The sequence below is a fragment of the Syngnathoides biaculeatus genome, chromosome 2 (assembly GCF_019802595.1).
Source record: "Syngnathoides biaculeatus isolate LvHL_M chromosome 2, ASM1980259v1, whole genome shotgun sequence".
Classification (NCBI taxonomy): domain Eukaryota; kingdom Metazoa; phylum Chordata; class Actinopteri; order Syngnathiformes; family Syngnathidae; genus Syngnathoides; species Syngnathoides biaculeatus.
The window spans coordinates 32813749-33102106 of record NC_084641.1 but is presented as its reverse complement, the minus strand read 5'-3'; the positions used below and the strand labels follow the sequence as shown (position 1 = coordinate 33102106).

The window sequence follows — 288358 nt, the reverse complement described above, 5'->3', positions numbered from 1 at the left end:
GGACAACCTACCTTTGTGAGCAAGTTTTCTCACTAATGAACACAAATAAAACAAAGCTGCGCTCAAAGCTCACACATAAGCATTTGAATGCGATTCTGAAATTGGCTGCTTCTCAGGACATGATGCCTCATATTGATGCACTTGTGCAGGATAAACGATGTCAAGTTTCAAGGGCAAATTCCAAGCAAGACGAATAATTGCTGTGAAAGTTATTCATTTGTTCAAATTGCTTTTCAGATGTTGAAAAACAGTGTTTTTAAGTTCCACAAGGCTGGTACTAAATGTTTTTGGAACATTGTTAGTATTTCTGTGATCAGTTTTATGTACAACACACTTAAATATATGTTTAACTGTGTAAAAGTGTTGTTAAAATTGCACATACTTTATTTATGTTATTCTCTTGTTCATAATATATTGTTCATAATGTAAAAGGAAAATTCTGTTAATAAACATTTTGATAATTTACTCATTCTTTGCACTAATTATTATTATTAGTGACTAATACAAAGGAAAAAAGTGGGCTTATTGTTAGTTCTATGTAATTTTGCAATGAGTTTACTGGTCCGGCCCCCTTGATCTCAAATTAAGCTGTATTCGGCCCGGAGACACCCCTGCTCTAGTCGTTTGCTTTGCTCTACAGGATTAATTCGGATTGACGTAAATGTAAGGCTCTGAATGTTCGTCTTGGTCTCACCGTATTTACACGGTAACTTGTTGGTAGGTTTAAAAAAAACATGTATCTGACACCCACATGGCTGGTTCCTCGACAACTTGGAGCAGACTGCTCCACTTCATGGAGCAAAGCAAGGATAGGGAGAAGTGGCAGGAACAAAGACCGACAGTGTCAGACTGACGTTCAATCAGAAAGTAACATAAAGAAAAAAATTGTGCGTTCCATTTAAATTACAGCTTTCTTTAAAAAGTAACTTTTTTTTTTTTTTTTACTTTAGGGCCGTTTGTTGCCCATATCATCCAGACTTGCACTGGTCCAGTGTATCACTTAAAACAAATACAGTTTTTTGTTCGTTTGTTTTTTTAAAAGGACACTTCTATGATACGTCCCTTGTACATGTTGGTTGATATAATCTGGCACATTCAATAATCCTCATGGGATATCCCAATTCTTTACCCTCCCGCCCAGTCTGTTATTGTTTAATGGGCGTACATAGTTGTGTAGCGGGCTTTGAATTTTGATTTGTTGATAAATCAAATGGGTCAATTTCCAGTCCCACATCTACACTCAGTTGATCACTTCCAACAAGACAGCAGAGGTGACATGAGTCATTAACGATAACCTAATCATTGTTTGTCAGACACACTTGCAAAATAAAGCATTAAAAATAGCCAACCAAAAGATGAATAGAATTGTATTCACATCTTATGAAATTGTCAGAGTAGTTGCTTGGTATTTGTTCGCTCTTATGTTGTCTTAATAAGTGTTTCGTTTATTAAGTGTGTTACATTCCCTACTCACATGGTGAATAGTACATTCCTTGTTCTAAGGTAAAGCTGGATAAGATATCGTATTGCGAATTTCTCATGCTGGTGAGATGACATACCGTCATTGGCTGGACAATCATCACACATATTACTTATTTACGTCAGTCCTTTTTTATTGATCTGTCCGGAGGCCAATCACATCTGGCATTTGCAAGATTGTAACGCAAGTCTGTAATGTTCCCTCATCAAAAATCATTTGTATTGGTTGAAGAAAGCCTCCTGCATTATCATACAAACACAAAAGGACTCTTGAAATGATATGTCTTAACCATTGCAGCTTTTGCCTTTAGGTTGCCCCCCCCCCCAATCCCACCCGTCTCCCAAATCTCTTGAGTTCATGATTTTTATGTCTTTGAAGCACACTGACATTTGGTGTTGATAATTTATAAATTCTACAACGAAAGAAAGAAAAGTAAAGCAAAATGGTGTGGTGATGAAAGAGCAGGAAATGGTGACGTTCAAGGAGCAAAATGGAGTAAAGACATTTAAACTTCTAAAAGAGCGTAACATGAAGGGAGATATAAGACGCTCAGTGAATAAAGAGAAATAAAAAGACAGAAAGAGTTGTGTGTGTGCCCTGTGGCGCTCCTCTTCTGGCCGACTGCTCACCACTACATCAAGGGCTTTGCATTGATTAGCATTCTATTGCCAGCCAGCACATGCTGCATTTGTGTGACAGCGTGAGCGCTCTTATATGCTTGAATGAGTGGGATTTACTGCTGTGTCCGTCTGCTTTAGTTTCTGTATCGAAACATGCAAGACGTTGGCTTCAATGTGGGCCATACAGTATAGTCACCCACCGGTGCAATGCAGTGTTCATAGATGAACTGATTTCCGTTTTACCGAATGATCCCGACTTGGGAACATATCCTCTGGGTTTTTCAGAATGAGTCCCACCCGCAGAAAACCTGCTAAGCAGGCTAAAATTAGCCAACACTGTGCTTGATGGTGCGGAGAGCAAAATGTGATAAAATCCATTGTTTGTGCTTTTTGTCATCATTCTAGCGATCACAAACTTGAACCGCTTGTCCTCAAAATATCAAGGACTGGATTAATAAATGCAAAGTTAAAGATTTTGAATGATGGCCAACATATTGAATATATGATTTTAGGTTGATCATTAAAAGTTTTACGTGCTGAAACGTGCTGTACCTCTCTACTACAATCCCACACTTAGTTTTATGACTGAAATAAAACCTGCTTGATGTTCAGATACAAAAAAAAAGACCATTCTCAGGAAGAGCAGTGGTTATTTTATGACATAATTAATATTTTGCAATAGATTTTGGTTGCACCTGTGCTTTTCACAAAGTATCTGCTAACTCATTTTTATTTTACGCTAAAACTTTCATCATAGGGTTGATTGAAGACCCATACTGTCCTATTCTTCATACTCACACATTTAATAGGGGCCAGATAAAAATATTACTCTTCAATTATATTACAGAAGCGTGTGTTGTGTAGGGTCATTATAGGCAATAAAGATCACATCAGTGGAAAAAGAGGTTCTTGTCATTTGATTTAAACGATTTTTTCCCCCAACTGCTGTCCCGCAGTGTTTTTTCACATGGCAGACCTCAGTAATTGATATCCTTAACTATAGCGTAATTGTTTGTAAGAAACAACTTCAAACAAACATGTAACTGTGATTACGTGGTCTGATTGTGTACCAGCAGTGACCACTCACACATACACACAGACACGGCAGGTAACTAACATCTGCAGCAACTGTGGTATGAGGCTCCAAATTCATCTCAGGCCTGCAGGATCAGTGCACACCTGAGCCTGCGAACATGGGCACACATTTTTTTTTTCTCACTTGAGACTACAAGCGATAGCCTTAGCTGATTCCAGAGATTTGTTGCTCCAAGGTTCGTGCCGGAGGAATCAACACAGGCCACGGGAGGGACACTGACTGAATCCAGCTTCAGTGTGGTAGGCAAAAAGTCTTTGATTTTGATATTTTTCAATGTGATGAGTCCACTTAAATCTTTCATCCCCAGCAGCCAATTTAGGATTTTCCAATCAAACATGACAATGTGTTAGACAAAGTATTGACGTGGCTGCAGGCGAATAGGGCGTCGTGCTAAACAATAGTTATTGATTCAGTCTTAGTCTTTAAATGAGTTGTTGTAATAATATCCATCTTAATGTGATCTGGGAGACATCGGCGGCAAACCCACCTGCATCAGCATCACTGTGAGCTCCCTCTCCCAATTCTATTTGATCAGAAGTGTTGAAGGTTGTACATCTAATGGGAAAAAAGAAGAAAAAAATAACAATCTGTATATTATAACACTAACAAGACATTTAAAACTTAATCAGATGATGGTCTAGGAGGTTAATCCAAGACCATTAATCTCCATAAATTCTCTTCACCGTGTATACGACCCTTTAAACCGTATTTTCATCAACACTGCTGAGGTAGCCTGAAGGGGAAAACAAATGATTAGCTTTCATTCTTTGTTCTTTAGCGCGGCAGTTAGACAAAATTGTTCTGCATATTTAAACGTGTCCATAGTGAAGGTTTAAGCATTTATTCATCTGCCTTTCATAAAGCTTCTCCTCACGCGGGCAGAGGGCATGCTGGAGCCTATCCCAGCCATCTATAGCCAAGAGGTGGAGTATAACCTGAAAGGGTTGCCATCCACTCACCTGGTAGATACAAACAAACAACAGTCCGCACTCACATTCATACCTGCGGACAATTTCGAGTCTTTAATTAAGTGCCAATTCATGTTTTTGGGATGTTGTAGGAAACCGGAGTACTCGGAAAAAAACCACGCAGGTACGGCGAGAACGTAAAATCTCCACACAGGAGGGGCCAGATTTGAACTCGGGTCCTAAGAACTGTGAGACAGACGAGCCAACCAGTTGTCAATTGTTAAAGGCCCCGTCACACCATGACATTCTGGTCAGCGTTCTATAGCGTTTGAGGAACATTTTACTAACGTTTGCCGAGCGTTGCACGTGTTTGGCTATCGTTAGTCAGTCGTTACTCTGGCGTTACTTGGTTGTTACTTATCGTTTGTTACCGTCGGACCATCATCACTGGGGTTTTCATGGTGTTTAGGGTGTCCAGGGGGTGTCACATGGTGCATTACTTCTCGGACGTGCTCTTCCTCCTGGTGTTCTTTTTCCTCCAAAGACATTGTTAGTGAAAGAGGCTTTGCATTCTTACTTGCAGCGCTAGTTGGTGAAGTCTGCACCCCACCTTTTTTCATCGAGGCGGTATGATGCTGACTCTTCAAACTTTACGAGAACAACTGAAGTGACTATGAAATTTCTAACGTTTTCGATCCCGTTCCACTGTAAAAATTACACGCCAGCAAAACACTATTTTGTCATTATTCACCCGTTAGTCACAAGCACAACACGCTCATCTAACGTTGACAAATCGCTCGTCGTGCGCTAGTGACACGTTAGCACACGCTAATGGTTTTTAGGGGTATCTCATTTGGTCGCTGTTACACGCTTCTCGTGCGTTAGACACACTTTAGTCATGCGTTAGACACACGTTAATCACATGCCAGATGTGTCATCCTCATTTGAGAAGGCTGAAAAATAGAACAATTGAAATGTTCAGAGAACGTTGACCAGAACGTCATGGTGTGACGGAGCCTTAAAAATCATTGCATATATTTGCCCAAATATCTTTTTCTTTACTCTTTTCTATGGTTGTATGCTACGAATTTCCTAGCATGTAATATATAGACTTGTGTCCGTGTTGGACGCACGTCTTTGGTGATCTTTTTTCTTTTTAATACACCATGTCACAGGGTTTAAATACCACCTTAAAGAACAATTGAATCAAAAGTAAACACAATTAGCAAATCAATAACTGTTTAGATCTGGTGGTTTCTTGGGAATTTAAACATCATCATTCTCCAAGGGAGATTTGCAGCATTGTTGCTATCTTCTTAGTGCAACTATCCAAACTTTTCTTCTTTTTCTCGCTCTCGCTCTAATTAGCAATACAAGTCAAACCCCCGTTCAAAAGCACTGCAGTGGAAAATTTAACATTGATTTTGTTTATATCAACGCATTTTTTTAAATATTGGCATTGGTAAAAGTGCTGAAATTATTCAAGCAAAGAGTAGAAAAATTATGAAATAAACTTTTGAAGACAACTTCTCCATTATTGTCATTGTCATGTTATTATTATTGTATTATTGTATTATTGTATTCCAACCACCATTGATCATGCAAAGCCTCTATTGTGGCTCTGATGTGGCTCTAATATTACCTGCAAAGGCCGAATATTGGCAATGCTCGTTAGTTTTATATTGTCAGCGCCAATCTTACAGCGACAAGAAAAATATCTGGCTGAAACACACTAGCTTGGCCTTTTAACAGGAGTTGAAAAAAGGGACTCATGAATTCAGAGCCAAGCAACGGACCACACTGATGTCAGTGGTCTTAGTTTGACCTGAAAACCCGATGGGAAGTTGGCCTTAGGCGCTGGTATTTGACGATGCCATAGGGCGCTTGTTGCAATGACACCTCATTCATCTCAACTACTTTGCAACCACCTGACTCCGCTCTAACAAGGAGCTTGGGGAATCAGGATTGCATGGAACTGGGATGTAAAGAATTTAAAGAAGCCGAGAGTGAAGGAGAGACTAAGTGCAAGAAAGGGCAGGTAGGAAAGGAAGAAGCTGATTATGAGATGGAGTTAATTTAAAAAATTGTGACAAATGTGAGACGATGCAGTGAGGGAAAAAAATCACATTTTCACACTGTTATTAAAACAGCAAATGCATTTATACAGCCCATTTAGTACGCAAGATACATCAATGTGCTTTACAAGACTAAAAGCATTTAAAACAAAGAGCAAAAAGACCAAATAAGCACAGAAAATTAAGACCCTGTCTAAAAAAAACAAAACAAAAACACCAAACAAACATCCAGTGCAAAATACATCGTTTAAGAAATGGAAAAGGCTGTAAAATCCACAATCATGAGCATGAGAAAAACAGTTTTTAACCAGGATGTTAAAATATTGACAATCAGAGAAACATCACTTCTGTTGGCATTTTATTCCATTTGTAGATGCTGCTTCACTACGTTTACTTTGACTCTGTTCTCCACTATCTGATCCGAGTCTGGAAATCACAGAGTAATACTGTGGTAATATTCTATCAGCATATTTTTCATGTATTCAAGACCTTAACTCAGGAGTGATTTACATTTGGTGCTGACTGGAAGCCAGTGTAAAGAGTTTAGAATTTGAGTAGTATTCTCTGAATTCTTTGTTCAAGTCAGAATCTGAGATGCGGAATTCCGAATGAGCTCAAGCTGTTTCAGGCTCTATGGGGGAGTCCAATGGGAAGACCATTGTAATAGTCAAATCTGAGATAAAAGTATGCATTCGCTTCTCCTGGTCTGTTTTGCTAATGTAAGCCTTCACTCTGGATAAATTCATCAGCTGGATAAAGATTAAATAAAGCAATATAAGCAATGGAAGACGTGCATTTTTAGGATGTAATTAGATATATTAGGTGTAGCCTTTGTCTTCAGATATTAGGAAAAAAAATATAAATTCTCCATTTTCTCCATTGCAAACACTCCAAACTCCTGAACTCTACTAAACAGTATTCATGAGTCGCATTAGTCTACATAGCAAAGAAAGTCATTAACTGAAACACTTGACAGTGGAAACTATAATTCATTGTTCAGTAATTCATCTGCAGCACAAGAAGCAAAGAAGCAAAAGTGGAAGGAAGAGGGAATAATGGATAAGTTCATTATTGGTGATTTTAATTTGGAGAAGAATTTGGATAATGTGGCTATATGGAAAATGTTGCAAATATTTAGAAAATGTCAAGAAATGAAGGAGGGGAATTGTGGAAAATATGTGGGGATTTAAAAGTGGAAAATGTGATATATGGGTAAAAAGTGGAAGTTGGATAATGGGGAGATTTGGGAAACATGGAAAACATTTTGTATTTGGAATGGTTGAAATCGGTCAAGAAATGTGGAGGATGGAGGGGGAAATATAGAATTTGTCTTAATGAGGGAGACAAGTGGGTATTTTAAAGTGAAGAAAAAAAGGAAAATGTTGGTGAAAACTGTGGAATTTGCCATTGCATTTAGTTATTTGCAGTCATGTTTATTAACTTGCCATAGCGTTTGATTATTTAGGATCTCTACAGGTTTGGCCAGACAGAGGGATAGAGATGGGAAGGATGTGCAGCAGGTAAGGGTGATTAAGGATAGAGATGGAAATGTGTTGACTGGTGCCAGCAGTGTGCTAAATAGATGGAAAGAATACTTTGAGAAGTTGATGAATGAAGAAAATGAGAGAGAAGGAAGAGTCGAAGAGGCAAGTGTGAAGGACCAGGAAGAGGCAATGATTATTAAGGCGGAAGTCAGAAAGGCACTACAAAGGATGAAAAATGGAAAGGCAGTTGGTCCTGATGACATACCGGTGGAGGTATGGAAGCAATTTGGAGAGATGGCTTTGGAGTTTTTGACCAAGTTATTCAACAGAATACTAGCGGGCGAAAAGATGCCTGAAGAATGGAGGAAAAGTGTTGTAGTTCCCATTTTTAGGAACAAAGGCGATGTTCAGAGCTGTGGGAATTATAGAGGAATAAAGTTGATGAGCCACACAATGAAGTTATGGGAAAGAGTAATGGAAGCTAGACTCAGGACAGAAGTATCTGCGAGCAAAAGTATGGTTTCATGCCTAGAAAGAGTACCACAGATGCATTATTTGCCTTGAGGATGCTAGTGGAAAAGTACAGAGAATGTCACAAGGAGCTACATTGTGTCTTTGTGGATCTAGAGAAAGCCTATGGCAGAGTACTAAGAGAGGAACTGTGGTACTGCATGCGTAAGTCTGGTGTGGCAAGAAGTATCTTAAAATAGTACAGGACGTGTGATGGCAGCAGAACAATGGTGAGGTGAGCCTTAGGTGTGACAGAAGAATTGAAGGTGGAGGTGGGACTGCATCAGGGATCAGCTTTGAGTCACTTCCTGTTTGCAGTGCTAATGGATAGGCTGACAGATGAGGTTAGACTGGAATCCCCTTGAACCATGATGTTTGCAGATGATATTGTGATATGCAGTGAAAGCAGGGAGCATGCAGAGGAACAATTAGAAAGATGGAGACATGCACTGGAAAGGAGAGGAATGAAGATTAGCCAAAGTAAAACAGAATATATGTGCGTGAATGAGAAAGGTGGAGGGGCAAGAGGGAGGCTACAGGGAGAAGAGATTGCGAGGGTGCACGACTTCAAATATTTAGGGTCAACACTCCAGAGCAATGGTTGCATAGGTTGGATAGGATTAGAAATGAGCTCATTAGAGGTACAGCCAAAGTTGAATGCTTTGGAGACAAGATTCGAGAGACCAGACTTCAATGGTTTGGACATGTTCAGAGGCGACAGAGTGAGTATATTGGTGGAAGGGTGCTGAAAATGGAGCTGCCAGGCACAAGACCGAGAGGAAGACCAAAGAGAAGGTTTATGGATGTGGTGAGGGAAGACATGAGGGCAGTGTCCAGCACGAGCTGTGCGGGTGCCCGCGCGGGTGCGCTGATTGGGAGGTGGACACCTGCGCCTCATGCAGCCTGATTATGCTGTGGATTTATATGACCGCGATGACAACTGGCCGGCGCCAGTTCGTTGACCTTCATGTCCCGTTCGTGTGCTCCGGTATCCTTGATCGAACCTGTGTGTACCAACCTTCGCCCGTTCTCCGACTAACCTTGTAAGCCTGACTCCTTCGTTACTTCTGCCTGCTTTGATTGTTCTGCTGTGTACCGACTCCTGCCTGTCCGCTCACCTGCTCTCTTCGCCCGACGTCCCAACTACCGCTGCTGCACTGGACTGCCTGCTCGATCCCCTACCTCTGCATATAATATAAACGTTTCTCCTTGAACTACCTGGCATCTTCCGAGTCCTGCATTTGGGTCCTACTCTCGTTCCGATGGGACGTGACAGGCAGTTGGGGTTAGAGAGGAAGATGCAGTAGATAGGCTAAGATGGAAAAAGATGACACACTGTGGCGACCCCTAACGGGACAAGCCGAAAGGAAAAGAAGAAGTGTTTGATTATTTGCTGTTGTGATTTACGCTTCAGGGCCACTAACTAGATATTGAGCCTTAAACTACCAAATCTGACAGAATGGTGTTTCAAAGTGCAATTAAGTACAAACCCCCCAACACATACTGTGAAAAAGCTCGAGTAACACAGTCCAGCTAGGACATAACAACTGTTTATTTTAATTGTGATTTTGAAACAAACAAAAAAATGTTTCTTTCTGAGTGGAAATATAGTCAGTCTCGTAGAGTGGGCAGACCACAATTGTGTGTCAATCAGATAGGATCACAAGTACACACAACAAGTTTAATTCCACATTTGGCCAAAGACGGCAGTGTATGTTGGAAGGTAGCGGAGATGCATCATCAGTCTCTGCTATGCAGCCTACTCAAACAGTTCAGTAAAAACCTTGACCCTTTTGTGCCATCTTTTACTTTACCTGTAAAACACTTCAACAAAGGCCACAAAATATTTGGAGCCCCCATTTGACTGAGGTCTTTGACATTTCTTTCATTTCAGTGTGGCTATTAGTCACTGTCTTTTATTCATATTTTTGTTGTGTTGCAGAAACATGAGGAGTGAAAGACTGCAAGAAAAACGGAGCTTGAGGAAGCCACGACACGTCAAGGCGGTGAAGTGCTGAGCATAAAATTTAATGAAAAGCTGAGAAGGCTTTGTTTGAGACAAAGCTGGCTAGAGGTGTCACAGGTGAATAAGGTGAAGAGAGTGGTGTGGACACTGGCACAAAACAATGTGTACCGCCCAAAGGTAAAAGCAAGTGTAGGAATAATTGTGATCATAATTATTATACATCTGCTGCCAATTAAGAAATGCTTTGCTCTGCTCTAGATAACGTGGCAGCCTCCTAGCAGGAGATAGCAAGAACAAAAACGTCTAATCATCAGAACTGTTAGAATTGCTGCCTGTTAAAGAAATGATGACCACACATGTATTCAGCAATCTTCTACACATGCACACGCACACGAACAAACATGTACACTTTGTTTCCAACTGTTTTGCTTGCCGTCTCCTTTTTGTAACATCCATGTAAATAAGAGGCATCTTAAAACTAAATAAATAGAGGTGCTGAAGAGAGGATAATCAGAGAGTGCAGTGGTGAATTGTACGAGACAGTTCCTCTCCTCTCTCCTCGCGAGACTTGAACTGGTGTCTTTGCTTCTTTTTTTTGTCCTGTTTAATGAATGTCTGATTGGTGCTACTGACAGCAAGTGAATATAGCTGATGGAAGTTGAGCCTCTCCCACCTTTTATTGCCAACGATCACGATGCACGAAACCCAATGTTAACGCATGGGTTGATTTAGGACCAGGCAAGTGGGTATTTGCAAGACCCCTGCAAAGTAGAGGGATTAGAGAGATTTGCTGCGGTTTAGGAGGCAGCAGTTAGGGTCAAACAAGTTTCTGTAATAGTTTAATTCATGGGAAACGAGAGGCTTAAAAGAGATTGTGCAGTGCGGTCGATTAAGCTCATTTGGATGTTTTGGAGAAGGGAGCTTGCCTCATCACATCCTTTTCCTGCATTCAGATCCCGGAGGAGAATGGGAATTAATTAAGACGAGAACCTCGTGCCGTCCTGACCGGGTACGTGTAGACTTGCGTGTGGACGAGGTGTGTCCGAAAATCTCCAGGACCTGGAGCCACATAAGATATAATTCATACCACTCAGCATTTGATGACCCTCTTGAGCTTGGGAAAATCACACAAAGGCAAGTTAGATGTCTAGGGAGATTACGCCATATATGGTCTTCTTGGCCAGGAACTCTCAGGTGCTCAGGGTATTTTGAGCACGCTGAAGGGCGTCTTTGTCTTTGGCCACACTTGTCGCTTCTTCCAACCGATGAGCTCTATGACGTCATCTTTGTTGGACTGTTTAATGCCATTATCATATCAAGGGAATGAAAAGGCGTAAACATGTTTAAATTAAGGACACATAAAACAACTTTGTTAATATTTATGGCCCCGTGAAAGGCTTCCCTGGTGATCATACACACTACAATGTTGAGTTTTTGCAACTAAATCTTTATTTTTTAGCTTTTGCGTTTGAACTCTTAAATTATCATACTAATAACAATTGTCATTCTAATAATAATCATAATAATGCTAATTATAATAATTATATGTTCATATATGATACTCAAACAAATAAATAACATGGTGGCACATAAAAATTATAATTTCGAATACATAAAAAAAATATATATACTTGTCATGAACCACCAGCATGGGGGCGTACCCAAATGCAGGACTCCCAGGCAGAGGCATAATGTTCAGAGTGGTTTTACTCCCAACTAAGGTTGTACACCGTTTAAACAGTCCAAGAACGGAGAGGCACAAAAACGCTGGGCTAGGCACGATCCAGAAAAACGTGAAACGAGGTCTGATGACAATGAGACAAACCAAGAAACATGACAAGACGTGGTCAAACTAAAAGGGCACAGACTCGCTGTGACAAAGGATTGCTCTACCCTGACTTACACACAGTAGCGGAGTATTCCAGAATGCAGTGAAGCATGCGCAGTGAATTGGCAAATGTTACATTTACCACTTCAGTACTTAGTCCATTAGTGTCCAAAATGCACCAGAGCTGTGACAGCTGTCAGAGGTGGCACCGCCCAGGGCAGTGGCCTGCCCACGCCCCTCACAGGAAGTGCTGCCCAGGGCAGTGGCCTGGTCAGGCCATGCTCATGACAATACTATACAATCTAAATTATTTTTTTCACCCTCAGAGGTTTAAGGGCAAGTAACCCAGATAATGCTCTTCTGTTTTCTGTTCAAAATGTTCTTATTTAAAGTGGGACTGTATACCCTATAAACATTCTAAAATAGATATTGTCATGAAAAATACATATAACAGTATTCACTTCAATGTCTATACGGAAAAAAAAAAGTGAGCGGAGAACGCGTCATCAATGCACTAAGTTGCACAATTGAGTGTCCCTCGACATCCAAGTGGTCGCCATATTAGTCACGTCCTCTGTCCTTAACGTCATCGTCACTTCCGCCGTTGAAAACGTGCAGTGCCTGCTACTATGGAAGGCGAACAACAGAGATATTCAGATTTTTCCGACACCCCTTCTGACACCGAAGCTCTTTTCGAAAAGGACAACGCCACACAACCAAGTGAAGTTACCAGGGCAATATTACACTATTGTTTCGAGCCGTCAGGGCAATATTACATTATTGTTTCAAGCCATATTCAGATGATATCCGATCACGGCCAAACTGCATCCCATCTGATCCATTTCCGCGGCGGAGATGAGCCATCGCAGCTCATCGCAGCCGGCCGGTGTGGCTTATGACAGAACCGAGCGGTGCTGCTTTAGGGGGTGTTCACAGTCGAGGCGGGGAGCTTTATGTGCGCACGCGACTGAGTAACGCATTCTCGGCTGGGTTCTTTAGAGCCGCCCCCGTCGCAAAGCCCGACGCGCAGCCTTTGCAGAAGCTGTGACCTCCGAACGCGGCGCCTCAGCTGGTGTGGCTGAGTTTCGGCACCCGTGGTGGCATATAAGGAGGAGGTGCAGACGAGCTATGCTGCTTTTGGGGTATGTTCAAAGTTGCCGCAGTACGCGATGAACACTATCGAGACGAGGCTGAGTGAGACATTGTTGGCTGGGTGACGCGCACATCGACACATTTCATACGCGGACCTTTTGCTATGTTATGAGAGAGATCATACAGCAATATCCTTTGGATCGTGGTCCGCCCCAAACTATGTTTTTTTTTTAGTAGCTGTATACACACCTACCTGTTATTTAGAACCCACAAAGCTCTCGTCCTCTGCACCCGTGCAATCCATTTTTAACAACGAACAGGGTCTCTTTCAAACTTATGAAGGGTAATTCCATTCTCCCGAGTGTTCAAGCAATGTCCAGCAATGCAATGAGCCGGCATCTTGGCTTACACGAAGGAACAATGAGCTACCTTCCCGGAGGTAAAAATAATGGAAACAAACGAGTCCACGAGGGGCCCCCGCTGTCCTTTACATCACTTCCTGCTTCTTCTCGAAAACAAATCCCTGACAGGATTTTCATGGCGGGAGTTACAAAAAGCTGTATACGTCAAAATCATGTTTTGTGGTGAAAAAACACGTGACCATATTGGCTGTGGATTTTTCATTAATAATATACCAAAAATCATCCGTTTGACGACACTTGACCTTTAATATTGAATACCTTACCTATTGCTGCATTTTTTTGGTTTTGTTTTTAACTTAGTTTTTTTTGTGGGGAATGTGGGTAGGTTTGACAAAATGTCATTGATCTGTTCACTAAATGCCAGGTTTGAATTGACCGGGCACTGTATATCTCGTCTGTGAGAATAGTTGCACTGGCAGATAATTAAATTTACATTTAATTTGTATCCACATGTGATCAAAACACAAGAGAGGGAAAAATAATTATGCGTCTTGTGCCATTTAACAAAAATCCAGCCAAAGAGAATCAAACTTGTGTTTCCTCGGTCTCTCACACACAGGAATTATAAACCCATCTACCTTATCAAATAAGGTGATTTGGAGAAATATGGTACCAAAATCACTGCCCTGTGTTCAGCTGGCTCTTTCGACTGGACATTGAAGTGCTCAATGTAAAAGGCACTTCCCTTTTTTTAAACTCCTTGACTTGAGTTGGAACTTCAGAGGAAGATGTGTTGTGTGTAGGTTTATGGTACATTTGCTAAATATCAAGTTGAAGTTCATTTATTGATCAAGGGAAAGCACAGTGTTAGGGGGCAACAGCACCACGCTAGAACCCCCACTGTTGGCCTTGTCATTCCTTCTCCCTCTCCTGTGTCACAGATCAGCTGTTTCTTGTTGCCTGAATAGTCAGAATGTACTTAGTTCCAATTTGGCGTCAGCTTTTGTTGGTTCCATATTATGTTTAAGAGTTTAATTTTTTCTTTATTTTGCATCTCCTTTAAGATCAGCATTATTTAAAGAAAGAGTTTCCTGATCGTATGTCATTCCCAACGTATCAACGTTCGCATGGGTCTGTTATGTTGGCCAGCTTTTGGGGACACATGCTCATGGTCAACTAAGCAGTCCAGAGCTTCTAATGTCTCGGTTTCTGTTTACCTCTGTGCTCTGATTTGATCGTCAGCCGGTCGCAGCGACCAGCAGAGCAGAGAAATTGCCTGTTAGCTGGGGGGTCGATCCTTCATCGGGGTCTTGTAAATTGCTTTGTATTGACACCCTGTCAGTAGCAGGGGTCCTCACGCTAACCCCAAGATTGGCCCTTGGGTGAGGTGACTCCCCTGAACACCATCTGCACCTCAGTTGCCATTCACTGAGGAATTAAAAAGTTATACCCATCTCAGGTTTAGATGCAAAGTTTAGTGACTTAAGTGGAGATAGGTGGTCATGTCAAGATTCATCAACATGAACTTGAAATTGTTTTTATGCCAGTAGGGCAGGGCGAAAGTGGCCGGTAATTCATGTTGACATCATGGATGTAAGATGTTTGACAGCTCCAGTACATCTTCCTGATGTTGTGGGAGGCATTTCGTTAAATTCCATCATATTAGGACGACAGCTGCGGTCGCAAACAGAAGATCGCAGACCTTTCAGCGCTTCTGATCGATGTGATCATACAGGATAGCGATCGTGATTGAAAGATGGCGTTTTGTGTCAGTTTTCCTGCAATATGTTATTCTTGATGTTGTGTTGTAAGGTCTTGCATATATTGCAATGCTTTATAGCTGTTGCTACTTTTAATTGTTACAGCGAGACCAAGAGGAAAGGGAAGGGAAGGGAATTGAACAGAATGAAAGTGATAAAAATGCTGAGGCTCCACTATCATTGAAAGCAACATGGGAAGATTGGTGTTTTCCCTTCTGACTTGTTAAGTTATCTCCAATAGCAGATACTGATGTTGCTTCTGATGACTTATGAATATATTAATGTTGTATTAAGGAAAGATTGTTGAGATTAATTTTGATCCACCTTTAACTATTTTTAACTGTGGGAATTCATTTGTTTTTCTGTTCTCCTAATGTATCGTTTGTCCTGCTTTTACAATCTGTGAAAAACTTACTCTTTATCACTGGTTGATTTGTATTATTAATAACTGAAATAATTGACATGGGCCTTTTTTTAAGGGTTTAGAATATAAAACAGTAAATCAGCCTGGACACTACATATCAGTTGTTTTTGTATTTTTATCAATTGTGAAATGCTTAATATATTTACAGTTTGCCAAGGGATATCATCAACAGTCAAAGTTTGTCATCTCAATAATGAGACGTTATGTGGGAGTTCAGCTGGATCTGGCATCGCCTAACTTTATCAATGACCTTCCCCCAATAGACACTGGTAGAAATCCTCCCACTGTACTTGTGTGTGTGTGACTATTAAACTGTAATAGAACAGAGTTTTAAACAGTAAAGTGGATGTCTCTTATTTATTTGTGTACGTGTAGTGAAAGCAGAAGTTTGTAGGAGTTTGTATGCATTTAGTATTCTGAAGGAGGTGAGAAGGACAACATGTGTGCGCAATGGAATGTTTTGGAAAGAAAGACAAAATTCAAAAGTGTGAATAGCTCTGCACCACACGCATATGAACGGATGCACACACTATAGAGGTGCTGATGAGTTCTTCTCATTTTTGTGTTCATGTGTAAGTCTGTCAGCACCCAAAAAAAGTATAGCTCAGTTGAACTCTCGTTTTTGGAAATAACCAAACACAATCATATGTACAGCGGGTAATTGCTTTCTTGTTACAGATCTATATAATGATCTATATAATAGTCGAGTTAATGATCATGATTCTATGATTCATCGTTGATCAAACCATTGATTACATACTGGAACCTCTTGAAGAGTTTCCCATTGCAATGAATACAAATGGAATTAACCGCTTCCAGTCATAGAACCAATGTGTGTATTGTATACACAGGCATCAATAAAACGTATATGTACAAACTGTTTATAGAAAAAAGGACTAAAGATGAGAAATTCTTAATAACCCAATTAGTCACACATAAAGCACTATAGCAGTAGGATCAGTGTGTTTACTTTAGTGAAACGTTCCTGTGGTGACCAAGCCAGCATCTCTGGAGAGGGAAAAATATTTCCCTCAGTAGTGTATAAAGTGGTGCTATTATTCATGTGGAGTGTTGAAATATACCTCCCGTGGAGTGTACTCTCAAAGGGACTTGGCTGGAGTCGAGTCAATTTTCAGCCTTGTATGGTAACGGGAGGCGGCTGAGAGGTTCTATTATGACAATGGCAGGCAAATCTTGAATGTTAAACCTGTGGTAGCAGCATGCAGACACAAACAAGTGCAAATGTGTAGTTACACTTGACAAGCATGCTTCACTGCTGCAACAAACTTCTGTTTTTTTTTAGAAAGTGAGTAATCCAGGTACATTGTTTTGAGTGACAGCCATGCACAAGGTATTTACAGTGCCTGAAAGTGATTTAAATGTAAACCTTGCCACTTTAATTTCTTTCCCTTACAGATGTGGACTGATTGTCCAGTCTGTTGTGGTGCTGCAATAGCTTTCATGCTCAAAGCAAAATGGAGAAGGCGCAGAAACAGAAAATGGTAAAATTACTGGATTAAAACTTTCTTGGCTAAACTTGTGGGTCATCAGTAAACACTTTTTTTTTGTTTCCAAACCTCAGTCTTTTACAAAATATTACTCCACTGGAATCAAGCAGTTCTATCAGAACCATGACGTCATGTCAACAGGCAGCACCATAATTCCTGCCTGGTACCTTCATCACTTCTTTGACGGCAGCACGTACTGAAACAAGAGGAGTGTAGTTTATTTATTTATTTTGCTGGTTCTCCGGTAAAGATCTCCTCAATGAACTATTTAAAGAGTGAAACCTAATTTTAGCATTGTGCAACATTGCCAGGGAATCCCAAATGTCTGTCACCGTTGTTGTCATGGAAGTACTTTCTCATCAGATTCTGTTCTGATGAGTTGTCCAAGACTGCCCGTGAACAAACAAAGAGAGAAAAAGTGAGGAGATCTCCAACAAGGACATGCGGCACCATTCTATGTCAAATGAGGTGAGGATTGTGACAGCTCAATTCCACAAAGTTCGGAATGTATATTGCATGACATGATTACGCTCCAAAAGGTTAAACATTGAATTCAATTCATAACTTTGGTCGGAATGGATGAAATACAAGCTTGTGTAAATTGGAACAGGAGCGACAGCATTCACGCCATTTGAGATTTTCGAGGTGAAAGTGTCCATAAGTTCATCGAGTGTCTCAGTGGTCACATTTTGTGACACACCCATGGTCTCCATAAACTTAGTGGCGGTACTCTCATTTATTTACTTTGGGAAGAATCTGTAATTCAAAAAAATGCACAAAAATGTTCAGAATAGCCACACCATTGATGACAATTGATAGAATTTCAACATCCTTAGAGATGACCAGTTTTAAGATGTGACCTTGAGTGTGGTTTAGTTTCTTGATATGTTGGGAGAGGTCAAATATGTCCATGGTATTCGAGAGTTCTTGAAATTTTTTCCCCATGGTTTTGTCAACAGGCGGCACGGTGTTTCAGCTGGTAAAGCATTGGTCTCACAGTTTTGAGGTCCCGGGTTCAATCCCGGACCCGCCTGTGTGGAGTTTGTAAGTTCTCCCCGTGCCTTCGTGGGTTTCCTCCGGACACTCCGGTTTTCTCCCGCATCCCAAAAACATGCAACATTAATTGGACACTCTAAATTGCCCCTAGGTGTGATTGTGAGTGTGGCTGTTTGTCTCAATGTGCCCTGCGATTGGCTGGCAACCAGTTCAGGGTGTGCCCCGCCTCCTGCCCGTTGACAGCTGGGATAGGCTCCAGCATTCCCCGCGACCCTCGTGGGGATAAGCGGCAAAGAAAATGGATGGATGAATGGTTTTGTCAACATGAGAGCATGTCTCATATTATGACAAAATTGTTGTAGTCAGTAAAAATAAATGTTCCTAAATGTTCCATTGTATCTTGAAGGTCTATAAATTATTACAGCAATAAGCTTTGGATCACCTTTTAGCTAAAATAACTCTGCATCGTTTTCTACACTGAAATAATGACATGAAAGTAAAAGGAATACCACTGCTTTTTTGGCCATTTGACACTTCTTCATAAAAATTAATGAGAAAAATAAGTGTGAGTTCTTCAATGTTCCTTTCGGTCTGTTGTCAGCCACCCTGACCAGTTTTCTTCTTGTCCTTTCATCCATTTTGGAAAGTCCAATTCTTGACAATGTCACTAGTGTGCCATATTTTCTCCACTTGATGAAATCGTGTTCTTCGCTGTGTTCCCAGACGTGAATCATATGCCTTGAAACTTCTTTTGTACAGTTCTTCTGACTAATTTCTTTGAACAATGATCTCTTTCTGCAGACCTTTGTGCTGTAAGCTGTGACTACATATACATTTATAGATGAACAGTATTTAGTATTAATTAGAGGCACTTTACATCCTGACAAGTGTGTGCTGACTCCCATTTAGCGTATATTTGAATGTGAATGGTCAATTTTCAGAACAGTTACCCCAGGTACTTCATTTATGAGGGTGTGCACTTGTGCAACCACATTCTCTCAGTTGGTAATTGTTTTTCTTTCCCACTTCAACAGGTTATAGGCCATCTTAATGGTGAAAATAAAATGTTTAAAATGGTTTATGTTGATCTCATTTATTACTATCACAAATATCTTGCATTTGAGGAAGGGGGTGTTGACTTTTCCTATCGACTATATATGCATGCTTTTCCAGATGCTTTTTTTTTTTTTGTCTCAGGCCTTTTCTGTTTGCATTTGATAAACATGCATGTTAGGTTATTTGTAGACCAAATTCTCCATAGCAATGAATTTGCATGTGAATGAATGTTTAGTTCAACAGTAAGTTTATATGCAGTAAAGAAAAACAAACTGCTGCATTAAATGTAACAGACTGTAGCCTTTGGCAGCATTTGGCGATGTTACAAACAGTTTTTTGTTTTTTTGGGCCTTCTTTACAGCTCTCACAATTCTTCTGTCATAAACTGCTGTTGTTTCCCTTTGTCTCACCATTAAACATCTGTTACTTCATACACCAGTTGTTTGTTCTTCAGGACATTCAGGATGGTTACCGTGTACTGATGATTGCCAATGTTTGTTGAACACCTCAACATTTTCATTCTTAATAACCAACTGTAAATGTAGTCTGTAAAATCTGGAGCTGAGCATAGATGTTCAGCGTTATTTACCTTTTAAATAATTTATGTATGTGGGAGCGTCCATTTTGACGTGACCCTTTGTTGTGGGTAGCCCAAAGCACACCTGAGCAATAATCCTACTGTTAAAACCTTATTTTGGTGCATCCCACCATCTCTGAGGTGGACGGAATGTCTTGGTAAAAGAGATGGGCTCACTAAAACAGATTTGGAATTTATGAGTAATACTTCATCTATTGAAAAATATGGCAGTAAAACAAAAGGGTTCTATGTATATTTTGTCCTTTTTTTTGGAGGGGGAGGGGGTTAACCATCAGACAAACAGCAGTGCAAGCATAATTTATGTCAGACATCTCTTCACACAAATTACACAAATAATCACACAGATTAAGACATAGATTTGGTGATTGGCCAAAGTCCTGTCCAAGATGCACAATGCATTTTCAGCTCCATCCATTTGGAATAGATGCCACGTTCCCCAAGACCTTGGACAGATTAGGATAATATGGAACACAGTATGGAAACTTTCAAGCCTGCTAATTCGACCCATCCCATTTTATTTTTTTTCTCTCTCTCTCTCTTTGGCTGGCTGGTTGGAAAAGAATCTGAATGGGCAGAGTGGAGGGAAGGGGCAGAGGCCAAGGGAATGCAAAGCTGATCCAAGAACAGCCCGCCTGCCAAGGTAAACATGCAGTGAGCAGGATGGAAGCTGTGGATGCAAATAGAGATGGATTACAGTTGTTTGACTTACATCCTCCTGGCCCATCTGATTCCCTTCCCGGAGAATTAACCATCACAATCTGCTCAGACGAGTGTCGTCAGATGAGAGACGAAAACAAAGGATCTCCTTCAGCTTCAGCGGGCTTTAGGAAGAAAAATAAATTTCTCAAAAAAATGAAAGGCAAGAGGACACATACTTACATTTGGTTTTTCACTACACCTAACTGTTTTATAGCAATGTTTTATAACCATGTACATTGCCTTTGTGGCGTGCAACCTCCTGTCCACAGGGTGTAATATACGAATGGGTACTGCACTTTGTCCAAAATCCCACAAATAGGTTAACTGACGACTCTTAACTCGCCGTAGGTATGAATCTGAGTGAACATGTTTGTTGGTTTATGTGTGCCCTGCGAATGGCGGGCAACCAGTTTGTGGTGTACCACGCCCACTGCCCGAAGTTGGCTGCGATAGACTGCGGCAGTCCCGTGACCCTTGTGCAGATAAGCAACTCAGGTAAGGGATGGATGGATTTGTTTTTCTCCAGCAGCACAATGCCCCATGCCATGCAACCAAGTCAGTGAAGGTGTGGGTGGAAGACAACAAAGGCAGCCAGATCTCCAGAACCCAACCCCACTAAAAAGCTCTAAAAAGTTAACAGGAGGAAGGAAAATGGCCGCAAGTCACCAGGAAATTCGAGTTTATTGTTTTGTCCTATTTTTTTTTTTTTTACTCCTCTAGCTTCAGCATGAAGTCACCTAGACTGTAGTCCCAAATCGTGATTTGATTGGTAAGTAAAACAGTATTGTCCAAAGATAAGAATGAACTTGTTCCACCCACATATCCGTAAGTGATTTTCAAAGGTTTTGTTCGTAAATTACTTTTAGTTCCAAGGAGATTACACTTTTTAGCAACACAGGCGGAGAGTTAGTTAAGTGTCTGCTTAAGTTTGTTTAGCGAGAAAAAGTGAACTCAATCAATAGGATAGGAACTTGTTTTTCTGGTTGACTCTTATTTTCCATCATATTTTATGAGGTGTGGCGGGTCCAATAGCCGGGAGACTTTCTGTGTTCTGACTGAATCTGAATGGAGACGACGCCAAGGTCAGTTGGGTCGGCGCTGCAAACATGACTGTGGGTGCATCCGCCCACTGAGATTGTGGGAAGACAAGGTCAGCGCATTCAGGCTGGATGCAGAATAGAAGTAAATTACAGAGAATAGCCGAGTGTATCCGCGCAGACTCTGGGACCTCGAGAACCTAATCAATACTTGGAATTGACATTGTGACCATCTAAAGTGTCTACAGGCATCATATACCGTTGTTAAGGACTGCACCAAAGAGAATTGAATGGGACAGTTTGCTGTTTGCATGTATGGAGAGTGTCAAATATTTTCTTATGTATGAGATGATATTGTATGGTCATCTCCCTCAAGGAGATGAACAATAAGCAAGTTTCAGCTGTGAGTACCTAAGCTACAGAGTTACGAGTAAGCAAAACCTCTAGAAACTAAATCTTAACCTGCCATAGACCAGTCTGAAACAAATATAGCCCAGCCAGACTTATAATACTTTAGTTGTGTGTGGTGTGCTTGTTTCCATTCTTATTGTTATTTCATTTCTTTATCATGCAACACATCAAATCGATATTTAGAAACGTATCACCCACAGTTTTCACCCAAAGTTTTTTTTTTAAGTTTTTGAAATTATTTTGTTTTCAATATTTTTAAATGTTGGTGCTGTTTATAGTTGTCTAAGTTTTAAATTACTGAGCCAATACTTCCAACAGGGTGCCACAGGCTTACTTGCTTATGGCACACCTTTCCTGGTTATAATGACCCAATTTTTCAAATTGATGTTCGAGTGTCTGCCCACAGACTTTGCCATTTCAACATGTAAATCACTATGAGAGTGTCCTTTATTGTTGAAGAAGCATTGCTGGATGGTTCATGTGTGATGGAGAAAGCAGTTGGGATGCCAGACGTACCAAGTGGAGTCCACGAGGCCTTTTTACGATCCCTCATGGCATGCGGCGGCAACGTATCCCTGCCGCGCTCTCTGTCTGTATGTTTTTCAAACACATGACGCTTAAGAGTGTTGATAGGAACTGAAAGAAGCGATCACTGGCATCTGTGGTGGAGATCTCGACATTTCATTTATTAAATTTTGGGTGTTCTGTACATGTAAAGGTTCACTACAACTTTCACAGCAAAATCCAAGACCTGAGACCTGATCTTCATTCCCTTTCACTTTATTCCCCCCTCAACTATGTATAAGCTGCTACCTTGTGAGCAGTTTAGAAAATATGCTTCATCTCACTGGTGGACATCTTGAGTCTGATATTCCAGTTATGAATGTGCTGGCTTGCTTCAGGCCACGCATGCAAGACAAAATAAAGCATGACATTGATTAGATTACATCAGCTACTTTCGATCTCATGCCAGGACAGGACACTTAGCCTCGTCTCTCAAACTAGCACAAGTGTAACCAAGTTGGTGTAAAGTTTTAACGCTTGAAACTCATTGGCCACACGGCCTTCGTCTGGAAAGCAATTGTCGGCTTTGTGCTGACCTCGTCACATTTCTTGTAATTAACCGAAAGCGGGATTCCGTCTTGCCTGGGTCCAAGAGACACATTCAGTTCTGTGGTTCGGGAATGCAGTGCGAACACCGCTTATGTCATCCTATGGTGGAAGAAAGACACTTCATATTGTAACTGTTGTTGTGGTCAAATCCAAATAGATGGTAAATCATTTAGCCCTTTTCCATTGAACTGTAATCTGAAAACACTATTATTACTTATTTGTTTAATGCATGCATATGATGAGATAGCCATCAAATGAAGACTTTGTCAAAACTAATAGGAATGGGAGCACACATTAAAAGTTAGTTGATGAAGGGTCAGTGTTTCTTTTAATGCCAGGTTTATCAGGAGATTTCACCGAGAAACATCTCTAAATTGGAAAAGTATTATCGAAATTCCTCTCCCGCTCAGACATTCTAATGGAAAAGTGACGGCCAATGAGCGTTTGCCACACCTGCAGTACTTCCTGTTCTCACCCCCCATTGCTCGCTGATGAGTTTTACCGTCCACGATCTGGCATTTTGCGGGCGATTTTTGTGGAAAATAATTACAAACAAACAAAACAAAAATACCATGTACAAAGTTCAAGCCTGTGCGCTTGAGCCCGAATACACACATCCAGCACTTGACGTGTTATAGAGGCGGCGTGGCACTAACAACAAACAATAACAGTCCCATTACATGGACCGCGGAGATTTGATGCTTTTCTGAGGAGTTGGTTTCGATGTAGAGATTATACAGCAAGTGTGGCCTGAGTTTTTTTTTTAGTTTTTTTTTCACCCCAAGCAGCAAGCCTCTCTCATACGACTGGCAGCAGCAGCAGTGTGAGTGGGGGGCACGCGCAAATCGCTGTAAATAGTAACTGGAAAGTGTTGTGTTCTGAGAGCTAGCGAAACGAGTTGATGATCCATGTTATTATTATACTGACCATTGAGCAAACAAAATAAAAATAACAATGTACAATGTTCAAGCGTTTGAGCCAGAACACACACAAGGGGAATTCGACGTGTTGGGAGGGATGTGGCACTGACGACGAACAATAACAGTTTCATGAAATGGACTACGCAGATTTGATGCTGTTCTGAGGAGTTGGTTTAGATGTAGAGAATATATAGGAGGTGGCCTGACTTTTTTTTTTTTTTTTTTTTAAACACCAAGTTGTACTTTTCAAGCAGCCAACCATATCGTGATCCACCGGTGGCGGGGGTGGGGTGTGGGCTGTTGCACGCGCTGATCACCTTAAATAGTAACCGGGAAGTGTTACACATGTATATCCATCCATCCATCCATTTTCTTGGCCGCACAATGGTCGAAGGTGTGCTGGAGCCTATCCCAGCTGTCAACGGGCAGAAGGCAAGTTTACACACACGCAGAGACGGGGAGAACATGCAAACTCCACACACTGAAGTCCTGGATTGAACAGCTGCGCCTCATAACGTATGTTGTTGCTTTACCGTACCAACACGACAGGCTATAACTTAGCGGCAAATTTCCCCGCTGATGAATGAGCCTCAACTGTGACAGCCACAGCTTTATCCTGTCAGGTTGACCCCACGGGAGGTTAAAGAAGGACACATTTTGGTGAGTTTTCTCAGTTTTGGTGCAGAACAAGTCGGTATCTTGGCTTAGCTAGAACAAACGGTCTGTAATTCTAACCACTGGCGACGTCAGTGGCGGAGTCAAGGATGTTTCTTCCGCGTTTGGCTCTGAAAGCTGGCACATATCTAGATTTTGCTTGGATTTCAAATATGTTTTTTATTTTCAATTTTTATTTTCAGTTAATGTCCAAAATATATGTAATAATAATATTACTTCAGATTGGAGTGTTTATTGTACATATGAATTTTGGGGAGAATCTTCCTTTAAGAAGGAAAGGTTTGTGCATTGTGATTTTAGAAACTCGTGGGGTTAACTGTATAAAATCAATCTCAGCTCCTTATAATTCACATTTACATACAAATGCATACAACTACAAAAAGAAACCACATCCAGCGGTATGTTCTGAATGTCGTACCAGGGTGGCACTGACTGACGGAGACAAATTCCTTGTGTGTTGTTCCAAACTTGAAGATTAAATCTGATTCTGGTTGTGATGAAATAACTGGAAATGAATTAGGAATCTAATCATAAATAAAGAGTATGCACTAATGCTTTTGCAACAGCTTCTGCAGTATATCAGGTTAGTTTTAAGATCATGTACTGTAGTTTGAAATGTTAACAGAACACAAAAAGCCCAACTTAAATACAGTACAAAAATAAAAACTGCCCCACTCCTGTCTTCAATTAACTCTTAAAAAAAATAACAGCGTCAATGTCAACTCCAAACGATTACGAAACTATTGTGTGTCAGTGCTGCTGTATTATCAAACAGCATACATTCATTTGCTTTTTTTCCCTGTTTTGCTCTTGGATTTTGTTTTGAAGTTTTTGTTCAGCTTTAAAGCAGCAACAACAAGGACAGCTGAACATGTCAACTGATGAGTTCATGTTTTATTTTGTTTTACTGTTAGAAATACTTTAAAAAAGAATTAATGGCTGCTAATTTAGAATGAGCATTTAAACAGGAAATCATGTAAAAAATGTTATTTTTAAAGAGACAGAAAAACATTCGCTTCTGTTGAAGAAATCCGATATCTCCAAATTTTTTTTATAATTTTGCGTTGTGTTTGTGCTGAAACAGAAAAGGGTCTTCCCCAAACTGTTTCCACAAAGTTGAAAGCAAACAAAATCTCTTGGTTGGATGAATAAACAACAGAAATGAGGAACTACAGTCAAGCCCTGAGTGATGAACTTATTGTATGGCCTGTTCTTGACGTTTGTGCATACGGTGTACAGTGGCGGTGTTTTGCCCAGAAATTCACAAGCACTTTTTTTCTCTGACTTGGAGCACACATTTCAATTTGAAGTCAAACGAAACCTCTGTCCCAAGTTTTCTATTTCCAAATTCACAGAATGATTTATGAACGTCACACCCTATTTTTCCTTGCACAAAAGCTGTTTCTGAATTTTAAGCAGCAGTCTGCTGTAAGTGACTTTCCATTTTTGATTGGGGATGGTTCGCAGAACTTTTCTTCCTTAACAACAAGGTTGCCGAGGCAACAGCCCCAGGTTCCAATCACTTGATTCCTCTAACTGAATGTGTGCATGTATGGTTTTGTAATGATTGAATGAATTATTATTTTGTCTGTGTATTTGTGTACAAAAAGATTATTTTGGTATGACACTAGTTCCATGTATATATTTTTGTGACACTTTTATGATGTTACAGGCCTTTCAAAGTTGATTCAATAGTTCATCAAGAGGTGCAGCCTTTATGTTAAACAATGTCGACAGTGCTGGCAGTCAAATTCATAGCCTGGAGGAGGTTCAAATGTGGCAAAAGACACAGTAGCATTAGCATGTGCAAAAAAACATTTGAACCACCGTCCGTCATTGGCGCAGTTTGTGGTGTGTGAATGTGTGTTCTTATATCCATTTGTATCTCTGTGAGAAAGTAATGGAAACAAAATGATGGAGAAAAAAATACAACTATACATAATGAAGGAGTCTTGTGTGAACTGATATTTCACACTGCACAAAACTATTTTGAAGCATTTTGACAATACAGTGATGATGACAATTGTATATAAATGAGTACATACTGCTTTAAAAAAAAATCATACGGTTCATGAGTACATACTGCTGTAAAAAAAAATCATACGGTTCAAAGCAATTATCAAATGACTTACGATTGAACGAGCCAAGAAGGGGCAATACTGGGCATAAGAACAGAAGATGGGAGGAGACAATTGTAATTGTTATTGTTATTGTTATGGCATGTTCATACTTAAACCTATGATTAAGCTTTGCGCCATGATTATGTATTGTTGACTATGTGTAAGAAGTTTGTTTTTAGATGTAATGGAAGATAATTACAATGCTCCATCTATCAATGCATTGACATCATGTTCTAGCGGTTCTTACAGAAACAATCCAGACGTAATATTACATTATTATATTTTGCATTTTAGTTTTCTTAGTGTTCTTCTATCAACATCATGTCGACACTTGAATACCAGCACATCAAGGTTGCGATTACAACTAAGTAACTGAAACAAAGACTCGCATGTAAGTTACAGAAAATATTACAGTTTACTCTTAGTGTACAAAATACAATACAAATCTGTGCCTTGAAGTATTTTATAACATTGTAACATTGTATTGTTGTGTTCCCGATATGGCATCCGCAGAAGTGCTTGTAGGCCCGCAAGTTATATAAATTATACCTCGATGCTGTCAACGTGGAAACGAGTTTCAGTGTATCTGCAATGGATTTTTTGAAATCATTATTTCTCCTTTTCGATGTTTTTGGAGCCCCTACATGATGATTAAATAAGAAAACTGTGTCTCAGAGTAGATACATTTCAGGCCATGTCTGCACTAAAATTAAAAAAAAAAAAAATTTTTTGTTTGTTGTAGAAAACCTTTGCATAAAAACATGTATAGAACGTAACATATATGCCAGGCCTGAAGGGACGCTGCAACGCCACCGCAGTATGTCACCAGAAACAGAATATAAAAAGCTTGTGTAATATAATCATACTCAACATGGCGGATGGTTCACACTGCAGTTGGGAATATTGCGTTACTGGCATCCGTGTATGTGGTACGCACCCAAAGGATCTCTTTTTAAAATGTATTCATTCAGACATAAAATGAATGATCAAATTCGGCCTGTCGAAACTTCTGTCCCATGTAAAAACGTTTACGTGTGGACGAAACAAATTAGCACGATTGCTTTGAGGCCTACTCGACAGTGTCAGTAGGGACAAATGTCGTTTGACCTTTCTCACTGTAATTCTGTGATCTGCAATCTTGACTAAAACAAGTACTACAGAAAGGTATTATCACAGTACCACATTAGAATGATTATAGAGGTATAAAATCCGTATCACGGGGAAGGAGAATTCTAATAAGATATTTCATTTAGGCAGCAATTTTCATCGCTTCACAAATCCTGATTTACTTACATCCTGATGATCATGATCTTGAAGAAACAGCCCGTGGAAGTAATCAAGCATATAAAAGCAGTATGTACTTTTTTCTTTTATTCATTTACTACTCACTATGTAGCGCTCTTTGTTGCTGATGTGCTGATAAGATCATTGTTTTCTAATAACAATTTGAAGAGAATAAGACAAACTTTGAAATAGCAAACCACTAAGAAAAGAAGACTCCTTTTTAGATCCCATTTCTTTTCTGTCTTTTTTTTCTCTCAAGATGACTTGCTGCCAGAATTTGAACACTAATCCGGCCCTGACATTTTGCTCATTATTAAGGTTCGGTAAAGAAATTGGATTAACAGCATATTAAATACGAATAATGCTTCATAATGAGAAGTAATCTGGTTCTCGTGTGTTTGAATGAGTGTTTGCTTCCACATCTTTCTTTTTTTTTTTTTGCCAGTTGACTCATCTGCCTCAAGGTGCAGCTGCTGAAGTATTCATGAGATGTTGGTTCACAGAAATAAAGAAAAGATTGGAGCACCACGATAAATCCAGAGGTGGACAAATTATTTGCATTTTCAGATACATAATACACAAATGCACATATATGCACACAAAACTTTTTTGACACAAAGTTTTCCTTCAGGCGGCACGGTGGATCAACTGGTTAAGCGTTGGCCTCAAAGTTCTGAGGACCAGCATTACAACCCTGTGTGGTGTTTGCATGTTCTCCCCGTGACTGCGTGGGTTTCCTCCCACATCCCACAAACATGCAACATTAGTTGGACACTCTAAATTGCCCCTAGGTATGATTGTGAGAGCGACTGTTGTCTGTCTCTATGGGTCCTGCGATTGGGTGGCAACCAGTTCAGGGTGTCCCCTGCCTCCTGCCTGATGACAGCTGGGATGGGCTGTAGCCCTCCTGTGACCCTTGTGAGGATAAGTGGCTCGGAAAATTGATGGATAGATGAGGGTTTTAGTTAGAAATTGGAAGGCAACAACTGCTCCTCCACTTTTGCATGGTCCTGAGCTGCCAAAGTGAAGCGTTTACCAATTTGCACTGTCTGCTGCTGACACTACATTGACAACGTACTCTAGCAGTACTTTGGGAGGTTGAGCATGAGAAGAAAGCTTGAAAATTTTGATTTCTTCACATTTTTAAAAGCAATCTTTCCAATAAAAGGTAAATTACGAATCTCCGTATACATTAATGTTATTCAGCATACTTTACATTTGCAAGAGTTAATATTGGAGGGAATGCTGAGTGATAACAAAGGGGTGGATGAAAAAATAGTAAAAATGTTCAATGTTCAGACCACACAAAGCCTTATAAAATTAATGATTGAGATGAATTTTCAAACAATCATTGGAACAGAAAAACGTCATATGCCACAAGAACATGAAAGTATATTTTTAATGTGGGTTTTGAAACAAATACAGATATATGCAGCAGTGAAACAATGAAGTGATTAAAAGCACTTACTCACACGCCGATCGCAACATTGAAGGGTGCTCAATATGGACAGAGGCCACAGACAACCGTCTGCCCCTCAGCATCCGAGGCTCTGCCCCTTGGGACTCTGGCTCCTTTTCTTTCCCTTTTCTCAACTCACTTCTTATATTATACCATAAGTTATATCTAATGTATGCCTGGTTGTCATTGAGCAGTTGTCGGAACCACTTGACCTTGACCAAAAACTACAAATTTCCCAATGATAGCAAGCTCTTGGCTGAGAAATTCAGGGGGGTCCACGTATTGGATTCTGACCACACACTATATATGAATGAAATATTTTCATGTGCTAATTACTTTACGTTTGAGGTGCAAATGAAGTCTGCCTTAAATTGCATTTAGTAATTTGAATTATTTCCGGTCTTGCATGAGGCAATTAACACGTCAGATCTCAAAACGGTGGTATTACTTGGGTTGCGCAAAAGTGGATAACAAACTCTGCAGTGGCATATGAGAGCCTTTGAATTGGCCCACCGAGCTGTTTTACAAAAAAATTTAAGATCGGAGGAGCTGTGATGAAAATCCCCCAAAAATTTTAACCCACACATGATCATGTATTGAATAATGCTTTTATGTATGATTGTTTCCTTCATTTAGTATGGTTCTCGGAGGATAAAGGCTGAAATGGCTGCCAATTGGGGGAAAAGTAAATAATTTATACACACACTGTCAAAGGCCTTTTATAATCAATTTTCAGGATTTCACAAGCCTGGTTTTGGAATGGATTATATAAAACAGATGTGGTATTATTCATTCTGTTGTGCTCCCAATGTATGCCATGATATAAAAAGCATCATATTACATCAACTAGCTGTGTGTTGAGTCATAAAATTTAAACTCCAAATGGCCACTTTTCCATAGTTTCAAGCAAATGGGTGAACATTTTGATCTTCAACCTCTTTTTTTAAATCTGAATGTGCAGTCAAGTATTGACAAAAGCACACAACAGATAATGAATACAAAGGGCAAAATGTACAGCAGCACATCTCTTTGATATTCTTATCACACAGGTGCAAAAAAAAAGGAAAAATATTGAATTTGCACCCAAAAAAGGGAAAGAAAAAAAGAAGCAGTTTAACAATGGTGTTGCCATTGCAAATCATACAATACCGCAAACGGGTAAGGGCACCCTGTATAATCTTAACATAATGTAGAGTGTTGACACACGCTTAATTGCTCTCAATGAAGAAGACTGCATCTTGCACATCTTTGACTCTTATAAGGAATAGTTTTGATTAACTGAATGTATCCTGTTCTTTGTTCTTGTTAGCTTGTTTGTTCTTTCTTCTAAATGTCGTACCAGGGCGGCACAGACAAATTCTTTGTGTTTTGTGACATACCTGGCCATTTAAACTGATTCTGATTCTGATACAGGACTGCACCGCCACAGTGTCTTGTTCTTTTACTCAAGAAGAACTCATTTTAAATGTAGTTTTCCTGGATCATTTTCGCTGGTTAACTCTCCAAAAGCTTATTTTAGTTATTGGTCAAATAGTTAACATGTCTCACTTCAGCTTGCCACTTATTCTTTTTGTTTTTTTTTTCTCAAACAGTCATCTGCGTGTTTGTTTCCTCCAACTTTGAATAATAACTTCGGAAAAAGAACTTGTCCTAGTATTGGTCTATTTCTTTGGTTTTTTTTCATCCTTTTGTGACTCACAATCCTCCCATCTTTCCCCTTCCTCCTCTTCTTCTTCATCCTTGAGTCCCAATTTCCTATTTCCCTCCCAATCACAGACTCCCTGAGGCTCTGAGGCCATTCATCGCCCCACGAGGATACGCAGGCTCAAACACAGACACGATGGCAATACCTCTACCTCAACCCTTTATTCACCATCCGCGTACCCCATCCCAGGAGACAGTCCCCCCTTAAAATAGAAGAAAAAAAATCCCCTCAGCCCTTTTCTGTATGGCATGAGCTGAACTGATGAATGAGCTAGGGTAGATATGGATGAGAGGAGAGCAATTAAAATCTCTTCTCTCCTTTCTCCTCTTCCCATCCAGGGGGAGCAAGAGAGGAGAGACTGTGTCTGGCACCAAAAGAAAAATAACACACTGCCCCCCAAAAGTACTAGAACAGTGAGGTCAATTCCTTTATTTCTGGCTGGAGAATGATTTATTTACATACATCAAGATGACTAGACAATCATTTTAATGTATACCTTCTGTTACAAATACATTATTGAATGTTTCTAAGGTGCCAGAAAAAAATGTAAAAATTCATCAAACAATAAGTTTTAAGACGAGGACTCTGGTTGTAAATAAAGTGTTCAGTCAGTTGAAGTATGAAAAGAATTAGAGGAACAAGAAGTTTCTTAATGTAGTAAATTGAATGTCATGTAACCCTCTCTGCACAGTCCTCATCGTTTCACGCTTGCGTGGATGAATTTTGTACGTGATGTTTTGTCCTCCTTTGTTTGGGAGGTTGTCCGGGTTAGGTTGACAGGGAGAAGTTGCAGCCAAACTGATTGGGAGAGCCTTGAAGGTGCAGCAGGGTAAATACACAAAAGAAAATGAATTCATTATGGGAAGGAAAAGGATGGTTTTATACTACTGGCCGAGTTCATCTTCACACCCAAGAGGAAACACGCGTTTCAATTGGGACTAACCACAAAATCAAACAAAACTCAAATAAGAAACCTGAGATGAAATAGTCGGACATGTCAATGTGTCTCGGACTTGATGCAAATATTGCTTGGAAAGGATTTGCGACTCATTGTTAAATCTTAGCCACATACAGTACAATACAAAAACATAATGCTGTCTTCTAAATTGTGTACCCAGTCCAGATGGGAATACCTGAAAATTAAAGCAAAACTCCTGACTCATATTCATCTTTTGGTGTCAAACAAATTGTTTACAGTCTCCAAACATAAAGTGATCGGGATTAGTTTTCATACTTTTGAAAATTCAAGTCAAATGGTTGAGTGGCACTTTATAAATCCAGAATACTCAACATTTTGGGTCAGAACTACAGTCAGAACAACAACCAGCATCAAATTTAATCCCTGCAGTAATTTTGGAGAAGCCGAAAAATAACAATCAGCAACAAACAGCTTTGAAAACATCTTGTTAAATGCTACCATTATGCAGATGACAAACAACTTGAATTTGCGTTTCAAATAATTTTGCTCAACTACAAACCAGTAAGTGATCTGGCAACGTGATACTTTTAAGATGCGGTGGCGCTGTATCACCCTAGTAGCGCTAGAGATCTACTTGTGTTTTTTTCCAAAAAGTAGAATGGAATTGTACTCAATATCGAGCTCATATCCTGCGGTACCTCGTTAAAGATTAAGTTTTGGAGGCAGACATTCTCCCACTTTTCAAGAGCTGAACTAAAAAGGTTTCTCTTTGATAAAGTAAGTTGGAACTCAGAACTGTGAGGCCAACACATGTTGCCCTATGCAAAGTAAATAAAATTGACTTGATTGAACTTGACTTGGATATCGGCAGACTGGCCAGCACACCACATGTTGGGTTCTAGATGGATTTTGTGCACCCTGCGTAGTAATTGATTTCACAAAATGTAAATTTACAACTGTCCTTTTGTCTATCACAGGGGCGTAAAGTAAATATAACAGTCAATATACTGTCCAAGGGCAGAGTGCAAATAAAAGAACAGTTCCTTAGTTTCTTTTTTAATGATTGACATGTATGTATACTGTGTATTACTACAGGTCTACACAGCTCCATAAACACATTTATCAAAACACGCACAGCGAATGCAAAGGAAATTCGCCATCAGGATTTTCTGCACTATTTTTGCCCCATTTAAATAACGACAGTAGTTTTCTTTTTCTATTGTAACAAAGCTGTAATTGTGCCATTCGTTGAACTACTGTTCCCCAGGTGTAAAGACCCCACTGTGCTTTTCAAAGCACTGCCTGCCTACATCTCTGCCATGTGGTGATGAATTGATCTGAGGCAGAAGGACACACAATGTAGGTCGCACTGCGGGGGTTGTCGTCCTCCGATGTGTACTTGTATTTATCTGTCCGTATGCGAGTCCCACTTACTCTTGGGTGTTTGGAGGAGGAAGGTTTGTGGTTCCTGGCCTCATACCGCTTCCCCAGGGGATGGAGTTATTGTAGGGGGGACGGTGGGTGTACCCCCTCCTCTGCTACCGTATGATGCATGAGGATTCCGTTCCCCAAATACACCTGTTTCTAGTCCCATTTTTGTCTCTGCCTATCTCACACTCAATCACACAAACCAAACCACAAGGTGTGGCTACCTTGCCCATTTTGTTATGGCACTGCTTAATTAGCATATTTTCATAATTTTCATGTTGAAGAGATCAATTTATTTAGTGAAAACATTAAGTTGTACAGGTAAGAAGTTAGGACTCCAAACATTTTGCTTTGTGAAACTAATAAATCCACTAACTGGGCACACCTAGGATTGCGTCTCCCAACGGGCAATATTGCCAAGCAGTTTATTTTCTCTGTTTTGGGACATGTGTATGGAAAGAGATTCATTCATCAAATTTTTATTTATCAAACCATAGATTAATTATGAAGGCTGATTATGGATGTTAAAAAAAACTATATGTGAAATGAGAACCTTTCTGCTAGTGTAACCATTTTCAAAATGTATGCAACCCAAAAATCGATCTTACATATTGAGCAATGCAATTTTGGAGCTTCTGATTGAGCCAAGGGCTGACTTGGAGGCAATCACAAGAAGGAGTCAAACCATTTGATTCGACAAAACTCCTGACATCTCTGCACTTGTGTTTGTGTGGGTTCTCTGATTTCAGCACATCATGCGCAGCCCCATCAAAGCAGTTTTGGTTTAATTCTGCACCTTGTGTCTGCTACTTGCTGATGTCGATGGAACTCTTCAATAATGTATTTAAAAAAATAGCACATTTTATTTAGTTCATTATGATGGCATCACTATTATTATTATAATCTCTGAAAAGTTTTCTTTACAACACTTGGTGACAACTGCAGTTATTTGCTACAGTGCTATCTAAAAAAAAAGTTCTGTTGAATCATTCATTGACACTTCCTATTTCACTTCAAACTTGATTTAGCACTTTTATACTAAAACATATCAGAGCTACCAAAAGCACAAATCCCTCTTTTAAATATGACGGTCTTCACCACTTTTTTTTAACACCTGTTGCCATTATGGCACACAATCATCTTCTATTTTTTTCTTTATTTAAGCTAGCACGTGATTTAGCACCCGCTTTTTGAGATTTTTGTGAAAGACTACATCTTTAGGAGATAATGTGCAACATGCCCACCAACAGCATGCACAATCTGTTGGAGTAAACATGGCTTTTATAAAGTTTGACAGGAATTGCTAATGTAGTTTTGCAGAGCCAATGATTTCAATCAAATCAACTACCAAACTGCAGTAGAGACATCTCATTCACCACAGTTAACATTTAGTGGGGATCCAACAGAAGAAAAAAATTAAATAAAATAGACCCAAGAACATGGTTTTATGTGATCCAAATTGGGTACGCTCCAAAAGCTGTTATTCACATGTAAATGCTGACTCGGGAGAACTCTTGAACAAAAAATGTTTTTTTAAAAGTTGACATTAACCCAAAACAATAACACACAGCTATACATCTAAAAATATATATATACTTAGAGATGTCCAAGCTGTAATACACATCTGCAAAAAATGTATGTAAAAAATGTCCAAGCTGTAATACACATCTGCAAAAAATGTTCTCTGTGAGAGCCAAGCAGAACAAAAAAAAAAAGAAGAAGAGCTGAGCCGATGCGCTATCATCCCGGAGCAGGCTGCGGCTCTGTGTCTCTCCGCTACGTACCTGTTGGTCTTCATATAATTACAATGGCTGCCCTCATCCATCATTGCATTGTTGTGGTGTACATTGAGCCCATTCATTCTCTGGGATGGCCTGCGCCACATAAAGAAACAATAAGTCTAAAAGTCTAAACAAGCACAATCCATAGAGAAAGGGACTCACACACATGCACTTTTGTGCTGCGAGTTTTCTTTTCATGTTTGTTTTCTAGTCACATCTGACACAGTAAAGTGCTCAATAAAGTGAAGAGCATTGGATAGTTTCCTCTGAAGCACAGCCGGGGCATAAGATCAGAAAAAAAACCATCTAATGAAATATACCTTAACAAAGTATATGAAATCATTACCGTATTTTTTTTCCCGAGCACGTCGTTCTAGCAGACGAGAGCCTCTGGGTTCTAATCTTGGCTCAGGCTTTCCGGAGAGCAGTTTTCTACCCACGCTTGTATTTTGGTGTGAACGTGAGCGTGAATCTTGATTTGTCTATCTGTGGCCTGCAACAGGCTGGCGACCAGCATGGGGTGATCATTGTCACTTGAACAAAAGTCAGCAGGGATAGACTCCAGCTCACACAGCTAAACAGTGGAAGGATGGAAGGATTTCTGCTTTTATTATGTTATGATGATGGTGAGGACTTATGATGTTTGACGTTTGACGATGATACAATTTATTTTAAAAGTGAAATTTGAAACAAAAAATATGTGCAGTATCTCAATGTTGTTAAATGAGAGGACTGTTGGCATTTTAGCAAGAAACATTAAGTTAATGCCTATTAATTTAATTTTGCAGGATATAGAATGCTGTTGGGTGCTAGATTTGACTCTCTGGCTTTAAGTTTGACAGGCGTGAAAGACAAACTACATTTTCTGATTTTATCAAATTTAAAATTTAAAAACTCAATTAATATATAAACCTGGACATAATCTGCTGCCAGTTCATATCCATATTTCTTTTTTGGGCAGGGGGGGTAATTTTTGGGCAAATTTCATGTGTAAAGTATAACAATGGAATGCTTTGTGTTAGGTTAAGGGGAAAATATATGGCATGAGTTGAATTATTTATTACAACTAGAGTAGAAACTATATTATAAATCAATGATACAGATATAGTCCATCCATCCATTTTCTTAGCCTTTTATCCTCACAAGGGTTGCGGGGAATGCTTGAGCCTATCCCAGCTGTCAACGGGCAGGAGGCGATTACACCTTGAACTGGTTGCCAGCCAATCACAGGGTACATCAAGACAAACTACCGCACTCACAATCACACCTAGGGGCACTTTAGAGTGTTAACAATTAATGTTGCATGTTCTTGGGATGTGGGAGGAAACTGGAGAGCCCGAGGAAAACCCATGCAGGTACGGGGAGAAGTTGCAAACCCCACACTGGCGGGTCTGGGATTGAACCCGGGACCTCAGAAATGTGAGGCTAATGCTTTCCAGTTGTTCCACCATGCCGACGACAGATATATTATTATAGTTTATATTCATAGAATGTATATATGACTATTTTCACTTGCCATCTCCCAGTGGATCTTCAACTTCCTGACGGGCAGGATGCAACAGGAGGTGTGTGTGCAGGAGGACGGGAGCGTCTTAAGTCGGTGTCGAGATGAATTCGCCTAGGTGTACTAACTGCCTTTAGTTTTGCAGAGCCAATCCGCTCTGCCCTCACTTATCAGCCCTTGTCGAGTAACCTTACAGAGTAACAGGGTGACAAAGTGATCGCTCTGCTTTTACAGCAGCTTCATCTCTTATGAATCGATTGCACTTGTCATTGACCTAGTAAATTAAACAATCCTTGTTAGGATCGTACGGATTTGTTTTATCTTAAACCGGAGATTATTAGTGAGTGACTGATTAAAATAGAATTTTACAACTAAATGATGTTAATGTCGTTGACGCTCGATTTTTAATGAGGTTGAATGGTAATAATGAGACAACTCAATATAAGAATGACAAAGATAGATGAAGATGGAAGTTTTAAGTATTTTATAAAATGATAAAAATCGTTCAGATAACATTCATTACTCAACAGTCATTCCCGCCAGACTCGAGGTACGGTTGCAATTAAACGATAATTGAACATAAATCAATAAAAGGAAAAATGATTAGAATGATAATACTGATGGTAAGTAGGATGAGATAAATGATAAAAATAGTAAAAAGTAATATAAATGAAGTAAGATTCAAAGCATTCAAAAGCATCAGAAATTCGGCAAAATAGACATTTTTGAGTGAGCCTGTTAGGTGTGATCAAGTCCTACATAGCTCGAAGCCTAATTTAGTAATAAGGATTTTCGGGATTTAGTATAAATTGTCAAGCCAATTTGTCCTTCATAGGTAACCACATAATATCGCTGGTATTATCCTGCCATTACCTTTTTATAGTAGTTGTTTTACTTGCGCCTAATCTTAAATGGAGGAGTAAAAAATAAGCATCCCAACTTGCTCGAAGACTTCTCCCCGCCAACTTGCCACACGACTATTACACCTATTAAAGGACCTTGTCTCTTTGTCAGCGAGAAACGAACAAAAAAGCCACTGGATGTCCGTATCCAAGGTTTTTATAGCTTTTTGGTGGAACATTCTGGAAAATGTTGGCTGAATCTACGCCCAATGGGAAGGGCTCATTTGGTTATCCTATTGGGCCCCTTTAGCCATCCCTGGGTTGTCTTGTCACGCCCCTCTTAGCTTCATTCAATTTTGGGCCAGGCGCCCGCAAACTCAACTGTCATTTTCCCTTTAATCAATAAGTGCATCTTTAAAAATGTAACCACAAACTTGCGTTCAGTTTCACCCTAGTTTTTAAGCAATAGCATAAATGTATCAACATTCTTGTGAATACAATTCTCTCATGCATTCTCAGGCTTGTGTTAGTTGGTTGCTCATCATGTGTTGCCTTGTCTGAGAGAGACAGTCATACACAGGTTATATTCTTTTCACAAAGCCGTTTCAAAGTATCGTATTTTCTGCAAAAGGTTTAATGGAAAAATAGTTCAAATCAATCGCTTCCAAACATCCTGTGTGGTGATTCGAGTGTGACGGGCTTCCTGTTCTGCATCATCATCTTGCAGACCCGTTGAAAAACCGTTGGAAACCGCAGGGTGTGAGCAGCTGCATCCCGTTGATGTCTTTATGTCAAAAACAAGATGTGAATACAAAGATATGACAATAATTGGGTTCTTAAGGTTTCTGACCCTGATATATGTATATAATACAAAGATATGAAAAATAATCAGGTTTATATAAGCTTACTGACTTTGGTATATGTATGCAATGCAGTGAGATGCTAAGTGGGAAGGCTACGTTTATCAGAGAGATATTTGTCGTGCTGGTGAGCCAATCAAGTATAATTTTGTTTGGCGACATCTGGTGTTCAACTTAAGAGTTGGTTCTAGGGCTCAGCTCAACACATGAACCCAAGCCATACAAGCCAATTGCTATCAATTCGCTCCATTGCTATTTGTGGCATGGCAACTTACTTGACAACAGTCATCAGCCTTGTCAAAGATGGGGACGAGTCTGTGTATCGACAGGAAGTAGCGAGACTAGAGCTTTGGTGTGCCCAACACAACCTGCCACTGAACACTGTAGAAGACTGTAGAAATTATTGCGGACTTCAGGAAGCATCTTTCACCACAGCTGCCCCTCATGCTGTCCAACTATCTTGTGTAAACCGTCGAGAACTTCAAGTACTCGGAAATTACAGTCTCAACAGGACCTGAAGTTGGAGACGAACATCAACTCCATCCTCAAAAAAGCCCAGCTAAAGATATACTTCTTGCGGCTTCTGAGGAATCACGGTCTGCCACAAGAGCTACTGAGACAGAGCTACACAGCGGTCATGGTATCAATAATATGTACCTCCTTCACAGTCTGGTTTGGGACTGCCACAAAAAAGGACAAATTCCAACAGCAACGGACTATCAAACCTGCTGAACGGATTGTCGACACGACCCTACCCACCCTTGAAGACTTGCACGCCACTCAAACTAGCACCAGAGCAGGCGGGATCCTTTTGGACCCTCCACATCCTGGCCACCAGCTCTTCCAGCTCCTTCCATCGGGTAAGCGCTACCGATCAATGCAAATCAAAACTAGCAGGCATTCAAACAGTTTTTTCCCTCTTGCAATTCAGTTATTAAATTCTTAAATAGCGAACCTACTATTTTCTGCCTTGTGCGATTGTTGGGACACACACTCACATCCTGGTGGTCCAATCAGTATTAGTATTAGCAATTAATTAAATTAATTATTAGTAAGTATACTGTAGACTATTGCACAATCCCTAACTTTAAACTGCACCCTTTGTAAAATTGTCATTGCATTGGTCTATAATGGGAACCACGATCGGATAAGGGTACTCTGTATAAGGTTAACATAATGTGGGATGTTTATGTACTGTTCCTGCTTTAAATGGTCGAAGACTGCATCTTTGCACAACTGTGACTCTCATAAGGAATAGCTTCCTATTAATTCAATATATATTGTTCTTTGTTCTTGTTAGTTTGTTTGGTCTTCTTCTCAGTACTCAACATGGATGTCATACAAGGGCACCACCAACTGGCAGAGACAAATTCATTGTGTGTTGTTACATACTTGGCCATTAAGTCTGGTTCTCATTCTGATAAATAATGTTCTATGTTAATGAAATATAGGTAGGAAAAGATACATTGAAACTTCCTCCGACTCCTTTTCCAACATATACTTTTTCAAGTACGTGGAAACATGCAATATATCACATATTTGTATAGATTTTTAATTTTTTTTTCTTGATTTGAATTTGTTTTTATTTAAAAGGTTACTGTATTATACCTATTAATCTATTGTACTTTTCACTTTACACATATTGGAAATTAAGAAATATATCATAATTTCTCGAGTATAATGTGTCCTGAAGTACAATGTGCACCCCCAAAGTTGACCTAAAAATGAGGAAAACCTTTCTACCAATGTACAATGCATTCCACCAATTTGCTGCTACCCATATGCTCAGAATATTAGGAATAATCTGTATTTATATTTTGTCAGGTTTGTAATTTTTTTTTTTTCAAAAAATTGTCCATACAACAATCATTAATAATAAGCATTGTGCATGTGCTGATGTAGCGATAATATAATCTCGGGACAGGCCACAGAACACGCTTGTCCTGGTCCCTGTAATTGTCAAAACAGAATCCCTCAACCAACTGAAATAAATGCTCAATGATGACATAGCATTGCATTAATACTGTTGATAACACAAATTGCAGTCTTAAATAAATACATTTTTTAACACTGTTCAACTTAAACATTGTTCTACATTAATATTTGTGCATAAAACGTTTGTGCATAGTGCAGTTTACCCACTACGTTACACATCCTTGGCCAAGACTTCAAAAGAAGCATCTGACTCATCTCCAATCTGAAAAATATCCATATTAGCTACCTTTGGTGCATCGCTGTGGAACTCATAATTGATGACTTGGTCCAGTTCTGGTGCCTCCTGCATTGCATAATGAACATCCCATCTTGATCCCACAGCATGTCATCCTCTCTGCCATCCATGGCGTTTGTGAAGAAATATGTTTTGAATCCCAAGAGTTTTGGAACAGCAGCACAGCCTCTCGCCCTCCATTCGGCTACAATCTGTAGCACCTTTCCTACGGCCTCCAGTGGCTATCAACACATGGTAAGTGCAATCTACATATAAACGGCCGTAATGGGCACATTTGAAAGAAGCGAGCATTTCAATTGTGTGGGCTCTCCTCTTTTTTTTTTATTTTAATGAACTAATTTCGCATTTTCTACGTAGTTTGAGCTCACGTTGTTTTGATAACGACCTGAAGCCATTGAGCTCTCGTTGTTTTGGACTGCCACGCTGCTTCCAGGTTCCTCGAGTCAGGGATGACACACTTCTTTTAAAAGCAGCTGCACAAGTAGTTGTTATGGTCAACATTTTTTGTCTTAGTTTAAGTTAAAACAAACTCATGGGCAGTCATTTCTGATCTTTGGTGCAGTACCAACAAATATGCTACTCTAATGATCGTAAAATGCGAAGCTCCCCTGATGAGGTCAGAGAGCTGAGGTTGGGGGCGCACATTACCGTAATATATATAAATATATAACATAAGATATCGAATATCATATCGAAATGTATATGTGTGATTTCTTTTAACCACGCAATGTACCTGAATACGGCTATACAATGTGATTGTATTTTTTTTGTTTTTTTTATCCATATCTAATAATGTAATAATGTTTTGGGAAAAAAATGCACATTATTTTTGAGAAATTACGGTAACTTTCAAGGACAGTTGTTTTAGAGAGACTGTTTTGAAAGTTGCTGTAGTTCGATAGTTCAATAGATTTTTCACAGTATTGATAAAACCTCATAAAAAAAGAGCGAGAGAGAGAGAGAGAGAGAGAGAGTCCAACATCCAAACATTGTTTTCAATGTGCAGCATTACTTTTACATTACCCATTTTCCCTTTGAAACTGATTTATCTCTTTGAAATTCTCTCTGTGCACCACGGATCCATCCAGAGACTAATTACCGAGTTGAGCTGTCCAAAAGGTGCTTGTGTGTGTGAGTGTGTGTGGGTACATGAGTTTGCTTGGGAATTATACTTAATAACCCACTCTTTGCGCTCAGACAAAAGCATGGCATCACAAGCTGACAGGATCGCTAGTTGTCCAGTAGGTTAACACACACACAATGAACGCACGCATTCGCGCGCACATACTCACAAACACATGCTGCACACTGGCAGCTGTTTTGTTCAATAATACATGGAAAGTCTTTCATAGCTTCTCTCCGCATGCACTATACATTACAGAGGAGGAGAATGGCTGATGAGGGATTATTCCAGGGCAACGCTTTCACAGTGGACGTGTCTGCCTCATTTCGACTGATCGACACAATAGGAGCTCTCTGTGTAGACACTATGTACTCTGTAGGGTCTATTTCTCATGACATTTTAGAGGGTTTTTTGTAAAAAAAAAACAAAAAACAATGCATACATACTGTATACTACCATAATTAGTGTTAGTGCAACTTAAATTTAAGTATCAATAAATGTTTAATGAATCCTTTATTGGGCAATAATGCCTTGATTTGCACATCTCTGTACTTCTCACAGTACAATAATAAGGATAAGTAAGAATAATAGTAATCATTACAAAAAGAAGAATTTAGTTCAAATTCATACTGTATTTCTTTAAGTAGAATTGTATCTCAGTTAAAGCTCTTTATAAAAGTCCTTTTAAAATGTCTATTTTCCCAGTTGTTCTCTATGTAGAATGTTTAAATGTTGTGCTATGCTCTATATTATCCTTTTGAACTAGAAGTATTTATTTACATGAGCAGTTAATAAGAACAAAGCATTTTATGTATTGCCACTAGATTGTAACGATTTGTTTGCACATTTATGTGCTACTTGTAAAATAATATATTTAAACCTGGGTCCTTAGCCGTAATCTTATCTCTAAAAATTGTGTAATCTCATAATCCGAGAGTATGATGCTCTTTATACTAGTGAAGTATTCCCAAATACAGATTCGCTGAGTTGTGTTACTTGACTGCTCATGATCTCACATGGCATATTAGCAGTGATGGGGGTATGTCAAAAAGTGATACTTCACTCCAAAATGCTACCATTTTGAGTAAGGAGCAAAAGAACTTTCCCCGGGAAAGTAATCAAACGAAAGTTACGTCTTCCAACTAGCAACCGTTGCTTTGAGTCATGAATGTCTTACACCGAGTACTCATTTATGGTTGGCAAAAGCTATTGAACAGCATTTAACCCTTGGAGCAGTCATTTCTCCACAAACAGAAGAAATCAATTGGGAGACGATTGTTTATTGTACAAAGCACCTTGACAGTGCAATACCATAAAAGTGCAAAGATATACACAATTTCACTATCATCACACTATTTTTGTTATTTTAGGGAGAAGTAGTAAAACGTTTATTTGACGGTTGTTAAGGACTGACTGAAGGGCTTAAAACACTCATCCTAAATATTATTTACAATAAAAAGTGAGAAGTTTCAACTTTATCAGTCGTTTGGACTGTGAGCTGCTTTTCTCCATGACTGACGTCACTTGGGCTTATTTACATTTAGGAATTTACTGCGCTGTGTTGACATGTCAAGTCTGCACCAAGTTGCTGATTTATTGTGGCTTCCACTACACTAATATTTCAGTTATTTGTTCGGGATGATGATATCATTGTCACTTGTGTGGCATACATTAAAAAGTAAGGGCTACGGTTAAGTCAATACTTTTATGATATTCCTGACACTTGGTAGTTGTTGAACATAAATATAATGGTACTTCTGAAATCAAACAATTGATAAAGTAAATAAATTTTTCAAGGTAACTGTGGCAACGCTGCATACTAGTGTCACCATGGCAACCTGATTGGGAATCACCGTGCAAGAGATTGATTCAAGCTTATTAATGTGCTACCGTATTTCTTAATAAATTATAAATAGGTTTTCCTCTTTAGAGTGTAAATCCATCAATCAAGTGCCATATCATCCTAAGTGTTAACATTCTCATTAATTTAAAGTGAAGTGGCTAAGTATCCTGTTTCCTTTGAGAAGGAGGCCTCTGCATCGATTCCCTGTCACTCAAGAATGCCGCACCATTGTTTGTAGACAAAGTGTGAACAGCATATCACGGCCTGAAGCAGCCATTACTTTCAAGATTAGACTATGAATGATTCAAATGAACCAAGGTGGGGATATTGATGGAAATCGGGAAAGTGAAAGCACTCGTTGTTAGCCTCAGATGCCGTTATAGATTAACTTTGTTGTGCCTCGTGGGCTATACGCTGCAGAAGGGTTTAACAAAGCCCACTCTGGATGAAGATGCTGCATATTTCCAAATGTGATTTGAAATGTGGCGAGAAGAGAAATGTGATATGTAGTGGTTGGAGGTGGCAAATCTTGTTTACCGTATTAACAAAACACCTCGGGTACTATCATGAGGAGACGGTTAATACAAAGATTATAATTAAGTCTGTGAAAGCCTGACACAAAAACAAAAGACAATGAATGCTGGAGAGACATTATGCCAAAAAACGACAATCAAACAAACATCTGCACAGCCATAAATGAAAGACACAGTTGTGGAACGATGTCTAATGTGTATTGAGCGTCCACAAGTAATTTATGGGAGTCATTCAAGCAAAAATTGGTACCCATTGATGCACTAAGACAAAGTGAGGCTGCATTGTCACAATGCAAATATCCTAGCAATCGAAGAAAACATGTTCTCGCCATCATAATTAAATGTTGCTCCCTGATGTGTTGACAATTTCCTGACTGAAACCCAGCGGTAACGGATGGAAATTATCACAAATTGTAAAAATCCAGCTACATTCTGACAGAATTTTTTTTCTCCCTCAAATCCATTCTATTGGTCAGAATGAATGAATGAATGACAAATGACAAATTATTGCTCAATCGAAAGTGATGAATGACCACGGATTAGAGACGGTGGCACTGAAGAAACAACAGGAAGCAGAACTGGAGGTAGCAGAAATGAGGTTCTCGCTCAGAGTGAGCAGGTTGGATAGGATTAGAAATGAGCTCATTAGAGGGACAGCCAAAGTTGGATGTTTTGGAGACAACATTCGAGAGAGTAGACTTCGATGGTTTGGACATGTTCAGAGGCGAGAGAGTGAGTATATTGGTAGAAGGAAGCTGAGGATGGAGCTGCCAGGCAAAAGAGCGAGAGGGAGATCAAAGAGAAGGTTTATGGATGTGGTAGGGAAGACATGAGGGCAGTTGTTGTTAGAGCGGAAGATGCAGGAGATAGGGTAAGATGTCAAAAGATGACACGCTGTGGCGACCCCTAACGGGACAAGCCAAAAGGAAAAGAAGAAGAAGAAGAAGAAGAAGAAGAAGAAGAAATAAATTTCATATGTGGTTCAAATAATAAAAATAATGGTGGCTACTTCTTGTCTTTCTGGGCTGTAAGCTATTACTCTCTTTCTTTCTCTCTCTCTCTTTCGCTGTACCGTATCTGTTTTTATGTCACTAAATCCCAACTTTTTTCAGCTTTGATTGTGTAATGACTTGACTTGCGACTGGCTTATTTTTTCCCCAAATTGACTTGAGCCTTGCTTCGGACTTGAACGTTATTTTTGAGTGACGGTAGTACCGTGTGTGTGTGCGCGTGCGTGTGTATGTGTTTGTGTGCGTGTGTGTGTGTGTATTTGTTCAGAAATCCCTGTTTTGGAATTTGCTCCAAGTTGTATTTGCACCCTGTTGTCGGATTGTTTGTTTCACCAGGTGTAATCAACCCCGCCCTCATCCTGGGGGAGTCGGGTCTTTGTTTTTATCTCTTTCCTGCCAGGCAATTTGGAATTAAATTTTGGATGAAAATGTTGCTTTGTTTTTCTGACTGCTCCTTCGTGTCTGGCATCAAACTACTTTTCAAAGTACAATTTCATGCTGGTTTATAGTCATCTGAGTACTTGTGGTCTTTTTTTTTTTTAATATAATTTGATGGAGAAAATCATGAATGTGACCCAGAAACCACCAGCAACCAATGTCTAACTTAACTATTCTCACAAGGGAGGATGAATGGCCGCTAGGCACTTTGCTGACTGTGGATCAGCGATGGGAGCTGAGACGTAATGAGACGTGACTAAGAGAGACACTAGAGAAGGGGGCAGATGAGGGAATGGGATTCAAAGCAGATAAACTGTGCTAAAAGAAATGGGATGATATGAGTAGTTTCAAGGGTGTTACAAACAGGTCTATGTTTGTGTCTCAATTGTTCAGGCAATTACAATAACTATATTGTGATGCAGTCTTCATCCTTTTGTCAATCTAAATTTTAATTCAAAAAATGATAAAATCCCTTCCTAAGTACGTGTTTACATGCACTTGCACTAGGATTCTCTTTAACAACCCAGACTAATCTTAGCTCCTTCCAGGCATCCATCCATCCATCCATCCATCCATCCATCCATCCATCCATCCATTTTCTGAGCCGCTTATCCTCACAAAGGTCGTGATAGTGCTGGACCCAATCCCAGCTGTCATTGGGCAGGAGGCGGGGTACATGAGGTTGATGAACCTTACTGGTTGACAACTACAGTAGTATGATTCAAACTCACATCGTAACCTTATCGAGCAGTGTTATTAACCTCAAAAACATCCTGTATCGTTATTACAACGCAAAATATTAGTGTATGACTTGCCGATGCCTCCAATATTAACTTCTTATTCAATGTGTCATTTGAACATACACGCTTGTCATCTTGAAAAGCGATTTCGCATTAGAGAGGCTTATATGCATTGAGTTTTAGGAGATAGCTAAGAGCACAGCGGTAGAATGTGAAGATGTGTGTTTGTTGTTCTTGAAGGGAAAGAGAGCACTGGAGAGCGTTGTCAGCCAACATGGCTCATGAAAAATGCATCGAGGTGGTGGTGTCAGTTTGCCGCAGCCAGAGAGCGCAGACGAGGTTTTTCAACTCGCTCGCTGTCTGCATCCTCACTTGCTCGACTAGCTTCTGCATTTTGCTCAACTACAGCTAACTTTATCAATCTGGCTGTCCTCATTCCAACCTGCACTTTGGTGCCAAAACCTGTACACTTGTTCTGACATGTTGATTATGAATTTCTGCAAGGGAATGTCTTTTTTTTTCGACTTTATAATCCTTTTGGGTATCACTGTGGGGTTGGCACTGCAAAAATACATCTCTTTGGCACATTGTTAATGCAAAGCTACAATTATAGCTAAAAGATGAAAGACAAGTCCTTCAAATGGGAACGTATGCCTCCACTTATCCAACTTTAACAAGTCCAATTATAACAAAAAATATGTATATCTTAACTTAACTTTGCCCTTTTATAACAGCAATATTTTCCTTACATTAAGTAAGAAGAACATTGTACAATAATTCTACATGAGTTATACTTTTTACAATGTAATGTTTATACAATAGCTTTGTTTTTTTGCCATGATATCCTTATGCTTGATACAAAGTATCAAGTAGTCATGAAATTTTTTCAATGAGTGATTTAGTTTTGGTCAAAACTCTAAGAGCAACCTTAAAAAAAATAAAAATAATAAATAAACTTTCAGAATGGAAAGTCACAATGTTTACAGTTGGAAATCTCTTCCTAGACGTTATCTGTGTAGTTTCCATGATCTTTTCCAATCAACGCCAGCTATTCTGTTCTATTGTTTTTTTTCAATACTTTTTATTCATTTTTTGATGTTGTATTTCTAAGCAGCAGGCACCTGATTTAAATTTTGGTGATCTGAGAATGACATTGATGCCATATGCAGATTACGTGACCTTGTTAGTGTCATTTTGGCGCATTTATTGGTCTTTATTTATTTTAATTGCAAGTGTGTCCATCCACGTAGATTATTCACCATCTTCTTTGATTTTTATTTTTCTAGTATTGCAGATGTGTCAAACCCAAGGCCCTTGGGACAAGATCCGGCCCACCACGTGATTTTATGTGGCCTGCGAAAGCAAATCATGTGCCAACTTTCGTGACTCTTGTTAAAATGCGTACCAAAATTTCAAATTGTCATATCAAAAATGATCACATTCCTGTATTGTAAGCATTTTTATGTTACCAAACATGAACAGTATTTTTTATTTTTCTTGATTTCTGATTCCAAATCTTGCTCATAAATTTAATGTGTTAATATGAAGAGGTGATTAAAGATGTTTATGCTTTCCCAGCCATAACCGTAACCACAATGTGGTCCAGACAGAAGTGAGTTTGACACCGCTGTAATAATGTTTTTTTTTTTCTGGCTTCTGATCAGCCTTCTATTGTTTGGTGGTTATCGTACCACCGTTGCTTTGACAAGTGTTTGACATTAAATGCAATATGAAGACAAAAGCACACACACAGACACACAAACTAAGTCTAACTCTGGTCACGTGGGTTGTCAGCTGGTGGGTTTTCTTGTCAGCCGTGACCACATATCCACATCCGCTAACTGATAATCATGGTGACACATGCAGGCCCTCAAAGCCTTGACCTTGTCTATTGCACAAAAGTCATCTCCAACAGGATTCCTTCCAGCCTTCCCTGCTCTGGCTTCTGATGTGAGAATTTTTAATGACAAAATCCCTTGGAAAAGGTACCTTGTGTGTGGGATTTGGAAATTTCATGTCACCATCCTGAAAGCTCCGTCACACCATGACGTTCTGGTCAACGTCCTCTGAACATTTCAATCATTCTATTTTTCAGCGTTCTCAAATGGAGATGACACATCTGGCGTGTGATTAACGTGTGTCTAATGCATGACTTAACGTGTGTCTAACGCACGAAAAGCGTGTAACAGCGACCAAATAACATACCCCTAAAAACCATTAGCGTGTGCAAACGTGTCATTGGGGCGCAACGAGCGATTATGTCAACGAAAGACGAGCGTGTTGAGCGTGAGACCAATGGGTGAATAACGACAGAAAAGCGTTTTGCTGACGTGTCATTTTTTACAGTGGAACTGGAACTAAAATGTTGGAAAGTTCATAGTCACTTCAGTTGTTGTTGTGAGTTAGAACAGTGAGCATCATGCCGGCGAGAAGAAAAAAAGTTAGGGCGCGGACTTCAGCAACTAGCGCTGCTAGTAAGAAAGCTAAGCCTCTTTCATCATGAGGAATGTGTTCGGAGGAAAAACAACAGCAGGAGGAAGAGCACGTCCGCGAAGTCACGCACTATGTGACACCCCCTGGGGACCCTAAACACATTGCAAACCCCAGTGAGGACGGTCCGACAAAGAGACAAAAGAAGCAGAGAAAGGATTGCAGGATCCTGGATCGGGCTGTTGAGGATAGTCTGGTGGAGTTTTTCCGCGAAAACGAACTGCTGCTTTTTGGATCTTCCATAGTAGGTGCTCTCTACTGTAACTTAATATTAAATGGACCTTGCTTTTACAAAGCATCGGTTTATATACCCATATGCATGGCAGTTTGGGAAACGCTCAATGGACACCAAACGACGTTCGTTTCACTTTGGCTACAAGCTGTGTGCGCTAGGGGATTATTCAGTTGTCGTTGACAGGTTGCCAGTGTGTCGTTCACTGCAGAGCAAACGATTAAGTAACAACCAAGTAAAGCTAGAGTTACGACTGACTAACAATAGCCAAACACGTCCAACGCTCGGCGAACCTTAGTAAAATGTTCCACGGACGTTCTTGAACGTTCTGCAGAATTTAAAATTAACCGTTGATGAATGCTGGTCTCGGTGCGTGTTCAAAACTTTTTTTCCGGACCGTCGTTCTCCGCCGATTCCCAGCGATCATTGACGTTCACTTGCGTTCAAACAACGCTCTTCTGGAGCTATCCCAGCGACCATGGGCGACTACCAACGTTTCCTCAAACGCTATAGAACACTGACCAGAACGTCATGGTGTGACGGGATCATGAGAAAAGAAATAATAGCAAAATTGCCCTTGGAAGATTTACTGTGCTTCTCCTGTCTTTATAGTTGTAATTTCCCAACTTGTATTAACATATTGATGTACAAAAACATAACTGTAAACATATCTGTCTTGTATTGTAATGCATTTCAATATTTCAATGAGTCCATCACTCCACCATAATCAAACAATGCAGTATAATATGCCCCAGCCTGTTTCCATGTACCAAAAGCTAATAATCTTCCAGATCTGTCCACCTGTCTTCCATAAATAAAAATAATAAAAAAAACAAAAAAGTGTATATGGGGCCTAAATAGGAACTGGACAACAGGATCTTATGTGCGACACCATCCATTGTTCTTTTAAAGGTCCAAATCCCTTAATCTTCAATTCTTGACACTTCATGGTTAATGTGACATAATTTTTTTTTTTTTTTTTACTCTGGCCCAATTACAATGTGGGTCATGGCTACTGATATAGAACGCAAGCAATTTTATAACCTCAGATCAGACTCTGGCTTCTTTCAAATTTGGATAGAAATCAGATATCAATGGAAATGGGTGAATACTGCATATTGGATTGTGATCTTGAAATTATTGAAATATGTGGACAATTCTTAAGTCCTTAATTCAAATAGAGAAAGTTATTTGAACAGACAGAATTTCATTGGATATTTGTGGTGGCTAACCATTTTTTGTTGTTGTTATTAACCTTTGGGGATTTCTGTGCAGAATTATTCGGTAGTATTCGGTTTTCAGTCCTGTTAGTAGTAAAAAGTTTCACTAGATGAAATCGTGTGTAGACATTCTATCGAGAACTTTTTCTCACGGATGGGATGCAGCCCTCCAGTCTGAAATCAAATGCTTTTTAAATGCAAATGGCGGCAAGGGAAAGTGCAAGGCACCACAATTACTCTCCTTCCAATATTATGTCTGCAGAAAAACTCACAATTTGAAGCATCTTCTGCTTCTGCTCTCAAGATGACAAACAATAATTGAACTACAGAAGGATGTTTTGGGATGACATCTTGGACAGCCACGCACGACAGTTGTTTCAATGCAAATGTTTTGTTCCACCTTAATGGCGTATTCTTCCAGAGAAATGTGGTTGAAATCCAAATTGTGCAACGATACGATATCAGGCTCCCTTGAAGTTCTAGAGAGAAGAAAAAGTTATTTCTTAACTTAAAGTCAAACGGCTGGTGGTGAGCAGCTGCAAAATCCTCTGGCATTCAATTTGAGTTTGTGCGGTTATCGCTCCGTCTTTGACCGGGAGGCATTGGCGGCCCAGTGCTCAGCTTGATTGCTCTATCACCTGATCGCCTTTGTCAGCCTCTCCAGACCAAATGTTAAGATGCCTTTCCAAAGCTCGGAGCAGCTTCCGCTTAGCACCAGATGACTCCTTCAGCCCCGTGCTGCTTCCACTACGTCAGCCTTGCCTGCAGCCAAGCCATAAGTGATGCAGAGAGTGAGCAGGAGCACGGCGAGAGGGAAGATGCTGCCGATGTGAGGTCAGAAGAGCTAAAAGGACATGCAGAGGAGTCAAAGGAGGCAATGGAAGACAGTGTGTGTTGAAGATTTACAGCTCAAAGATGACTAGTTGTGTACATCTCCTCAGGTTTGTTCTCCTCTGCCAGCTTTCCCGTGCATCTGTCTATTCTGCTAAGCTATGGGGAGAGATGAAAGTGTGGTGACAGTGCAGAGGAGAGATCCTGCAGCCTCCACACCCAGTTTGGGTATGGGGGGGTCAGAGTTGGAGAAGATAGCCTGTGGTGATCCCCAAGCGGAATTTCCAATGACACATTTGCTTCTCACTGCCTCTGCTGGACGTTTACTTCATTCATATGGTGCTTTATAATTCAGATTGAACAGTACGTAATGGATAAACTCTCTCAAGATCAAGCAGGTCCCCGAAAAAAGCCAGGATTCCTTCAATTTTCTCATTCAAACATAGACATTACACAAGATCTAGATGAATCTAAAATCATGCAAAATCTATCTGTAAAATTTTTTGCTTGTGAGTGGTGATTTGATATTACATGTTTACATTTTCTATAGCTCTTGTCCTCGTTAGGGTCCTGGGTAAGCAGGAGGCTAGCTCATCCAATGTTGCTTTAGTGTTGGCATACCTTCATACCAGCCAATCGCAGGCAACATATAGGCAAAAAACCATCCACACCAACATTCACCTATGAACAGTTTCTAATTGACCGACGCCCTCTAGTACTACAGAAAACAAGCTTCGACAACAAAATACACAGTACACCTGGGATCAACAAACAACTATGGAGAATCGATGACCAATGAAAGAGTATCAGTAATGTGCTAATGCTGATATAACAACAATTGTGCAATGAACAATGAAGAAGATGTGTAAAAAAAAAAAATCACCATGGTTACTGGTTACATGAGCCATGGTCATTTGTTTTATTTACCCTAAAAAGAGAGAAGACATTAGAGCCAGCAGGGTACAAGTCAACCAGATAATGACAAAAATGCTAATGCTAGAGAGAGAGCGAGAGGCAGGGAGAGAGATATAGAAAGAGAGAGAGAGAGAGAGAGAGAGAGAGAGAGAGAGAGAGAGAGAGAGAGAGAGAAAGTGGGTTCTCACTTTTTGAAAAGCACAACTGTCAACTACAGGTATTGAGGTTGCTAGGCAACAGTTGTGCGCTTTGTGAAACGATCTACCTCCTTTGAAGCAAAAATGACGGGAGTGTGTCCAAACCTTTTTGTCATGTTTCTAAATTGGTTATTTTTAGTCGTTGAGTCCCCTATGTTTTAAGATAGTTATCCATCCATTTCTTAGCCGCTTATCCTCATGTGGGTCACGGGAATCCTGGAGACAATCCCAGCTGTCATCAGGCAAGAGGCAGGTTACAGACAATAGTCATACTCACAATCACACCTAGGGGGAATTTAGGAGAGTTACTAAAGCATAATTGCTAATGAGCTGGTTGACATCCCGTGTGACAACCCAGACCATTAGGGGTTTTCCAACAACCAGCACAAAAACTTGAAGTTCCTGGTAGCAAAAGTTTCCTGTGACCCATGTGGCTCCATCGCGCTTATTAGTTCAGAGTAGCATAAGCCAATGAGGCCAATGTCGTGTGGCCTCATCGCTGAGACGAAAGCTCGGCGAGCGCAGAGTTTTTCCAGCCTGTTCCTTGTCCGCCAGCAGGAAACCATAAAGATCGGTTGATGGCTGTTTTGCTTTTCAATGCATTTTAATCCTCTTATTTGCAGCCTTGCATAATTCCACATCCAGTAATCGCGGCTCTGCAAAGGAAAAAGTAAACCCCGTCTGTCAACCAATAAGCATTCCTCAGCATACAGAGAGTTCCTGGTAGGTCTCGGAAGATCCTACCCACAAGGAGAAAAAAATATAAGAGGGGGGGGGGACTAAAACTTGGCAAATTCTTACAGAACCAAACCTTCATAAATAACCAAGATCTGTGCTTCTCAATTTTATGTGGATATGTTTTAATTCCTGATAACTGTCCACCTTTTTTAAAATCTGAAAGAGCTCTTGGACACCAGCAGGTTTTCTCAAAGGCAATTTCGCACTGCAGCACCTGATGCAGCTGATTCTGAGGGAGCAGGCGGATCCAAAGTGAGTGCCATCTTATTTCCCCTGCCGGTCATCATTTACTGATACTGCAGGAAGACAGGATGAGGAAGATCTCTGCCAATGGCCAACTTGTTTTTCTGCTATTGGCTTCTCTCACCAACCGCCTCTCCCTCTTTTCTCTCATTATCGCTCATCTTTTCACTCCTCTTCCCCGGTGTCACGCTCTCCTCGTCTCTGGAGAAACAGAGGGAGTCTTAGCACAGTTTAATCCCCAACTGAGAGCTAGCAGCACCGGAGCCAAATCCAGCCTGACTTTGTCGTTTATTCTAAGTCGGGGCATAGCAGAGGACAGAGCGAGTGTTTGTGTTGAGTGAGATCAGGTTGATTGAACTGCCAAAAAAGCCTTCAGGTGCTGAAAAGAGAGGAAGGAAATAAAAGAGAGGGAGAGTGATTTTTCACAAACAAGTGCAAGATGAATGAAGTAATCCGATGCCTTGAGATATTTGAAGGCCCAGCAAACAGCTCCAGGCGATGGGAGACGATGTAAACCTGCTGTACTTCTTACAAGCAGCCAAATATTAAGCAAAAATTTAAATAGATGAAGAGGAAGAAGGCTAACAGTAGATATTAAATATATTGATGGATGGTCATATTATAAAGTAAAGGGAAAAGTCAAAACAGTCAACAAATGGCTTACTGGAAAATGCTTACTACTCTTGATTCTTTGCGTACAGTATGTCCGTCATCTGCCCACCAACTAGGAGGAAAGATCATGACCTTTAGGCATAAAGTGGGTTTAGAGAAAATGACACTGAAATGGGCTGCTTTCAGACCAAATACTGTATTAGCTAGACTTTGAATGGAGGGGCTGTTTATAAGGTGGAGAATAAGATTGTCCAAATTTTACTGGATGGCACAAACACTTCTCTAGTAGAGCCTAACAATAAAATATACAGAACAAAATGTTTGTATTCTGAGGCTGACTCTGGAGATTTTGATCTCTCAGGAGAAATGGCGATGAGAGTAAATAAGTTTAGATTTCCATTTTCAAAACTGGTTATCCTCACAAGGGTTGTGGGAATGCTGTTGCTTATCCCACCTAACTTTGGGTGAAAGGTGAACTACACACCTGAACTGGCTGCCAGACAGTTGCAGCGCACGTATCGACACCATCGCAGAGCAGGTGCCGATAAGTTTGGATTTCTTTACTAAAATTGAAAAACAATGCAGAATATTTTTCTCAGTGGAAGAGAGATTCTAGTTCACCATAGCAGTGAGCAGTATACCAAATGTAAAGCGATGAAAAATTATTGCAAACCTGTTAAATACTATAATAATGCAAACAAATTCCATTGCAATGGATGTGATAAACATCACAAAATTCGTCAATTCATCTTTGTGATTTCTTTCTGCTCTTTTCCACCACGTGTTTCACATCGCACAGAACAAAACGCTTTAAAGGAGCAGTAGCAAAAAGTAATTGTAGATGTGGTAATTTTCTAGAAACTTTGCGTGGAAGATGATAAAAAATAAATCTCAACAGCACCTAAAAGAAAAGAGAGGATTATGAAGGCAGGTCAGTTCCATTCAGAATGCAGACAAGGTGTCTGTGATATCCAGGTCAGATTCTCTACGGAGGTCTTATTCTCTCCTCTTAATATTTTCATAATGGGATTTTTAATTTTGATTGATGCCTTGCCTGTCAGATCAACTTGTTCCCGAAGGGTCGAGGGTGTTTGAATGTTACATTTTCCAACTGGGAATAGCCGGCCTCTGAGACAGGCGAGGAGAATGCCACTTCATTCCAGTGTGATAGTGAGCTCACTTTTGGTTTTGACGAAACATTTTTAAAAAATAAAATAAAAAACAAGTTCAAAGGTTATAACTGTTTTTACATATGACGAAGCTCATAATTGGATACACATGAGAATACAATAAGGAATAAACTTTATGGTTTGTCAGTCTAGTATGACTAAGACATTTATTATTGGGTAGGCTCTCATTTATTTTGCTTCTCCCTCTGCAGTGGATCGCAGGTCGGTCTTTTGTCACTTTGACAAGCCACAAGTCACTCACTTAGCACACACTCATGCTACTCACTGTACATACTTTCTCACTTATCACATCTAGGCACATAGCCACATCAAATGTTGACGCGGGTTTGGGGTGGCCACTACCATGTGGCCAGATGTCGGGGCACCTCGGAGGGCCCAGTGGACCAACCTGGGTCCTTCCTCTCCACAGGGTTGCTCTTGGACAGATCCCTGGCTCCAGTTCAGTCCTTGATTGATTGGGTGGGATCCTTAGCCTTTGTGTTGCGGACACAGCAATTGCAGGACATATCTGTCAGTCTTTTTGCATGCGCACCCGTGTGAATTCACTTGCATGTGTCAAGGCGCAGGCGCACACCCCTGGGACTCTTTTATTGGATGTGGGACTAGTCACAAATAACTCATGTATATGCAAAGTGCATGTACCCCACCCTACTTATATTCTCACTCTATAGTAATAGATAGTAATTCACTTAGTCTGTCGCATCACATTTCACTTGTATGGCTGGGTTCACGATCTTTATCTTGCATGCCTCTTCTTCTGTTCTTATCATGTCTTTTCTTCACTGGGTGTAGCACTCCAGTCTCATGCAATATCTACATTTAACATTTCTTTTATTTGTAGATATGGAATGAGTTGCTTTTGTTATTCTGTTTGGAGTTAGTGCTTTGCCTTAGAAAATTCTATATTTGTCTTTGTCTAGAAATTCTGTTCTGTTCGACTGATCGATATGGAATGAGTTGCTTTTGTTATTCTGTTTGGAGTTAGTGCTTTGTCTTAGAAAATTCTATATTTGTCTTTGTCTAGAAATTCTGTTCTGTTCGACTGATCGACTCTGATCCTCAATGAACTTCAATTAAAATACTAAGAAATCATAGAGGAAGCGCAACAACTCCATGTGACACAGGAAAACTGTTCCGGCATAGATCTGGTTGATCTGACAGCTGAACAGGACACACAGGCACACACGCACACACACACACACACACACACACACACACACACACACACACACACAAACACACAAAAGACAAGTCACAAGGCTATTTGCACATAGACAGTAATGTAAAGTAAACTGACAACAATTGAGGTACTTTACTCCTAAAACTGAGATAAATACACTGCTGGGAAGGATTTTTGACAGCAAAGTGTGCGTATCAAAGTGTTATCATCACCTGTCTAATCTTCTTCAGTGACCACGTTAGCATCACTATGGGCAAAACAGGGGAGAAATCAAACACAAGTGGTTACCTTCTGATGCCAGAATACATTTGAGCAAAGTCTCACATTGTGCGCTTATTTTGGAATGAAATGCCCTTGAGATAAACCTTAAACTTTTGCACAGCCCCCCCCAACACCAAAAAAAAAAAGCCCAACTTCTGAAGGAAGTGCACAGCAGGGACAGAAGAGTGGTAGAGGGTGGGGATAAAAACACTCAGACAAGGAAAGATTTACTAAAACTCATTTAATCTCTCCTTGATGAATGTATCTACAGAACACTTAAAAAATTTGCAAAATAGGACACAGCTTGATTATTTGCGCGGGTGTGAAAGAATACCTAAAGAAGCGGCTGAAGCTACCATATTGATGGTCATAAAATATCGAACCCATTTATTTTTCTCTGCATTTCTTTTTCATTCTTAACAAATGACTTTAGTGAAATCCTTTGTACCGTCTCAATAGTGGCATTTAATCAAAGACAAGTCAGCAGAAAAAGAAAAAACAATGATACATAAATGTGTAAAGGTCTCTCCATTAAAGGCCAACATAACTGAGTGTCATCTCAGAGTGGATGGTCTATTTTTTGAAAAAGAAAAAAAATCTCTAGAGTTTGTTTCTTGATTTGTTAGTTTTTATGCATGTAATAGATGAAGCGTGAGCTAGAAAATGATTATCTTAGCCTAGCTTGCCTTGTTTCTTCAGGCTTGACAACAGCAATTATGGCAAAATTGTCTAGAACTGTCAGACTGATTCCATGGTATTTTTCATATAGGCATTTTGCTTTTAAAAATCAAAGAGTTTTTCACATGAGTGAGCATTTGAAGTGACAACTGATACAACGTCCCTAAGATCGAACAATTTGACTAAGTTCTCTGGGAGCAAAAATTAAATAAATAAGATAGCATCCATCCATCCATTTTATTTGCTGCGTATCCTCACAAGGGTCGCGAAGAGTGATGGAGCCGACCCCAGCTGTCAACGGGCAGGAGGCAGGGTACACCCTGAACTGGTTGCCAACCAATCGCAGGGTACATGGAGACAAACAGCCACACTTACAATGAGCAATTTAGAGTGTCCAATTAAAGTTGCATGTTTTTGGGATGTGGGAGGATACCGGAGTGCCCGGAGAAAACCCACACAGGCAGAGGGAGAACATGCAAACTCCACACCAGCGGGGCCGGGATCGAACCTGGGTCCTCAGAACTGTAAGGCCAACGCTTTACCAGCTGCTCCACCGTGCCACCACAAGATAACATGAAAGATTCAAAATAAAGCCTAAAAAGTAGCACTTCTCTTGTAAATGTACGTTGTCATAATTTCTCTGAAAATTTAGTTTTTCTTCTTCTAAAATCATTTTTCCCCTCAATAAATGGAAGGTAAGAAGAAATACATTAATTGGAAGGTCAACTAGGTCACATTCAAATCAGACCCCAGCTTACCATATGTCACAATTTCTTATTCATACAGTTTATAAGGTTTACTTTAAAAAGTTAGGTGGTGGTTATTGTGTTTGCATTTTCCATTAACAGGTTATACTGTGTATTATGTGTAAGTCTTTTAATTCATTTTGTACAGTGACCATGAGAAGGTTGAAAGGTACCAATAAAAAAATTATGAAATTTAATTAAAATTCTTAATTCTTTGGTGGTTTTGTCTTCGGGGGAGAGATCTTTGGGCATTGTTGTAAAGTGACGAAAACTGATGGCACTGTTTTGAAGGAGGGCCATTGGTAGCTTCTTTCCCACTTTTCTCAAACCCACTGTCCTCTGAATCCAGAATTGAGACATTTTTGTCCTCAAGGGAACATGCCTTCTTCTGAAAGATACATTTAATGTGTGTGTTATCATTATGTAAAACAGCTATTCCGGCGTCAGACCTGGCAACAACATGAGCCCTTGGGGGACCCTTATCGGAGAACTGGAAATTAAGGGGTAAACATTTTCAATAACTAAGAAGAGGACTTTTGTATGATTAATGGAAGAGGAAAAAAGCACAAGGATCGAAGAGCTATCTTGATAAATTGTCCTCAAATATACGGATAATGATGGACAGAACTTGGATGAACTAACCAAATTAATTTCATATTAAAAATCCAAGTACGTGTCATCCAACCATCGCTCTCGCAAATCTGCAGTTGAGCACGAAAAATCATGCGTGTAAAATTTGTAAAATACATAGAAATTGAAAGACATCACTTATTTTCTGTAGTCTTGACCTTGCCACTGCACAATAACGCACTTGTTGGAAACTCTCAGCGCACATGAAAACTGATCCAGCGCAGTGAACCACAGCCAGACGTCTTTTTTTTTTTTTTTAACACGGAAGCAAGCGGTCTCGCTCAGCCTACTTCTACTTCCTAGTTTACCTGACACCACCCCACTCCGCTCTTAAAGGGGTGCACTCATAATTACAAGCAAAAAACACACCCGCAACTTTATATCTGCGGGTATGACTTATAGATCACACCCGTAACGCTATATCTGCGGACATGATTGACCACACCCATACATTTTTAAAATGTGAGTGACTGGACCATCCAATTTTAGAGTAAGGATGATCAGAAAATCAACAAATTGAGTCTATTTGTTTCTGTAACCCAAATGTATAAACGTGTCTTGAAGTGCTCTCATGTAGACAATTTAATTAGACCTCTTCCAGTAATGAACCATTGCAAAAATACAAATGTCTCAGTTTTATCTCTTACTTCTATTTTTGACGGGCATGAGTGTGGAAGAGGAGAAAAGATAATTCTGATACCTACCAAAAAAATGCAGTTTGAGAAAAACCTGCCACATTTTAATAACTTGTCCTTTGCTCAAGGTTCCTGAAGTATCTGCTAAAGTTGTTTGCATGGAGCCTCATGGTGGGTGGGGTGGGGGTGGAGGAGCAGTGTTAAATAAGAACACAAATCCATTGCAGCATTTCTCATTTTCTTCAAAGTCATTTTAAAAACTGTGCCTTTGATCAAGTTCAACATCCTAGAGAATTTCTCCAATAATTCAGAAACTCATTGGACATGGTTCTTGGTGCAGTCAAGTCTTGTGCTCTATTTTGCAAAACAATCACGGGGTTTACATGAGCCCGCTTTACATAAATAATTAGCCTTTATCTGTTTTTTTTTTTTTTTTTTTTGCAGGTATTTTCCCCACTATAACTCGACCAATGTTTTGGGAAAAAAATCAGTGGGACAAAATTTGATAACGTTTGAACAGGGCAATTTTCAGCAACATGAGTGTCACTATACCAAAATTATGGTGGACTGAAAGCACTCAATTTTGATATGGGAAGTCTATATTTTAGGCGACAAGGGCTTTTAAAGCATTTCAAATGTCAGTTTTCTAGTAATTACAGTGCTAACTTATTTTTCAAATGAAATTGTTCAAAATTCTACAAAGAAGGGTCTTCAAGCAGATAATTCGTTGGGACATGGAAATACAATTTCTTTTTAACCCTCATAACACCAAAAAAATTAAACTACAGAAAGGCCTTCAGTGCGTAGAAAAATAATGCAAAAATAAATAGAACCAAATACAATTCAGAAAGCACATTCACATTTTAAGAATGGAATCATAGCATTACAGTTTTGACTGCAGACAGGAATATAAGTAAATCAATTACAGACTTATGCAACTTTACAGCCCATCAAAACAGGTCGTTTTTTTCAAATGTTACAAAAGAGGGGAAGTCTGTTAGCCACATTTCTACTTAGCGCCACAGTTCAGTTCGTTTCTCCAAAGTTTCGCACAAATAAAATAAATCCAACACTAAAAACATGTAAGATGAGTTTTCAGCAAGTTCCTGTGTCCAAGGCGCCAATATTAATTTCTGGATTCTGGGGAAGGGGTTAAATCAAGTGGATGAAGGCCACTGTACATTGTACACGTGACAAATAAATACTCTTTACAGGACAGTGTGCAAGACCTTTCAAACATGATTTTGACTCCAGCGTCTGTTGCAAGCCAAGTGTGTGTAGCCTCACCCAGCACAGTCCCCAACACAGGCGTTACAAAATTTTGGGTGGTTCGAATTGGACCGCTTACAATGAAAAAAAAACATACTATTTGAAACTGAAATGAAAGTTCAGTCATTCGCATTATATGGACAATTTCAGCAATATCAGATGGTCTTTTTTTCTGGGTTAATACAGGTAAAGTATTATGTATAGATGGCTTGGACAACAAATGAGGGAACACTGGAGGACGTATCAGATGCCTGTGTAAATGATGAATGGTGGGATGATGACAGTTTTGTGAAGTTTCTAACTTCTCCAGTTGCTGTTGTGTCGGAAGTAATTGTCGATTTCTGATCTGTTATATACATCACACCAGAAACATCAAATAGTGCAAACTGGGAATGATGGCTCACTGTGTAATTTTCTGGCCCTAAATTGACTATTTTCCAGGATCCAGGAGATCTTCTGGGTCGTTGACTCAAACATGCCTAAATGTGTGGATTTTGTAGAAAACCTCATGAAATATAGAAAGTTTCTGCAATTCACAGGTCTATTTTTGCCATGTATCTATTTTTTAACTCTCACTACCATGACATTTCAAACAACATTTTATCTAAACAAAAGACATCTCTTTGCACTAAACAACAAAGTAAAACATGGCACATAATGACTTTTCCTTGTTTTCTCTTTTTCTCCACAATTTCTACTTTGAAATATCAAATCCTGTCAAACCTATCATTTGTACATTAAATGCAAAACATCTCTGTCAACTCAAGCAACAAGGTTCATATTTATATAGCTATAAATGTGTTCATATATCCTTTGCTCTCTTTTGATTTAACTTTGTTGTGCAAATTCAGCAGAAACACGAGTGGCACAGCACGAAGAAGAGGAGGCAGTTTGGTGGGGATAGAATCAAATGTGTCAACGAACCAAAGGCAGGCTTTTAAAACTTCAAAATAAAACATTTTGACATGTAATGAGTCCTTGTCTGTTGGTATGCAGTTTATGATCAGTGCCAGAGGAAGAGTTTTCCCACAGCAAAAATTCTTCCTTCTCAGTGTCCACCCTGATGAGGAGTCGCGCTGAATCAGCATGAGCCCCCCCTGGAAAATGGCAACATGAATGGAAAATCCCACGTTGGGATCAAGTATCCTAGTTTCTTTTGTCTTCACACATATTAAACCTGTTGAATTTGCACCTTAGTCGTGGTCCTCTTCGCGTTCACAGAACCAAACCACTGCCCCCTGCTAGACTGGAGTCAACATGGGCGCGAGTATCCGATCATTTTGGTTGTTCCAGGCTTGTTTTGCAGCTTGGTTTAAAAAAAAAAAAAAAAAAAAAAGGAAAATGTAATCAAATAATTCCATCCTTTGCTGTCTCTTCATTAACCTTGTTCTTTCATTCTGTCATTTGTTTTCAGAACAGTGACAAGCTCAGATTTGAAATGTCCGGGACCGCAAAGCTGTCTACAGGAAGGTTTCTTGCGCAGCGGTCCAAGCCGAGTGACTAGCCAGTTTAACCCTCAGCTAGCTAAGGCCATGGTGTCAATGACCTGCTCCAACTTGCCGCGTAGCCGCTGTCTTCGTGACTGCTCATCTTTCTGTAACGCTGACAGGATCTGCACCCAAATGATGGAGAAAGACAAAAAGATGCTATCGTCATCATTTGATCCTCAGTTTGTTGTATTCTCATCCATAAAAATGTACCATTATCCATTTAGATTCAGATGAGGCGGTCATGAACAAAGGTTACACATGCATTTTTCTATATTGTTGCCTCACTACTTGTTCTCATATAAAAAGGCTACGTGCCCTGAAAATATAGAAACGTATTAAATGTTCTTAACCCAGCGATTAGCTAATGCTAATTTTAGGCTCCTACCTGATGATTACATTTGACAACTTGTGCGTTGAATAAGAGTAATTTGGCAGGCATATGCGTCATTCCGCATCTATATTCATGCTATTGTGTGAACAAGCGCTGATGCAGATCTGAACTGAGAATTTTGCAGCTACCTTTGTCATAATAATAGACCATCATGAAGGGTAGCAAATGGTTTGAATGGAGCCAGCTGCAAGCAACTGACATAACTACTGTAATATAGCTTTAATAGAGGGATGGAACGGAAGGAAGGCGATGAAAAGGAGGCTGCAACCTCTCATCTTTCATCATAAAACTGATAAAATGGGGGAAATCAAATGTGGATGTGAATATATATAGCTGTCCGTCATGAGCCACAGGTGGCGAGTAAAAGTCGAGTGCCTAAACTGCAGTGACTCGTGGGAGAGGAAATAACGACACTGAGTGATCATCAGAAAAGGACACCAGAGATTATACCAACATGCAATAAAAAATGAAAAAAAAAACGCTGCTGACCGTCTACTGCAAAACAGTATAGTAGAATGTAGAGTTGGTGGGCTCAATATTACTCCTTTCACCTGATAAACGTGGTATATGAAACCCAGCAGATTTAATGAAGTGTTGTCTTAACATGCATTCCACAGTGATTGCGAAAGAACCATCAAGTCAGTCACAATGAAGACTGGTTTGTCCTTGTAGGATCTCGAATATGTTTTGAATTCAAACATTGAGCGGAACGTCACCTCATCTTTGTATTTGATGATGTATGAGTAGATCTCGTGTAACGCAGACATGCTGTTGAACTGGCTGAGGTGCAGGCGGGACTGCTCTGCTAGGTAGGCACTCATGTCCTGATCGCTGATGGCTGGCATACGGGAGATATCGGAGTAATACCTGGAGGACAGACGGGATGTCACTCAGGACCTCATTGTTCTCAGCTGCATTCATTTTCCTCGAGAGATAAGATAGTCATTGTGACTTTACAAGGCAATAATATAAACTCTATAAACAATATTTTTAAACGATAAGCCAAACGAGGTTGGATCAATGGCAGAAAAAAAAATTAGTGTGGCTCAACACTGACTGTGACTTTGCATCCATCCATCCATCCTTCCTTCTTCTGAATCACTTATCATGTTCAGTGTGGTGTGGCGCTCCAGCCCATCCCATGACATTATTAAAAATGCATCCAAATATTGTGTGCAGATAGAAAAGCTGTTTGCAGAATTAACATTTCAACTACTGTATGTTAATTACTTCTGGAATAGAAACAATTCCAATTAACCCTCACCAAAATCATCTTATCTCATATCAGCAGCCCTTAGCGGTGGTTTTCACTTTTTTTTTTAATTCTCTAATTACTACCATAGACACTGTTAACATGCTAGCTGGGCATCAATAGGTTGGCTTGGTTGTGCTTAAAGCATTTAACCACGAGCACAATACTTCACAATGTCACGCCTGGAGTTAAGGAGGAAGCGGCCTTGAAAAGCTACTTAGAGATTAATAGACTCACCCATGAAAGGCAACTACAGCAAGCATCAGTGGTGCATAACTTATCTGGAGCTGAGTAACATTTTGGTGCTGAATAAAAGATGAAGGGTGAACCAGAGGCTGTTTTCAGTGAACAGTAAATAATGTCACAGTTTCAACAAATCCTCCCATCACCTGTGTCATTTCCATCTCCGCTGGATGAGGAGGCTCAAGAGAGAAAAATGAAAAATTGCTGGAATTGGCCCTTTGCATATTGTATATTAATGAGCTGGGATGCAAGATGCTGATTTGAAAAGATGCAAGAAAGCAGAAAATTGTTTTGCATTTATTTCAGCCAACGCTGTGCTCTGACTTCAAGCTACCTGTTTGCGCTCTCACAAACAAACAAGTCCAGCTCTTTGAGGAATATTTCTCTCAAATCTAAAAGCTTACCTACAACCATTCGCTCAGTATTTAACTGCATTTGATCATTTAGTCGCATCTGATTTTATATTACAGCTTTTATACTCAGTTTGACTGAAGGTAACCAAAAATGTACCTCTCCACCCAATTCTTGTAGTTGGGGATATCTTTCGCATAGAGGAGTTTGTTGGACGGTGAATCTTTGCCCAGTTTGTGTTCGGATGTTGAACAGGAGTCCATGAAAGTCTGGGCCACCACAGACAGGCAGGCGTCCGTGATGCTGTTCTTTTGGATGTCAAACACAAATTGAGGATTCTTGATCACATTCACCCAGAATCTCAGAGGGAGGCTGAAAAAAAGCAAAAGAAAATCCCTTAAGTTTGCCAAAGAATCCTTACCTGACTATGTTCAATGTTTAAACACTGATGAACAAATGCCATCATGCATGCAGAATGTCTTCTTACCATTTATTTCAAGAATTTTGAAATGCATTTTAACTGATGAATTATTCATTTAAATAAAACCTGGAACAGCTGATTATTGACTGTCAAAGCGTAATACATGTACTACTAATGTCATGTAACCTCCCTGCAGTGGTACACAAAATAATCACTAAGTCCAGTTCAGTTATGTTTAACTTTTAAATTCAATAGATTTCCATTTAATTTTTAGGAACTGTGAAATTTGCTTTTTTTTTTTTTTCAAACCGAAAACAAATCTTTGTTTCGGTTTGATTTGTATGAAGCTTTTAAGTACAGTTCATTTTAGCTGAATCATTATTTCACTCTAATTTAAATTTGCACTATGCAAAATGTTACAGTGGCTTACAATAACCTTAAATATCTTTTTCAGAACTAAAACCTCTTTTTTTTTTCTATAAACACTTAAAACCACTACCGCTACTGTTTGTTAGTGCTGTCATGATGACGTCGGCACTTTGTAAGCTGAATATTTTAGGTGGTACTTGGCATAAAAAGCAGCGCCTTCATTTTTTTTCTCACATCACTTGCATTCATTTTTTAACTACTAATTCCATTGAACCTATTCTTATTAAAATCACCAAGTTGATTAACCTGCCCATACCCAGTATATAAAAATACCTTTATGCAATAAATAATAATACACAATATTAGAGCCAGATGTGGGTACAGCTAGCAAATATTGTACTCAAATAAGTGTACCGTTATTTTAGAATAATATGACTCAAGTAAAAGTAAAATGTAATCCTCCTTATAATTACTTACAAAAGGGGAAGAAAGTATTGAGTAACTCATGAGTAACTTGTGCTGTTTTTTTTTTTTTTTTTCAAATCAGAGCATGAACGTCAAACAAAATAAAAATAACAGAATAAAATATGATAAGGCAAATTCAGATATTTCTGAAGCTTTTTGCTGACCAGACTTATTCATAAAATTGTGTGTGCACATAGAGACAGATAACAGTCACACTCACAATCACACCTAGGGGTAATTTAGGTGGTCCAGGAGCACTGCCCCCCCCCCCCCATGCGAAAGTAAAAAAATGAAAGTTTAAAAGTAGATTGTGCACACAATTATTGAGAAATACAAGCAGTGAGTGGCTCGTAGATTGTCATAACGCAGTAAAAGTATTGTTTTTTTTTATTTTCTTATATAAAAGAAAAACAACTACCCTGGCAAGTATAATTTATATTTAGATTATTATAGTAAACGTTAGGAGTCACTGATGTGTAGTGGTACGCACGCCTGACTTTGGTGCAGGCAGCGTGGGATCGATTCCCGCTCAGTGATGGTGTTGATATCTGCGCTGCAACTGACTGGCAACCAGTTCAGGGTGAAGTCCGCCTTTTGCTAGATAGGCTCCTGCTCTCCCATGACCCTTGTGAGATTAAGCGGCTTGGATAATGGATAAATTATAGTAAATGCATCGCACTCCTATCCACCTCAGGTTAGATTTGAAGCAGATAATTTTGATAATATTGTCCATTGTCACTTGCAATAGAAAATGGCTGCCCATTTGGAATAGGCAGAGCATAAAAGAATAAAACACAACACTACGAGAAGTTCACGTTTACCAGTTGCTCTTCCAGGTGTGTCGTACATCGTAGTCTGTGATGGAGTGTTTGTCAGCCTGCTCATCCAGGAAATCAAACATGTACTTAATGGCCAATGGCAAGGCGCTGCCTCTGTGGGCTGTGCTGAAGATGGTCTCAAAAAGGTCATCCACAAACTTCTGTAATGTGCCCTGAAGAGGAAGAACAGTCATTATTCTAATAAACTATGAAAACCAGAAACACATGAAGATGAGATGAGTCCAAGTCTTCCAGTTCTTATGTATTTTCTTATTTTTATCAATCCCATTTTGCACTTCCCTTGCAAAGTGTCAGGAATCTAATATTTGTCAGTGTGTTTAGGAAATTTGAGTGGCACAAGTCCCACAAAATGACATGGTGAATTTTGAGGATGTGATATAAAAGATGTTTTATAATTCCTGCAGAGTTCTGGAACCTATTAACTAGCTGAGGTGGCTTATGCTACCTTTACAGAAATGGAAGTAATTCATATGGAAAGCCTTTAACTGGTGGGATCTTGGGCTCCACGTACACAACACGGTCCAAGTAGCGTGAGCAATGAAATTGCACCAGAGTTAGCTTTTACTTTTGTTGCCAAAAGCCTGGTCAGGTAGATCTCGGACACCATCTTGCTGCCCCGGTCGCCCTCCCTCTGGTCCGAATGGTCGTGGTTCTTCACCAGATGCCACAATTTGGTTCCACTCTCCAGGTCAGGGGTTATCATGGGTGTTCGGGATCGAAGGCTGTCTGGACTACTGGCTGTTCGCAGCATGCTCTCTACAACCACATGTGCAAGTACAAGAGACATTATGGACCCATCATTCATGCCACTTTATTCTTCTACCTCCCATGTTATGCATAAATCTTTTAATGAGTAAAGATGACTATTCCCTGATGAGTAACTTGAACTCCACCCAAAAAGCATGGTGGTTTCTTTTCATCTTCTTTTTATAGCACGGCACTCTCCCTCGCTCATTGTTGGTCCTCATGTGTGTTTTATTATTCATGGCTAGGGTGTCAAAGTTGATTAGCGCCGAGCAAGGAGATGCGTATCTGCGACTGTTCTGTTTAGAAAGATAGAGAGGAAGATGGTAACGGAGAGGTGAGGTGAACAGAGGGGAGATGACAATCTGCATAGGATGCTGCTGGTCCCGTATCTGAGAAAAAAGATGGGGATAGATGAATGGGAATACTGGAGATGAGAGAGAAATGTGTTAGAGGGGTAGGAGAGTGAAATTGAGAGTAATGGAAGGGCACAGACTCAAAAAGACATGCTTTTTGAAGTTGTGTCAGTCGTTCTTTCTTTCAGCAGGGTGCGGAGTGGCTTTAATTCCAAACCTATCAGAAGCCACATTTATCTCCCCTGACTCACGCCCAGAACATAAACTCCTCCACATAATCACCATGAAATAAAAAATACAAAACACATTAGGTGAGTTGGGATATTTTGTCATCATGTTTTGTTGTTGTCATTGTTGCCGTCCTATGTGAATTGTGCCCCGTTGTAGAGAAGTCCGAACATATTGATCTCGATTATTTCCATGAATGGTTCACACTTCTACAATGGAGGTCAATCTGATGAGTTGCTTTCTAGACAGGGGAAAAACATTCTTGCCCTGATTCACACATCATTGGTGACCTCACCTCCAATAAGATTAAATATGGAATTATCAAAATATATAATGAGCTATTTTTTCTCACAATGTTCTGGTCTGTTAAAATGATTGCAGCAGAAAGTGGAGTTCTCAATCCAGTAACTGTCCACAAAAACTGCAGTCAGGGGATTTATTTTTTACTCCTGATAAAATATACCTGCACACTGTTGTTTTTTATTTAGTTGAGTAGTGGGGGGCAAAAGGTGGCACACCACCATATTTGAACACAATTTGAACTACAAGTATGTTCAGTTTTTACCAGATCCTATTTATGTCTGGTGGCATGATGGAGAAGCTGTAGAGCGTTGGCCTCACAGTTCTGAGAACCTGAGTTAAAATCCCGTCCCCACCTGTGTAGAGTTTGCATGTTCTCCCTGTGCCTGCGTGGGTTTTCCCCGGGCACTCCGGTTTCCTCCCTTATGCCAAAAACATGCATTAATTGGGGACTCTAAATTGCCCCTAGGTGTGATTGTCTTGATCTGCCCTGTGATTGGCTGGCAATCAGTTCAGGGTGCACCCTGCATTCTGCCTAATGACAGCTGGGGAAGACTCCAGCAGTCCTGCAACCCTCATGAGGATAAGCGGATAAGCGAAAATGGATGAATGGATTTTTGCGTCTTTTAAAGTTTATTTTTTTCTACATCAAATGGATGTGGCACTCCGGTCCATCGTTTGCCCTCTCTTCTTTGTCAGCTAGGTATTGAGGGGTCTTCTTTTATGCCTCTCATTTAGACACAGCTTGGAAATAGCCATTAAACAGTCTTGGCCTGAGGTGATGGCCCTGGACAAAAAAAGATTGCCATTGACTCAGAGGGAAAAAGAAGAATGGAGTGTGTGATTGCAGCCATCATAAACAGAGACGGCCAAAGAGAGATGGGGTGGCAAGAAAGATGAGGATATCAAGTCAATAAGAAGGCGAGTACCGTATCTGCTGAGGCTCTTGGTGAAGGTGGATGAGTTGGAGATGTTATAGGCTGAGTTCTGCTTTGGCACCAGAGCAATCACAGAGCCATCTGTCACCTCCACATTCAAATGAAACCGACAAAATGTTATTGCCCCTCAGTACAAACCTGTATTGATGCATTCTTTGCCCATTTTTGTGCTTACGTACCTGATAGTGAGCCAGGGTGTTGAGTCTTTTCCAGTCATTGTCTATCTTTGTTGTGACGTCTTCATCCTGCAGAATAATTCGAGCCATTCGACCTTGGCGCCATTCTTCAGATGGAGGAGATAAAGGTTTTTGCAAAGGAAATGGAAGAAGACATGTAGAAATTGTTTTTATATTGAGTTTCATGAAACTGTCAAACCTAAATGTCTCTTGACATCATGAGGACAAGTGTGAGTTTCATTGCACAGTAAAAGTCCAGGTCAGATGCGTTTCAAGACCAATTCTGTCATAATGGCACATGGAAGCTGTAGCAAATTGAATCCTCCATTATATTTAACATGTAATCAATTATTTTTTATTTAGAGGTAAAATCTTGGAAAGGTATATCCATCCATCCATCTTTTGAGCCGCTTATCCTCACGAGGGTCACGGGAATGCTGGAGCCAAACCCAGCTTGCATCGGGCAGGAGGCAGGGTACACCCTGAACTGGTTGCCAGCCAATTGCAGGGCACATGGATACAGACAGCAGATGCACTGACAGTCACACCTAGGGGCAATTTAGAGTCCTCAATGAATGCATTTTTTGGGATGTGGGAGGAATCCGGAGTGCCCATAGAAAAAGCACGCAGGCACGAGGAGAACATGCGAACTCCATAGAGACGGGACCGTGTTTTGAACCCTGGTCCTCAGAACTGTGAGGCCAACGCTCTACAACTGTACCGCTGGAAAGGTATATAGACAATAAATATATAAAAGGTGTTGTGCATTCCATTACAACTGAAGGGAAAAGTGTGTCCCTGTAACTAAGCATTATAAGCAGACTTTGGCCAATTTTTTTTTTTTTTTACTTAGGTTTCAAATCCAGTAACTTTTAAAGAAAAACAATGAGCTGTGCATATCTTGGATACTTAACAGGTGCATAATTTGCTCTTGTGTCTTACCCAAGTCCATATCTGAAGCCTTGGGTCTCAAAGAGTAAGGGCTGCCCTTATAGACAGCATCGAGCAGCTTCTCTTTGACCTGAGTGACGGTGTCACAATTGAGACACTTAACAGTCACCTCGGAGGCGTTCTCGTTCTCTGGGTTCACACAGTGCAATGTCTGGAATGTGGAACCAAAGGAAGGTGGAAACGGTCATGACAATGAAAAAAATAACAGTTTCAAAATCATGTCATTGTTCGCTTGATTTTGGAGGCTGATATTGATGTGATTGCTAAGGCAAATATGGATAACCTAATTTAGCATTTGATAAAATGGGTGGACCAGCCAGCATATCTCACATTTGGACATTGTTTAGAGTGCAGAAGAAATTTGCAATTTTAATTATTGCCAGTAAATTAACGACTTGCATTTTAAAGTGGAACCTCGGGGTTCCAACATAGTTTGTTCCTATGAATTGTTCAAATTCCGATTTGTTGGAGTAGGTAATAATCTTACCAATGCCTGGACATGGGGAATAAGACTGAAAAATACATTTTATTTATGTATTTATTTATTTATTTATTTTTTTTACCAATAACTGTGCCTTGATTGTGTCATCTCATCTTCTACCGCTTTTGCCAGTCAGGTCGTGGGGGCAGTAGCTTCAGCAGAGATAGCCAGACTTCCCTTTCCCAGCCACTTCATCCCACTCTTCCGGAGGATTCCCGAGGCATTCCCAGCCCAACCGTGAGGCAGAGTCTCTCCAGCGTGACCTAAGTCATTCCTGGGTCTCTTTCTGGTGGGATGTGCCCAGAACGCCTCATGAGGGAGGCATCCGGGAAGCATCCGGATCAGATACCCTCGCCACTTCATCAGGATCCTCTCAATGCAGAGGAGCAGCAGCTTGACATTGAGCCCCTCCCGATCACTGAGCTTCTCACCCTATCTCTAAGGAAGAGATTAGACACCCTGTGGAGGAAACTCTTTTCGACCGCTTGTATCCGGGATCTTGTTGTTTCATGACAACCCACAGCTCGTGATCATAGGTGAGAGTAGGAACTTAGAACGAGTTTGCTTTTGCTTGCACCAAAGCTTTGCCTTTCAACTTAGCTTCCTCTTACCACATCGGACCGATGCAAAGTCCACATTACTGCAGATGCTGGACCGATCCGTCTATCGATCTCCTGCTCCATTCTTCCCTCACCCGTAAACAAGACCCCAAGATACTTGAACTCCACCACTTAGGGGAGGATTTCATCCCCGACCTAGAGAGGGTATGCCACCTTTTTCCAACTGAGGTGGAAAATGGTCTCAGATTTGGAGGTGCTGATTCTCATCTCAGCAGAGACCAAGCAGCCCGTATCAGGAGGTTTGGTACCCCATACTCCCAAAGAATTCCCCACAGGACTCCCTGAGGGACACGGTCGGACACCTTCTCTAAATCCACAAAACACATGTACGTTACATTTTTATCTGAGTTCATTTATCCCATATTTAAGATGTTCTTTTTTTATTTTTTTTTATTTTATTTTATTTTATTTTATTGGTTCAAGCACCTTGTGGAGAAGTGTTCATTTTCACATTGTATCAGATATTGACGATAAAGGATTTTGATTGATTAATTTTGATTTGATTCAATCTCCCAAACATTTTTTCCCATACAAACTGTAAATGAGTTAAATCCATTCCCAACCTTCAAATAGTAAATTCCAATTTAAATTCCCATTTGTGTAAAATCATGTACACCCTGTATTTAAACAATAAAAAACTTAAATGTGGATCAGTTACCTTTTTGGTGGTGGTGTGATGGCATCGGAGGGACACCAGAGGGTATGAGGAAGTGCAACGCCAAATTTCCCCTCTGTGATTTGACTGAGTAATTTTCCAGTAGCTTCTCCATTTCTTCTATTGTCTATGGCCTTTGCTTTGTAATGCTAGTCACTCCTTTGGCAATGCTAGTTGCTAGCCGTATGATACTAAAACCCATTTTCGGAATTAGTGATTATCATCTTCCTTAAACCCATTGTGGTTCACTCAACTTTTGTTTTTCCTTTGCTGCTTGTACCGCAGTTGTATTTCTTTGGACCCATGGCAAAGAAAGTACTGGAAAAAAATATATTATGAAGCACTCGCGAATGTGCATTCTCACACTATGACTGCTTGCTTGACTCGAAGTGGGTAGTGGATTGTCTCGCCACCGTCACTTGTACGCTGGGCATTGCTCGGCTTGACTCGCACATCCTGTCAACATGGGTTTAGCTTTGCTCTTGTTGTCGTACTCCGAGAATTGGGACGAACACCGAGGCATTTTTTAACGGAGATTTTTTAGTGCTTGAAGAGCGATTTGTATGAACCCTGAGTTGATCGAAGCACTGTACGTTGGTTTGTTTTAAAGGTGTTTTGTAATTAAAAAAGAATGTGAAATGAATATGAACTAATTTTCCTTAAAGTCTCAAGATTACACAAGACAAATATTTCCACTGTGAACGCATAGTCAAATAAAGATTTGATTGTTCCCGTTGCAACTGTTGGTTTGTTCACTTGGACACCAATGAAACAGCATTGTTGGTGTTTCAAGCCAAAAGTAGAGAGGCGCATTAAGTTTACTGACCAGCGTTTTGTAGTCAATCTGTTGCCTGATGAGCTTGTCCTCGCTAAGAGAATAGCGAGCCTCTCCTGTGATGGCATCTATTGGTCCTTTCTCCATCTGTTGCTTGATGGCACAGTGAAGCATAAAAAGAGGCTCGCCTGCACACTCCTGGTCAAGAAATGTACAGAAAAAGAGACTACCTCATACACAGCAGAGTCTAACTTGCAAAATCAAAACAGTATGTTAGGGGAAGCAGCCTTGAGCAAGTAAAAGTACATAGATTATCATTGAATCTTTAAGCCATTTGGCTACAGGTCAGCTTTCAATTTCCATGAAAGAAAAGCTCAGAATTCACTCTCGATGTGTATTACAAAACCTTGATGTGGACGCATCACACGACCTCAACGAGCCCAACGTCCTGAGCCTTCAAGTTCCATCAAACCTTTTTCTATTTCACGCTGTCTGTCGAAGCTCAATAAGCATGACATTGGTAAAAACACAATCCTAATGGCTGTGAATAACGTCACAGTTAGATTTGTTATTCTAATGTGGGTCTAAATGTTTGACCATTTTGTGAGGGTACATCAGAATTTTTATTAGTGTGCAATTATGGGTCATGAGATAGTATTAAAAAATGTCTGTGACATCCAAACAAACCTAGAGCAATTAGAGAGGATATCACACATATAACGTCCATGATGAACCAAAAGCATTCCACTTTGCTTTCTTTCCGTCATACTAATTTAATCACACTTGGTACTCTTTAAAAGTAACATGCAATGAGAAAGCAAACGTAACTGTGGCCTATCCTATTGGTTGATGTTTTGGTCCACAAGGCAAATAAAACATTATTACTATTAATGTTTCATCCACAGTGTGTAGCTATGGAATATGATCAACGACCACCCTTAATTGTGGTAATTTAACAATGTAAATAGCTTTCTCGTGTTTGTGTTCAGCAAAAACCCCAATCAAGACATGTGAGAATCATTATTACTTTAAGGGCTGTCATAATGAAAGCATTAATGCATACAATTAATCTTGAACAAAATATCCCTGTAATCACATATTAACTCAAATTAATTTCACAATTTATTTAAATGCTCTTTTACATTAACTGTAGATAAAAGATGAAACGGTGGCCCAAATTGTCACAAGGTCATTGATCTGGTCAATGCTTACACCAATGCAAAGACTAATGAGGATTCTGACTGGTGTGCTAAACAGCAAATTTTGCTTCAAAACGCTGCCGATGGGAGTTTACATTAAACAAAGGTAATTACCACATAAACATATATATATATATGTGACATTTAATCGTTTCAAGCAATTCTTAATTCTTCATCTTGTCAAAATCTTTTGAACATTTTAATGGGTCCAACAAGGTCCATAAAGGTATGCTTGGAAAAGTTTGGTGTGGATGAACCTGACTCCGATCTTCTCAATTCGATCCACCTGTAAACACCTTGGTCTTTTACTTTCTTCTCTAACTTTCATCCTTCTTTCTATCACCTCGTGAGCATTTGAGACAGTTTTGAATGCAGTTGCCAAGGAGAAGACACGTGCACATTTCACTGTTATGCTGTCCCTTCATCTTTTGCATGCCTCTCCACATGATTTGCCTTTGCTGCCCTCATTAAGTTGTATGCCGACACTTACAATATGAGGGTGTAATGACGGTTGTGGCTATATAAAGTGCAAAAGTGAAAAAACAACAACCAGTTGCAGCAATCCATCAGCACAAATGTGGGATGTTCACACTTTCCTGGATGTAGTTTTAGAACTCCATTTCATGCAAAGTTTGGCACACTAAAGGGTATGTTAGTGGAGGATTTATTGCATAGTAATGTGATTAGGATTAAAGTGGAACATGAGGACACATTACACTTTCATTCTAAATAAAGTACATATTGAAAATGTCAGTGAACATTGCGGGTAAAATTAGATTGAAAATCATTTTTATAATAAACAATTTCAATCTGTAATGGTGGGAACTTAACTCAAGTTGTTGTCCTTACCTTGAGAAACTTATATAAAAGGAATGTAAACCAGTTGGTCAGCATTTTCTCGGCAACAGACTCCGTTCTGGCACAGGAAATGAAAAAAAAAACATGATCCAATTAAAATCCTCATTTGGCATGAGCAGGAAACAGCAATAGCATTTCTATGTTTCTAAGTTTCTTTTTCTTGGAGGATTTTGAAATGGTGGACTAACATGCACCACAATGACAACCGCATTATACATCAACTGAGTTCCTGCAGACGGGTGGCAGCAAATTCTGTGTCTCCCCTCTGGTACAACAATGATGATGATTTATCTGTTGACATGTTTTGATATCTGTAAGTTGTCAGAGGTATGAAAAAATCGACAGAAGCGATTGGTAGGAAATTTCCCAGAGGGAGCGAACACAAGATATTTGTGAATTTGGAGATCATTGTTTTTGCTAAGGCCCTGGCTGAACTTTGGAGGAGTTTCTGTTTGTCTTCCTCACCTCCTGAGAAGAAGCTTGGGATGATTTTTACTCTCCAGGTTTCTGTCAATCAGATCAGACAAAAGCTGCTTCAGGACTCCTGTTGCGTATTCCATCTCCCCCTGCAGGGCCGTCATAATCAGGGACGCCACGTTCCCTCGGTCCCGCATTGAAAACGACCTGCAAATATATTATGACAGAAAACATTTATATGAATATATATATATATATATATATATATGCAGTGAAGAAAATAAGTATTTGAACACCCTGCTATATTGCAAGTTTTCCCACTTAGAAAACATGGAGGGGTCTGAAATTGAGAGATAATCTGAAAAGGAAAATCCAGAAATCACAATGTATGATTTTTTTTAACAATTTAGTTGTGTGATACAGCTGCAAATAAGTATTTGAACACCAGAGAAAACCAATGTTAATATTTGGTACACTAGCCTTTGTTTGCAATTACAGAGGTCAAAGGTTTCCTGTAGGGGTTCACCAGGTTTGCACACACTGCAGAAGAGATTTTGGCCCACTTCTCCACACAGATCTTTTATCCTGGCTGTGTGTTTCTGGTCATTGTCATGTTGAAAGACCCAGCCATGACCCATCTTCAATGCTCTGACTGAGGGAAAGAGGTTGTTCCCCAAAATGTCACAATACATGGCCGTGGCCATCCTCTCCTTACTATACTGCAGTCGTCATGTCCCATGTGCAGAAAAACACCCCCAATGCATGATACTACCACCCCCGTGCTTCACCGTAGGGATGGTGTTCTTGGTATGGAATTTCGTCTTCGTCATTCGTCTTCCTCCAAACACGGTTAGTGGAATTTTGAGCAAAAAGTTCAATTTTGGTCTCATCTGACTACAAAACTTTCTACCATGACTGTATCATCAAAATGGTCATTGGCAAACTCACGACAGGCCTTGACATATGCTGGTTTAAGCATGGGAACCTTCCGTGCCAAGCATGATTTCAAACCATGACGTCTTAGTGTATTACCAACAGTCACCTTCAAAACAGTGGTCCCAGCTCTTTTCAGGTCATTGATCAAGTCCTGTCATGTAGTCCTGGGCTGATTTCTCAACTTTCTAAGAATCAATGAGATCCCACGAGGTGATATCTTGCATGGGGCTCCACTCCGATTGGGATTGACCATCATGTTTAGGTTCTTCCATTTTCTAATGAGTGCTCCAACAGTGGACCTTTTTTCACCAAGCTGCAGACGTGTGGAGTTGTACAATATTGTCTCTGGTGTCTTTGGACGGCTCCTTGGTCTTGGCCATATTCCAAGTTCGAGTCTTACTGATTGTATGGGGTGAACAGGTGTCTTTAATGAAGCTAACAACCTCACACAGGTGCATCTCATTCAGGATAATGCATGGAATGGAGGTGGACTTTTAAAGGTGGAGTAACAGGTCTTTTAGGGTAAGAATTCTATCAGATAGACAGGTGTTCAAATACTTATTTGCAGCTGTATCACACAAATCGTTGAAAAAATCATACATTGCGATTTCTGGATTTTTCTTTTTAGATTATCTCTCTCTCACAGTGGACATGCTCCTAGGATGAAAATTTCAGACCCCTCCATGATTTCTAAGTGGGAGAACTTGCAATATAGCAGGGTGTTCAAATACTTATTTTCTTCACTATATATATATATACACAGATATATATATATAGAAACAAACCGTTGATGATGGTGTCGATGTGCCAAAACATTGACTGTTTCATCCACCATATTAAAGTCTAACTTGGCAGCATCCTCAACAGTCTTCATCTTAATGCAACAGAGTACCTCTTCAAATAAAATCCAAAATAAACATCCACAAGTAAACAGACCTTTGCGCCTCCAGCGTTCTAATGAATGTCAACAGGAAGTGCTTCTTTGTGAGCAGCTGGCCAAACAAAGTCAGAGCCTTTTCAACATTTGCCTGGACCTGAAAAAAACAAAAAAGACACACAGCGAGAGGCAAGCTCATTCACTGCAGGAAGAAGAGCAGAAAAGAGCAACTCGAACTCACAAACATTCCTGTGATTTCTCTCCTGTCTCAAGGATTTCCCGCAGCATTAGACTAAACAAATCTAATTTTCAGCCGTTCATTCATCATCACTTAAAAGTAGAAATGCTTGAGGTGAGACAAAATCAATCAATGACATATGAACAACCACATACCAAGAAAAGAAAAATTGAAAAAGTTGCACAATGAACATATAAGAACCACTCCCCCCTGGCCAAGCACAGAGCAATGGTAAATCTCTTGCTGTGCTGCATTTTTTTTTTTTTTTTGTCCACAAGAAAAATTTTAGCAGACAATTTGACAAAATTGCCTTTCTGCCATCTCAGGGTGGATGTCTCCTGTTAGAAAATCGACAAGAAAAGAATTGCTCTGACCAGTGTTGAGAAACCTAGACACACTTGCTGGAGAAATGCCATCTTAGTTGTCAGAAGACCCTTGAGCAACACAACCTCAACGTAACTTTCATTAATGAACTTTCTATAAGGCAGCAATTTCAAACCACTTTGCTATCACATTTCTTTTAATTGGTTCCTAAATTTGTATTTTTTATTGCAAATAATGTGTCATTGTTCATCTATCTATGCTACTGACAAATAATGGCTGGCAAGATATAAAAAAATCTCTTCCATTAAATAGCAGAAGGTACACCTAACCTACATTGACCACCTGTTGGTAAAACAGAATCACTGAGATTTAATAAATGTGAGCAATTGTTTTTTTTTTTTGTACATTCCCTGTACTCTGTGTGGTATTTGTGTTTTATCTATCTATCTATCTATCTATCTATCTATCTATCTATCTATCTATCTATCTATCTATCTATCTATCTATCTATCTATCTATCTATCTATCTATCTATCTATCTATCTATCTATCTATCTATCTATCTATTTTTGCAGTATTCCATGATATTTAGTTGATGTAAAATTGGTTGGGAAACGTGGTTTTATGGTGTGCTGATCGGTCATGTGTGAGTTGTACTGCATGACAATTTTAATACCATACCAAGGCAAACCTATCACTCAGCCAATCAATCAAATGCCTGAAAATCTAATGATTGCAATAAAAGAGAATCAAGAAAAATCCCTCCTTTATATAAAATGTTAATAAAGTAGACTTACTCATACCATCCATCCTTTTTCTGAGCAGCTTATCCTCACAAGTGTCGTGGGAGTGCTAGAGCCTATCCAGCTATCTTCCGGCAGGATGCAGGGTACACCCTGAACTGGTTCCCAGCCAATCAAGGGGCACATAGAAACAAACAGTTGCACTAAAAATCACACTTAAGGGGCAGAAGACAGGAGACGGATATGGTGGTCAAAGTGAAGTTGCTGACATTCTCTTGTGAAGGAGATGGACAGGATCAGGAATGAGCTCATCAGAAAGACAGCTCAGACTTGGAAGGTTTGAAGACAAACCCAGATTCAGATTGTTTGGACGTGTACAGAGCAGACACACTGGATTTATCAGGAAAAGATGCTGGAAATGGAGCTGTCACGTAGGACTCGAAGACGAAGGCCAAAGAGGAGATTTATGGACGTGGTGAGGAAAGACGTGCAGATAAGTGGAAATAGAGCAGACGATGTGAAAGACAGGGAGCAATTGAAGAGGATGATTTGCTGTGATGACCCCAGAAAAGGATTAACCCAAAAGAGAAAGAAGACTGTTGACAGGTATACTGTGCTAAAATGCACGAAAACAAGGGATGAACAATCTCCTTTGCTGAAATGGTGGAATTACTTAAAAAAACAAGTCAAATTTCAAAAACACATCAACAGCCACAACAGCTTTCTGTGAAGGAAAGCGAAAAGATGGAAAAAGGAGTGAAAAGGCATTGAGGCGTAACGTGATTGTACGTGTTTGTGTCAGAGATGGTGACACGCTCATTCGTCCCACTGGCCTGCACCTGTCACCACTCATGCACAACACGCTAAACACCCCAAAGACGCCTGTCAATCAGCCACCGGCTCCACCTCCCTCACTGCTGCTCTCTTTGGTGGTGTACTGGTTTAATATCTCGCTCTTTTTGCGACTTTTTCTCTTTCACACACTAACATACCATTCCCACCCCTACTGCCATCCTTTTGGCACCACATTCTCTCCCACGACGACACGATATAATGAAGTGTCGAGTCCTGTCTCGAGAGCGCGAAATGAGATTCCTGGCCCTCGAATGTAAGCATTGTAACTAGTGACTGCGAACGACAACTTCAACAAAAAACAAAACTTAGAAAATGTTTGCGCTCATTTATTGTAGAGTGCATCTATCGGTATCTTAGATGTGTGTGTGCAAAGTTACAGTACATCACATGGAGCAATAAAACTGGTCCCATTAGTTTCCACAGGCCACTGGATTACTCACATGTAACCCATTGGGAAATACATAGAAAGTCTAGTCTAGACAGGACTGTAAAGTACGTAGCATTCCGTTATAGCTCAGCTTATTAGGTACATGTCAACTTCCACGTTTGGATCTTTTTGGATTTAGCAACTGTCAAGCTGTGTACAAAAGTGCTGACAGTTGTTCACTCACCGTTCCACCCTCTCTTTGTGCAAAATGTTTTTGCCACATTTCTTATTAATTCAATAATTGTAGCCTTGACTTCCAGGAGCCGTCATGTCAACCACATCACTCGCATTTGACGTTAGTTAAAATTGCTATCGTCACATGTGCTGACGTTTGTCATTCAGGCTGTTCTACTGTAGTCTCATAACAAAAAAAAACATTTTTTTTATATACTTTGGTGACAAGTCACAAGAGCACAACACAAGTAATGAAATTGTATTATTAGTTATATATCAATGGCAGATGTAAAGTATGTAGCTTTTTTAAATTTTGTTTGTTTTTGGTAAAGCAACTACAAATTTTAAGGTAAACATGTTATTTGTTGTTTCCCGACAGTTACAAATCAGAATTTACTCCTCAGTCACAACGGTGACCATTTTACTTTTGTTTTTTTTACTAAGCAATGTATAAACTTCATACATCCAATCAATGACCACCTACAACACTCGGATTTGCAACTAACTACAGTTCAATTTGACAACAAGGATTCTGCATTTTTTTAAACAGTAAAAGTGTGGATACTTTTATTGCTACTTTACAGTTCAACAAAAAGATGCTTTGCGATCTACTAAATTCTTTCCTGGCAACAATGAGACACTAACAAATGCGAAAACAAGGCAGTGTATTTGATGGAGCACAATGATCTATAATCCATATACATGTCTCATTAAAAAAAAGGAGCATCACTTCAAAAAAAGAGAAAAGGGAGTGGCGACATGGTAAGACGAAGAAGTCAACTCAAAGAATACATGCACTAAACTCGAGTTCTCCAGTCTCTTGCATTTTGAACCAATTTTGACAAAATTAAAACCATCGAGAGCCTCTTGTGCTTTATATGGTATGTATCAGTAAATTAAGTCTTGTCAAGCTTCAGGACAACATCAGTACATCATCACTGGAATTCCAATGTTGATATACTTATGTTTCAATGTTTATTTTTAGCTTTGCAAACTATTTGTTGCCATCAGTGCTGTAACCCAAAAAAATATTCATTCACAGTTGATGGGAAAATTGGAATATTTGATGGCAATAAAATTTTTTTAAATTGATCTTAATTAAATGTTTTTTTTTTCTCTAAAAAAATCTCTGCTACTTTTTGTATATGATGACTATGATGCAAAAAGGAAGACTACAGTTCCCTAACATTGGCAGAATAATCTACCAAAGTCACTATTGATGACGCAGCAAAACATTCCAAATCTTCATAATACTACTAATTACAAACTATAATCTCCACCCACAATGTATTCCTTAAATGAAGCAAAAAAACATGTTGGGATGCAATGTTTTATATTCAGTGAACTAGCAAGATAGTTGCCACGTTAAAACCCTCACTGACGGCAGTTGAATTAAAATATCCAAGTTAACATGGAGGACTGGGAGTGAATAATTACACTGTGATTTAAATAATGCACATTTCACCTCCAAATGTTACCCTATTCCTGTCACCCTATGAACGCATGCACTCTTTTCAACCGGTTCAGTGATGCTTCTTTTCTCTCAGATCCTGGCATCCCTTCTTTTCTGCACTAAGACGAGTCCGTATATGTTGTGTGTGTCAGTCTCATGAGATCTTACTAATGATGTGACTGCTCATTTGCATTCACAGAGGAAACTGAACATATTAACATGAAGCAGAGGATATGTGATTAAGATGAACAAAGTGGGGATTTTTATCAGGCCTCACATCTGACCACCTCAGGGATGCACTTATCATTTGATACTAGCGACTGTGTACATGTTTTTGACACACACACAGACACACACACAGACGCACGCACACGCACACGCACATGAAAAACAGTATTGCTACATGCATGTAGCAAGCATAATGCTCAATGGTGTAAAATAATGTTAATTAATCAGTGCAGCAGCCCCTATGTAGTTTCCATTTTCATGTTAGCATGGTTTAGTTTGAAGATGAGATGGTGGTGTACTGACCCGTACCTCCATCTCCTTGAGCACAGGGTGGTCCTCAATGCCCGGGAACAACACCCTCATAGCATACGTCCGATAGTCCAAGAAGGGAATTCCGGCGCCGTCCAGTTCTTGTGTTAGCTCATGGATATCTGTCTGGAGTTCGGCAAAAGCTTCAGGAGAAAAAACAAAACAAAAAAAACAAAACAAAAAAAAAAAACAAGCAACAGTGACTGATCTTAAACTGCTGCAGCCTCTTATAGGCCATTACTTCCATAAATTCCAATCTAATTTGTGATTCAGTTGTACAAATGTAGTGTATGAATACAATTTTCTCATGAGCTTCGTGATTATGTTTTTGCTGTAATTTTGCGTCACATGTCGACTTTACTTTGCTGCCTTTGTTGGATGACCAAAGAATTTCAACCTCCACCTGCATTACCTTGACAGTACTTCAGTATGGTCATATATGGTTGCCATTGTCATTTCTGGGTCACTATTTACTCATGTCTGCTCATATGCTACATTTACACGGTCAGTGTTGTGATGTCTGCCTCTAATGATGGCTAGTGAATGATGAACCCCCCCACACCCACCTCCCGACCGCCTCTTTTATCTGCCTCTCTGCCCACACACACACACTTTTACATTTCTAAAGGACATCTGGGAGAGCAGAAGGCAGCATGGGCTCTTTAGGATGTGGGAATAAGTGCACAGAATGTGTTTTTCACATTGACGTGAATGTATTTTTAAATTCTTTTTAAAACACATATTTCAGAAGGAGGATCAGCTTCAATGAGGGTTTTAAAGAGAAAAACAATGTGGGATGAAAAGAAGAATATACACTGGAAGTTGAGTGAAATAGGCTGACCTACATTCAAAGCGTCAAGATGACAGCAAGACAGTTACTTGTAATCATTATTTAGTTCAAGTTAATACATTGTTCGAATAATGTATGAGTAAACGTCTTTTTACACTTGTGCAAACATGCAGTAGAAATGAAATGAGGCATATTTGTATTGCAGCTCAATTATCATTTGTTTCAATGTTTTACAGTATTATTTACAGTAGTTAATGTCTTTGGCACAAGTATGATAGCTAAGAATGTTAATGCTTAACTTTAAAGATTGGCCCGAATAGTTTAACCGTTTGACCCCGGCGCAAATTTTTGCTTTCTCCATTATTTTTAATTTTCGGATTTAAACATTTTTTTTTTTTGGAAGCAAACTTCCCAGAACAGATTGCATCCGACCTTCCACTGTAAGACATAACGCACTTTTTGAAACTGCAAATCATAGGGGAAGCTGTAAGTATGCTGCCTTTACCTTCTTTACATTCCAGGGCTACTCTGGACTCCAAGTTGTCCATCTGGAGCTGAAGACGTTTCAGGGTACGGTCAGCGTCTCTTGATTTTCTCTTATAAGCTATTAGCACAGCAATGATGACCAATAACAGCATCCCGCCGCCACCTCCGATCCCGATGATGGCAGGCAGTGTAAGCAGACTATCCGAGTAGATTTGAAGAGTACCTGGGGAGTACTCGAACCCGCCGGCTCGGATCTGAAGGCACACAGATATTTTTAATGATCGAAATGTACACAGAAGTTCCGTGACTTTCACGCAAGGGGTGGAAGCTGCCTTATCAGAGCTGAATTTTCAGGGCATTGCTCAAAGGATCATTAGGGAAAAGCATCATGCTAATTATTTACTTTTCCCTGAATTCATTTTCTGTTTCTCTCGGGATTCAACTTCATCAAGTCAAAAATAAATACTACGCACGAGTTCATCTCACACCAGCAGATGGTTGGAGGAGAATAGTAGGTGGTCTAAGGTAATCGAGACTTGGTGGTCTGATGAAAGAGAAATCGTTTGACCCAATTTCTACCTCAAAAATCATGAAATTTTGATCTCCTCTGTAGTCAATATGGAGGCCCATTGTTGACAGGCATTTGCTTGGGGATCCTTACATCACCTTAATTACTGCAAACTCTGTTTGCCAGGAAGCGTTTGATTTTTTTTTTTTTTTTTTTGCCTGCAGGGTAGATTCTTAAGGCAGTGGAAGATGAATCTCTCACAAGATGGCTTTCTCAGCTTCATTCATGAGCTCTGGTCTCGAGATGCATAGGATTAAAAAAGGATTCATTATGAATTGGTAAGCAATGTTGATAATGGAACCCACTGCTCATACAAATAAGCAGGATGTAAGATCATGGTTCAAAAAACGTACTTTGATATTTGATGCTGCAGAAACTATAAACTATACTAAAAATATATATGGCACAAATGAAAAATATTGTAGTCATGTATCTCTTGGATAATACTAAAATACATATAAAGTCTAACCTATCACTATGTGGTCAGCAAGAAATAATATGTAAAAAGGGACATGGAGTTATTCAAGAGAGAAAATGTAGAACAACTCATGCAACATAAAGCATTTTCACCCACATTAAAAGTAATCAAACAGCGTAATTAGCTATATTTAAATATCTCCCCAAGCAGCTATAGCAATTAGGAAAAGTGAAACACGTATTTGTTTTTTCAGTGCTCAGTAAGTACATTTGCATCAGAACAGTTTATCTCAGTAAATAAAAAAAGAAACACACAGCGCGGGAATCCATCAAATCAAGCGATCCACTAGGGGGGTTGATACCAGACTCAAATGAATAATGATTATACACTTTGAAGTTTTTGTAAGTGAACTTCCATGTCTCATTAGAAGAACAAAATCAAAGCAAAAAATTGCAGCATCAATAGTTACATAGTATATTAAATTAGCACTACGAACATACAGTACAGTATATGAATAAGCAGACAGTACATGGAAAAGACATTAATACAAACAGGACATAAACATAAGCGATGATTAACTCTTACTAACGTTTCAGTCTACTTAGCTGCTCAAACTGAGAAGTGTTAAAACTTCACGTGATGCAGGTTTAACTGATTTTTGTTGCTCTACTGAGCTCCTTTCAAAATATAAATTAATGTTACATATTTGACAGATGTCAAGAGGTGATGAAGGCAAAATAAAGTTTCTTTAGCCTTCATCAAGATTCGAAGGTCTTTTTAACGACAGCTGTTTGAGTAAAGTGTCAGCATGAGTGCATTTTGATGGCTGTATTTTTTTTTTCTGTTATATAAAAACCCTGGGCATAGCTTTAATCAGAAACTGAGAGGCTTTAAGTGAACTTAGGGACAATTGCAGTTCTACATCTACTGCAGATAATCAAAAGTGAGTTCACTGTGGAATTGAAGTAGGTAGCACACACAGTAAGGGGCATTTACTGTGATAATACACCCTCACACGAAAGGAAACAAAAACGTTTCATTCAAGTCACAGTAATGTCAAAAAGACACATCCAAAAGGAGAGGAGCTGGCGAAGTGATTTCTGAGGGTTAACGGCAACAAAACAACCAGCAAGGCCGGGAAGCAAGCACTGCTGAATACAGTGCAGCTAGCACTGGATCAATGTCGTCCTATTGCAGTAAGCAAGTTGGCGAACACCAAGATTACGTTAGGATATTCACTCCAAATACACTCCGTACACTCTGAAACGTTCGGAAACTCAAGGTGTTGTTGGAGGATGTAAAAATGGAGCACGCTCTGTCTCCGTGAACACTGCAGAGCGTGGTGAGAGTGTCACATTTCATTGCTGAACATACCCCAAGAAAACCAAGTACAGTGTGAAAAGCCGTTAAGGATGTGAGCTTTGGACCAGAGGGTTGCATGTTCAAGCTCTATTACAGACAAAAATTGTGCTGATTGCTGCAGAGAACTGAAGCCCAAAATATTCTTGGATGCAAAATGAGCCCCTGCATTGAAAGGGTACAGTGTTTTTATTCCAAGTAATAATAATCTAATAAATAACGCCCAATCAAAATAATTATCTGCATGACTAAGATATATTAATCAGCAGTCTTTTTAAGTGTGCAGTTTTGCTGTGTCTGTATATCGGCTCCTGAATTTTTGTCCTATCTTCTTACAGGGTTTTTTTTTTTTAATCTAAAAGTAAGCACATCAAGAGCCCCTTGGAATTGCCCACTTTAGTTTACTTTTTATTCTGGGAATATTATTTTATTTGCTGTTTTTTTTTTTAATACACCATCCACCCAGCATCTTAGTTTACTCAACAAGTTGTTTGTTTATTGATTACACTGACATTTTTGCTGTGACAAATGTGTCATTCGTTTTTGATCCTCTTGAGTCCTGCATGTCTGTTGATTTTGTATTTTAAGCCCTTACGTACTCCTTTTGTTGAATTAACATTTGTTTTGGGAGATTTGGTCTGGAGTCAATTTTTGGAATTTGCATCCCATACTACAATGTACTCTACACCACAAAATGGTCACACACTGGATTTTCCCATAACAGACTGGTGTGGCTGTTTCAAAGTTTCATACATATTTCAGGGAAAAGCTCTTAAATTACTACAGAGTCAAATCTCATGAAACCAAAAGTTCAGGGAACATTTAAGATTTTTTGTGTTTATCTTTTTTGCAGCATGAACACCAAAAGAAGGAGCAGACTCAATAGCAGAGTGTTAGGACCAGAAGAATCTGGGTGTAAGTGCTGCTCTGCATTTCTTTTCACATTTATGATACATAATTCATAACCAGGGTTATAATTTCTTATATTGTAACTCAACATATGTGGTGATGTCAATATTGTTGAGGTGTTAAGGAAATGTGACGCACAAGGAATGTCTTAAGTCGATTATGGTTGACAATTTTGCATGTGCTCAATGTCTAGAACACATTTTTGGTTATGTTGCTACAACGGTTAAAAGGTTAAAGGGATGCCAGCCACTCCTTTTGTGATTGTTTTGTATTTGTCAAACTATGTCTAATGCTTATTCTACGTCTAAAGCCAAAGGGATGAGAAACAAGCTTTAATATATATATATATATATATTATATATATATATATATATATATATATATATATAATATATATATATATATATATACATATATACACATACACACTGATTACTGGACTTTCAACCTCTTTTCATGGCAAGCAGCCAATCAGGTATTTCTTTGTTGTGATTTTATTTTTTTTTACGTCAACACTTTGCACCTTATTTATGACTACTTATTTTTTTTTCTAAATGTAGTTCCCACAGCGTGTGGGTAGATGTGCAAGCATAAAGATGCCCAAGCATGAAACACCCATTCCAAAGAACAGCCTGTCTGTGTTACTGTGAAGAGAGCTGGAGTGGAGTGGGGAAAGAAGACCATTCAACAGAAGTTGGAGTAGGTGAAGTCATCAGCTAAGCCAAGGAGTAAGACTTGAATATGACCAGAAACATCACTTATCAAAGTCAAGTTAAGTTATTGTTTTACGATTAACACTGCTTGACAACAATATATGCCGTGTGAGCGCAAAGATGTGAGTGTCTATTTTTACTCTGGTGAAAGGCTGAAGGACTGATGGAGCAACTAAAAAGCTGTAGGCCAAAACAACAAACGAGTTTCTTAGAAAAACTCGAGGGAGGCGTGCAGCTGCCAACACGCAGCTGAGCGTCAGAAGGGACACGCAAAGGCTGGCTGACACACACACATTGTAGGGCCCTCGCTTTACAACCACACAAACTGTGTGTGTCTGGACACTCATTGGGGTCCCCTGTATGTAGGCCATTCTACATGAGGAAAATCTTGGTGCAACAGCTGCGTCCTTCTCCGTAGTATCACTCCAGCATATGCATACACATGCACTTAAACATACACTATATGAAGATACATAAGTACCCACGGGTGCAGATGAGCATATGGAAAGTCGATGCTTACATACTGCACAAAAAAGTCAAGGGACATGTTCTTTTTGTTCGGCTACTGTCAAAAACATGGTCAAACTCAACTAAAACCTCAACACATTGCATCACTGTGACATCCAGCATGAGATTTTCTGGTTTAATGCAAGTGTGTGCAATGTAAGGGTTTTAAATAAGTTGTACAGCGTTCCACCTTGAAGCTGACTGGCTTTGCCGTTGAGCGCTATCATGCTGAATTAAATGGATATGCTGTCATTCGATTTGGAGGCCCACTGGTTGTCGCTAACAGGGAACAAACGTCAAAAAGATTTTGCAAGACCATTTGAGACGACATCAGCAGATAAGTTTTAAAAGGGGCATTGGGAGGATAGCGAGTGGGCGTACTGGCACCGATGTTCAAACATACATCCAAATAGATTCCGAGCGGGAGCTGTGTTGTCTGCCTGAGGTTTGACCTTCTTCAGTACGAGATATGATGATTTTAAAAGTCTGCTGCAGTCATAGTGAATCAGAAATGTGCGTCTTCAGTCTGGTGGCAGTTCGAAGCAAGTACCACTCAATACTTGCTGTGGGCTGTGCTTACTATTTGTATTGGCTATCTGATTCTAAAGTGACAAAAACGACATTGACATGATAGTCACCATGGAAGCTTGAAGAAAAAAAAAAAAATTACTTTGTTTTTCAACACACTCTCTTCAGCCTTGACTTAAAGGTTAGAAAATGACTTTGCTGTGATTCCACGGCTATTTAGGACCTCAAGTGCACCAAAAAGAATTCAGTTATTTTAAAATTTTTTCTTTCAAAGGTTTTGCTATGAGTCACAGCTCTCTTTAGATCCTGGCTTCTTGCAGTCTCTGAATTAAAAAACAATAACCCATCATTGATTGGCATCTAAGTCACTGTTCATACAATATTTGGCTGAACTACAAGCCACTCATTGCTGACAGCAACCAAATTGGACAAATCTGTCTTCGGTACTTCCCAGTGCTTTTAATGAACTATTCAATACATTATGTCAATCAGTTTCACCAGAAATTACAAAGCACTAGTTTACATGTTTCAAGTCATGTAGGACATACTGTAGTGCCTGGTGAGATAGTGTTTCCTCAAAACATAAATTAAAAAAAAAAAAAAACCAACCTTAAGGGATGCTATGAGAAAAAAAAAGACTATACACTGGAAGTTACTGTCTTAGAGAGCTTTTAATGTCGACCAAGGACACGCTGGAGAGACTGTTTCTAAGCTGGCCTGGGAACACCTTGGGGTCCCTCTGGAAGAGCTGGAGGAAGTGGCTGGGGAAAGGGAAGTCTGCTAATCCCTGCTAAAGGTATTGCCCCCCAACCCAACCCTGAAAAGGCGGTAGAAGATGGATGGATGAATGGACAGATAGAGGGATAGATGGACACCAACACACCCATGGCCAAACTGAGGATAAGCAGTACAGAAAATGGAGGGATGTTATAAATCAGTAATTGTAACGGGTAGGCTGGGACCCAAAAGATCCATATCCAGGGGGCCACCAACAAGTCGTAAAAAGGTTCAGGGGGTCCTCGACGGTAACAATATACAATGTTTCGAGGTTGCCAATAGCATGCAATGGACTTGTTACCATTTTTCATTGGATTCTTTTGTATGGATAAAGTATTTTTTTTCATACCAAATATTGCAACTTTAAAAACACCCACTAGTGTAGACAAAGTTCTGTACATGATCCAATGCAACACTCAAACATACCAAAGCGGTTAAGGAACGTCAATGAAAAGAACAATTAACAGCAACATTAGAAACAAAAACAACAAATAAGAACCAATGTGACCGTGACTATTGTGTTAATGTAGATTAATGATAGGCTCCTCCACTGGGTCTATTTAGATCCTAATGCTTTGAGAATGCAAAAAAAGTGAGGACAGCCTGTCCAGTGAAATCTTTGGTGTATACCAGGTCACATTTGATCTTTATTTTGGAAAATAACACTATCATGTATATCTGGACTCAAAGATGTAATAAGTAAAACTTTATTCTTCTTCACTTTGTAAAAATGGGTCACGACTTGGCAATAACACGAAGACGTGGGACCCAGGGTAACAAGAGTCGAGAACTACTGTTTTAAATGTTAAATGGAGTGCACTTTTAGAGTGCTTTATCTCCACCATCACTGTGCCTAAGGCCATTTCCAAGGGCTTACATTCACCCATTCTTGCACAAATTCAAACACTCGATGGATGGCTGCTGCCATGCAAGGCACTACTTTCAGTTGTTAATTTATTTTTTGCACTTGCAAGTCTAGAATTTTGAAAAAAGTAATCAGCAATAAAACTCCCTGCATTATGCATGTCATTTGTCATGAGGTAGCTTTAGTTTTTAAAGTTTTTAGAATTGACTATGATCAGTTGTTAGTGGTTATCAACCTTTGGGAATTTTAAAATAAAATACAAAAACGTATTATCCTTTTGACACTTTCATTCAGGAATACATGAATTGCAGTTTCCATTAAAATATTCATCCATCAATCCATTTTCTTTGCCACTTATCCTCAGGAGGGTCACGCGAGTGCTGGAGTCTATCCCAGCTGTCAACGGGCAGGAGACAGGGTACACCCTGAAATGGTTGCCAGCCAATCGCAGGGCACATCGAGACAAACAATCACAATCACACCTAGGGGTAATTTAGAGCGTCCAATTAATGTTGCATGTTTTTGGAACGTGGGAGGAAACCGGAGTGCCTGGAGAAAACCCACGGAGGGATGGGGAGAACACGCAAACTCCACACAGGCGGGTTCAGGATTGAACCCGGGACCTCAGACCTGTGAGGCCAACGCTTACTAGCCGAGGCTCCGTGGCGCCCCTATTAAAATATATTGACTTTAAAGTGAAAAACAAATCAGAGTTTGGCTGGCATAGACCAGATCATTAACATTCATTTGAGCATTTCGAACACAATCTAGGTCTTGCTGCCCTGTACTGCAGGGTCATAAACATGGCCAAATATGAATTTGGGGTGACAACAAAGACTTGTGTCAGACCAATTTGAAAAAAAAAGATCTTAAGGGTTATGCTCATTTTATTCCCTGTGCCATACTGTTTAATACCGACTACAACTAATAGAAATATTGGAAAAACAGAGTGCACCAAGGGACTTAACACCCAGCAGCACCTGCAGCAAAGAACTGCTGATGCATGCACAGTTGGTGATGTGAGTATGCTTCACTGCATGGAAAGAAATGGGTTTTTGTTGTTGTTTTTTTTTTTGAAGGTTCATTCATTTGGATATCTCACATACTTCAGCCCTGACAGATTAAACTCAACATTAAAAGCATAACGTGGCTTCGTAGAACTAGTCTTCTATCTAAATTGAGTGAAAAGTTATTTGAAAAAAAAAACAAGACCTCCACTACCTGATGCTCAGCAACAAGCAATGGGACAACCCATGAAGTAAAGCATGTTAATTAAGCATTACATATTTAACAGCCACATTGGTGTGCAAGTTTAGTGAAGCGTAACCTGGATCTGTCAGAGGAAACTGCAGTGGAAAGCCACAAGGGTTTATTCCCATAATTCAACAGCAAGGTTAGAGTGACATTATGTGCTGAGATTGTCAGATGGGAATATTTCCAAATGCATAAACATGAATGAGGTCAGTTTGAACATACCTTAGCCCAGCAGGGCATAATGGAGATAAAGGACCAAATGTCCAAGTACAGTGATTTCTGCAGGAAAGATATTAAACTTGAAGTCTGTAATTTGAACACCATCTGAAGTAAATCATTAGGTCTCAAACAGATTAAAATTCATTGTTAATCTGATTAGCGACAATAAATGTCAGTGTAAAAACATCATGAAATGGTCAAATAAAAGAAAACAGTACCTATTACTTATTTACAACCTATCGAAAAAAATTGGCAGTGAAAAAAAATGGCTGACACAGCTAAGTTGACTACAAAAAATGGTTAATGTAAAAATTTCTGTCTCAAACCAATAAAAAAACCTCTTGATCGAAGCATATTTGCGCTACCCACAACTCATTTGCGCAGCCAGGACCCATTTGGGCACAGTCCATGTTTACCGCACTGACAGTTATTGCAGATGGGCAAAGCTTTGGGCCGGTGAAACGCGTTCCCAAAATGAGAGAGGGGCGTCTCTAAGTGATTTTTAATTAACATCCATTTTATTCTCATTTAGGAGGGATGGACTTCTGTCCTTGAACTGAATTGGTGTGTAGCATACACTGTGCAAAATTTGAGACAAAATAAAAAAAAAAAAGCACCATTTGCGAATAGCATTAGCGGGCTAGCGATGACCATTTGGGATATATATATATATATATATATATATATATATATATATATATATATATATATATATATAAACTAAAACACACCACACTCCTAGTTAAAAGAAAAAATATAATTTTTGTGTGTGTTTGTGTGCGTCCATTACTCAAGTGATTGAAATATCAATAGGATAATTGGAAAGGATAAATAAACGAAGCCCTTACTGTTCTGATTGCATTCCAACCTACATGATTGCTCACATGCAGCAAAAGTCCAAATGTTTCACATTGCACAAGTCATCCACTTCTGAAACACCACCAACATACTATTAATTATAGCAGTGATGACCAGCCAGTTTGTGTTGGCACAGTAGTATGCCATGACAGACAAATCAATTTCATTTACTGAGGCAGAAAATTACAAATATTTCCATCTTTATTCATCTATTCCAGCGATGTATAGTGACAGGCAGAATAATTAAATGCTTTTCCATTAAATGGCAGAAGGTAGAATTAAGCTGTTGCCATTTATCCAACAAAATAAGTCATGGCTTTCTGCGAGTATATCAGATTTGTGTTTAATTAACAAATCCAGAATTTTTGAGTAAATTATGAGCAAACATGGTGAGGCAGCATTTAGCTGTTATGCTTCAAAAAATGTAATAAGTTGCCAACAGAGGTGACGTTATCCCCAAGTGTGAGGGTTTTCAAATCCAGATTAAAAATACTTTTTTCTCATTTTCTCATGTGTTTTTTAGTACTTCCACTTTTCAGTCATTTCTTGCACTAAAACCTGATTTAATTGTACTTTTAAAAATGTTTTTATTTATGTGTTTGAATGCTTTCAATCATGTAAAGCGCATATTGTGTCACCTTATGTATAAAATGCGTTATACAAACACATTTGCTTGGCTAAATTGAGAAATTCTTTCGGTATATAGAAAATAAAAATGTAGAAACAGTGAAAATTGAATTCTTCAAAATTGTTTTCAAGTCTAAATTGAATGGCTCAGGTGTAGTGGATGGAAGACAGGAAAAGGCTCTTCGTCAACATTTTGTATTGTGTTCTTTGACACATCATAAAACATTACATTATATTTGAAACATTGACCGAGTGTTCCCAGACACGTGCACTCACCGTGACTTTATGTTGTCCGGTAAGGTTGGGCCATTCGCACAGCAATTGGCTCTCAGAGAGGGTGAGGACGCATGGAGTCTCTCCAACGAGCACAGTGTAATTCAGTCGACTGTTACCTGGGGCCGCCGGGATCAGGTTACGACCCTAAATGAAGTAAAGGACAAATACAATGAGGAAAAAAAAATTTTAATTATTTTACGAACAATGTCCAGCCATCCGTTTTGTTCAGCACTTTCCTTGTGAGTGCCACGGGTGAGCTGGAGCCGATTGCAACTGTCTTTGGGTGAGAAGCAGGGATCAGCCTGGTCTGGTTGCCAATTGCAGTCAATGAACATCATTCAGACCAATCGCAGGGCAGAATATGAACAAACAACTATCAACACATACTCACATACTCTATGCACAATTTAGACTATTCAATGAACCTAACTTGCATTTCCATATTCCCGTCACAACAAATACAAATCAACCATTAAAAAAGCACATTTCAGGGCTGAGAAGTGCCACTTCATTTCTGCATCGTACTTATCTAAATTTGCACGTGCGTCTGTGAAACAACCAGACAACCTGGAGGAAAATAAATGCAAAACAGCTTGCAGCTTGGCAAGAAACTTCAGGAAAGTAAGTAAGTAAGTTTTTTTTTTTTTTAAACAAGAGATAATAAAAAAATAATATGTGGGACATAAGCGAAGTGAGTGAGAGGTGATGGCTTGTGAGTCTCCTGTTGTTTTAGCAGTGGGACACAGAGACACAGTCTTTTTTCTAATCTCATTGTCTCTGTAGGAGACCACTCCACTCCACAACCTGGAAAACAACCTCCATTCCATCTTAGCAATGTGGGCAAACATAGATGTTATATAAAATTCTCTACCTCAACTACTACACAATGCAATTTACATTTACAATTCTAGTGTTTTATGAATGATAAAAACCTTCATTCCCTAATTTAATGCTGACCTTAAGTATTAGCGGAGAAGTGGGTTTGAGCTCCAATACCCCAGATGAGCTCAGCGGTTCAAACACAGGGTCGGGATAGTAGCTGAAAGTCTCATTGACCACCACCAAGGAGTCCACATTGTCCATGTAAAACCCAATCTCATCAGGACCGGTGCCAGTTTCGGGAAAACTCAGCTCGGAGTCTGCCACAGATGGAGCGAGGCAGACCATGACTGAGTTGTTGTATACGGTGCAGTTCTGTAATAAGAGAGAAAGAGAGGATAGGAGGACAGGAGTTTGTTAAACAATGCAAACATGAGTGCACTTGTGAACATTTTTTTCTCATTTAATAATGGCACAATTACCACTGTCATTTTAGTATATGTCTTAAAACACTCGGACCAGTCACGCCACCATGCCGTGTATATGAATAAATAAATAAAATACAGGTTCCCTAGTTCTGCTTTTGCCATTAATTTTTCTACTTAAAGACATTTAGGTTGATCTAATTTTTAATTTTAAACAAATTCATTTATATAATGTCAACTTGATACAAAAAGTATTACTTTTGTTGTATGTTTTGATACAAAATCATGTGGCACACATCTGAAATGTGACCTGACATTCCAGACTGAAGACGTTGCGTCATTGACACATTTTCTGTCACCTTAAGACGAAGACGCTGGAACACGATGTCTGCACTGTGGGAATTTGACGGATTATGCTTGTCTGAAAGTAAATCAATGAATGTGTATGGATATCTGAACTTGAAAAAGCCTGCAAGAGCAGTTGCGCTAAACTGTCGGTTTGAATTCATAATTCAAACTTTTCTTAGTATGTGGGCTAAAGTCAATCAATCAATCCACATTGACTTCGTCATATTCAGGATTTACTGTGCATTTAAAGTAATTTCTCTTGTAATTCAGCAAAAGAGTATTTTCAATGAACAACTACTGTACATACAAAGTGAAAATGGGGAAACAATAGTGTGTATGTTTCTTCCGGCTTGTCCCATTTCGGGTCGCCACAGCGTGTCATCTCAGATGGACCTTCATATTTGTTTGGCACAGTTTTTACGCCGGATGCCCTTCCTGACGCAACCCATCCTGGGGAGTGGGGGCCCCAGTGAGAAATAAACTCATGACCCCTGGGTTACCAAACCAATGTACTCACATGGAAAGACTCTGCCTGCCCGTACTTGGCCCTGATCTTTGGTTCCCGGATGGTTGCAAGGTTGGTCCCGCTCACTGTCAGAAGAGTTCCTCCACTGCAGAGAAGACAGAAGAAGACATTTACACTTTGCCAGCAAGAACATGTATATACAAAATAAGCAATAATACTGATAAGAAATTAATTTAAAAAAATAATAGACTGTTTCTCATTATTGATTGAGTTTGCTAAATGATCCACTCTTCTACTGGCGGTTGCTATGGCTCCAATTTATCTGTTTAACAAAGGATACACTCACTTATATCCGTCACGTATGTCTCTGCACTCTGTTATAACTGATAATGCATTCATCTGCGTTTAATTCAAGCGTACAAAGTAAGGGAAGACTTTCTGATGACAGGGCAGGGCTTGAATTTCTCAGATATGAGAAAAATATTCCATCCCTCCCATGCAACAACAGTGCCAATAGTTAAAACTGTAATTAAATTGAAAAAAAATATATACTTTTCTAACCTCCATTATTACCTCCATCTCTCTTTTAGACCCCAGGTGAGCAATTGTCATTCACTCATTTTAAGTGCTCCATTTTCATCCAAATGGATCATCATCGGACTTGCACAATGACAATGCCCTAACGCTCCCTTTAAATGCCTTTCATCACTTATCATCACTTGAGCAAAAGTGCCAATTCTCTGCTGGGAAGCAAAGGCAGACAATGAGGCAGAGATGATCAAATGTGATTTCACGTCTAATCGTCTCGTCATACTTTCTGTTTGAGTGGAGGTGTGACGGTGACACTGTCACAAACATGCCCAGGTAAATGAAAGTGTTCTGTAATTTTATTCCATCATGCAAATGTGATTTTTTTAAACTGTAGAAGAGCTTAAGTCTAAGTTTTAAAGACAATAAAATATTTTTTAAACTTTAACCCTAACCCTTTTTCCTCTACTAACAGCATGTGCAGTTTCATGTAATTTTATGGTTGTCGCTTCTAAAATAATTACATAAGCTGGAATCAACTCTCCTGTTGCACGTTTTTTGTGATCAACCAGAAGTGTTATACTAAAAAACACTTAATTTCTCTCTAGAATGAGAGACATTGGCTAATTTAAAGTGCACCTTTACTTCCACTATTTATTATCATTTAACCATTAATAAGTAAACAATTTTCCATTCCTTGTGTATTTTCTTCTTCTTCTGCTTCTTCTTCTTCTTTTTCTTTCGGCTTGTCGTCTTTTTCCATTTAAGCCAAGTATATTCTTTCTTCTGTGGGTCTAATATACCTTTGTGGAATGAAAATCCAAAAATATACTCCAATGAGAAATAAATGTATAAAAGGGTTATAAATTTTGCAAACATGAAAATATAATGCTCTATCATAATATGTGCATCTGCTAATCTGCACCTTGGTTTAGTTTATTCTCAATAATTATAAAATAACTGGGTGAGCCAAAATTTCCTTCAACTAAACCACAACAAAACCGAGATAAATGATTTTGGAAATAAAGAAACAAGGATTGGTGTTCATAAACACCTGGATTCACTGTCTTTATAAAGCAAACACCAAGGCCGAAACTTTGGTGACTGATTCAAACCTGACCTTCAACAGTCATATAAAATCAATGACTAAAACTGCTTTTTACCAACTGAAAAATATATCTATTGCATCCATGTGTCAAGCAGACCAGGAAAAGATCATCCATGCATTTATCTCAAGGAGACTTGACTATTGTAATGGTCTTCTGACTGGACTCCCCAAAAAGAGTATTAAAAAGATGCACCTCATTCAGAATGCTGCAACTCGGGTTGTGACCCAGAACAAAGCAGGCAGACTAAAAAACTCCAATTCTAAAGTCTTTACACTGGCTTCCAGTCAGTTTAAGAATAGATTTAAAAATTCTGCTACTGGTCAATAAACAAGTACATTATTTAGGTCCTGAATACATGAAAAAATGCTACTGGAATACAAACCCCGTAGGGCTCTGAGATTGACTTGACTCAGGTCTAATAATGGAAGGCAGAGTTCAAAGCAAACACGGTGAAGCAGCATTTAGCTATTATGCTGCACACAAATGGAATACTTAGCCAAGAGAGGTGATATCAGCCCCAAGTGTCAGTGTTTTCAAATCCAAATTAAAAACTCTTCTTTTTTTTTCATGCATTGTACAGTACTTCCAATTTTCAGTGATATTTCTTACACTAAAATCTATTTTAATTGTACTATTTAAAATGTTTTTATTTATGTATCTGAGTGCTTTTAAACATGTAAAGCGCATTGAGTCACTGTGTGTATGAAATGCGCTATACAAATTCATTTGCTTTGCTTTATCCGTGCCCTTCTTTTTAATGCTATAATTAATTCGTCAATGCTGAGTTTGAAGTTATCTTTTTTTAATTTATCAATGTACATGCACTGCGGTGCCCCATTACACAAAGCTAAATAAAGTTAAGCATTAAGGACTATCTTGAGCAGAAACTTAAAAAGCTTGATTGTTTTCAGCCAGCGCATTAATTGACAGTCAGTGTCAAAGTATGAATGGCCAATTAGCTGTGACAACCTCACACTCTGTCATTGATCAATTCCAGTGGAAAAAGTGGCTTTACCCTTAGAATAAATCTCTTTTGTGAAAACATGAATTCACAGTCTCAATGAGTGTTCGCTCTCATCTGGAATTTACATCTACTCCTGTCCAGATATACAGTGAGATATAACAGGGAAGAAAGATTCCTTGACTTTGAACATTTATTTATTTAGTTACTTTGGCTGTTATTAAAGTTTTAAAAGAAAATAATTTTAACTCTAATCCAAAGTAATAACTTAACCAGAAATGATTATTAATGACAAAGATTTAATTAAGAGACAGCATTCTTAGTTCATCAATCTATTTCTAGCCTTTTTTCTGCTAATTGGTATGAACTCATGCTCAACACGAGCCAGTTGTTTGTCTGTGGAGCACATTTACGACTAAATTGCTGCCAGGACTCAAACTAGCATCATTACTATCATTTTTGTTGGAAAGGATTAAAATGGGCAGCCTTGTGATTGCCTGGTGACCGGATTGGGAATTTGAATTTCTGTGCATATGATAGATAGCACTCTGAGCAACTATTATTATTATGGGTGTGTTCGTTCTTGTCGAAGCTACGGAGTTAAATAGAGAAGCAGAAGGGGAACGTTTGCCTACAAATTATGTGGTCAACCTATGACGACAATTAGATGAAAGGGCAAACAATCTAGTGAGTAATCTACATTTACCCAGGAGTCTTTACTAGGCTACACTTAAAAGAAAGCTGTAACAATATATACAGTATAATACAAATATATCTGAATGAAAGGAAGTCAATCGCTCCATGAGCTAAAAGTTTACCTGGCAATGCTCCAGTCCGGTTCAATCCTCAGCACTGTGGGGTCTTCGGTATAGTTAAACCTGACCTCTGGGTTTCTGAGCTCAGCTTCATCTATGTCCACGAAGACCGCTGTACTTCCTGGAGCCAGGCCAGCTGGTGTTATGCACACGATCTCATGGGCATTCCTCCTAAATAGACAGACAACGTTGGCTGTTTGGACTCAGAGATACAATTACTATATGTCCAGAAGTTGTTGGACACTGGCTGGTTTCGCAATCAATGACAACAACAACAACAGTGACTTATCATTTTGGACTTCAGCAGAATGCCCATTTGATCAACTGACATCATTGTGCATACATAAATATTATTGGTTCCTAAATTGTGCATTTAATATTATTGTATGACATTGTAGCATTATGCAATTTGAACATTAGCGATGCGCTATGTATAGTAAAATAAAACTGTACCTAAATAAATGTTTTCAAACCTATAGTTCATAAAGATCAAATGCAAATATATTTAGATAAAAAGATGAATACAAATGATCTGTACCTGGGCAGTGATTTTGCTCATATATCAGTAGTGATACTCTGACTGTGCATATTTGAGAGTACTTGTTCATTTGGATTGAGAACAGGCAATAAATGGCTACCTTCAAAAAGTCTTGAAAATTAGCTAATTAGTGGTGGATATTTAATTCCTGTAGCTACACACAAATAATACAGACAGCATGTATTTTTTTTTGTAGGTGTATACTGTATGTGTGTACCTACAGTGTGTGTATGGTGTCTGCTTAATAAATATATCCAATACATTTATGAGTGCAGTACTGTCAAGCTACATAATCAAGTATACATCCAGCACAGCTATACATTGTCTGATTTTCTGGAACATGCCTGCACAACAGTAATGCAGAATAGACATGTATGCATTCAATTTGCTTGAATTGATTCTCGGTCACCCCGGTCAAGGTAATGGTGTATTGCGGCGAATGGGGACTGTTTGGTTGTTGAAGGCGATTGAACTTGTACAGAATGTGTATTCCATTGTAATGTTGTCCTTCTGGCGAAATAATCTGCAATGTCCTCGTTGCCTTGTCACCATAGCAACTGATTCTAGAAGCATACACCAGCCCCTTGATAAAATGCTACAAACACGGCGGCACAATTCAGGTCTGACAGATAAAGACAGAGTTGCACTGAAGTGGAATCAACTGGATTTATGGTGAAGGCACTGCGACAGAAATGACTGCAGCAACATCAAAGCTAGCACACAGTAGTTGCTTCAACACAGATTAGCAGCCAGGGGGTAATCCCTACGTCTGACATGCATGCCACTGTTAGGATAGCTGGGAATGTTTTTCTTGCCTGAGATTAAGCAAAAACCTGTGTGAGTGCAGGCAAAGTGTTGCTGTTTGCCTGTGAATAATACAGTACTTGTGTGTGCACATAGGACAGACGTACACCTCCAAACACTGACAGCTTGGTTATCCTCATGCTTCACAGTAAAGATGCTATGAACAGCTGTTTAAGGATATATATACACATACACATCTATCCATTTTCTTTGCCGCTTATCCTCACGAGGATCACGGGGAGTGCTGGAGCCTATCCCAGCTGTCAACGAGCAGGAGCAGGAACCCTGAACTGGTTGCCAGCTAATTGCAGGGTACATTGAGACAAATAGCCACACTCACAATCAAACCTAGGGGAAATTTAGAGTGTCCAATATAATGGACACATATTTTCTGTTCTCTTCCCAGGTTTTCATAACCCAAGGTCCCAGGTCAATTTTTGTCCTGGGTCAGCAAATGTCAAAGCAACTTTATTTAGCATCAAACTTGTGGCAAAGAAAGAAAACTATTTGCATCTTATCTGATCGACAAATATTTTCTTACTTTTTAAAATGGCAGGGTTGTGGTCCAATGCTGACAGAAACAGAGCTGCCTGCATTGAGGTAGTTCCCCCCTATAGTGACACGGGTGCCCCCAGAAATGGGACCTTGAGAAGGTTGGATGCCGGTGAAGTATGGTGTCTGGAGAAGAGACAAAACAAACAGGTACTGTATCACTTTGAGTTGTATCTAGAATAGCTATAAATGTAATACGGTCACTTTAACGGACAAAAGTATCATAACAGCACCTAAAGTAGAGGTCCCCAACTACTGACCGGGGGCAGAAAATGACATTCTCCTAATATACTTTAAACACACAATTGTCCCAAAAATCTGAGTTATTAGAGTTTTGGGGAAAATTTCCTCCATATGCCCCCCACCCAAAAAAAAAAAACATTGATTAGAAACAACACAATCTTAGTGTTTTATGTCTACTGTATGGTCCTTACCACAAAAGTGAATGGGCGGGGAGACAGGGCCCTGTAGTCATTAACGCAGTCTCTTACACACACCTCCACTTGAGCCTCTTGTACTCTGTATCCTGTGGCGTCATTCAACTGACACACTATCCTGTTGATGGAGGGATGATAAGCGGGACAAAGAGCTCCGAGTGATCCAAGTAGAGAAAATGTGCTCATTTGTTTACACAATAAAGAGTAGCTCACATTCTATCAAGAAAAGCCAAGTATTTTTCCATTGCGCCAAACAATTAGAGTATGACAAAGCAAAGGCTATCAAATAAAAATGGTCTTAAATAAAATGTTTAACTACAAAAGTGTACTAAAGAAGGTCGATGGCAGACTTGGTGCAGGTTAAAAAAAAAAACCTGCCATCCACCTGTAGGAGTCTACAAAAAAGCATTTTTCCTCCCCATCACGTCTGCGTTGAATGTCTCCACAATCTTGAATAAACAGCCAACTCAACCATCTATACTGCTGCTACACCAAAACATTAGGTATGTCAAATTTTGTCTCAATGCATGCGCGTGCGAAAAGATTATCATACTGTGTGACAAAAGGGACACAAATACTGGAGAAAAACGCATGCGCAAACAGGAGGCGGAACGTCAAGATTGATATGGAGATTAACTGAAGTGTGTTCTATTCGAATTGAGACGCACTAATTTATCTCCTCATACATCCTTTCCCGACTAACTGTACCAGCGAGAGAAGGTTTGATTTGCCTGAACTCGATTCCTCAGCCGTGCAGGACCCCGCAGAGGAGTAAATGTCAGAATAGAGGGATGGAAAACTAAGGGGAAGCACATACTGTATGTAGCAGGTAATGGAGGGGAACAACAGATGGAACAGAATCCTATTATCGTCACGCACAAAAATCTGATGTCGTATTTTCTGGGCTTTAGAGTATGTCTTGGTCTTGTAGACTAATAAAATATAAATTCAATGACCAAATACAGTATTTATTTGGGTAAATTTGACTTTCTTTTTTAAGAATCAAATAAAAATAATAATTCAGAATACATGATCAGTGAAGCATCTGGGCTTGAGGTCCTCCGCACTGCAAAAAAATAATTAAAAAAATGCATGTTGGGTTATCCATCCATCCATTTTTTTCAATTCAGAGTGTCCAACCAATGTTGCATGTTTTTGGAATGTGGGAGGAAACCGGAGTGTTCGGAGGAATCCCACGCAGGCACGGGGAGAACATGCAAACTCCACACAGGCGGGTCCAGGATTGAACCCAGGACCTCAGAACTGTGAAGCCAACGCTTTACCAGCTGCACCACTGTGCAGACAAAATTGCTCATAGGTGCAGATGTGTGGAAATGGGATTTTTTTTTTTCCACAAAATGGGATTTTTTTTTCCATTAAGTTCCTTGTGATTGTTTGGCGAACAGCGTGTACTCTGCGTCTCGCCCAAAGTCACGTGGGATAGACTCCAGTGACCGTGATGAGGAGAAGTGCTCTAGAAAATGAATTGTTCTATGATTACAGAAAAAAAAAATATACATTATTATTGAAAGTAAGGTAAGGACGGTAACAAGAACACCTACAGTTGTCAAGGACAAACCCCCCAGCCATGGATTCGTCCACTGATAAATCCATCTTCTGTTTCATCAAACTCAAGGCCCAGGGGCCAGATTCGGCTAGCCACATCATTGTATGTGGCCCGCCACAGCAAATCATGTACATGTACTTCATTTTCCATGCTAAAATCTGTACTAGAAATGCACATTTCATCACTTTGAATAATGGTGAGATACAGTAATGCAAGTATTTATTTATTTTTTGGTAACCAACCCCCTTTTAGAAAAACTGTAATTGAACCAACTATTTTAGTCAACAATTGATTTCAAAACTAGTTATTCATCAATTTGTTTTTTTAATATATAGGGAAATTAAGAGAGGCCAAATAGACCTTTGTGATTGTACCTGACTACATACAATATTCTCCAGTTTACCTCTCAGCACTCAGGTACTCTGACTTGACGGGGACGCAGGGCACCTTGCCTAACCTGACTCCCATCTGGATGTCGCTGAATTGGAGACCCAAATTTTCTCCGAGAATGGTCACCATCGTCCCCCCTTGGCGGGGTCCTGTGTCAGGAAACAACTGCAACAGAGAGAGTTTGATTCGTTTAATGGATCGCAATCCTCTGCACATATTTCACTCTCATCTTAGTGTTAAAAATGGTCCAGTTTGGTCTCCAATGATGGGCACAAACTCCAGACAGACCCATCGATCCGCAAGAAGCACACACACCATAAATAATTGGCACCACCCGGTAATTCACTATTAAATGATGACAAATTTAGCTATTGGTAAAATAAAACCCTCAAAGTAAAACAGATGCAGAAGAAACAAGTTGATGACATACTAAACCAGAACCAAAACCAAAGTGACGTCTCAGAGCTTAATTGAAAACTATTACGGAGGCTCGCTCTACTTGCAGAGCTATGGTGGCTTATCGTTCAGCGGTTGCTTCCTGAAACCGTAATGTGATTTATCACACCAGATTAGGATGCGTAACGGGGACAGGTGTGGTGTGACAAAACAAATACAGTGACAGATGTACGGTGGTTGCCACCCACACACACACACACACACACACACCACACACACACACAAAGAAACAGGAACATGCTTATTACATGTGCCTCATTCTTAACAAGCATCAGAAGGTAATGATGTTTAATCTGTCTGCTGCCCTGCACGCCAGCGCTGCTTGGTAGAGCAGACTGAAAAATCCGCATATGCTAATTTTAGCACAGATTAATGGGAGTATACAGTACTTTTAATCTCTTAACAAACTCAATTAAATGCAATTAAATGCAACCATTTGAAATTTGGTCAGATAAAGACAATCATTGCACTATATTATGAGACCTAAACAAAAGAGCCAATATACAGTAGATGCACAGCACAAAACTAAATAAAAAAACAGGCTGAGACTCATGTCTATATTACATCAATAATCCCTGAGTTTTTTTAGTTACTATTTTTTAATAATAATAATTTTAATAATATTATTTTTAAAGATTAAGTAATGTTGAGTCATGCACTGACTTTACGAGAAAATCAACAATAATTTATTGTAGCTATTGTATTTTCAGGTAATTTGAAACCACACTTTTAAAAATTACGTTATTGAGAAATTGCACATCAAACACTATTTTACTTTGAAAGTGTAGTTTAGTGCTTTATGCATCAGTTTACATAATCACCATACAACAATCATCAAGAAATGAAATCATCACATCATAATATAACCACTATATGAAAGACCATTTTATAGTCAAGGTCATAGTGACATTTCTGGAGGATTGAAGACAAGAGAAAAAGTATTCATGATAGACATACACTTGAACTCTTTTATAAAGCTCAATATGTAATCAATTGGGAAGTTTACCTGACCTCATTAGCCAAAAGATACATTTCCATTATGGAGTCCATTTCAGTTTAATCGAAATACTGCGATATTAGTGACACCAAACTACAACAGTAGACTTTTTCTGTAAGTCTGCAAAGCAAACAGCTTGAATTGCTCTTTGTCAAAACTTAATTGTACTTTTCTTTCCATTAAAACAGATTATTCGATGAATCGACACAGGAGCATTTTTACCTCTGTCTTACTGTTCAACTGTGAATAGTACACTGAGAACTCCAAAAAAGTGCATCCCATTCCAAAAAATAAAGCGGGATGTTAACAAACGGAGCATGGGTATCAAATAAATATCAATCAGTCTTTCCCTTCGGAGTGCCAGTTTGATGTAACAAGGTGTAATGGTGGCGCTTCTGTGCCAAGGGCAAACCCGAGGACCCAACATGTACTTGTCTTAATAGCAACACATTAAAATAGAGTAGCTTTCATTCTCTGTGAAGGATGCTAAGAAGAGTTGTTGTGACCTCAGGGGCTTCGCTAAAGAGTGCTGATGCAATGGCGTATCAAAGTTGCCCAGCCTTGGATCTCTGCAGGTGAATATATGCCTTTCAAACAATGACCAAGAAGGGATTCAAATGTGGTGTGCAGAATGACGCCACATCACTTTAACTGTGTCTTACTATGACATTTATAACAATAATGACAGACGATAGCACGTTTTACATGTCTAACTATAATATTTATATTGGACTTTGCTGCTTTTATACATACAATTCAAAATACAGTCCTGATGACAAAATTCAAATATTTATTTGTGTTTGTTAATATTTGTTTTAGCCCGTCTCATCACAGGTGGCTGTTATTATGAAAAAAAACAACAACATAATATATCATTTCAATTAAAATAAATACCAAAAACAGCTTGGCATACTTGTGGTTATTCTTGGCAGTTCTCACACTGTTTTATTTTCTGTAATAGTCCATTAGCACAGCTAGCTTCAGAAAAAAAAACCCAAAGCGAATAAAATGCACTCCGGCAGTATATTTTCCATTTTTATTTCAGCATTTTATGTGGAACATGGCCTATTGTGCCAGGCTATGCATATTTATATGGCTACAGGTCCTATATTTTATGCTTTTATTTGTAAAGCCCAATTTAAGATGTTGTCATAGTGTAATGCAGTAACACAAACAGCAATCAATATTATTTAGTTTCCAGGAATAAAAAGATTGTTGCAACACAATTAATGACATAATAAAAAGTGCTAGACAAAGACAGTAATAAAAAAAAGCAGCTAAAAAATAAAATGCAAAGGCAGTATCACTGTTATTACTAGAAAATGGCATGTACATGCATTTATAAAAGTTTTACTTACTGTTCCAGTTACTGTTATAGATGAAAAGCCACAAAAGTGAAGGCAGTTTTAGATCATGTATGTTTAGTGTTGATGGAATGGGCTCAAAATGGTTAAGCAAGACTTTATTACTCTCTAAGGGTTAATGGTTTGTAGCAATAGCCTTCATTTTTACTTTACCTTAGTGATCTTGGGGTGGGTGCATCTGCTGTTTCCTGATGCAGCATGCATCCAGCCTCCACTATCAGCCAGCTGCACCGAGAGGTGGGAATTGCTGCCCATAGTGCATTCCTGCCTGAGGGAGCACTTCCTGTCCTGCACACACCAGCCACACTCGAATCGGGGTTCTGCCTTCAGACACATGCCGCAGCTGTCCCGCAGCGCTCTGCACTTATATAGGTGGGCTGGACAGGAAAACAGAGCCGATGAAAAAACATCAATCAGAAATCATAAACAATCGTCATCAGAAAATATAGAAAGTTGATTTTAAATATGCTAAGATTTAAATTAACAATGTCTGAAGATAGCTGGGCACAATGTCATTATAAGACATTTGTAATGCTGCATGGATCATTCGTTTTAGATCGTTTAGGGCACATGTCTCAAACTCAAGGCCTGGGGGCAGATCTGGCCCGCCACATGATTTTATGTGGCCCGCGAAGCCAAATCGAGAGATTTCATTTACAAGAATCTTGTAAAAATCTGTACCAAATTTCAAATTGTCATATATCATAAATGATAAAGTTGAGATATTGCAAGCATTTGTGAGTTACCAAATGTGAAAAGTTGAAAAGTTGAAAAACACATTACCCTTGATTTCTGATTCCAAAAAGTAGTTCATAAATTGATGATGTAAATATGATGATGAAATATTTTTATTCCACAGTCATAACGGGCTTCTGAGGGAAACCGGAACAACAATGTGGCCTTCGAGAAAAATAAGTTTGACAGCTCTGGTTTAGGATTTTTTAATGTTTGAGTTTCGTTTTAAACTTTTTAGTGGTAAAAACATTTCTGAATTATCCAGTTGCAGACATAAAACATTCAAATCGGCACAACGCTGTGGGATGTGAAATGGCATAAATAAACATATCTCATGGTAATTACACCTAAAGCACTTGTGAAGATGAAAGAAAAAAAAGAAAAATAACTGAATAAATATTTCAACAGGTACCATACTGTCTTTTAATTCCAAGGGGAAATTGACAATTTGTTGTGTGAAAATGTGTGTCCGTTAAAGCCTCCGAGTAGAAAAAGTCATTAGAAGTAAAAATGAACACAAATAACCTTTAACATCTGAGAAGAAGCGGCTGGTGAAAGGAACGTGTGTGTGATTCATGTTGAATACAAAAACAAATTATGGAAAGAAAGAAAGTCGCATCCACACATAAAAGCATCATGCACTATTAAATTGAACAATTTGTGGTGTTTAAAATAACGAACACATTTAACAAGAAAATGTGGACCAGAGCGCAGAGGAACATCATTATTCCTTCGCGTTCCCTTCCTCAGTAGCCGCACACAGCGCAAGACTTCAAAGTGAGCTCCTTTCCAATCCATCTGCCACAACCTCGGCCTTGGTGCACCCTAATCTGATTAGTAATGGTTAATCTTAAAAGTATCATAACACTAATTAATATGAAGCAAATGAATGATTTAATTAACATCTCCACTTCACACTGGGGCAAAGCTGTGCAAGCGCCAAAATGCTCCTCCTCAGACCGATAATGCAGCAACACGAGATGTTGAAAGAGAAATACGGGATGGAGTGGTGAGGGATTAATGGAAGAGGGCGGTTAGGAAAAATGGAGGAGAAGGTCTTCATGCAGTTTGTGTGATCAAGGACAATTACCTACGTCATTGACGCTTTCATGAAATTAACTTTTTGACCTTGAACATCACTTTGCGGATAAAAGGTACCTTATCGTCTTGATGGAGACTGTACAAAATTATCATCATTACTATAACTAATAGGTATTAGAGAGAAGAAGAAAAGATCACTGACGGTGTAATGGTATACACGACTGAATTTGGTGCGGGCTTTGCGGGATTGATTCCTGCTCAGTGATGGTGTCGCTATATATCCTGTGACTGACTGGCGACCAGTTCTGGGAGAGCTACCTGCTCTGACCCTTATGAGGATAAGCAGCTTGGACATTGGACATGAATGAAGAAGAAGAAATTTATGTATTATATTAATACATTCATTTTCTTTAAATCTCCCATTTTCTATTTGGTTGTCATTACAAGAATCACAGGTGAGCTTGAACTTATTTCAGATGACTTTGGGTGACAGGCGGCGTACACCCTGGACTGCTCACAGCCAATCACAGGGCACAAACAACAATAACAAAAGATTCATGCTCACATTTAAACCTATAAAGAGTTGAGAGTCTTCAATTAACATACCATGCATAATTGGTGAGTGTGTGAGGAAGCCAGAGGACTAGGAGAAAAAGTAATACATGCAAACTCCTAACAGGAGGGCATATACAATACCAATAGTTTAAATATAAATGTATCAAACCAAAGGTGGTACTAAATAACTGTTATCAAAAAATTATGCATTTGATAAAAGTCAATGTAGAGTCGTGCACTCTGCATTATTTGTTATACTAATACCCAAGCAACATCACTGCACAGACACCCACAACACACTTCACAAACATAGCAGGATGAAATGTAGTTTACTGACTTACTGATTTACGTACTTATTTATATTTCACTTAAATTATAGCACGACAGTGCATTACAAGCCTATTAAATTCTAGGCAAAAAAAGGTTCAAGATCTTCCTGGTGTTGAACAAATTGTCAGCATCTAGTAAAATAAGTTCTAAAACTCTACTTTTGAAGGAATGGAGCAAGGTCATGTGATTTATTTATTTTCAAGGCCCAATATAATTATTAATGAGCACATGTCCAATTTAAGACCTTAACCCATTTAAGATGTGACAAGACAGGCAACCACAGAAAGAAAATTTCAGAGGGTTTTGTTTTCAATGAAATAGTGCAAGCTGAAAAATTAGGTTATGACCTATAAGCAACTAATTTGCAAGCTATCTGCAAGATGAACCGCACGTCTGACTTCTGTCAGAAGTAGGTCAGACAGAACGCATAGGACGCAATATTAAAACAGGCACTTTGTCTTCAGAAGATGGAAAATGAATACTGACTGAAACGGGAAACAGATGGAAAAAGCAACAGAAATGTTTGTAAATCTGAAACCATGTGCAAATGTGAAGCAAATATCTGTGTGACACTTGAGAGCGCGACTCACGGTGTCCTGTGTAATGGCACGTCGGATTTCATTAGCCTCCCCCGGCTCAATATATTACACTTTGAGAAAGAATTTTGAATGCGTAATTGTTTTCCACTTCATCCGCAAAGAGTCATTAGAATAATAAATGTCATCCTTCGGTGTCACTTTTGCTTTTCTTTATCAACTCCTTCATTCTCATCTCCCCCATGTGTCATTGCGCAACGCATTTATCAAGCTGTCGTCCACCCATCATTCCCGCCCACCTTTTGTTCTTCTGCTGACAAGTTTTCGCCATTAGGAGATTTCACATCTATCTGGTTAATTTTGCTGGGATTGATGTTTGCTCTTTACCAATCTCGACTGTTAGCCGGTGGTTTCCCACCCCTTTTCCCCTTCCAATTGACATTACAACAGTGCATTTGCGAATGTCAATTTGGGACTTTTCAAGTCTTATAAAGAACAAAATTCAAGAGAGCACCGACTAAGGCTAACACTTATTTCAGGTGGGATCTCAGAGAGGGAGTGGGTACAGGGTAAATGTGAAAGATTCTTTTTTGAGCCAAGGATGCAAGAGTAAAACAAGCTGACATTCCAACAGCTTCTTCTCTCTTGGCATTAAATTGCTAGAGGCTAAGTGACTGTCCTAGTGTGTTTTTACGTTTTTATCTCTTGAAAGTTTTTTTTTCTCGTCAAAATGGCTGTGTGTTGTTGTACTAGAGACACTCCAACTACAAGAGACAAATTCCTTGCATGCTTTTAACGTAATTGGTTAATGCCATTGCCATTGTATTACACTGACTCGCACGCATGCATACGCACAGATTAGGAGAAAAAAATACCTTGGATGTTGAAGGGATTGTCGATGACAAAGTTTCCATTCCACAGCACAGAAAGGTCGACTGGGAGGTCACTTATATCACTGCCCTCGTAGTCATACTGATAAACACAAAAGACAGGCAAAGGGAGAGAGTCTTCTGAACTGATGAATTCATAAAAACAATTGCAGTGTGACTCATCCTGGCATGTTGGTGGCAGAGAGCAAGTTCGGCAGCACGGCCATGCAGACAGACCAAAATAGCCACAATTCATGTCCCCACACGCAGACAAACTGGGAAATAACAGAAACGTTTTAGCTGGTTGGGCATAGAGAGAATCCTCTGGGAATGGGAGGAAAAACAACAGAATAATGAGAGAAGAGAGAAAAACGAGAACAAGAACAAGAAAAACAAGAATCAAATAGTGGTCAATGTGTGAGAAGATATTCACTCACACATGATATCACAGCCGCATGAGAGGGGGTGAGAGATGCGATAGGGAGGGAAATTGTAAGTGAAATTGGCATTTTCCATTTGCTCACTGACACACTTTGGTAGACCGAACTTGACCACCCCAGATGTGCGCCAGGGCTCGTACCACACACACACACACACACACACACACACACAAACACGCACACATTTATGATGCAGCCTTAAAGCGTCTCCTCTCCAGCACTCACCACTATCTACATGGGTGCTGTTATACCCTTTATCCTATCTAGTGGAGACCCTCATCCAGATGATTTTATTAGCATTGCCACCATGTCCCACTGGTTAAATACTTGCTCAAACACTAGCAGTGAAACAATAGGACCCTCTGAGGCGAGGCCCCCATTAAACTTTAAGGGTTTTCGCTTGTCCGCTGTCACCAGAACACTGGGTGGACTTGTTCTCCGGTCGGCTTCTGCCCACCCCGCCTGCTCGCCACATCGTGCTTTATTCATATGGTCACGTGCTTTGAAATGCAAACACAGACCACACCGTGACACCCTGTCACACTGCAATCACCCACAGTCTAATCAGCTTGCTGGGAGAAGGGGCACAAAAAAAAAGCCAGAAGAGGCAGTATAACAAAGTTTCTGACATGTAAGTATCTACCAAATTTGATGAGAATCAATTTGCACATAAATGGACTGCTTGAATTTAATCACAAGTGGATGTCGGACCCAGTTAATTTTCCAAATAGTAATTCGTTCATTTCGGAGTGGAACTTCCAACCCTCCTAAAACATTGAAAAAATGTGGAGGAAAATCACCATGTAAGTGCAGGAAAAAGAGAACTGTTGTCAAGTCAAGTTCATTTGTACAGCTCTCAAGCACAAAAGAGTCTCAAAGTAAAGAATTCAACAAAAAAAAGTTATCAGCCTTCAGTTTTTACATACGACTACTCTGAAATCGGATACGTAAATTTGACCTCTTATTTAATGTGACCTTAAAATGATTTTTTTCAATATAAAAAATACAATTACACTTATTAATGGACTGGAAAATGACTCTTTGCTTTACTTACTTACTTAACCGTGAGTCACTTTAAAAAGCTATTCATAGCAACGGAGAGCATCCATTACCTTTCATTTTACAAAGGAAAAAGATATTTTTATACTTGTTTCATGTTTACAATATGAAGAGATGAGTGTCTTTGTTAAAATGATTTGGGGGGGGGACATACAATTTGTTGGTCGTAGCTTAAAATACAGCAACATAGTTGGGATCTTCTTTTCCTTTCGGCTTGTCTTGTTAGGGGTCGCCACAGCATGTCATCTTTTTCCATCTAAGCCTATCTCGTGCATCTTCCTGTCTAACACCTACTCTCCTCACAACATCTATCAACCTTTTCTTTGGTTTTCCTCTCACTCTTTTGCCTGGCAGCTCCATCCTCAACGCCCTTCTACTAAAATACTCACTGTCACGCCTCTGGACATGTCCAAACCATTGAACTCTGCTCTCTCAAACCTTGTCTCCAAAACATCCAACTTTGCCTGCGCCTCTAATGAGCTCATTTCTAATCCTATCCAACCTGTTCACACCAAGCGAGAACCTCAGCATCTTCATTTCTGTTACCTTAATTTCTGCTTCCTGTTGTTTATTCAGAGCCTCCGTCTGTAATCCGTACATGATACAAACAAACATACATACATAGTTAAACCTCCAAAAGGATTCTCTTAAAAACATTGTACTATAGACTGTAAATGTTCATAGGACCAATTAATAAGAATAAACTAATTAAAGTGTCACCACAACATTTTTGTTAGCGTTTTTGGTATTTGAGCCATCGCATCTTAAACAATCACCATGATCTGTTTTGGTTGTGTGACCCCATTCCTACCTACGTTCCATATTTGTAGTCAGGGTAAGATTCATCATTATGAAACTTTTATGCCCCATGGGCACCTTTTTCGTGTTATTCATTTTAATCTCAGACTTCATTCGTTATCAGCAGCTCACTGACTTGACTTGTGTTCAACCTGTGATCGAGAGTTGTGAAATCACTGCTCTTGAAAGTTTTCTATAGCGGATGAAAGACGCAAGGAAAAAGTTGCAATTCTCAACTCTGTCCCTCCCCAATGAGAGACCCCTCTGGTGTCCTTCCTCTCCTCCCCTGAGCACCAAAAGCTGCTGGAGATGAGTAATCAAACTCATTACTGAAGCCTCTGGCCAGTGCCTGCATGCCACTTCATATAATTAATGTACCTGACCTAACTCATACAGTAGCGAGCCTATCGAGGGAAAAAGACTAAAGGAGAGCAGGTTGGTGAGAAAGTAATCAGGTGAGGCAAGCTCAGGGACAGCTACAGAGCAAATTAGTGGGAAATACAAATTAACCAGGGAGGACATGAAAACCATGAGGACAACAAAGAACGGAAAAACAAGATGAATTACAACTACTGGGGTTGTCCAAAATTAAGGGTTAGGTGTTTAAAGGCCAAGGAAGCAAAGTGTGGAGAGTAGGGCAGCCATTGAGAGGTGATGAGCGGCATGCCACGGAAAAAGGTGGAAAGCACATAGTACAAGGTGAGCAGAAAGCAGTCGCCAGCCTCATTACAGGAACACAGCAAGTTGGCTCGGGTTCATTCGTTATCTGCTCCTGCACTCGTTTACTCTCCCGCTACATGAATCGTCTCTATAGATTGCCATGTCCCTGTGGAATGTGGGGATAGATATGGTCCGAGTGTGTAATATGTGTGCGTGTGTGTGTCTTCTTATCTTGTATGGAGAACAAGTGATTTTCACCAAAGCAAAGCAGCTGTGTGATGAGTGAGGGTAAAAAGCTGAGCATGTGCAAGCAGGGGTTGCCCTCATGTAATTAGTCATGTTGGCAGAAGCCGAGAGAATATGTTAGAAATAAACTTCAAGTACTCTATGTTTCTGTTTAATTCAGAGGGACGCTTTTGCCGCTTTAATTTGACTTTGCAAGTGAAATATAATTTGGCTATGCACATGGTATTTTACACTGGCACTCATGCCAGCACTACAGATCAAGTTAATGTGAATGTTTTTTAATGATTACATTTCATTTAGCTTTGCATATGAATCCAAGTAGGTCTTTTACATGGATCTCATTTGATGTGCATCCCACATCTGAGATGGATAAAAATATGCAGGGAGACATGAAACATTCATTCTGCGTCCGTCAACGCATGGTTTAAGACCCACCCTACGTGTGTTTGTATGTTCGTGAAGAGCTTCAACACACAGCGAAAAGTACAAATCCTGTTCTGTCCTACTCAGATACAGACTAAGGTGGGTTATTGTACCATAAAAAGGACAAGGGAGTATTTTCTGGACTCATTTTCATTGTTGTCGTTACAGGTGCTCCACTACTAACGACGCAGCAAGACACAAACAGGATGGCGTTTACTCCGTTCATTCTGTTCATTTCTAACTTAACTGTTTATTACATTTGCTAGTCTGTAAGGTAATGACCTAGCAAGCTAAGGACTTAAAAAAAAAAAGGTAAACGAAAGGAAGCGAAAACGCGCACTCACTTGACTGAAGCAACATTGTTAAAACAAGAGGGCTTGTGTGTATTAAATCTGAGGTATTTCACTAATTTTCATTTTCTTTGTATTAAGTAAATGTTATGATGCTAGAAAAGCATATTGCTCAGGCTCCCGTGCTATTTTAGAAATTTATGGCAAAAAAAACAATGTAGCCTACATGCAAAATATGTGAGCTTGGTATGCAATGACCGGGAGGACATTTTTGGCAAATGCTCACATTTTATGCGCACGTGGTGGACATTCACTGAGCAAGATGATTCAGTTAGCAAGCTGACTGTATACTGTTCAACAAATGGGCTTAGAGTTTCTAAAATGTCAGGCAGATCGGTGCAGCGTCTGCAGTGATGTGGACTTTATATATGTCCATTGTGGTAAAGAGGGAGCTAAATCAAAAAGTGAAGCTCTCAATTTACCAGTCGATTTACGTTCCTACCTTCACCTATGGGCACGAGCTATAAATCGTGATCGAGAAAACAAGATCCTGGATACAAGTGGCCGAAATGAGTTTCTTCCACAGAGTGTCAGGACTCACCCTTGCAGATAGGTTGAGAAGCTCAGTCATCTGGAGGGGCTCAGTTTCGAGCCTCTGCTCCTCCGCATTGAGAGGAGCCAGATGAGGTGGTTGGGGGATCTGGATGCATCCTGGACGCCTACCTGGTGAGGTGTTCCGGGCAAATCCCACTGGAAAGAGACACCGGGGACGACCCAGGACACGCTGGAGAGACTATGTCTCTTGGCTGGCCTGGGAACCCCTCGGGATCTCTTGGGAAGTGCTGGATGAAGTGGATGGGGAAAGGGAAGTCTGGGTATCCCTACTGAAGCTACTTCCCCCGCGACCCGACCCGGAAAAGCAGTAAAAGATGAGATGAGATTTCTAAAAGGTTTCTGTATTGTTGATATTTCATTATGACAGAGACGTGCTTAACTACTGCACACAAAATATGATGGAAATTATGAAATGTTTATGAATATAAAATATAATGTTCAAAATGCTATTGACGTTACAACTATGTTAAACTTGATTGAGTATCATTTACCATTTATTACACACAAAATCATGTAAATCCCATGATAAAAAAAAATTAAAATGAAGGAAACCTTTTTTATGAGATGTGTTGCATTTTTTTGTGTGCAAATGTTTGGCCACTTCTAATAAGACAGTTTCATCATTCTGTTACATTTTCATAACCTTCTCTCTCTTGCTAGCTCTCTCTTCCTCTCCCTCTCTCTCTCGCTCTCTGTCTCTGTCTCTCTCTCACTCACACACACACACACTCATGCACACACATACACATGTGGATGGACACAAACTTGATAGCGTCACTGTAATAAATCATGTAAAGCGGGTCACTGGTTGATAGTGAAACCACAGTCTCCATCAGCTCTGCATGATTGGATAAAGGCTGTGAAATATCTAAAAAAAGAGAATGCAACCCATCACCCAATAGGCATGATTTCTCGGTTAAAATCATGTGTATTGATGCATAATCTCTTTTGCACGTTTTGAGCGTTGTTGCGAAGGGTTAAATAATGCACAATGATAGATTGAATGGACAAGAGAACATCCACTGCTGGCTAATTTTTGCAGTGATTTATTGCACGTGAGTCCCCCAGACACAGCCTGCTGAGATACATACACATCCACTTTCCTCCTGAGAATACTCAGCACAATGGTAACAGTGAGGAGGTTATCAATCATAGTTGATAGTGTAAACCGTCTGTTTGGTGTGCTACAGTATATATCACAAATCGCTCAGTTTCATTTTGCCTTTTAATATGCGTGCACACACACTGCTGGAATTACAGAGTAAATGCCATGTTGCCACATTATTAATTGAGTCACTGATGATGTTGTGGTACACACGCCTGCCTTTGGTGCGGGCAGCGTGGCATCGATTACCACTCACTGATGGTGTTGATATCTGCCCTGTGACTGACTGGCGACCAGCTCAGGTTGTAGTCCGCCTTTCGCCCGAAGCTAGCTGGGATAGGCTCCAGCTTTCCCACAACCGTTGTGAGGATAAGCACCTTGGATAATGACATGACATGACACACTATTAATTAAATTATTAAAAATGGCAATTCTTTGTCTTTTTTTCCTTTTGGCTAGTTCCGTTAGGAGTCACCACAGTGTATCACTCTTTTCCATCTAAACCTATCCCCAGCATTCTCCTCTCTAACACCAGCAGCCCTCATGTCTTCCCTCACTCAATCCATCAAGCTTCTCTTTGGTCTTCCTCTCGCTCTCTTGCCTGCCAGCTCTATCCTAATCATCCTTCTACGAATAAACTCACTCTCTCTCTTCTGGATGTGTACAAACCATTGAAGTCGGCTCTTTCTAACTTTAGCTCCAAAACATCTCACATTGGCTGACCTCAGTTCTAATTTTCATGTTCCGTCAGGACTAAATTTGCATCATTTGGAATATGTCTCTGCTTTTTTGTTCATAAATCCCTTTGTTTATTTTTTTTAATTCAGTTTGTCTGTACACGTTCAACCTCCTCCATCACACTTCTTGCTTCGTCATCGTTTGTCTCTTTGCACCGCTGTCCTGTGTGTATATATGTGTGTCTGTGTGTTTCCATCAATCGATAATAGCACTGCAATTCATCATCATTTCATCTACAGTTCCCTTCATTGGATCCTATCACAGTCCCACCTGACGTGGGGGCTCATAAAACCACATGGGTGCGATCACATAGTCTGTGCACACACAGCAGCACACATCCACATGCACACACGTCAACATTATGAGAACCTCTTTTTAGATTAAGTATTTTTACATTTTTTTGCATTTGTGGAAAGCTATATTATGCTGACGAATAAATTAGATTTGCAAGACTGCAACACATGTTCAAGCAATAAAAGGCTTTACATACATCACATCTTGGTAGCAGCCACCAAAAATTTGTACAAAAATTTGAATTTGCTGCTTAAAGTGTCTGCTTCAGAACAAAAAAAAGAAATGTTAAAATGTTCACCAATGCTGACTTCTATTCATTACTAAAAAAAAAAGATTTCTGAAAATTGACATCTTTACCTTCAGTGCTGTTGTGGAATTATCAAAAAAATCTCCCTGCACCATTTGAATGTGCAAAGTTTCTACACTGAGGAACAGAGTCCAACCATTCAAATCAGTTTGCATTCATGTGCTGTGGTTGAGCTGCTAAATTTTATTCCACAGGCACTAAGCAGCTTGCAAGACGTTTAGCTTGCTTAATTTGAAATTGGCGTTCTTGCAAAATGTCAAATCCAGATGACAGAACATGCAATTCCTGTTCTTTGTCATACCCCATCCATCCACTTTTTTTTTTTTTTTACAGCACTTACCCTCAGCAGGATCATGGGTGAGCAAGAGTTCATCTGTAAGGTCAGGCCCACACAAAGATTTTATATACACCTGCTACAGACCCAGAAGAAGACACGTGGCCGTATTGTGCCTGGTGTGCTCTGATCATCAAAACACAGAACACCACACCCATAAAGATTCTGCTCCACTTTTGATCTCAAAATATCACATGATTACAGGAGAAACAGTTTCATGTATGCTCCGATGTTTCCAAAGAAGGTCGGAAGTGTGTGCATTTTTAAAAGGCAATTAAGTTTCAGAAAAACTTATTTTGGAAACTATTTATTGCTGTTTGGGAAACCAACTTAAGTGGGAAAAAATGATATTGGGTAAGATCAGTTTGTTTTTATTTACAGTCATTACAGTGTTCCTGAGTAAGGCCATTTCTTGATTGACTACATTGTGTTCCATGTCACAATTCATGATGTCATGACTCGGCTTTTCCCCCCACACAAAGTCTTGTAGTTGTAAATATTGACCGGGTTCATTATTTAAGATTGTTGGCCCTGAAGAATTTCTGACCCTACAATCAAGAAGAATCCACTCTTAACACACATCAGACCTAAGAATAATCTTATAGTATAAAAAAATATTGTAAGGCAATGGAATGTGTGATGTCATTGGTCAGGAGGGCTCGAAATCAGGACAAAACAGCCCAAGTCTCTTCATGTGTGTACCAGCCCTAGGTGACTTTAAATCAAGCAAATGCTACATTTCTAAGTGGCAGTACCATTAGCTAGGAAAACAATCTGACAAGCACAAGAAATGACAGCTGCTACAATATGAGATTAATGCAAGGACTTGCTATCCATTATCCAGTGCCTTAAATGACATTAAAACTGTATGTAACAATTGGTCTTGTGTCTGCTTCACACCACAGCTAGAGAACAGGTAATCCACTTGAAACGTAAAGGGTCTGGCTCCTATTACTTGTTAACCCCGACAGTTTGACCGAAAGCAAAGATGGACAAGTGGGAAAGAAGAGAAAGATTAGCATTTTAAAATGAAACCAGGACAGACAGACACACACAGAGACGCACACCACAGCTGTAACACTACAAAACTTTTAGATATGTTCCTACAGGCAAATGAGAAAGAGATAGGCTTGACTAGCTTCAGATGTCCAGTTCTGAAGTATTGGTTTGACCAAGTTGTAGACTACACAAATATGTTGAACCTTGATTGGATTAGTAGTGATTAGGTGTATCAATAAGAAAAAAAAAAACCTCGCAAAATACAACCCTGCAATACAATACATCTGATTGTCACTGCAATTGGCAAAAAAGGCAGATGCGATTCATTTACACATCAAATCAAAGTGAATTTGGGAATGAATCATCCATTCAAAGAAGTGTGTGGTGTCTTACTGTGCTCTTCTGACACTGGATGCTTGTGCTGTTGAACCTCAGGGCCGGGACGCTAAGCATGTTGCCTTGAATGTGAAAAATACACTCGTAGTTCCTCTGTCCGGACTGTGGCTGGGGCAGGTTCTGTGCCAGGAGCGTGATTGGTCTCATAACTCCAGCAGGGATATAGATCGGAGTTGAGGGCAGGATTTGAGGACACTCCTGGAAATAAGAAAATTAAGAAGAAAAAGGTTGTGATGTGACCGGAAAAGTAAGAGTGCTCTCAGTGAAGATACAGATCTGGATGGACAAAGTGTTCTGGACATGATTTTTAGTAATGGTACTACATTTACATTCAGAGAACAGACTTGTTAGTAATCATCCCTGTTTTCTATGAAACTGTTCATCCAACCAAATACAGCATACCTTTTTTGAAAGTTGAGAAAAGTTAAGTTTATTTATGTAGCCCTTAATTACAAAATAATCTCAAAGGGCTCCACAGGTAAACAATTTACACAAATCAAAATGAAAGCATTTTAATGAAATTTGCTCTCATGCAGATTATACTGCAAAAGATTAGACTAAAATGTGTATTAGTAACTCTATCATTACATTTACTAATGTGCTCTGCACTCAGGCATGCAATTTCCCAAAATGACAATGTAGCATTTTTGTAATCAAACCCCACACATATTTATTAAGTGCACCTGAACAACTCTAGATCTTAATAATATCATCTGTAAATATTTTTATGCTCTCAGAACAAGACAACATATCGAACCATTCTCTTAAATCAACACATGTACCACTAGTCAGTTTTTTATGTTCGTCCCATGCATTCCAACACTCAAGTAAGTAAAAGCACAATTAAATTGTTATAATTTGTGCCAAGGTTAAATCTCAAACCAATTCATACACATACTCTAATTGCAAGAGGAAGAATATTTGAGAGCTCCGTTAGTTTATAATGTACTGTACTCTTATAAACAGGCAAGATCTTAACATATTCTAAAAATAAAACTAAAGTTATATAGTTTGAGCCAACATTTCTTTATCGTCTGTGTGGCATGATTGACAGAGAGATATAATACACACAATTATTGCTAAATACTAACCCCCCCCTCACCCTCCAAAAAAGGGAAAAAAAAACTTTGCAAGAGCCAAGTCATGGTCGTGACATTCCATATTTGTTGCCAAATAAATATATTTCCAAATAACGATAAAATATTACATATGGTTCAAATGTTTGTTTGAACATTGACTTTGATTGGAATGTGGAGAATATGTGGAGGCAAAATGTCTGTACCGGTGTTTGATTGAGTCTGCCATCAAATGTTCACACAACCCCCAAATAAATCTTGAATTGGTTTCTTTCACTCTGGTAAATAATAATTATTTTCAAAATACACAGACACGTATCATAATTGCCTGTAACTTTTATGGGAGCTTTATCCCAGTCGATAGCTCGAATTTGATAGAGAGTAGAGGAAGAATGAAAAAAAGAGAACGCAGAGAACAAATCGATGTGGTTGCTGGAGCGAAGCAGATTGTCAACAAGAATGGCCGACTGTTCAAGTCTGAAGCATTCACAGGTGGTGATGGAACAGTGATGGACTGCCGCTATGCCTCAAGGCTCTAATAGAATGAAAAAAAGGATGTGTGTGTGCGACCAAATACGTGGGCTCGATGGTGAAGTATCTCGTCTGAAGAGGCAGCTATTGTTAACGTTGAAGGAGCATGTTCAAGCATCTGTTCCAATTACGACACGGAAATCCTGCACGCTTGTTGCGCACACGCAGAAACACTTTTATACAAAAAGAAAAGAAAAAAGAGCTGGCAGCAGAAGATCGTGGGGGCTATTTCATTAGGAGTGGTGACAGTTGTCAGAGCGGAATCTGTATCAGATAGCGCAGGACTGCTACACAATGACACACACAACAATCTCCTCGGACTGGGGAGATTCCTCATGGAGGAAGGGGGGGATCTTAGTTCTCTCACCGCTTCCCCTTTGCACTTTTGTTCTTTTCTCTGCCTGGATGATGTTGCCCTTTGCCTTGCTGCATCATAATAGTGGAACAGACAGCTTTTCCCCTTGTAACAGGGGCAGATAAACGTTTTGGTTTCATCAACTTATTCGTTTCACCATGTTTGGTTGTTGGTATGAAGTTCTCTTTCTCAAATGCTGTGCTACATTTACTCCAGATGTAACGAGAAGCACATCTTCCAAAAGTCTAAACTTTCAATTTTCAATATTCTCCCAAACGTTGTAGAAATTATTCAGACGTTGTTTTTGCAAAAGTAAAATGAGACTTTATGTTCTTTTTCAGTGGTTTTTGCCTTGGAACGCTGCCATTTTTGCCCAGTCTCATCCCCATTGTTGTGTCATGAACGCTGACCTTAATTGAGGCATGAGAGGCCTGCAGTTCTATAGAATTTGTCTCAAGTTCCTTTGTGGCCTCCTGTTCCCTTCCCTCGTGAGAAGGCTCACCACTGAGGAGTAACGGCTCTCCCATTGGTTCCCTGGAATCCTAAAGGTTTAGGAATAGCTTTGTAACTCTTTCCAGACTGATAGATGTCAATTGTTTAATTTCTCAACTGTTCCTGAATTTCTTTGTATCGTGTACTTTTTCTTGCAGCTTTTTTTTTTGACCTGTAGACCTCTATTTTATCAGACAGGTTCGGTTCAAGTAATCACCCGATTGAACAGATTTGGAGGTAATCTGACTTGGAAGTGATCAGTGAAAATTAAACAAAGTTGTGATTTGTCAGATTTTAAGTCATGATTTCACAAGGGGGTGGGGGCAGGGGGAAGCAATGTATTTTCACACAGGGCCAGGTAGCTATGAATACTTTTTCCCCGTGGATTAAGTGATAATGTAAAAACAACATTTTAAGTTCACTTGGGTTATATTTGTCTGATATTTACATTTTTTTATTACATTACAGTGGGGGAAATTATGCGAAAATTTGAGAAGCAGATCAATGCTTTTCCACTAAACTGAAACTGGCACATGCAAAGAATGGTTACGTAATCTTAATTGTAGCACAAGTCAAAGATGGACCAGAGGAGAGTAAAAAAGGAAACAAGTGGGTGAGCAGAATGTGAGGAGAGGTGAAGCAAGGGGGAAGAAGAGGAAAAGAAGGAAGGTTGTCTTCATGGGAGCAGTTAGATTATTTATTAAAGTGGGAAATGAGACCCAAGGAGGGTAGCGCCGCTACATGGGCATCGACTGCATGGCTTTGAGCTAAACTAATCCTCACATGGTCAGCATGTACGACTATGCACACACATTCGTTTCAATACACCCACTTCTACTCCACACCAAAGTTAATCGCGCCCTCTGGCACTTTGAAGTCACTTAGTACATTCTTAGTTCTGGGGAATGTTTTCCATTAGCCACAAGGCAAAACACTGACACTCTGATCAAAGTTGTGAAGGTAAGCCCTCAGCAGAATTGAGTTTGTCCACGAGTCCGCATTTCAAATCACACTCACTCCTGTGTGGCAAGTGTAGAACTACAGTATGAATTCCAAATCAAACCCAGGTCGGACACAAATTTGTTGACCCAACAACCTAACCAAACAAACAAAAATCATGCCACTGACTTTCCTGTTATACAGCATGACGTTGACGGACACACATATCTACAAAGCCCCTAAAGTGACACTGAAAAAAAAAAACCTGTTTCTCATTGCAATGAGTAAGTTACAATGAGTAACTTACTCATTACTCATTACAATGAGAAACACATTTTTTTTTTCAATGTCCCTTTAGGGGGTTCGTAAAAATCAGTTCATCATGTTGAAATAATTTTAAATGTCATTACTCAGTTTCAGCAACCGACCTCCACAAAAAACACAATCATTTCTGTTTTAATGAAGAAAAATAGCACTCTCTTGTAAAATATTAATAAAACATAAAACTGATTTGTGTGGACACTTGCCTTTAGGTACCATTGGCCGAATGAGTGACAAGATGAGCCTCCAGTGTTTTCCCATCTTTACCCCACGCTTACTTTAGTGTCAGCATCTCTTTCGTGTGCATTGTGTGGGTTTAATTTTTTTTTTATTTGTATGTTTGACTGTTCAGTCTCTTATCTTCATAGACGGTGAATCAATGGTGAGGCGCAAATTCCAGTGGATTCAGATTTGTGTGCAAGCGCAAAGTTGCGTGTGTTTGCCAATTTGGCAGACTGGTCATTGTACTAAAAAAAAAAGCAAATATTGGGGGAAAAAATAAAATCTGCTAATAGGTTAATGCGGGCGGCACGGTGGGCAGCTGTAAAGTGTTGGCCTCACGGTTCTGAAGTCCAGGGTTCGATCCTGGCCCCACCTGTGTGGAGTTTGCATGTTTTCCCCATGCTTGCATGGGTTTTCTCCGGGCACTCCGGTTTACTTCCATATCCCAAAAACATGCAACATTAATTGGACACTTTAAATTGCCCCTAGGTGTGATTGTGAGTGAGGCTGTTTGTCTCATTGTGCCCTGCGATTGGCTGGCCACCAGTTGAGGGTGTACCCCGCCTCCTGCCCGTTGACAGCTGGGCTAGGCTCCAGCACTCCTGTGACCCTCGTGAGGATAAGTGGTAAAGAAAATGGATGGATGGATGGATGGATGGATGGATGGATGGATGGATGGATGGATGGATGGATGGATGGATGGATGGATGGATGGGTTAATGCATGGGTGCTGAACAACGCGTATGTGGAGTTCACTATCCTAAGTTGAGGAATGAGGAAGAGGGAAAAAAATATTCATTTACACATAACTCTGACACACCTAATGCCATCAGATGGTCTGCTTGCTGTCTTTCCTCCTCATAATTATAATATAATAATAATACCTTATTTGGAGACTCTAAATTGCCCTTGGGTGTGATTGTGGCTGTTTGTCTTGAAGTGCCCTGCGATTGGCTGGCAACCAGTTCGGGGCGTACCCTGCCTCCTGCCTGCTGACAGCTGGGATAAGATCCAGCACTCCTGTGACCCTCGTGAGGATACGAGGGTAAGAAAATGGATGGATGGATGGATGGATGGATGGATGGATGGATGGATGGATGGATGGATGGATAATAAGTCTGAATGAAAGAAGATGTCCTAACCTGGTGGTGATGTCAGAGATGAAGCAAGAGCACTGATTGGCCATCACCCACGAGGCCACCTTCCCGCTGCTCTGACACTCTGTGAGTATGATGGATGAGGCTGTTTCTCTGTGTGCATGTATCGCTGTGTGTGTGTGTGTGTGTGTGTGTGTGTGTGGTGTGTGTGTGTGTTTGGGTGTGTATGCGTGTGGGTGTGTGTTTTGTGTCAAGGGGTCACCACAGTGAAGCTGGTCCCCACGGATTAGCGTTACACTCCAATGAACCATTTCAGAAAGGAGGAGACAAGACCCCAATGACTGGTACTTTTACTTGACACACACACACACTCAAAGGAAAAAAAAAGTGCTATGATGACCACATCTCCCACGAGAGCAAAATGAGTCATCTGTTGAGCAATGTCTCAATACTACACAATAGTATGGATTCGAGACAAGGAGCAACGTAAAGTAACACTTAACACAGAATATCTCAGTAAAGTGCAGTAGTGCATGTCTCTAATCCCGATGGGTTTGTCCTTTTAATCTACAAAGAAACAGTGTAGGGCTCCATTTCCATGAATCCGTGCAAACATTCTGCCTCTTTGGCTCTTTTGCTCTCATCTCAGTAAATATCTCTTTTATGTATCCAAATCTCCTAGCAAATGGAGCCAGTGCATATTGCGGAACTTCTTCAGCTCATGGATCACATCTGACAGTTTTGTCTGTGGGTCGAAAAAGAGATAATACACAATATAATTGTCTCCTCAGATGATAATGTGAAAATGCTGTAGATTACTCTGTGAAAAATCCAAACAAAGAGGGCCAGCATTCACCAGACAGCACAACATACTCTTTATATCTTTGTATACACAGTACTATATTGTCACTGAACATACAATGAATTATCTGTTTACTTCACCAAAATGCCCTGTATCTTACATTTCATGCAGGAAAGAAGCATTCATCTTTCTGTGTTATCACGTTCAAAAAGTGTGACCAGACATCTTCTCTTCTTCACTCGACAGTTTCAATGTTTGGGAACTGCAAATAATTGTCCTTCAGTTATTCCTTCATGATGCTGATTGAACCATCCTTGACATCACTTTCAGTTCATTAATCATTCCAAATGCCAATTTAAACACCACGTGATTTATTAATCTAATCTGCAGCTCTTCCAGACAAATGGTAGACACATAGAACTGTATAAAAAGACCCTTTAATAAAACATTTAAATGTCATGAAAAAGTATATTTCCATAATTCTATTCAAAAAGTTAAACTTTCTTAGATTATAGATGAGAAGACAAGAGATGACAATTTAAACAATTTCAAGTATTTGTTTATTTTTACATATTTTGGGCTCCCAGTATATAATCCCACAAAATCAGGAACTCAAAATAGAATATTGTGAAAAAAAGAAAATCACCATTTACTTTTTTTCAATCAAAATACAGCACTTTCAAAATTATATGTTCATCTAAATTACTTGGTTGGGAATGTCCTTGCTTTAACCATTCCGTCGATGGGCAGTGGCAATGATACAGTCAGCGTGTGGCATCGCATGGGAGTTATGGAAGCCCTGATTTTCTTCATGCTTGATGTCAGTTCTTCTTTGTTTTTGGGTCTTGTACCCCACATTTACCTGTTGATAATACTCCATAGATTCTCAATAGGAGTGGAATGGTGGACCAGCTGGTAAAGCGTTGGCCTCACAGTTCTGAGGTCCCGGGTTCAATCATGGACCCACCTGTGTGGAGTTTGCATGTTCTCCCCGTGCCTGCGTGGATTTCCTCCAGGCACTCCGGTTTCCTCCCACATTCCAAAAAACATGCAACATTAATTGGGCAATCTAAATTGCCCCTAAGTGTGATTGCGATTGTGAGTGTGGCTGTTTTTCTCAATGTGTCCTGCGATTGGCTGGCAGCCAGTTCAGGGTGTACCCCGCCTCCTGCCCTTTGACAGCTGGGATAGGCTCCAGGACTCCCCGTGACACTCGTGAGGATAAGCGGTGAAGAAAATGGATGGAATGGATGGATTCTCAATAGGGTTTAAATCCAGAGAGTTGGCTCCAGTCTTTCTACTTCTTCGGCCAGTTGAGATGCTTCCTAAATTGCCTCCAGGCTCAGAAGTGGCTTGACTCAAGGAACGCGAGAGCTGTAGCCCATCTACAAGATGTGCCTGAATGTGGTGGTTTTTGATGCTGTGACTTTCGGCTCATTCAACTCTTTCTGGATCTCTGCTAGATTCTTGAATCTTCTCTATTTGAAAATCCCTGAAGTCCACAGTCATCTCTTTTGCTGGTGCATCAGTGGTGGTCATCTGGCCAGTTGTCAGTTCTGCAGTCTTCCCCTTATGGCACCCAATAGAGACAACTGAACCAAACTGACACAATTTAATGACAGATGAGGAAAGCTGTCAATGTGCTACGAGTTTAGTAGTAGTGTGTTACACTCAGTTTGAAACATTTATAGCCTGCAAAATATGGCCCAATTTCTTCACAGAATTTACATTTTTTGAATTCCAGATTTTGAGGCTTCTGTAAACTTAAAGCCCAAATTATGTAAAAACAAAAAAATACATACTTGAAATTGTTTAGTTTGTGGGTCCTGAATCTATAATTTATGAAGGTTTAACTTTTTGAATGAAATTGGAGAAATGAATACACTTTTTCTGTGATATTCATATTTTTGGGGAAATGGTTTATAAGTACCTTTGTAAAGGGCTCTACCTGGAATTGAATAATTTTTTTAATGTATTTTTTTTTAAACTTGGGTGAAACTTGGATGAAACTCAAACATGAATAGGGAGAAGATGTACAGCTCATCCATCCATCCATCCCTCCTTTGATCCATCCACCCATCCATTTTCAACACCACTTATCCTGGTTCGGGTTGCGGGGTGGTGAAGCCCATCCCAGCTGACTTTGGGCCAAAGACGGACTACATCATGAACTGGTTGCCAGTGAGTTGCAGGGCACATATGTATAGATACAGGCAACAGTCGCACTCACATTCACACTGTCACTGATTCGGAACCGAACCTAGGCTCCCCATACCAAGGTCTGGCGAGTGTAACACCACACCATCAGTGACTGCACATCTCATACAGCAAAACCCAAAGTTGGGGTGGTTTGAGTAGTCCAAGAAAACCTTGATATATTTAAGTCATTGGACAGCATGCATTTTTATTGATTTATTTTGCATGTTTTGTATAACCACAAGAAAATACTGCCGTGTAACACTTAATGGCTGCTAAAACATTTGGGTGTTCTGGGATTTGAGATACTGATCTAAGAATGTTTTGTCTAGCATGGTGGTCTTTGACAATTTAGATCACAACAAGGCTGGAGAAAATGATAAAGTAACTGACTGCTACTCCACTGACTGTACAGACCTCTTCACACACTTATCTATTAGAATAGTGGAGTTCTGTGTGTTATCGCTGATGACCAAGCGTGATTGCGTGTCAGTCTAGATGTTATCAAGGCGCGGACAGTCAAGGAAGAAGATTTTGCTGATGAGCATCAGCTGGTGGATCGATAGCAGCCGCTAGAAATATGAGGTGGGTTCGCAAGTGTGTGTGCCAACTAACAAAATTGACCTTCTCATTGTCACTGTAATTATTTGCCCATTTATCCATCCATCCATCCATTTTCTGTACAGTTATCCTCACTAGGGTCACAGGCATGGATTACTGCATATGTGGCTCTTTTCAGAATTAGCCAGCCCAATTCAAACTCATATCAAATGGGAGGTAGGGCACACCAACTACCCTTTAAAGTGTCTCAAACTCACCTTAAAAAACTTCCCTGAAAAATAAACAGACTTATTTGATTTTGAACATACGGTATGCAGCAAAAGTGTGATGGTACCGGTGTGAATGTAAGCTTTACCTTCAAGTGAAAACAAAAATTAGCAAGTTTTATCAGCAAATACTTTAGTGGTATCTTGTGATATCTCAGGGTATTGAAGAAAGAACACGAAAAAATCCAGATAGGTGTGAATAGATTAGTTTTTCAGTGCATAGTTGCAGTTAGGTTACTCAATAAAAAAAAAAGGTCTGTGCTTAAAGTAAACGTGATAAATACCATTGCTAAAAATGCAAAGAAAATAGCAGCGTGACTGATCTACTTTTTAATCTAATAATTTTGCTCAATCTTGTGTCCTGTATACTTCACCTACAATACACAGTTGACTGTCAAAGATTTTGTCATTGGCATAACTTGACATAAACATGCTGGAAATACAGCATAGTATATGCTCCAAAAGTTGAAGAAAGTATCCAGTATCCAAATTACAGAGACCCAAAAGTGGACCCATATTGGGTGGGTTGCAGATCGCTAGTAAAAAAAAATTACCTTTCTTATTTTGATTTTTCCAGGACAGTACAGAGAGAGGCGTACCTAGTTCCAACATGGACATATTAGGTAGGCAACATGATGTGTAGCTGACTCAGAATTTTGCCACTAATTTACTAAGTAAACAACTACATTGCAGCCATGCCTCTAGCTAGTGGACGTCACGGTTAGCAAGATGGTTTTGCCCATACATTAAACTAATTTCATCCGTCTATCCATTCATTTTCTAAGCCGCTTATCCTCACGAAGGTCGCAGGAGTGCTGGAGTCAATCCCAGCTATAATTGGGCATTCACATATGGGCATCCATATTCGCACATGGAGAAAGATGACAGTTGCATTGACAATCTCACCAGGGGGCAATTTACAGTCTCCAATTAACGCATGTTTTTGGGATGTGGGAGGAAATCGGAGTGCCCGAAGAAAACCCTCGCAGACACAGGGATACTATGCAAACTCCACACAGGCGGCACATGGATTTGAACCCGGTCTTCAGAACTGTGAGGCCAACACTCTACAGCTGTGCCACTAGGCCATCCAATTTGAATCAGTTTTAGAAAATTAAATGAACTATCCGTCTTTTCAGAGCCCACTTTTAAACAAGACATATACTTTATTGTTGTTAACTTCTCTTAATTTGGTCACAATTTGCACCAATAGGAAATATGGTTCCAGGGTGACAGCAGTTGATCACTTCACTTTTATTCGTGGTGAGATATCCTCATAGGTCAACAATATTGTTTCTTTACACAATCATCACCACGAGAGATAATGGGAGAACATTTTGGCTCTCAAAGTGGACATCCTGAATGTCCCCAACACATACACACATGCAGACACACACGCACACACACACACACACGCACGCACGCACGCACACATGCACACACACACACACATACACACACACACACACACAAAAGAGCTACCACAGCTGTTTAATAATATTCAAAAAAGCCCTAAAATGGCTAACTGATTATTGCAGTCATCTTTATTGAGATGCTGGAGTCAGTTGGAGACCACAACCAAATTCTTAAAAATCCCAGTGACCGGCGCAGGGTCTGGACTGGAAAAGGAATGGTTGTATTTAATAAGAGTATTAACCAAGAAATATAACTAAGTTATTGGTTCCCCTTCATTGTAGCGCTGAGACTTCTCCCTGTGCTCCATTTCAGCATGAAAACTTTTCATCTGCTTTGCTCAAATGAAGCGATTCCCTCAACTGGAGTCAGGTGTAAGGAGGCCAGCCCCCATTGCACCAGACGAGATGCACTTTCATTCAATGAAAGACACTTTGAACTGTAAGAACTCTTTTCAGAGTCCACCCACTCGACTACGGGGGATAGAGAGCAAGGCGCAAAAGTCTGCAAGGCAGCCAAGATAAAATATACAAAGTTCATACTGTTGGAGGCTGACACTTAAAATGTATGGGTGATGAGAAGTCATGATGGAACCTTCCAATTGTAAGCCACTCATAGTTTAATACATCCCTAAACACGCTCAACAATGAAGCAACTTTATTATACCGTAAGTAATAATGTCAGGAGAAATAATAGACGTCTCGGCAGACACTGCATAGTAATCTGAATGAAATGATTGACATCAACAGTGAAGCAAGAAAGTAAGTCAGGTAAATGACAGAGAATTATTAAGCAGTTCTTAAGGAAGCAAAGGCGCAAGTTGTGTCATGACCCTCAAGCAAGCTTTCAACTCCTGAATGGTTAAACACACCACACATCCTCCTCCCACTCCTTCATCCCTTCACAGAATCTCTTCAGGATTTATGTTTTTCCTGCCATCTTGAGGTACTCTTTCTCACATCCTTTTTTTTAATCTTTCTAGTCCGCTGTCAAAGCTTTCTCCCACTGACTATTATGGCCTCTATGCAGCTTACTCATATATTCTTTCAAAACCTGAAACATCATCTGCCAAAGCCCAACACCTAAAGTATGTAGGGTCATTTAGACTATTAACTATTGTTATGAATCAAATTATTTTGAAGCTCAACATGTTCTCGTGAGTTGTTTTTTTTTCTTTTCTTTTAAGGAATATTCTAAGATCTTAGGAACATTATTAATATTTGTGTCACTGTGATGCTTTGGTGATGGTATGCATGTGACACCCTTGAGACTTTTTTACTTAAATGATACAGAAACCGCATGGCTGTTTTAGTGTGTGATTTTTCATATTGAACAAACAAAAATGTGTCTTTACAGATTATGTAACATTATTTTTAACTCTCAGTCCTTTACATTGCTATGAAAAAAAAGAGACCATATCCAATTAAAGCCGTGTACTGTAATTTGTGAAATTTGACTGTCCAAAGGGGTTTTGCAGCACGCAAATCAGAAACATAGTTTTTATTAATTTGCAGAAATAATTCCTTCACACTTTTTTAAAGGAGTCCCCTGGTGGTGTGTGCGAGTTTGCAACTAGGCCACCGCCAAAACTCCTCCCCCATATGTTTTACTGCGGATGCTCCACCTTTCGCTTCTCATCTCATCTGTCTCTCTCCATTAAACACGCCGGCGATCAGAGAAGCATCTGGAGATGCATCTTTAAGCTTTAATACACTTTGAATAATTAACACACACACACATACACCCACTCACCCACGCACACATAAGATGCGTAGAGACTGAGTCTATCAGTGGCAGACGGACCCAGAGGGAGAAGGGAAGCTCGCGTGGTGCCAGCCACAGAGCCCCCGAGCTGGACTACCCAGTGTTGTGTGCCAGCCTGAGCTCCGGCAAACACACACAAAATGAAAAGAAATCTGTGACACTAACAGACAAAAAGAGAGAATATCCACCTATTTCTAATTGACTTGTTGCGGCTAATGGTGGGAACAAGAGGATGGAGGAGAAGGGGGCTGATAGGAATCAAAAACAGCGTGTCCATGATGTACACTATGAGCAGTGAAGCACACGCATGCACACACAACCACATTTGTTTTGACTGCCGCAGTGAGGTGACAAACTGGAACTCAGAGCCAGCTCACTCATCATAGTGATATATTCGGTAATTAACACAGAGAGGAGTACTGATGCACTTATCTCGTGTTCACCTGTTGTTCATCTTCATCACCTATTTAGGATTTTTAATGAGGCTGCAGGTTCAACATACCATGGATCAGCTACAGTATCTTTCAAAGACTGATTTATATTCAATTTATAGTATAGAATTGGGTCAGACTTCTGCTCCTCCTCCACATTTACCAATGGCTGTAGTGATGAATATTTTTATCCCCAAAATCTCACTTAAACAATTTTGAAAAATAACTTTACGATCTGCAATGTGTGTATCTTACACTCAACAGCATACTTACAAAAAATACAGAGAAACCTTGAAAGTTGAATGTCCCAGAAATATAATTGTACCTGCAACGAAAATGCTCAACAAAAATATTTCTCTCGAGTCAAGTTTTAAAGTTCTGCAGAGTGACATCAGATTACCGCAGTCAATATAAATAAGAGCTTAATTCTGGGTGTGCTTTTCGCCACGATACAGTATGTAATTTCAAACCTGTTCAACAACAGGTTAGTCTTTCTTCTACTTTTCCTTTCGGCTTGTCCCGTTAGGGGTTGCCAGGGCATGTCATCTTTTTCAATCTAAGCCTGTCTCGTGAATCTTCCTCTCTCACACCCACTGTCCTCATGTCCTCCCTCACAACATCCATCAACCTTTTCTTTGGTTTTCCTCTCGTTCTTTTGCCTGGCAGCTCCATCCTCAGTACCCTTCTAGCAATATACTCACTCTCTCACCTCTGAACATGTCCAAACAATCTAAGTCTGCTCTCTCTAACCTTGTCCCCAAAACATCCAACTTTGGCTGTCCCTCGAATGAGCTCATTTCTAATCCTATCCAACCTGTTCACTCCAAGCGAGAACCTCAGCGTCTTCATTTCTGCTACCTACAGCTCTTCTTCCTGTTTTCAGTGCCACCGTCACTAATTATACATCATGGCCGGCCTCACCGCTGTTTTATACACTTTGCCCTTCATCCGAGCACAGAGTCTTCTGTCACGTAGAACACCAGACACCTTCCGCCAACTGTTCCACCCCGCTTAGACCCGTTTCTTCACTTCCTTACTACACTCTCCATTGCTCTGTATTGTTGATCCCAAGTATTTGAAGTCATCCACCCTCGCTATCTCTTCTTCCTGTAGCATCACACTTCCCCCTCTAGCCCCCTTATTCACACACATATATTCTGTTTTACTTCAGCTAATCTTCATTGCTCTCCTTTCCAGTGCATGCCTCCGTCTTTCTAATTGTTTCCCAACCTGCTCCCTGCTTTCACTGCATATCAGAATATCATCTGCAAACATCATGGTCCAAGGGGAATTCAGTCTACGCTGTCAGCCTTTACCATTACTACCGCAAACTGGAAGGGGCTCAGCACGGATCCCTGATGCAGTATCACCTCCACCTTAAATTCTTCTGACACACCTAAGGCACACCTCACCATTGTTCTGCTGCACTAATACATGTCCTGTACTATTCTAACATATTTCTACGCCACACCATACTTGCGCATGCAGTACCACAGTTCTTCTCTTGGTACTCTGTCATAGGCTTCAAGATCCATAAAGACACAATCCTTCTGACCTTCTCTGTACTTTTACACTCGCATCCTCAAGGCAAATAATGCATCTGTGGTACTCTTTCTAGGCATGAAACCATACTGTTGCTCGCAGATACTTACTTCTGTCCTGAGTCTAGCTTCCACTACTCTTTCCCATAACTTCATTGTGTGGCTCATCAACTTTATTCCTCTATAGTTCTCACAGCTCTGAACATCCCCTTTGTTCTTAAAAATGGGAACTAGAACACTTTTCCTCCATTCTTCAGGCATCTTTTCGCCCGCTAGTATTCTGTTGAATAAGTTGGTCAAAAACTCCACAGTCATCTCTCCAAATTGCTTCCATACCTCTACCGGTATGTCATCAGGACCAACTGCCTTTCCATTTTTCATCCTTTGTAGTGCCTTTCTGACTTCCCCCTTAGTAATCATTTCCACTTCCTGGTCCATCAGACTTGCCGCCTCTACTCTTACTTCTCTCTCATTTTCTTCATTCATCAATTTCTCAAAGTACTCTTTCCATCTACTTAGCAGACTACTGGCACCAGTCAACACATCACCCTTTCCTGCTGCACATCCTTCCCATCCCTATCCCTGTGTCCGGCCAACCTGTAGAGATCCTTTTCTCCTTCTTTCGTGTCCAACCTGGTGTACATGTCTTCATATGCCTCTTGTTTAGCCTTCGCTTAGTTTTTGCTTTGTAATATTTATAGTTATGTTTTTTTCATGGTTGGCAGTTATAAACCCATCTTTCCATTTTGTTTTCGTGTGAGGTGATGGCCTATCCTCGCTGGAATTGTGCAAGAGGTGAAATAAACATCGGATTGATTGCCAGCCAGTCACCATGGAAACAAAGAAACAACCATTCCCACTCACACCTCAGGACAATATAGACTTGGGGTGCCCAAACATTTTTACCCCAGTATTTACTATTCAAGCAACCAACATCTTGTGATCTACCTTTTTTTATTTTTTTTGGTGGTAGTGGAGTGGCAATTTGGTGGTAGAATGTATCCAAACTTACGCCGGCTCAGACCATACCTAAGTCGTGGTGCAAACTAGACCACTGATCTAACACAAATCTGGTGAACTTAACCGGGCTACATGAAGACAGGTACTGATACAGAAACCAGCAGACTCACTTATTCTGTATTTAATGAGGGCACCCACTCACGATGTCTATTGCCACTCCATGGCCAAAGCACTGACAATGATCCACGCACACAAAGATCGCTGTGATTACGCATCATGCTATTCTGTCGAGACTGTCAGTTGTGCCACATTTAAAGCGGAAAACCAGTGGGTGCATGAACAATGTATCCAATAGGTCATGTAATATGTAGTCTATTTTGACAATGTGATGTTAAATCCTCTCTCATTTAATCGTGTTTTGAGAAGATTTTTAACGACAATTCCGAATTTTAAAGGGCGCAAGCTGAGCTTCCAGGCAGCGGAGGCCGTTAGCCCCAGACAACAAAGCTAGGCCAAAGGCCTCCGCCGCAGCCGATGCTCAGCTAAAGGCCTCCGCCACTGCCGAAGCTCAGCTAATGGCCTCCCCGGGTGCCAAAGCTCGACTAACAGCCTCACCGGATGTCGAAGCTTGGCTCGCAGCCTGCCGCCACAGCTCGCGGCCTGCCGCCAGAGCTCATGGCCCGCCGCTGGAGCTCGCTCGTCAGACTCTGCGTCATTCCCTTCAAAAGAACCATCTGTGGCTGCCGGCCCGCAGCTCTGGGGGCCTTTGTTTACGCACTTATGTCGCGCGTAGGCCTTCGAGTAGTCAGATTCCGCGTCATTCTGTCCGAACAATCCGAATATTCAACGTTAATTACACCCACAGGTTCAAATCTGTATGGAAGTATTCCTCCGTGCAACGCACAAAGCACAGAATTTGCCAAGTGAAGGAAAACAGGGACCTAAATCTTTATAAACGTTCTGATATATCCGATCACAAACACTAATGCGTTGACAGATGCTTAGCAAACAAGGCCAGAGTGAAATGGACTTTAGAAATGAAGGATCAACTTGTTGAGTATTTCATTGCCTTACAAATCAACTCAAATTGTGACCAAGATGGTATGTCCAGATCAGAATCAGAATCGGATTTAAAGGCAAAGTATGTAACAAAACACAAGGAATTTTTCTTCGGCAGTCGGTGCTGCCCCAGCACAACTTTTGTGTTAAACAATGACAAGAAAAACAAACAAAATAAGCGAAGAGCAAGCCTAACTCCTTATATGTTTCTTTCGGCTTGTCGCTTTGTCGCCACAGCGTGTCATCTCAGATGAACCCACACATATGTTTGGCACAGTTTTTACGCCGGATGCCCTTCCTGACGCAATCCTTCTCAGGGAGTGGAGGACCCAGTGGGATAGGAACCCACAACGCCCGGTTTACCAAAGCAGTGCTGTAACCACTGAGCTACGGGTCCTCAGCAAGCCTAACTCCTTATTTTTCTTAATTTGAGTGTTTCTTGAAGGTTATTTTTTTTTAATTTGATTGCGCAGGTCATCTGGTTTGGACAAGACCCTTGATTGTGTGGGGCCAGATTGTGATTATAACAAATATAAAAACACAATTATATGTTAATGTCAGGTGGGGTATCTCACCTTCTAACAGTCTCAGTGTTTATCAAGTTAAATAATAATTATCTTGCCCAACAAGAATACAGTTTATAGGTTCGCTAATTGATCTGTGAGGAGGTGTCAACATAACATTTGATTCCAGTTAACTTTTAGGTAGAACTCATATTGAATAAAAATGCAAAAACAGGGATTTACTTTCTCTTTGCCATTTGAGCTATGACGGAAGCCTCAGCCCATCCAAGCCCACCACACCAAGAATAGTTACGGTATGTATGTTTGTTTTTTTCCATATAATTTTCATGTTGCTCTAATATCCCAGAATGAGAAAGCAGTCATACGAAACAACCCTCAGGCCCAGTAGGATCCACAAATTAAATGTTGGAATCAGTGGAGGAAAGACAATTTGTTTGTTTCTGTGTTTGTTTGTCCTGCCGGTGTTTGTTTCTGTCGCTGTTTGTGTTTATGCACATTTGTTGTTGATGGCCTGCCTGAGTGTTTCTCCAACTAGCAATTTTCTGCCTGGTCGCCTCTCATGCGCGTCGCTCTTTATCGGCTGTCACAACGCTGTGGATTTATATATATTTACAGATCCAGGAAGAAACAGAAGAATTATATTCAAGGGGCCAATCACATCTGTGAAGATAGCACAGTGCAAGCACTAATTTCCTGTGGCAAAGATAGATAAATAGATTGTTGAGTTTTTTTCCTTTCAACTATGACGTGAAGTCAGTCTGAGAAATATCAGCAGATGCTTTTGAGAAGACAAGCAGTGTACTGTGACTTCAATCACTCTGGCATATGGCTGCTAATGACACACGGGGAAACTTTTCCAGACATTATGTGGATAACGTACATGGCTTTCAGCAAGGGCCCCACACAATCACATGTGCAGTGTCATGAACGCTATTGGATGCCAGCAATGACTGGCTTGTAGATTTTATCCAAATAGTAAATACATTTATGAGCAATACATTTACTGTATGAGCAGGACAATGTTTTTAACCACTTATATCCAAAAAGGCTTTAACAACACTACTCTTTCTTATGACGCAAGTTTATTAGAGTGCTTTGCCTACAACAAAAAAATACATTTAAACATTTTATAAATATGGATAAGCATTTAAAATATCTGACTTACACAAGTGGAATTTTCGCTTCCCTTGTATATCAAGTTTAGAACTCTAATTCCAGTGTCAATGTGTAGATCACCATAGATTACATGTTGTGTGCCTGTTGCACCAAGCGAGATTCAAAGTGGTTTAGTAGCCATGGCAACATCTGCATCAAAACAAGCAACAGGTGGCACTATAAGCCTTCATCCACTTAGCCAAATCAGCCTGTCAATAAAATGCACAGTAACGACAATGACAAAAACATCATTCAAATTGACCCACAGTAACCTAAATATCACGTAAATTTTTTAAGTGGTGTTGTCGACAGGATTAATTTCACATCAATCCATCCATCCATTCATCTTCTACCACTTTTCTGGGTCATGTCGTGGGGGCAGTAGGTTTTGCGGGGATGTTCTTCCCTTTTCCCAGCCACTTGATCCTTTCGGAGAGATCCCAAGGGGTTCCCACCCCAGCCGAGACCCAGTTTCCTGCGTGTCCTGGGTTGTCCCTGGGGTCTCTTTACCGTGGGACATGTCCGGAACACCTCACAATGTAGACATCCAGGAGACATCCTGATCAGATGCCCCAGCCACCTCATCTGGTTCCTCTCAATGCGGAGGAGCAGCAGCTCATCACTGAGCCCCTCCCAGAAGACCAAGCTTCTCACCCTATTTCTAAGGCAGAGCCCGGACACCGTGCAGAGGAAACTAATTTCTGCCACTTGTATCCGGAATCTTGTTCTTTTGGTTACGACCCACAGCTCGTGACCATAGGTGAAGAACGTCCCCCTGATCAGAACTCGAGTGGTGTTCTGTTACTGGACTTCTGTGCTCATCACGGATTGTCCATAACAAACACAATGTTCAGGCATCAGGGTGTTCACATGTCTACTTGGCACCAGGACACCCTAGGGCGGAGTTTGATGATCGACTCTGTGGACGTGTCATCAGACTTGCAACCGCTTGTCTTGGACACCCGGGTGAAAAGAGGGGTGAAGCTGTCAACTGATCACCACCTGTTGGTGAGTTGGCTCCGATGGAGGGGGAAGATGCCAGTCCGACGTGGCAAGCCCAAACGTATTGTGAGGGTCTGCTGGGAACAGCTGGCAGATTCCCCTGTCAGAAGGAATTTCAATTCCCACCTCCAAAAGAACTTTCCTCACGTCCCAGAAGAGGCGGGGGACATTGAATCCTAGTGGATGATGTTCCGCGCCTCCATTGCTGAGGCGGCCGACCGGAGCTGTGGCCATAAGGTGGTCGGTGGCTGTCATGGCGGCAACCCACGAACACGTTGATGGACACCAACAGGGACGGATGCTGTAAAGCTGAAGGAGTCCTATCGGGCATTTGTGGCCTGTGGGACTCCCGAGGCAGCAGATAGGTATTGGCTGGCCAAGCGGAATGCAGCTTCAGTGGTCGCTAAGGCAAAAACCCGGGCGTGGGAGGAATTTGGTTTGGCCATGGAGAACGACTTCAGGACAGCTTCAAGGAAATTCTGGTTCACCGTCCGGTGTCTCAGGAGGGGGAAGCAGTGCACTGTCGACACTGTGTATATTGGGGATGGGGCACTGCTAACCTCAACTCGGGATGTTGTGAGTCAGTGGGGAGAATACTTCGCAGACCTCATCAATTCCACGAACATGCATTCCCACGAGGAAGACGAGTCTGGGTGCTCTGAGGCGGGCTCTTCTATCTCTGTAATTGAGGTCACCGAGGTGGTTAAAAAGCTCCTTGGTGGCAGGGCCCCAGGGGTGGATGAGATTCATCCGGAGTTCCTAAAGGCTCTGGATGTTGTGGGGCTGTCCTGGTTGACACGCCTCTGCAACATCGCGTGGACATCGGAGAGAGTGCCTCTGGATTGGCAGACTGGGGTGGTGGTCCCCCTTTTCAAGAAGGGTGACCGGAGGGTGTGTTCGAAGTATAGAGGGACTACACACCTCAGCCTCCCTGGTAGGGTCTACTCAGGGGTACTGGAGAGGAGGGTTCATCGGGAAGTTGAGTCTCAGATTCAGGAGGAGCAACGTGGTTTTTGTCTTGGCCGTGGAACAGTGGACCAGCTCTACACTCTCAACAGCATCCTTGAGGGTGCATGGGAGTTCGCCCAACCAGTCTACATGTTTTTTGACTTGGAGAAGGCATTCGACCGTGTTCCTTGGGGAGTCCTGCGGGGGATTCTTCGGTAGTATGGGGTACCGAATCCCCTGATATGAGCTGTTCGGTCCCTGTACGACTGCTGTCAGAGTTTGGTCCGCATTGCCGGCAATAAGTCGGACTCGTTTCCAGTGAGAGTTGGACTCCCCCAAGGCTGCCCTTTGTCACTTATTTTGTACATAACAATTATGGAGAGAATTTCTAGGCGCAGCCAAGGAGTAGAGGGTGTTCGGTTTGGTGGCCTCAGCATTGCATCTCTGCTCTTTGCGGATGATGTGGTTCTGTTGGCTTCATCAAGCCGTAATTTCAAGCTCTCACTGGAGCGATTCGTGGCCGAGTGTGAAGCAGCTGGGATGAGTATCAGCACCTCCAAATCCGAGACTATGGTCCTCATTCAGGAAAGGGTGGCATGCCCTCTCCAGCTCGGGGATGAGATCCTGGCCCATGTGGAAGAGTTCAAGTATCTTGGGGTCTTGTTCACGACTGAGGAAAGAATGGAGCGGGAGATTGACTGGCGGTTTGGTGCACCATCTACAGAGATTTATCCGTCCGTTGTGGTAAAGAGGGAGCTAAGTTGAAAGGCGAACCTCTCAATTTACCAGTTGATCTATGTTCCTACCCTCAACTATGGGCATGAGCTGTGGGTCAGGACCGAAAGAGCAAGATCACGGATACAAGCGGCCGAAATGAGTTTCCTCCGCAGGGTGTCTGGGCTCTCCTTTAAAGGTAGGGTGAGAAGCTCGGTCATCCGCGAGGGGATCAGTGTCGAGCCGCTGCTCCTCCGCATTGAGAGAAGCCAGATGAGGTGGCTGGGGCATCTCATTCAGATGCCTCCTGGAGGCCTCCCGGGTGAGGTGTTCCGGGCATGTCCCACCGGAAAGACACCCCGAGGATGACCCAGGACACGCTGGAGAAACTATGCCTCTCTGCTGGCTTGGGAACGCCTTGGGATCACTCCGGAAGAGCTGGAAGAAGTGGCTGGCGAAAGTAAAGTCTGGGCATCCCTGCTGAAGCAACTTCCCCCGCGACCCGACTCGGAAAAGCGGTAGATAATGGATGGATGGATGGAAAACGTTATTACAGACTGTGTTATAAAAGTGTCAATGCAAGTCTTCTCTATATCATGTGTGGTGCCCTTTGTTTGTGTAAAATGGTGGTGGGTTTGGTGAAAGGCACTGTAGTCAAGATATAATAATAATAATAACAATAATAATAATACATTATTTTACATCCATCCTTATTTACTTCAATACTCACAAATAAATACAGACATATATACAGGTGCTTTGTTTGAGTCATAAGGAAACCACCTACCTGTGAGGTGTTGACACGTCCTTCCTGGAAGGAGCAGTCGCTGGCATCCTGTGTGCACATGTGGCGATATTTGCACCAGTGACAAGGGAACTTTCCATCCACACAGGACAGGCACCTGCATGTGTGATAAAATGTGGTCAGCCTCCACAGAGTAAAGTACTGGCGGAATAAAATGGTACACACAAAAGACAAGAGCACATTTAGGATGAACCAATGTCCATCATGCCCCTGATAAGGTCACCTATGGTAAAAAGGTCCTAGATGAGGGACCAGACAAAGTATGACTCCAAAACCCCTGTGACGAGTACAAAAATTGAATCTTGGTTTTCCTTGCCCGGATGCGCCCACACCCCCCCCCCCCACCTCGGGAGCCAGGCCTGGAGGTGGGGCTTGAAGTTGAGTGCCTGGTGGCTGGCCCTGCACCCGTGGGGCTCGGCCAGGCACAGCCTGAAAGGTTAACATAGGTTCCCTACCCTGGGCTCACCACCTGTGAGAGGCGCCATAGGGGCCGGGTGCGAGGTGAGCTGTGCGGTGGCCAAAGGTGGGGACCTTCGCGATCCAATCCATGGCTATAGAAACTACTTGTAGGGACATGGAATGTCACATCTTTGGCAGGGGAGGAGCCCGAGTTGGTCCGTGAGGTCGAGAAGTTCTGATTAGATATAGTCGGACTCGCCTCTACGTACCGCTTGGGCTCTGGCACCACTCCACTTGGGATGGGTTGGACTCTGTTCCACTCTGGAGTTGCCCAGTGAGAGAAGCCGAGCAGGTGGGGTTATACTTTTGCCCCTGGCTTGGGGTCTGTACTCTGGGGTTTACTCTGGTGGATGAGAGGGTAGCCTCCCTCTGCCTTCAGGTAGGCGGACGGGTCCTGACTGTTGTTTGTGCTTATGCACCAAACAGCAGTTCAGAGTACCCACCCTTTTTGAAGTCCTTAGTTGGGGTGCTGGAGAACGCCCCCTCTGGGGACTCCATCATTCTGCTGGGGGAGTTCAATGCCCATGTGGGCAATGACAGTGAGACCTTGAAGGGCGTGATTGGGAAGAACAGCCGCCCTGATTAGAACCCGAGTGGTGTTCTGTTACTGGACTTCTGTGCCTATCACGGATTGTCCATAACAAACACCATGTTCAGCTATAAGGGTGTCTACATGTGCACCTGGCACCAAGACACCCTAGGTCGCAGTTTGATGATCAACTTTGTTAAATGTGAGCGCGAATGATCATTTGTTTTTATATGCCTTGCCATTGGCTGGCAATCAGTTCAGGGTGTATCCCGCCTCTCAGACGAAGACAGCTTGGATAGTCTCCAACCCACCCTTGTTTCTTGTGAGGATAAGCACTTATATATATATAGATATATATATATCTATATATATATAGATATATATAGATATAAATGTTTTAAATCGTTTAGTTTGTGGTGAATGTGTGGATGTGCATCATTGCAGAAGTAGCGATGACATTGAAACGACAAGTGTAACTGTGGTCTTGCATATTAAGACTTTATCCGGGCTGTCAGCAAGACCAGAGTGGAGGATGAAAACATCACAGAGAGAGATAAACCAGAGGAATCCACTCTTCTCCGCCCGTGCTCCATTCATGGAGGCTTTAAGTGGAATAAGCTGGCAGCCCAAGATAAACCTTTTCCTCCAAAATGCCTGTTGTCTTTCGGTCGCAAAAAATAAGGAAGGAAAGTGTTCAAAAACATATTCAGAAACTTAGAAGTGGATGAGAACAAGATTATGGCTACCATTAATTGACAATGTAACAGAAATCTGTGCATAACTATGAAGGTCGTCTTGTACACTGTGATTGTAAACTGCTCGATGTATGACAGTACGTACCATGAGATGAAACTACAGCAAAATAATAGCAAATTGCTTTCAAAGTTATATGAAAACTAAAACTAATGGGTCTATTGCAGTTTCCCTTGAAACAGTGCCACTGACTTTGGAAAAGGTATTCTCACAATAAAGTCAAACCTAAATCAAGTAGTGGGAAATTGTTACTGCTGCTACTAGACAGCACTACTACTGTATCATTGTAACCTTTCCAAACAAAGAAATCAAACAATGTCAAGACATCCTTTTCTAGAAAAATCATGCAATCCAGTGCTCGAGTAATGAGAAGTATACACTAGGTGTCGTTGAACTGTAACATTTTAATAACAATAGATGATGACGATGATGATGATGATGATGATGATGAGTCATTCTGATTTTAACCATTGATGACTAAAATGCAGCTCTCCGACGATACTGAAATTAGCGGTGATAAACTCTTGAGGCCTGACGGCGCTTCACCATGAAGTAAACAATCAATGGCAGAGGTTTACAATTGGGTGGGTGAGGGGTGCACTGAGGTTATGCTAACATTCTGGTGTTTGTTAGTAGAGCTCGTGAGTCAGAACCTCTTCACTATTAAGCTGGGGTTTATCGATTTCTCCTTGAAACAGTGTATGCACGTACACACCATGTGAGGCATTTGGACACAAGCTACACAAATACACAGAATAGGACATACTTGGATGCGCAACATGTCACTTGCAGTGACATAGCGGTATTCCTCTGGGTTCACCTGCATATTGAAGTCCTACAGCGGAGCTGTCGATGATTTGGACAACTGGCTTGGATAAGTGTACTGCTGCACCAGAGTCAATAACCCCCACCCCAATGTTAACAAGGCCTAGCTCCAGAGTCAAATCAAACACATTTTCATCTTCTCTGAGCTCATTTTCCAAGGACAGAATCAATAATAGAAATATTTTGAGCTGGTTGCACAGCTATGCATGAATAGAGTCATGAGGATGTAATTCCGGATGATACATTTGTTGCAAAATCAGTGCAATCAGATACGTGGTGGCATAGAACACAGTAGATGTTGGTGATTCCTTTTAAAGCAATATTCATATTGTATTGTAACTAGAAAGGTGTCATTGATGACCACTTTGTGCCCAATGGGCAACCAGACATTGTTTATCACCTTGTATTTGTGCTACAAATTGTTCAAAAAGTTCAATTTGTAAGGTCAGAAACAACCCTCACTCATTTAATTGGTTACATTGCTTTATTCTTATAAATACACTGGGTGGGATTTAATCAATGTGCTTTGTAATACATATGTGATTTTTAGTACATGGTCAATCATAATTTAGTTAAAAACGAGTTTGTTTGTTTTGTAAATCCTGCTGGAAATGTTAAAATGCTTGTCATTCTTATGGCGCTAAAATTGGTGAGGATGTTTCGGACTGTGAGCAGGATGAGAACGCAGGAGCTGGCTGAACGTAGACTACTGGTCAAACCCTACAAGTTTGAGCTGATCAGGGGGTCGGAGCCCGACTTTGATGGCTCCCCTCGATGTGAAGGAGCACAGACTTGATTCTGAGCCCCTCTCGGATTACCAAACCATCCTACATTTAAGGGAAAGACTGGACACCCTGCATATGAAAGACTTTTCGGCTGCTTGTATCCACAATTTAATTCTTTCGGTCACGACCCATATTTCATGACCATAGGTGAGGGAAGGAGTGTAACTTGAGAGCTTTGCCTTCTGGCTCAGCTACTTCTTCGCCACTACAGAGCGACACAGTCTGCATTACATCTGACGCTGTACCAACTTCCCGATCGATCCCTCGCTCTATTGTACCCTCCTTTTTGAACAAGAACACAAGACACTTGAACTCATCTTCTTTTTTTTCTTTCGGATTGTCCCGTTAGGGGTCGCCACAGCGTGCCATTTTACATGAAAGCAAATTTGTTTGGCACAGTTTTACGCCGGATTCACTTCCTGACGCAACCCCTCTGCATTTAGTCGGGGAGAGAAACTTACAGCACCTGGTATTCCCAGGCAGTCTCCTATCCAAGTACTAACCAGGGCCAAACCCACTGAGCTTCCGTTCTCAGGGTAGCATGGCCGTAAGCTACACTTGAACTCTACTTGGGACAAATCTCACTCCCGACCTGGAGAAGGCACTCCAATTTTTTCCAACACAATACAATGACTTCAGATTTGGAAGTGCTGATTCTTCAACAGTATAACAATTTACTACCTCATCTGGTTGGAGGTGTTTGATTTCATAACCTAGAGGGTGTCAAAAGTCAAGGTCCGGGGGGCCAGATCCGGCCCGCCTAATGATTTTATGTGACCTGTGAAGGCAATTCATGTCTCAACTTCCATGATTCTGGGGAAAATCTGTACCAATAATTCAAAATGTCATATATCATAAATGATAGTGTTACCAAACATGAACAATTATGGAAAAACAACATTATCCTTGATTTCTCATTCCAAAACTAGTTAATACATTTTGTGTGTAAATATGATGGGGCAATTTATAAAAATAAAAAGATTTTCATGGTTTCACAGTCACAACGGCCCTCTGGGGGAAACCAAAGCTACAATGTGGCCCGTGACAAAAATAACTTTGACACCACTGATCTAAAGTGAGACATTTTGGTTTGTTTAGAGTAATTATGATGCTTATAATTACGTTGCCACTGTTGACATGTCAAGTTAAAAATGTTATTCGTTCCCATTTATAGATTGAAGACTAATCAGAAAGCTCCCCACAAACACATTAACAACAAATGTAGAAACCCAGCAATCCAAAAGATGATTTCCCTGGTAGAGGTCAAAATAGCAATTTTGCCCCACCTAGTATTTTATGAAGGAATCCCTACAGTAATGCTGTATAGCAAAACTAGACATTGTCTAATGAGGATTCAAAGCAGTTGTGAAATGCTGCATTTAGCTCTTAGCTCTTCAGCTTTGGAAACAAATGAGAAACTTCTCAGCAGGGGACTGAGACTCATTATGATATTATTGCATCTTGTCACGGTGAAGTCCAAAAGCAGCAAGTATGATAGTCTCAAACCCCAGTTTAATTAAACCAGGTCACACTTATTGGAAATGGGAGCGCAAAGCAAGCTGGAATGACTTGATGATTGTGGAACTGCAGGAAATGCTAAAGGGCTTCCAAAGGTAGTAGAGTAAAACATAATGTAAGTATGCCTTGCATCTATTTAAAGGGAGGAGACAACAATGGGCTTTATTTGACAAAAGAGAGCGTGTGGGGTGGTTGGTGAGTGTGGGCCTCTCTCTTGAGAGAGTGCTTCCTTTCAGTATTTGTCCCTTTTATATTCTAATACAGTGGAACCCAACGTTTTTGGTTGTGTCTTTCATACCGGTTACTATTTCAGTACCTGAACAAGAGGTGCTGACAGATCTCCCCTTCAAAGTACTTCAATGACACCATATGTAATGTTACTGGTTGCTAAAGTTAAGGTTGTATGTTTATAGAGTTCTTAAATTTTTTTATCATTACTATTAAAATTAGTGACTACATTGCGAGACTGCGATGCATGAACCTAAATGTAAAATATGATTGATTGTTATATAAATATTTGTCTTTTGATAATTGTGTAGTTTATACAGTTACTTTTTTTTCCCAACGTCGTTGCTGCCGAACTGATTTTCATTGGTCCTGCAACAGAGACAACAAAGAGCTATTCTCTTCTGTGCACTATACCATCGTCATTAGTTATAAAAAAAAATCTTTTGTTTTTTTTAGTAAGTTTGTATCATTTAATATCAACACTTGGTAAGTTCTTTTTACACTTACATGAAGGTAAATGAGCGAAAAAACAGCACCCAACCAAATGAAGTATAGTATAGTATAGTATAGTATAGTTCAGCGTTACAATTTTTTACACTTTTATAACCTGTAAAAATGGTATAATGTCATTAAAATGCCTGTCAAACAAATACATATTTAATGATACTTTGGAGTATTTTAATTCTATTATTTCCTTGGGGATTTAAAAAATTCCAAATATAAAATTGAGGTTTTGGATTTGACGTGACCTAAGAAAGGTTCTGGCTTACTTGTGACCTGAATAAGGAGAAGTTGTTTAACAATTGGATGGATGTTTTTGTTGCACACCACACACATCAAGGAAAGAGAAATGTTGGGGTGAAAATGCACACAAAGTGTGTTACTTTGTGTGCTTTGATGCCTTGCTCAAGGCCTCCTTGTCAGTATGTCAGGAAGCAGAGTAGCATCTCTCCAACACTTTGTCAACTTTATTTTTGTGTGTGTGTTTCCAAAGTACAACTTCCTATCATCAGACTAATTCACCAAATGGATTATGTGCTCCAACCTAGAAAAAAAAACTCTTGTTTGTTTTGCATCATATTTTTCCACTTTTCCCCTCACTCGCAATTTCTCTAGAATTTCCTGCTTTTCTTCTCAACACTTGCTCTTGTTATTTTCTCCTCCTTTTAAAACATGCAATATTCCCTCTCCCACATGCTAAATTAAACTACACAAAGCCTCTTGTTAATACAAATGTCTAATATTTTAAAAGACTGTGCAAATAGCCAGCAGCATCCTTGGCTGTGCCAACTCAGTACCTTCTGTCTCTTTCAGGGGCTTCTGACTGGGCTCGTACCTGTTTGTGTGCGATGCAAAATGCATCAAACACTGGCAAGTGTGTAGCTCCAGTTCATCTTGTGCGAGTCCACACACGAGCCCCACCGGGTCACTTGCCCGCAGGCTGGTCGGCATCTGAGCCTGCATACACGTGCGCGCCTGCTGTTGCCCATCAGCTGTTGTGCGTCTGCTCTTGTGAGCCTGAGCGCTTGCTTCCTCCCACATACCCATGGGGGGGGGGGGGGTACTCCATTATCCACCACTGAGTGCTGCGGCCCCTGTGCCAGGCTTCCTACAGGCGAGGTCAAAGATTAAAAGTAGCAAGCTGATACGAGAGAGAGAGGGGAGCGGCTGGAGGGGTGTATAATATGTGGGTTTATGTTACAGCTGCTGTGGTAGTGACTTCAGTGCAGGTTAACAATGCTGCAGGAGTCCCGGGAGGGCCTGCGTCAAAGAAGAAAAAAAACGTGTATACATCATTTTTTTGGGGAGTGGGGGCAGGGCTGCTTGGCTGGAACAAACAACAGATAAAACTCTACACATTGACAAAATGGATCAAAGATTCAGCTCAGCCTCGAGGCCCAGATGAGAGGCCCAGGTGAGCCCTCTCACCAAGCCCACTCCATTATGCTGCACAGATAGACCAGCAAGAGCTAATTACTGGCCAATTACTATGCAGATACATGCAGGGCCAAGAGCAGAGTGCAGGCAATGAAATAGGCTTGATGAACGAGAGAGACACACAAAAAGTGAAGTGTGGGGAGAATGGTGAGGATGGCTAAGAGGGGTCGTGGTCAGGAAAAGGAGGGATGAGATGAGGGAAAGTTAAAAAGGGCAGGAAAGAAATAAAGGGCATCTGCAAAGGGATGGACTGGTAGAGAAGAAAGACAGCTGGTCAGACACATTCATTGGCTCGCCTACAACCAGAAAAAGAGAAGTATATTTTATTATGACATAAAAAAATACATGCAATTTAACAACTGGAAATGGTGGTAGGCTACCACAATGTATACATTCTGTTTTCATACAGTATGTGCTGCACATACTTTAATCTGACAGTTGACAAAATATGCATGCATTGACGACATCACGGTGGAAGCGACACAATGGAGCAACCTAGAGCCATTGCTTGATGAAATTTTATTAATTTCTATGTAACCTTCAACTTCTAGGTGAATTCAGTTAAGACCGCAATGAATATTTACTATTTCACTGTCTCTGCTCCATCCTGTGTTCCCTTCAGGATTCTACAAATGTCACTGCAACATAAAAAAAAAAGATCAGATGCCCCAGCCACCTCATCTGCCTCTGGAAGAGCAGCGGATTGACACTGAGCCCCTCCCGGATGACCCTGCCTAACCCCCTATCTCTAAAGGAGAGCGTGGACACCATGCAGAGGAAACTGGTTCTTTCGGTCATGACTCGCAGCTTGTAACAATAGGTGAGGGTAAGAACAAAGATCAACTGGTAAATTGAGAGCTTTACCTTTCAACTTAACTCTCTCTTTACCACAATGGACCGATACAAAGTCCGCATCTCTGTAGATGCTGCACCGAATCGCTAGTCAATCTCCCGCTCCATTTTTCCCTTACATGTGAACAAGACCCCATGATACTTGAACTCCTCCAGATTTTTTCTTTTTTTTAAGTTTGTATCAAATACATTTGCAAGCAAATACTTTTCGTGGGTATACCCTTACTATACTAACAGTCCATCACTTAGAGCAGAAAAACAAAAGACATTCATTTTGTATGGGAGAAGTACACACAGAGTATTTATTGCCAAAGATTGTGTTACCAAAGCGTGACCACCCATCTTAGTTTTGCATGGTTTGGGATTGATTTATCACTTCATCCATCAGTACTTTTATCATTGCATGAAATGTAATTAACTCATTGAGTTGTACAAACGACCTGAATACTAATAATGAATGAGCAGAGGTCACACAGTGTTCTATTCACTCATTAGCATTATCCATTATTTACGGGCTCTATTGCTTTATGTAAAGAATTGGAAAGGACTTGGATCAATTTCTTTCACCGCTTACCTTCATGCTGCACAAATGATGCCAGACCTCGACCAAGACCAAACAATCCTAATTTTAATCAGCACCAAATTATAATTTGTCATCCATGCATACCTCCTGTTCATTGGGATCTGTTTTAATGCACAGAGGCTGTTTTCTCTTCAAGTTTGTATTGTATAGTCTGAATGACTTGGCGGGTTAGCATTCTTGGTCCAGATAAAATGTGGTCCTTAATCCACGTAACAGCCTGACAGCTGCATATATGCTAAACCGAAGGCGTTGGAGAAAGGCAACAGTTAATGATGTGAGGACCATTGGCCATTTATCATCAACCTGATTAGTTGGCTTCTTATCAGGAGCAGATTAAGGTTGGTTTGTTTTATTACCATGACTGTGTTGTATTGTGTTGTATTGTGTTCACACTTGACCGAATTGAGCAAAAACAAACCCCCAAAAAATCCACAAAGAAAATAGATTGCAACTTACGATTGGTGGACACTGCAGTTATAGAAGATAAAGTCCACGCTGACAAACGTCTTCCCTGTCTCCTTTGACCTCAGATACAGTTTTATTAAACGCTGGTCACCTATAAATCAGAGTTACAGAAACATTGATGTGTTTTATGACACCTACAATCAACAATATTCTTTTATTTCACTTGACATTTGCACTTCAGTACGTGTGCGCCAAATGTGTCATGGAACTTTCTTTAAAGTGATGTCCAATTGCAATGACGTGTTTGGTGTACATGAGCTTTTTTGACTTGAGTGACATAACAATAACAAAAAACTTTTGATAACATTTCATTCATGATCCTGCCGCTCCAGCCTGATTGGGAGGCGCACACCTGCGCCTCATGCGGGCTGATTATCCAGCGTATTTATATGACCCCGATGACGACTGGTCTGCGCCAGTTCGTTGATCTTCATGTCTCGTTCGAGTACTCCCGTATCCGTGATCGACAACCCCTGTGTACCGACCTTCATCTGTTCTCCGACCAACCCCGTAAGCCTGACTCCTTTGACACTTCTGCCTGCTTTGATCGTCCTCCCGTGTACTGACTCCTGCCTGCCCGCTCACCTGCTCTCTTCGCCCGACGTCCCAACTACCGCTGCTGCACCTAACTGCCTGCCTGATCCCCGACAACGAAATAATAAAGGTTTCTCCCCGAACTACCTTGCATCGTCCGAGTCCTGCATTTGGGTCCTACTCCCGTTCCGATGGGTCGTGACAGAATGAACTGGCCAAAACAGGACCCAGCAGGAAAGACCCGGCGTCGCCGGGACCGACGCAAGGTAGACCGTCTGCCGGAGGACCAAGCCTGTCCGCTTCCGTGTCTTACGCTCCGCCAGCGAGGTATGAATACGTCCCGAACACGACCCGTCCGGCTCCTCATATTCTTCTAGACTCTGACTTTTCGGAATATGAGGAGGACCTTGATTTGTATGACCGGCTGCCTGAGTACGACTCCGATGATTTTGATTATGAATCTCTTTGCCCGGTCTTTCATCCAATAAGTTTGTTTCACCTCCCCGCGTTTCCAGCACCCGAGCGTCTTCGTCCGGTAGGTTTAAGTACACCAATCCGTATGAGGGAACCCGCTTGGCCATCTACCCGGGACCTCCGCGTGGCGGCCAGAGGAGACGCCCCGCCCTGGCGCTCCCTGGTGCCTCCCACTGCGCGGCAAGTAAGACATCGTCCTCCCACTCCTCGCCGGCAACGGCGAAACCGGCAGACCCGCAGCTGGTGATGAAGCTTCCAGCCCAGAGGGAGGAGGAGCCGCCAAATCACGAGGCGTTCAGCCGCGAAATGCGGGCGCAGATAGAGCAGCAGAGCACCGAATTGGCGGCTCTCACGGCCCAGGTCCGGCAAGGATTGGCGAACCAACCGAGCTACGCTGACGTCACAACTGCGATGGACTCGCTGCTGACGCAGGTTCACGTGGCAGTTGGAACTGACCCGCTCCCGAGACACGCCCACGTGTCATTTTCGACTGACTCTCTGCCTACTCTCGTTCACGTCGCAGTGGAAACGGACCCGCCACCTTGCCAAGTGCACGCTGCAGTGGGAACGGACCCGCCACCTTGCCAAGTGCACGCTGCAGTGGGAACGGACTCACCACCACGCCACGCCCACGTTGCTGTTTCAACGATTGCACTGCAAGCTCACGTGGCAGTGGGGAACGACCCGATGCCGCCTCACATTGCTGTCCAGGAGGTGGCGACGTCTCCGCAGCTGCTTCTCGTCCGTGCCCTGGAGTACCACGGTCGCTCCCCGTTCTTGTTCTGTCAGCGACCGGTCCGCGGTCGTCCCCTGTTCCTCCTCCGACGGCGACGGGCACGTCCATATGTTCCTGTCCAGGAGGTGGCGATGGTGCCACCACCTTCTCACATTCAAGTCCAAGAGGAGGTGGCACTGGTGCTGCCTTCTCACGTTCCTGTCCAGGAGGAGGTGGCACTGGCGCCACCTTCTCACGTTCCTGTCCAGGAGGTGGTGATGGCGATGGTGTCGCCGCCTTCTCACGTTGCTGTCCAGGAGTTGGTGATGGCGATGGTGTTGCCGCCTTCTCACGTTGCTGTCCAGGAAGTGGTGATGGCGATGGTGTCGCCGCCTTCTCACGTTGCTGTCCAGGAGGAGCTGGGGAGTTCTGTGGAGCCACCCCGGAGCTGGAGAGACTTCGGGATGGCTGTGATGGTGCCGGTCAAGGCTCTTGTCCTTCTCTCCACCATCCTCTTCGCTCCTGAGGGCTCCCAGCCGCTTCAGGACCTGGCCTCGTTGGTGACCAATCCACGGCTGCCTCCTGACCAAGCCTCGGTGGCGACATTTGGTCATTTGGTTCCTCACAGAGGTCGTCCTCCCGAATCGCCCCGTGGGGACCCTGGTGCTTGGCGTCCGGGTCGTTCTCCTGACCTGTCCACCCAGACGCCTTGCGTTTGGTGGCCTGGATGGCCACCAGACTGGGGTTCGGGGACAATTTCCAGATTTATGAATTAAGGGATGTGCTGGATGCCCGGAGTTTTTAGCAGTAGCTACAGTAGCAGCCGCTGAGAGCGTTGAATGCTGTTCAGCCATTTCAGTTTGAGCCAGAGAATGTTAAGGGAAATGAGGAGAGTTTGAAAAACACTAGAAATGAGGATGCAGACGGTGGGTATGAAGAAACTTGACGTTTTCACAACCAGAGTGTTTTGCTGCAAAGCCTCCTGCTGAATCAGTCGGCTTTTTAGTTTACCTGTCTATAGCTGTTTGATTAGTGATAGTATTAGTATTGGTTTCTGATTCAAAAATAGTGGGATGCAACTTTACACCAAAACATTTATAAAAGCTGTACTAAGGAAAACCTATTCCATAGTTGCAGAGCTTTCAAACACCACTGAAAGAAGAAAATCTACCTTGGTTGTGCGTGATGGGAGCCACCTCCTTTGCAGAGGGGGACAGACAGAAGATCCGACCACCGTAGATGCGTCCTTCAGTTTCTATGTAGTCTCCAAAAGAGCAATTTACGCCAGCAGACAGACTGGGCACATTCTTGGTCTGAAGTACCAACTAGGAGGAGGAAATATTAGGTTAAAAAATACAACTTAAAATAAAGTAAGCAAAAATTTGCGGTGTACTGTAAATTGAGGTCTTTAAGGAACTCTAGTAACATGAGAACATTCACACCTGGGGCGCTTTTGGGACTATGCAGACCTTCCCTTGTAGTCATACCTGTTGTCTACACTGGTGTTAGGAAATTCTAAAAGGGGAATCCCTAGACAGGCAGATCATTTCTACCAGTTTATCACTGATTTTTTGTTGTCACTAGGGTATGAATTTGCACTCCTTTGGCCCCTCTGGATTTTGTATTTAGTTATTTTTGTTCTACTACATTACCAATTATTACCCACCCTTATTCAGGGAACTGGGGCTAATACAGTATGTATTTATTTTGGTAGTACTTCTTATGAGAAATAGAAACAGAAAACAAATTGGGGGATGGGGGATTTTAGATGCTCTTGCACCCATCCATCCATTCCATCCATTTTGTTCCACTTATCCAAGGTAGGATAAGTAGGATATTGGGTTTAGCAGGGATAGGCCAGACATCTCTCTCCCCAGCTACTTCTTCCAGCTCTTCTGAGGGAATCCCGAGGTGTTCCCAGGCAAGCCGAGAGAAATAGTCTCTCCAACGTGTCCTGGGGTCTCCTCCCAGTATGACATGCACCTAATCAGGGATGCATCCAGGTGGGTTTCTCATCAGACGTTCGAGCCACATCATCTGGCTGCTATCAATGCGGAGGAGCAGCGGATCGCCACTGGACCCCTCCGTATGAATGAGCTTCTCACCCTATCTCTAAGAGAGAGTCCAGAAACCCTGTGGAGGAAACTCCTTTATGCCGCTTGTATCTTGTTCTTTCAGTCATGACCCACAGCTCGTGACCATAGGTGAGGTTAGCAACATAGATCAAATAATAAAGAGCTTCACCTTTCATCTTAGCTCCTTCTTCACCACAACTGAGTAATACAACTCTATCAGTGCAGATACTAGCCCGATTCACCTGTTGATCTCCAATTCTATTCTTCTCTCACTTGTGAACAAGACCACAAGAAAATTTGAAATCCTCCTCTTGGGGCAGTATCTCATCCCCGACCTGGTGAGAGCACTTCATCATTTCCCGATGGAGAACCCTGGTTTCAGATTTGGAGCCGCTATTTTTCATTCTAGCTGCTTTGCGCTCAGCTGTGAACCACTCCAAAGTGGGTTTGAGATCATGGCTTGGTAACCAAATCATCTGCAAAAACCAAAGATGCAATACCGAGGCCACCAAACCAGCTTGGAAATCCCACTGCTGCAAGTAGAAATTATGTCGATAAAAGATAAGAACACAATCGGAGACAAAGAGCCGTCGGGACTGAGTCCACCCTACACAGGAAAAGAGTCTGACTCCCTGTTGGCAAGGCAGACAAAACTCTGACACCAGTCGTACAGGGACCAAACAGGGGGTTCAGTGCCTCATACTCCCAAAGCTCCCCCCAAAAGATTTATGGAAGACACAGTTGAAAGAAAACCTTCTCCAAGTACACTAAACAGATGTAGACTGGTTGGACAACCCCCCCCCCCCACACACACACACACACACTCTCTCACACACACACACACACACACACACACAAGAACCATGGCGAGAGTGAAAAACTGGTCCACTGTTCCATGATTAGGACAAAACCACACTGCTCCTCCTGAATTTGCAATTCAACTTCCCGATGGACCCTCTTGTGTAGCACTACTGTTAAGACCTTCCAGGCAGGTTGAGGAGTCTTGTTTAACTTTAGTTGGAACACAAAATGGGGTCCACCACCCGTCTGCCAATACGAAGCACTGTTCCCGACATCAATGTGATGTCCACAGAGGTGAACTTCAACGTACAAGCGCTGAGCCGTGGGCAATAAGTATACCCACACCTGCTCGGCCCCTCTCACTGTGGGCAACTCCAGAGTGGAAGGGCGCCCAACTCTTCTCAAGAGGACAATTACCAGAACCCAAGTGGTGTGTGTAGTTGAGCCCAATTATATTTAGTTGGGACTTCTTGACTTCACACACTAGCTCAGGCTCCTTTCCTCCCAGAGAGGTGACATTCCACGTCTCTAGAGCCAGCTTTTTCTAGAGCTAGGGATCGGATCGCCAAGGTCCCCATCACTGGCCACAACGCACTACACATTGTACCTGACCCCGATGGCAACTTCCTACAGTTGATGAGTCCATGGGATGGGGCACTCACATTAACCCTTTCGGGTTGTGCCCAGACGGACCTCATGGGTGCAGGGCCCGTTATCAGGCACTCGCCTTCAAGCCCCGCTTCCAGGCCTGACTCCAGAGGGGTGCTCTGGTGATCCACATCTGCTCAAGGTAAAATGTCCTCCTCAATTTCTTTTTTTTTTTTAAATCATACTAGGAGTATTCGGAGACTCTTAGTATGATTTGGACAACACGATAAGGTGACAGCTCAAAAATGGGTGCTCTTACATTTATCTTTAAATTGAATTTTTGTATTATTAGCACTTAATTGTTTCTTACTCAACAGTGGACCAATTTAAAGTTAAAAAGGGAATTACTGTTTGCAGTTTGTCAATGTCAATGCCAAAACTCAGCTGGTATAACCTCCAGCACACCTCGTGACCCTAATGGGGATGAGCAGTATGATTAAGGGATGGATGAAAAATGCCTTCAATTAGATTGAATGAGACTTATTTTATTAAAATTGCTTAACAGACCCCCTGACGTAAATTCAGAGATTTGTTTCTATAAATACATTCTTCATGTTTGAAAAGAAATGCAAAAAATGTTTAAATGAAACATAGTTCTGCAGAAACTGCACACCGTTAAATTTCAGTGTTCCAAATTTTTGGGGGTACACAAGAGTAATGCAATTGGACGACGAGCATGAGATACCCCCCACACTAAATACATCAATGGCTTAGTTACATAATTATTATTAAATAGACAATTTAGGATTCATTAAAGGCCTTTTAAACTTCATTTCGGCTCTGCCAGGGTTCCAACGGCTGTATGACTGTGCAGCAACAAGGGGTCTGACTGTGATGTAACATTTTACCAATGTGGCTTGATGGGTTAAAAAAAATTAACAAAAACACTAACATAATGGTGAAAATTGGGACACATTTGGGATTTGTTTGAGTCTGACAAGCAAGCAAGTGCCTCGGTGTCTCGTTGTGGAGGCGGGTCTTGTGAATCAGACCTGTCATACTCGAAGGGAAACGCCCCCTAATGCCCAGGATCTCAAAGTATAACAAAAAGGTTCTTACAAGAAGGCTCACGTAGAATACATTAACAAGTTAGCTTCTTTGCAGGGTCTGCACCCATTCCCTGATGACAATGTAAAATTAACAAAAAAAAAAGGTGTGTCCGTATTTAACTTCTTCCACTGGCAACCAAACAAATACCTGTTGTTGCTACTGAGTCACCATGTAGGAAAAAAATAATCCACAGAAAATGTATTTATGATGAAGGTTCAATCCCTTCCCTGTTCATGATGTTGTTTTGTGAAAACGTTATAATCCTTTTATTGAAAGCCTTTTAACCTTCGAAAGATAGAGCAGAGGCAGCACGGTGGATCAGCTGGTAAAGCGTTAGCCTCACAGTTCTGAGGTCCCGGGTTCAATCCCGGATCCGCCTGTGTGGAGATGCATGTTCTCTCTGTGCCTGTGTGGGTTTCCTCCAGGCACTCCGGTTTCCTCCCACATTCCAAAAAACACGCAACATTAATTGGGCAATCTAAATTGCCCCTAAGTGTGATTGTGAGTGTGGCTGTTTTTCTCAATGTGCCCTGCGATTGGCTGGCAACCAGTTCAGGGTGTACCCCGCCTCCTGCCCCTTAACAGCTGGGATCGGCTCCGGCACTCCCTGCGACCCTCGTGCGGATAAGCGGCGAAGAAAATGGATGGATGGAAAATAGAGAAGAGGGACTTGAGCTGCCATTGTAAATGTCAGGTGTACAGCAGCCATCTGGTCGGCCTTACTTGTGTGCACTTGATGAGAAAAAAAAGATACTTGTCTTTCATTACTTCTGCCATAAGGTGGCTCAACACTAGCACCACTCTTTTTTTTTCTTATTTTTCTTTCAATCTTTTACGTGATTTAGTCTTATTGTGCTGTATTGCTCTGATTTCATTGCTGTTGTATAGTAACTTATTGCAACTGCTCACTAAACTATTTGCCATGTCGTTTACGATGTTTGACAGATATCACCCCCAACACTGTCATGGCTGTGCAACTCTTCGATCAAGAAGCCGAAATCATAGTGGAGAGAGCAGGCTTAACGAAGAGGTTCTGCAAATAGACAGGATGAACTGTGGAATGAGTGAAGTGTGGAGTACTTGGAGAGTGGAGACCTCGGCGAGTCTGGTTATAGTGAAATGTACTAAGATGTACTAAAGAATAAAAACCCCTGGTCAAAAGGTTTTGCCAGGTTTTTGGGATATGACAAAATGAGACCTATATGAAGAAATGTTGTTAGGTTTTGTCTGTGTTTTGTTCTTTAACTGTTCAAGTGTGTTTTTTTCCCCTGTGTACTTTAGAGAGATGTCCAGATTTAGCAAAATGGCACACGCCTCAGAGAAATTGGTAAAAATTCCACTCTCAAGTGGTACATACCCACCAGTAACATGCTAGGTTCTTCTTTCATTTGGCCACTACAGTAATATATTTTGTCTCTGTTTCCAGTTTTGGCATCTTCCCGGTGACTGTACTTGCTCCTTATTTCCATCAAAGTAAATCATATTTTCCTTCTTTTCACTTTGTGCTTTGGTGTTTTTGTATGTGTTTCACCTTGCACTACAGTTTTAATTTTTTCCCCTATCCGTTTGGCAACCCTCTTTGCTCTTTTTGTATTTAATGGTTACATTTTGTGACTCCCCCCCCCAAAAAAAAACTGCTGAATCATGTCTAGAGAGCTCATGGACCATATTGCCGGTCAAACAGAGCTGCTTGACATTGTGGGAGACATTGAACTAGAGCAGAATATTAACAATTCCAGAGATCTGTTTTGCTGTTGGTTGTCAAAACAGAAAAAGATATTCAAAATGATCATTCTATAGCATACCAGCTGTAAAGACCAGAAAAGATCGATGGATTTCGGCAATTAAATGTGATGGATGGAGGCCAACCATCTACACCTGTGTAGCGATCACTTAATTTCAGGAAGGAATTATTATTCATCTGAAATTACCAATTAGTATCTATAATGCAAAGTTGACTCATTTGAGAACAATGCATATTTAAAAAAAGAAAATAAACAGTCTGTCGCAGAGAGGTTTACGTGTGACAGCAATACGCTTCCGCGTCCACAAGCTGTCAACCCATCTTCTTTTTTTCCCCAAACACAGTTAATGAATGCAGTTTGTGTAAAACCAGGGGTCATTTACTTAAATATTGGTATTTGTATTGAATACCAAATGCAGCCCTATGGGGGCACAAACCAGTGCAATCTGTAGGCCGGTCCCAAGCCCGGATAAATGCAGAGGGTTGCGTCAGGAAGGGCATCCGGCGTAAAAACTGTGCCAAACAAATATGAGCGTTCATCTAAAGAATCCCATACCGGATCGGTCGTGGCCCGGGTTAACAACGCCCGCCCCCGGCACTGCTAACCTGCAGGGCGTCGGTGGAAATTCAGCTACTGTGGGTCGAAGACAAAGAAGAGGAGGAAACTGGATCCAGCGTCAGAAGAAAAAGAGGAATGCACAGAGCCTACAACTGAGTGTAAGGACTTTGAATGTTGGGACTATGACAGGAAAAGCTCAGGAGTTGGTTGACATGATGATTAGGAGAAAGGTTGATATTCTGTGCATCCAAGAGAGCAGGTGGAAAGGTAGTAAGGCTGGAAGTTTGGGAGCAGAGTTTAAATTATTCTACCACAGAGTAGTTGGGAAGAGAAATGGAGTAGGGGTTATTTTAAAGGAAGAGCTGGCTAAGAATGTCTTGGAGATGAAAAGACTATCAGATCAAGTGATGAGACTAAAATTTGAAATTGAGGGTGCTATGCATAATGTGGTTAGCGGCTATGCACCACAGGTAGGATGTGACCTAGAGTTGAAAGAGAAATTCTGGAAGGAACTAGATGAAGTAGTTCTGAGAGTCCCAGACAGCGAGAGAGTTGTGATTGGTGCAGATTGTAATGGACATATTGGTAAAGGTAACAGGGGCGATGAAGAAGTGATGGGTAAGTACGGCATCCAGGAAAGGAACTTTGAAGGACAGATGGTGGTGGACTTTGCAAAAAGGATGGAGATGGCTGTATTGAACACTTATTTCCAGAAGAGGGAGGAACATATAGTGACCTACAAGAGCGGAGGTAGAACCACGCAGGTAGATTATATTTTGTGCAGACGATGTAATCTGAAGGAGGTTACTGACTGTAAAGTAGTGGTAGGGGAGAGTGTAGCTCGACAGCATAGGATGGTAGTATGTAGGATGATTCTGGTGGTGGGTAGAAAGATTAAGAAGACAAAGGTAGAGCAGAGAACCATGTGGTGGAAGCTGAGAAAGGAAGAATGTTGTGCGGCCTTCCGGAAAGAGGTGAGACAGGCTCTCGATGGACAACCGAAGCTCCCGGAAGACTGGACGACGACAGCCAAGGTGATCACAGAGACAGACAGGAGAGTACTTAGTGTATCTTCTGGTAGTAAAGGGGAGAAGGAGACTTGGTGGTGGAACCCCAAAATACAGGGAGTCATACAAGGAAAGAGATTAGCGAAGAAGAAGTGGGATACTGAGAGGACTGAGGAGAGGCGAAAGAAATACATTGAGATGCAATGTAGGGCAAAGGTAGAGGTGGCAAAGGCTAAACAAGAGGCATATGAAGACATGTACACCAGGTTGGACACGAAAGAAGGAGAAAAGGATCGCTAAAGGTTGGCCAGACAGAGTGATAGAGATGGGAAGGATGTGCAGCAGGTAAGGGTGATTAAGGATAGAGATGGAAATGTGTTGACCGGTGTCAGTAGTGTGCTAAATAGATGGAAAGAATACTTTGAGAAGTTGATGAATGAACAAAATGAGAGAGAAGGAAGAGTTGAAGAGGCAAGTGTGAAGGACCAGGAAGTGGCAATGATTACTAAGGGGAAGTCAGAAAGGCACTACAAAGGATGAAAAATGGACTGCATCAAGGATCAGCTCTGAGCCCCTTCCTGTTTGCAGTGGTAATGGATAGGCTGACAGATGCAGTTAGACTGGAATCCCCTTGGACCATGATGTTCGCAGATGATATTGTGATATGCAGTGAAAGCAGGGAGCATGCAGAGGAACAATTAGAAAGATGGAGACATGCACTGGAAAGGAGAGGAATGAAGATTAGCCGAAGTAAAACAGAATATATGTGCGTTAATGAGAAAAGTGGAGGGGGAAGAGTGAGTGTACAGGGAGAAGAGATGGCGAGGGTGGACAACTTCAAATATTTAGGGTCAACAATCCAGAGCAATGGTGAGTGTGGTAAGGAAGTGAAGAAACTGGTCCAAGCAGGTTGGAACAGCTGGCGGAAGGTGTCTGGTGTGTTATGTGACAGAAGTGTCTCTGCTAGGATGAAGGGCAAAGTTTACAAAACAGTGGTGAGGCCGGCCATGATGTACGGATTAGAGACGGTGGCACTGAAGAAACAACAGGAAGCTGAACTGGAGGTGGCAGAAATGAAGATGTTGAGGTTCTCGCTCGGAGTGACCAGGTTGGATAGGATTAGAAATGAGCTCATTAGAGGGACAGCCAAAGCTGGATGTTTTGGAGACAAGATTCGAGAGAGCAGACTTCGATGGTTTGGACATGTTCAGAGCCGAGAGAGTGAGTATATTGCTAGAAGGATGCTGAGGATTGAGCTCCCAGGCAAAAGAGCGAGAGGAAGACCAAAGAGAAGGTTTATGGATGTGGTGAGGGAAGACATGAGGGCAGTTGGGGTTAGAGAGGAAGATGCAGGAGATAGGCTAAGATGGCAAAAGATGACACGCTGTGGCGACCCCTAACGGGACAAGCCGAAAGGAAAAGAAGAAGAAAAAGAAGTATTGAATACCAGCTGAAACACGTTTGAGAAAATGTGGTGAGGTCGGGCCATGCTGAACGACTGGTTGGCACATCTACCCCACAGTTCCAAGGACCCGGGTTTGAATCCACCCTCGTCTGTGTGGTGTTTGCATGTTCTCTTGGTGCCACATACTCCTGTTTCCTACCATGTTACGATGTGATGTTATGATCGAATAATGCCAATGTTGAACTCCAAAACTATATAGTACATGCACGTGATGTTACAGTTTGCATGGCGCCATATTGCCGGTCAAACCTAGCTGCTCTGCACTGCGGGAGCCGTAGAACCAGTGTAGATTTTTCAAATTGCCTGAGACCAGGTCTGCTGTTGGTTGTCACAACAGACGAGACAGATATTCAAAGAGATTATTCGATGGAATACCAGCTGAAAAGACCAGAAAATATCAATGGATTTTGGCAATTAAACATGATGGATGGTGCTCAACCAAAATACACACATGCCTGTGTAGCAATCGCTTCATTTCAGGTAGGAATTATTTTTCTCAATCTCAAATTACCAAAAAGTATTGATAATGTCACATTGGGTCATTTGAGAACAATGCATATGGAAAAAAAAGAAAAGAAACTGTCTGTCGCAGCAAAGAGGTTAACGTGTGGCCGCAATCGCTTCCGTGTACATTCCGTGGAGATGACTCTTGTCCTCTTTTTCTTTCAATCATAGTTAATGAATGCGAGTTTGTGTAAAAACAGGGGTCAATTATTTAAATATTGGTATTTGTATTGAATACCAGCTGAAAAGATCGATGGATTTCGGCAAAGGTTACCGTGTGGCTGAATACGCTTCCGCATTCACAATCCGTCTCCCCGTCACTATGTCGGATTTATTTCTGAATAAGAACAGATCCAGCAACTAAGTATTCATATGCGTCTGGACGCTTTTATATGGTTTCAAAGTTTTCCGTGTAAATCTCAAAGACTTAATCACCTGATACATTTCTATATCCAGTTGTCCAAGACAAGCAGAAGCGAATTAACAGTCCAATTTCTTATTGGCGAAAACATTGACTTCGGCATTAAATATGAGTCCATATGCCAGTGTCTCTCATTTTTCCACCTACCTTCATTTGTTTTCACCTTCTCAATGTTTTAGGGTATCAGACGAAACTCTAGATGTTGTGCTATAAGACATATTTTCGTTTCCTCCTAACAGAATTAACTTGCAACAATGCTTTGTTTGACCAGCAATATGGCGAGTCACGTGATTTTATGACGTAGGTGCATGAGCTCTATAACCTAGGTTCTGTCATTGATTGGTACTGTAAGGAAGCTAAAGTGAAGCAGTCTAAGGCCTGGACATACAGTATAACAAATGGTGACAAGAATTTAGTTGTAATCTATATGAAAAATGAATACACTGACATTCAGAGACAGCAGATTTTATTTTTGCTTTTATTAATGAATGCCTTCACTCTTACCCTAGCCTCCAACAACAACCCTTCTCAAATTATGAGAAAGGATTGCATTTATATTGCAGTAAGCCATCATATATGAGAAGTGTTTAATGCATGGCTCTTTAGGAGTACATTGGTATGTTTTCTTGCATGCAATGTTGTGTTACTTTTGGTACGTTGTCTTACTAAACTTTAATGAAACCATGTGGCCTTACAGCTAGTCATTGTCCCAATTTTCACAACCCCACAGATACTGGATCACCACATTATACCTGCACTTCTGACATGGTGACCGAGATGGTGTCGGGTTGCACAGAGAGTCGGACACACTGATCCACTCTAGTGGTGAAACGCTGAGGTTCCTCTGCACGCTCGCAGTGATCCTTTCTCGAGCATCTATGAGAGAAGAAGAATAAATGTCATTCTTCATATTACCTGAAGGTAGTTGTGCATTTACAGCAAGATATTCTCATAAAAATAAATTGACTTTAAAAATAATTGGAGGGCAGGTAGGCTCAAAATCGAGTAGCTAAATATTGTACTCAAGCAAGCGTACTATTAGTTTTGAATAATATGACTCAAGTAAAAGTAAAAAGTAGTCCTTTAAATATTTACACAAGTAAGAAACCTTATGTGGTTTGGCGAAATTTAAGAGCACTCATAAATTTTTAAAAGGTATAGGTACAGAATTTTAGTTAAAATCAGGTGTTTGAAGTTTTTGACACATAAAGACAATTAAAAAGATATGGAGCACAGCACAGTTAAACATTTAAATCTAGTGATTCTGGCAGAAAGGATACAACACAATATTAGCAGTTGAGTTGGTCACAGTGGATTTTACAGCCTATTTTACTGCTCGTCTAATACAAATGCTGCTTTTACCACCTCTGCTTAAACATCTAATGGCCCTTGCTCCAAATTTCTAAAGTATAGGGCTACTTAGTAAGGATTATATTGCAAAGAAGGGTAGGAAATCATATTGGGCACAAATCATATGACCTTAATTAGGATTAGCGTCATCACTGCAGTGATTTTGCCGTTTCGAGTTTCTTTAAATTTGCTGAACAAACACACTTGCCAATTCATTCACTCACTCCCATTTTTGTTGTTGTTTTGCTATGGTTGTGGCATGTGTGGTTAAAAAAAACTCAAGAGAAAATGCCCAAACACAGCACATCTTTGTAAATCCTGTGTGACCAGCTGTGGTAATACTTCAATCAATGATGTACAATCATATAAATGCAATGTTGGTGAATCTAAATTTTATGAGAAAACATAGGACTGATGAAATGACAATCTCTTAAAGACAATTCATGATGAGTGGATGCACTTACATGTTGTGCAGCACACACCAGCCACAGTGAGGATCTCCTGATCCCAGACAAGCGCCGCAGGAAGTGTACTGCTCACAGCTCTCCACTGGTACTCGCGTAACCTGGGCACAAGACACAAATGGTCAAAAATTCCTTATGACAAAAAAAAAAAAAAAGAAAATCAAATAATTATTCTTTTTTTAAAAATCACATAACTTCATATTTGTTTTTAGTCAAGTATAAAAATAACATACCCAAAAGGGGTCTGTGGCTGAAACCTGAGATTAAAGGAATTCCACAGTGGCTATCAGAGATAAGCGGTTGTGGAGGCGCCCGCTTACTATTTCTTCCCCATGCGTATTTGGAAGGTAAGCTACAGGGCAAGACCTCCTGACTAACTCTTGTAAACACTCACAGACTAAAATCACGTACTTTAAAAAAATATCTCTCTGTCAGCTAATATTTTATTTTACAGATACAAGAATATGTTTGCGTTTTAGAAATACTTTGAGAGTGTAACTCCAATGGAGCTGGTAGCACACTTGTGAGAGAGCAGAGCTCAACCATGATCCAACAATTTTGATTTCAATAATTTTCTAAATTCTGGATGTGACTTATGATCAACAATGGACATTTGAAGATATTTTGTGATAGACTATGGGTTGGTTGTGAGATCTGGCTTCTGAATTCAGAGTAGGAATGTTTATTTTTTTGTATTAAACGTCCTCCACTCCTGGTACTACAATAACTACTACTACTACTACTACTACTACTACTATTATTAGTAGTATTGCTATACCCAATAAAGAGACAAAAGTCAAGCTAGCGTATGTCAAGTAAAGTAAACCCTGAAAACGGTTTATAAAGTCCAAATAAAAAACCTGCAAACGTCTGACCAGTTGCCATTTTAAAAAAAAAATTGAATCCTGCTGTTTGATAAGTTCTTCATCTGAACAAAGAACACAAAGCAAAAAGAAAATGTTTATTTAACCCATCTGAATGTCGTACAAAACAATGTTCTCGTATACAAAACCATTAAGATAAACATCACAGATTAGTCATTTGTCAAGCAGATCTTGACAGGCTGGCATCTGTGTGTCTGCAAGTTGATGATAAGATGAAGGTTGAACGATTTCTGTGAGGAACTCTGAGATCTTGGCTATTAAGAAGGACATTTTATAAAGTTGTGTAAATAGACCAGCAGCTAAATAAATGTGTCCCTAAGGGAGACATTAAAAGAGACGGTGCTTTGTGGAGAGAAGCATGTTTCCTCAAGTAGCATTTACCTCATAACATTAGGTTGTATGCAGTACATGTAACAAAAGTCACCCAGAATATGCCCGCATGCAAACCTCGTAAAACATCCGTCATATTGTTTCTGTGTGAAAAATGTGATGCCATTGATTTTGTGGGCACAGTCTGGGTAAAGCCTTTTTTTCTTGTTCCAACATACTTCTGCCAACTTTCACAAAGCAAGGTCCCATAAGGGCATGTAAAACTGTCTCGTTCCTAATGCAGCAAATAACGACAGTGTCTCACATTGGGTGCCAGTGACCGGATAAATGAGTGCCAGGATTTGTATCCAGATTTTGTGTGGTATCAAGCAGTTTGAACTATAGTTTTGCCTTAGTGGAGACGAGGCAGTTGCTCAAGGTGGTGGCAGCCAGGCTTTTTTTCCTGTTCACTTCTATGAGCCATGAACTCTGCCCATTCCTTTGTGGGTTAGCTGACCTGGCACCATTTGTGATAAAGCGTCCTCCAAGCCAAACGTTTTCGATGCCATGCATCACATTTACAGAGACATGATCACAAGTCCATCATTAGGTGATAATCAATAGCACTTTGAATGTGAATTGATCCCACACTTGAAAGTAAGCTTTGTGAACCACTAAACTACCTCAAGTACAAAATTTGTGGCTATTCCCAATACATGTTAGAAACACATTAAGCAATTTTAGATCCTTAAATAACACATTTATTTGAAAATGCAAGAGCATATTTTTTCCAAGATAATAATGTACCCCAAAAAATACTTTAGGGCGGTAACCTATGGCAGTGAAATGAGGAAGGTATGTTATGCCATTTAAAGAACTAGCATCCAACAAGAAGAAAAATATGACACTCACTCCAGATATTATTGCACTCACTTAATAATGATGTGGGTCATATCACGTTACGTTTAGGTACAACCGCATTGTATAATGGAATCAACTATGGGAGTTTTATATATATATATATATATATATATATATATATATATATATATATATATATATATATATCCATCCATCCATTTTCTGAGCTGCTTATCCTCACAAAGGTAGCGGGAGTGCTGCAGTCAATGCCAGCTGTCATCAGGCAGGAGGCGGGTACACCCTGAACTGGTTGCCAGCCAACAGCAGGGCACATAGAGACAGACAAAAGTTGCCATCAAAATCATACTTAGGGGCAATTTAGAGTGTCCAATTGATGTCGCATGTTTTTGGGATGTGGGAGGAAACCGGAGTGCCTGGAGAAAACCCAGCCAGGCATGGGAGGAACATGCAAACTCCATTGGCACAATAATGCACATATTTTGATACAACTAGTATTCAGGGTTTTATTAGATTGTGCAAGTGAATATAATAAAGTTTTCTGTAAATATTGGTGCCAGTTGGCTCCGTAGGCCTTTCCAACCCAACTACAAATTCGGAATGACTAGAATTAAATTTTAGTATGACAACAGATTTGCAACTACAATCAGTGAAGGTAAAGATACAGTTTCATAGATTTGAAATCTATTACTTGGCATAGTATTTTTTCATTTCTTTCATATCTTAAAAAAGACATTAAAGCTAAACTAATAAATGGTAAATATTGTATTATGCTATTTCAAATAACGGCCGTTCACAGCTTTCACACAAACAACAGAGATCTCAAATAAATGCCACTAATACATTTTTCTCTTCATTCACAGACTGAACAGTGTGAACACAATAGCTTACAGCAGATTCGGAGTGACCCGTGCCTAATAACTATTATAATACAACCATTACCAACATGTCCCTTTTCACAGTACACCAAATGGCACCAGATTACTGTCATTACTCCATGCCTGGACAAATACCATGTTAGTATTACAGTCTGATAGAGGGAGGAGAGGGACTAAAAAAGAAAAGAAAAACACGTCACATTCAAGCACAATAGCTATAGAAAGCAAATGGAATACAATGAGGTTTAGTGATTGGGTGGTGGTTGATGAAATGGTTCTTTCATTGAGTTTGAGAAAACATAGTGGGATGGAAACACACGGGCTTTTTGTCTTACACAGTAAATATGGACCGCCATTGTTGAATCAAATATGGCATTTCCATCCAAGGCCTTTTTGCTCAAGCAAAGACATTTGTGGACAGCAGAAGAAGGGGAGTGGGAAGAAAATGAGGATTAGAAGATCAGGTCGATTTGTCCATAGACAATGACACCTCTGGTGTGAGAAACATCCCATGGTAGCCTGAGATTTTGTCATAATAGTTTAAAGTACAAAACAGCTCCGGATGAGCCTTTCTTGCTTGAGTTACCTTCGGTAAGTAGTTGTAGTGGTAGATGAGAGGAAGGGGAGGAGCAATAGATAAACGCACAAGTGGATGGATGGCAGAGACATATGAGCTGCTGGCACAACATGTCCAGTTGGAGGCCGAACGATAATTGCCCTACCTGCTCCATAGCAAACTGATGAATTGCTACTGTGAGGAAACTCTAACACCAACAATTCCGTACAAACAAAAACACAAAGGACTATGGGACTTTTTTTTTTCTTGCGGAAAAGTAAACTATATACCGTAAATTGTATTTCCTCATTTAAGTTGCTGATACGTTCATTTAGACAACCGTGTGTGCGTGTGTGAGAGAGACAGGGCATCTATTTATTTAAAGCGTTTATCTGGGAGAGACACTAATTTTTATGAATGATATGAATGAAAAATAAATTAAATTTAAATTAATTAATACAATTTATGCTTTTAAAAATATTTTTATGTAAAAATTTCACCACGTGTCAAGTGAAGGTGGGAAAAATCTATTTAAAGCTGAAATTTACAGTTAAAAAAATACTGTTCCTATGACCTGACAGCAGAATATTATCAACATGATCTTTCAAGAGAACATCTCTTACTCGCCCCATCATCAAATACCTCAAATGTAATTTTAATTGTTGTTTTACAACTGGGAAAGGCAGGACGAGAAAAGCCAATCACAGATAGAAGGTGTGATCAAAGAAATGTCAATGGTCCAACTCATACTTACAAGCCTGCGGGGGGTGGGCACAGCAAAACCATCACTTAGATTGCATCACCTTTTTTAACAAGTCGTTGGAGAAGCTGATCAACTCTTAAATTATTAATGGATTGTATTTTTCAAAAATACATCCAACTGGCCACCTTATGTGTAACGTTGGTCGTGCACTTTAAATGGGGTCATGCCAGGCGACAGGGACACAGGTCCCTTCCTTGAACAGTTTGAGGTGGCCAGCCCAGTGTGACGAGCCAGTGTCTTTCTATTTGTTTTATTGATTTATTTTATTTTTTGTTGTTGAGTGAGATGGCGGCATTTCATTGAGCAGACAGGAGGACAGGGGCTGGGACTCAAGTATAGTTAGATTCATTTATTTTTAAACTTCATATTCCTCATCTATAACTACACTGCATAGAGAAAATCAAAATGAAACTAAAAGATGGATTTGACAGGTCAGAGATAAAGGTCTTCCTAGCGTGCACACCAAATATATTAAGAAGTTGGATTTTTAAAGTCATAACGCTTTTAAACATATTCTCCTGGACCTTCAGAACTGTAAGAGGCAATGATAGAATACTTTGAGTTTTACAATAACACATCAAAGCTAATAACACTAATAACATTAATTTACACTACTCAGCAAAATATTTATTTGCTAACTGGTTGGAAAAAATAATGGTGTCCCTCATAGAGGTGTACTAGTGGCATTCTAGACATTCATGTAAATTTGCCTGATAAAAACAATAGATAATAGATCTGAATGCCATCCATCCATTTTCTTCACCGCTTATCCTCACGAGTGTCGCGGGGAGTCCTGGAGCCTATCCCAGCTGTCAAAGGGCAGGAGGCGAGGTACACCCTGAACTGGTTACCAGCTGATCGCAGAGCACATTGAGACAAACAGCCGCACTCACAATCACACATAGGAGCAATTTAGACTGTCCAATTAATGTTGCATGGGGGATGTGGGAGGGAACCAGAGTGCGTGGAGGAAAACCACACAGGCACGGGGGAGAACATGCAAACTCCACACAGGTGGGGTCCAGGATTGAACCAGGGACCTCAGAACTGTGAGGCCAATGCTTTACCAGCTACCACCAAGCCACTTTCAGAAATCTGTATGAGTTTCCCCAATTGTTAGTCTCTTTCATTCAATCCAATTTCTTTTCATTCCCTCATCCTTTGCCTTTTTGTTCTGCTACTATCTATCTTGCATTTGGTCGGTTACACAGAAAAACACAATAAATGAAGTCATAGATCAAAAAAAGACGTGGCAGAGACAACCTTGGTAGCGGTAGACAGACAAGAAATGGCTGCCTCATGACGAGAGGATCTCTTCATTATTATTCCATCACAAGCCAACATCTAATCTATTATTAGTTACATCTGGACAACAGAGTGGGGAGAGTTTGGGAGTTTTATTTCCACCATACATGAACTAGAACCAGGCTAGAAGATGCTAATGTGTTCTGGTTGTTAGAACAATAATGCTAGAAATATTGAAGAAAAATTGCCACCAGAAAAGCATTTGAAAAAAAATCTTCTACAGACGTAGCAGACTGTGACCAAATCCAATAAACCCCCTTTGTTTGGCAGCAATAACATCAATTCTACTGTATTATTAAGTATATAAAACAATACAATTACTCAATGTCACTGTTATTTATCTGCTTGTTTTACTTACAAACCAGCACATTTTTGGAGTTCCAATCCTAGCCATCTCATTGCTCTCCACTCCATTAAGACATCTTGCTCTCTCAGTCTCATTTTGACTGTCTCACAAATCAAATTCTGATCAGCTCACATCTCTCTCTCTCTCCCTCTCTCTCTTTCTCTATCGCAACTTTACCAGACACAGCACCGAGATCATGTAGTCTACAAGGGTTTGCACGAAAGTTTAAGTGTGCACATGGTACAAAACTAAAAACATTTATTAAAAACTTGAAAAGCTTAAACTGCACCCTTTGCAAAGTTGTTATTGCATAGATCTATCACGGTGAATCGCGAACGGGTAAGGGTAAGGGTAAGTGTATAATCTTAACATAAAGTCTACCTGCTCTAAATGCTAGAAGACTCTGCATCTTTGCACAACTGTGACTCTTGTAAGGAATAGTTTCCTATTAATTGAATGTCTATTGCTCTTTGTTGTTGTTAGTTTGTTTGTTCTTCTTCTTGATTCTTGGTGGAATTATGACCAAAAAGTTCTATTTTGGTCTCATCTGACAACAAAACTTGCTCCCATGACTCCTCTGTATCATCCAAATTGTAATTGGTAAATTTAAGATGGGCCTTGACATGTGCTGGTTTAAGCAGGGGACCTTCCGTGCCATGCATGATTTCAAACCGTGACGTCTCAGTCTTTTACCAAGAGTCACCTTGGAAACGTTGGTCCCAGATCTTTTCAGGTCATTGACCAAGTCCTGTCGTGTAGTCCTGGGCTGATTCCTCACCTTTCTAAGGATCATTGAGACCCCACGAGGTGATATCTTGCATGGGGCTCCACTCTGATTGAGATTGACCATCATGTTTAGCGACTTCCATTTTCTGATGATTTTTCCAACAGTGGACCTTTTTTCACCAAGCTGCTTGGCAATTTCTCCGTAGCCCTTTCCAGCCGTGTAGAGTTGTACAATTTTGTCTCTGGTGTTCTTGGACAGCTCTTTGGTCTTGGCCATGTTACAAGTTTGAGTCTTATTGATTGTACGGGGTGGACAGGTGTCTTTATGCAGCTAACGACTTCACACAGGTGCATCTCATTCACGATAATACATGGAGTAGAGGTGGACTTTTAAAGGCGGACTAACAGGTCTTTGAGGGTCAGAATTCTAGCTGATAGACAGGTGTTCAAGTACTTAGTTGCAGCTGTATCACACAAATAAATCGTTAAAAAAATCATACATTGTGATTTCTGGATTTTTCTTTTTAGATTATCTCTCTCACAGTGGATATGCACCTACGATGAAATTTTCAGACCCCTCCATGATTTCTAAGTGGGAGAGCTTGCAATATAGCAGGGTGTTCAAATACTCATTTTCTTCACTGTACGTATTCATATACAAATCATATTCATATGTGCATTTGAAACATGTAAAGCAATGAAAATGAAATTGCAGTGCAAGATCAGTGAGTAACAGTTTTGCATTGTCTTGTTTACGCTTCCTTCTGTCTTGATTAATGCAGCGAGATGAAAATCAGGTTTAGATAATGTCGTCACCGCAAAACAGAAGCAGCCTTCAAGGACAGGACTGCGTCTGAGAAAATATTTTCTAAATAATATCGACAGGGTTATCTTTTGTCTTTTTCTTTTTTAATTCCTTGTGTTCTACACACTTGGCCATTAAAGATGATTCTGATTTAAATGGGGGATGTCCTCATTGTTATACGGTATTCCACTCGCCCACACAAAAACGTTTGAAACGGCATTCTTAAACTTGCCAGGATAAAATTAGCCAGGTCGGCAAGAGCACTTCGAGTAAATTTCGACTTCTAGCTCTCTCGCTCATTACTCTGACTTTCCACTGCCTTTGTTTGTACTTTGCCTTCAAACAACTTCAAAGTTGACAAAATATTAAGGAATATGGTGCAGTTTTCCTCGCTGACCCTTGAGCACAGTAAACGCTGAGTGAAGGGAAAAACAAGCCTGTCTAATGTAGCAGCAGGTGTTGCAATTCTCCACTGTGCAGTACTGCAAGCCTCCTTGTTTCTGAAGGCCAGTCAAATCAATAGACGAAGGTGCATCATTATCACCATTATGTCACTGTCTGAGCATCCCCACAGAGGAAAAAGGTGACGGAATTAGCTCCCAAGAGGTCACCTCATGAATCTGTTTTACAAGAAAAGAGGCACGACCTTTCCCTTCTGTGTTAATTAGTTAACTTTGGCTGCATAGTCCTTTTCTAGAAACTAGGTGGATTTCTTCATTGTAAATTCATGAATCTATCTATGTCATGGGTGTGGATAGGTCTCTGCATTTTGGCTGGAGGCTGTTGCCAAAAGTGCCTGTCCTTGTGAATGGTCACACAAGGGCAGTGAGCAATGTTGACGAAAATGGCTGTTACGCAAGTAATATACTTTTGTTTTTTCAATTAGTCCATAAGGACACATTAAGTAGAACTATCACTGGTGATTACATGAGAAGAGGGTAATTTACAGTAGAAATCAATACATTGCAAGCTGTCATGTTCATGACAAATTGGTTGATGTCACTATTGGAAGCATAGAGGGAGTTTGAGGAAACATTCCTGCATCAGCGACATCACAGAGAGTGATGATCACATTATGAAAAATTTATTTTAGCCCGCTATTTTGTTAGACAAGCACAATTGGAAAATCCATCCATCCGCTTGTCCTCATAAGGGTGGTGGGAATGCTGGACCCTATCCGCGCTAACTTCAGACGAAAATTGTCGTAAAGGTAAAATAACTGGAGTGGTAAAATTGACTTAAGCTACTGTTCATTTTTTTATGAGCTGAAAAATACAGAATGTGATGTCACTGAATTTACTGGAAGCGAGCAATAAACAACGTTGGAGTATGGGGAGTCTGTGTGTAAATGTGTGTGTAAGTATGTGTGTGAGACCAAGATAGCCATATGTAAATATTGCATTAACTAATCAAAAAGTCGCTCTTGGTCATGAAGCAGACACTTTTAGGTTGTCTCACACTGCATGTGTATATGTGTGTGTGAGCGTGCATGCCAGCGTAGGAGAGGAGAGTCACCTCTGGGACAAAGATAGTCCAATCCAACACTTTTAATTATGTGAGCGAGTGAATATGGGGAAAGGTAAATTGCTCTGTCAAGCTGGGAAATGGGCTTTTTTATGTTTGAGCTCTCATCACTTGGCATTTCTATTATTCAACATGGAGAGAGGCCGGCTGCGATGGAGAGGAGGAGGAGGCGGAGGAGGAGGGCTGGGAGAGAGAAACAATGATCGTATATACACCGCATCCGTAAGTCCACGTCGAGACAATGAACACCCACTATTGAGATTGTAGGCAAGCTTGAAATGAACTACAGTACTGTAATTCTGTTATTGTAGTCCAGTGGAAATGGTACAACCCACCATCAAAGTTTTACAGAAAAATATTCCTCCAAAATGAGGTAAATTTTCTCATTTCTTCAATATTCTCCAGTACATTAGGCGTGTGGATCCAATCACGAATCTGGTAAATTAACCGCAAAAAAATGGCATGATTTGGGAAATGACTCAATGACTTTTATGCCAGCAAATTGTTTATTATAAATGATTGAACTTCTACTAAAGTGAAACGTATAATGTCGCGGTGATTTTTGGCAGAATACAACGTTATGAAAAAGCTGATAAAAACAGGAGTTTTTGGCAGACACTTTCACGGTCCATGTTCAGACACTGTGATTTGTAGAGAGCGATAAGAGTGACAAATATCAAATAGTCCTTTGTTTGCTTAAATAAAGCCAAAATCACCATCTGTGCCAGTGACATTGCAATTCCGGCTCCAGCTCTATTTATTTGATCTCAGGCCAGATACGAGTTTTACAGTGGAGAATAAACGATTGAAATCTGCATTTTAATATGGCCAAAATATTTTATCTACCACGCTGGGGAAAATAGAGAGCAAAAGTCAGTGTTGCGTTATCTTTTTTTTTTTTAATTTCAAATTGTACAACCTTTCTGGTTAGTCAAGGTGGCAATATAATAATAATAACCACAATAATTTTACCACTCCAGTTATTTTACCTTAACATGTTCCATCTGTCCCTAATTAATAACAATAATATTATTTAGTATTATTATTATTATGGGCTCGAGCTCGGACTGGAGTGTGTAAAATAGGGACTATACACGGCTGGCTGAATGTAAATGTTGAAAATTTGAACTTAATGTTGTGCAGCTTGAAGTTGGATCTTGGGTAGTTACATTTGTTACATGACTCCTGCCTGCAAGGTTGCAAAATTCATAGAAAAGGAAGTTGAACACGGTTGGGTCAGTTTCTTACTTCAAGCGAAAGTACCCTCAGACAGAAATTCCTTTTTTGCATAGTTCAGAGTAAATATGTGTTGGCTTTGGATGTGTTTGGCTTCAGAGAAAGAAATATTGTTGACACCAATGGGCTTGGTCTGCATCATTGAACTAGAACAAATTATTCAAAACTGCAGTCCAAAAGCCTCAGGCACAGATGATGCTCGAAATCAGCATACCAGAGAGGCTTCTGGTCCCCTTTCATGTTGAATCTATTAATTTGGAGAGTGAGACCTTATCCTGTCTCAAGTCTATACTAGAAGAGCACTTCCGCCTCAGTTGAAGTGTCGACCCAGAACAAATTACAGAAATGGTGCAAGAAGGTTCCAAAAAGGAAACAAGGGAAACCCCACAAACCAAGTACATTGTCTGACCTTAATCGCATTAATTCTCTCTCCTCTATTTTCTGTTCGATCTGACAAAGGCTGTGTATGTGGTCAGTGGTCCAGCTTTATTTGGATCGGGAATGATATGCTTCCCAAAGATATCATTTTTTACTTTTTTCTCTTCTACAAATGATTGAGGAGGTACATACAGTGGAGAAAATAAGTATTTGAACAACTTGCTATATTGCAAATTCTCCCTCTTGGAAATCATGGATGGGTCTGAAATTTTCATCGTAGGTCCATGTCCACTGTGAGAGAGATAATCTAAAAAGAAAAATCTACAAATTAAAATGCATGATTTTTTTAACGATTTATTTGTGTGATACAGCTGCAAATAAGTATTTGAACACCTGAGAAAACCAATGTGAGCCTTTGTTTGCAATTACAGAGGTCAAATATTTCCTGTAGTTGTTCACCAGGTTTGCACCTACTGCAGGAGGGATTTTGGCCCACTCCTCCACACAGATCTTCTCTAGATCAGACAGGTTTCTGGGCTGTCGCTGAGAAACACAGAGTTTCAGCTCCCTCCAAAGATTTTCTATTGGGTTTAGGTCTGGAGACAAGCTAAGCCATACCAGAACCTTGATATGCTTCTTACTGAGCCACTCCTTGGTTTTCCTGTCTGTGTGCTTTGGATCATTGCCATGTTGAAAGACCCAGCCACGACCCATCTTCAATGCTCTGACTGAGGAAAAGAGGTTATTCCCCAAAATCTCACAATACATGGCCGCGGTCATCCTCACAGTGCAGTCGTCCTGTCCCGTGTGCAGAAAAACACCCCAAACATGATGCTGCCACCCCCATGCTTCACAGTAGAGAAGGTGTTCCTTGGAAGGGACCCATCAATCATCTTCCTCCAAACATGGTTAATAAAATTATGACCAAAAAGTTCCCTTTTGGTCTCATCTGACCACAAAACTTTCTCCCCGACTCCTCTGTATCACCCAAATGGTCATTGGCAAACTTAAGATGGGCCTTGACATGTACTGGTTTAGGCAGGGGAACCTTCCGTGACATGCATGATTTCAAACCCTGACGTCTTAGTCTTTTACCAACAGTCACCTTGGAAACGGTGGTCCCAGATCTTTTCAGGTCATTGACAAAGTCCTGTCGTGTAGTCCTGGGATGATTCCTAACCCAGGATCATTGAGACCCCACGAGGCGATATCTTGCATGGGGCTCCACTCCGATTGAGATTGACCGTCATGTTTAGCTTCTTCCATTTTCTGATGATTTTTCCAACAGTGGACCTTTTTTCACCAAGCTGCTTGGCAATTTCTCCGTAGCCCTTTCCAGCCGTGTAGATTTGTACCATTTTGTCTCTTGTGTTCTTGGACAGCTGTTTGGTCTTGGCCATGTTCCAAATTTGAGTCTTACTGAATGTATGGGGTGGACAGGTGTCTATAGGCAGCTAACAACCTCACACGGGTGCATCTTATTGAGGATAATACCTGGAGTGGAGGTGGGTTTTTAAAGGCGGACTAATAGGTCTTTGAAGGTCAGAATTCTAGCTTATAGACAGGTGTTCAAATTCTTATTTGCAGCTGTATCACACAAATAAATCAGTAAAAAAATCATACATTGTGATTTCTGGATTTTTCTTTTTAGACTATCTTTCTCACAGTGGACATGCACCTACGCTGAAAATTTCTGACCCCTCCATGATTTCTAAGTGGGAGATCTTGCAATATAGCATGGTGTTCAAATACCTCTTATCTTCACTGTATGTGTATGTACAAAGGAGATAGTACTTCCTAGTTAAGCATAATGACTCTTACATGAGTGTATCGCTGCGGTCCTTCTTTGCAAGCAAGCGTTGTGGTTTTTACAAGGCTTTTATCTCGTCTTCTCCACAGTCAAGGCGCTAACACTCGCATAAATGTAGCAGACACATCGGTGCTCATCAAAAAATAAAATACTTGGCTTTAATAATTGAAAACCAATTTTCTGGTGCCAAGAGCCAATTGGGATAATGTATATAACAGCAACTGAGAGGGAACCTATGGGAACACTTGGAACATAAATGACTTTGTAGCTTCTTACACTCTGCTGAGAGAACTGCTGAGCAATGCCAGCTTTGCAAAATCGGATTGTTACTGGAAACGAATGCAATGATAATGCCGGGCCTTATAATATCTAGTAAAAGCTGTTTTGTAAATTATTTTGGTCTTACTTGCGTGGTTATTGCTGATGAAAATTAGAGTGTGAAAAGACTTTCATTTTTAGGTTTTAAGTCTCATCTTCACAAGTACTTTTGTTGTTTTTCTGATTTATATAAAACATCTTTGGAGGCTTGCTTTGCACCAGACATTCTTGAATGTCACCTTATAATGATAATAATAATTGAAACTTTTATAATCACAGTTGAAACTCTGCAAAACATTCTTTAGGTGCACATACAGTATGTAGCTTACCCTTTTCATATCTTCACTTCTTTTTCAATGACGAGTGGAATTATTGATGTTAGGTGCAGCTGAATAGGATTGTCTCGTTAAAATCAGACACTGTAATGCTTTATTGCAGAAGGGCGCTTGTCAGCCTTGGAGGTAAGCATGCACATTATTATCCAGCTTAATACACGGGGTTAGTCAGTTCATTATTGTATTCATTACACTGCTCATGGCTCACATATCCAGTCACTGATAGTATAGTGGTACACACGCCTAACTTTGGTCCAGGCAGCGTGGAATTGATTCCTGCTCAGTGATGGTTTTGATATGTGCCCTGCGACTGAGAAGTGACCACTTCAGGGTGTCGTCTGCCTTTCACCCATAGTTAGCTGGGGTGTGCTCCCACGGCCCTTGAGGATAAATGGTTTGGAAAATGGAAGGGAATGGGATGGATTTGCTTTTGTCAAATTAAAAGCCTTTTTTTCTGGCCGGGGCTTATACCTGGCGGTGTGTTTGCAGTGCATTAATTAATAACTACACATTAAATTAGCATCTGAAAATTTTTTGGGGGTAAAGAGGAATTGACGTGAGTGTGCAATGGTATATTATCGCAATCTACGGTGCAATAGAAAATTGAGCAAAGCAGTGTATAGAAATACAAGCAAGTTGTAGTTTTGTTTATTAGTTTTTTTCCTGAAGAGTAGTGGTTTTGGAAGATACAAGGATTTCACCGGACAGCCACGATATGTATCCATGCACCTCTTCTTGGATTCCGTGTATGTCATCTTCAACTGCCTTGGCCCCTCTCCCCTTTGTTGGACAGGCTTAATTCCCCAGTCAGGCCAACATTGTCCATTTGTATCAATTACACGAGACTTCTTCTCTGCACTCATCCAGACACATGGAAGTCAATTATGTCTAATCTTTGGTAAATTACACAGCACTCTTGAGGCAGTTCTGTCTATATGCTTGGAACGTCTCACTGAAGGTTATCACAGCACGGTCATTAGCTGTTATGAGATAAGAGTCTTGCAGGTAAGAAATGAGAAAAGGTTGAAAAGTAGGGCAAGGGAAAGGGTCATTCTTAATGAATTTAGATGTGACGTAGTGAAGATAATGCTCTGATAGGCTCTGGCCAGTTTGTGTTTCTACAGCAGCCCTCCACTCACATGTCGGGAAAGTCACTGTAAAAAAAATAAATGTTCCATCAAAATCGACCTGATGGCACAAAGACCAAACATTATTTACATAAATTTGGCCTTATGTTTAATTCTGAAAACAGCATTAAGCCATTTTTAACATGCTTTTCCGTATTTCATACAACATCTACAGTACTGGAAATACCTTTTTGCTAGGGTTCAGTGACATGCATGACATAAATAAAAAGCTTTTTTTTTCGCCATCAGGGACATGACTGTCATGACATATGATTATTTAGCAAACACCTACAAGAAATTCTTAATGGGAGAATTCCTCCACAGTTTTGAACTGATGGGGAGCATTGCATTTTCAGTCGGTTGGTAAGTTTTGGCTCATCAACAAAACCCAATTACAATGACCATCTCCATGTCTGTCAAAGGCAAAGATGCAAAGCCTTAATGACAACCGCCTCTGCAGAATCTGCTTCTAGTGGCATTGACAAGAAATTTTATGTTTCTGTGAGTGTGTTGGAGAAACAGATAGAGAGTAGGATGAGATTTTGTCAGGATCTTGTAGTCCCTATGACTGGTTCACTAAATAGCAGTCGGCCAGGGAGATTCAGTGATTTTATTGACAACTATAATTTGAGTGAATTCGTCAGGGGATTATGTTGTTGTTGTTGAATTTTCAGCAGCATAGTTAGTGTGTCCCTACTGACGTCCACTGCTAACACACCAGAAAGGGGCTCGCTTACAAAGGGACTTTGTAAAACCCTGTAAGATGCTATTTTTCATGAAAGGTGCTGGTGAGTTTAATTTCCCAAAAAGAAGACAGCATGGTCTGAATAATTTTCACATTGTTTACCAAGTGACAAGAAAGCAGCCCGGTAGAAGGCAATCACAGAGACAGTCACAATGAACATTGTCAAAGATATGACACACATTTCTACATTACAGAAAGGGATTTATTGGTATTTGGAGAACTTTTGGCTCAAGGTACAGTATGTGCTCCCACGCCACAAATATTCTGCGGAGGTTGCCGTGTCTCACCTATACAACTCAACATAAGAAAAGAAATTGGAGGGGTTATGCCTTTACTCTAATAACGCACATGGATGAGCCTCGCCTAGCAGTTTGATGGCTCTCACTCTTTGTTGAACTGAAGCAAGTGTTAAATCTCAAGTTAGTAATAATGTTCAAATTTGTGGAAAATTGAGAATTTTTCTAAGTACTTATTTTCACATTATCTGCAATGAAAATAAAAATGTTTTTTTGTAGAAGGTGAAAAAAAATTCAAAGCGCATTTGGTATCAGGAGAAATAAAGAAAATCACAGAGATGGGGGGGACTTATTTTCAATAATATCACCGTCATTTTTCGTTTCTACTGAGTGAGAAAAGAAAATAATAATTTACAATCACAATGACATTTGATTTTAAAGACATAGCTCACAGCGCTAAACAGCAGTGAGGTTATCAGTACCGAACACATCAAGCAGAAAAACAAACAACAAATATATTATGAACTGTTTCAAGTATCCTAATGAATATGAATTACAAAATATCCCAATTGTTTAACTGCTTTGAAATTGGACAATAATTCCCATACATTATAATTTTCTTGTTTGAATATGCACTAAAATGCATTGTTCTCTTTTTAAATACTGTTCAGTATTGTTTAAAGTTCATGGCTAATATCAATGATATTAATAATATTATTTGGGTAAATGCTTTGAAATTGGACAATAATTTCCAAACATTATTATTTTTGTTTGAATATGTACTAAAATGCATTCTTCTCTCTTTGAATACTGTTCAGTGTTGTTTCAAGTTCATGGCTAATATCAATCATATCAATATGCCCCAGTGACAATGTGTAGGTCCAATATGTGTATGTTTGACACTGTTTATGAACATGTGCACATCCCTGTTTACTACGCATCACTGAGCAGATAAACGTCCATTGATATTTACTCATGACTTCCTGTGTTGTCAGTGGCAACCATAGTTTGACTAATGACAACCTCGGGTGACTGTTGATTACTACTGTATGTTTAAACTTTACCTGTTGATCAGTGAGAGTGTACAAGTGCTGGTGATCTGGGCTGAAGAGCAAATCTTTCAGGATGGGGTTCCCTTCGCTCACAAGGACATTTTCATACAGCAAAGCTGGCTGGGAAGCAATGTTGACAAGGATCTAGGAGAAGCCAAACAGAAAAAACACCATGTAATGTTTATAGTCCTGTATTTCTTGATTACATCTGGGAATGAAAAAAAAAATCAGCCAACAATTATTGAAAAAAAATATATTTTTGATTGAGAAAGAGTGATGTGCTTTGCCCACATTTTATCTTAACCTGGATAAAAAGTCCAAAATTACTTCATCACACCAACTTCTAAAATAAACTTAACCAGGTACTGTATAAGCTAAAAGAAAAAAGTATGAGGGTGAAGGCTGTCATTACTGTAATAAAGGTTGAATCTATTAGTAGCTAATGTTTCCTCTGCCTAAAGTGATGTACTGTTATTCCGGCCAGTACTGTGTACCAATATGTAAGCGCTGCTATCCGTGCAAATAAAAGATCTGTTCAGTGCTTCTTTGTACGATGTTTTAAGAGACTTAAATAATCACTCACCGTTTATTTCAATCCAAAAATTCAATTCAAACCGAATTTCAGAAAATACAACAAATATATTCCACAGTACACTATTTTAACTCCTCCTCCTCTTATTTTCCAAAACTTTTGTCATCTTCCTCCAATATTCTCTTTGCCAACTTCAATGATTTTCCTCTCCTGGTCTCAACACTATGTGTTGCTATCATCTTTCAAATCACCTAAGAATTTGCCTTAGCATATTTTTTCCCTGTAAACACAGTGGGGGTGCTTGTATTTTAAGAGCAGTAATCAACTTTGCATAAAAGACAAGTCCATTGATACGTCAGCTTTGAAAAGGTTCTCAGCACGATGCTTTATCTGAACAATCTCAATATTTTACACTGCAAAGTAAAATGTCAGGTATTTGCCTCGAAGTTTACAACAAAACGGAATCCAACGGCTTGTGTGAAGACGAGTTAGAACATAGACAGCTTCTCTCTTCACGTTTGTTCTTTAAATAAATCAGCTTCAAAGAACAGGGAGGAAAAATAACAGGCTCATGGAAATTTATCTGACATTCATGTAATTTTAAAATGGCCACTGCGAAAAAATGCAGGCCAACCGCAGGCTAAATTGCCCATATGTTTGAAGGTGTTTTGAAAAGTGTTTTCCAATCCAATCGAAAATTAATTAATTAATTAATTTATGAATGATTACATTAAAAAAGGTGAGTAAGACATTTTATATTCCTTGTTCTACTCCTCACATTGCAGCCCCCCTTGCATTCATGCACAAACACACATGCACACACATACACACACACAATGGGGATGGCACTGCTCTAATGCAAAGCAGACATGAATGCCGAGGCATTTGTGATGGTTATGATCCAAAATTATGCAGGAATGTGATCAGTGACATGCGACTTCTTCTACAGCTCGGGGCAGAGGGCAGTTAGAGGGGGATTCAGGTCATCTGGCACAGAAGGCAAGCAGAGTGGCACAGGTGAGCAGATATTGTCGCGCTTTCAGATAGCCTGCAGGTTTCTCCTCCCCTCCTGTGACCTACAAACTTTATACTGTACAGTACAGTTAATTGTAATTTTATTCATAATTTTCTTCATGTTTTATTAACTTCAGATCCATCTCTTTTCTCTAATACCTGACATGAAGGACTGATCCAAGACTCAAACCCTCTTAACGCCACTAGTGACATAAAGATCATTGTCACAAGATTTTGTGTAATTAAACTTGAGAATTTATATGAAATGCTTTGTTTAAAAAAATGAACAGCAAACAGAAGTACCAAAGAAATACTGTAACAGCAGATGCTAATATGAATGCTAAATTGCTTGACTTCTAAAACATCAAAAAGATCTTAAGAATAAACCAATCAAATAATCAATTTGTATCACCAACCCAGGCAAACTGTCAAATTGTCAAATTTATAGGCTACAAAAATGAAGCGTATTGTAGTACTTTTGGTTCCCTTCTGTCATTGTACCAAACACAGTCGAGTATCTAGTGTGCAATAACAATATTGGAAATGGAATTTGTTAATTATTAGAGAACATGGCAATAGTTCTAAGTGATGATGTCTGTTCCCACCTCCTACATGTGTGGCACAGGTGCACTTACAGAATCTGCTTTGGGTTGTTGTTTCCCCTCCTTTTCATGTTCATGTTAACAGAGTTTTAGTGGCTCCAGGAGAGGCGTCTCTCCGTTGACGTGCGAGTCATGCTGTGTGTCATCAAGAGACCATCTTATTTTTCTGCTTGCAGCCAAAACCAGAGTACAAATGATATGTGGATCTTTAGAGCATTCTATTTTGGGGACCATTATCAAAGGCAACCAAATCCAGACTGACAGAGTTGGCATGAGCTGTGCAGTGTACTTTTTTTTTTTTTTTAATCTGGCAGGAATACCTGCAGGAGCTTGATTCATGCGACTCTGAGAATTTAGTAAGAAAGATTACAGAAAGTAAACGCTACATTATGTTTGACCAAAACTATATGAAACATGACTGTGACTCTGCCTGAAAGAGCTTTCATGATATATCTTGTTATGAAAGGACTCCATCCAAGCATTTTAGGGTATGCTGGAGCCTGTCCCAGCTGACTTCAAGGAAGAGGCGGCGAAATAAAACAAACAACCATTTGCAATCACATTCACACCTAAGGACAATTCTGATTTAACTTAAAATGCATGTTTGGGGAATTTGGGCGGTTGTGGGAGGACCCGGAGAACATGCAATCGCCACAGAGGAAAGCCGGAGTCTGGATTAGAATGCCCAACCGAAGACTGGGGGGGCGCATGTGCTAAACAGTCACCTACAGGACTCAATTGTCTTTGTGCCTTCTTCTGTTTTTTTTTTTAATCGGAAGCCCCCCCGAAAAAAAATAATGCCACTTTATTGTTTCAGAAAAGACACCGCATGTCCCAGTACTGTATCTAACTATGTGCTTTTATTTTATTCATACGTTTATATTTTTGAGTTGTAACAATCTGCTCTCTGCTGCTGTTGTGACAACTTTTAAGACACTTTACTTCATATCTCCTTCTGTGGACCATGAAAGAATTATTTTTTCTTATATTGTGTCATCATTTCTAAGCAGTCACAGCTAGACGTTAGGGCATAAAATCTTCATGAAAAGATGGCCAAACTGTATCGGCTTTCTACTAAATAATGTGCTTTATTATGTGTATTAAATCTTACCATTTCCCCTTGAGAACATTGTAGGAGGGCATAAGTTGACTTTCTGTTTAAATACAACTAAAGTTAACAACTGTTTTTTGAATGAGTTTGGAAAGTCTGATTATGGGGCTAAAAGGTATTTTTCGATTTGAAAACCTTTCCCTGGTTTGCCTTGATAATGCATTAAAGAAATCACAGATACAGTAACTGAAATAGATCTACCAATATCTAGCACACCGAAAATATTGGTGGCAATGAAGACAAGGAAACAAAATATGAGTCTCGGAGTGTCAGTGGTGTGTCCATGGCAAAGTTACTGTTGTAAACAAAACAATAAAAAAAAAAACATTTTAGTTGACGATAACTGAAACTACATACTTTCCTTTAACAAAACCAGCTAGAATTATATAAAAAATGTCATTAGTTTTCATTTTTGTCAATTCATTTCATATGTGAACTTTTGGGGTTGATTGTGAAATACCTTGGTACAGCCATATGGAACAAGGAAACTTGAACAGTCCTTTGGGAATTGTTGTTCTTTTATTGTGTATCATGTACAAATTAGTACTCAATAAAAAGGCACTGTAGATTTTTTTTTGTTTTGTTTTAAATAGCTCACGGTTAACTAATATCATTTAGTACAGTGGTGGCACAATGGATCAGCTGGAAAGCATTGGCTTCACATTTCTGAGGTCCCAGGTTTGATCCTGGACCCGCCATGTGGAGTTTGCATGTTCTCCCCATGTCTGCGTGGGTTTCCTCCAGGCACTCCGGTTTCCTCCAAAACCCCAAAAACATGCAACAACAATTGGACACTTGAAATTGCACCGAGGTGTGTTTGTGACTGCGGCTGTTTGTCTCGATGTGCCTTGCGATTGGCTGGCAACCAGTTCAGGGTGTACCATGGCTCCTGCCCATTGACAGCTGGAATTGGCTCCAGCACTCCCACGACCGTTGTGAGGAAAAGCGGCTGAGTAAAACAAAATATTTTTGAAAAAGTAAATAATAAAATAAATAAAAACAAACAAAAAGTAATTAAAACTATCCGAATTTGATATATAACCCCAAACAAAATAAAAAACAACTACAATTCAAAATCCCAAACTATTATAACTCTGGTCACCAGTAATAACGTGGGAAAAAAGGGGAGTGGGATTAGGGAAGTACTACAGTACATGTAAGAAGTAATATTATAGAAATAGTACTATGTAAATTAAATGAAAACAATTAATAATTGAAGCAACGTAATTTCATTCAATTATCATTTTTGATTACTAGTGCTTACTTCCATTACGCCCATGCTTATGTTCTCTCTTTTCTGCTCTTGATGTTTGAACCAATTTAAAAAAATATATTTTAAATGCAAATGGATATTTTTAAACTTATCAATAGTCATCATTATCAACCTAAATCTACAGCGCACTGTCCATCATCTTGTGGTGTCACTGACCTCACACTCTTTTACCACATCTTCTCCCTTTTTTGTCATGCAGTTCTTTGTCCTTCATCTTTTTTTTTATCTTAGTGACCTTAATAGTTAACTATGCACTTAATTATGTGGCTGGATGAGTAGAGGATAGGAAAGGGCAATGGCGGGATAGTGATGGCAAGGAGGAAAAAGTGTCAGAGGCAATATCGGAGCTACTTGTTAACCTTGTTAGCATTTCTCATGGAAAATAATGTTGAAACTGTCCATTGAGGAAGAGTAATGACACAAGGTCCAAAATGTTCAAGTAGCTCTGCGATGATGAAGCGAAGAGAGGGAGGCATTTGCTTAATGAAATTTGCTCAAAGCGTGTGTGGGATTCTGTGAGCGTGTGTGTCCTGTATGTGGGATTGGATGCATGCATGTCTGCGGGTGGTCTCTAATGAAATTGATTTTGGTCTCATCGATTGATGAAGGTTTTGTTGAATATTTTTGTATACAGAAAGCATTTGGGAGCACACACACATGGACACATTTTGGTTCCTTATAAACATACTCCGTACAAAACATAAAATCCCCTAAAAGAATTGCAAAGCACTGTTTGTGCCGTGTGATTCAATGGTGACCGATCCAGGGTGTACCCTGCCTCTCTCCTAAAGTGAGCTAAGATGGGCTCCAGCTCACCTGTGAATCAAATAAAGACACAGAATATAACGCTACAGAAATTGGAGGGATAAGGAAGAAAAGTGCAAACAAGAGAGAGATGGCGATCTGTGACTGAACACTCAAGTGTGTGTGCGTGTGTCTGTGTACACATGGAGTCAGCAGGTGTACTGTGATACTTTGAATACCCTCCAGTCAGGGATCGACACTCACACACACACACACACACACACACACAACACACACACACACACACACACACGCACACCAGCCACACAGGTGACTTGTAGTGAAATTAATCATTGTTCCTTTACTGCACCGCCGCTCTTACAACAGGAAAATAGCCTTCAGTGACAAACAGATACACTTGCACATGCACGTGTATTATCAGTCAAAAAAGTGACAGGCAAACAGCTGGCTGGTTAAAACACACCATTCTAATTCAAACTTATTAACAGTTCATAATTGCTTAGCACAAAACAACAACACGTGCTTCAGGTCAAGAAAACATCAATCCATCCATTCAATTTCTAAGCCACTTATCCTCACAAGGATTGCGGAAGTGCAGGAGGCTATCCCACCTATGATCAGGCAGGAGGCGGGGTACACACTGAACTGGTCGTCAGCCAATCGCAGGGCTCATGGAGACAGACAACAGTCGCATACCTTGGGGCAATTTGAGAGTCTGAATGTTTTTGGAATGTGGGAGGAAACCAGAGCATACGGAGAAAACCCACACAGGTACGGAGAGAATACTTAGAAATCATGGAGGGTCTGAAATTTTCACTGTAGGTGCCTTTTGGGGAACAACCTCTTTCCCTCAGTCAGCGCATTGCAGATGGGTCGTGGCTGAGTCGTTCAACATGACAATGACCCGAAGCACACAGCCAGGAAAACCAAGGAGTGGCTCCATAAGAAGCATATCAAGCTTCTGCATGGCCTAGTCAGTCTCCGGACCTAAACCTAATAGAAAATCTTTGGAGGAAACTGATACTGAGTGTTTTTCAACGACAGCCCAGAAACCCGTCTGATCTAGAGAAGATCTGTGTGGAGGAGTGGGCCAAAATCTCTCCTGCAGTGTGTGCAAACCTGGTGAAAAACTACAGGAAACCTTTGACCTCTGTAATTGCAGACAAAGGCTACTGTACCTAATATTAGTATTGTTTTTCTCAGTTGTTCAAATACTTATTTGCAGCTGTATCACACAAATAAATCGGTAAAAAATCATACATTGTGATTTCTAAATTTTTCTTTTTAGATTATCTCTCTCACAGTGGATATGCACCTACAATGACCTACAATTGTGTTGAAAATGAAATCCATGATTTCTAAATGGGAGAACTTGCAATATAGCAGGTCGTTCAAATACTTATTTTCTTCACTATATATATATATATATATATATATTATATATATATGTATGGAGAGTGAGAGAGAGAGAGAGAGAGAGAGAGAGAGAAACAGAAAAACTAGCAGCAAAAGGTAAGGTACTTTGTTGGTTATAAGATCTCAGTTTGTAGTGTTCACAGTCCAATCCCAGTCATGTACCATTATAAACAATACACTTGTAACCAGATCTGATAGTATAAGTGAACGAAAAGGCTGCTATATTGTTCAGATGTAAAACTTGACAGCAGCTACAATTACATTGCCATAATTGTTTTACAGCTAGTATGCCTTACTATAATTATTAGCACTGCTTAAAGTTGTCACGTAAACCTCAGGGAGCTTAAGTCATTATTCCCTTAAATAGTCCTTAACTAACATAAATGGAATGATACCTTATAACCAGAAGAGACTAATAGAAAGGATATACAGTAATTCTATTCAAGTTAGGGGCACAGTGATAATCATGCAAAAGTCCCCCAAGTTCCATTTAAGATGTTCTTGTGAAGCAGTACGACGGGCAGCTCTTCTACTCTCATTCAGCTAGGGGGGAAAAAAAGTAACAACTTAGAAGCAAATTTTGTAAGTGTAACCAATAGAAAGTTTTGTACACTACAATTGTGTAAACCTGTATGCTTGGACCCTAATAAATGACATCTACTTCTTCATTCCCTCCACTTAATTGTTCCCAGTCTAACACCACATAACGTCCCCACCAATGTGCATAATGTTAGTCAATTATTGTCAATTCACAATATTTATCTATTGACCACTGAGTAGTGGCTCGTTTGGGACTCCTAAATCAGGCCACAATTGCGTAATGTCCCACTTAATCAAGTGACTAACACATTTGCTCACATCTTGACTTGGGCAGATTTGCATCAAAATCAAGTGGAACTGTCACACGTTAGACGTTTAGGACTAAATTCAATTAAGTCTTTTTTTAAGGCTCCTCTTCCTTCCACCCCCACAGTGCCACAATGAGTTACAAGTAGGGCAGACAGTGTGCTAAAACAGCAGCTCTAGATTCTTCCCCGAGGCAGATCCTGCGGTGTGAGGCCATTGTGTCTAATGACATCCGCACACTTCTGCAAAATGTCATGTAATTGTGTGGAAGTTGGCTAGAAAGTATCTGGGAAAATATAGGTTGCACCTTACAAAAAAAAATCTCTGTGTATACATGACAGAGTACTGAATACATCTCTAAAAATGTCACGTTTTAAATAAAAGTGGAGTTTTTTTGCACCTAAAGAGCAATCAGACAATAAATCAATAGTCCAAATAGTCCAGAATGACTGAAGCCCATTTCATCCCCCCACTTTAACATCACACTAGTTACCAAAGAACCAAAACTAAGCTCCACTTAAAAAAAAAAAAATGAGCAAGCTCTAATTAGGAACACAACGTCTAACTAATCAAGAAGGGGAAAATAATGAAAGAGCAGAAAAGTTCACAAAATTTTCTATTTGATGTATTTGTTCACATAAATGTCTCAAATATGAACAGCAACATTTGACATTTTGACCCTCAAAATATTGATAAATAATAAATAAATGAATTTGCTTCAATTGCTTGGGGATGATAATGAAAATTCTTATCAATCCATCCACCCATTTTTTTAGCCGCTTATGCTTACGAGGGTCACGGGAGCGCTGGAGCCGATCCCGGCTGTCAACGGGCAGTAGGCGGGGTACACACTGAACTGGGTGCCAGCCAATCACAGGGCGCACTCACAATCATACCTCGGGGCAATTTAGAGTGTCCAATTAATGTTGCATGTTTGTGGGATGTGGGAGGAAAGCGGAGTGCCCAAAGAAAACCCACAGAGGGAGAACATGCAAACTCCACACATGACAATCTGGAATTGAACCCGGGACCTCAGAACTGTGAGGCCAACGCTTTACTGCTGTTTCACCGTGCTGCCTGAATTCAGATTGCAAAGATTAAAAAAAAAAGTGACTAGTGCCGAAAAGTTCAAGGTTGACGCATAGCGAATGATATCACACATTCCTGCAGCAAATATATTCCCAACCCCCTGAGTTATTGTTTTAAAAATACTTAATAATGGCTTTATCCCGACAGAGGCGGGATGGGGGAGATCGACCATTGGAAGCAAGTAGTCATCTCTCTTGATTCTTATTGTGTCATCTACTTCCTTTCTCTTTTCCCGCACTCCGCTCTCCACCTCAACTTGTCACTTGCTTCCTTTTGCATCCCTTCTTTCACCACCTCAGCTGACACACATCAGCAGCCAAGCAGAATGCATGAGGCTGCGTACTCCTTCTGTGCATGTGTGTACTTGTGTGTATTCCTCTCTTTGCCCTGCAGTGAGTGGTGAAAGTGCAACTAAATTAGTTGAAATTATCAAGAGCAGAAAGGTGTGGCCCTCGAGGGCTAGCGGACAGCTGTCGACAAGGCGACAAAAGAAGGTTAAAAAGAAAAAGAACGGAAATTACAATGTTAAACAGACTCAGTCAATGCTGTCCCTTTGGATAGAGTTGATTAGAACAAATATGAGACGGTAGTGATGCTCCCTTAGTGCGTGCGAGTGTTGATAAAGTGCGGTCAAGACCTCGGTGTGGATTTAGCATTTAATGTGTGTGTCAGTAAACAAGGGCGCCGCCTCAGAGGAGGATGAGCCATTAATAAAGATGTACTGCTTCACAATGATCACTACCTGACCTCGGCGACCCGGATCAAGAAAACAATGTCTTGGCGTGGCTGACGGTCCCAGCGTTTGAATGATGAATGTCTCTGCCTTCCGTGTTCCTTTTCTGGCGAACTGCCGCTGTTATTAATTCTTGGCTGCAGAGGAGGGGGCAAAAGACTGATGAGTGGGACACATTTTGGACAGCCTTGCGTCAAAGGCCACAAGCTTAAGGCAGCAACAGCCATTATCTCTGGTGTGAGATCATCCGGGCTTTATATGAATTCATCTCCTAACAATGATGTAGGACTTGAAGACATCAAATAATCATACTGCTCCATCTGGCCTTGTGAAAGCGATAAACTGAACAAAACAGCAGATGACCTGTGATAATGTCTGGGCAACGCTGATCCTGGGACTTTCCAATGACATATTTTGCATACATAAGATAGCCTCCGGTGACACACTTTGTAATATCACAGTTGACATTTTAAGGTTGCCGATGTGTTACAATACCTGATCACCTAAACATACAGATGCAGGTACATTGTAATAAAGTTAAATAGTGTGAAAAGATGACCTTAAAAAGGGCAAAAAAAAAAAAAAAATCATAAAGGGATAGAGAGAGAGAGATTTGTGCTGAATTGTAAATGTCAGTGTACTTTTGCAATTAAGTGATGCACATGACATATCTTAGTCATATGAATGTATTCACCCAAAATTAATAATACTGTAAATATTGCTATAAAGCAGCTTCCTTCCATTGACAGGGGCTACAGCACTTCTCTAGGACAGCAATTCATTCTTAACATTCTGCTGTGTTTGGTGTGAAAAGAGCAAAGAATAGCCACTTAGATTTATGACCTCTCTCCACCCTCTAACACAAACTTCTTAACATCCGTCTCCAGCTTTGTCAGAGCTTCATGTCAGTAGTTTGGGATGGGTCACAGAGAGAAGAGGCGAAAAAAATTAGAGCACTCATATTTTGAATTTTCTTTTCTGCTGTACTGTCAGTTATCTTCTACATTTATCTAAGGAGTCACAGGTGGTGAATCACTACAGCAGTACATGTAGATGCCAAGGCATTTACACGCTTCCTGCAGTTTTTCTGTGCAGTCTGCCATCCGACTGTGGATATGTAATTACAAGGGGGATATGATAAGACTTTTTTTTTTTTTAATGCTCGTATCCTGTGGGAGCTCACAGCTAATTATAGAGTCAGCCGAGCTTCAAATTGCCATTTAAACAACCATACGGTGGAAGACAATAACAAACTCCCTTGGTGGTGTCATTGCTGTGCAGTTAGTGTGACCACAAAGACAACATCTCACAGTACTAGAGAGAGTCAGGGAACAAACATTGTGTGTGTGTGTGTGTGTGTGTGCATCTAAACAACTTCGACCAAAATTTTTCGCAATTATTACATTTTTTTGTTTCATTAAATATTGATTTTTCAGTTTTGTGTCTGTATATATATTGCACGTTAGAAGGAGGATTATTTGTCAAAACATTTCGATGTCTTGTAAAAGAAGGTTCAACATTGAATTGTAAATGTGGTCTTGTTGGACAAGTCACTTTTTAAAATTTAAAAAATATTCATTAAACATACTAGCAAGAAGCAAACCCCTGAAAAAAAACATGCATGTTTATAAATTCAAAAATTTTGGGGAGATCATATCTGTGTAAATTTACATTTTTAAAATGTGAATTGTATTTTCAGAGAAATGGTTGAAAGATGATGTGGGATATGTTAAAGTCACGTCTGCCTTGAGTTGTTGTGTTGACTGGACATTACAGTAAAAAAATAATACCAGTAATAATAATAATAATAATAATAACAATAATTTTCAACAGGAGACCTGTATCAACGCTCTTATTTCCATGGTAATGTGAGTATCCTTACAGGTACAGCTTTTAGAGAAGACAGAGGAGAATGGCAGGCATCCATCCATCTATCCATCCATTATCTACCGCTTTTCCGAGTCGGGTCGCGAGTGAGGTAGCTTCAGCAAGGATACCCAGACTTCCCTTTCACCAGCCATTTCTTCCAGCTCTTCTGGAGTGATCCCAAGGCGTTCCCAAGCCAGCAGAGAGACAGTTTCTCCAGCGTGTCCTGGGTCGTCCCCGGGGTCTCTTTCCAGTGGGACACGCCCGGAACACCTCACCCGGGAGGCGTCCAGGTGGCAACCGTATCAGATGCCCCAGCCACCTCATCTGTCTCCTCTCAATGCGGAAGAGTAGCGGCTTGACACTGATCCCCTCCCGGATGACCGAGCTTCTCACCCTACCTTTAAGGGATAGCCCAGACACCCTGCGGAGGAAACTCATTTTGGCTGTTTGTATCCGGGATCTTGTTCTTTTGGTCACAACCCACAGCTCATGCCCATAGGTGAGGGTAGGAACATAGATCGACTTAGCTACCACAACGGACCGCTAAAAAGTCTGCATCACTGCAGACGCTGCACCGATCCGTCTGTCGATCTCCCGCTCCATTTTTCTCTTGCTTGTGAACAACACCCCACCCATACTTCAACTCCTCCACTTGAGAAAGGATCTCATCCCCCTGGAGAGGGCAGGTCACCTTTTTCCGAGTGAGGACCATAGTCTCAGATTTGGAGGTGCAGATTCTCATCCCAGCCGCTTCAAACTCGGCTGCGAATCGCTCCAGTGAGAGCTGCCGATCATGGCTTGATAAAGCTAACAGAACCACATCATCTGCAAAGAGCTGAGATGCGATGCTGAGGCCACCAAACCGGACACCCTCTATGCCTCGGTTGCGGCTAGAAATTCTCTCCGTAAAAGTCATGAACAAAATCGGTGACAAAGGGCAGCCTTGGCAGAGTCCAACTCTCACCGGACACGAGTCCGACTTATTGCCAAAAATGTGGACCAAACTCTAACAGCGGTCATACGGGGACCGAAATCCTCGTATTGGGGGTTCAGTACCCCACACTCCCGAAGAACCCCCCACAGGACTCCCCGAGCGACATGGTCAAATGCTTTCTCCAGTCCAAAAAACACGTAGACTGGTTAGGGGAACTCCCACGCACCTTCGAGAATCCTGCCAAGTGTGTAAAGCTGATCCACTGTTTCACAGCCAAGACAAAAACCACGTTGCTCCTCCTGAATCCGAGACTCGACTTCCCGATGGACCCTCGTCTCCAGTACCCCTTAATAGACCTTACCAGGGAGGCTGAGGAGTGGGATCCCTCTATAGTTGGAACAAACTCTGCGGTCACCCTTCTTGAAAAGAGGGACCCCCTCCCTCCAGTCTGCCAATCCAGAGGCACTGTCCCTGATGTCCACGCGATGTTGCAGAGGTGTGTCAACCAGGACAGCCCCACAACATCCAGAGCCTTTAGGAAATCTGGGTGAATCCCATCCAACCCTGGGGCCCTGCCACCAAGGAGCTTTTTAACCACCTCGGTGACCTCAACCCCAGAGAAGAGCCAGTCTCAGAGCACCCAGACTCACCTTCCTCGTGGGAAGGCGTGTTGGTGGAATTGAGGAGGTCTCAAAGTATTCTCCCCACCGAGTCACAACATCCCGAGTTGAGGTCAGCAGTGCACCGTCAACACTGTGTATTGTGAGACGCCGCACGGTGGACCAGAAATTCCTCGAAGCTGTCCTGAAGTCGTTCTCCATGGCCTCACCGAACTCCTCCCACTCAGCGACCACTGGAGCTGCATTCAGCTTGGCCAGCCGGTACCTATCAAGTGCATCAGGAGTCCCGCAGGCCAGAAATGCCCAATAGGACTCCTTCTTCAGCTTGACAGTATCCCTCACTGTTGGTGCCCACCAACATGCTCGTGGGTGGCCGCCACCGACAGGCACCGACCACCAGTCGGCCGCCTCAGCAATGGAGGCGCGGAACATCGTCCACTTGGACTCAATGTCCCCTGCCTCCTCCGGGACGTGAGCAAAGTTCTTTCAGAGGTGGGAGTTGAAATTCCTTCTGACAGGGGAATCTGCCAGCCATTCCCAGCAGACCCTCACAATACGTTTGGGCCTGCCACATCGGACTGGCATCTTCCCCCACCACGAAGCCAACTCACCACCAGGTCGTGATCAGTTGACAGCTCCGCCCCTCTGTTCACCCGAGTGTCCAAGACATGCGGTTGCAAGTCCGATGACACGACCACAAAGTCGATCATCGAACTGTGACCTAGGGTGTCCTGATGCCAGGTGGAGATGTGAACACCATTATGCCTGAATATTATGTTTGTTATGGACAATCCGTGATGAGCACAGAAGTCCAGCAACAGAACACCACTCGAGTTCTGATCGGGGGGGCCGTTCTTCCCAATCTCTCCCTTCCAGGTCTCACTGTCATTGGCCACGTGGGGACTGAGGTCCCCCAGCACAATGATGGAGATGCCAGAGGGGGCGGCTTAAGCACTTTCTCCAAGGACTCCAAAAAGGGTGGCTACTCTGCACTGCTGTTTGGTGCATAAGCACAAAAAACAGTCAGGGCCAATCCTGTACCTGCAGGCGGAGGTAGGCTACCCTCTCATCCACTGGGGTTAAATCCCAGCATACAGGCCCCAAGGCGAGGGGCAATAAGTATACCCACATATATATATATATATATATACACACACACACACACACACACAAACACACACGCACACACACGCACACACACACTCATCCATTTTCTTAGGTTTTTATCCTGACAATGGCCACAGGAGTGCTGGAGCCTATCCCAGAGATCATCCGGCAGGAGGCGGGGTACACACACGCATATATCTAGCCATCCATCCTTTCACCGCTTATCCTTACGAGGGTTGCGGGGAGTGCTGAAACCTATATATATATATATATATATATATATATATATATATATACATACATACATACATACATACACATATGCAGCCTTGTAGTGCTAAAAAAAAGAGAGAAAAGTATAAGAAAGATGGGAAGAATGACAAGAAGTGATTTTGTGGCCTGTGGTGGAATGTGCGTTGGCAGAACAGATGCTGCCAATACACACAGGATTTAAACTTTGAACACCAATTGGGGCCCATTGTCCTTTCTTTTCCCCCCAAAACAAAGACGGTTTGCCATAAGACAGTTATTATATAGATTGAAGCGTTACATTTTCAGAAACGTGCACATATATTTACATAGTTTCCATTACAGCACCAGTTTATGTCCAAAGGTAGCTGTTGGAGAATTCTGTTGAATTTTACCACAACTCACAATTACAAACAGGCTACTTAAAATAGTCAATTAATTGGGAATGCTTTCAAAGCAAATTTCTTTTACAGTAACAGCCTTTATCTGCTTGTGTGTGCGTGTGTGCGTGTGAGTGGGTGTGTTCTTTATCTTTCATCTGTCCCCCTGAATCTCTTTGGGTGTACATAACCCAGAACTTGTGTTAATTAAACACCATCAAGGAGAAACAAGATATGGATGTGTGCCAAAGCAGTGATAGAATTACTGCACGTCCATCAATGGAATCCACGAAACAAGAGCTGTAAAAGGACACCAGTTCGATCTGTGACCAACACCAGCATGGGGCTAAAACAGAACTATTTTGATTCCTGGAAAACTTTCATGACTGATAACAGCAAGTAAAAAGATCTGTCATTTCAGTGGAAGCTGAGTCTAATTCAGCACGACAATCTTAACGAAAGCTCGTAACTCCACAAACATTCAAATTCCATGTGACTGCTGGAAACTTTTTAATTCATGTTTGTTGAAATGAATCCATTTACATTGTGATATATATCAATTATTTATAACTCCAGTTAAGCTCAAAATACTCTACTTATGAATGGGCTCATGAAAATTGCTTTGAGCAGAAAATGTTTGGGACACACTAAATTACAACATATTGTTGTAATACTGAAATATCCATCCATCCATTTTCTTAGCTGCTTTTTCTCACAAGGGTCGCAGGAGTGCCTATCCCAGCTGTCAACGGGCAGGAGGGAAAGTACACTCTGAACTGGTTGCTGTCATGATCCTGCCACTCCAGCCCGGGCTGTGCGGGTGTCCGCGCGGTTGCGCTGATTGGGAGGTGCACACCTGCGCCTCATGCGGCCTGATTATGCTGTGTATTTATATGACCCCGATGACGACTGGCCGGCGCCAGTTCGGTGAGCTTCATGTCCCGTTCCAGCACTCTCATATCCCTGATCGACAACCTGTGTGTAGCGATATTCGCCCGTTCTCCGATCAACCTTGTAAGCCTGACTCCTTTGATACTTCTGCCTGCCTTGATCGTTCTCCTGTGTACCGACTCCTGCCTGCCCGCTCACCTGCTCTCTTCGCCCGATGTCCCAACTACCGCTGCTGCACTTGACTGCCTGCTCGATCCCTGACCTCGGCATATAATAAACGTCCTCTTCGCTCCTGAGGGCTCCCAGCCGCTTCAGCACCTGGCCTCGTTCGTGACCAATCCACAGCTGCCTCCTGACCAAGCCTCGGTGGCGACCAGTCCCTGGTCGTCTCGCAACCACGGCGTGGGAGGTTCTCGTCCGGAGTAGTTGCCTGCCTCGGCCTGGTTCCTGCTTCGTCGTTTGGTTCCTCCCGAATCGCCCCATGGGGACCCTGGTGCTTGGCGTCCGGGTCGTACTCTGGACCTGTCCACCCGGACGCCTTGCGTTTGGTGGCCTGGATGGCTCGATCCCCGACCTCGGCATATAATAAACGTTTCTCCTTGAACTACCTTGCATCGTCCAAGTCCTGCATTTGGGTCCTACCCCCGTTCCGATGGGACGTGACAGTTGCCACCCAATCGCAGGGCATATAGAGACAAACAGCCGCACTCCCAATCACACCTCCGGGCAATTTAGAGTCTCCAATTAATGTTGCATGTTTTTGGGATGTGGAAGGAAACCGGAGTGCCCGGAGAAAACCCACATCGGCACGAGAAGAACATGCAAACTCCACACAGGGGGGTCCAGAATTGAACCCGGGACCTCAGAATTGTGAGGCCAACACTGTGCTCCCAATACTGAATTATTTGTTTTTAAAAAATGTCCTCTAAAAAGTCACAATGAATGAATTTGGCAGCACACTATAGTAATATGTCTCTTAGCTCTCACAAAAACAATACCCACTGACTTTCCACCCACGTTAAAAGGTTTCCACTTGAGCTATAGTGAATAGACTAACAGAATACTTTCCAACTCTGCTGTAAAGTTTTATGGTCCCAGAGACTCAAGCCGTAGCAATATTTTCTAGTGTTAACCCTAGCAGACAAAGCGCCCACTTCTTTTTTTTATTATGATTATTATTTTATAATGCACTCTGGTGTTTAGCAACCTTTCACACCCTGAAAATCTTTACGAACCAAATTCATGGTGAAGCGAAGGCGAGCTCTTTGAGGCCAAAATTGTTTAGGGGCAACATAAAATCTATGTTTCTGTGGAAATGGATTTCTGTTTATACTGTGGCCATCTGCAACAGTTTACTTCCATTTTGTATTCACTGCAATATTGTCATAGATAATGGCTAACTTTAAACAGCAGGAATAGACAAAAATAAATGTTATTAAAGGTTTGCCGTTATTGCAATACTGTCATGCTATTTATGGATACATTGCTTAGATTTTACTTCATAACTGTGTGCAACTATTTTAATATACTGTGTTGTTAATGTTCATATCCTGGCCAAATATGTACTAAAAGTACAATTTTGATTTATTTAAAGGGTATTTTTTGGATGAAAATGAAAACAAAATGTTTCGGTTGTAGCGTGCTAGTGGCCGCTTCTGCTTAAGTATGATGATTTATGCAAATTTAGGCTGCTTCTATAGTTGTTGCTATTCTGTTACTTTCCCTCCCATTGACAGCGCAATTTTAACATATTCCAGTATTTTCAAACATTATGGAACATCGAGATGTTAATTACTGATTAGGAGAGATAAGTTGTGTAGACTTTGGGATTTACGAAAATTTCAAAGTGGGGGCTTTATGTCTGCCTTTGTGGGCTCTGCTGAGCATGATCTACGAAGATTGCAATCCTATACTACAATACCAAATGTTGTGTGCTAAATTACCTTTTCACTCACTTTAACAAATTAGCTGCTGCCAGGAACCAGTGTAAGAGTGATGGGGTCAGCCTGTAAAAATGTTTTGCGTTTTCAGTCCCATGGATCATTTGAGATACCATAGCAAATGCAAAATAAAGTTTGAGGTAATGGACTTGGAAGAGGCAAAACTAATATAAATATAAAAGAAATTGCTTGGAAATTTTGGAAAAGTCATCGAGTTCATAAAAGCTATTTATTTTAAGTTGTCATTTGTCCTGAGTGCATGAGATGACATGAAATTTGCTCATACTATGCAACAATGACTTTGAAACTTTGGACACCATACCTGGAAAACTGCTCTGAGAGACGACTGCCCAAATTGTCACAGTGAGGTCAAATGACCGAGACACAAGGAAATGTAGGCTTGAAGCGTTTTGTCATTAGTGATACGGCATGACTCCTTCTTGTGACTAACAAATCAGCCCTGAAATATTTTAAAAGTGCCAATGTTATGTGAGTGAATTGACAATATAGCTTCATAATATTGGTTTTTGACACTTTAAAAGTGCATAAGCAGAAAAGCATGACCTCTCATTTTGTCTGCATGACTGCTTTGCGTACTTATTTGCACACAATCCTATACTCTACTCAGAATGTACAAAACTGAAATGTGCAGATATTCTGCACATTTAGGGTGGTGCACCGTGTTGACAGACCAGCCTCCACATCTGTTGGCATGAGCAATCAAGTTTTCTGGCTGCTTTGGGTCACAAAAACATCTTTTTAAAATCCGCCCCTATAAGGTTTGTGTTTCTTAAGGGAATTAAAATGTCTTACATTATGTTCCGAAAGTCATATCATCAAGTAAATTTTGTACATTAATAAATGTGGTGGTGGCACCGCTTTAACTTTGTACGATCCAGGATGAGAACAAGAATAAATAATGGAGGCAAACAGCTGGAACTGAACATTCATTCCAAATGAAAGAGTGAATATTTGTTCTATAAATGAGATACAGTAAACCTTTTTCGCCCTCTGTTTTACATTGTGACAAATGCCAGATGCAGCTCAGTTATCTGAAAAAATTACAAACCATTGCTCATTTTTGACAGCTTTATATTGGTGACTGCCTGTTTCATGTGCAGTTCTGCAGCAAGTTCACGGTCACTCACTTTTGGGGCAGTTAAATGTATTCTCAGAACTGTTGGTAGGCCTCAAAAACAATAAAAGCACCATAAACTCCATAATAGTAAAACAGTTTAAGCTTCAACATGATGTTTTTGTAGAACCAGACACCCCGGCTCCTAAAATTACTTGACTGTAACATCTAAACAGAATGCGGTTCCAGATAGGACACTAATATGTTACCAAAGGAAATCCAACAAGACTGACTGACTGAAGAAAAATAGAAAACTATTAAAAGAAGAAAAAAATGTATTCATTTAACATTTCTTGTCAAATAGTCCGACTCAAATGAAATGTCAGAGGTGTGACTTCCAAAAACTTACATTGTCATATCCCTCTCTCTCTCTCATTCACATCTGTAATCCAATGTTAAATTTGAGGGGAAATATTTGAAAAATATATTTGGTTGGATTTAAAGAGAAGCTGTACTAAGCGCCTTAAAGCTGTGGTGCTTAATGTGCCAGATCGCAAGCAAGCAGTAAACAGCAAAGAATATTTAGTGGATGGAATGTAAAGTCATCGAAAGGATGAAGGAAAGGGGAAAAAAAGACTTGGATAACTCATTTGTTAAAAGCAGTACACGTGGGGAGTTTAGCCTGAAAACTACCTGCTGTATGATAGCTATGCTCCAAGATTACGTGATGAATTTGAAAAATGCCCAAATCCTCTTGCTACGTGTGCTCACATTCCAGAAATATTCCGCCATCAACACCTATCAGTGTTGATTATTATTAGTGCTTTTATTGATTTAGAAGTATACTGCATACAATTTACTCAAAGCACTAGAGATGACACAGGGTCAGGAGCAACAGGGCGTTCGAAAACCCTTTTACACAGACAGACAGACACGGATAACCAAGGACTGAACTCGCAACCTTCAGGTTGGGAAAAAAACTCTTTACTACTGTGAGATGACCAGAAACAACAATTTTAACCCTAACTTAAACTGTTTTACACCATTTGTTAATCCATTATGTCTTGTCAACAGACCCTCTGTTTGGAATATTTGAAAGCTTTTCTCAGACAAAAATAGTTATTAAACTATGTGTGAGTACACGTGACAATAAAAGCTGCTATTATATGCCACGTTGAATTTGTGTGGTAAGCTTGGAAGGAATGTGGATGTGTCTGGTTGTGGGTGGGCCCCATAGAATGTGCTGTGCCTGGGAGCAGGAGACACCAATCCTGCTCTCAGGACTATAATCTCTCCATCATCCTTTTGTTTTTCTCACTTCTAGACTTATTGTCTCGACTTTTTGCTGTGACAAAAATGGACGTGCGCATCTACTGTTTCCCGATCTTACCCTAGGTGTCGGAATAACTGAAATGGGCCAATGAGGAGACGGGTGGAGGGCAGACGCCAGAATGAAGACGAGATCAAAACGATCCAGTGGAAACCATGATGTCATAATTAGTGAGGTGCGACTATCCAAGCATTTTCACTGGCATCACAGCGACGCCAGTGGAAAGCCCGCAAACACACAGAAACAAAATTTCTGTTTTAAATAATCACAGCTGCTGCAGGAAACAATGTGTCTGTTGTCAGTCGTTACCTCCACTCCAGGTTGAGTGGGGCTCAGAAATGCAGGAAGGAGATTTACATTTTGTGACGCCTCAACATTCAAATGCCCTTAAGGCATTTGGGAAAAGATCCCAAATTTCCCTTTCAGTACATAATAATAATTCAGCATCATTAAAACAAGGTGAAAAATCCATGTCTAAGCAATCCTATCATTCAGCAAGATTTCCTTTCCACTCGGTCTTGGTCACTTATCCTCCAGAGGAGAATAGTTTCATTTGGGTTTTATGTCATTTTATTATACAATGGTTGGTTTGAAAAACTACACAGCTTTTTCGATGTTTGAGCAAATCATATAGGTCAGCTTGGATTGTAGACTTTTTTTCAGTATATAAAATGCACACTTGGCGGATAATCCTTTCAAGCCAGACTGGGCTCATTAACACTGTCATTACACATCATCTTTCACTCAGCAACTTTACTGTCTGGATAAAATTTGATTGATTTGAGACTGCCAAATGTTGAACTGAGAGATCATAAACTGACACGCATTTAAGAAATTAAATAAAGTAAGTCATTTAGTTTTAACTTCTTGGAACACATCTTCCCCTCCCTTCAACGTTCTAACCATAACAGCGCTTAAGCAAGTTTACCTCCATACATATCTGCAGTATCATCATTAAACAAGGCTGTCGTACTGCACTGCATTATACTGACAGTTTTTTTTTTCCTCAAATTTGTCCAACTCGTGTTTGTGTATGTATATATATATATATATATATATATATATATATTAGAAACACAACAGTACAATGAGAAATTATACATCTACAACTAATGTGTTCAATGAATATAGTTTGTGATAAAGTTAAACAATCTTATCTTTCATTTCTTTCAGTAGATTTTTGTGAGGCATATATTTGTCAATGAAACAAGCAGACAATAGATTGTATCCTGAGAGATAAGGGAGACTATCTGTTTTATTCAGATCATAAAATGCTGCAGTGGAAAACTAGCTGACCAACACTGCTGGCACTCCCCGCAGGAGTAGGCTCATTAGCAGCAAAACCCTGGAAGTAGCAGAAACCGCATGCTGACACACACGCGCACGCAACTGAAGGCTCATCCAACTTTGAAGACTGCCTGTATCACACTTCGTTCTTTGGATTCAATCAGTGTGTTGAGAGACAGATGAGATCAGAGCTCTGACCTCCAACTCACAAGCCCACACATCCACTTGAAGACAAAAGGCCTATTTGAAGACATGACGACATCAGCGCCAGCAGGGTCATGGAGGTTAGGGATGGCTGTGAGCGGTCTAATCACAGCAAAGATTACACTCAAGCCAATGGTTATTACCAATCCTTATGAGGAATTGTAAGCAGGGAAAATGACTTGAGGTGCTCCCATCAGCACCACCCTCTTCTCTCCCATCACTTCCCCGCAACTGCTCTGGATTGATAGCACAGTTTATTACTGATAGATAGATGGATGGAGCAGATTATGGAATGCTCCATTAGCGTCACTTCATATCGGTGGGCGAGATCAGCGGCATATTGAGTTAAATGGGAAAAAGGTGTCTGGAACAACCCGGGACTCATTACTGATGGCCGAGCAGAACGGAGAGGACTTTGACTGGAGAATCTTACTGAGGAAAGGACAGTTCAAAGGCATCAAGTCACCTAGTTAGTTTAAGGTGAATGACATACTGTGGGTTATATATCTATATGAAAGCAGGCTTTAAAAAGAAAAATCTTGAAAGGAAACATTTTCTTAGTGTGCTAAAATATACGGTCACTGTATTGCAACCCCATAATCGAAATGGCTTGATGGAAAAGCAACTCTGAAACTGACTTACAATTTAAAAATACTGTCGATCAAAGGTCCAAATGCTAATGCTTGAATTCAAACACTTTACAAATTTTTAAAGCACCCATAGGAACACTAATATAAAATTTTAAATGTTACCAAAGGAATGTGTGTTAGCTTTTGTTGAAAGATTTTATCAAGCCCATCATATGTTTGTAATTGTGTTAATTATCCTGCATATTCCTACAAAAGTGATTGATTTGCAAATCTTTTAATAACATCAACAAAGAAATTTCATCTATCACACACTATAATATTCTCACTTATTAAAGTGACATAACGCCCCACTGTGTGAAATCAATTTACCACACACGGTTTCAATTACTGCTCGCCTTCTCCCCAGAGAGACTCTAACTGATGGCACAACGTGCATGAACACACACATACAGTATCATATCTGTGCATTTGTACATCATCCCAATCTCGAAAAAAAATCGGGAGTATCATTAACCTCCTGGATCTGGCGGGAAGGTGAGTCACCTTCGTCAAACTAATGGAACCTCATCTTTCGGCTAATGGAACCTTCAGGCACCGGTTGATGCAGGATTGGATATTAAATCTTAGGGATAAAGATCCCTCTTTATCATTACCACTAATTGAATATGAGCTCAATAAATATTTTAATGTCTAGTTATGCTTAAAAAGATGTGTTTATGACCTTTCTCAAATAGGTTGGCGACCAGTTCAATGTGTAGTCCGCCCTTCACCCGATGTTAGCAGGGATAGGCTCCAGCTCTCCCTTTACCCTTGTGGCTTGGAAAAAGGATGGATGGTCCCTACCCTCCAAGTGGATTGTGGGAGTTGGAGTTTGCTCACGCAGGGTTCTTTCAGCCAGCGGTGAGTTGTATTCAATGGAAAACTGCCAAAATGTCAAAAGGCCAACTAAAACTGTTCATATAAAGCTGCACTTCTACATAGCTAAAGGTCCCCCCCTCCCACAAGCACCTGTCTCTTTTCCAATGTTCTCATCTGCATCATTCCCATGCCTCCTTGGTGCCACAGTCTCATCCATCCATCTGCTTTTAATCTCTCCCTCTTTTCCTTGTGTTCTTTCCCAGTCAGTGTTCACTTTTATCCCTCCCTCCAGCTGGCCAAGACTGAGTGACAACACACTTAAACTCTTACTGGTTTCTGCACAGGAAGCGAAGCAGTTTGAGTGTGACTGTGCCATTGAAATCTTGTGTGGAGAATCTATGACTGGAATTTGAACCTACAGTAGTTTAAGGGCTGACTATCTTGTGACCATGACAGCTAGTCGCCAGTTTGCATAAACAACCGTAATAACAGCATTTCCTGTCCCAAGACCTGACCCATTCTGAAAGTGAGCATGTCATACACAAGTGACCTATTATATTGCTCCGCTAACAAAGTCAGTCGCAGTAAAGTCACATTTCTAAAGGGTCTTTCCAACTGTGCACAACACACAATTGCTCATCATTAAGATGACATTTGTTACAAAACTTTCTATCAAGATTCAAAATGGGACTTCCAACTGTGCACAACACACAATTGCTCATCATTAACATGACATTTGTTACAAAACTTTCTATCAAGATTCAAAATGGGACTTCCAGACTGATAGCAGTACAAGTATTTACCCTTGAGTACTCAATCATGATAGTGAGTACCAATACCAGAAGTACTTTTCATACATAAAATCTCAATTAACACAATCATTGATAATTGTAAATAAAGACATTTTATGATGATTCTCCAATGTGTTAAAGTGCTGCAGTTTGGTAGCCAGTATCAACATGTATCGGTACCAACACCGATATCATAAGCATTCTTACACATGATGATTTGGCAATATGTCAAACACCGTAGTGCAGCACCAACTATTGGCAAGAAGGACTTATGCAATGTCATCATTTTTTGTTTAAAGTACTGGTGGCTGGTACTGGGATTCTTCACAAGTTCATGATACCTTGAAATAAGGTTGGTATGAGCCCGATACATGGTATCAGTACTTGCCCATCATTAATGAAAACATTTGACACTAAAGTTAAATAAAATCATCCCTTCTGGCAAAAAGATGAATGAAGTAATTATGATCAATAAAACACTTAGAAACAGCTCACGGTAGATGACTGTGGACGGCTGTCCATCTATCTGTGCCCACAGACCCTGAATAAGATTAGGCAGTACCAAAAAAAAATGTACTTTCTGGTTAGCAAAAAAAATTACATCTTTTAATGGAGAATCAGCATTTCATTAAGATTTCCTTAACTACATGCATTTAACTAATTAAATGAATAATACAGACGCGACAAGACACAATTCTGACTAGAAAAAGCTAAAAGTTTGTTATTAAAGTCTCGGCCATTAACTTGCAATATATTTATTTCAGTGTATTAATGTTGCTGCACAGCAGAAATTTACGGGTGCTTGTGTGTCTGCGCATGTGTGTGTGCACGTTTGTGTGTGCCTTCGCAAGCAGCAGGACACCACCTCGGTCTGTCGCAAATTACCTCATTAAATTCCACTGCATTAAAGCCACTTTTATGAATTTTGCACAGTCCCAGGCCCATTGTTCCCCAGCAAATGAGATTAAAGCAACATTTGCCTTTCTCCCTACTTTCAATTATAGTTCTGGAAGGACAGCTCGGGCACGGCGACTTAATGAGATGTGAGGAAGGGGAAGAGGAAGAGGAAGGAGACCCCAATCTAAGGAGTCGACAGGAGTCTAGCTTTGTAGTTTACCATTGATTCAGCTTGAAAGGATTGGATTCATTATTTTACACAGTATTTCATTTATGTTTTGTGCCATCATATTTACCGTGCCCCTGTAAAGGAATATAATGAGGTTCAGATCAATTGACAGCATAAACACAAACACAATTGAATCAAGCTATTGATAAATTATGTTCCCTTGTTTGGTAACCAATAGCACTAAGGGCAGTGAAACATGAGCTTTTCAACATGGACAAATTATGTTATGGAGGAAAAAATATAAACCCAACATGTTTGCGCGAATAATAAAAGACTTTATGCCTCTGGGCTGCCTCAAAGTTATTCAAAATGTCACAGGATTTTTATAAACCAAAGTCAGTGCAAAGGTTTACTTTAGCTAATGCCGAGTCAGTGTTCCAACCAAAATTAACGGGCAGTGGAATGCCACAAGCCTCACTTGATTTGACTGCAGCATGTGGCTAAGGGGGGGAGAGGATAGAGTGGAGGCATACAATCTTTCCAATGTAAAAGATGGCAGCAACAATAAAATTACGTGGAAAAACACTGATAATCATATTAATTCAAAATGATCCATCTATCCATTTTCTACACCACTTATCCTTTTGGGAGTCATGAGGAGGTGGAGCCCATCCCAGCTGACCACAGGCAAAAGGCAGACTATACCGTTGACTTACTGCCAGTAGGTCACAGGGCACACACAGAGACAAACTCACTGTCACTGACCGGAGACATCTTAACACCCATAGAAGATGATGGACCTTTATTCTCATTGAACACGGATGCACATAAACAGTAAAGAAAATAAGAAGTATTTGAACACCCTGCTATATTCCAAGTTCTCCCACATAGAAATCCTGAAGGGGTCTGAAGTTCAATCATAGGTGCATGTCCACTGTGAGAGAGATAATCTAAAAAGAAAAATCCAGAAATCACATGTATGAGTTTTTTAAGGATTTATTTGTGTGATACAGCTGCAAATAAGTATTTGAACACCTATTTATCAGCTAGAATTCAGACCCTCAAAGACCTGTTAGTCCGCCTTTAAAAGTCTACCTCCACTCCATATATTATCCTGAATCAGATGAGGAAGATGAATGATGAGTTCCATCCCAAGAACACCTTCCCTACTGTGAAGCCTGGGGTGATAGCATCATGCTTTGGGGATGTTTATGGGAAAGGACGACTGCACTGTATTAAGGAGAGGATGACCGCAGCCATGTATTGTGAGATTTTGAGGAACAACCTCTTTCCCTCAGTCAAAGCATTGAAAATGGGTCGGGGTGGGTCTTTCAACATGACAATGACCCAAAGCACACAGCCATGAAAACCAAGGAGTGGCTCCATAAGAAGCACATCAAGGTTGTGTTTGGCAGGAAAAAATATAAACCCAACATGTTATATATCCTGATCAGGAATGCACAGATCAAAATAAAGAAGTCAGTGGTGAAAACAGTGCATGAGTTCAGTATTAATCTTGGTATTTAGAGAAAACGTGGCTTCAAAAACATATTTTTTTTTCCTGTCTGAATACGTCGTTAGTGCTCCACATGCACACACAGACGCATGCACACAATGCTGTCGGGTGAGTCAACAAGCACACCCGCCAGCATTGCAGCATCTGAAAGGAACTGGTGACCAGTCAACCAGGTTTACTGGGCCAATGGCTTGTGTTGAGCAATAGAAGACTATAGAGGCTCCTCATGAATGTGTGTGAAGAGGCTTACGTGGCTGATCTGCATGTGAAAAAACACGAAGGCTTCACACACACGGGATTCAATGCTTTGACCCACACAACGAAATAAACACACGTATATCAAAAAGAAGATGAGGATTCACGCTTCTACGAGTGTCACAAGCACCAAAAGGAATAGGCAACTACTCCACGATGCAGTATTAGACCTATTATTGCTGTTTTTACCCCTTTGCGGCAGTCAAACGATACACTACATTTCTTACATGTGATTTCAAATGTACTATAACTTTTTCACAGAAAGTGTAACTCCCACGATCTCAACACCCCCCTCCTTCCTGCCCCCATTACTATTTTCTTCCAAAAATACATCCTAATAGAATTGCAAGGGCAAAAAAATAAATAATACAAAACAATTCTTTCTTCCTCTTAATGTATTCTTCTGTTTCTATTTCTGGAAGAGCTGTCAGTCCTTTCATCAATGCCTCCTCTTCCTCTCCGTCCTTTTCAATGACTTCCTTTACCCGCATTTTCAAGGAATGCATCATTGATTGTTTGTCATTCTTTATGTGTGCGAGTGGGAGGGATTTACGTGCATGACTGTATGAAAGACAATGTCAGCACTGTGAGAGACACAGAGGGAGAAAGAAAAATTGGGGTGTCTGTGCTGTGTGTTGAGAATGCCACTAGACTATATTTCTTGAAAAGTATCCATCAAATTTGGCATTTGGCACTTGTGGTTGTTGTTTGCTTTATAGTTTTAGAGTTACCTGGTACAAGTGTATAATTAACATTAACATCTTCATAATGGGAAAAAAAGATTAAGGGAAGTATGATTTTCTTGACAGTAATGAAACAATAATAAAAACTAATAAAACTTTATGCCAAGTTGGCTATAATTGGTCATCTCAGTCTAATCACTGTATTAGTGTAAAATGTGTCACCAAGGAACAGGAAAGCATCTCTCAGAATGTTCAGAAGTTGTTGTATTGAGCACAAAAACAATGGTGCTCAGGGGAGTCGTGTCCAAGCAGAAGTCTGCATGAATGTAGTAGCCTTTAGCTGCATGTCAAATTGTTCCTCTTTGTAACAAAAAATTTATACAATGCCTCTGCTGGTTTTACACTCAATGTTGTCTCCTTGCTTCAAAATCAATTCCAAATCCATCTATTTTCTGAGCTGCTTATCCTCACAAGGGTCATGGGAATGCTGGAGCCAATCCCAAATGTCATCAGGCAAGAGACGGCATACACCCTCAACTGGTTGCCAGCCAATCGCAGGATGCATCGAGACGGACAACGGTCAAACTTACAATCACAGCTGGGAGAAATTTAGTGTCCAATTAATGCAATTTTTTTGGGGTAGGGGAGGAACCCGGAGTGACCAGAGAAAACCCACGCAGGCACGGGGAGAACATGCAAACCCCGCACAGGCAGGGCCGTGGTTTGAAACTCCGGTCCTAAGAACAGTGAGGCCAAGGCTCTAACCATTTGATCCACCGTGCCATCATTTCCAAATCATAACGATAAATTATCAGCAAACAATGAATTGACTTCTCCGTTAGAATGTCCAGCCTTAATCATGTGCTGTAAGCATCACGTTCCCAATGTAAAGCCTGGATTTGTCTGTGTATTGTTTGTTCTTCTTTTGAAAAGGTGGGAGCCCTTCTTTTGGTTGGCCTCACATTTAATGTGGCAAAACAGCCGGTCTGGGTGATTCTTTTTAAAAAGGTTTGAGTTGAGTTACAGTGTCAGGCCTCTGGGTCTGAAGTAAAGAGGTGGATGACAGAAGGAGTAAGATAAATGGATGAGACGGTGGGATATATTGGATCATTTTAGAAGATATACTGTATAGCATGAAGTAGGATGGGAACACACAAGAGGACCAAACCAAACAGATGCCTCCTTGAATTAAATCATGTCCATATCAAATTCTGCATCTTATGGTGAGGATAAGCAGAAAGGAAGAATAATGAAAAAATTACCAATAAAACCTTTTTTGAGAAAAAAAAGTTTTTTCAGAGAACCTCATTTTTTCTATTCATGAGTGATTGTAAAATGAAAATGAAAACTAGATTTTATGTTGAACTAGGGAATTTTCCAGACAGCATGTCGACCTATGTTAGTGAAGTGTATACTGCCAGCATTCTTTTTTTGGATCGGAGCACTGAAAAATTGACAAATAAAATATTATATAGGGTGAAAAGGCTTATTTATGCTGAAATGCTCATGATCAGCCCATGACCTGTTGTACCTTCAATTTTAATTTCAAAGGTTACATACTACATTAAACAATATTTCCAGATTATCCAACCATTATAACTGTCCTAAGAAAATAATGCTGAACCCAGATTGTGATGAAAATGTTATTCAATTTGTCCAACACAACAGGTTTTATCCAATTTCTTACTCAACTTCTTTATGTCCACTGTTTTAGAATTAATTTGGCAACAGATACTGGATTCTGATCTAAATCACCCTTTCATCTATTTTCTATTGCTTAAGCCTGTTCTGAGTCACAGAAAAGACAGAACGGATCCCAGAAAGGCATAATGCAGTACATCCAGGATTGGTTGGCAGTGAATCAAAGGACACAATCACAACTACGGTACTGTCACTAAGCACAAATTGATCTCATTCTTCCTGGGAGCCGCATGCACTCCATCACTGAGTTATCAGTGACTTGAGACAGATCATGAGAAAATTAACTAGAGTAGTTAGAGTATGATGGTTGCGAATCTCATCAGCAGTGAACGTCCTGACTTATAGCAATAACAAAGAACCGTACCCATTCACACTGCTTGTTTTACAGTATGAATGCATATCTTTAAAAACCTGTGATTTACAAACTTAATTTCAAACGAAATTCAGAATTTGGCAAGTTGAATGCCTGTATAAGATGTCATGAAACAGTTGTGACTTGACGGCCTCCTCTGGTCTTGGCTGTGATTTTATCCAATCTGTGAGGGATTTGGTTTTGGCCGTGGGGTGCCAGAGAGCAGGTCAAATCAACATGTGTTGGGCCAACAGAAGGTTTGTATGTGCTCATTCATGCCAGTGCAAATCTACAACAATGGGGGTCCAGGAGGATTTGTATAATCAGTTTTTGTGTGTGTTTTTTTGGAATCCCTCGTGGTCCCCCACCTTCTTATCCCACTGCAGCTCAGTGCTCCATCGGGCTCCTCATCCCCTTTCCCCTCACCCCCTTTCACCCCCTTCATCTCTCAATCTCTTCCTTTATCCCTCGATCTTCCCTGGAGCTTTTTTACTGCCACTCAATTCCTCGTTGTCACTCCACTTTACCATTCATCCCTCTGACCTCATCCTCTTACACTTATCCTTATCACAACCTTCTACGTTGTAGGCATTCAGCTCAGCAGCTTAGAATTACAAGCCTCTCCCCTGGTGGAGAGAAGTTCTGTGATACTAAGCATCAACATTTCAATGTCCACTGAGCTAGCAGTTTGTCACACATTCCAGACAACTAACTCGTGACCAAAGTAGCAATATTGTTTACAATTTATTTTATCATTTACTTTTTTTGCAGCCCGATGTTGACATGGTAGGTTGTTTACATGTATTTTATTGTTAGATGTCTACATTCAATCAATGTAAACAATAGGTGAGACCATTGCTTGAAATGTGTCTGTAAATAGGCAATAAACTAATTGGATATGGCACGAAATAAGGCATTTGACCCTTGGCCTATATTAATGTGTGAATGTGGCAAATGCAAAGGTAAGAAGGGAATACAAGTGCCGTGAAAAAGTACACACATGGCAGACTAACAATAGACCTTTCCGATGGCGATCTTAAGCTCCGCGCCCTTAGCCATGTCCCACAAAGTTTCAAAATGGCAATTGAACATAACATGTTTGAAGTCAATTCGCTATTGTGTATTCCAGATAATATTAGGGTATGTTTTTTGCCAAATGTGTCACGCCAAATGTACCCCCCCCCCCCTTATAGGCACGGCTCCCAGACGTGCCTAAACGAAAAAACAGACAATAATTAACACAGGCAGGGGTGGGCAGAAGGGGGTCGCCCCCCACTGAACCCCAGACTGGTGGCCATCCAGGCCACCAAACACGAGGCGTCCGGGTGGACAGGTCAGGAGGACGACCCGGACGCCAAGCACCAGGGTCCCCACGGGGCGACTCGGGCGGACGACCTCTGTGAGGAACCAAACGGCGAAGCAGGAACCAGAACGAGGCAGGCCACTGCTCCGGACGAGAACCTCCCACGCCGTCGTTGCGAGACGACCAGGGACCGGTCGCCACCGAGGCTTGGTCAGGAAGCGCCCGCATTTCGCGACAGAACGCCTCGTGGTTTGGCGGCTCCTCCTCCCTCTGGGCTGGAACCTTCGCCACCAGCTGTGGGTCTGCCGGTCTCACCGTTGCCGGCGAGGAGTGGGAGGACGGTGTCTTCGTTGCCGCGCAGCGGGAGGCACCGGGGAGCGCCCGGCCAGGGCGTCTCCTCTGGCCGCCATGCGGAGGTCCCGGGTAGATGGCCAAGCGGGTTCCCTCGTACCAATAGGTGCACTTGGATCTACCGGGCGAAGTCGCTCGGGTGCTGGAAACGCGGGAAGGCGGGGCAAACTGACTGGGATCAAAAGCCGGGCAAAGAGACTCAAAATCAAAGTTGTCGGAGTCGTACTCAGGCAGGAAACAAATCGCGGTCCTCCTCATATTCCGAAAAGTCAGAGACCAGAAGAATATGAGGAGCCGGACGGGTCATGTTCGGGACGTATTCATACCTCGCTGGCGGAGCGTAAGACACGGAATCGGAGGACATCAGGGAGCCCACCCGGATCGGACAGGCTTGGTCCTTCGGCAGACGGTCTACTTTGCGTCGGTCCCGGCGACGCCGGGTCTTTCCTGCTGGGTCCTGTGATGGCCAGTTCGTTCTGTCACGTCCCATCGGAAACGAGAGTAGGACCCAAATGCAGGAACTCGGAAGACGCAAGGTAGTTCAAGAAGAGACACGTTTATTGTGTGCAGAGGTCGGGATCGAGCAGGCAGTCCGGTGCAGCAACGGTAGTTGTGACGTCGGGCGAAGAGGGCAGATGAGCGGACAGGCAGGAGTCGGTACACGGGAGAACAATCAACGCAGGCAGAAGTATCAAGGAGTCAGGCTTACAGGGTTGGTCAGAGAACGGACGGAGGTCGGTACACACAGGTTCAGTCAGGAATACGAGAGTGCTGGAACGGGACATAAAGCTCAACGATCTGGCCGAGGACCAGTCGTCACCGGGTCCTATATATACAGGGGATGATCAGCCCGCATGAGGCGCAGGTGTGTGCCTCCCAATTAGCGCACCCGCGCGGGCACACGCACAGCTTGTGCTGAAGCGGCAGGATCATGACAAAATGTGTTAGACTTGTCCAAAAGAGTTCTACAGAGAGGTTTCAACTATTTCACGCAACGATATGTACACGGAATTAAGATTTTGGACGGAGCAGGACGCAATGTCAGAGAAATGTTGAAGTCTTGAATGTTCATTCAGAAATGTTGGTGATCGATGCAAAAAAGTTTGATGCCTCACAAACGTCATATTGAAATCAAACAGGATAAAATAGTGGAATCGTACTGCACATGTAAAGCAGGGTGAGTACTTTTTACTTGAAAAGATCACGAGTAATATTGTATGTAATATTGTCTTTATAACTGAGTGGGTATATTCATTTGACTTGGCTCGTAATTGAACCCAATGCCTTAAAAGGCTGATGCGATACAATTATGCAAACAGACATTTTTCTTGCACGACGTCACGTATTTAGTTTCACTAACCCGACTCTTCGGCATAAAACACTACACACTTCATTCAGCAGGTCAGTGATACACTAACAAAGTGAAAGTCGTTCTCCTGCAATGTTTAAAGAACTGATAATAATTAAATCAAACTCAGAGAAGATACTTCTCCCTTACCTTCGAACATACAGCCTTGTGTTTGTTGATATTTTCCACACTTAGTTGTATGCGCGCTCTTACGCTAGCCTTAATCCAACGTAGACACTTCGTCAACTGTGTTTTAAGCTTTGGAAAAGGAATCAACCGGGCCCCTTGTAATCTAGCAGGCTATCTTTCATCAGAATTGCATGTTCCCCAAGCGCATCTGAGGACCATTTTCTTCGTAACATTAACTTTTCCAAGCTCACACTACTGACAACCAGCATTGCTTGTGGACAATACGGCAAGAGGGGCGTGCCAAGCCGGGGGTTAAGACAATGCGGCTATCTGATTGGCTATTATTGTATGAGTGATTGACAGGTCAGAAAGGTCCATTAGGCAAACACAGTTAATTGGCCTGGGATATGAAATATCCTGAGACCATGAACGTCGAATAAAACATGATGAATTAAGTTTTCTTCAATTTAAAGCAATTTCTTGCTTTTTTTTTTAATTCACAAGCTTAAACACATCAAAATGCTTAACCTATCATGATCCTTTAGACTGTTTCCCTCGACTTTCCCATGCACAGGACAATTCCATCAGACTTACTTCAAAAAGACGTAGTAAGAGAAACTTTAAAAATTCCTCCTAATCGGAACCAACTGATAAAGGAAGACGAACGGCGTATCTTAAACACCACTCTGTTCGGTAATACATTTGTAAATGTGAGTAATTTCAGTCTCTCACTCGCCATGAAGTCCATGTCACTGGATTGAGCTATGAGGTAAAAAAAAAAAAAAAAAAACAGGACTAGATATCACTACATGCTTAATGTCAGCCAAAAAGGAGTCTACAGCACTATTGGTTGTAAATGATATTATAATGATAAAAGGGGATTAGGTACAGCACACAGTACACATTATGGTTGAATAGAGTCACAGGCAGTCAGAGACATTTTTTTTTTTCTAAAATGAACACTTTCACTCAACAAATATGTGTAGTAGTCTTAAATATGTCTCTAAATCATGCACTTTGTTTGGAGGGGATGAAAAATCAATCAGACGCAGACAAGATTGAAAACAAAAGGTAATAGAGGCTTGCATTCAGTTGCCCCTAAATTGTGGAATGCACTTCATTTCAGCCAAGAGCTTCCTCTACCATTGACATAAAAAAAAAGTCAAAACAAATCCATTTTGACAGGTGTCCAGTAAGACTTTTTTTTACCTGTTTCTCTCATTAACTGTATAATGTTTGTTCCTGTATTTTTAACTATTTAAAGCCCTCTTGGTGACAGGTGTTATATAAATAAAATCAATATACTTAGATTAGCTGAACTTGATTTCTCATTTGCCTCACAAAACATCAACGTGCATTAAATACATGAATAATAGAGACCAGTAGACCCTGTGCACTGTGTTTATTCTGCTTCTGGGTTGGTTTCCCTTCCACCGATTAGCTGAACAAACACAGAACGTGTTTCCGTGTCACAGGTCATCAAATACTCCTTGTGCAAATACTAAACCCAGTTTAGAATCCCGCGACTCTGAGAGAAGGCGAGATAATGGCCAACAATCGGGGAAAACAGGAGACTTATATTGGTTTTCCTAGTGTCAACTCAGTCACCAATCTTATAGACTACTTTTTTTTTCTATGCTACACTAATAGTACGAAAAGTTAACTATCACATGAGTTACTGTGGAAATAAACGAGAGATGTCCAAGTATTGGCTAAATTTGGTGTGGGACCTTTTCAGATTAAACAAAAAGAAACGTTGTTATCAGTATTGCCAGTTACTGCAAATGGAGCGAGTTTGCACAAGGTACCAATGCCTGTCAGCTCCCTTAGTCAGAAAACCTAGTGCTGTACACTCAGTGTGAATTTTTTCATGCACTGGATGATTACTAGGCTCAAGTAATTCTAATCGCTTGTTTCAGTTGGTTGGCATTAACCTGTGAAATTTAGCTCAAAACTTTTTTAATGTTGAAATTTAAAGAGGAATAAATGAAGAGGGCTGAAACATTATTTCTTCACCGAATACAATCTTATTGAAGAAAATAAATCTGCAATATTTTTTTGTGTTGAAACTGTTATTTCCGTAATGACCCAATTTTGAGCGTCACACAAGCGTTCATCCCCTGTAGTTGTGAATAATTGAATTTGAAAAAAGATCGCAGGTCACAGTATACTGTATTTATTGAAATTCAAGGACCCGTCCATCCATTTTCCAAGACGCTTATTATCACAAGGGTTGCAGTTTGACTCTTGGTGGGAGACATTGCAAATGTAACTGATGCCACATCATCACTATGTGCTCCGTAACAACCCACATGGTGCAAAATGGGGAAGAAAAACTGAATGATTTGACTATTTATTTCTAAACACCAAAGGGAAAAAAACACTGGCATTAAACTTGGCCAGATATAAGGTCAAAGTTTCAGGTGACAGTATTCTGTTGGTTTTATGACCTGGCTTATTAGAATACAGCCTCAATAAATAAAAATCTGGGCAGACGCAGACTTTCGCTTGTCAAAAAAAGTGTCACTGCAGCTCTGCGATGTCGGCCTTCTCGCAGCCATTCCGCTTAGTGACTTTGCATGGCTGATTGAATTAATGTTGCATCTGCTAGTGTTGACATGGGAACCCTGCAGTGATGTTCTGGTGTTGTCTGTTCCTGTTGGGTCTTCCTATCGGGACACCCAGCCAGTATGTGTATGTATGTGTGTGGTTGTGTGTGTTTGTAAACTTCTAAGCCACACGGCTTGGGGGTAATCATGTTAGCAGACGGGTTGATAGGTTCACATCCAACAAACACACCAACACACTCATGCACAAACAATTCTTAAATGTTTTGGACAATTTCTGCCAAACATTCAAATATCCCTTTCAATTAAAGGTTTTGGCACAAGTAGAAACACTTTATGATTAACTATGACAAAAAAATGTAGTAAACAGTTTTCTTACCGAAAGCAAGAATAGGACACACGTGGTGTGGTCCTCAAACAAGAAAAAAATACATTTTGCAAAATATTAACATGAAGGAATATGATAATTGTACAGGCTAAATAATCTTGTCCTGATTTTAATGGCAGCTTTTTCAACCTCAACAATTGGTATGATAACAGTTTCACTTTCATGGTATACTTTATACAGTCCTGTCCAACGATGTTGTTTACCACACTGTCAATGCTGTCAACATACTTGCACCATAGTGAATTAAAATTCATCAACTGAACTCAGTCCCACAGTGGGAAGACGCAAAAACATTTATCAGTGTGTCAATACTTCAGGGGGCTAAAGCGTTTTAAAATAAAAAAAAAAAAAAATTAAAAGTTAGCAATGTATAATCTTGGATGAGGTGGCATGCTGATACATGACGCATGATTTTATTCAGTGCTGAAAGTGCAAACAGAAAGAAAAATATTACAGGAGCAAACATATGAGGCGTATGCCGACAAGCCCAAAATATTAACTGCAAAAAGAAAAAAATATCACCGTGACACAACTTGCTCTCTCTGGAATTTAGTAGGAAATCATATAAAAATAATATTTGAAAAATGTTGCATGTGATTAGAATATTCTCTGATAAGCAGCTTCATGTTTGGGTTCAAATCCCTGCATAATCATATTCCATAAATGTTGTGCAGTCTAATCTTTTCTTTCCGTTTTTCTCCAAACAAGTTAATTTATAAATAAAGTCCTACTAAAAACACTTAAACATATTGAAATATGGCCGGCAACCAGTTTAGGGTGTACCCGCCTCCTGCCTGACGATAGCAGGGAGAGGCTCCAGCACTCCCACGGCCCTTGTAAAGTTATGCGGCTCAGATGATGGATGGATGGATGGATCGATGGACATCTTGAAATAAATATTCTAGGATTATCAAGTGCTGTTGTTTCCTTTTCTGTCAGTTGTTTTGTCAAATAGGTTGGACAATGTGAGGACATAGTTTGGAGATTTCCCTTTTTCCAACATAACTGTGCTACAGTACACAGATTACAATATGCTTGAATAAATTTGGTGTAAAAGAAGCTGATAGCTCTGACCTCAACCATGTCAAACCCCTACTAGAAGATAGATGAGTCAGCACCTTTTGCATGCATAATCACTTGAAACATGGTATAGTTAATTATACAGTTGGATAACTTCAAGAGTGTAAAACTAAATAAATCTAAATACAGTAAGAATAAATGAATGAACTAGCAGGGTTCAAAGGCGTAAATGTGTCACCCTTGAGTAAAAAGACCACAAAACTTGTGCTTGCCAGACAATTTTTTTAGTTCTCCGGAGATATTGTGTGAGAAAGTGTCCGCAGTGGCATCCATCTAGACCTCGTTCCCTTTGAGTCTTGCTCAAGGCATCAGGCACAAGCTCATGCATGTGCACATGAGCTATGGGGGGGCAGCGTGCATCATGGCTGTAATTAGCCATCGCTCCTAGCAGGCTTGAAGTGATGCTCACTGTATGGCAATGGGACAAGTTCACCACAGGGTCAAGAGTTCGGTAAAAATTCGCTCCATACTGATATATGCTGTACAGTCACATACTGATAGTACATGTTTTCTGATGTATACATTATATGCAGCACATATGAACACACAAACACACATACAAACAGTTGTTGGATCATCTGGTCGGTGTCACTGTGGTCACAAAATCAATGATAACACATATCCCAGCCATGCAAACACAAACACTAATGTGTTTTATGGACAATGTTTTGTTGTGTATTCACGTGGGTCACCACTTCCACTTTGGCTGGAATGGTGCAACACAGTGTACATTTCTGTCAACCACTGGAAGTACAGGACCAGAGAGTCACCTCAAATTTCAGAAAACACACACGCAGATGATGCATCAAGTAAACAGGATGCTCTAAAAATTTAATTTCTGAATCAATGAAGCAGAAGAATAAAATGAATGCTTATCTTTTCATTAGCAGATATATTCTTGCACATTAATACAGAAATCATTTTCAAAAGTCTCCACAAAGAGAATTAAAGATGTTGGTGAGTTGGAGGAGACAGTGACATGCCAATGTATCTCTGCCTCTGTCCCCTTGGCAGCCATCATTATGCAAATAACTGTGCACAGAGATGCAATGTGCAGTAATGTGACTGTATACCGGCACCAGTGAGCAGTAATCATCTTGAGGAGTATGAGTTTAGCAATCTAACAAGGTTATTTCATATCCAGTGATCCCTTATCCGATGAAGGACAAATTATGTATCATCTTTTTATTTGCTGCGTGACAGTATGTCTTGTAATAAATAAGCCCAAAAAGACAACTGAGCCGAGTAGCCAGTGATCACAGAATGGAGCTAGTCGAGAAGGGATGCAGAGACAGGAAACAATCAATCAAATTCAACTCCTCTTCCCTCCCTTCTTGCTTTATTAAACTTCCTCTTTGTTGCCCTTTGACCCCACAGTTCCCAGGTCTCCAGCAGCTTCAGAACCGAGAAAGCTGATTTTGTTTTCCCTGTTCAAGCTCGAGTAAAAGCTTTTTCCCCAAGGCTAACTGGCAATGTAAAAAAAATATCCCTTTTTTTCTCACTTTGCAGAGGCAAACAACTCATGATGACCAACCTGGGAGCGACACCGCAAATTGCAGGTTCAATACAAATAAACAATCAAAGGGGGGAAAGGTATACATACAAACACACTGCTGTCCCCCACGGGCTCTAATAGAGCTTGATGCCAAGTAGTCGAAGTCACATTTCCTCCACTCCGTGATTTGCCGACCAATTTGCACTTGGTTTAAAATGTCTTCCCCTTAAGCAATCTCGGATTATGATGGCCATACACTCTAACAACATACAGTATAGAAATGTAATATAAAAACTCCAAAAATGAACTTTGTGACAATCAGGAATGTTCCTGAACATCTTCAGTGAGGAGTTTTCAATTTCAAAGTCACAGTGAAACTAAACTATTGTGAAAACATTGAAAAGTAAAGCATACCTTTACAATTTGAAATGAGTCTTGTAAGATTGAATTACATTAAAGTATGAGTTCAAGGATGAGAAGATATTTTTTACCTATTACATAATATAATACATCTCCAAATGAGAGTAAGAAGTTATCTTTGGTCTTTTAATAAAAAGACTGATATTATTTATCCATCCATCCATTTTCTTAGCCGCTTATCCTCACAAGGGTCACGAGAGTGATGGAGCTTATCCCAGCTGTCATCGGGCATGAGGCGGAGTACGACCCGAACTGGTTGCCAGCCAATCGCAGGGCACATGGAGACAGATAACAGTCAAACTCACAATCACACTTAGGGGAATTTAGATTTTGTTCAATTAATGCGTGTTTTTGGGATGTGGGATGTGGGAGCAAATTCCGGATCCAATCCCAGCCCCGCCTGTGTGGACTTTGCATATTCTCCCCGTGGCTACGTGGGTCTCTTGCGGGGACTCCGGTTCCCTCCCACATCCCCAAAACATGCATTAACTGGACACTCACAATTCCCTGTAGGTTTGATTGTCTCCATGTGCGCTGCTGTACCCACCCTGATGCATGTTGACAACTGGGATAGGCTCCACCACTCCCGTGAGCATTGTGAGGATAAGCAGTGAAGAAAATGGATGGATGGATGGATGGATGGATGACTTAAAGGATGGCTATATTATGAAAAATGTTGGGCTTATTTGTGTGAAAGAAATGAAAAATAAAGGTTTGGTTTGACATCTCAAACAATTATTCATTCAATAATTCATCTTCCATTCACAAGGGATTTGAGCCCCGGTGCTCAGAACTGGGATGCAGATGTGCTAACCAATTCTCACTGTGCCACCCTCAGACAATTAAAGCTCAATTTGTACCAAGACACAGAGCAAGTCATCTTCCCACAATGGATATTGGTGCTGAGTTCACGTATTTATGTATTTCTTAAAAATCCAAATGAGCCGAAGTCATACACAATATTGCCACAAAGAACTGTAAGACCTCTGCACAAATCCCCAAAACAAATGATTCATCAGTTTCATGAAGTATTTGGCCCAAAAATCATGCTGACCTAAGCCCTAAAAAAATAATAATAAACTTTGGAAAAAAAACAAAATGTTGAATGTGGTCCAAACTTTATCAGCTTGCACTTGTGTAAAACAATGTCCGCAGGCCTAAAATGAAATATTATACATCGAATGTGGGCGGTGATGTTTGGGTGTCCACGGTTCTAAAGTGCACCAGCTCGACGGCACAAGCACGGCTGCATGCTGTCCAAGAATCTGTTGTCCTTCTGTCTCTCACTCTCCTCCATAATCCCTCTCTCCGCATTCTGTCGTCTGTCTGGCAGAGGAGTACAAAAAAGAGAAGGAGGAGATGGAAAGGGAGAGAAATCGAGACTCTTGGCTATCGTACACAGCCTGTTTAGGCCGATACAGGGGGCTGTGAGGAGCTCTCGCATCTCTAATCCCCCGGCTACAAAGTCACATGAATCAGTCTGTTCATACCACTCAAAATTCATTCACTTACAAGATCTCTCACATTTCGCCAAAAAGGACATTCATTGCACAGTTTGTATGGTTATTGAATCAATGTTACAATACAACTTGGATACATTGTCCTCAAAAAATGAAAAATTGAACGCAAATTAATGATGAACTCCAACCAACATGCATATAATGATATGACTATATGATTGTGTGCAGGTTACTATTGAGCTGTAATTGGACAAAATATAGCACTCCACTGCTTATGCTCACTCGGGTCATGGGCATGCTGGAGCCTATCCCAAATATCTTTGGGCGAGAGGCGGGCTACACTCTGAACTGATTCCAAGTCAATCGCACGCCACATACAACCATTCGGACTCACATTCACACCAACAAGCAATTTAGAGTCTTCAATCAACCTACCACTCACGTTTTTGGGTTGTGGGAGGAAACCGAAGTATCCCAAGAAAACCCGCACAGGCACGAGGAGAAAAATGCACAATCCACACAGCCGAGGCACGGATTTGAACCCAGTCCTCAGAACTGTGAGGCAGATATTATGCTAATACACACCATATGAGTGACTAAAGTCTCTTGCGCGCACAGGGGCTCAGATTTGTTAACTGTAGATGTGTTCTATCGTCTTTATTCGTGTGTGTTGTCAAGACTAAATTGACCATGAATGGCTTGAAGGATGGTCTTGACATCATCCTCCAGGAGCACTTTCTGCTTTGAGCCATCATGTTGGTCAAAGAGAATGACTCTGAAAATGGATAATTAACTCAAGTGGAGGCCCCTTTCTGTTGTAATTCCGTGGTTTAACTGCACCCATTATTCCCAATGTTACAAAGTCCATTATAACCAAGATAGAATAATATGACAAAATTGGAATCACCAGGTCTTGTTTCATTAGTGATTGAAGTATGGTATAATTTATTTTAATTGGGAATTGGAAAGTCTAAAATCAGGCATTTTCCACCACTTCTTTACTTATGAAGTCACATTCCTGTTTTTAAATATAGGTGTTTTCCGTGTACTGCACTCGTCTTAGCTTTCCTGTGGTGGCCTCGTTTTTTCCCCCATTACAATCATGTTTACTGTGAGAGTTGAAGGTGAGCAAAACAAAACTCAGTAAAATGCACCTGAAGATTTACCCTCTACAAAGCATTAAGTAAAGATTAATAATGTTTGTCAAACTTCCCATTGTTAGTTGTACTGCTGGTACTAAGAGTGCTGCAAAGCATGCTGGGAGGTGGATGTTTAAAGTGCATTTTTTTGTGTCAATTATTTCTTGAGCCATTCTTTTAATTGTTTTATTATTTGCCAGTTATGCTATTCTGTTTCCTGTGGTGGGATAATTTTACAGTGTGTGTACATCGTGAGTAATGACGTGCCTATACAAGCGGTGTGTGGGGCAATGTAAACTTATTCTGCTTACAGAGTTAAAAGCAATTGTTCCAAACTGTCTCATGAGTGTTATCATATGATAGCTTACATACATACTAAAACTCATGCTGATGTGCATCCTGACAATGCACCCAGTGTGTATTAGTACTGCATCCATTATTTGTGGTATAAGGAACATAACCCTCGTGAACAACATGGAACACTGTACACTTTTGTAAATAAAGAGAGTCTTGTCTCTTATTGACCAATTTAACTTTGTGTCCTTCTTTTCTACTTTTTGGATGGATAAGATTGGTAAAGTAATGAATGTGTTAAATGTTGAAACCTAATATATATATATATATATATATATATATATATATATATATATATATATATATATATCCTTGAAAAGTTTTGTGATGGCAACATTTTGACCCTTGAACAGATTTCTTCTTCTAACAGAAAAAAAAAAAATCAAATGCAAGCAAAAATGAGGTCAACTCATGTCTCATAAGAGATAGTATTCAACTGTTAAAGTTCAACTGAATGGCAAAGCAGCTACTAACCAATCAGAATCCTACACCTCTCTTGGTACTTTGTCTATAATTTCTCATTACCAGACATTGGAGCAGCTTTAAGTGGTCTTTTAAATGCTAGACAAAAATAAGTGACACTGCACCATATAAATTTATGCCAACAACTAAATACTTGTGTGAAACTGGAAATGCGTGTAGTACACGGTGCTAAGTGCCTCTGTCCTTGAGTGCAGAAGGCCAATCAAGACATTAGATGTTCTCTGGTGCAATCACAGTTCTCACAAGTGTCCAAATTAGGACTCTTCTGGAGAGGATCCAATCAATAATAAAAACATAATCAAGGACATTTCACTGACTCTTTGTAGATCTCAACCTTAGTTTATATTTCATTATAACTGATTGAAGCTTCTGTAATACCAGGGTGTCTGTAATTAACAACACACACCAACACAATTGCTGAGTCATGAATTCACTCAGGAACTGTACCTACCTCACAACCTGGTCATAAGATGGACTCCGAGGGGTTTCTCTGGATATATATAAAAAAAAAAGTTTGTCAAGCCTAAATACATTACTTATTATTACTATTATTATTATTATTATTATTATTATGGGATTAAAAAGATTCCTCCAGGTAAGAAATATGTGACATCATAGAATTGTCATAAAACTGGACTCGTGTCTGAAATTTAACAGACGGATCTTGGATATGTGAAGGAATAAATGGGTAGACAGATGGGCCATTCTACAGGAACAGTTGAGAAAGGCTTTACACTGCAGCTGCCCCTTTCTTTTTTCCCTCAGCAGCAATCACACTCAGACACAGCAAAATCTACATGGCACTATGTTTTTTTGGAAAAGCGTGTCTGCCCGTGTGCGTGTGCGTGTGTGTGTGCATGTGTGTGAGTGAGTGTAACTTAAGGCAGACAGCTCCTACTCTACATGAGGGGAGCACAACTGTTTGCATTTTAAAGACACAACACAGCGTGGCAATCCGAAAACAGTGCCTACAATCGTGTCGATTACAAATATGCACTTGTGTGTGAAAAGGCCAAAAAATAGACATTGGAACACTTGACAGTAATAAATGAGTAGCAAATCACAATTGTTAATCGTTACACTTTGTACTATTCTGAATTAAAGACATGATGTCAAACAAGTGAAAAATGCTACTTGAATATTTTAAAACTATAGCACTCTCGTTAAGCCCTGCTTGCAATTTTTTTTCTTTTAGGTCGTAAATTTTGTCACGCCACAAGAGAAGCAATTTTATGCATTTGGGCTGTCCCATTTTAGCACCTACAGTTCCCTCTGGAATAGATTTGGTGACACTCGAATGTTGAAAGGAAACGAAGAGCATCGTGGGTAAAGATTGAGGTCCCTCCTACCCAATTTGATGCCAGAAAGATGCTGTGCAAAAGCCAATGGGAGAGCAGTTCTATCGCGACACTTTCAAGCCAAGATACAGAATGTTTACATTAGGGGGAATTTAGGGGCTGCAAATAGCAGCGCCTATTTTTGCCTTTTGCCTTTTCCTGAATTTTACTTCCGAACAAGAAAGAATAATTTTCCAAAGAAGCGTTTCGTAACCTGATTGAAAAGAATGAACAATTGGATCTCAGCCTGAAAGTTAGTCCGTGGCATGTGAGCCAAACTCTCAAGTTGCACAAATACCTTTGAAGCAACAAACACACTAAGACACCCACAAACACAGACTTCTTCTTTTTCTTTTGGTTTGTCACGTTAGGGGTCGCCACAGCGTGTCATATTTTTCCATCCAAGCCTATCTTGTGCATCCTCCTCTTTAACACCCACTGTCCTCGTGTCCTCCCTCACAACATCCATCAACCTTTTCTTTGGTCTTCCTCTTGCTCTTTTGCCTGGCAGCTCCATCCTCAGCACCCTTCTACCAACATACTCACTCTCTCGCCTCTGAACATGTCCAAACCATTGAAGTCTGCTCTCTCGAACCTTGTCTCCAAAACATCCAACTTTGGCTGTCCCTCTAATGAGCTCGTTTCTAATCCTATCCAACCTGTTCACTCCAAGCGAGAACCTCAGCATCTTCATTTCTGCTACGTCAAGTTCTGCTTCCTGTTGTTTCATCAGAGCCACCGTCTCTAATCCGTACATTATGGACGGCCTCACCACTGTTTAATAAACTTTACCCTTCATCCTCGCAGAGACTCTTCTGTCACATAGAACACCAGACACCTTCCGCCAACTGTTACACCCTGCTTGAACCCGTTTCTTCACTTCCTGACCACACTCACCATTGCTCTGTATTGTTGACCTCAAGTATTTGAAGTCATCCACCTTCGCTATCTCTTCTCCTCTCCTTCTTCCTCCTCCGCTCCTCTCATTCACGCACATATATTCTGATTTACTTTGGGTAATCTTCATTGCTCTTCTTTACAGTGCGTACCTCCATCTTTATAACTGTTCCTCCTCCTGTTCCCTGCTTTCACTGCAGATCACAATATCATCTGCGAACATCATGGTCCAAGGGGAGTCCAGTCTAACCTCGTCAGCCTATCCATTACTACCGTAAACAGGAAGGGGCTCAGCGAGGAACCCTGATGCAGTCCCACCTCCACCTTAAATTCTTTTGTCACACCTATGGCACACCTCACCACTGTTCTCCTGCCCTCATAAATGTCCTGTACTATTCTAGCAAATTTATCCGCCACACCAGACTTGCGCATGCAGAACCACAGTTCCTCTGTTGGTACTCTGTCATAGGCTTTCTCTAGGTCTACAGAGACACAATGTAGCTCCTTCTGACCTTCTCTACACTTTTCCACGAGCATCCTCAAGACAAATAGTGCATCTGTGGTATTCTTTCTAGACATGAAACCATACTGTTCCTTGCAGATGCTTACTTCTGTCCTGAGTCTAGCCTCCACTATTCTTTCCCATAACTTCATTGTGTGGCTCATCATCACGTGTCACATATTCGTGGATATCCACAGACAAAATGTGATGTGGGGTGGTCCAGCCAGTTTAGATCAAACCAATAGTTGTCCAAATAAACTGCTAGATGTTGTTGAATCTATGCAGATCCGCGTGTGTTCACACAACCCAGCAAGGGCTCTCTTGGACTTTCTTATTTGGACTTTATAATTGATGTAGTTGAAATGAACTTCTATGATGTTATTCTCTATTTCTTGTCAGATGTATTTTTTCACATTTGCTCATGTTCAACTTTATTTAAGTTTGTCTAATCCTGTCGACATAATGTGTTAGCTGTGATTGTGAGTGTGAAAAACTGTATGTCAAGGTGTGCCGTGCTGTTGACAAGTCCAAGGTAAACACCGTGTCTTGACCAAAGTCTACTGGGACAGGATTCACCTCACCCGTGACCCAATTGAGGGGACAATGAGTGGATGGATGGCTAGGAACTACAACACTATTGATATCTACTGTATAGGGTTCAAGAACCTATGATATTTCCATTGCTCCCAATCTGCTCGTTTGGCCGAGTAATAAAAATCTGGACGTTTTCAATATTTTAACTTGCACCCATGCACGCAAGAATTTAATGTGTTCAAAGAATAATGCTAGAAAAGCTGCTTTACATATTCCCTTAAGTGGAATAAAACCTACTAAATAATGTAGACTGCATAGTAAAACTCAGCAAGTGAGGGAATTTGATCCTAACAATAAACTACAGTAAAACATACGTACCTCTTTCTATATGCCTGTTGCAGTTTTCCTTATTTTATGCTGGGGGTTTATTGATCATATTGTTTTGTTTTATTTTTCCTTTCACAACTTCTGTTTTGTCACATGTTTTCAAATACACTTTTTTGTGTGTTTTTTTTCCTGCAGTTACTTTGGGCAAGTTGATTCAGTTATTGATGGTCAGAAAATGGACAGAACACTCTCAGAAATATGCAGAGGCCATATGACCGTATAGTGTATGTATCCTCATGAGATACAGTTAAAGGAGCAATAGAGTATTTTTGTTGTTTTTTCCTGCAATAGTTATGTGGAAGAGAAGTACAACATTTACACCCAACTCCTTCCATTCACTTTTCATTTGTAGGTTGGGATGGGAAGATTTATCTCTGCATGTTTTGAGTTCCATTTACCATTCCAGTGTTGTGATGAGCAGAATAACTGGGAATAAAAGGTTATTGTGACCATTCCTACATGAGACATAAATCTGAACATTAAAATTAGCACAGATTCTACCGCTAAAACCACATCATAGCTGTCCAGGGTAGTCCACCAATTACATAAACTACTAAATTAAGTTTTCTGGGGATGCTAGGGAATGACATGGTAATGATGTTACAAGTTATAAAAGGAAATACAGCTAATACATAATGTCGTGATTCACCAAGAGGAAGTTGTGAGACACTTGGTATTTTCAGCAGGAATCACCACCAGCTCACAGTCGATAGGTTAAAGTGTGACCGCTCTTTTTGTCTCTCAACACGTCATGACGCCTTCCAATTTATCAAAGATTCATTAGCTCGGTAACACATCCATTCAGCTTGGCGTGCACATCGGTACAACCCATTAACAGTGCCCCATATTCTTCCAGTGGGACATCTGAGATAATGCTTCATTCAAGGACACAGGGGGTAATACGTAAGAAGTGATAGCCCACCTGGGAGTTCAACCAACAACCGCAATAGCACAGTGGCTGCGTCCAATCAGCCTGTGTCCCAGAGGTTGCAAAGGTTTCCTGCTGTTGAAATTGGAATCATTGTATCAGTGGTAAAGGTTTATGCTAGGAAAATATTACTTCCTCTACCTCTGTGAATGCAATTTGGGATTTAAATAGCTGGAATGAATGGAGATATCAAAAGGAATGATGGAAAGAAAATTTTCTGGGAAGGTCCTTGGAAGGATACCTAATGATCTTATGAATACTGATGACTGAAAACATGAAAGTAATAGGATATTACCCAGCTAACGAGTTATTGGAATCTAGGTAGAATTAGTGTGCTCAGGTGTTGCACACATCTGCTCATTACAAGTTTGTACTGGAAAGCGACACTCCAGGTTGCTACCACGCAAGACACCAACACGGAAAACAACAACATTTCAACTCAAAATCATCAATCATCTCTGCCTGGCTGGAGTTTTTGCCATTTAAGCAGACTGAGCCGCCGTTACACTGCTTCAATCATCATCTGCCAGTCTAAATGCTAGTGCTAATTAGCATTCCCATGCTAAATTACCTCCCATCCCATGTTCCCTGATTAGGCTTAATCATTCTGACAGCCAGTTTTATAGCTAAGATTGCCCACTAGCTCAAAGTCTATCAGAAAGGATTACAAAGTGAGGGATTCAAAAATTAAAACTGACACTTTGAGAGGTTAAGAGGTATTCTGGAAATGGGTTGGAATCATTACACTTTCAAGAATGAACAAAAACACAGAAGGAGAACCTCTTGGAAAATTTGACCCTGACCTAGGCTCAGTCTGACAACAGTACACACTGATGGAAATAAGTATTTGAACACCCTGCTATATTGAAAGTTATCCCACTAAGAAATCACAGAGGGGTCTGACATTTTCATCGTATGTGCATGTCCACTGTGAGAGAGATAATCTAAAAAGAAAAATCCATAAATCAAAATGTATGATTTTTTTAACGATTTGTGTGATTCAGCTGCAAATAAGTATTTGAACACCTGTCTATCAGCTAGAATTCTGACCCTCAAAGACCCGTTAGTCCGCATTTAAAAGTCCACCTCCACTCCATGTATTATCCTGAATCAGATGAACCTGTGTGAGGTCGTTAGCTGCATAAAGACACCTGCCCACCCAATAAATTCAGTAAGACTCAAACTTGTAACATGGCCAAGACCAAAGAGCTGTCCAAAGAAACCGGAGACAAAATTGTACAACTCCGCACAGCTGGAAAGGGTTACGGAGAAATTGCCAACCAGCCTGGTGAAAAAAGCTCCACTTTTGGAGCAATCATTAGAAAATGGAAGAAGCGAAACATGACGGTCAATATTAATCAGAGTGGAGCCCCATGCAAGATATCACCTCGTGGGGTCTCAATGATCCTGAGAAAGGTGAGGAATCAGCCCAGGACTACACGACAGGACTTTGTCAATGACCTGAAAAGATCTGGGACCACCGTTTCCAAGGTGACTGTTGCAAAAGACTAAGACGTCATGGTTAGAAATCATGCATGTCACAGAAGGTTCCCCTGCTTAAACCAGCACATGTCAAGGCCCGTCTTAAGTTTGCCAATGGCCATTTGGATGATACAGAGGCGTCGTGGGAGAACGTTTTGTGGTCAAAATTGAACTTTTTGGTCATAATTGCACTAACCGTGATTGAAGGAAGACGAATGATGAGTTCCATCCCAAAAACATCATCCCTACTGTGAAGCACGGGGGTGGTAGCATCATGCAATAGAAAATCTTTGGAGGGAGTTGAAACTCCATGTTTCTCAGCGACATCTCAGAAACCTGTTTGAGCTAGAGGAGATCTGTGTGGAGGAGTGGGCCAAAATCCCTCCTGCAGTGTGTGCAAACCTGGTGAACAACTACAGGAAACATTTGACCTCTGTAATTGCAAAGAAAGGCTACTGTACCAAATATTAACATTGGTTTTCTCAGGCGCTCAAATGCTTATTTGCAGCTGTATCACACAAATGAACCGTTAAAAAGTCAGAGATTGTGATTTCTGGATTTTTTCTTTTAGATTATCTCTCTCACAGTGGACATGCACCTACGATGAAAATTTCAGAACCCTCCATGATTTCTAAGTGGGAGAACTTGCAATAGAGCAGGGTGTTCAAATACTTGTTTTCTTCACTGTACATGTCATTGTGGTAACTGGAGAACATCCACCTCTAATGCACATGATGTCGAAACAGTGGCCCTGCCACTCACTAGTGGAAGGCCAGCATGGAGTCAATCATCTGCTTGCCATGGTTACCTCAACATCAAGCCATTCCAGCACCTTCTGTCACTCAGATTATCTGTCCAAGACAGAATGAAAAACACTTAAGCAACTTGAGTCGCTGCTCACAGGCAAATGAAATGATGTGAAACCACTCACACCACATCCGTTACATACCTTAACTGCAATCCCTCATTTATTTTAGAATTTCCAACATGCCCACTTTTATTTCCAAATGTGTAAATGCTTTTGGTTTAGTATTATGTTTCACCTTGCCTTATGTGCCATGAGTGTCCTGCTCTCCCCGGTAGACCAAAGAGCAGATGAAATGGAGTGAATGATGAGATTTTCAGGGTTTTACTAAGATCTGAGGGCCTTCCCCCTAAGGATTACTACCAAACTTCTTCGAAGTCGGCAACCACCAACACCACTAAAAGTTTGTCTCCATGCAAAGGGGACAACTGTTGTTGGAAAAATGTTACAAATTGAGAAGAAAAACTTCTAAAGTGGAACAGTGCAAAAAAAAAAAAAAAAAAAAACCCAGAAACACCATTCAACTGTTTTTAAAGGAAAGCACATGGAATCCGTTATATATGCAACCTACATCCGCAGGTGGGAAAAAAGGGGCTAAGCACTTCCTCCAGGTTCAAGTGTATGGCAGAGCAACGGAGGGAATTTTAAATGTCTACAATGTCTTTTTTGAACACCATATGACAACACAAAGCCATTTAATATTTTCTTCATGTTTACATTTATAATATATTTCTACTGATGTACTGTACAGTGTTTATATTTTGTCTGAAGACAGCAGCCATGAAGAAAACAGAACAAAACAAGTTTGGCTTCAAACAATCATGTGATCAAACTGTCATCATGGTGGTTAGCTTGGCATAACCAAGAAATCAGGTAACCTGTTTTACGGGTTTGGTAACGTGATTTTCCTGATATACTGCGTTGTTTGTGTTACATTTCATATATATTAATCTATATTTATATAGAATGTGCAGTTATGCAAATGTGATTTGACAAATTGTACTGTAAGACGTAATGAGGGGAGGTTCTCCTATGAAATTAGTCAAAATATCCTCCCACACATAGACACCCTCACTCAGAAACACGCAATTCCTGCTCCAAAGGAGTCCCTGGGATAAGATTAACTCACGTGATTATATATTCACAGATTGATCAATAAATGGAGTCAAAAACACTGTAATTCACACTAGGAATTCTAGTCTGTGTGTATACATCAATACACTGCAGTACAGGTTAACCCCCAATGAATGGCAATTAGACCATACATTACTCTGCCATTGCACTCCATCTGCCTCCGTCTCAGTACATCTCGCTTTCCTTGTGATCCCATCGAGTCTCCCATGTAACGCCTCTTATTCTTATTTCCTAGCTCCACTATTGATGGCCTTACGCCAATTTGTTCAGACTTAAGCCAAGGCTATTCATTTCTTCAGCCTGAAGGGTATTTTCTTTATTTATTGTTAAGCTTAGTGAGCTTGTATTGGTTGAATCCCTGTTGGTTTATTGTAATTGGTGTCCCGTCTCGCCAGCTCTTTGCTCTCACAAATGACAGCATGTGAGTACATCCAGCTGCAATGATGTGCATGAAGACACTGGCAGCCACCACATACTGCATTCCTCTTCTATACCCAAGATGAGAAATGCACCATCTGAGAGGAAATAGGATTCCAAGACTGGGATATCATCCAAGATCTATTGCTAACTCTTCTTACTTCATAGCCACACAAATTATCTCTCTGTGCGTGCGCACACTCACACACCTACACATTCGTATATACACAAAGCCACTAGGATGCAGACCAAAGGGTCAAGCACAAGGACGAGTGGACAAGGTTTCAGTCGACTTAGCAAACCCCAGAGACAGGAAGCAACTGTAAGGAGACATCTTTGTTCTCGCGTTGGTGTGCGTGTGTGTGTGTGTGTGTGTGTGTGTGTGTGTGTGTTGTGCAAAGCTGATGAAAAAAAAATTCTGTGTGAAGTTTAATTCCCAGTGAAGTAAACTGTTGTGTGTCAGATTTATGTATTAAACAGGCTATAAAAAGTGGTAAATAGGCATGTTTTGTTCTACATAATTTCATGTCAATATGTTACATGGCTGGTGAGGCACCGACAGAGTTGAATTGACTAATTCATGAGTCAAACAGTGGCATATTTTCCATTAATTTACTAGAATGCCTGGGTTTGAAAACAGTATGTTGTTTTCTCATCTCCTTGAGCTGTCATCTTATTATGGTGGAGGGGTTTAAAGGGTCCTAATGATCCTAGGAGCTGAGTTGTCTCTGGCTTCATGCCGCTGCCAGCTCCCCAATGGTAGACAGGTCTTGGGTGAGGGAAAAGACAAAGCACGCCTCCAAAAACACGTATGATGAATAAAACAAATGGATATAGTTTTGCCTTCCTCCACTACCAGGGAACACTCTGGAGCCAAGCCTGACAGCGGGGTTCAAAGGCAAGCTGATAGCCAGGCCTGCACCCATGGGGCCCAGCCAGGTACAGCTTGAAAGGATAATGTGGGTTCATTTCCATGGGCTCAGCATGTGCGTGAAGGGCTCTAGAGGTCAGATGCAGTGTAAGATGGGTGGAGGCAAAAGATGGGGATCCAATCCTCAGCTAGAGAAGGACCTGGAAATTCACTTCTCTGGCAGGGATGGAGCCCAAGCTGGTGTGGTAGGTCGAGAAGTTTCAACTAGATAGAGGTGGGCTTCCTTCCACACACACCTTGGGCTCTGGTACCAATCTCTTGAGAGGGGTTGGACTCTTTTCCACTCTGGAGTTGCCCACAGTGAGAGGCGCCAAGCAATTGTGAATATACTTATTGGCCTCTAGCAAGGTGCCGGTAGATTGGGGTTCAACCTGGCAGATGAGAGGGTAGCCTCCCTCTGCCTTTACTAGGGGGGGGTGACTGAATGTATTTTGTGCTGATGCATGAAAGAGCTATTCAGAGAACCCACATGTTTTTGAGTCCTTAAAGGGGTGCGAGAGAGCGCTGTCATGGATTTAATCATTCTGCTTGAGGACTTCAATGTTACTAATGTGTCTGACCAAGCAGAATGCAGCTTTGGTGGTCGCTCAGGCAAAAAGAGGAGGAGGAGGAGTTCAGTGACGCCATAGAGAATGACTTTCAGATAGATTTGAGGAAATTCTGGTCCACTATCCGGCATCTCAGGAGCGGTAAACAATGTACAATCAACACTGTGTAGCGTGGGGATGTGACATTGCTGACCTTGACAGGAGCATAGTGAGTTGGTGGGCAGAATACTTTGAAGACCTCAATTTCACCAACATGACTTCCAATTAGGAAGGAGATCCTAGGTTCTCTGAGGGGGCTCTCCTACCTCTGAGTTTAGGGTCACCAAGGTGGTTAAAAACATCCTTGCTGACATGCCCCCAGTTGTGAATGAGATTCACCCGGAGTTCCTAAAGGCTGGATGATGTGAGTCTGTCTTGGTGGACCCCTACAACATTGCATGGACATCAGGATAGGGCCTCTGGATTGGCAGTGTAGGTTGGTGGTCCCCCTTTTAAAAATAAAAGGGGGGACCAGGGGCCGTGTTCCAACTACAGGGGATCATACTCTTCAGCATGCCTGGTGAGGTCTATTCAGGGGTCCTTGAGAGGAGGTTCTGATTCTGTTGAATTCTGTTCATAACTTTTGTGGACATAATTCTTCAGCAAAGCCAAGGCATAAAGGAGGTCCAGTTTGGTAGCCTGAATATTGTGTCTTTGCTTTTTGCAGATGATGTGGTCTGTTGGCTTCATCAAGCTTTTATCTCCAACTCTTAGTGTAGCAGTTTGCATCTAAGGGTAAACTGGCTCAGACTAAAATCAGCCCTCCAAATCTAAGACTATGGTCCTTTGTGGGAAAAAGGTGGAGTGCCCTCTCCACATCAGGAATGAGATCCAAATGCAGATCTCCAAGTATCTTGTGCTCTTTTTCACAAGTGAGAGAAGAATCAAATTGGTGATCATCTAGCGGATCGGTGCAGCATCTGCAGTGATGCGAATTTTGTATCAGTCTGTTGTGGTGAAGAAGGAGCTAAGCTGAAAGGCAACGCTCTCAATTTACCGGTTTACCAAATCATCTACAACCCACCCATGCATAACCATACCAAACCATGTCATCATAAATATAAGTAAACTACTAAGGCTGGTTTCTAAATTAATTTCCTGATACCTAACCCTGAGACTTATTTATGCCTCTTTAGTAGTTTGATTGATACTAGAACAAAAGAATGTTTGTAACAAATAAGCCCACACAGGGGAAGCCTCTATCTCCTTCCAGACGTCAGAATAACAGCGCTCCGCCCGCCCACCCACCTAACCCCTTCCCTCGTTGCATTGGCCCTCCAGATTTGAAATGCACCACACCGCTTGAGGGGGACAATCGCTGATTCATGAGGTAGGGCAAGTGACTGTGAGTCGGGGACCTGGCAGTCAAGGTGAGATGGAGGATGCTAGTGACATGGCTATGCTCCTGAGGCCGCTCCTCTCAGTTTGGATAGGGGCTCCCCGCTCATGGCCCGAGGCTGTTCCCTGGGTTCCCGCCCTAATCATTCACTTCTCGGGTGCCTCTATCCGCCCTCCTTTCCCCACAAATAAGGGGCATTCTCCCGTCTTCGGACTGGGCTGCAACTGGGCGCATCATAGGGCCTGCAGGTTGTGGGGGGCTGGTTGCTCTCCTGGGGTTGGGGTGGCAGGGTTTAGGAAGCAGTGATGGAGTGGGGTTGGCTGCACAGGTGGGATTGGGTCCCTACGGCCATAACCGTGTGGCCAGTTGACAGGGTGCGCCGGACATGGCGGCGGACCACCCTGCGTCCTTGGAGCGGTCCTGTCCACAGGTATGTGGACCCCTGTTCCCGGTTCTGTCTTCAATTGATTGGGTGGGATCCTTAGCCTCCGCGTTGCAGGCACAGCTATTATAGAACATTTCTGTGAATTCACTTGAATATATCTATAGGCACACACTCTTGGCATTCTTTCACTGGGTGTGGGACTGCTGCCGCATTGCAACAAATAACTCATGTATACGCAAAGTGCTTATCTATACCCCCCCCAAAAAACAGACTAATATTCTCTTTCTATAGACTTCTATAACTCACTAAATCAGTCCCACCATATTTCAGTTAACTAACTACTTCACAATCCTTGTCTTGCATGCTTCTTCTCCTGTTCTTGTCCTGGCCTACCTTGTCCTATCTTTGCTTCACAGGGTGTAGCACTACAGTCTCGGGCAACACCCATACTTAGTGGTTTTTGTTTTTTTTTTTTTTGTTTTTTTTGTAGACATGGAAGGACTTTTCTCATTCTGGTTACAGTTAGCACTTTGTCTTTTGTCTCTCTCCCCCTCTCTAGAAATTCCGTTTTGTTTGACTGATCGACTCTGATCTTCAAAAAACTTCAATTTTAATACACCTCTACTTACAAAACCAATTCATCCCGAAGTCATTTCGTCATGTGAATTTTTCACAAGTAGAAGCGCATTTTTACATTGAAATAACCTAATCTGTTCCTTTATCGTTATTAGACATTCGTAAGTAGATACCACTGTACTGAGAAATCACAGAGGAAACTGAAAAACTCCACTGTGACACAGTACAATTGTTCCGGTATAAAGGGGGTGGCAGATTCTCCTTTCAGCTTGATCTAACAGCCGAACAGGACACACGCAAAAAAAAGAATACATTTGAATTAGGACATGAGTCTTCTCAGATAAAATGGCATTTTCCTGGTTGATAGTCACATATGTAAAAAAGACCATGTGAATTAAGGGTGGGGAGTAGGGTGGAGAGATGATTCACATAATATCTTCCATTTTAACAAAACAAAAAATCTCATGTCTGGATTTAACTGTTGATTTGCCAAAGCGGCTGGTGATATCAGAGTGGAGAATACACAATTGTCACTCTCTTACAAAATCCAAATAATCTGACTCTACAGAGAAAAATCACCATTTAAAATAAATATGAATTGCCATTTCCATAACATTGACATACTTATAAATCAACTTGCAGGAACAAACGCGTCATTAAATGAATTAATTTCTTTAATGCAACACATGAATCAAAATGGTGTGCCTGCATGATGAGCAATAAAAGATCTGAAAGCATTTTCCAGTAATCAACGGTCGCAAAAAGATGAACTACGACTCAATTTTGATGAAACACAGATTAAATGTCCTGGGCCTACCTTTTTCATCCGCCCACCACGAGTGCCCATGAAGGCCACAGTGTGTCCACGGTAGTCATAGGCCGCCACGGAGGTCATGCCGTCGTCCTTATCCACGTATAGTGGGATGCCCTCAATGGTGGTGGTGCCCCCAAGAGGTTGGTTGAAGTCATGGCCGCAGAAATGATCGTCGATCTGCAACGGCTAGTTGAGACAGCAAGAAAGAGAAACATAAACGACTCCATTAACACTTTTAACTCCCTTGTCTCGTTAAAATGACATTTATTGTTAAAGATGCAGGAGCCTTTCAGTCTCTTCAGCACTTAGTCGGCATTTTATGCAACAGGAGTAAATGCAACACATGGTAGATTTAGTGAGGAGCTATCTGAAATTCATGGGTGTCGTATGTTATATTAACTTAAAGACATGACATGATCTTCAGACAATGATATTTGTGATTTATTGTAGGGATGAAAGTCCACTCAGCGTCTTTTAGTAGTCAGTGATATTCAAAACAACAAATGAGCCACCAGGAAGAAATTACTTCCTTATGTCACATTTATTTCACTGGACACTCCATTGGCAATGTAGTTTCTAATAAGAAACCAGCCAATCAGGCAGCACAGAGTATAAAGGGATAACTGTGAACACATAATCAGGATATGAGCAAATGACAGGAAATAAATTGTAGGTCAAATTAGCACATAATCATCACAGAGTATATGTGCATCGATACGGAAGTACGATGGTATGTCACAGTTGATTTACTTGAAAGTGTGTATGTGTGTGTGCGTGACTTTACGTGCGTGTACAAATACCCGTGTGTGTGTGTGTGTGTGCGTGTGTGTGTGTGTGTGTGTGTGTGTGTGTGTGTGTGTGTGTGTGTGTGTGTGTGTGTGTGTGTGTGTGTGTAAAATAGCCGTCTTATACAAAGCAGGTGATAGCCTGATGTTCCCTTGAACGGACATGAGTAACGGTTATAATCATCTAGATCAGCGTTTACATGGGGACGAAAGACACAATCACAACAGTGAAAAATGGGAATAAGATCGACTCCGGTGTTTATAGTAGATACACAATTGCACACATAAACGCATTAACCAATACAAAAGTCAAAAAGCAAGATGTGACTAAGTAATGAAGGAGAAAGAAAAAATATATCTACTCCATGATGCTGCTATTTGGACAAGGCAACATGGTAATGAAAAATAGATGGATAGGTGCTATTTGGGCTATGCGCATCTGGCACAACACAAACTACTGAAGCAGAATGAAATATTTCATGCTGGGTTTAAACTTGTATAGTAGGAGAGGAACTGTGCGGGTCCACGTTAATGTCATTGTGTCTCAAAAACATTTGGGGTGGTAGAGCTACAGCTATTTTTCATTGCAACCACTTTATTTTTCTTCAGAGATCAATGACAGAAACATTGCCACTATAGTACTGAGTGAGCAACCAATCAAAGTGCTAGGATGTCGTCCCTACTCATTGCCACTAGGGGGTAAAGTTGATATCTGAGAATTGCGATAATAAGGCATATAATATGATATTTATCTTTGTCCTGGAGACATCATGCATTGGCATTTTGGCTTTGCAAAATCATCTGAAAAATGCCTATTACGAACACAACGTTTGAAATTATGGTGGTCAACTGCAAAACTGGGAGAGTAAACTGGGATTTTCTCTGCTGTGCATGTACTGTCGAGGCCAAATTGACCAAATTAGAAATGAGAAACAACTCGTAATTTCTCATATTTAGACATCCAAGTGCATGTTTTTTTAACAGTCTTGCCAGATATTTCACTTTAATGTAGCCTGTTACATAAGATCTTTCAGTTATGTGGTATCTCACCCTGAACACAAGGGAGCACTCTGTAAAAGAAGTACATACAGTACATCAGAGAAGAAGTAGAAATGCAAGATGGAGAAGAACATAGAGGCCAGTGAATATACAAGGGGGAATACAGTTGTTTCTGTTAAGTTAACTACGAAATAAAGTGAGTAAAATGAAATGCAACGCTACTTCTGTTTGAAAGAGAATTTCCACATGTCTCTCTTCTCCCATCTGCACCAAAGTCACCTGCCATACTGGTAAAGTTTTATCAATGTGTTAGTATTGCAGTGTTTTTTGTTTTTGTTTTTCATCGTACAAGTAAAACGTACCTTATCGGCACAAATAGCACTGGAAGTATCGGTGAATCCCTAAACACATATGAAAACCACATCTTAGAGTGCAGCAATCGCTACCTCACCACCTGAAAGGATGAAAAACACTGTTGAATGTATGACGGAATGTTGGGAACTTGTCTGAACAAGCCCATAAATATGTTTTGAAATAAATAATCTGCAACTCTAAATACAGGCCTTCTTTTCCAAACCTCACATCTGAAGCATATAAACTGTTACACACGTACATATATAAAATCACTTTAGTTGGCATTTGTTTATGCAGGGAGCCAGACTTGTGAACTAATCTGGATTCCCAGTGTCTGTCGCGCATACTCACAGTACCGCGCCAAACACACGCGAGTGCGATCGCCATCTTCCCAACACCCAACACAGGATGCTAATGGTTTGTTATGTTTAGACTCACTTGCATCATTACCATAGAGTCAACAGCTTAGACTGAGGCACAGCAGAGCATTCAGGCAACGTGTCTGCAGACAAATGTGCCCTCACACAGACATGACATCTGCTTGCAATTGTGGGTCGTGTAGACGTTGTAATTCCTGCAGCCAGCCTGCTCCATCATTAGCCCTTCATTAACTCACACAGGACGTGCTGCATCACTTTCAGCCACCAGGGCAAATTTCATTATTTTAAATCTAATTCTACATGTGATGTGTCACAAAATTTCATTCAACCACTGTCACTTTGCAAGTTATTACTTGGAGTACATCATTATAGTATAAAGCTTAATAGCAGCACCATCACTCATTAGGTTTGATCTTACAATTTAAATTGACTAACAAAACTCTGTATTTGTAATGTAAGCTCTCTGAAACAAATCTATTGGTTCTGAGCGGTGAGACCACATAGTCCAATCATGGTATCATCGCGAAGTGCTACCTCTGTGGCATCCCTATGCTCGGCTCAGTCACTTGAGGGCATACAGTATTTACAAGGCATCTAGGGACTGCAATAATGTACTAACGAGCCCGACAGCAATGACCTTGTTATTATTGGTCTCTCCAGTGTTACTGGACCAAAAAAGCATTTCCACAAGATTGGCCCATAACGGTGAAGTAGAGTTTAGCCAGATGTGCGGCGGATTTACAACCGTCACAAAAACACATAGAACCCAAAGAGAGGTGGGAGGTCGCAGGTGTTCAACTTAACAAGCTGGTCGCACTTTCCCACTATCTGCCTCTGACTCCCCTGATACGACCTCGCAACCGGGCCCATTTGTGGGTCGACTTCAATCCCCCCATCCCAAATACCTTACACACAGGACAGGACATAGAAGCCTCTTTGTGTGTTCATCTTGCACTACTTGAACAAAACAATATTTATTTCCTCCAGTGCTCCTCTTGTACTGTTTTTTTTTTTTTAACAGTCATCCATTTACGTTAAGATTGGTCAGGGGTTAAGTTAAAATCAAGCAAATAAAAGTCACTACAAAAGGTGTGGAATTGGAACAACGGGGCACCTGTTGAGAATAAAGTCAAAATATACATTTTTAGATTTGTCACTGACTTTTTTATTTCTTAACAAACCCACTTTAAAAAAAGCAACCAGAAAACAACTGACTGAAGCATCACAAACTCAGCTAACAGCAGTACGATTTACTTATCAGCCGATTGATTGCCTGGTACCCGAGCTGTACCTACCATATCAGTGCTTGTTGTAATGTCAAACCATCAATTTTCTGAGCCACTTAGCCTCAAAACGGTTGTGCGAGTCCTGGAACCAATCCCAGGTATCTTCAGGTAGTAAGCAGTGTACACCCTGAACTGGTTGCCAGCCAATTGCAGGGCACATGAAGACAGACAACCATCACACTCAGAATCACACCTAAGGCCAATTTAGAGTGTCCATTAAATGCATTTTTTGGGGATTTGGGAGGAAATAGGAGTGCCTGATTCGCTCAAAACCCATGTAGGACATGAACATGTAAACTCCACACAGGCGGGGCCGGGATTTTAACCCCAGTGAGACCTAAGTTCAAGCCAGTTGCTCTAACCAGTTGCTCCACCATGCTGCCCTTGTTTAAAGGGGAAATCCAGTGCTTTGCATGAACAGTGTATCCAATAGGTCATGTAATATGTACCCTATTTTGACAATGTGATGTTCAATCCACTCTCATTTAATAGTGTTTTGAGAAGATTTTTATCGACAATTACGAATATTCAAGGGTGCTGCCATTTTTGTGAGTCACATGATCTATGTGCGCAGATGTGATGTGTACCGTGCCACAACAAAGGCTCGATTACATGGGACACCCTTTATGCCCAACACCGATTTCTCGTATTTATCCTCATCTGACGAAGAAATAGCAGTATCGGTTGATCTGGAAGACTGAAGAATACGGCCATACAGATTTAAACCTGTGACTGTAATTAATGTTGAATATTCGGATGGTTCTTCGGGCAGAAGTCTGACTATTCGGAGGCCTACGAGTGACAACAAGTGCGTAAACAAAGGTCCCCGGGAGCTCCTGGCTGGTTCTCCGGATGGGAATGTTGCGGACTATGTCAAGTGAGTTCTGGCTGCGGGTCACGAGCCTAGCTTTGGCGTCCAGGGCTAACAGCCTCCGCCGCCTGGAAGCTCGGCTTGCGGCCGGGCGCCGGAGCTCACTCATCAGACTCCGCGTCATTCCCGTCCGAAGAGCCATCCGTGGCTGCCGGCCCGGAGCTCCCGGAGGCCTTTGTTTACACATTTGTGTCGCTCGTAAGCCTCTGAGTGGTCAGACTCCGCGTCATTCCGCCTGAAGAACCATCCGAATATTCAACATTATTTACAGCCACAGGTTCAAATCTGTATGGACGTATTCCTCCCTCTTCCAGATCAACCAATACTGCTTTTTCTTCGTCAGATGAGGATAAATAAGAGAAATCGGTGTTGGGCATAAATGGTGTCCCATGTAATCGAGCCTTTGTTGCGGCACGGTACACATCATATCCGCACACGTAGGTCATGTGACTCGCAAAAATGGCAGCACCCTTGAAAATTCGTAATTATAGATAAAAATCTTCTCAAAACACTATTCAATGAGAGTGGATTTAACATCACATTGTCAAAATAGGGTACATATTACATGACCTACACTGTTCATGCAAAGCACTGGATTTCCCCTTTTAGGGTGTTGCAAAAATCTACATAAAATGTAGGTATACATTTTTGGGTGTTTTTTTTTCATAGGTTGTTTTTTTTTTTTTTTTGAGGAGGTTACTTTTTACCATTTGATGAAATGTCGCCAGCCTAGCAAAGACTTAGTTGGCAGCTATCTAGAGAATTTAGTAATAAGTAAGTTCCACGCTTTCTGACTGTTTCGTCTGGAGAATATTTTCAGAATACTCAATAAATAAAATGTTTGGTTGAATTTATATAAGACAAAACAAACTACCAAAAGGATTTGGAGGACATCTGGTCAAAGCCTTTCAATCAGTAAAATGAAGTATAGCTGCAATGTGAGAATCCTTCAAGCTATTTTATCAATTCTTGTTCCAAAGAGTGCAAAGGCACACAAAAATCACCCATTTGCCAAAGGTCCTCTAATCTGGCAGGCAGGACAATGTTGAGATCAAGGCTCAGAGGGGGTCTGCACCATCTGTTGCTGGACCCCTTGTTGTTTTTCACACTGATCTGTAGGACGGGCAGCATTGTTGGAGTGATTGTCATGCTCCAGAATTAATTTGGCACAGTAAAACGCCTCCCTGATGTTGTGAGATGACGGCTAAGAATCTGCCTGTACAGTACCTTGTAGTAGTGAAGAGAACTGTGAGGACGAGGCATAAAACAAACCTTACTCTGCCAGCTTCATAGTTCAACGTCTATGTGATGTCCTACTGAGCCCATGTGTGAATACAGCAGGCCATTGTCAGAATTTCACAGCAATCAAGCAGGCTTGGTCATGAGACTGGAATGGAACCAGAAAAACAAAAACATCCGGAGATGAAAAGGAAAGCCTAATTCACCAGTGTCAAACTTAAGGCCCAGGGGCTAGATTTGGCCCCCCACACCATTTTATGTGGCCTGTTACAACAAATCACGTATGTGTACTTTGTTTTCCTTGCTAAAATCTATTTTCTATTTTGGTTACCAAGCCCCTTTTAAAAAAACAGTCCATTGAATTAAATTTACTATTCAAATTAGTGATTCATTGTTTCTATTTCATATGTAATAATATTATGAGGCATTTATATATGTATATGGTTTCAGAGTCAAAACAGCCCTCAGAGGGAAACTATAATTATATATGACAAAATTGAGTGAGGGACTCCTGGATTAAATCGATGTTAACCAATGATTCTAAACCAAATTAAGTATTTCTTGTCAGAATAGATCGATAATCTAATATCCTATAAAAGGCTAAATATGTTTTACAACCGGCGGCATGGTGGAGCAGCTGGTAAAGCAGAGGCCTCACAGTTCTGAGGACCCGCGTTTGATCCCAGCCCCGCCTGTGTGGAATTTGCATGTTCGCCCTATGCCTGCGTGGGTTTTCTCTGGGGACTCCCACATTCAAAAAACATGCATCATTAATTGGACACTCAAAATTGCCCCTAGGTGTGATTGTGAGTGTTGCTGTTTGTCTCTATATGCCCTGCGATCGGCTGGCAACCAGTTCAGGGTATACCTCACCTCCTCCCCGTTGACAGCTGGTATAGCCTCCAGCACTCCCCGCGACCCTCGTGAGGATAAGCAGCAAAGAAAATGGATAGATGGATGTCTTACAACCCATGTTTGCATAAACCGTTTGCAAAACATTTTATAACCACTTGTATAGGTCTTGAGATCATATCTGGCTGTAATGGTCCTCTGTTTTGATCTAATCTACTTAATCTACCAGAGAGGCAAGAATTTATTTATATGTTTATAAATGTTGACATAGTACGCAGATGTGTACACCTGCACTGTATATGCTCTGTAAGCCAGGTTTTCAAACCATTTGGGTCCAGGAACCCACAAACTCCAAACAGGCGGGTCCGGCATTGAACCCGGGACTTCAGAACTGTGAGGCCAATGCTTTACCAGCTGCCCCACCGTGCCGCCCGATTTAAATGATGCAACATCATAATTTGTTGCAAGTTATTTTGCACATCCCAAAGAATCAGAGGAAGCCACATTCAAAATCACTCTTGCAGGCATTGTATGATATTTTGTTCAAACTAATTTCATTTCATGTACTGTTGTTATGGATTTGTAGTGACTAAGACAAAGAGATGCTGACAGAATATGGATGGTCTTTGGCCCTCAAATAATAATGTTTGTATAATATATAATATATTATATAATATTTTAATATTTACTCGAAAATTTTACATGAACTGAATTGACCACCAACTTTACTCAAAGCAAAACGGCATTTTCGTATATTAATGCATCCAAAAAAACCTGTTGTCTGTCCCCTCGGGCCCCTGGCGCAAGTATTATTTCTAGCTTTAACCATGTAGAGAGAGCATTATGACAGCCACGAATACCTTTTGTTCCATTTGTAGGGTGATACAAGGACAGAGTCCCCTGCGTTGTCCTTGCCCAAGATCTCTGCTGTACATAGTCAGTGTCACCCCTGGCATCACTCTCATACACAGACACACACACACACACACGCGCATGTATATGTGCGTGCAAAAAGACACGAACACACACAACCAGAGACCTTTTGCCAAAGTCTTGAATGATGAATGTGTGTCGAGAAATAGAGTGAGAGTGGGGTGGGGAGTGGAAACCAGGAGGAGAAACATGGAATAAGACCAAGGGTCAACAGTGAGCTCGTCGTCACTAATTAGATCCAATGCAGAGAGAGAGTTTGGATTAACTTAAAAGAGTTGCTTGCCAGACTGGCCTTGCTGTAGTTTTCTGGGCAAAACACCTCAAATCTATTATGGCCATAATTGTGCACTATCACAACTACAGTAAATGAATCAACTTTTTTTTTTTTTAATGACATTGTGCATCAGAAAAAAATACATATACTTTTTGTACAAAACGTGCTGAATATTCAGCAGACCTTCTAAAGTCAAACACTCCTAAGATCATGCAATTCAGAATTTTATCAAATATTTCAAAAGAAAAGGAAAAATGGCTGTAAGGTCCAACAAAATCTAAACTTCGAGTCATCAGCATATTTCATGGGACGGGCTGCCTTATACTGCAGAAAGGAACTGGCGATGGCAAAAAGGAAAAAAAAAACTGGTTAACAAAAAGTAGGAAACTGTGACGAGCATCTCTATCCTGAAAGTACAATTTGGCATTCATCAACAACAATAATAATAAAATAAGAACAGAATTTCTATTTCCATTTTCAACACTGCTTAACTCGGATAGGGTGGCAGGGCACTGGAGCCTATGCCAGCTGACTTCAAGCAAAAGGCAAATTTCACCCTGAACTAGTCACCAGTCAGTCACAGGACACATAACACAATTGTGCACCAGTAATAAATTCTCAGACAGTTTTTGCTTTGAACTTGGGTTTCACGCTTGGAGTTTTCAAACATAGGCCCAAAAAATAAAATAAATGTCTATTCATTAATGTATTATGTTCATGTGCATTCCTACGACTTTCCTCAGTCAAAAGTGGCAGAAAGCACATTCTTTCTATATTAAAGAGGGAGCTGCATTGACACTAGATACCTTGTCCAGTTAAATAATGCATTCACTTGTGTTTGTGTGTCCTTTCTAATATACAATAGACTGGGGAAGAGGGTGGACTTTCAAACTTTGGATGAAGAAGTCAACAACACTCTGAGAACTGAGAACGGAACTGGTTGGTCTTTAGTTCTCCACAGTAAGCCAATACTCTATCTGCTCTTTAATTGGTGGTTAATGAGGGCAATGTGGGTGCAAGAGTGCATGCGTGTTTGCGTGCGTGGGTGTGCATGTGTGTGCATATGTTTGTACATGTGACAGGGCAAGGGGTGCAGCAGGGATGTTAAACATCTGTTTAACAGATGGGTGGCACTTGAGGCTTTGAGCAGCTTAAACAGACCCACACACTTTTTAATGTTTGTGTGTGTGCATCATGTGAGTCCAAGAGAAGTGTGCCGAGTCAAATGCATGAAAGTGTACCACTTTAACTAGACGTCCACATAAGGAATATGGCAGCCAGCCTTAATAACGAAAGGTTATCTGCACCTCACAGCTGGGCTATGATGCACAAAACTTGCACAGGTTGGCAAATAAAACAATGAAATAACCTCCAACCAGTACAGTTGATATATTGTTGATTTACAAACGTGGGCATCCTAGACCTATGGTAACTACTGTACCATACTGGTGCCAGTCATATTAGCCAGCAGAGAGACTGTATAAAAAGTAGGATGTCCGGGACATCCTTAGTTTCCACATTTTTTTTTTTTTCACTTATTCTCCTTTTGTCTGAATTCCCTTTTTTTCTTGATAGGAAACAGGTGTGGTGATCATCGTTAGCACTTCATCAATTTAAAAGGAATCATATGGACAAAAGTAGTGGGAAATCATACATCATAATGAATTACACAATTAAATCCAGAGTGTGGCCATAACAGTGGACGTCATATTGGACAATTGTAAGCTTCCAAGTTTGTGAGTATAAAGTTAATGGGAGATCTTTTTCTGTTCCAGCGTGAGTATGTCCCCGTGCACGGATCAAGGTCCGCACTGGTATGCTTGAATGAGTTTTCGGGTGGATAAACACATTTGGAATAAACTATGACCACAAAAATTGAGCCAGACCCTTCTCTCATGCAAAGACGAGAAACAGCAATGACAGTTCATTATATCTTGCATTATAGCTTCACTTGAGCCAAATTGCTCTTTCTATGTACTTTCTACACAAACCAGATGACACTCTTAAAGTCGTGCTGCCCATCCGAGCACAGCAGAGCAAAATCTGTGTAATCGCAACTAAAGCCATTCCTGACAGCCCTAATCCAATTACATCGGACCACTACGGGAGCTCACCCAGAAGTGCAAGCCTCAAATCTGCTGTCACGGAGGAGTGTGCACAGCAAATTTCAACACACAGGTGCAGCAATGCAACTGTGGACACACAACACACAAAGGAATGTTCTTCCACTTATCTGCTTGTAAATTTATTTCCCAGATTACAACGACACTTTATAAAGCAACACACAATTAGTGGTTTCATTGAATTTTGAAATGATAAAGGATAATACCATGGAAATCTACTTTGGAGAATTTTGGAGCTTTGAGTTTTGGAAAATTAATTTGTGAAATGATCTTTGGGCAACGCCGTGACATCAGACTTTGCCAATTACATTCCTATAGAACATATAGTCAGAAAGAATAAATTCTTGTATTTAGCTAGGTAATAAACAAATATTTGATCTGGAATAAAAATATAAAAGGTGACAAATGCTGAAAATCATAATTAAAACCACACAAATAACCCTCCTATCAGATCTAATATCTTTTTTGTGAGGGGGGCAAAAGAAGTTATGTTACTTTTTCAAGTAATTAAAAAAATGCTCAGAGCCAACCAACGTCCTTAATATGAAACAGCAATCAATTTTTATACTGCAATTGTATTATTCATGACACACAAGTACCAACACCAACAGTGCATACACTGCTTTCAATAAATGATCATACACTTTAAACAAACATATTCAGTTAAAACCTTTAAGACCCTCTTTTTGTTTATCAAGTTAACTATTGAGCGAGAGATTTAAATTTGTGGTAAATTTCCAAAGAAAAAGAGTTCAGTCCCTGTGGCCTTAAACTCAGAAATACTCAAAATCCACAACAAGCTGATGCTCTTGTAAGAAAGTAAATGGCCATTAATCTACCCTGTCATGTGCCCGTGTTAACAATGAACAACACTGTTCGATGAAATTGCTTCACAGGCGCTATTCTTAAATCCTCCTTTAGAGAATTACCTATAAATTAGGAAGATTTCACAAGTAACACGCAAATCCGGCTGGAGGCTAGAAATATCACAAGACGCATAATTATGTACGTCAAACTGGATGTCAGTAGATTCGAAAGCCCAGAGGTGTGTAGCATTTTGTGTGTCTGTGTGAATAACCTCAAGACGATCAAGAGAAAACATTCATTCATTTTACAAGCCGCTTATCCTCACAAGGGTCATGGGAGTGCCGGAGCCTATCCCAGCTATCAACGGGCAGGAGGCAGGGTACACCCTAAATTGGTTCCCAGCCAATCGAAGGGCACATGAAGACAGACAACAGTCGCACTCACAATCAGATCTATGGGCAATTTAGAGTCTCCAATGAATGCATGATTTGGGGATTTGGGAAGAAACCGGGGTGCCCGGAGAAAACCCACACAGGCGGGGCCGGAATTTGAACACTGGTCCTCAGAACTGTGAGGCCAACCTTCTAACCAATTGGTTCACCGTGCCGCCTCAAGAGAAAACAACATCTCATTAAAATTATTTTCTCAAAGAAATGTTTTCATTACTAAACCAATTGTTGAGCAAAGAAACAAATCCGTGTTCAAGTTAATGGGAATGGGAATCTCGAGTCTTTAACTGGAATCGCAAAGTTACACTTGTTCGTCTCGTGAGGACCGAAGTGTCATTTAAATGATGGTCATGATCATCTCTGACCCATCAAAGCCTACAAGTACCAATGCGCATGGCCCAGCTATGCAAATACATGAACTTCTCTGCGTCGTGCGGATTTCCAATAATCATGTAAAATTGCACATGCGCCTGTTTAAATAATTTGAGTATAGAACACTGAAAATTGGGTGACAACGTGGGCATAACTTGCAGCTGTTGTTACAAGAATTTAGTGAGTCCGTACAACTTTTCATCAAGAAATCAAAGCATTTAGCAATCATATTCGATTGTTTTACTCTTAACGTCTTTTAACACTTTGAATGTTTAAAGGAATGATATGAACGGGAATCGTGTGACTAGACTCGTGCATTTTACTTTTAATATTCATCAAGATAATTACAACAAGGTGTTTGGTATTAACAGTGGTTTAATGGGTTTTGCACTACCCTGTAGCAGTGAAGAATTGTTTTAATCTTAATAATAATGAACAATAATCGGTTTTCATTTATAGAGAGCCTATCAAGCAATCGAGGATTTTGTTTCAAAAACCATCTTTCCAGTTACAAGTTTTACAATGGCAGTTTAATTTCCTTTGGGAAAAATTGTTTCAAAATCAGATGTACAGTAATTGGTCTGAGGTTCACTGGAGTCTGATGAAAGATGTTCAAACGTCAGTATTTACATTTTTACTACGTGGACTGTAAGTGCAATTTCCACATCCCCTCGTAAACACAATAATACTGTCAGTAATATCAAATGTAAAATTGGCCTGCATGACGTAAACACAGCCAAGGGAGCCATCATATTCCCCACCCAAGAGGCCCAAAGCATGATGTAATGTGGGTGCAGTACAAGACTGAATTCTAATGAGACTGAAGATAAAATAAGAACTACCCAAAAGAACGAAGTAGCAAACAGATCAAAACAAACACCGACATGCACTTTCATACACATAAACACTAGTCAGCTGCAAATAAGTTGGTGCATATAAAAATGCCACAAAAATTCTACTGCAATCCTGGCCAGAAGTGATTAACAGCTCAAAATATTAAGAGTAAATTTAGAAGAGAAGGAAATAATCGAGAGCCAATAATACTGGGCGATAATTTTGTTTGTCTTGTTTTTTTTTTTTTTTTGTTTGCCCCACCAACATCCACAATGCACTTTTTTGAAGATTCACAAAGGAATGATAAAGACAATGCTTCCCAATTACACATACACACAGAGGAAAAGATTGCAGTTCCTGAATAGGCCTAATTTGAGATTCTGAGTGGATAACGTTGCAGTCGGGTCTGCCCGCTTAAAGACCAGTTGAACTGGATGGCAGCCCACACCCTGCTAAGGTCACCTAGCACTTTAACTCCCAGCAGGGCAACAATGGCCTCTTTGCAAATGACGAGGAGCCAGTTGGGACTCAGCAGCAATTTGAGCCATACCCATTTAAGGCGGTCACTTTAAAGACCTCTGAATTCAAAATCTGGTGTCAAAAACATTGGTATCCGACCAACATTTTGTTGACCATATTTAATTGGTTGAAAAAAAATAATACTTGCTGAGATGCTTGCAATAGAAATCTTATTTGAAAGCTATAATTCATTCAAACTGTGGACCAAAAAAGGCATTGCAATATATGTTATATTTTAGAAATGTGTATGTATGTATCAAACTTGGAACCATTTGGGAGGGGCAATGGGAGTCCATTGAAATTCTACCTTGTATGGAGTGCTCAAGATACAGTTAATAAATCCACCCGCCTTATATTCAGCTTCTTATCAATTTCTCTGTACAATTTGGAGAATGTTGGTGATAATTCAACTCAATTGTAGTTCGTTTTTTTGTAAATTAAGTGTTTTAAATGCACAGTGTGCATTGGTTCATACTACTAACAAATCCCATTTTAATTAGTGGCTGACATTTAAAATACCGTAATTTCTGGACTACAAGCCACACGTGTTTATATGACCATTTGCCCACATTGAAACACGAGATATTTACAAAAATGACAGTAAACAGAAAGAGTTTTCAAAGTTTTAATAATATACCATTAGCTTTTCTTTCCAAACAGGGCCCGTGACGTGGCAGTAAAACAGCAGCAATATGGTAGAAACAGAGCACTAACAGGGTGGCTAAAAAAACATACTGGTAAATGTCACTGAGATGCGGCAGTAACACAGCAGCAACACCTTTCAATCCACCTGCTTCTATTACCACTGAAAGTTTTTTTTTCATCTTTTTACATTGCTCCAGTTCTTCCCACTGCCGTTTCCAGCATATCACCATCAATTCATTTATGCCAAGTTTACGTGCAGCAGCTCTGTTTCCTTCTTTATCGGCCAGTTCAATTGCTTTTAGTTTGAAAGCCGTGTCATATGCATTTCTTTTTGCATTTTCCGTGATGATGGTCTGTTCATGCTTATTTTATTCATGCACAAAGCACGAAGTTACATTAAACTTGCGTCTTCCTCGACACACCTGTCTCACTCTTACCTTTTATGTTCAAGCGCCCCTGCCGGCCGTTAGAAAAAGACGCATAAATTAGCCGCATCATTGCATAAGATGGAGGATTGAAAGCATGTGACAAAAGTCGCAGTTTATAGTCCAGAAATTACGGTACTATTTGGTAGCTCACTATAAAATGGAAAGGAAAGATGGTTGAAAAAATCTGTTTAGGCTGAATTATTTATGACTTTAGCTCGGAACATACGTTACTATTGCATACTGGGAACTTGATGTATGGTTTCCTACTAATTACTATCTTAAGTCTCTTCATTGATAAACAAATATTAGTACAGTATATCTCTCAATCTGCAATCAAGTATAACGGTCAGACTGCAGTATAAGTGACATTGTACAAAACAAAAAATAGTTATAATCAGTTCACTTCTAAAGAGACCTAAATCACTAAACACACCAAAAACAAAGGACTAAACCTTCCCTGTTAACATTTATTAATTTGAGAGGTCACAAACATGGAATGGAATGGATACAAGTAATTAAAATGAGATCCCCTGTGTGTAATAAAAGTGTTACAACTCACTAGAGGGGGAATAATCACCGTCATCTCCTGGTAAAACAAAGGTGTTTTTATGAATCATTTTTCCAAAATATGTTCATTGAGGAGTCAGCCGGAATTCCAAAAGCAGGCTGGCCTTCTAAACGGAGACAATACAACACTGACATTTTTCAATCTCAGAAGCGTAATACGAATGCATCACAAGCGTCATTACTTCTTACAGCGATGCTATGCAGGTGTTTTTATTTGTCCTTGAAAAGTGAAAGACAAAGCCTTATAGCTTTTTGAAATAGCTTAGAAAAAAAATACATTCACTGAAACCTGGCGCAAGGAGAATGCTTGGTTGTTTTCATGGCTTTCCTGCCCCTACAGTTGTAATATGTACTTGTATGTACCTCTGCTGGGCATGCATTTATTGAGAGACAAAAGCATGGTCAAATGCGCTTTAGGAACAAAACGTAATTATGAACCTTGTGTCTGATAATTTATGTATGTTTGTAAACTATTATGAACTGTAAAAGTAAGTTGTAGGTGGTCCACCAATATTAGACCACTAGAGACACTCTTTGAACTGCAACACGAGCTAAACTGACAGCGAAGATAAAAGGGGTTATATATTGGTGTATAAGCCATCCATCTAAAAAAAAGAAAAAAAAAAAGGATGTGGAAATCAGTAGTTTGTTATGCAGTCTTGTGAATATTCTGAGATGATGCTAAGTGAAATCTACATTTAACTGTTATTTTCATTGCTTGCAGTGTATAAAAATAGTGGGATTTCTGCAGCTGCCTACAAGTGTCTAATTACACAACCAAGTAAATCTCTTGTGAACTATTTAAAAAAAAATGTGAGCAAGCCGTTCTTAATTTTGTAAGACTGTGTCATTAAATGTTGGGAAACTTGACTTAACTGTCATCGTAAGATGCTCTATCCATGTCTTGGCAACAATCCAAGTACAAAGGCTACAACGTAGGGTTTGAACTGATTTATCAATTGGTTGGCAAATCGACTCCCACTCCGCACCAGTGTTTAATGCGTAGGACTGTAGAGTGCTGAAAACATATTAATGATGTTATACAGTCAATGAATAAACTCAACTTGAATGATATTACAGTCACCTATGAAAAAAAAAAAATCTTTAGTCTTCAACCCCAGTACAAAGCGTGCTGCAATTGTTGATCTTTGGGGTATTTTGACAAAAGCATTTTACAGACTGGCAGCTATTTTGAATTGTTGAATCACCAGTTTGTGTCCATCCATCCATTCATTTTCTTTGCCGCTTATCCTCACGAGGGTTGCGGGGAGTGCTGGAGCCTATCTCAGCTGTCAACGGGCAAGAGCCAGGTACACCCTGAACTGGTTGCTCACCAATCACAGGGCACACGGAGACAAACAACCACACTCACAAACACACCTAGGGGCAATTTAGAGTGTCCAATTAATGTTGCATGTTTTTGGGATGTGGGAGTAAACCGGAGTGCCCAGAGAAAACCCACGCAGGCACGTGGAGAACATACAAACTCCGCACAGGATTGAACCCGTGTCCTCAGAACTGTTGACTGGCAACCAGTTCAGGGTGTACCCCACCTCCTGCCCGTAAACAGCTGGAATAGGCTGCAGCACTCCCCCGCGACCTTTGTGAGGATAAGCGGCAAAGAAAATGGATGGGTGGGTGGATGGATGGATGGATGGATGGATGGATAGATAGATATAGTGGGTGGCACGGTGGATCAGATGGTAAAGCTTTGGCCTCACATTTCTGAGGTCCCAGGTTCAATTCGCTTCAATTCGGTTGCGGGGAGTGCTGGAGCCTATCTCAGCTGTCAACGGGCAAGAGCCAGGTACACCCTGAACTGGTTGCTCACCAATCACAGGGCACACGGAGACAAACAGTCGCACTCACAATCACACCTCGGGGCAATTTAGAGTGTCCAATTAATGTTTTTAGAATGTGGAAGAAGAAAGCCCAGAGAAAACCCACACGGGCATGGAGAGAACATCCAAACTCCACACAGGCGGGTCCGGGATTGAACACGGGACCTCAGAACTGTAAGGCCAGCGCTTTACCAGCTGCTCCACCATGCTGCCCCTAATTTGTGTCCTTCAAGTAATATATAAGTCTATAAAGTTGAAACACAATGCAACATTATCAAGGAAATATACCCTCTAAAAGCATGTAAGACAATGCAAACAGGGGCATTGTGATGACTTTGACATGTCCTAATACTTTTGCTTTTTTACTTTTGTTTTTTACTGCAAGTAGGGGTGCGTAGTATTGTGGTAAACTGTTGAACTTTTGGCTATAACACAAATTTAGACTCAGTTCCAAAAGAGAGTGGGGAAAAAAAGACTACTACGGAGCGTGCACCATGGATCTTTTTAAATTTACATTAGAGAAAACAAAATATTCAACTCTTTTATTTTAAAATATTACCAATATTATTTGTGTTTGTTTGCAGTATTTTGCACCATAGAGTTGTGAGTTTTAATTTTGAGTTGTGACATCATTTCAAATGACTATTATTTAAAAAATAGATTGATATATATCGTTTGGGTTTTTTAATCATTAATCTACCTTTGGTGGTGGACAATATAACCATTTCAGAAGCACTTCATATTATAATTCTTGGATTTAATTTTAAATTGTGATTTATGTTATCACTGTTACGTTATAAAATTTTTCCATGATGTTTTGCTGGGGACCCATCCGAACTTTAAGTCATACTTGAAGTGGAAGCTTAATCTCCAAGTAGCGCCAACACATTTGCAAACTGATCAAAGTAAAAGTACAGCACATCTTGATTACATTTGATGGCGGCCAGGTTGAGAAGAAGTTGAATTTCCGTCCAAGTAAACGCGACCTTGTCTCTCAAAATGCCCCCGCTTGAAAGTTTCCACCTGACACGACGAGAGAGGCAACGAGCTGTCGAACTCACACTCTCGTCAGGAAACACTGAACATGCCTTTAAGATGATAAATTCATCACAACCGCATCCCAGAGCGAGTGCCTCTGACACGACCTTGATCGATTGCAGGCAAAACGACAGATGGCCATAAAGGACAATCATGTAACTGTAAGCTCATTTGCATAATTGCAAGCACACAAGTACACTTCAGACTACAAGGCCACATGCTGCTAGTGCATCGCCAATGGGTTTGTGACAGAGATGTAAAGCTTTTAATTGCCCTGTGTCAGCCATGACACACTTCAAATGTAAATGAAATCAGCAAGAATGTTCTGAAGGGATGAAGTGAATGTGCCACATGCAGCAGAGTGGGGTATATCACCCAAATAAAAAAGCACTTTCAACTCAATTATAGCTCTCGAATGCAGGTAGAAAGGCCTCAAAGAGTTTTTCTTTTTTTTTGCACTGAAGAACAGAAAGGTGTTACTCATAAAAACATCACAACTATATTCTACAGTAAATGTGTTAAGATGGTTTACAAATGCAGGTGCAGAAAAATAAAAATATTATGGCTGTGATTTTATTTTCTTCTTTTTTAATCAGAAAAATATTATGATTCAAAAAAGTACATTTAAAAAAAAAGAGTTATGAAGTGAAATAAATTTCATAATCAAACAGTAGCGTTACATTGTATATACTATATAACTCTTCAACATGTTTCTCCAAAGACTACCTGCAGCAACGCAAAGCTATACTGGTGTTGGCACACCCTGCAGTAGAGCAGTGGCTCATTTGCATGAAACAGGATCACACCCCCCAAGACACACACACACACCCACACAGACCCACAAACACGGGCACAAGTGACACCTGGGCCTTTTTAATTTTGTGGCCAAAACTGCATAATATGAATCCTGACATGCTCACCTATTTTACATTCAATCCCTCATCCTGTTCTCCCCGCTTTATCTCAACAATAATTCAGCAGTTGTACCCTCTTCCCCTTCGATATCCCTCTCTATCAACTTCCTTTCAGTCTCCATCAATCCACTCCCCTCTTTCATTGCATCAGCTGTTCTCTCTCCGCGTTGTGTTTTCAGATCACTTTCCAGCACCGGCTTACACACTAAGTCACTCTTTAGCTCATCAGTCAGCGGAAAGTCAAGACGAGGTCAGAGCGAGTTGGTGGAAGAGCGAGGGGGCTGCGGGGGCAGCGGCACGTGGGTATGGCGCACAAAAGGAGCAGAACTGGAGATATGGATGATGCTTAAGTTGACAATATTCAAGATAGAAGAGGTCAAGGGATGAATTGGCGAGGTCAAAAACTGGCGACAGTACAATGGGACAACGGGCGAAATGAAAGAAATCTTTGAGCAAATAATGAGGCTGGATTGGAAGACACTATAGAGACTGAGGGCAAGAAGTGCAAAGGAGGAAGATGACGATGGGAACAGAGAGGTGGAGAGTAGTTCAGAGATTTATAGCAGGCTGTTACAGAGAATCGACTGAATAACAGGAGGTGAGACCAGTTGAATAATTCATGAGGATACAGGGCACTCATAATGTTCATCTATGAGGAAAGGAGGAGATAAACCCATGCCAAAATGTGAATTGGCTGAATTATTACTACTACAAATGACACTTTAGTGAATTTCCTTCCCAGACCTTCCATTAGGATTCCAAGGAGGCTGTTTAACATTTTGCAGGATTTAGAATAATGAAAGTCATTTGTTAAACACTATTACTGTGTGTGGACACAAAAACTAATATTGTATGGGTGAAGGATTTTGGTTAAAATCTTTCAAAGGTTATTGAACTAGATTGAGTGATCAGGTGTTTCAGAATTGTGAACGTCCGTCAATTTGCGATTCACCATTCAAAAACTCACTTGTTCAAAAAAATTGACAAAGGAAGGGATCTCGACATTGCCAAAATTCTTTTCTTGGACTAAAATTACTGCACAAAAGTGAGACAGATCAATGGACATTTACAATCATGAGCCAAATTCTGTTTTTTTGTACTGTATGAATTTGTGTTGTTCCAGAAGGGAATGTAATACACTTTTTTCAGTGTCAAAATGAAAATTTCCAATTACAATTAACATATTTGTAGTGCGCAGATTAAAAGGTATTTCCTGACATATTTTTCTTTTCTACCATAACCTGAAGATGTTTGCACTAACACTTGTGTTTGGAGCTGTTTATCATGGCCTCCACCTTGAATCTGGCTCAATCTCCAGCTGAAAATAAAAAACAGCCCCTGTTTATAATGCCGCTATCACCATGGTTCACTGTAGGTAATGAGTATATATGTATATATATATATATATATATATATATATATATATATATATATATATATATACATACATAGTTTTATATTTTTTTTATGATGATAATGAGCAGTGTTGTGTTTGTGAAAGACATCTGGACTACTTAAGGTCAAAAGTTCCTTTTATTTTTCAAATTGAGTTGTACTAGAAGATACAAAAAAAGTTGTACTTGTATTAAGTTGTATTGAGTTGTTGTATAAGTCAATTTAGAGTTGGAAATATTCTGAATAGTTTTTGTCTCATTTTATTATAGCACAAAAACCTGACATTTGAACAGCGGTGGTAGTTTTTCATCCACTGTAGTACTAAGCATTTACAGGAGAGAAATGTTTAAGATATCTGATATGTCTTCCATTTACAATTCGTACAACTGCAAAAAAAAACCAACAAAAAAAAACCTGTATTCCAAACACTGCTTCGAGACGTGACCACTACATTGGTGTTGTACGACCTCTACTAAGCCGACACAGCAACCAAGAAACAGCTTGATCAAACAAAAACGTGTATGCAGTTGCAAACACAAACTGCTGAAAGGATCACAAACGTACCGAGTTGATGCAGGACAGCTCCTTGTTGAGCAACCAGGGCAGGGAGAGTATGCCTACTCCACTGTAGCACGACTGAATCCTTATTTTAATCTTCTCCTTTATCTGTCTCATTGTGAACAGGCACAAAGCTGTCTCCTTGGGTGGTTTGGCTCTGTTCTTCTGGCCCTGAGCAAACACAGCAAATAGAACCTGTTCGTGCTCTTGAATACCGAGCGATTGAGCCAAACGGGACCCCGGTTGAGCCAAATAAGCGTCCTGGATCAGGCGATACTCCACTCCATCCTTAGTGCAGCCGATGGGGAACTCAATGTAGGAGTAGAACTTGGGATCGTCCACACAAAGCCGTACAATCTTTGAGGTGAAAAACTGTTCACTGCCAGCATCAGGTGAAGTGAGTTTAGTGTCAAGTTGTAATGTCAGATAATAGACAAACTGCTCACTGTTGAAGCCATAGATGTAGTAGATATCAAATGCCGGGAATTTGGAGAGTGTGTCTGATGGAATTTTCAGCTGCGAGGATACAAACTCATCCTGGTAGACAAAGCTGAACATGTCGGCATTCTCCTCGTTGGACATTAATTTGCGACTCGACAGAGTTGGAAAGTACTCTGACTTCCCATCGATGGGAGTGCCAACAAAAAGTTTCCCACCCCCGCCAAAAGCATCTGGGTAGATGACTACCCCAGACATGGTGCTTGCCTCAGCAACACTGGATAGATAATGCTCCTTACGGTGGTGGGGTTCGCCGAGTTTGAATAAATCATCCAGACGGAGGAACTGGCAAATTCCCTGGGAAGTACTCCCACAGGCAATTAAGCGGTTGTGGACATCATCAAGCAGCAGAAGTTTATTTATATTGGGAGTCTGCACTAGCTCATGGGGGCACGACTGGACACCAGGCGGAGGGTAACACCGAGGATTGTCTGTCACAGGACCAGTAACGTGGCTTCGGAGCTTGGTGAGGTTGCTCGACAGCTTGTAGATCCAGTTGATGGCTCCAAGGTAAATCTCTCCTGATTTATTATGGACCACCAAATGTGTCAGCCCCCCTTCTGGTGGGGAGAAAGACATGAGAGGGGCAACGGAAAGAGAACAGGAGGTCATGGACAGGGGGAGGAGCAGGAGGAAAATGTTGAAAACGACAGGTGAAGGCATGACTGTGATGAAAAGGGAGGCTTTAGAGTTTTGTTCTGTCTCTCTCAGGTGTTTAATCCACTTCCAGCTTTTCAGAGAACTAGGGCAGCCCTGCTCTTTTGCTTTTTTGGCTCCTCTTCAACTTTGTCCGCCTCCAGCTATGAGAATGAGAAACAAAGCATAACCATTGTCAAAGAATATCATAAGATGTCCTCATCACAGTTTTAAATAAAGTCATACATTTGTTACTGTCGAAGAAAAGAAGATAATAAATGATGCAGCATTCCAAAGAACAGTTTCTACTCAAAGTAACTATATTTTAACAGCAACATAATCCATACATACTATAACATTATCTTTAGTTTTCTTCTTTTTGAGTAGCAGGCAAAGTATGGGATAATTATTTGAGGGTATTGCCAGCCAATACAAAAACTCAACTAAAACTATTCTCTAAAAAACTGCATAGCCTCTTCCATCTCTTCTACGCCATTATGGAAAGCCATCCTCCATAATGATCTCGAAAACAGTTGATCCTCACAAGGGTCAAGTTAAGTGCCATGTGTCTCACCCAGCTAACTTCGGGCAGGGGCAGTGTACACCCTGGACTGGTTGCCAGCCAATCGCAGGGGACATGGAGACAGACAACAGTTGCAGTCACAATCACACCACGGGGCAATTAAGAGTATCCAATTAATGCATGTTTTGCGGCTGTGGTGGGAAACCGAAGGGCCAGGGGAAAACCCGCACAAGGATGAAAAGTACTTCAACGAGTCATCATACAATCGTCAATAACCATTGCATCAATGAACTTACAAGTTGGACACAAAACAAACAAGAGGAAACAAATGATCTTAGACTCCACCCACCAAGAGCATCACATCTTTCAACCTTTTCCTGTACAGAGCTCTCTCCCCCAGAACAACCTGTTTCAACAACAGCTTTCCAACACAATAATAAGACAATAAATTCTCCACAGTCAGTTTAATTCCCTTCAGATCTCCATATTTACAGGGTGCCTAACTGTTTACGCCGTTTTTATATTTTGTGTTGTGTGTTTAGTTGTGTGTTTACAAAAGGAGTTAATGTATAGGCAGAGGTTTACAGATAGGGTGTTGCACAATTTTCGCAGTGTGGTCATTAAAAAAAAAGAAAGAAAAAAGCAATCTCTGAGTCTGAATGGGAATCTACAGTATATCCAGAAAGGGAAGAACAAAGAATATTCTTCTGATTATGGAGATGATTAAATTGAGTCATTTCTGACATTTGTTTAAGGAAAATGTTCACTCACAGCACCCTGTTTGGTGTTATTGTTGAATTGTCAGGTGACTATGATGTCAAAATATTGAAGTAGCTAACACAACTACTGTACAACAGACCTCACCATTCACAATCCACGATATGTGGAACATCTCAGGAACGAGATCGCTCACTCCCTTTGTATGCTATCGAGCGTGACCAAGGTTTGCAGACCTTGTTTGAATCCTGGCTAGTTTTCTTTATGGCTGATGTCGTCTGACAAAAGTTAAATGATTGTACACCAATTATTTATAGAAATACAATATAATAGATGTAAAAAATGAAGCCGAAATATCAAAAACATCGTAACCTTTCGTGGCTCTGTAGTGACATCTTGAGTGTAGAAAAATATTTACTGTAGCTGTAGACGTTGAAAGACCCTACAGTTGCTTTGTCACGGTCCCCTTTGTCATTCACCTGAACCGGGAGGCAGTGCTCAGGCCTGTTTAACCAAATATGGAAGTAGGTTGGGCATATGCTGGACTGTGCCAAGGTCAGATGAATGGCCTCGAATAGCGTTTCCTCGAAATTTGGCTGGAAATTATTTCAAACCCGCTCCCCAAAGTTAATTTCATAAATTCCTCAAGCTAAAGGCTTCTCAGGCGTAACATCTCTTTTCTCACTCGCTGCTTCCCATTCGCTACATCATTACATTCCCCTCTCTCTCTCTCTTCCCTTCAGACACTTCACTCCGTCAATAGTGTCTTTCATCCCAGGGCCAGTCATGATTACAGTGGTCCAGAGCACCACGCTGTTGCCAATCCCATCAGAACAATACAGACCCTGTTTAGTGTCCCTGACACACACCCAGACAAAATGTGAGCAGACTACACATACTCGGAGTGTGTGGTCGGGAGCATCTTTTCACAATCACGCACTGATCCCACTGACTCCATGGTCCTCCAATGGCGACCAACTCAATCATAGGCTCATGGGGACATTACGACACGGCCCACACACTCACACAGATGTGTGTGCACATGAAAACATGCGTGATAATCACCCACACGTCTTTGTGCGTTCACAAAATCAGAACACGAGGGAATTGCTGGTTTGGAAAAATAATCAAAAGGACAGCTATTTTCATCATCTTGTTCTTCACTAATTCTATAAATAAGTGAAAACGGAACACACGTGCAGAAGAAGATGATGTGAGGAATCGTTTGACAAAACTGGGACAAGAAGATGAAGAGGAAACTGAAATGTCTATGAAGTGGAACAAAAGTTTTTAATTTAAAAGTTGTTCTTTAATGTCAAAATTAGACCACAGAGTGTATAGAGTTTAAGGGAGTATTTATATGAATTTGTTAAAAGTTGCAGAGAAAATGGGACAAAAAGGGGACAATAATTGCATGTAATGGATTATTCCAAATAATAAAGAAATACAATTCTAATATCATAGATTATATACCAACTAAATATAATGAATGTTGTGTCCACCATGGCAGTGGTGTTAATGTTACTATTTTAATAACAATTTGTTTTACAAAGCTAAACGACATTTCTAGTGTGAAAATACTGTAGTTTAACAATTTCTATGACACAAGTTCTGATTTTAACTCCAAAATAGAGTTTAAAAAAAAAAACAACCCAAGGCCCCTTTGAGTTGGACCTGATTTACCTGTGATTTCGAAAATATTCAAGAGATCCCCTCCCTAAAGATTCATAAATGATTTCTTGAAAGTATTCAATTAAAAATGTGAGTGATGTATCTGATTTCCAACTTTAAACTGTTCTTTTTGTGCATAAGAGGACATGCGGCAGGTCACCTGACACGTTCCATACAGTTGAAGTCTGTTCAGTGTTGATTAAAAGCTGCCGGCAAGTCTCTGACCTTAGCCAAACACTTAAACTCATTTATACAAAGCACTTTTTCAGCATGAAGCTCACATCTCTTGCTTACGTACAGCAATCACTGGGAACATGCGGGTGGATATCATGCCTACATCTCATCATGTTTGCTAAACCACACATACAAATATCAGTCCATGTATACACACTGATCAACACAAATCAATTTAATCAGCATTTCCACAGTTAAAAAAAAATGTCGTGGGAAGCATTAATGGATTGGATTTTTTCACTCCCCATTCTGTTGTGGCTTGAATGTGAAATTCCTGCATGGATTGAACTGTATTTGCCTCTTAGCGAGTCTTCTGTTTTGGGTCATTTGGAATGTGAATGATGTAAAAATACTCTGAAGCTTGCAACACATGATCAGCACCATGATAAATAAACGACACTGATGAGAACTGCCACTCAAAGCCTCAATGCTTCTGTTATATGAAACCCTCTGTTCACTGTATGCGTCATGGACTACTTGTACGGGCTTCTTACTTGAATGCAATTAAAACAATATTGTATTCCGAATGAGTCTGATTGTTCATATTTAACACCAAGGAACTTGCAACAGATGGTATCAAAGTTAAAGTCACAGCAGAGGCCAGATGAGGATAACAGAGAGGATACAAGAGCAGGCACAGGAAGGGTACAGACACTTGAACGTGAGGAGATTTTTATTTGGAATCCATTTTTGAAAAGGCATTTTGACTAGCTGCTAATATGGCTGGATGGAGTCAACTCACAGCCTCCACTTCTGGCTCTCAGGATGAGAGAAGGAATAGAGGGGGAATTTGTTGAATAGATACACAGTCACACAAGCCTCCGGCAAACCAAGTAATCTAATTTGTACTTTTGTCCAGCATGTTTAAATATACTACTGATCCATCCATCCATTTTCAGTACCGCTTGTTGCCCTACTCTTCAGGGTCACGTAGGAGCTGAAGCCTATCCCAACTGAATGTGGGGCAAAATGCAGATACACATTAGAATGGTTGCCTGACAATCACAAGGCGTATAAAAAGACAACTGGACACACTACCATTCACACTGGGAACTGAGTCATGCTGCCTGCACAGACGTCAGATGAGTGAATTACAGTACACTGTCTGTGATCATTTACTTGATGTATGTGCCAAGCTGCTACTTTTATGGTCAAAGTATTCACAAAAATATGTTGAAAAGAGGTAATATGATGGAAGGCAGAATTCTAATGACACTCTGAGGACCAGGGTTGAAATCCCAGCCCTGCCTGTGTGGAGTTTGCATGTTCTCCTGTGATTGCATGGGTTTTCTCCGGGCACTACGGTTTCCTCCCACATCCCAAAAACATACATTCATTGGCGACTCTAAATTGCCCCCAGGTGTGATTGTGAGTGTGACTGTTGTCTGTCTCCATGTGCCCTGCGATAGACTGGCAACCAGTTCAGGATGTACCCTGCCTCCTGCCTGTTGATACGAACGAGTCTGTTCTCGAAGGATTTAGGCTAGGTACAAATATAGTGCACTTGTCTGTCCAGCCATCCATTTTCTTTACTTTTTATCCTGTTGAGAGTCATGTTGGGAGCTGAATTTATTCCCAGCTCACTTCAGCCGAAACACAGACTAAACGCAAGAGCAGAGCAGAAGCTTTGGGGCCTTGACTGGGAATCTGCTACATTGAATCTAAAAGATGACAGCAGACATTAAAAACAGGTATGTGACTGATTTTACTAATGATGGCTATCATCGCTGCCTGGTGGAATCCTGACATCTCCAAAAATATTACTTTTGAGAAAATCCAATCAAACGCCATCATGCTTATTACAATGTTATTATTCCTTAAATTATCATCTTGTGTGCAACTAAATCAACAAAAAAGTCCCATTAATAAATTGCTAATTTTATTGGAGTGTTTTTAAGTCACATTTTTGTCCTTTACCAAATATGTTCTGGAAGAAGTCTACAAATTATATCATCATATTCCATAACCCCCCCCCTCCCCGTTTGATCATGACTCCTTTTTAAGATGGATAAGTAGTTTTGAACAGAAGTCAAGGGAAAAAAAGTGTCTGGAAAGATTTTTCAGGTCAAGTAAAATTACGTGGAGAGCAGGATCTAGCCCGTGAGACCTTGAGTTTTGACACCTGTGCTGTAGAGCTTTGCATATACAGTACTGCAGTGAGATGATCTGCCTACTTCGGTTCAGTAGTTAAAATCCTCCCACACCCACAAAAATGTTCACTTACCCCCATGATGACAAGTGCGGTCATCTTTAATTCACACAGAGCTGTGTTTCTGAGCGCTAATTATTCGTAATCTGAGCGCGTCTCCCCAACAATGTGCCCGTTCCGTCTGCAAGACCTCCGCCAGCACATGGATTGAAGGACTTAACAGATCCACTTGAATCATTACAGATATAATATGCTTATGTTCACAAATACAATTATACCTTGACAAGTGAGGTACGTTTTTAGCACTGCGCTCTGGATTTACGACATTCACAAAATTCACATTCTCCTTGTGTTGAATAAAAGACATTGTGGACATTTAAAGTTCCTGCAGGTGCTTTGTCCCAGTCTAATTCATTTACCGGTGCCCAGAGGAATCCTTTCACCTGTTTTGCTGAATACTGAAATAGGTTGCTCAAAACCCACATTAAGTATTCTAATCGGCTATGCATTCACAATGAGCAGCCGTCGCTTCAGAAAAGACTTGGAGCTAGAGTGTCACACGCTTGGGTTAAGTGGAAAAACAACTACTGTAGTTGGTGGAGAGATGATAGTCCGCAGTGCCCTTGAGCAGGGCACATCCATCTTAACTTGTGTAGAACTTTTTGTGGCTCTGAATCTCTCCTTGGATGCCCGAAAGTGTTTGATGTGATTCTCTATAAAATGATACAAATTATACAGGTGAAACAAAGTGGAATTTCCCATACGATATTTAATTAGTATAAGAAATAAAAATCAGAACATTGGATGTTGAGAAAGAGTATGAATAACTTTAACACAGGGTTTTGCCACTTTTGTTATTTGTATTGTTACTTTTGTAATCTTATATGATTCCCAGTTTATTTTAACTAAAATTGCAAGCAGTCGGAATCATTCTGGAATAAACAGCCTCCAGGCATTATAGTCGTGCAAAAACAACAAATGTAGAGGCCACCTCAGACTTTAAATTCACAATTTATGAGTGGTATTGAGCGGCTGATGACGTGGTTTGCATCCTTAATTTAAATGTCAACAGCAACTTTTGTTCACATTAGGGTTTCTGCGCCTTTGTTGTAACAAACATTTTTATCCACCAACTGGTACTTCAGAAAATACTTCCCATCCACTTGTTTTGGTAAAAATGTATTTTCCAAATGACAAGTGATGGGCTTGATATTTGGGCTTGTGTTTTTTTTTTTTTTGGAGTAGGCTTAAAATTCTGCACTGTGACCACTGTCCATGTGTGCCTTTGACGGTGGTTTAAAGGTAAAATGCACATCACCGCTTTCGGGGGGCTGCTGGGGCAAAACTAAATTTGTTTCGTTAGTTATTGCCTCTTTATTGAAAAATTACCAATGTAAAATTGAGTGCATTAAAAATGTGCAGACAAACCTTAAATACAAGAATACCTCCCACAAGAGTATGGAAAGGAGTTTGTGTGCATAACCAAACTCATGAATGTCTGGGTGTGTGCGTGGGTGTGTGCATTTGAGTGTGTGTGTGTGTGTGTGTGTGTGTGGTGTGTGTGTGTGTAGAGTCTCAAAAGCAGGGACCCCGGAGCTAAAGCCCTTTAGCAGGCCTTTAAGTGCTTGAATAGTCCAAAACCACACTTCTTTATCAGGGAATTTGGCGCAGATAATCGAAGCTGGCTCCCAACCACAGAACATCAATTTTACAGCTTAAGAAAATGAGAGGGAGTGAGCAGAGAAGGACGGAGTAGGGGGGGACAGATTGGGGATTGGCGATTGAGGGGGTGGGCGGCGGGGTGTGAAAGAAATCGCACTGCCTATTATTCTGAGCCTGAATTAGGAAAAGCTCTGCTTGTATGTTTGTAAATGTAAAGGAAGAAAAGAGCATACACTAACTAAAGTACTGAATAAAAATCTGAAATGGTGTGAAAATCAAGTGGCTCCTATGTGGACGCTTGAGGACTGCATCCCATCCGTTTTTATAGTTGAGTTGCATGAGAAGCCTGTTTTATGATGGTGGCAGCGGTGGCTGTAAAGTGAGCTGTCAGTACAAATGTTCAGCCACCATTAGGAGAACAAAGACGTAAACAAAGTAATTTGACAACGGTTGGTCCGCGAGACATTGGAGCCGAGCCGCTTTAACGAGCAATATCTTTCTGGTTTTACGACATCAGATTAAATCACGTGAGCGCGGTGAGAATAATCTACAGTACATTGTGATACAAAAAAGCAATAATAAGATTGCAGATATAAAATGGATGACGTACTGATATGTACAAGAAGATAGAAGTACCACAACTATTAAGTGATCTCCTCTGCAGAGGACGTATTGTTACATCTGTTATAAATTACCGGAAAAAAACATACTTGTCCCAGTTTTGACCTCAGCCGTCTTGTGTCAGATGGTTTAATTACGCATGTTAGAACCACTTAATTTCTTTATATTCTCTTTTAATATTATATTTTACAATACAGTCCTATTTGTCTTTGTTAAAATGTGACCCAAAAAATTATAGCTGTGTGTGTGGAACAGGGTCTTTCACTTCATTTCAATGGGGAATATAGAATAACACAGTGGAATGGAGTTCGGCACCTATAAACACAGCTCACTGTGGATTGTTTTTCCTTTTTTTTCTGAAATATTTTTCACTTTTTTGATGGTTGTTTTTTTTCCCCTCCTATTAAAAACGTTTTTTTCAATTTCAATGCAGTTGTAATGGGTTTCAAATATCCGCAGATTTTCACACTCCCTATTCCCCACATATGTCAGGGGTTCACTGTCTGAGTAAATATGACTAAAATCAGGTTTTGTCTTTTTTCATTACCTTACCTTGGGCCTATTTATGTTTTAGGTCCAGATGCTGCAATATTTTAGTCCACTGGTGAAAGTTGAATGTTCTTCTTTCAAATTGTGAAAACAATGGGGATTGGGGGCACCTAATTTGGCTAAATCCTGCAAAAAAAAAAATTTGACGTGAAAAGATATCTGCCCAGAGGCAATAAAAATATTAATAAAAGCATATTTGCAATGCCCAAAACCAATATGTGCTGTGCATCAGAGGCTTGGAATACATGGACATTTGCTGCAGATGGATTTGGTGTTGGGTATTAGTAAATAAATAAGTCAAATGAATTGAACATTTTTGGGAGGGAATATTATTTGAACACTTGTTGGAATAGTGAATAAGATAATCAATTCTAAAGAATATTCAATAGTGACAGCCCTAAAAACATGCATCTTTTGTTCATTCAAACCTCAAGCTAGCTGGTGACCAGTCCAGTCCAGGTTGTAGCCCCAAAGTCATCTGGGACATCTCCAGCTAACTTGCGACGTAAATGAGGACAAGCATGAGAAAAAAAAAAAATCGACCTAAATGAGGACAAGCACGAGAGAAAATGGATGGACTGATGTTTCGTGACCCCTGAATTTTTTTTTTTTTTAATCAAAAATTATCAGCCACACTACAACACCCACAAAGAACTCTCTTGAAGCGGGAAATTTTTCCAGTCTTCCAGCCCCTACTCGATTAGTTGAGCACAAACTCGGACCGGAAAAGATAATTTCCCTGCAAGGGGACGAAGAATAAAGGATCACAGTACTGACAGGAACCCTTTGTAACAATAAAATAACGGGAGTTGTCGTCAGCAGGACTCATCACGAGTACCCAGCATTAACACAAAAAAACATGCACACGTTGACAGAGATTATTTCCGCATTAAGTCAACAGTTTTACAAACCAAATTTTTTTTTTCCCACTTTGTTTTCAATGAGAATTAAGTTGCTCAGCGCTCACGCGCGTCCAATGTGGCAAACAGACGTTTAACTGCAGGTTAGCTATTTATGTACCTTTACAGTGATTTAGGTAGCTATTTATTTCTAATCTCTTTGCAAAGCCTGTATGTCAACATAGAGCTTTCTTCAGCATATCCTGCATTCATCTGATTATATGATCAAATGCTGTTGAGCACGTACACGCCAATGGATTCAACACACACACACGCACACGCGCACACACACAGAGGAGATAACATAACTGCTCTTTCAGATGCCTTAACACAGTTGCCAAGTCATATTACACTTGATTAAACAGTGTCGCTCCAATCGGGCCCTCGCACACCTACACATGCACACAAATACATATGCATACCTTCAGGCAAGATGAGGCATACATAACACATACTCATCCTCACAAATTTGGCTAAATATGTCTTCATGTGCATCAAACGGAGGACAGTGTGTCTGTGTGTGTGTGTGTGTGTGTGTGTGTGTGTGTGTGTGTGTGTGTGTGGTGTGTGTGTGTGTGTGTGTGTGTGTGTGTGTGGAGGGGAGGGGGGTGGAATTGTGTGTGCGTGTGCGCACGTACGACAATGTCTCGGGGTTGGAATGCATGTGTCATCTATTCGTATGTCATAGCTACTCCGATGTGACCTTTAAACACAGATATTTTCTTCCCGGCCTGCAAGCAACACTGCTAACACAATTACACTGGGCTAATGAACAGAGGACCCTGACATGCACACACAGACACACACTTTCCTTCATGCATATCAATCTCCTCGCAAAGGCTACATTTGCATCTTCAATATAAATGAAAGTGCTTATTAAAGTTCATGCTGATGTTAAAATCAGATTGACTAAATCCAGAGTGTTTAACCTATCACACCCCTTCCTGTTCCTCGCTGCTCTTAAATCCAACCACATTTTCTTTTCTTGTATCTTTGCATGAGGTAAAGGCCACTAAATCAATTTAATATTGTCCTAATTTATTGATGCTCCATTGAGGAACACCTCCATCTTCCTATTTTGATCAGCAATAGTTTACAGTAATGGATGGAAATCAGTACTTTTATATTACAGGTTTAATTCTCATAGATGTGCTATAAATTTCCATTTAAAGAAGACAAAACATAACAAAAGAATGGTTTGAAGAAAATATGTATGGAAACAAGGGAATCAATAATGGTGTAGTAGTACTTTGCTACGGGGACCGTGGGATCCATTCCCGCTCAGTTACCGGTGTCGAGATCTGCCCTGCAAGTGACTAGCGACCAATTCAGTATGTAGTCCGCCTTTCGACCGAAGCTAGTCGGGATAGGCTCCAGCTTTCCCGTGAGGCCAAGTGCAATACAATTTTAATGGATAAGATAAATACAGTCATTTAGTTTTGTTTTTACAAATAATGGTAACTTCTCAATTCAGTCTCAGATCTAGATGTAAATAACTGAAAGTAAAATCTGAACGTTTGACCTCTTCTCACAGAACTTCACCTTTTGTACATAAAAAAATCCAACATTCTTGTGATTTGCTGAGGAAACAAAGGCTTTTTTTGTACTGCACTGTATAAAAATCTCACTCAGATAATATTGTATTAATTCCAGTAAGAATATCATAAGAAGGGTCATATTTTTTATGGGTGACACATTTTTATCATTTGCTGGAGTGCAAAGTAAATGCAGTTTGGATGACTTGGCAATACTTTTAACAAAAATGTCATTCGCCATAGTTCAGTTCTGTTGCAAACTTTCTGATGCGGTGGTTTCTTACCGTGCATCAAACTTACAGCATACACCCTCTCATCTACACTACAAACATGCCATATAATTGCTACATGACACTAAATGAACAACATGCCTCGCTCCTATGCTGTAATCCCACTGCTAATAAAAAGTGGAGCCACATACTTGGCACGCGGACACAAGTGTCGAGACACAGAGGAAGAGGGCCGAGAAAACTTGCAATTGGGTGGGAGGTTGCGGCTTGCTGTTGCTGGTTCTGATTAACAATTGTCAGGGCTGATATTATACAAGGCCATTGCCTTGAGGGGCGGGGGGGTTAGAAGGTGTAACCCACCTCTTGTCTCTCAGGCGCCCTTTAGTTGAACTTGACCTCTGACCTCGCTAATTTCCCTATGATGAATGACAAACTATTACAACAGTATCACTGCAGTGTAATCAGCAAATAATTAAAATAATTTATACATGAAACATCACATTTAATGCAAAATTAAAGCAGTTCACGTGTCTTAGCTTGTCTTCGACAGTGTTTCGAATTACACCCTATGTATTTTTAAAGATCTTTTCAAAGCAGTCAGGTTCGGTTCTAAAAAAAAAAAATCATGCAAATGAGCAATTTCTTACCCTCTTGTCTTTTAGGGTGTGCCAAGCTATGTACAGCATCCAGTTACATGGCGCCCGAGGGCAGAACGGTTTTGACTCCCTAATCTGAATTTTTTTTCTGAAAAAAAGTAATCCAAGTGCCCATTTAGATGGTAAACATATCAATTGCGTACTCACTCACTGAGGTGACATTTTGGCACCAAGCCACAAATGATATATAGGCTATGAATTGTGTAATTAGTGGCCAGATCTATGCTTATAGCACATGCAGCTGCCGAAGACAAATACTCTCCTGCGGCGCCATAGTCGGATGAAAATGTAAAACGGCTTGCTTATAGACACATTTTCAAAAACACACGGATCACAAAAGACTTATTTGGTTTCACTTGATAGTTGACCGACTATTTTATACATTCAGTGAAAAAACTCCATTGACACTATGTATACTTTGAAGGTCAAGTGTCTTCCCAATAAACATTCTAAATTAGATATTGTAATGAAAAATACATATAACATTATTCACTTCAATGTCTATACAAAAAAATAAATGTGAATGGAGAGCGCGTCATCCATGCGCAAAGTTGCAGAAGTGTCATTATATGACATCTAAGTGGTCGCCATATTGGCTGAATCCTCTGTACGTGAAGTCACCCGGACATTGGCCAATGAAAACACGCGGTGCACCCTACTATGGGAGACGAACACACCCTTCTGACATGGAAGCTCTTTTTGAAAAAGAGAACACCACACAACCAAATGAAGTTACCAGGGCAGTATTACACTATTGTTTCAAGCCAGATGATATGCAATTACGGCCAAACCCCTCCCCGTCCAATCCACTTCCGGGGCAGAGATAAGCCATCGCGGCTCATCGCAGCCAGTGGGTGTGGCTCATTTTCGGCTCCGAGGTGCCTTAACATAGAGCAGAGTCGTGCTGCTTTAGGGGGTTGTTCATAGCCGCCGCATTACGCGATGAACAACAGCGCTTTACTGTGTTGTCGTCGCACGGGGCTGAGTGAGGCATTGTCGGCTGCATTCTTCAGAGCTGCCGGCGTCCGCAAGCCCGACGCGCAACCTTCTCCGAAGCTTTGACCGGCGAACGCAGCACCTCAGCCGGTGTGGCTCATTTTCGGCGCCGTGGTGGCTTATAATGGAGCCGAGCCGTGGTGCTTTAGGGGGTTGTTCATAGCCGCTGCAATACGTGATGAACAACACATTCGATCTGGGGCGCTTTACGGCGTTGTCGTCGCACGCGGCTGAGTGCTGCATTGTGGCAGCGTTCTTCGGAGCCACCTCCGTCCGCGAGCCCGAACCGCAGCCGTCGCTGGTGAAGCGGACGAATCAGCCTGACCCCGTCCGACGCATTTCGTACGCGGATCTTTTGTTACGCTATCAGAGAGACGATTACGTGGTCCACCCAAACTATTTTTTTTTTAGTAGCTGTATACACACCTACCTGTTATTTGGAACCAACAAAGCTCTCGTCCTCTGCACCCGTGCAATGCATTTTTCACAAGGAACCGGGTCTCTTGCAAACTTATGAAGGGTCAAGCCGTCCTCCCGAGTGTTCAAGCAATGTCCAGCAATGCAACGAGCCGGCATTTTGACTAACATGAAGTTACAAGGAGCTATCTTCCCGGAGGTAAAACTAATCCACTTGAGGGCGGTCCTGTCTTTTATGTCACTCCCTACCTTCTTCTCGAAAAAAAATCCTTCAAGAGGATTTTCATGGCGGGAGTTCAAAAAGCTGTATACGTCAAAATCATGTTTTGTGTCGAAAAAACCCATGGGTCCCTGTCGGCTGCTGTTTTTTCATTAATAACATACTAAACCCTTTAAGAGCACAGAACTCTTGTAATTTTCAAACAGTCTGGGATGCGAGGCTCATAAGCAATATTGAAATCAGAATCAAAATCCGAATCAGCTTTCATTGCCAAATATGTAAGGAATTTGTCTCCGGTAGTCAGTGCCGCCCTGGCACCACATTCAGAACAAAATGTGCTTAGACTGTACTATAATTCAACATTAATATGTTTTTGTTCAATAAAAGAGCTTAATTAAAATAGAAATCACACGGGTTGAAAAACAAAATAACCTACGACCAAAAATAGCTTTGTATTTTTATTTAAGAAATACTTTTCATTGCTCCCTGCAGATACTTTGTTTCCAAAATTCCCTAGCTAGAACTTCTCCTTTAAAAATGTATTTTAAACTTGAATTTCAAGTGTTCCCATTTTCTATACATTAATATTTTTCCTCATTAGCTTTTACTTAACCTTCCGCACTGTATCAATGCTAGTTAACCTCATAATCAGGTCTCCCCTCTTTTAGCAGGAGTTTCGTTCTATTTAAAGTTCCACTGTATTCATTCAAGGCATTCATCCACCGCTGTAATGCAATGTCTTATGTGTAATGAAACACCTTCATTGATGGACATTCAAGGCCCTGACTGCCAAGGTGAGGTTGGAAATAAAGAAGATAACAGGGAGGGGTAGAGGCAATAAATCTTCGAGAGTTCAAGTTTGGTCCACTGCAGTAAACAAATGCAGCGCATTCTTATCCCCACACCTTTATCCTTGGAATAACATTCCTTTCTTTAGGCAACTTTATTATCTAAGTAACACTTAATAAAACATAGAAGAATTACCTAAGATGCTGCCAAACTATTGAGTATTTAATTTCTGAAGCCAATGAATGTTTACTAATAACAACAACCGAGAATTACGCCATTGTTATAGCTGTCCGTTCTGTTATGCTACTTTTTGGACTCATTCACCTCATATTTTCCTTTTCTGTAGCTGATATTCACACACCTTTAAACCTTAAGGCAGCAATAATTTAGATGGGCGGGGGCAGGAATGTGGTCCAGAATTTTGCAGGATGTATGCGTTTCATAAATTATGAACTGCATGAGTTAGCAGTCCTGGTAAATATGAGATCTCCCAGAAACTGTTCATCATTTTGATATTTAGCCTTTTGGTCATTACACCTACAGGAAGAGAAAAGCAAGTTGAACTCATCATTTACAGTTTTCACAGCTTCCACGCTTCTGACAAGACTTTTCACAACATTTAAGACTGTATCTGTGCACATCTTGTCACTGCATCCACAAGAATATTTGTTGAGACTTGTTTGACAGGGTTTAGTTTAGGAATCTCTAGTTCGTCCACACAAAGTGCCTCCAAATGTACGTTTATGGGCGTTGGTTTTTGCACTAGACTAGAACACCCCCTTTCCTGTACTGTTCCCACAAAGTGAACAGTGAAGATACAAGGGGTAAGATAAAGAATTACAAGGCATGTCTCAATACTTTGACCCCCTTCTGTGTCATCCTACCATTGTCCAAAAAACAGCAACAAGGTGAGCTGAGGATTTGATCATAAATCTGTATTTTGGGAAATGTTGCTGGTGAACATATGGGGAAAAGCAACACACCAGAGGTGCTGCCAATGTTTCCTAGCTTCTGTGGTTCATGCCAAGGCCAATCAAGAAAACAAATAAATAGCACTGCAGAGTGAACAACTATCACATGTTATATCATCCATTTATCGTGAAAAACCTACTGCTGCTGAAAAAATATTTAGTCGCACAAGGTTTCAACTCATGTAGGAGTTCTGCTGTTAAATGGTTTTCTTTCAGGCATGAGGAGGAAACACCCCTTGGGCCTGAAGGTCAGAGGGGCCGTGAGCTCATCCAAAGGGCTCACACCAAGAGAATGACTGAGAACCTCTCTCAGCATGTCTGCTCTCAGGCAGCAATCTAATACTGTAAACATGCTGTCAGCTACAACCCAGGAGACAAAACTCCACAGGATGTGGACAACGTCACATGATAAGACTGACAGCAATCAAAATGTTTATTTTGGCTTTTTATTTGGTAGCAAGCATCTACAGTGTGTACCAATATATCTAATGTAGCAGTCACAACTAAGAAGGTTGTGTGAGATTGCAAAACTCTATTCTTGACAGAATATTCTTAACAGATCTCATTCTAAGTGAGAAGCTCTGTCAGGTCAAGATGGCCATGTCATGTATCTCCTCACTGTCTAACAATGATTTAGCAACCTAAGAAGAGGGACAGTCAATGTCACTACTCATGTATCGTTTGCCACCTGAAACAGACTCATGCCTTAGCATCATGGGGGAAAAAGCCAAGAGAATTCCATTGCCTAAGACAGATGTTTCACGCCGATTTAGGAACATCTGCCTGAAAAGATGCATCCTTAAACGGCGACAGAGTATAAACAGAGAGACTCACACTCACGCATGCAAACGATATGTCTGTGTGTGAGAGAGAGAGAGAGAGAGGAAGAGAGCGAGAGTGAGTGAAATGAGAAGGAAATCTTCTAAGATTCTGAAAACAAGTCCCATTTGTGGTGATAAAATCAGTTAATCTGGCCCCTCTCAACTTCAGACCAATTCATTTCCCTAAAGGACTTCTGGAGTAGGGTAGCGCCAAGCTTTCGGGATAACACACACACAAAAACACACCCCCACACACACACACACACACAGAACCAGATGTTAGGGTAGAGTTGATGTACTCATTGCGTTTGAGAAATAATCCCCTCCAACGTGTCACTGTAGTCCATATAGCTTATCACCACAGACTCGCTTCTTTTAAACAGTTTAAAAGTATACACATCATCAACACAGAATTGTTTCGGTGTATAATTGCACTGAAGTTGATACAGGATAAGGTAGCACGGCGTATGAAGTCAAGCTGGGGCTCAAATATGAATGAGGCATGTTCTCCAGCCTTCTTGTGGTTCTGCAGAACTGCTCCATCCTGGCCACAAAATGTTGGGGGGGATAGCGCAAAAAACATTGAAACAATATTCGCCTAAATACTTGTGTTCATGTCCATGCTGGGTCTACAACTGCCCAAGGTATGACATTGAGTGAGTGCATGACAGCTGCATGAGGCAAACTCATGGCACATTCACACAGATACTTCAAGAATTAAACATTTGTCATTTGTATGCATAAAAAACAATTGTTGTGAAGGGTATGCCTCCTTTGTCACCTTCTTGTACCATTTCTAATCTTTTTGTAAAATTTGAATGTTTATTTACTTCTGATTTTATGATATTGATAGAATCAGTAAAATGTCAGAATCTGTCAGAGTCCCCTCTGACTTTGGTGATCATTGTCACCAATCAATATGCCTTTTGGCAGAAATGACTTTCTTCAGTCTCCTGAATGGCAAAAAGAGCCCTTTTTTTCTGGGTTTTAACACTACTTGTGGCTTTGGCAGGCATTTTACAAGCAATATTTGGACTTGCAGTATCTCAGGATTTACAAAACCCTGAAAATTAGAAAAAATGAAATAAAACTGGTTGACGTAAAAATTTCTGCCTCAAGGTAATAAAAATACGAATAAAAGCTTATTTGAGCTGCCAAGAACCAATGCACATTGCGTGTCATGTTTTGGGCCACTGTCTATTTTGAACTGACTTTAGTTGCAGTGTTGGGCCAGTAAAAAAACATGGCAGAAAAAGACAGAGGAGCGTCTGTAAGTGACAGAGGAGCATTTGCAAGTGATTGACTATAAGATGCTATTAGATGTGCATTATACAAATAACATGATGTATGAGTGAGTTGGATGTTAGCTTTTTTTACTCACGTACGCAACCAAATATCTATAGGATAATCCATTCTAAAAAGATTCATTAGTGATAACCCTAATCCAATTATCTGTGTTTCAGTAAATAGAAAACATACCCAAAAGTTAGCTTCTTGATGTTTCTGTGGAACACTTGTAAAGGACACAACACAGTAAATGAGTCAATGTGACATCCCCGTCCAAATGCAACACTTCCATTCTGTGCACTCCCACACAGCTGTAACAGTTTACCATGAAACACTGTCAAGGGTGCTTTTAATCAGGGAGCGAGGAATTTAACCCCTAACCCTTGCCCGTGACCCATTGCATTCGCTGCTGCCTTATCTGATTGGTCTGTATGGCACAGTAATCATTTCCAGAACCCAAACAGGGTCACTGAGAATGAAAGACCGTTAGAAGGTTCTGCAGGCTGTCTTTGTTGAAAGTCCAGCTCAGACAATCAACATGGAGTCAACATGTTGATGCTTGTGAAATGAATTCAGGTCCAAATAGTTTGCTGGAGAAATTGAAACGGAAAGTACACAGGCACAGAGGGACAGACAATTTTCAATATCAATTGATATTTAGGCAATGGAGTAAAAAGTGTCCGTGTAAAAAGAAAATGGCAGCTTTCTCATTGATATTGAAATGAAAATGTAAAATATTCATACTGTTGGTATGTATGAAATACGGTCTTTCCCATGACTAAAAAAAAAAAAAATGGTATCCAGTGCTTTATACAAGAAAAGAGCAAAGATTTGTTTTCTGTATACTCAGAGTTTAAAATGTCATAAAGTCACAGAATGAAGTTTTATGCACAAAGTTACAACCACACCAGCCATTCAGACATGGGTGCTCAATGCGTCGATTTCAATTGGGAGGCAGTCTTGGTTGATCGCGGGACAGCATGCCAAAAAAAAAAAACAGACGTCAGCCAATTTTCCCTCTAAACTGACAAACTCACAAGCAACAGCCATTAACGGCCACATTCACACCAGAAGCCGAACTAAGACAGAGTGACCCTTTTCAATAGCTATGATTGGAATTCAAGATATTCCACGGTATATCTACACAACTAGTAAAATACGGCTTGAACTCAGGATGGAGCCATTCAAGTCCACCAGGAAAAATGAAATGTGCTGAAACAATTCCCTTTCTACATGTTCACCAGAAAAAAAAGAATGTGCTTAAAATCAAACCACCTGCCCCACTGGCTACACACACAAACACGCTGACTCAGACACATATTATACCCACATCAACAATTTCATGAAGTTACATAGACATAAGAGTGCTGCTCTGCACACACACAAACACCCAGATTAAAAAAAAAACTATAAAGTACAAACAAGCACAGGTTCTGAAAGTAGTTTGAGATCTTTCAATCACATATTCAAAATTAACAGCCTTCCTGGTCTGACTTTGACCAAATGTTACCTTATCAAATGGAATCAGATTCCATTCACGAAACATGAATGAATCACAAATGATTGCACTGCAAAGGAATAGTCACCGATGAAAGTCGGTATAAAACTGTAACAAAGAAAAAAGTAGTGAAATGATCTGAGTTGCTCATGGTGACCAACTGGTTAGAGTGTCTGCCTCACAGTTCTAAGGACCGAGGGTTCAAATCTTGGCCACCCCTGTGTGGTGTTTGCATCTGCTCCCTGTGCCGTGTAGATTTTCTCTGGGCACTTCAGTTTCCTCCTACATCCCAAAGACATGTGAAGAGTTCAGACGCATAAGCAGATACATCCAATTTTGTTGTTTCTGTATATAAATAAAAGAATCTACAAAAACAACAAAAATGGATATATCTGCTTTTGCATCTGAAATCTTCATGCATTAATTGAAGACACTAAATTGCCCTTAGGTGTGATTGTGAGCGCATATGGTTGCTTGCGTCTATGTGCCCTGCAATTGGTACCACGCCTCCTGCCCAATGATGGCTGGGATGGGCTCTAGCACTCCTGTGAAACGTTGTGGGGATAACCGGCTCTAAAAATGGATGGAATGATGGTTGATCTGAGTTTTGCTTCTCCTTTTATCTTCTTGGGTGGGAGGGGGGGGGCTTTTTGCTCCATTTTTTTTCAAAAGATGAAGAGGCTTTGACAAGAAGTGTCAGGAATATGTAAAGTTGTATTATTATTGATAGATTGATCAATTGTACTGAAGAATTTGACAATTTATTCTAAATGATTGGTACAGGACTTATGGATGGATAAAAATCAAACCTCACTCCAGTCTTCAAAATATATTGGGTTCTTTCTTTGATATACAGTATGTGAGAATCATCTGACATGGCAGCGCAGATCTTACGGAGGCTTAACATGTGCAATCACAAAACAGAAGTCTTACCCAAGAGCAAAAGAAAAATGCTAAATGTAAAATCTAAACCGCCATTTCTTTCATGTTGTCTGATAGGACAAATACTACTACGAGAGCATAAAAGAGAATAAAGAAACAAAAATGGACCTTCAACACCAAATAATAGCACTCAATTCCATAACTGAAAAAAGAAAGAGAAATAGAATAGGAAAACAAAAAAAAAAACAAAAAAAAAAAGAAAATCACATAAAGCACCATTAGGTAGACATGATTGAATGCATTCCTCGCACTTGGGAAAAAAATGCTTTTGTTGGAACTTCCGCAAAAGTTGACACATTCAATTCCATGTCTGAACCATTTGCAAGCGCCATGTCCGCGTCGCCTAACAATGGCTCCCCATGGATCACCAGCTTGTAAAGTTAGTGATGCATGGGCCAATTTTAAAGTCCAAGTCGCAAGACTTTCAAATCGAAAACCTCAAGGTGCATTGGATACATTTCATCATTTTTCTGACCCTGTGGTCCTTCACTTTGCTTCCAGGGGGGGAAATGGAAGCATTTACTATCAACTGCACACTGCTTATGTGCTCCATCATCCATATCCTTCATTTTATCCTTGCTCTCATATGGCATGTTGGGGAATTTGAAGGTGACAGAATTGCACACAATACCGAAAAATACAGAGGAACAGGAACTTTGAGGATGAGGCCACACAAATGTTTTAAAAACATTTAACAGAGAGAAAGAGAGAGGGAGGGGAGAGAAGACAGAACTGAAAATTTTCAAACTCCACACAGGCATGGCCATATTTGAACCATGCTCCTCAGAAATGTGAGGCAACTGTGCTCACAAGTCATTCGGTGGCCATAGCATTGATCTGCTGTGGTGACCATTCATCTGCTGTGCTAATCGGTGGTCCGCTTTGCTAACCGATCGTCTGCTGTGCTAACTACTCCTCTGCTGTGCTCATCGATCATCTGCTGTGCTAACTAGTCTAGTCATATGCTGTGCTAACCAGTCGTCGCCTGCGCTGCCTTGCTGTACATTAGTTGCTGCTCAGTACCAAGTCCTTAAGTTATTTCATCGCGAGGATCGCTGGGTGTCAGTTTATTAAGGTATGTTCAGGTTCGGTGTCTACATTTGAGCAACTTGGAGACGTAGATGTCAGATTCGCTGAAGAAAGATCACCTGTGTTGAACTCTCAGATGGCCCAATGAAGGAGTCTGTCCCGGAGCCATCTCAATCTCTGACCATAAAACAAAAATCCAAAACAAATGCACACACCAAAAATAAAAATAAAAAATGCACGCTGAAGTCAGCTGCTTCTGGAAGTTAGTGAGCGCACCTTCTTGTGTGTCCTTGTGCAATACACTGATCCCACACGCTCCACTTTTCATGAGTGAGAGGATGCACCGCACAGTTCGCTAATCCTGTTCCTCAAAGTCAGACGCAACCTTACAGTCACCTCTCTTCGTTCGTTCTCCCCCCACACACATACACAGAAGAACACACACATTTTAAGCACTCAACAAAATGAGGTGAGGCTCAATTTGTGTGCAAGATGATCGGAGGGTGGGTCACAGCTTTGTCTGACTCAGCAGTTATGATACCTTCATTTATTTCATCCTCAACATGTACTGAGCCAAGTGGGCCCGTGCCAGGAGGCCTTTTGCAGATGTTTCAAATGCAGCATCGACTGCAAAGTGAGAAGAACTCGTGCTTGCTCTGTTTGTGTTGATCAAGGCCTTTTTGGGTTTAAATGAAGGAATACCAGTCTTGGCTGGACACTGATGTTGTTGTAGTTCAGTGCAGCCAGTTTGGGTTGAGAGATGTTAAAGTTGTCCGAGCCATTCTGTGAGGAAAAATGAGTGGAAGTCACTGGGAATAAAACTGTTCACATGTACTGAGCCAAGTGGGCCCGTGCCAGGAGGCCTTTTGCAGATGTTTCAAATGCAGCATCGACTGCAAAGTGAGAAGAACTCGTGCTTGCTCTGTTTGTGTTGATCAAGGCCTTTTTGGGTTTAAATGAAGGAATACCAGTCTTGGCTGGACACTGATGTTGTTGTAGTTCAGTGCAGCCAGTTTGGGTTGAGAGATGTTAAAGTTGTCCGAGCCATTCTGTGAGGAAAAATGAGTGGAAGTCACTGGGAATAAAACTGTTCACATCCATGCACGATTGACAGGGGGATTAGAGAAATGTAAAATTATCATCAGATCGGTGCTTTCCCAAGGGCCCATTTCGGTTGATTTCAGTTCATATTGTAGATCCTGTTTGCTAACTGAATCAGCAACTAACGAAAGCACATTATCAAACTCAAGGCCCGTGGGCCAGATCTGACCTGCCACATCATTTCGTGCGGCTTGCGAAAGAAAATCATGTGCATCAAGTTCCATGATGCCTGCTATAATCTGGACCAAACATCATATACTCAAACAAAATTAATATCAAGCCTTTGCAAACATTTTTTGTAACCAGACCTGGTTTCACAGTAATTTGAATAACAGTTGAGAAAACTATTGTCCCTGACTTCGAAATTTCAAAATGAGTGATTCATACATTTATTGTTTGAACATAAATAATATGGGGCACTTAAAACATTGATAAGTTTTCACGTGAGTCAACAGCCCTCAAAGGATAACCGTATCTACAATGTGACCTGTGACATAAATGAGTTTCTCATACTAAGTACAATGCCAACAATACTGGTTGTAAAGTAAAAAGTATAGTATTTTACGCCATCAATTGGGCTGTAAGATCATTTAAATTCTCTGGAAATGTTCACAAATTCAACGAAATTGCCAGGAGGGGTCTTTTTTTTCCTCAAAAACATCAAGAAAATTCATTTTGAGCGGTATGTTACTTATTTCATTAGCTTTCTGTTGCAAATTTTGGGTGGGCACCACATAAAAAAAACATCTATAAACTTTCCTTTCAGTGTTGTGGTGGCAAAACTTGACATCATCACGCATGCACAACCACTGTCAGTCTTTCCACTGCACGTCACCTTCTTGTCCTCACGTTCCCAAGAGCCTCTTATCACAACGATAGGAACAAGAAGGAGTTTGTTCAGTATAAACTCAACAAAACTCACTGTCGCTGTGCTTCCTTCCCCTCCTCTAAGCACACTCATCTCTACCTCACTGCTTACAGATGCCCCCCCCACCCCTGTATCTCATTTCCTTCACTTTCTCACATTGCTCCCCATCTCCCGCCTCATTTCTTTTCCTCGATGGTTTTGCTCCTTTGACATACTGATGCTTTCTCCATTCACTTTTTTTTTTGGATTCTTGCACTTGGAGGTAAAGAAGACAGGACAGAGGCATAAAACCTGTGACGTGCACGAATTCCAGATGGTATGCATTTGTGAGATTAGATGGATGGACGTCACTTTTAAAATAATCAGATTAAAAGTGTGGACGTTTAGCAAATCATTCCCCCTATTATTAGCTTGGAATACAGTCAAATAATACTCAACCCAAATGGAATGTAATGATGACACCTCTCGAGCCCCAACAAAAACTTCGACTGTATGACCACAACTACCGCAAATATAAGAGATCGACTACCCTTTAAAAAAGGTAGGCTTCTTGCTCTGACATTGATAAATAACCTTAGTAAGTGCTATCTTGGATCAGATGTCATTAAACATTGAATAATTCCCTTCAGGATCAATAAAATAGCTACCTAACCTAATGTTAAGTATGGGTATGTTACCGAGATAGAGAAAAGAAATGTGTAAATTGTAAAATGCACAACATTATGACCGCTACAAACAAGCACAGCTCTGAGTATACTGCAGTACATTTCTACAAACTATACCCACCATAATAAACGTAATTCTTTGCTGTCAGTAAAAACAAACATTATTAAAGGTAGAATGGGATGGCAAAGTGTATGTTTCCAAGAAATGTCAAGGACTGTATAGCAGCACAGTAAATATAAAGAGAATTTGTATTTTATCCCTGTATACAGTACTGTACTGTAGTTTCCAAAGCATTTACACACACACGCACACGCTGCACTGATTATTCTGCTGCCTCAACTGTTCAGACTGCACAGCAGCATGCGGTCTAAATTGGTCCTTCAGGACTACGCAGCACAAGCTGTATGGTCTACTGATGAAAAAAATAAAAAAAAGGTGCTAAAATTATTTTTAATCGCTGACTAAACAACAGTGGAATTATCCCAACAAACACAAAGACAAGAAAGGTGCCACCTGGTTTACAAAGCCTTCATGTGACTTCAGAGCAAGTGCTAATGTCAAAAAGTTCTCCGACAACTTTCATCTTGGGAAGTGTTTAGTGTTTGTTTAGCTAAGTGAGCAAAACGGTCTTGCACTTAGCTGTCACATCGACGCGCAACGTCTCCCTTACAAGAGCAACCATTTTGATAGGGCCGCTCTGTTTGATGTGCTCGACCGGGCTGCAAAATCCTAGCAAAAACTTAAAAAGTGTCTTTTTGCTCTTGTTGTACTTTATTTTATCCTCACACTTCTTTACTGTTCATTTCACATGAAAGTAGGATTATGTTGTTAGTGTCACAAGAAATAAAAAAAGAAAAGTAAAAAAGACAGTGGATGTTAAGTCCATGAAATATTATAGAATGTAAATGTTAATGTAATACACATGGGACATAATATGTATTGGGTCTCTACCAACATATTTTTAGGCCTCGTAATATTTGCAAGAGAAAGCAGGTAATCTTATTTGATTGAATTTGAGATATGGTGTAAAATAACCCAGTGTCAGGACTGTTGTTATTGTTTTGTATTGCTTTTGCATAATTTGGCACAATACGTTCATTTTGCTGGATGTAATTTTTGGAATTTTAACACAATCTAAGTTCAACTTTTGACAATGAGTATACACAACTTAAGTTTAGATGACAACAAAATAACGGGGATATTTTACCTTGGACTCTCTGAGAAGATGATTCCAAGATGAAATCTATGTCAAAACATTTCGATCAATGTGGACCCGAAAACTGAAGATACTGGAATATCCTTGTAGGGCAGTTGGTGACAGTTACACTGTTTAACCAAAATGTTTTAAGCAATCACACAGAAATGGTAAGAACTCCCGCTTTTGAGACCCATTTGGAAATGTTTGAGATTCCAGACCACCAGCAAATATTTTGTTTGTTGAAACTCACATTTCGTAATCAGGCCTGATGATGAGAGGGCTGCAGGTTACCTCAACTTTGCTCCACTACTAACATCTCAATGGGGAGGAGTGCATCCTGTCCTTTATCCTAACCTCTCTAGCCTACATTTTAAAGGAATGAAGTGGTCAATTTAGAATGGTTGATAAAAGTTTCCATTGAAATTGGGTCTCCCCAACGTCTTGTAATAATTCTGACTTGAACTGGTGTTTTGCAACATCATGTGGGTTGACAGCTCAAAAGTAGAAGAGCACTGCGGCGGCCCACAGCACGTTTAAATGTCAAATTTGAAAACGTCCCATCTATGACATCTCGCGACGTGTTGCAGGGACCGCACGCTAGTCGAGTCTGAAGCTGCTCTGGGCACGCAGATGCATGGTCGACTGTCAGTGGAGAGCCCCGACCCCCCTCCTCCTTCAACAGACACAGTAAATCTGAAGCAGTTGGTGCTTTGGTCCAAACAAGGCAGGCGAGGTGGCGACGAGTCTATACTGAAAAGTTTGTTCAAAGTAATTTTCAAGGGAGGCAGAGAAACTGAGTATTGACGGTCTTCCAACGCCTTTATATAAAGCCGTTATAAAAAACACTTGGGCAATAAACATCACAGATACAAGCGCGAACGCCACAAAGTTGGCTGTTGTCAATAGCATGCAGGAAAGAAACGGATTCTTCCTTGATTACTTTGCACTCTAAAGACGAACAACATGAAATCAGCCGTGGAAAGTTCAGCTGCATCCCCACAGAAGAAAACTACTCCAATGACCCAACACTGATGTGGGAGTGAAGAACATTCGGACAGTTTCCTCGCCCCTTAAGAATAAATGATTCACCTCGTCCTCATTCCCCCCACTCCACAAATGTTACATTTTCTCTCAAAAACGTCTTTTTTTGGCCATAATTTCAATGATTATATGTTTGGGTATTCATTTTATTTATCCATTTATTTAAGAGGGACAACGCAATATGATACAGTACTATTAAATAACAACATAATATCTTTGGATCTACCTTTTTTATTATAAAGTTTTTCAGGTAAGGCAAAAATAAAATGCATTTATTATTTACAATTTTTAACTGCTGCTCATAAAAAAAGGTTCCAAAAATATTAATTAGGCTTCACTAAATGCTTAAGATTTGGATTTTGTGATTTAGCTCCCTTTTTGAACTCAAGATTGAAAGTCAGAAGGCACCGAAGACACAGACTGCTTGAAGGAAGTGGGACCAAATTAATAATAAAGACTCCGGGACTAAATTAGGTAATTAGGTTACGGGCAGCCAGAAGCAGACGCAACGTCACAGTCGGATCCTGACTCACTTTGAGCTCACTACAGCGAGTATAACGGGAGTATCAGAATCATGATGTCACCATGCAACACTTGACTTTGCACGCTAAGGTGATGTTCAGTGTGCAGTCGCAAGTGTTTCTATTCATACGCTTACGCCACCCTCTGATATCACACATCCTCACAAGTTGGAGAGACACAAGATGAGCAAAAATGAGAAGAGCTTCAGAAAAACACGGACGCAATCACATACACACCCGTGGTGGCGGGTTATGTTGCTCATGGTTTGGTTTACATTTGGCTCAGCAAGGCAACAAAAGGCTGCTTCTCTTTTATTTAAAAAGGAACAGAATTAATGAGATTTGAAATGAAATGTTGATGTCCACAAGATGAGCTGTGGAGTGTCTTTACTGACCAGAATGCAAAACTACAACCAAGAAACCCTAGTAATCCCCCCCACCACCACCACCACCACCACCATATTACAGTTACTTCCTGCATTTTATCATTGGAATTTTTACAGGAGACAACTAATTTTGAAGTCAAGGGGAAGAAAAATGTGAAAGCTGTCCAAAATGATCTAAAGGACACATTCGGCCTGCAGGCCTTGAGTTTGACACCTGTGATCTAAAGAACCCAATTAGGAATATTTGCCAATTAAAGTCGCTTGGACTCCGTCACACTATTGATATGTTACTATATTTTGGCTCCTATGTGAGGTCTTCCAATACTGGAAACTGGTTGTTAAATCATTTACGTACGCACAGAGTCAATCGGAGTCAGTCATTATTATTTCAGTATATGGAAGGTTAAGTTTCTTTAATGCAGCTTTTCTGTTGTATCACATGAGACAGTGCAGATGTACCTAATGCTGTGGCTCGTGGGTGGATGCATAGAGGTGAGATTTTGCAGGGGAATCAAACCTTCGTGGAAATCCTCACAGGAAGTGGAACTTGAATTATAGTCAGTCATATTATTTTATTTATAATATTGCAACGTTGGGGAATAAGCCACACAGGAGGGAAGACGTACTAGAGGAAACCAAGCAGGGTTTTTTTTTCCTTCACTGATGTGGTAAAGCGAACTCCCGAACTTGAGCAGTCACTCTTTTTTTTTTCATCTTCATATGCGCGCAAAATGGTTAGGATGAAAAGGAATGTCTCTTGCACAGACCTGTTTTTTTTTTTTAAGTAACACGGACAACATAAGTGGAGCACAGCAGTAAGGAAAGGTTCAGTGAATTCTGAATAACCATCGTGAACTGCATACTTCAGATGGATGCGTGGATGGTGCAAGCGCGGATAAAAACAAAAGCAAAAAAAGAAAAAGTTGAGTACTTACTGGTTCAAACAGTCCTCAACGTTATTTGTGCCTGGATAAAAACTCATTAAAGACGTCGCGGAAGTAAGAGAGGTGCAGACATTTCCATTCCCGGCCGAGATGGCTGGCGGATGCAGAACCGCCACCGGACCGAAAGCTCAGCTCGACGGCTTCCTGCGCACCAGAGAGCAGCAGCCAACATGAATGAGAGCCAGACTGTGAGACGTAGACATCCAATAATCCAGAGAGAGCGAGAGAGAAACCGAGGGAGAAAGGGCGAGAGGGGCAGAGAGGGGGGGGCGCCCCCTTGTGGCGTAATTGAGTTAGAGCGCATGACCAGCCGCACTATTCAATGTTGCCTGTAGGTGGCAGCATTGAACTCATGAAAGCCATTCTTTTTTTTAATTCTGGTTGCATTGTACAAACAAAAAAATGTTTCATACTAGTATCCATCCATCCATTATATTTGACACTTATCCTCACAAGGGTTGCGGGGAGTGGTGGAGCCTATCCCAGTTGTCAACGGGCAGGAGGCGGGGTATACCCTGAACTGGTTCCATATCCAATTAATGTTGCATGTTTTTGGAATGTGGGAGGAAACCAGAGTGCCCGAAGAAAACCCACGCAGGCACGGGGAGAACATGCAAACTCCACACAGGCAGGTCAGGGATTAAACCCGGGACCTCAGAACTGTGAGGCCAACGCTTTACCAGCTGAACCACCTTACTACCTTCACACCAGTATCATGCATCCATCTTCTGTGCAGTTTGTACTCATTCGGGTTGCAGGTAGGATAGAGCCTTCAACAACTTTGTCACATTCACTGCCATTGAAGCCTTTCGAAGACAAATATCCATGTTATCACTGAATAAGGTATCAACTAAAAAAAAAAAAGTTAAAAACAGCACATCTCAAAATGCTGAAATATGATAGCGTTATACATGCAAAAAAGAGAGAAGAATTACAAATGGATATAAAAGTACACAACTTTGTCTTACGAATCTAGCTAGCTTAGTACAGCAAGTACATGATGCAAAATGCCATAGATCAGCTAAAAAAATAGCATTAAGTCACATTTTAAATCTCAAGCAACATATATTTTAACAAAAATAGTAGCAATGCATGTAGACGGGCAATATTCACCGTCATATATGGTGTATCCTCTGTGAAAACAACATTAATGTGTTCATTACTGACACTTATTGAGTCAGTTGTGAAACGCTTCTTTTGTGTATCGATGTCGCTATTGTATTGCCCCCTGGTGGCCAAGGAGGCCTCACCAGAAGAAGCATATGGCCTGTAACAGAAAAATGTTCGATTGTTTCCACTGGGCGGCACGGTGGAACAGCTGGTAAAACGTTGGCCTGACAGTTCTGAGGTCCCGGGTTCAATCCCTGACTTGCCTGTGTGGAGTTTGCATGTTTTCCCTGTCCCTGCGTGGGTTTTTCTCCGGGCACTCCGGTTTCCTCCCACATCCCAAAAAGATGCAACATTTAATTGAACACTCTAAATTCCCCCTAGGTGTGATTGTGAGTGCGGCTGTTAGTCTGAATGTGCCCTGCGATTGGCTGGCAACCAGTTCAGGATGTACCCCGCTTCCGCCCCGTTGACAACTGGGATAGGCTCCAGCACTCCCCAAGACCCTTTTGAGTATAAGCGGCTAAGAAAATGGATGTATGGATATTTCCACTGATTTCACTGGGAAAAGATAAACTGAGGTACAAGTGTTACACTTGGTTACGGAAGGAATTAAACTCATACGTATATCAAGGCACCACGGTATATTACTTAAACTGTTACATTATTTTCACGTTGGTTTTGTGTTGAATTTATTAACGATTCACTCATTCCATGACCCTGCAATCATCTTTGAGGCCATCGTGAGAACATTATCTTGATATCCAAGCCCGACTTAGCGATGACTCGGCAGTTCTCCTCCACTTTGGGAGGGAGGCAGAGGATGTGGTAAGCGGGATGATAGCGTTCAGCTCACATTCCCGAACTTGTGACCTGTGCTTCTCATTTGCAAACATCTCCAGTAGCTGTAGTGCTCTGTTTTATTAATTACAAGCTGCTCCTTGAAATGACAGAGATGCATCTCATTTAATTCTTTATAGTGTGCGATTGGTCTTTTTTTTTTTTTTTTTGCATCATCTTCATCATGAAATGAAGGGTAGGCTGACATTTTTCATGTGGCAGTCATGCAACGCTGCGTGTAATATCACATATCCTCCAACCTTTCCAGCCTCTAAAATGATAAAGAATAAAATACACAGAGAAGACCGTGTTCCGGTAAGATAGACTCTTAAGGGCGTGCTGCTCACTCTCGGTCATGCCTTAAGGGAAGTCCCAGTACAATAACGCCGTGTTAATACTGTACGTTCTACAGACAATGCTGTACAAGACTGTGCTGTAATATTAACTGCGAGCATGATAAGACAAGTACCCGCTGTAGTGCTGCCATGCATCCAATAATCTCTTTTTTTTTCTTTGAACAGTTGTGTGAAATTGATTGTAAAATCAAATGTTTCAGGCAGACAAAAACATTCAAAGTTGCCGCTGAATGAGTCCAATAATTACTGTAGTTATATTTTGATCTTTTATGATATTGCAAGAAAACTGTTGCAATTGGGAGATCTCCAACTCTCACTGGAGTGGTTTGCAGCGAATGTGAAGCGGCTGGGATGAGAATCGGCACCCCCAAATCTGAGGCCATGGTCCTCAGTTGGAAAAGGGTAGGGTGCCCTCTTCGAGTCGGGGAAGAAATCCTGCCCCAAGTGGAAGAGTTCAAGTGCTTGGGGTCTTGTTCACGAATGAGATAAGAATGGAACGAGAGATCGAAAGGCAGATGAGTGCAGCATCTGCACTGATGCAGAATTTGTATCATTCCAGTGTGGAAAAGAACGAGATAAGATGAAAGGCGAAGCTCTCAATTTACTGGTCAATATACGTTCCTACCCTCACCTATGGGCACTAGATGTGGGTCATGACCAAGAGAACAAAATCCCAGATACAAGCGGCCAAAATGCGTTTCTTCCACAGGGTTTCCTCAGTCATCCAGGAGGGGCTCCGTGTCGACCCTCTACTCCTCTGCATTGAGAGGAGCCAGATGCGGTAGGTGGGGTAACTGATTTGGACAACTCCCCGGTGAGGTGTTCCGGGCATGTCCCACCAGGACCCCCTGGAGAAACTGAGTCTCTCAGCTGGCCTGGGAATGCCAAGGGACCCCCCCCCCCCCCGAAGAGCTAATGTACTTTGGGAGCTGATGTTGACAATTTCTCAGAATAATTCTAAAAAATAATATTCAAAAGAAATAGCTGATTTTTCAAAAGATGCATGTTTTTTCTTCTGTTCACAAGACTCTCAATAACACTGATAATACTGATAATCAGGATAATTTTGCTCATAAGATGAAAGTTTCACAAGGTTTAATATTTCGTCCCGTGTCTGGAACGAGCCTCCAGCAGATTCTTGATCAGCATCATTCATTTCATCACACACTGTTGTTGCCAAATCGTGATTAAAAATCCCCCAAGACTCGAAGCAGGCTTTAAAAAAAACCCATGTCATTTAGCTTTAAAAATGATAATAATCTTTCAGACATAAGATTAATTATAATACTTGTGTTAAGCCATTATGACGCATTATTTGGGGGAGATCTCAGTGAAAAAATCTGAGAGATTTTTGTGGCACTGAAGTCCACCATGACAGAAAATGGAACCCACCATTACCGACACAAGCAGCGATGATGGGAAGGGAGGAAAAAAAGCACGAGCAAGCAGATGATTGGAGAAGATTCAAGAGAGCAAACTACGCTTTTTTTGTGTGTTGCAGCTGAAAGGACAAACAGGCGTCTGAACTCTGGCTTTGTCCCTGCTTGATCTCTATCACACATCCAACAAAAGGTGTGCACGCGCGCACATACACACACACACACACACACACACACGGATGAAAGGACTGTCTTCTTTCAAGATCCCCACTTGTGTCTCTTCTGGTTGTGTCCGTAATTACATCTCGGCCCTGATCAGGGGGAAGATCCTAATTTGTAATTCTACAGTGATCTGAAGTCATTCGACCTTTGAATAAGTGTGTACGTGTGTGCATGCGTTTTGGGTTTCATGGCATGTTTGCACAATAACAGTGGTACACTAAGCGTATAGGCTACATATCGTATGAAGAAAACTACAGCAAACACTCTTATTGGCTGACATGCTATTTTTTTTCTTCTTCGTTTTTCTCTTGTAATTGCAGTGTACCCCACTAAGTATTTCAACACCCTGCTATATTGCAGGTTCTCCCACTCAGAAGTCATGGAGGAGTCTGAAATTTTCATTGTAGGTTCATGACCGCTGTGAGAGAGATAATATAAAAGAAAAATCCAGAAATAACAATGTATGATTTTTTTAACAATTTATCTGTGTGATAAAGCTGCAAATAAGTATTTGAACACCTGTCTATCAGCTAGAATTCTGACCCTCAAAGACCTGTTAGTCCACCTTCAAAAGTCCACGTCCACTCCATGTATTATCCTGAATCAGATGCACCTGTGTGAGGTCGTTAGCTGGATAAAGACACATGTCCGCGCCCCATACAATCAGTAAGACTCAAACCTGTAACATGGCCAAGACCAAAGAGCTGTCTAAAGACGCCAGAGACAATATTGTGGAACTCCACACGGCTGGAAAGGCCTACAGAGAAATTGCCAAGCAGCTTGGTGAAAAATGGTCTACTGTTGAGGCAATCATTAGAAAATGGAAGAAGCTCAACATGACGGTCAATCTCAATCGGAGTGGAGCCTGATGCAAGATATCACCTCGTAGGGTCTCAATGATCCTTAGAAAGGTGAGGAATTAGCCCAGGACTACACGGCAGGACTTGGTCAATGACCTAAAAAGAGCTGGGACCACCGTTTCCAAGGTGACTGTTGGTAATACACTAAGATGTCATGATTTGAAATCCCCTGCTTCAACCAGCACATGCCAAGGCCCATCTTAAGTTTGCCAATGACCATTTGGATGATACAGAGTAGTCATGGGAGAAAGTTTTGTGTTTAGATGAGACCAAAATGGAAGTTTTTGGTCATAATTCCACTAACCGTGTTTGGAGGAAGACGAATGATGAGTTCATCCCAAGAACACCATCCCTACTGCGAACCATGTGGGTGGTAGCATCATGCTTTGGGGGTGTTTTTCTCCACATGGGAAAGGATGACTGCACTGTATTAAGGAGAGATTAACCACGGCCATGTATTGTGAGATTTTGGGGAACAACCTCTTTCCCTCAGTCAGAGCATTAAAGATGGGTCGTGGCTAGGTCTTTCAACATAACAATGACCCAAAGCACACAGCCAGGAAAACCAAGGAGTGGCTCCTTAAGAAGCATATCAAGCTTCTGGCATGGCTTAGCCAGTCTCCAGACCTAAACCCAATAGAACATCTTTGGAGGGAGCTGAAACTCCGTGTTTCTCAGCGACAGCCCAGAAACCTGTCTGATCTAGTAAAGATCTGTGTGGAGGAGTGGGCCAAAATCCCTGCTGCAGTGTGAGCAAACTTGGTGAACAACTACAGGAAGCGATTGATCTATGTAATGCAAACAAAGGGTACTGTACCAAATATGAACATTGGCTTTCTCAGGTGATCAAATACTTATTTGTAGCTGTAGCACACAAATCAATCGTTAAAAAAAAATCATACATTGTGATTTCTGGATTTTTCTTTTTAGATTATCTCTCTCACAGTGGACATGCACCTACGATGAACATTTCAGACCCCTCCACGATTTCTAGGTGGGAGAAGTTTCAATAGACCAAGGTGTTCAAATACTTATTTCCTTCATTGTAGCTCGGACAGACTCCAACATGCCCGTGACCCGAGTGCAGATAAAATATGTACTGGATATATGTTGTTAACCATTGCTACAATTCAAGTGTCTTCCAGAGTTTGTATTACTTCTTCAGAGAAAGTTTTTGTTGTGGTAAATTCCTCAGGCTCATGTTTTCATTGTACTTAATCTTCATTTAATATACTGTTCATATTTCACTTGACCTTTAAACTTAAGGTTTTCAGTTCGTATTATCTTTCACATTAATAACATAGCTGTATGTTACAGAGCCAATTCCATCATAGCCAATGTAGTCCGGTTTTATAGGGAAATAAATGACTGTGTTAACACAATGTACATATATATATAATCAATGACATAAAACTGTATCTTGAATTTGCTGAAACATAATCAAATGTAACCTTTAGGGAACTTTGGGAACTTGGATGCGCCATGGAACAAAAATGTTACAAAGTTGTTGTTTTTTTTTAATAAGTTCATAATGATCTCCAAGAGTATTTATTTAGGAGGACCAGGCAATTTGAGAGGACTTCAATTTTCAAAATGCTCATTATGTAAGACCCATGTCGATGGAAATATTGGGATTTACGGCAGGGAAAGGATTAGTTTCTTGTGTTTGTGATTTGCACACGGATGTCACAAAATTGCTATCTACTGAGCTGCCCAATGGCGACCAAATCAGGTGTTGTGCATATACCAAATATACTGTGGAAACATGGGTACAGCAAATGCGTCACAGCTACTCAGTAGCACCACAGGATAGAAGGGGAGAGGTTGATATTTTCAAGTGGTTGAGGCACCTGGCACCCGATTGTGGCATGGCGTCTTTCAGAGCGGACGCCACTATTTCAGGAAAAGAATTTATTCCTGTGGTATACGATTACTTTACTAATTAATGCATTGCTGTGATTCTCAAGATGTTGATGGCACAGCTGG

General features: G+C 40.7%; 1 protein-coding gene across 10 annotated transcripts; it reads right to left on the bottom strand.

The window, feature by feature from the left end:
* Positions 1–56766: 56766 nt before the first annotated feature.
* On the bottom strand, positions 56767–281859 carry LOC133490858 (plexin-A1-like). 10 transcript variants are annotated; one of them, XR_009792303.1, is made up of 34 exons: positions 281600–281859; positions 253340–254631; positions 232874–233056; positions 178232–178363; positions 162008–162108; positions 160946–161069; positions 151091–151244; positions 148188–148287; positions 139244–139358; positions 118085–118285; positions 109390–109486; positions 105471–105694; positions 102514–102665; positions 100541–100661; positions 100096–100232; positions 98216–98383; positions 94851–94944; positions 93699–93935; positions 92742–92885; positions 82883–83117; positions 81582–81730; positions 76896–76993; positions 75072–75230; positions 74598–74664; positions 72601–72747; positions 70010–70169; positions 69071–69174; positions 68883–68979; positions 66891–67081; positions 66308–66477; positions 64391–64603; positions 63102–63252; positions 61697–62116; positions 56767–61601 (listed from the first exon to the last, which is right to left on the bottom strand). XR_009792303.1 is itself a non-coding variant. In XM_061801434.1 (33 exons), the coding sequence occupies exons 2-33, from the start codon at positions 254492–254494 to the stop codon at positions 62021–62023; spliced, it is 5676 nt and encodes a 1891-aa protein (XP_061657418.1). In that variant the 5' UTR covers positions 254495–254631; positions 281600–281859; the 3' UTR covers positions 56767–62020. The 10 variants fall into 10 exon arrangements, 8 of the variants coding, with proteins under 8 accessions (XP_061657418.1, XP_061657439.1, XP_061657431.1 ...); XM_061801434.1 differs by having other exon boundaries at positions 56767–62116; XM_061801455.1 differs by having other exon boundaries at positions 56767–62116; positions 81588–81730.
* Positions 281860–288358: the final 6499 nt, after the last annotated feature.

Bases quoted from the DNA above. Each gene is read 5' to 3' on its own strand.
- LOC133490858 (XM_061801434.1), bottom strand. From the start codon at position 254,494: ATGCCTTCACCTGTCGTTTTCAACATTTTCCTCCTGCTCCTCCCCCTG. The intron at 75,231-76,895 runs GTCTGTTTACTT...ATATATTTGCAG, and splicing joins AGAACGCTGGAGGCGCAAAG to GTCGTTTTCAATGCGGGACC. The intron at 69,175-70,009 runs GTAAGACACAAG...CTCCATCTGAAG, and splicing joins GGCTTCAGATATGGACTTGG to AATGGCGCCAAGGTCGAATG.